We start from the raw sequence: 288,358 nt of genomic DNA, 5'->3' as shown, positions 1-288,358 counted from the left end.
ACCTCCACAGGATGCAGCCTGAGAAGATTCATTCACCTTTTGCAAAAAAATAGCAGCTCATTATTTAGAGGCCTCCCTGATCAGCCCAGCAGCAGTTACATCAGACAAAACCACCAGATCTACTTTTGTGTGTGGGTTTTTTACTTCAGAATGTCTTTTTAATTTATACACCCATGGATCTTATTCACCTCCCAGCTGGGTCCAACATCCAACTTTCCTCTGCATTTGCTTAGTGTTCCTAACAGCCTGGCAGGACAAACTAATTGTACACACATGGTTATAGGATATGGCTTTATAAAGGAGGGAGTTTTACAGCCCTCGGTTTTAGTGTGTCTCATAGTGCAATTTAACGATAGAGCAGAGCCGGTTGTGTCACCACGTGCCGATGCTCCTGCTTCGGAGAGCACTGTGGAAGCAAGCAGGAGCCGTCCAAGAAAAGATTTGGCCCAGGTGTCTAAAAAAGACTAAAGTTCCTTTAATGAGACAACGTTGACAGAACAAGAAGCTTATTACCAGTGTAAAGGAGAGAAATGTCTGTAGGAGATGAAGGTTTTGATGGTTTTGAAAGTTTTCTGATTAGGCTGATTTGTGCTTGGTGCAGTAGAAAAGGAGGGCTGCAAAGGCAACTTTTCACCACCTCTGAAAACCTGAACAATTTTTCTCTAAATACCTGAAAGTAGATTTAGGAGCTTAGCATTAGCCATTGAGCTTTGTAAATGCTGGCCAATAACAATGACAGATTTTCCCAGATGCATCTTAAATCCATTGCTTCTTGTTATAACCTCATTAAGTGAGAAGCATGATAGATATTCCTTTAGCACATCCCTTTGTGTTTGTGTAGTCAGTTGTCATCTATCTGTTATTCTCCACATCATTTATTGTATGTGTTACTCTCTCCTGAGCTCTAGAGGAAGCCCCAGACAATTCTAGCACCACAGATGTGTGATTTTGGCAGAACTGCTCAGTTGCTGTTCCTCAGAAATAATCCTGCCTCAGCGTTGAGACGAAATGCCGCAGCAGATTCTTTCCAATTAGCTGTGAATGCTGATGGGAGAAGTCCTTCCCCAGTGTTGCCATTGCACTGACAAGATCCTGCTCTCTGGAAGGTGGTAAGAAAGGATCCTTTGACCAAAATTATAATGAATCAGATGCAAACAATTCAGAGAGCCTTTTGGAAGGTGAATACAGCTTCAAATTTTTATTATTATGCATCTTGATTGCTCTTTAGCAGGGTAAACTAGCCTGTGCTGAGCTCCGAGCTGCCATGACAAGGCTATTATCAGCTTCGAACCAGTTAATTTAAAGCTACCTCAGAGTCTGCCTAGATATCTTTTGAAAAGACACACTCTCACACTCTTCCTGCCTGGATTTTGAACAAACACACACCTGAAAGTGCCACAGCATATTGACAAACCTTCAAAGCTGTTTAGCTTGGTTCTTTAACAATCACAGTACCTGGAGGCCTGGGATGGTTGCAAACAGCAGGTAACTGTGGGCTGAATGTGTGAACATTTCTGACAATAATGTGCGCAGAGTGTCACAGCATGTCCACTTTTGTATATCTTTCTGGATTTCCCACATCTTTTAAATCAGGCCAGCCATTTGCAGATTGGAGGTATGGAAAAGGATCTGTCAGAAGACAAAACGAAAGGGTATAGTAATGCTGCAGACAAGCATATATATCTACTGGACTATTTCTTAGGGGGGTCAGACTTTTATTTGTTTGAACAGCCTATTTCTTTACCGGAGATATGGTAATTCTCACATTACAGAGCACTATCATTTAAAACACAATTTTGATTAATATCACTCAAAAATTAAACATTGAGATAGTTCAGTTCCTTCCAAGGAGGAAATTCAAATCCACTGGGGAAGTCACAGACAACATATGTAAACTCTTTTGCGGATGGAATATGATGAAACATCCCAGAGCATCATTATTCCTCACTACTTCCTGAAATCTGCTCCTCAAATCCCCCAAACTAACAACCCAGTGGATTTATGATTTACTGAGAGGTCCATGGGTTTCTCAGACCATTCACCCAGCTTTGTGAGGAAGTGAGGGATTACAGGGAACTACACAAGCAGGTCAGCCAAGGTTCATGTCTTGACTTAACTGTAAGTTGATGGTGACATTTTCCAGATATTTATGGGGAGTTCATCTTGGGAGATGTTCATTTTATAGACACAAGGTGGAATTTCCTGAAGCAGGTATTTCCGGTGCCATGTGCATCCTTGAAGAACAGCAAACACTTTGATTTCACCAGCTTTTCCAAAGACACTTGAAACATGAAGGAATGACACTATGCTCTGTAGGTGAGATAGGAGAAAGCTGAGATGTGCCTGTTGTCCCCGTCCATGCTGCATCCCCCATCCACCATTCACACATGCATCTCGTACTAGACAGGTTCCCAAAATGATGCAAGAAGGAGGTGGAAGTGCAGTTCCTCTCTACACCAGTAAACTGTGGGGGTCCTTGCTAGCAAGGGTTGGACAACACCTCTGTAGAGTCAACCCTGAGGCAGGGGAGCCCAGAGCCTCAGCACATTCATTAAGGGAGGTCTGTGTCTCCAAGGCAAGCTGGCGCAATTCCTCCTAAAGCTCTGGAAGGCATTGATAACTGCCTTCTGCTGTGAAACAGTGTCACTGTAAATTTAAGGTTGATATCAGCAGCAGTGCAGGCAGGAGAATGCCTAAAAGCAAGTGGTACTCTAATTCTGTTACTCTTTAAAATGCCAGGTGGTCAGTTTATGCAGCTGTCTAATTGTTCTTGATAAAAAGCCAGAGGTGTGCATGTTGCTTTACAGATAATTTTAAAAGGGCAGGTCTGGCCCATAGATGGCTTCCAGTCTAGATCAGACGCAAGACAGCAAAGGATAGGAATGACCCAATTGCGAGTGACAGCTGCGGAAAGTGAGGACTGGAAGACTGAGGGATCACCTTCTTGCATACACTGGTTGTCTCCATTCTCAGGAGGCATTTTGGCTGGAAGTTTAAATGGAGATGATTTTAAGCAGGTGAGTGCTCTGTGGACACGAACTAGTTCAGCACTAGCTGGAAAATGATGCTCACAGTTGTTGCAGATGCTTGATTTCAATGCATTCAGATATATTTGTTGAAAGATAGGAACAGTTTCCTCTTGAAGAATATGTTATTGCTGCTCGCTACAGCTGTTTATAAGTGTTTCCAAAAATGATAACCACTCTTGATAGCCCTCATTTTGCTATCATTCTCTTATAATGCTTAGAAAAATTGTATAGGCAGATTTTCAGATTATCATTGCTTCATTTCCCTCTAGTCTACTCCTACAGAGGATCTGCATCTCTTATCTGTTGTGCAACAGTAAGTTGTTTGAGGAAGTTCCATAGATTTTTGGTGCACCTGGGAGTACGGTGGTGTGCAGACTCCATTGACACTGTAGGTTATGCTCTGCAATATATAGCAAGATATGGCCATTCAGGTTTCTGTGATTTCTATTACAGCATTTATAGGTATATTTCTGTAATCTAAATGTAAAATTTATTGAGTGACTGATGCTGAAAGGAGCCCATTCTTGCAGATCCGTATAGATTTTATACCTGACATGAACAGGATGTTTTCTGTTTGCACACACTGTCTTGCCCAGGAATATCTTGTAGTTAGCAATACTCAAGACAATAGCAAAGCACAGAGATTACCATTCAGCACAGCGAGCACCAGTATGTAGAGGAGGAAATGCTGCTGTATGGCACTAATATGTTATCTATTCTAAACTGGACACACCTGCAGCAGGACCATATTCTTTCTCTCTTTAGGACAACTTTTCATTTTTATATTTTTTTTCCTTCTCACATCTATTTGGTCATTTGGTGCTCACACAAAATTATAACTTTGATAAAAGGAGACAAATGTTTTTATTCTTAATATAATGCTCTGGAGAGGGAAGTAAAGGGCTTGAATTATTCTGACCATAGCCCACTGTTGCATTGCCTTCACTTCAACCGATCAGGAAACTCAATTATTTCACCTCAACAAAAACATAGTTTATCAGGCATAGTTCTCTGTGTGTAAAAGAGAGACAACAAATCCCATTACCTGTAAACAAGATTTGTGCACCTACCTACATCCCATACAGAGATTTGGAAAATGTATTCCCCTAGGCTTCTGCCCAGGGTTCTCAGTTGTGTTGCTGGTTTTAAAATTTATTTAAAGGCAAGAGCATAAATTTAAAAATGTGTACGTTAGCACTGGGGTATGCAAACCCCTGAATCACAGCAGCAGCATTTCAGAAAATAAAAAAATCAATTAACAAAACGGGTTTGTATAAGAATGCCATTGGCTTAAGTTAACAGTATCTATTTAATTTAATTAGCTATGCTGAAATCTTTTAAAATCTGGAAATCACTATCATAAATTCTTTACTGTAGTCAGGACAGTGTAACCATGACAGGTGTTGGATCCCTTTCCTAACACTTCTCATCTCTTCCTTTCTCCTTTTGAGTTAAAAAAGCAGAAACAGCATCTCTGAGCCATTCTCTGCTGCGTTACCTACACTGAGAAAGAAGGATGCCTCCCCCCACCTTTTCCACCCATATGCATTTGCTGTCTGGATATTTGTTTTCTGTTTTCTCTCAGGAAAAGGTAGCACATTCAATGAAAGCACCACCTGAGAGATCTGCACCTGTGCTGGGATCCATTAGGGAATCTGACTGAGGGGATCTGGTCGTTAGAGTAAGGGAAAATCTGGAAAGTACAATCAACGGAGTCTCAAGTACTTGTCATCTTGTCTTAAACTAGGTGTCTAAACTGAATCAGGATAATTTTAACTTCTTTAAATTCTGTAATATGATTATCTAGGACGATATAAAGTTTTAGTATCAAATGAGCCAGGAGGAAGACATTTCCAACCTTAATAATGGTGGAGAAGCAATAAGAGAAATCACTTAACAATAGAGATTCTCTGCGTTCTCTTATCCTTCTGGGTCCAAAACAAATGGCACTGAGGCCATTCTTATTTGAAGCTAGCCAGAGATCAGATAAGTGGTTTTGAGATAAATGCATTTCAAAAGAAGCTTTCCTGGTCCACACAAGGGGCATTTGCCAAAAGGATTATTGGACAAGTACACATTCACCTGCTTGGTGGCAAAGAAAATTTGTGCACATAAACGCTCCCTTTCTGGTTGGATTTTTTTCAAGTGTCAGCTAGTGTCAACAGTTTTTTCCAAACTCTTTTTGTCATGACTGCCACTACATCTCATCATGAAATCTAGTTTCAAGAGGAGATTCAAATAGTGTAGGATTTTTTTAATGGTTTTATTTAATATGCTTTGCACTTTAGTCATGGCAGGAAATACCTGTTTCTTCATGAGTGTCTGGCTCTGTGGGCTTCAGCTCTCTGGGCTGAATGTAGCAAGAATCTTTTCTTTCTTTCAGACTGTCAGAGTTCCTCCCATCTGGCAATCAGGAAAAGTGCAGAACAAAAGAGCGTTTCCAACAAACACCAGCTTCAGCAAAAGCTTTTTTTTTAAGTTTTCAACCAATTTTGGGTCTGCATCATAAAGCGAAAGGAATGGTACAATATATGAAGAGCTGTGCTGTGTAAACAGATTGCTGTTGATGTGTGTTCCACAGCTGGACTTATGGCTACATTAACTTGTTCTGATGCGATAAAATTTTAACATCCAGGCTTCATGTGCCAGCTGATAAATGTTGGGGGACAAATTAAAAACAGTTTCGTTAGCACGAAACAACACTGTATCAGGAGTCTGTCAATTAGGTGCTAGCACAAAACATTGTCATTATACAAGTGCCTTTTGGCTATAAACAACTGTCCAGCAACTCTGCTAGGAACCTGGGTCTAGAGGATTGCTAGTAGGAGGCTGATTTCAAAGTTCATTAGGCTAAAACTTGGCAGACCGGTTCTCCGGCCAGATGTGCATTTTTTATTTTCCAAAAAATTGTATCAATCCATTCAAGCACCTTTGATCTACAGTTTGGCAAACAGCTCACAATTCTCAAAGTTTCATATGGAAGTTTTTATTCCAAACTTTAGGTTAACAATGCTTGCCTTAAAAAAAAAAATAAAAAAAAGCACGCCTCATAAGTAGCTAGCCCTTCAAGAGAGCTGTATTGGCCTCCTACATTTTCCCCCTTCCCCCTCCTCAAATATTGCTTGCAAATGGCAGATAACAAAAATGCATGAACATGCCTAGTAGCCTTGTTGCCATGCTTCAGTGCCAAATTGAAACCATGCCACCCTATAACAAACCTTGACCTGCAGTGTAATTGCTCCATTTTTCATGGTTTCCTGCTCTGTCCTGGCCATTTCAAATTGCACTGACCTGCCACCCACTATTCCAGACAAGTTACCAGCCAGGAGTCCAGCTTTTAAATGAAACAGGGTTTTAACTCCAAAATGGCATGAGGAATTTAACTGCTTCAAGATGTATCATGTATTGCTAACCAAAGCCTGGAGTGCTACCTAATATATGACATCCCCATGGAAATGTCAGCAAATGCTACCGCAGTGCAGAAATAGCAGAAGCTGCCTACAGTAAAGGGAACGAGGGGGAAGATTATAGCTGTATTGGTGAGCTTCATTGCTGCAAGTTTTCAAAATAGGTCAGCAGCTACAGCTAGATTTTTACTGAATCGTGTCACAGATTTCCAGAGGATTTTGTAGACTGAACAATACAATCGTTGATACAATGAAAAAAGGCACCGGATCGTTAAAATGTATTTTTAATGGACAACTAGTCTTTTAAAGCAGTAGTGAATAAGCCTCAGTAGAGAAACAGTTTCATGCCGACATCTAAAACCAGAGATTTTCTACAGTCCTCCTGATACTTTCGGAGGTCCCTCTTTGTGCTTAGACCTGGATTAAAGTAAAGGTGCTGTAAATGCTCTTCACAGGACCCCAGCTTCTTCAGATGCACAAGGGTCTAATTTTCACTTTCATTAGTGTTTAGGATATAATATCCGTTTCTAGCCCAATTTGACACAAAGCACACCTTGAAAATATAATTGTCCACCTTTCTCTGCAGGCAGTCTGGAACACGGATTTGTACCATATAAACCATCTGGGCATCTTAAGTACTGTAATATTTAACTCCATCGGCGTCACCAGTAACAGAGGGAGCCTGTGGCAGAGGAAAATGCTATCTGGCCTGAAACACCCTCTAACACAGACACAGCACGTGCTTAGCCAGGCTTAGTGCAGACCAGACATATGTTCTGGCCTTAGCAGAGTACTAAGTGCCGCTCTGGCCTGCCCAAGGAGGGCTGCTGCCCTGCCTGGGGGAGAGAGCAGTGTGGTAGCAGGACGCTGAGGAGCCTCCTTAATCTGGACCCTCTGGACTGGGACAATGAGCCCGTATTGCCCCATCAGAGAGAGCTCTTGGGACCTCCTGGGAGCTGGCGATGCTTTCGGCTGGCATTGCTGGCAGCAGGATGGCGTGAGGGGGGATACCAGCTCTCTGAGCAGTGCTGTTTCCCCAGCTTCTTGTCATATCCTAAGGCAGAACAGCATCATCTAGGGGGAAAGGCACCTGTTCCTCCTAGCTGAAGTCTGCTTCGCCTATCAGGGACTCTTTTGGCTACAAAGAGGGGCCAGGTTTTTGCATGCTGTCAGGCTCTTCAGTGTTGTTTCTTGATGAACAGTACTAATAAGTCAGGTGTTTTACTCAGCCCAATTGGTGTTTTGTCCCTGGAGAGGTGTAATCCAGGGGTGTGGGAGAAGGGTGTTCGTGTAGTAAATCTTTTATTATTTAAATAGGAAACATTTTTTATGGGGGATACGAGCAGTGTTCAAAAGCTGCAGAGCTAGACACTCCAGGGATCAGCTGTAAATGAAGGTTAAGCCTTGTGAAGGCTTCTACCTTGGCTTTTTTTTACTGGGATTGCTATTGTGACTGAGGCCTTGATGTTTTATAACCCTGGCCATATGGTTATGTGGTTTTGGAGAAGAGGGTTTGGCAAAGTGCAGGGGAAAGGGAGGAGGGAAGGGAGGTTCTTGTTACTGCTGCAGTGGAATGAGTATGTTCAACTTTCCCATTCTGGTGTGTCCTAACTTACAGCATATGGACACCAATTCCATAGTCTTTATGAGGAAATCACATGGGCATTGTTAAATCATTTAATCTAAACTTTGAAAGAGAAAAATAATAAGGTGATTAAGGACAACCTGAAGCTACTTGATAATGTGATACTGAGGGGATGGAATCGCCTTTCATTACTGAGCTAGGACAAACACTAGCTGCTGAGTGCAGGGAAGAGTTAGCTGGTGGATTTTTCTGATTTTTTTTTCAATAGGCCAGCTGTTTATGTTCTTTCCATTATACAAGAGGCAGACACACAGAGCAAGAGCTTCAATGCGTTCTGCAGAGAGCTCTATTAGTTCTGAGCTGAAATTGAACCATGCTAATTTTAAAGCACTGCAATATAGCCATTTTATTTCCTCCAGCTGTGGGTCTTGACTTTCAGCTGGAAAGAGGGGGCAGAAAGACAGGGCAAAAGAAGGACTGGAAAAAATAAAACCACAGGATGCCTGTCAATACCTGCTCTTGAGTTAGGAGACTCTGAACAGGACTAGAATTGAAGGAAATTATTAAAGTATTGTACTGCCTCCCCCTGGAAATGAGCACAATCCTTGTGCTTCTCTAAATATTTAGGCTGCACAATTCAAGAATTCTTTTTCCACTTGAAATTCTTGTTAGGATGTTAAAAATATGGGGAGTGCCTAGAGTATCCTAACAGAGCGCATGCAGTAAAACCTGCTATTCCAATTCTTTTCATCAGAGACATCAGTGGGAAAAGTTTTCAAAGACACAAAAGGGAATTGGGTACTTACTTCCTACCTAGTGCCTAAATCCCCTCTGTGCCACTGGAGACCTCTCCTTAGATGAATAACCACTGAACTCTGAAGAACCCATTTCCAGATGTGAAGCTGAATTTATGATACTAGAAATTCCCAACAGCGCCAAAGTACCAAATTTATAGTTCACGTTTGGATTCTTTCAAAAAGGCTCACTTGCTAGAATTTTGTTAGAGGTTTCTCTATTAATTGACATAAAAGCTAAGGTGAGGAGAAACATCAAGAAGTGACTGGCAGGTGCCCACATGTTTGGAGACATTTGCTTTGGTGACATTTATGAAATGTTAGAGAAGTTGAGTGTTCCCAAAGTGTCAGCCCACGTTTTGCAGGAAGTTTAGAAGTCCTGGAAGTCATTTCATCCTACAGAGAAAACAAAAAGCATCCATTTCTTTAAATCTTTAATGAGATGTGGCACTTGCTGCACCAACGGTTTAAAAGCTAAATACAATTTGGGACCTGCTTTATATCTCTGTTCTTTGACCATCTACATTAAATAAATGCCGTTTAATGCATTGTACTTAAATTATATCCTTATTCGTCCTGTTATTTTTTGAGGCAGTGTACCTCAGTCACTGCATTCTAGCAGTGCGCAGTTTAGGTAGCTCTTAGGGATGCTTCACAGTTTGGAAGTGAGTAAGCATCAGTGGTGAAATTGCCAAATTGCTTTGTGAGTGGTAGTGTTGTGGCTTTGCCAGAGCAGATATCTTCCAGCCATACACTGACTGCAAAGTAACACGAAATGGCAATCATTACTGGATGAAAATAACTCCTGGAAGTGACAGAAAGGTGGCCTCCCCAAAAGGAACGAGGAGGGAGAATTGCCTCACCTTCCTGGGGCCAGAGCTATGGCATTTCTTTGAGACCTGCAAATTTCTTCCAGGCTGTCTATGGTACCGCAATGCCAAACCACTAGCAACTCATTACATTCCTACCAGCAAAGCCTGGCTCTGGCAACTCAGTGCTTTAGTAGCCAATATTAACTTATTACCCTAAATAAAACTATTTGTAACAGACGCGTGCCAGACACATTTCTGATCTCATTAAGAAGCTAAAAAACCAAATAAGGCAAAAGGTGGATTTCATCTGCCATCCAACAAAGCACATACATGCATATGTACTTTCAAATGTGAAAAACCTCATTGCTTGTGAAGGACAAACATATGTCCTTCACATTACCCTTTAGATTACCACTTATGACTTACAGTTGTTGCTGTTTATCTCCAGTGTTGTAAAAATGCTTGATTGTGTGCCCTAAAATCTTCTGTCTTGGAGAGGCCCTGCGTAGACAGTGAGCTCCATAACTTTTAGCATGTGAAGGCTGACAGCATGCGCGCCTGCATCCCTTATCTCTGGAAGCACAGCTGGAGAGGGCCACAGGGAGAGCACAGCCCTGCTGGGACGTGGCCAGTATGGAGTCTACCTTCTCATACCTTGGAGTGTAACCTACATGCAGAGGAGGAAATGTAAAGCTTGATCTACTCTGATCATCCCTCACCTTGGAGTTGGTTCATGGCTCCTGCTGAGGGTGGTGGTTCTGGGCCAGGCTTACAAAACGAAAATCCCAAAATTAAGCCCCATATGGGTATATGGGTAGGCACCAAAACAAATATCCAAAGGACTGTGCAGATCTGGATAGCACTACTTCCTCTGCAGACTTACCATGGAGAAGTGTGCAGGCTTATGAAACAGAAGGTGATCATCACTAGCCTCCAACATGCCTCTGGAAACCTTAGGGTGCTAGCAACTGCATTACCCTTTAGAGCCGTATACTTCTAAGAAAAGAGATAATGTGTAGAGTTGGATTGCTTGTTCATTCCTTTCTCTGTGGTACTTTGTATTGAAAATGTTTTTAAAAGAAATTTTAGACTGGATCTCCCAAGTCTTCTTAAAGAGTTTTAGCGATGTCCAGATCTCTGTGTTGTAAAGTTCCTGGGGTAGGGATATATCCCCTGCTTACCTACAGTGCAACCCTGACCACTCCAGTAGCACTGCAGGCAAGTAGGACTAAAAAGTGTTTGGGAAGTGATAGACAATTTGATCGGAAATCAAAGACAAGCAGAACCTCTTGGTTGCTAGTAAAGAAACTCTGTGTCCCTCAACTCAGTGTCCTGTATTGTGTAATTAGCCAAACTCCAACTTGCTGCCTTATCAAAAGCTTCTGATCCTGCTGCCACCACAAGCGTGTTTGTACCTGGCACAAATACTTTTCAAATAATGTTGAGTTGTTTTGTGTTATACCAAAATACGTGTCCTCTGAGGCAAGCCTCTGCAGTGCACCTGCAGAGTGCCAACTGCCACTCCAGTCACCATGCTACGGTTGTTTGAATTATCTTTAATATGAACTGTGAGGGTCCTGGAGTATTTGGACTAGCAAAACTCCATTGTCATAGTAACCACAAATTATTTTAAAATAAGCTTCTCTTCACCTAAATAATAGTCAATAATTCCTTATATTCTTAACAGATATTTTCTATCAAATCCTTGCTCCTCATGAAGCTGGAAAAGCTACTCATATCTCAAGCAAACACATAAGGAAAAACATAAACCAAGATCTTCTAGACGCATGAAGAAGGATTGGATTCACTCCTGTGCACCTATTTTTAATCTCTGTCACTGCCTATATTACGTAAACAATTTTCAAGCAGAAATCTCCCTTTACTTTGATTAGTGGTTGCATTTTAAAATCAGTGACATAATATGTCCTTTGGGAAGGAAACAATTTGTGAGAATAAATGAAGGCCCAACTTTCTGGATCTTGGAAATAGCACTAAGATCTGTTAAAATGCAAACCAGCTGCTTAAGAAGCTCCTCAGAGGCTTCTAAAAGACAGAAAAGATTTGACAATTGATCTTCAAGCAAAAACGTTTAGGTTAAAAAATAAGTAACATTAACAGGACTTTGATGTCTTATTACCTAAAATTAGGCACTTCTTAGCACACTAATTTCCTCTGGTTTTCATTTTGTACAATTAACGTGCTGGAAACATACCCAGTGTGTTACCTAAACACCAACTAGATGACAAGGAACGGATTGATGTGACACAAATCACAAACAATACAATTTCTTAAGAGGCCTTGTAAAGGGCAAGAAGTAGCTTTTGTTCTATTCATCTGAATGCATTTGTGCAAGAGCTCTCTGGGTTACACTAGCAACCCGAAGCTGCCCTTCCAAATCAGTGAGCTTCTGGGTTTTAATCACTTCAGTAAATGAGCTATTCTAGTTACCAACAGGGAAACAGTTGTCAATCATAGTAGAGAAGAAAGCAGACCCACTGCAGGGCATGAAATTAAATTTTCCAGGTAGTAGCCAGTAATTGATACCACAATGTGACCTTTGCCTAAAGCAGCCAATTTAGAGCTGTGTGGAACCACAACCGGGGCAGGACAGAGTCTGTGACCACCAGCAGGCTTGCTTGGCAAAGAAATTACTCTGACAGTACTCTCTGCCTCCACTGGCAGGTAGCTCTGTGGCTTCGTAATCTGCATGAAGTGACATTCTCACATGATGTCCCAAGAATATTTTTTGTAGACATCCATTTTTGATAATTTTTTTTGTAACATGGCAAAATAAGAGCACGGCAAATTTGCATACAAGTGACAAGGAACTGACAATTTTCCTTGATAGTTGCATATTGTAAGTGCCATGAGACAACAGCAATAGTCTTCCCTAAGCTTATAGCTCAAAAATTAATGAAGAACCTGTCTGAGTAACCCTCATTGTACACCCTTCAGAAATCATGCATAGCTTCTTCCAGGAAAACTCTGTACATCCCTTTTAAATTGCCAAAGTCTCTGGGCTCCCATTGACTCAATAGCAAGTGAATCTGGTGATTCCCATGTAAGACACACACTCAGCCTCGAGCTATATTTACAAACCAAGACACATGAGTAAGGCGCACATCTGGACCTGCCATCCCAGGCAAGAGAAACAGGGATTGAAGGAAGGGCATTCATCCCAGCTTCAGGCTGAGGCAGCCTCCAGACGTGCCCATTTCACATTCGCTGTGGCTCAAGAGACAATTGAGAGTCATCAAACTCCCCAAAGAGGCACCTTAGTTAAATGACCAGTCTTGGTCTACCTGCTAAAGCCATCAAAACATTTTTCCAAGAACTTCTAATGAGGGCCTAGACTGTCATCTGCTACCAATGAAATCAAGAGGAGCTTTGTCACCAACACCACACTGTCCAGATCAGGCTACAAAACAAAAAGCACACATAAGGGACTTGTAAACTGACTGTCTTTCACACCTTACAAAATGCAGCAGCTGCTTAAAAATGAGTCCTCATGCCCACACTACTGAGGACCCTCCTATGGATTTTCTCCAGAAAATTTTTCTCCACAAAATTAATAGTACTAAGTGCGTGTTTAAAAACAGGCAGGATTCAGCAAATTGGTGCCTGGAACAAGCCCAGTATCGCTGGGGCTTCCTCATGAAGCATCGTTTATAGTACTGAATATCAAACCTGCTGCTGACATTTTTACTGCTCTGCTGTAGGAACAGTAATGCATTCTCTCGGGCCACTGGAGTTTGAAGCTGAGCATTGAATACAATCTAATAGACCCAAGAAATGCTGAAAATGCTATCAGCTGGGAGAAATTAGATACATATCATTTAGAAATGCTTCTCCAACCATAGTTGTTTCCCAGATTATTTCTTCTTACAAATATGCATCCATAATCAGACATGAAATTCTAGCTATTTGATTAGAAATGCCTCCTGAGTTTGGGCTTATTAGAATACAAAACCAAGTGCAGAAGCAGGAAGAGATTTAAAAAAAAAAACTAACCCACACAATTAGATTTAGCTCTCTCAGCTATGTCATTTTATGATTGCGGAAAACTGGAAAGTCACAGCTCCCTATTCAATTTAGATTGCAATCAGATTCTAATTCAGATTTCAATTAATATTCTAATTTTAGGGGGGAAGAAAGCTACAATAGTAAAGAGAAAAATGAGCTGCGGGGACTCTCCATACAGGACAAAATGAAGGTTAAAGTTCAGAAATGCAGGGATGAAGAGAAACCCGATGCTGTTCGTTATGACCGCTGCAGAGTAGGGACAGGCGGGTCCGTCCCTAGCGGGTGATGTCCTTTTCCCTTTTGCCTGGATCCATACAAAAATAACTTCCCAACTCTATCCCATCTCACCTTCCTGCAAATGAGACCGATAGCTGTCATAAACTTCTTTGACATACCGCTAGCACCGACAAAGGAAAGATGACACTTGGTTGTCCTGCTGTCATAGCTAGACCTCACACTCAGCCTGCTGTCTCCGAGTTATATTACAGTAGCAGGGCGGGCTTGAGTGTCTCTGAACCCCAGAAAAATTTTAATTTTGCTGCTCCAGGAAAAGGATGAAATGACTTCCTGGCACAGGATATGTGTGACATGTTCCTTTCCACCCCTGCAGCCACCCCCACCCACACGTACAGCTCTTGTTTCCTTCCTGGCACTGAGCAAATCCTCTTCTGCCACATCCCCTCTGCCTGAAGCAGTGCATCTTCCCCTGCCGTGGCAGCCCCCAGCACCTCCCTTGCCCCCCATCTCTTTGCAGCTTCTCACTCAGGTGCCTTCTGCAGCCACTCTTCTGGCCCAAGTGGCCCTGCAAGATACCTCAGCTACATAGCTAAATCCATGGACAAATGGCCACTGCCAGCCATCAGCATGTATAATCAAGTAGGCATCTGCTTCTGTTTGGCTTTTAGGTTGTCTGTGGTCTTCTGCCCATTCAGGAATTTCCATCAGACTGTGAAAGCCAACCCATAGTGATAATGGAAAATCAGAGCACTGAGGGACTACGTACAAAGAAATAACCATTTTCCATTTTTAACAGTCGGAGGGTCATAAAGAGTTTTCTGTGAAGCAACCTGACGATAGGATACGCCGTGACTAGAATGGGAGTTTTGTGTGAAGATACTGCTTGAAATTATAATGTGGAAAACACCCCAGATACTATACAAAGCTGAGACATCAAGGACAGAATAGCTTTTAACTGACAGCTTAATCTTGTTAATGTGTGGTCCTGAAGCCAAAAAAAATCTGGACATAATGCTGTGCTATTTGCCCTTGAGTATTAATGTTCAGTGTAGAGGAGGACAAGTACCCCCATGCAGAGGCAATACCAAGGCGCTGCCTGCCGAGGCACTGAACACCAGCGATTTCCAGTCGGGGGGCAGAGGCCAGGCACTGGGAGACCGCGGCCAGGCTGTGCCCAGCAGCATGGGCAGATGCCTGCATCAGAAGTGGAGATGCAGGAGCTCTTGCTTCAATACCAGCTCAGATGAGGAGGACATTAACCCAGCAATGGCCCAAGATGATAAAGCCTTCCAAAAAATTAGCACTTATTATCTGAGTTCCAGACTGACAGAGCTAGTGAGCATCAGCCCTGTGCTCCCCCAGTGCCTTCCTGGCTCTCTCAGGCTTCCCTAGTGCTGGTACTACCATCCTCTGCTTAATGGTGTAGTTGTACCTTATGCCCAACACATTGAAAACCACATTTGTGTGCTTTCCTTTGCATTTCAGAGCCACTTTCTATTGAAGAAAAAGGGAGCTGCAAGCACTTTTCTCCTTGGAGAAGTCTGGTTATGCGACCCAATGGCGGGGAACATGCTTTATGCCTTCACCTCCTCTCACCAGTGCTCCTCTCGCTCCCTTGCTCGCTGTTGGTTTTTGTCAAGCCATGAAATTTCACCATTAATCCCTATGAGGGGTAAGAACAGACAGCCTGTCTCCTGAATTTACTCATCTTCAGATAGATAACTGCCTCATGAAATGAACTTCAGCAAACATATAACTTCTGCCCTAATGAAGTCCTCTTTCAGTTGAGTTAAAGGCAGTACACCCTCAGCCAGCCTTTGGTAGTCCTGACCTTTTCAAGGTGCCTTGTCATGGAGACTGGCAGCTAGCCCAGGGCAAAAGCGCTCCACATCATAGAGTCAGGCTGAGACCTTGGTGAACCAGCACAATAAGGAGTTCTACAGACAATCAATGACAGCCATCAGAATTAATGTTAAGGGCATCTTGTTGGGAACGGAATTAATTTTATGATAACATCTATGAACTAATAGTTGAGTGTCATTAAGAGATGGCATTGCCCTCAGAGCTTTTGGTGAAAGCAATTACCTAGCTGTGTGGAGGTTGTTGTTCTGCCTACATCAAAAGTTGAGGGAAAGAAAGTGTAAAAACTCCAGTTTCTTTATAAGCAACAATACAGGCTGTGTGCGTAGCTTGATTCTCATATTTTTGTAGCCATGTGAAGCTTAGTGTTAATTTTTTGAGACCTTCCTCCCTAATCACTTCTCCACGGCACTTAGCAGCAATCTTGTTTGGTTCATTGTTACAAGCTCTATCCTGAGCTAGGAGTTAGATTTTTTTAAATTGTTATATAAGGAAGGGTAATATTTTAAAAGTGTAAAAAATAGGCTCAATTTATCTAGTAATTATGGCTTAAATTAATATCCTATAGGAAATTAATGTATGTCTGTTATTATTATATCTTTATATGCATAAATATGCATAAACATATGCACTTTTGTACCCATATAGTATTTTGTGAAAATAAACAACTCTTTTAACCTCAAAGAATGTTCTGATCCACACCATCCAGAAAAAGTTTAATTTGGAGAAAATCCAGATGCGGTTCTGAACTTCACAGCTGTCACAGTTTTCTCCAGCAAGCAAGTCCAAAATACCAGGTTTTAAATGCTCTTTCTATACAGCTTCCCCCCACAACAATATGCCTGGATCAGGGTCAGAAATTCCTGAGTTTATAGCTCCAGCTTAATCTTTTTGTATGTCTCTCATTTAGATACAGACCAAAATGGAAGGAAGCATAAGAGGCTTTCTGCTTCTTGAGATGGCAGAGTTCTCATAAATTCAACGATTTCCCTGGCATTTTTATTTTGGGATGAAAACTGACAACACAGATTTTGAAATTTTGACAGGATGAGGCCCTAGCCTCAATTCAGATCTCAGCTCTAAACTACACCAACCTCACACAAAGTCTCTAATGTTGAAAAGCAGCAGAAATGTTTTCCAGACCTTTTTCAGGACACTACTCCATCCTATCTCCCAGACTTTTACTGTGATATTCATTAATGTTTTAATTTCTCTCTCCAACCATTTATCTCAGCCATTTCAGAATACTCTCTGAACCTGCTTTGCTGTGAAACCTCAGGCAGGTTTTCTTTTCTCATCGCAATGACAGCATAATGGATTTTTTTAAATCTATTGATGATGAGAAGTGGCAGATTTCATTAATGATGTTTTTGCGTTGTGCTGGCCTTCTCAATAATCTTTTTACCTGATGGTGGACAAAAAATAGCACAAGGTATGATATTTCAGCTGAGGTCTTCTGATCAAAAAGGACTCAGCTCTGACCTGTAACACACAAAAAAAATTTAAATGTAAACATCAGAAGAAGTGAAAAAGCATTTTGCACTGTTAGCAAACGTTTTACCAAAAAATAAGCCTATATCTGTATTTATTAGGATTATAATTTGTTGCTTGTATGTAACTTTTCACAAGAGCATCTGGAAATAGAAAGGGCCCATATATAGACAGTGCATAGTCTTGAATTCCTAGAATTTTGCAAGAACTGGAATCTGCAGGGCACCATCTGTACCATTTCCATTGTTCGTCTGCTGAGAATCTTGAAAGCAGCCTTTTTTTACAAAGAACCACTGTGCCGTCTTAATTACAAGTTTAGAAAAAAAGCCAAAGAAGATTTCTGGCAGCCCCCACACTGACAGGAAATTTGAACGTCTTCAAGCGCGTAAGCCAACGAAGCTGCTGAAACTGAACTCATTCGGAGCAGGACTTTGTTTTGATGTGTGTGAGATGAGCCTGAGGCTGGAGGTGACTGTGTCAAATGAATGAAAGAGAAGGAGCAGGAGGAGGAGGGTGAGGATGAATAGGGCACCAAAACATGCTTTTTTTTGTGTATTTGGTGGGTATTTCCATGCCCAGCTTGCTGCCTCCCTGCGCGCCTTCCGCATCCCTGCAGAAGCCGTTTGCCCTTGGGCATGATGCCAGCCCTGAGCGGAGTAGCTGGGACTTGCCCAGCAGGAAATCAGCATTTCCTGATGCCCTTTGGGGCAGACCATGCCCACAGGGCTGGCATAAATTCTCCTCCTTTCCAATATGTGCCAGCTACTTACAGAGACTGACACTGTAATTTTACTCCCTTTCCATGTTTCCTCTGCTTGACACATGGTGCACCATCTCCTCAAATTATTAATCATCAGTACAAATTCCCCCTGGCTTCCTCTGAGTGGTTTTCAAAAAGATCCTGTATTTTTGATCTAGCTATGTATTTATTCTTCCTGATCTCATTTGCATTCGGGCACATACACACAGACACATCAATTTTACAACAACTATTAGCATCAGCTTAAGGTGAACTCTGGCAGCCAGCCAAAACACAGCCCATTTTGATCTGCCAGGCTTAAATGAGTAGAATCTATTGAACTGAAAGCAGTGACAGCAAGCTAACATAACAGATTGGGAAAAAACCTTCTACATATTGGGTAAGCTAAGATTATTTTGGACCAACACACTTGGAGAATGAAAATGTGCAGAAATCCAATTTGCTTTCCTGAGTGGAAGGGGGGAAAAAAAAAAAAAACAACCAACAACAAACCACAAACACAGCTAACTTCCCCATCAGTAAGCTATTCAGTCCTTTACTCGTATTCAGTAATTTGACTCAGGTGTACAACATTTCATTTTCTATAGCCATTGTGTTCTTGCTATTGCATTTACATGCCCTGCGCTCTGTTTTGGGTGGGTTGTTCTTCACAGCTCAAACAAATAGCTGTGAGGTTTTGTTTCTAAAACAAGAAATCTCTTTTCACTCCAAAAAGATTTCTGTCTTGGCTACCACCAAGCATTTTCTTTCCTTGCTAATAAAGCAATGGCATAGTTCTTTTCTTCGTGAAAGAGAATGACATCTGAAGGACTATTTAAGCTGAATTAGTAATCTTAGCTAGTGACTCACTGCAAAGTGAGGAGGACTTTGCACAAGCAGGCTCCCAATGCAAGAACTGGCAGCAGTGTCCTTCACTGAGCTCCCATCAGCAGTCTGGAAGGGACACAATTGCAATGACCTATGGGCCATTCCTGCTGCTAAACAACCAGTAAAGTTGGTAGGGGGCAAGAAGGACTGCACTCTAAAATGTAGCTCAGCTGGCACCTGCTGCCCCTTTACTCATAGGGAATTTGGAGGAACACTCAATGGCAGGATGCTTGCTTTGGGTCTTGTAGCTGGAGCAGTTGAAAGCACCGCTCCTTTTAGGAAACAGCTCAGGTGCTAGTAATGAAGGACGTCTGCTGAATTTAGCATTTTAAAATAATACTAGTAAAACTGCACAACAAGAGGCATTGATCCCTCTGCATATTCCATGCATGGATGTTGTTGAAATGCTGTCACAGCAGTCATAACATTAGTGTCCAGAAAATCATGATTGCAAATCACTGCACAATCAAATCCTAGCAGACCAGGAAAAATTAACAGCTAATTTTTGTGTTCACTGAATGGACAGATCAGTTTCTTGTATTGTAGGGAGCAAATACTGCTCTGGATTGGACTGAAACCAATGAGCTTGCATTTCTGTAACTAAGAAATACAACCCTTTACCTTTTTCTCTTTTTGGAGCCAAATGCTCTTTTGCTGCCTTCTGTCACTTGCCCCTGTGGGTTCTTTTCTTCAGCCTTGAGAGAGCTGGGTTGGCCCTATAGGGACAGTGAAAAATGTAAAATTCAGGTAAGAACAATCTCCTTTACCTCAGTTGCCTTTTTCCACCCTAAATTGCCTCCACTCTGTCTCAGCCTTCCGTGGAGGAGCAATCAACCCTCAGGACTGCCACTGACTGTCAGTCCTTGCTATTCCCCAGCTCTCATGCCTTCTTTCCCATCCCCTGCTAAAGTCTATCTTTCCCAAGCTCTTCAAAAGCAGAATAATACATGCTTTGCAATTTGGTTTATATATGTCTTAATTAAATCTTCCTGTTCTGCTGAACTAATCTCACACTTTCTGCACCCTGCAGATTAATTTGCTGTTCATTTCCACAGCTCTCTGATGAGACAGGCTCTTTTTCAGGTCTGTGATATTGCTTTCATGGCTAATTTACTTTCCTCTGTTAGAATAGGAATTTTATGAATCTACTCACATTGCAAATCCTCTCCATCATGTTCTTAAGGATTTCCAAACTTCCAAGACATGAAACTGTTCCTCTCTCTTGCTCAATTTCATAAATGTTACAATCTGCTATAGCATATTTTACGGTGCGCTTATGCAAGAGTATCTGTGGTAATATGTATTTATAGGACACCCATAATTCTATAATATTGCGGCATTAGCCAAAGAATGAGTCTGGGGAAAGTGAGGATGGGAGTATGTTCACCTACTTCTTGGATTACTCCTCACAGTTTATAAAACACTTGGTGTCCAGACCATAACTTCAGTGAGAGCAGAGGGTCAGCTCTGCAGCCAACGAAAGCAGACGGAGCTTGAGCAATTCCAGTCCTTTTATCTGTGTGCAGTAGCTGGGACTCGCTCACAAGTCAGAAATATTTGGCTTCCTTAGAAAGAGAAAAATCCCGCTCCGTGTTGTGTTTTCCAAAACAAACAAACAAAAAGGGGGTTGCGAGGTTCACCCTGAATCCCTGACCTGTCATTGAGCGTAGTCCCACAGTATCTCTGGCCCGGCAGGCAGTGAGGCTAAGTGTTATTCAGGGACTGGAATGAGTGGCCAGAGGCAGGAAAAGGTGGGGATCTCTTAAACCAACTTTAGTGACCTACACCCTCAGTCAGTCCAGGAGAAGCAGTTATACAGAGCAATTTCTGTGCTGTAGCAAGCGCTGGTGATTTAGTTCAACTAACCCGGGGTCCAGCAGTTGTGACTGGTCCATTGAACGAGGCAGAGATGTATCTCTGATTTTCGCACCCCTTCTAAAAACTGTGACAAAAGTCCCTTTTGCCTCACATTTTTCCTATGTGTTTGGGCAATGGGAGACCTCTCCCTAAAAGATGAGGCCTTCAGGCAAATTGGTCTTTGGACTGAGAAACTAGCGATTCATCAGGATACAGAAATTTCATTCACTATCTCCTGAGAATACTGTATTCTAACAAATGTGAAAGTTTGTTCAAAATAGTGGTGACTTTGGGCAAAACTGAGGAAAGGCCAACAAAGAAAAAATTCACTGGCAGACCAGAAACCCAGGAAGGACATACTGCATCTAATGGGATCCTAAACTACACTGTGATACAAGTAAAGATCTACTTGCTTTTAAAAAACCTTCTCCTCAGTGAGTTTCCCTGGAGCTCATAATCCCATTTTATGAGGGTATGGATTCGGCACCAGTTCCTTAGCTATTTCCCATTTGATTCCTGCCACCTGTGGCAGCTGGGCTTTCTTGGAGAACTATGATTTCCAGAGGCTCAACTAGTACAAACTGAAGAGGTAAACTGGTCCCTGGTGGGAGACTGAGGACTGAGGGCCTTCCTGGCCCTTAGGAGTGCAGCTCTGTAGAAGAGCAGGACCAACTTATTCAGTGTCCTAAGAGTTGCCTCAGATATCGGCGATGCAGGTCAAGACCTGCAGTCAACAGCCTCCTACCTGCTCTGCAGCAAAGCAAAGCAGCAGTCGTGAGGAACACCTGGGCAGCCGTAACCAGCTGGGTGCTTGTGGCTGTACGGACACTGTGCTTTCTGCTGGCATCTAGTCCTCTCCATCCCCTTGTTGTAACACTCAGTGTAGGGGCTGGGTTTACAGTGGAGAGGTTGACATTGATTTTGCAGGATTTAATGGTAATTATGTGTTATCAGCTAGTTGCAACTATCTCTCCTTCTCTGCTGCCCTGAAACATCAAGCAGCAGGAGAAGTCCTTGATGTAGCAATGTTTGCCATAGAAAAGCCAGTAAAGGTGTCAGAGGGCAGCAGGGCCAGGAAAAAAAACACCACTTTCAGTAGATGAGGGAACTGTAGTGCCCTAGACAGTGGGTGCAGGGGTCCCTCCTGCCTACTGAAGGGCTGGCATCAGCCTGTCCTGGTGGGCACCCATTCAGACGGCTGCACTTACCCCCTTGGCTCTGCGAGGTTTTACTACTGAAGAAACAGCCTTTATGCACCTACAGGCTTTATTTCTATTCCTAGCCACAGGCGCTCACCCTCGGCCGTTCTTATTTATGGGCTGAAGTGCTGCTGAAACCATAAACATTCAAGGGTTTGGTGGCTTTGTTTGCCTGGGGTGAGAACGAGGTGGCAGCTTTTGCAGCCCCATTCTGGCCATTTTCTTCCTGCCAGGGTGCAAACGCCAGCTGAGGTCTGGCACCTTGTTTTATTGTGTGAAGACTGGAAAGAGATTTCTCAATTAGCTTTAAATTAACTGCCTCTTGTCATTACGAGTTCCCCGAGGATGGGTGTGAGGGTGCTCTCAAAAAAGGTCGTTAGGCAGCCTGCCTCTGTGTCCACTATCTGGGCACCCACCAGACTGCGCCTGCCGGTTCTCATCCCCAGGTTTAAAGCTTTAATGAGGAACCTCCTGCGTGTCTGGTCTTCACGAGCACCATCTGGCACGCCGCAGAAAATATGCTCTGTTTTCATTACTGGCAAATCCTAGGAAAGTCATTTGTGCGCGCTAGAGGCAGGGACTGGAGGGAGAGAGGATGGGGGTAAAAACTTCCAGAGCATTTCAGAGTGGAAAGACTCTAAAGGGAAAATGAAACCTGCATCCAAGCTTGGGTTTGCACTTAGAATATTTATGAATAGAAAGTTTTGAGCAAACATTTTCACTGTCGGGACTTCTGCATGTGGACTCTTCTGCAGCATGCGGGAGCATGACCATGTTTACCACTTTCCAAGACAGAATTGGAACATTATGAGATTTCGTCTTATTTATGGCTTTGCTTTTCAGTGCGCATCATCACTGAGATTCAACATTTTGTTTTCTCAAAATTCACAGCCACACAAAAGATTTTGCTACAAGCTATAGCACGTCTGGTGAAATGCAAATCCTTGAACTTACTCTGCTGCAATTTTGTAATATCATGCACTCAGAAAAGTCTGTAACTTTTTCATATTTATACACACATCTTCCCTTTCTATCACTCTTCTTAGTAGACTGATAACCTGTAGATAGTAATTCTAAATATCCAACTCAAGTCTGATTAACAAATCTGTAAATGAAGAACCGGCATCACACTGTCCAAAATCTTGAAAGCCTATCAAGGAAGTGGTTGTGTGGGGTTGCCTGCAATATCTGCCAGTCTAAGAGAGAACAATGACATTTTCCAAGGCATGTCTTGGAAAGATTATAGATGGGGAACCCCACAAACTACGATTTGTACTTGTAATGCCGCTTCCTCTAATAGTCTGCTGTTGCAACAAACTGCAATTGTTCCAGCCTTGCATGCCACCAAAAATGCACAGCAAAGGCACAAAAATGTATCTATCTCAACCAGACCTGGCTGCTGGGAGGCCAGATTTATCCATGGCAAGCTCAGGGAGAGCAAGCAGACCCATGAAAGAAACCACTCAACGGATCTTCCGTCAGCGTGGCGTATTACACAAGGAGAAAATCTGGAGTTTTAACAACTCATTTCTCCTTCAACAAAAGAAGCATGAGTCCAACTAGCAAGGTAAAGAAAATGCAAACTGGAGAAGTAAAGTTTAATGTGTCTCTAGCTACTGTAATTTTAGGAGATGGATAAAGGGACAGAACCTTAGAAAAACAAGAGGCACTTATGAGGAACAGTGGCAAAATAGAGACCCGGTTGGACTAGGTTTCTTACTGCAGGAAGTAGTTTAACAGGTGTCTCTTCTTGAGGTTTATATTGGACCATCACCTCTGCATGGGTCTAGTGAAGACAGCTTTTGGATATGTCAGCTTTCACAAAAAGTAGCATAAAAGTTCTATTGTAGTCATTTTGTGTGATACCTGCAGGTGCGAGTAGGAGTGTTCAGGGTAAACTACAACTGAGCACCAATTTCTCTCAGCCTTCCTTCCGCCCTTGTGTTTAAGCCTATTTTTTTTTCTAAAATCAGCTGTAATATTTTATGCTCGAATTGGCTGCATTTTCATGATGAAATTATTGTATATAGTAAAGGACTGCGGGATCCTTAGCCTAATGTATGCTAAAATATTACTAATGTTCAATTTGATTTGAATTTTGCATGCAAATTCCAGTCAGCGCTTATTCCATGGGAATCATTGGTCTTAACCCTCAGCGTTTAAATCCCCAGGTGATAAGAAATGCCATATAACCTTTAGCACTGAGGAAACAGTGAGCCATTATTCCTTGTGGTTGCACACAGACAGGAAGGAACTACTCTTTTCTCATCCTTAATTTGGTTTCCCTGGATCCCCCGGGGAGCTGCGGGGGGGCCACCGAAGGCACACATGAGAATGGCGGTAGGGCCTTAGGTCTCCAAAATTCAACCTTCAGCGGCTGCTGGCCAAAGCTTTTGGAGAGAGGTTTTTCAGGAGCTCCCATTGAGAGCAATGGGGAGCTGGTGGGTGCCTGCTGACTCTGTTGAAAACCCGTTCCCTAATTGCAGGCGGTGAATGCTCTGGCAAATCTGCTCCCCTCTCCTCCCCTGGAAACTCTCACGCTTTTGAACTCTCTGGACACAATTACAGGTCAAAGTCTTTGTGACCGGTCCTGACATTATGGTTTCAATGGCATTTTGCCTGGGGGCATTAACATGTCCTTCTCTCAAGTCGAGCTGAGAGGACCTTTATTAGCTTGTAACTGTTGTTTTGTTAATCTAATCTAGTGAATGGCTCTTTAGGAAACAACAGAGAAAATGCTTATTAATAGTGAAAGCTTCATCCGTTATAAAACACCATGCCTCCAAAGAGATCAGAGAATGCTGAAATGTAGAAGGAAATGTTACTTTGCCCATACCCGTCAGTCTTAATTACTTACCATATCACGAATTTTGTTGGATGCTCAGAGAAGCATCTGCATCTCACAGACCCATGGTAAAAAGCAGGAACAGCAAAATGGTTATTGAAATGAGGATTTTTGTCATGAAACAACATTCACTGCTGTGTTTGGCTAGAATACTGTACTGCACAGATAAACTGCTCCAAGTGAAAACTGGCAGAGAATTGGATTTTGTGTCACCGATACTCTAAGAAGGTGCCTTAATTACTTTTTTAAAGACCTACAATGCACTAACATTATCTGAAAAAACTTTTTTCTTGGCATGTGAGCCATTTCCGTAACTCAAGCAGCACTTGCAGTGCTACTAGCTATTCTAATAGGAACAAATAAAAGTAAAATTGCTCCTTACCTCCTACCCCAGCATATAATTTTGCACAAAAATATCTGATTTATCACACCCTAATGTAATGACTCAGCTGCATTTCTTTCATACATTATTCTCTTCACCCTCAAGAGAAAGAAGAAGCAATGTACTTGCTGTGCAGAGACCTCTTTCAGTTACAGCCGTGGAACAATTAACATTACCTCATTATCTTTTGTGGTTCCTTGAAAGCAGAAAAATCCAGATTTTCCTCTCTCCATCTGCCACTATTATTCAGCACAGACGGTTGGGTGAGATGTAAGTTGCTTTAATTTGAACAACATCTCAAGGGCAGAAATCCATAACTGCTAAAATGAATGTCCAGGCTATTCTGCTGCTCCCAAACTGGCTAAATGGGAAGGCAAAATTTATTTGTACACTGGTAATAAGACAGGATAATATTTAATTTTCTCTGTTTTTTTTCTTTTTCTTTTTTTCTCCCCCCCCCCCGCTTTTTTAACAGTGGCATAAGTCAAACACTTGTGTAAAACCCTAGAAGAGACAAGGCACAGCTTGTACCACAGATGGCTAGCAGGATGCATCACACTCCTCCTACCCCAGAATCCTGAGCTACAGACCTTTGGTAGGTGGAAACAGGGGCATGCAGATTATGCAATGGCCTCATCTGAAAAATTGGGATTATGACTGTCTATAATTGGGTCACGTATTACAGTGAATCAGTGAATCAGAGTCTTCTGAACACCATGATCTGCCAGCACCAGGGCTGAAAGGGGACCCGTAGCATGTCTGAAGGAATGGCCAGGCATCAGTCAGTGCCTACTGTCCATTGCAGGAGATGTAGGGTATGGCTGTACTGCTCTGGGAGGTGGGACTGTAGCACTTGGGGCCTTCCAGTGCCAGTGCTGATGTACCCTGATGGCAGAAATGACATTTAACAGACACTGACTCATTCTTAGAAAGCGCTTCAAGATATGCTTCTGTATGGGACTTTTGCTTTTATGGTCCTTCAGCACATTAAACATCTATGAGGTCACTGTAAATGAAACAACGGAGCATTACAATATATTTTGCCCTCGGTCTCCACATTTCGTGAATTACACTGAATTCACTCCAAGTAAGGTATAGCAGTACCATGAGTTAAGAAAACACTCAGCATATACATTCCTCAATAAATTTATTATCAACACTCTGAATGGTCTCACTGTAAGTCTCTGTGTCATTGGCTAGACATTTTCTTCGGAACATCAGGGAAAATGGTAACACTGTTCCTCAAATGAGGCATTTTGTTACCAGTAAAGTTAGTGCCTTTCAAACCTTGATATGCAACTGGGTACAGCTGTTTAAAGTAACCATTGAATGCTCTGGATCCTTCCTTCCAAGCAGGTGAATACAGCAAACATCCCAGTAGCATAAATGTCTTCAGTACAGTAAATGCCAATACCTAATTCTTTAGGTGGCAGTTTCTGGTGAGGAGTGGTCTCTTTGGGATGCACAGCTGTCCTCCAGCTTACTGTGCTTTACTCCTACAAAATCTAACTAAGGCAAATTTCACACCCACCCATTTCCTCTGGTAGGTCTTTAAGCGTGATCAATCTTACTTAGGACCTGGTTTAGTAAAGCGTATAAGCAACTGTTTAATTTAAAGCAGACATGCATCACCTTTTTTTCTTTAAAGATTTGAGGTAAAAGTCAGACAAACAGGTCTAGTGAAAATATTCCTTTGAAGAGGTAGCAGAGTAGTTATTCCCAAAAAAAATTAGACAAAGTACAATGAAAAAGCAAAAAGAGAATAGTATATCTATTTTTACCTTTCAAAATTGAATTATATTATCATATTTCTGGAATTATAGTTAATTTGCAGGATTTTTGAGTAAAGAAAGGCAGCTACTCTCATTGTTTGCAGAAGATTAGACTCCCATCTAGCAGATTGTTACTATGGTGACAACTGCTAAAGGAAATATTGTAAGAGACAGCTAGATAGTTTTTAAAAACTGAACAAAAATTTAACCTTGCTGGGAGCAGGCATAACCGTAGTGACTTAAAGAGATTACTCATCTTTTCAAGGCTGTAAGGTTGACTTAGTGAGTGAAAAATGTCAGAGTCTGAATGCCCCCTTGCTGCTCGTCCTCCTTTACTTGCTGGCTGGCTGAAAGGGTAGGATGGAGTGATGTAAAAAATGACCAAGAAATCAAATCAATCAATCAATCAAAGAAAGAAGGCTTTCTCACCCCTACAGTCTGTTGAGAAGCTCTTAAGGACTGCTATAGCCATATTGGGATCCTTCCATGACATTGCTGTTCACAACATGTGTAGGGAAATTGCAACTGAAATGACTCAAGAGCTCCTTCTGGGTCTTTCCAAACTGGATATAGACAGCACCTTTGAACCAGCTATTCAGTCACAAGTCTTAAAATTTCTAATAAGTGTAGCAGGAGACTAGGTATCAGTTTCACCGAAGTAGCACAGCTCATGGTTATCATATTTATTTCTTTTTACACAACTAAAAGTTTGGATGTGAGTAAAAAATCATCAATGGCAGCGGCAACAGGACTGCACTACATATGACAGAAGATACACAACTAGTACGTCTGTCTGGAAGCAAAGAGGATATCAGCAATTGCTATCAAAACCAGAATTCACATGGAGATCATTACAATTCAAATCGCTATTTGACCTGACTTTTTAAAAGACCAGAATAAAGTAGCCTGATTGGATTCCCCAGGGAACCTGGTGTTCAGCTGGGAGAGGCTTTCGCTTTGTTAACTGTCTGAGCACTGGCAAGTGTTTAAACTGGAATAATAAGGTTTGAATTCCCAGGGTCAGCAGGCCAATGCAGAGAGTGTATTTTTGAAAGAAAAGCATGCTTTATAAAGCAATTAATAAAACTCAGACCCTAAGGTGGCATCTGTTCCATTTATTTCAAGAAAGGCATTGCAGAATATCAGTAAATTGCCTTGTTTCTCTGTTTGAGTTCATTTGAAAATGTATCTAATTGTAAAAGATTGCCCAGAGGACTGCCATCAGTACAGCAGTCGTATGCAATTCTCCTGGGCTCGTCTCTGTATAAGAAACAGTAAGACGCATTTCTCTGAAAATGAAAACCAAACGCGCTGCATGAGTGTGACAGCCACACACTCCCACTTTCAGGTAGGTTGGAATTACGACACAAAGCAAGCTGTTCTCTTGTGCAGTCCTAATTTACAAAAAGAACCACTAAGTATTTTCTATTATTATTTTGCTTTTCTTTCCTTTTAGTTATGTTAATCCAGTAAGCGAGCAGAGAGGTATCACTGGAGGTACTCTTTTAGGATATCTCAGTCTGGCAAGGACCGTAATTACATGGACATTAAATTTCTTAATCAACTATGTCTTTTCCTTCTGTGTTTGAAGCATTAATCTCTGGCTTGTTTCAATACGAGTTACACTGTAACTTTTTATAAAATAATGTTTGGCCTGATTATATAGTAAGTCAAAGGCAGCTTTAGGTTACCACAGAGCAAGCCTCATCTTCTTACGTGTGCTGTAAATGCCGCATAGATTGTATAAATCAAATAAACTACTGGACATTGTAGGATTTAGGTTTGTGCTGCTGCTCTCACTATTCCAGGCCTGCAAAGAATATTCCAGTCTCAAGGACTCAGTCAGCAGTTAAAATAAACAGCATTAACAAATCATTACAAATTTGTAATGGAAAGTAAAGAGCAAAATAAATATACATTTTTCATTTTGGAAAACTTTTGTTTAAATTTCCCAACATAGTTTGATACAGTGTGATCACTGACATCACTCATTTCAGGCTCTCTTAGCTGCACTGCGCTGCACAGACCCCGCAAGTAAATTAACGACATGCATTTATAACCTGACCTCCACACGAGAGCTTGTGGAAGGCACTAACACAAGAAGCCTGCATGTGGGATCTGGCAGTCTGCGCAAGTGAAGATCAGAGAATATTTCCAGAAGTATCCCTCATGATGCCTGCAGGATCTGTTTTTTAAATAGAAAAAAGGTATACCTCTCTCCTCTTAAACCCCATGTAACAAGGTGCCAGAGTATCACGTGTTTACATAGTTTTTATGGTGACAGTATAAGAACTAAGACAGTTCACCTGACTTTCTGTACAATAATTGACGCTAATAGCTCTGCAGCAAAAGCGGATCATATGGAAAAAAACTATGCCTGAAAACACGAATGTAAGATAATTATTTGGAGTTATTCTGTAAAGTATGGCTAGAAATTAAAAAATAAAGGGTTGTTTTTGAAAGCAATCTTTAGCAGTAAAATCCTACTCCAGCAAAAGTGCTCTTCGGTGCCTCAAGACAGTCCTTTTCCTTGTTTATCCTTTGAAGATAACTTCTACTAATCTTTGAAATGTGTCCACCTTAGGGATTATGATAATTCAGATGTGTGTGAGCCTACTTGGAAGCCGCGGTATTTACCTGCTAGTCCTAACAGTCTTGCAGAAAGCTGAAATGAAATACTCAAAGAGTAGGAAGAATTTTGACTGCATTTTTGGAGGTGAGATAAATTCAAAGTAAATAAAGGGCATGGGCTTTCCATAGTCAACTCACTTTGTACAGTAGTTATTTCTCTTGCAATCAATGGCTAATCCTGCCAGTGATATTCATAAACAGTAAGAAGAAGTTGTTCATAACTCATTATCAATAGTTAATGCTGCAGAAAATTGCATGTAGAGGGTCAGCTTTGTTCAGCTATTTTTAAAATCTCTCCCACTGGGTTTAATTGATCAAAGTTGCCTCTCAGTTAAGCTCTGTGTTCATAAGTACAGAATAGCCCCCTGTCATAAAAGTACTCGCTGTTTCTCCTCCTTGGGGAAACAAACAGCTTACGCCCTTAGAACCCGAAGCCCAAGGCAGGACAGATGAACTTGCTCCGTGTAGTTCCAATACTAACTGCACAGCATCATCCTCATCTTCCAGAGGCAGGAGGATGGGATGCTCTTCAGATGTGGCTGTCAGAGAAGGCGGCTCCTACCCTTCCTTTTTGTCATCTCAACCAGAGTCATGAGGAGGTAAAGTGAAGGGTGTTGGCTTGACACGAAGAGCTATGATTTTCAACCATTATCTTCAAAGCAGGCAGCATCTCGTCACCTGTTGTCTGTTTTACCTGCCAATTAAGGTAAGACACCTTCACTTTGATGTTTAAGGTTGGCCAGCAGCATAGCTTCTTCACAGCGTTGCTCACAGTATGAGGAAATGTTTAATTCAAAGTTATTCAGTGTTTATTAATAGAACAAAGGAAAACACACCCATGTTTAACTTCTCCGTGTACCTAAAGCATTACTGTGGCATTGCTGACCGGTAAATTGGCTTTTAAATAGTATCAGTCACCTGACTTTGGTGATAGGGAAATGTCACTGCAACTGAGGAGCCATTGCTTCTCATGACCCTATTCCCTGACCCCAGATGGAAATATTGTCACTTCCAGCACTACAAGGAAGATGACCTTTCCGAAATTCTCCACATTCTGACGCAAGATGGAAGAGAGGCTCGTAGTTTATCCTTGTGTGTTTTCCAGATGGTACTGCAGCTGTAAGGTTGCAATTGATTTCACAGCACGGATCAGATCACATCCCATGTGAGCTGCTGTTATCCCATGTGAGCTGCTGATTGCTCAGCAGTTTCCCAGGCTGGCCACTTAAACACCCATATGAGAATTCAGGATGGTAATTTAAAGTGAAAATTTCCAGGTTCATTAGTAATACTACTTAATGGTTGGAACCTTATTTATACTGGCTTCAGCAGACTAACTATATCCAAATATGGAAACCTTTGATGAAAAGCTGGTGGTGTCCCTTAAAGGCATGCCCCTACATAGAAAGAGGAGCTTGCACAGGATCTGTAGCACTCCCACAGGACTGTGCAATGACATTACTAATGCAGAACTAAATGAGCTTCTGAACTGTCTTTTACATGCTACCTTTTCCACTAACCACATCCTACAGCCAATGCAAAAAAATTCCAGGGTGTGGCACGGATTTTTGTGTTTAGAGGATACCAAGGGCCAGCAGTCTTCAGGCCTTGTGGATACCAAAGCGTCAGCTGTGGCAAACCCTACAGATGTAAGTGCAAGGACAAAATTCTTCCTATATTCACTTTCTCCTGCACACATATGCAAAATTTAATCAGTCCTGACCCTACAGGATTAGATGATTGTTGGAAAACAACAAGCACAAGGTAAACCTTTAGGTCCCGGTCTCACTGGGGTTACAACCTTTAGGAGACCAATTATCCATCCTTCCCCATGTCCCATCTGGGAGACAGAAATGCCACATTACTTTCTGGAATGAAGCCTCCCTTATATGTTCTAACCTCTCTAGGAAAGTTCATGCTGGGATATTTACAACCTGGGCATCACTGCAATGACTTTTCCTTTGAAATCTTGAAATTAAAGGAATGAAATTGATATTTTATGCCCTTCAGCTCTAAACAGCAGATTTAGAAAATGAGTTCCAGTAAAATAGCCTGAATAGAAAGAATTTTATAAGATTTGCTACTTCTGACATATCCTATTACAATTATCATAATTTGATGTGTTTGACTTGCAGTGGTCCTTAGGGAGGTAAAGCAAGGAGAAGGCACCCCGCTGGGCTCCACAGCACCCTGCTGGGCTCCGCACTGCTCTCGGGTACAGCACAAGGGTCTTTGGTGCTCCAAGTGCTCTATAATCTAAGTAATGTTTCAAGAAATAGTATAAACTGTGCGGCTCAAAATAATGGTGGGGAATCAATACCTACTATATTGCTCAGCAGACAGTGTCTGTAAATAAAGATTTCACTTGATCTGTACTCACTCCATTTGTACTCCCTCACTCTACAGTTTTTCTACAGTTACCACCCTCAGGTCCCGAACCTTTAGAGGAAGCAGCACAGTTTTACATGAACGTCAACTCACCTTCTGCATTGTATAACATATTAAGCTCTGCCATTAAAAATATTGTCCAAATCTGCCTTGTGTAAAAAATGATGGTAGTACTCAAGTGTTTCATGTGTAGACACAGAACCTCAGTTTCCAAAATGCTGCACAATGACAGAATGAAGGAATCTTTACAATACTCATAAGTACAGCAGATAAATATTGTCCCTAATTAAATTAGAAAAGTGGAGACAAAGATTTTTACATGCTGTAGGATTAACACAAGTGGCCTCCAGCTGGTCCACAGAACCACAGCTCTCACAGTTTAACCATAAAAATGTCTAGTGACCTTGGAGGAATCCTGATTATTCATCCAGAAAATTTGAGAACCACTGATCTGTGTATGAAATCACACAATACTATGATTTGACATCGTTCTGAAATTTGTGCTGTCTTGAAGACACTTGACTGTCATGTTTGGGAGAAGGATCTGATTTTCATAGAAACATAGAATGGTTTGGGTTGGAATGAACCTTACAGATCACCTAGTTTCGACCCCCTGCCATGGGCAGGGACACCTCCCACTAGACCAGGTTGCTCTAAGACCCATCCAGCCTGGCCTTGAACACTTCCAGGGATGGGGCATCCACAGCTTCTCTGGGCAACCTGGTCCAGTGCCTCTCCACCCCCACAGTAAAGAATTTCTTCCTAATATCTAATCTAGATCTCCCCTCTTTCAGTTTAAAACTTTTAACCCTCATCCTATCGCTACACTCCCTGATAAAGAGTCCCTCCCCGTCTTTCCTGTAGGCTCCCTTTAGGTACTGGAAGGCCGCTATAAGATCCCCCCGAAGCCTTCTCTTCTCCAGGCTGAACAGCCCCGACTCTCTCAGCCTGTCATCACAGGAGAAGTGCTCCAGCCCTCTGATTATCTTCATAGCCCTCCTCTGGACCTGTTCCAACAAGCCCTTGTCCTTCCTAATATTAACAAGCTTTCTTGGGCCCATCTTTCCTCCCGGGCTTTATCCCATGGTACTCTACCCAGCAGATCCCTGAAGAAGCCAAAGTCCAGAAGTCCTGAAGTCCAGGATAATGAGTTTGTTGCATGCCCTCGTCACTGCCCTAAGGATCTTGTACTCCACCATCTCATGGTCACTGCAGCCAAGGCTGCCATGGAGCTCACATTCTCCACCAGCCCCTCCTTGTTGGTGAGAACAAGGTCCAGCACGGCACCTCTTCTCATTGGCTCCTCTATCACTTGGAGAAGGAAGTTATCATCAACACATTCCAGGAACCTCCTGGATTGCTTATGCCTTGCTGTGCTGTCCCTCCAACAGATACCGGGGTTGTTGAAACCCCCATGAGGATCAAGGCTTCTAAATGTGAGGCTGCTCCTATCCATCTATTGAGGGACCCATCTGCTCGGTCTTCCTATTTGGGTGGCCTGTAGCAGACTCCCACTGTAATATCACCTGTCCCTGCCCTCCCTTTAATCCTCACCCATAAACTCTAGGTCAGGTCCTCATCCATTCCCAGGCAGAGCTCCAAGCACTCCATCTGGTCACTGACATAGAGGGTGACACCCTCTCCTCGTCACCCCTGCCTGTCCTTCCTGAAGATCCTGTATCCTTCCATTCCAGCACTCCAGTCATAGCAGCAAACCCACCATGTCTCCCTGATGCCAATAAGATCACAGCCCTGGAGGTGTGTGCACGTCTCTAACTCCTCCTGTTTATTCCCCATGCCACATGCGTTTGCATAGAGGCATTTAAGTTTGGCCCCCAAGGACGCTGACTTACTGGCTGGAGCAGCTGGTATTCCTTTGTGCTGCACTCCAGGTGCTCTACTGCTGACCTGTGATCCTTCTCCAGGTTGTGGGGATCTATTGCTGGCACTGACATCAAACTGGTAGGAGTAGGATGAATTGAGGTTCCCCTCGTCTGGCAACTTCTGTTCAAAGCCCTCTTCACCATCTTGACAAGCCTATGACTGAAGATGCTCTTCCCCTTCAGTCATAGGCTCGCCAAGCTGGTGAAGAGGGCTTTTATTCAGAAAGAGTTCAATGAAAAGACAACCTATGTCAAACTGCTGTAGACAGTGCCACAAAACAATAGCATGGTTGGGTTTATTTTCTCTGCTCTGTTGCTGATGCATGAAGACCTCTCCTGGGACCTTTGCAGGACAGAAATCAGATCTCCCTCATGGCATTTGTTGTGCATTTCCTCATAATGTGGGTACCAAAGGAGAGATATTTCACCAAGTGAAAATTGTACCTGAGTCATTAGGAACAGGAGTTCATTATTATCTCTACAGCAAATCATAGTGGATATCATTAAAATCCCATCTTTATCTGCATGCCTGCAGAGCATCTTGTGTTTTAATTCTAGGAGGAAATAAAGAAATGCAAGTGGTTTGGATAATGGACGTTACTTTTTCAATGCAGTTCCACTTGTGAAAGTGACAGTGTTGTCATTATCATTCATACTATCCAGAAAGTCTCCTCACAGCCAAAAAAACCAAGCAGCTGTGAGATACTTGGGAACTTGGGGGAAGCAGAACACTCTGAAACTCTTCTCTGGATATCGAGGCTGCATGTGGGAGGGGAAAAATGCTGGGCAGGAAAGGGCTGACACACACAACCTTCAGTTTGGTCAAAAGAAACTCTTTTGCTAAAGGCAAACCCTCTCTTACGAGCATGTGAGATCACTAGGTTCATAGCAAGCAAACTTTCTGGGTTTGTACAGGATTTTGAAAGTACAAAAATCCTGCATTAATGAAAGCTGAATTCTGCAGATGAACATACCCATTTGTCTAGGAGCCACAGTCAGATTGTGGTATTTGTCTGACTGAAAGGAGGGCGATGGGTACAAACAGACTGCCTGCCTCTTGGGCAGCTAGTCTTCCCTTTCCTCTGATTTGTTGTTGAAGTTTTTTTAATCACATTTTGATCTTCTTTTGAGGGATCATAAATTGCAGTGAGAGCCCTCTCACTGGCCTAATATTTTAGGATGGCAACAGCAGGAGTAAGTCAATACCTCCTCCTTCAATCATTTACACAGTTCCATGCTTCAAGAAAATGAGACAAAATGACAGCCAACCCCTGCACTCCCTCCTCCTGACAAACTCTGCAAGACAGTGCCAAATTCAATACAACCCATCATTTTTGTTCAGTTTCCCTCTCAACACGAGCTGTTGCTTCCTCACTGTGGCTTCTAAGAAATAAAGCCCTTGGCCAGTAAATAAAGGGAGATCCTTAGCACGGTACCAGCAGCTCTTTCCCAAAAAAAAAAAGATGCTGCATGCAGATGGGAGAGACGTGCAGCCAGCCCAGATGGTTGAGACCCCTGTTGTGGGCCATGAAAAGACTCACCTCTGGCAGGTGGCAGGACAGTGGCAGAGCTGCTGGCACCTGCCGTGGGATGCTCAGCCCAGCTCTTGGGGCACATACCCCGCTCTGCAACACCACACATTTCAAAGCCAGAGCGGCATTGTGCTTGCAAGCATGTTTGACGGTCTCATTTTTCACACCGTATGCTGTTGTTACCATCCTACACCCCCTTCAGTATTCCTCCTGACTCTTAGCAAGGCAAGCCACCTCTTGCCAGCTATAAAAGCTGCAAAATGCAGAAGGCAAAAGCCTCACGACTGGCCGCAGCTGCAGGGCTGTTGGATGCCCCTGGCACCCCTGGCCCCAGCAGGTGCTGGGAATTCCTCAGCCTCCCCAGGGCTGGACTGGGGCAGGGGGGCGATGGCAGGGGGTCAGGACCAGGTGTGGGCGTCAGAACAACTGTTTTGTTTAGCAGTGAGAAAACATAAGGAGGTCTAGAGCACAATTCAGAAACAAATGATTTTAGCATAACCTCAACCCTACGTCACACTACCGGGATAAAATGAAGACCTGCATTCTTAATTCCTGAAGAGAGTGCTGCAGAAGCAGATGCTTCAGCTTAAAGGATAGTGTCTGCCCCCCAGCAAAGACCAGGGAAAAGAAAGGATATTTAAAAAGCTCTTTATAGTCAAACGGTTCTTGAAACAGGCTATTTTGGCCTGAGCCCCAGAGAGCCCTAGAACAATCTAGAAGATGATATAATCTACATCCACTGCCCATGTTGACAGCAAAACTATTTGTGGTGAGTTAAAGCAAGGCACACGTGGTGCTCCTAACAGCTTTACCAGCATCCCACGGACGGAGAGATCCCTCCCCACGGGGGAACATCAGCAAGCAGCCGCAGCTCTGCCGAGGTGGAGCAGCTCCAGCTGAGGAAGCCATTACCTGGTGTTTGCATTGGCCCTGGTCGTCTGAAAGGGAGAGGAGCTCAGCATTTAGTTTTCTTGATTTTCTGGGGAGAAGAAATGAGAAAAAAATATGGGCAGGCAGAACAAAGCTCTTCCTCAAATCTCCCAGCTGTCAAATTTGACAGGACAGCTAAAGAAAGAGAGAAGTGCAATCAGGAACCGGGAATCCCTGGAGCAGAATTATAAAATGTCCGGAAAATACGCTCTCTTGGCCTGATATACTCCCGCCTTGCACACCAGGTATAAAGGGGGGAAACCTGCCAGGAGCTGCCTGTGCTGGAACAGGATGGCGGAAGATTCAAGCTTATCTCCCCGCTGATGCGCAAGGAGGTTTCTGACCATCCTAGAGCTGCTGGTTTTTAATCAGGCTGTTCAGAGAGCGTTGCACCTGACCTGTCCACGCTGAGTCTCAGGCTTTGCCACTAGGACTTTGACCCTCCCCCACGTGCTCTCATGCAACACCCTTTCTCCCACAATCCATGTATGAATAAAATATGAAAAGCTGACCCTCATCTTCACAATGCATTTCTTTGCTTGGTGTAGACATTTTGGCACATGTGCAGCATTTGGTCTGAAGGAACAACCCAGGAGGAAGGAAACAGGAGCCATAGAGTAATAATACTTTGCATTTCCATACCTCCCCTCCCCACCAATGGCCTTCAAAGTGCATGTGAATGAGATTCAGACATTTGCTGCTACATATTCACTCTTCTGTCAACAAGCATTATTGCATTCTCAATATTCTGCACGCGCCTGCCCTTGGCTTTTGTACGTGTGTGCCTGCATTGCACACCACCACTCCCTGCCCTGGGTATGGCTGTAGTCAAGCATAATTATGCAAAGCAAACATGTCAGCTCGCAGTGCAGCAGCCTCTGAAAAATGAAATCCCTGTGCTTGCCTCTCAAAGATCACTCTTTGGCGTTTGATTCTGATCTCACACTTGTTCCCTGCTAATGGAACTTCCTTTACTTCAAAGTAGACACAGTTTACACAGGAGTGAGATCCACGTTATGGCCCCATAACTGTAAACTGCCCTCAGGCAGTCACACATACTGGCCCAGAAGAATGCTAATCACTCCGGGACTGAGCTCTTCCACTGCTTCCATAGCTGACATCCCACTGAAGACTTGTTAACAGCAGAGAGTATATGTGAATCCTTCATTTTCCAGTGTCTGACATCGCATCAGCACCAGTGGGATTAACTAGCCAGATTTTAAACCTGGCCTCAATGTTGTGAGTTCAGGGCTTATTTCTAGTGGTGAGCAGGAGGGACAAAAACATGACAACAGTCTGAGAAGCGCTTAATCACCACTGATACTTTAATTGCAGTTTCCTGCTTGGGAACTATGGATTTGGTTAAGCATAGTTATGTGCTCTAAAAAAAAAAAAAAGAAGCCCACATGAATTAGTAATGGCAGGAAAGATTAGAAGCTCCTCCAGGAACCAGCAGAATAAAAAGTGTGCGCAATTTTCTCTCCATGTGCAACCTTCACAATGCTGAAAGAAATCGGTCTGCTGAAAAAGCCAACACTTTCCAAGGGAAATCTTTTCCGGCTTTATCTCAGACCTGTGAATAAACACACGGCCATTAAGGAGCTGGATAGGAAAAGCTGGTTTATTACTGCTTTCAGATGCTGTGTTTTCTACACTGTGAGTAGGCACATGGCAAATTTTACAGTCTTAATACCCTTCCTCGCGAGGAAGAAGGGCATAAAATACCAAGCCAAATCTTTAGCAGATAAATTATTCTACAAGTAAGTGCATGCCTGCATCTAAACAGTTGTTTGTTCTTAAAAAACAAAACCTAGCAATAAATGCTGATTAAAATGAGGCACTGGAATATCAATTTGAGACAACAATCAAGATCATGCCTGATGGCTGGAAGTTTGCACAATGAAATTCACATCGACACCATTCATGTAAAAAGCAGCGTGACAGCAACACAGCAAGCTATAGGAAAAGGATGAAAAAAAAGGACATCTGAGACTGATCGTGAGGCTTCAGACTGCCAGCTTGCAGGCAGCTTTCCAGACCCCACATCACGACACAACAGAGAATGGCCCTGTTCGCCAGGGTGAGAAGCTTCCTCCCATTTTTTGCAGAGAGCCACCAGGCAAGAGCATGCAGCACTTCCCCGGTGCAGCTGATGCACTGCAGGCTCACAGCAGCGACTTGTTCCCACCCCAAGAGCTGCTTCTGAGTGTGAACTCTAAATCAAGGGAGGCTGTTTGCTGACCACGTGACAGCATACCAACATTTTCAGGTCTTTGCAAACTGTAAGCAATCGTTTGAGGGGAAAGGACAGTTGGGAAGCAGCTCATGGGCAGGAGATGACAGGAGTGAGCTTGCCAGGACTTGCTGCGTCCTCCACCCACCCTCTGCCGAGAGTGCTGGCAGGCCCCATGGCCTCACTGCCTCCCAAAGCTGGTGGGAGGGGAAACCTTTCCCCGAAGCTTTCAGGGAAGCACTGTCCAGCCGTCGTGGCTTGGTGAGCCTCCAGTCTGGGAGATGCACTTGTTCTCCTTGAGAGCTGCGTGTTTCTGTGACACCGCAGCTGGCACCAGTGTGGGAAAATGAAGAATTGATTTCTTCTGGCTGACAAGCAGTGGGGAAAATGCATGACAGTTGGTGGGAGACAGCCAGCACAGTACTAGCTCCAGTGTCTTCTGCGGGGCTTTCCAGACTGGATTAAGCTAAATGGCAGCAGATCATCAGATTAAACTCTTTGCATACTGTAGAATATGCATAAATATTACAGGCATTAAACTATATGCAGATTACGTGGCATAGCAGGGAAGAAGCACAGGTTCAACACAAACGTAGAAATAGCTACTAGGCTTTCAAATTCCCACTTTCACCTTTTGCACACTAACAGTCCCCTAAATACCTCGTGTAGCCAAGCTCATAAACCTGACACATTAAGCAATAGATTTTGTCAGACTTTCCCAATTATCTAGTTTCGATAAATCCTAATGATATCACTTTCTCCATTTTCCCAGACCAGTGTTTTCCTGGTGAGGAAAGGAAAAACCTTAACTTCCAACTACAATAGCCTTCTCAGCTTTTTAAATAAGGCCACCCCCCGCAAAGAGGTTAGAATTCAGCTTTCTAACGTTGCTGCAAAAATCCAGAACCACAGTGCACCGAACGCTCCGCTCTGTGCTGCTGCATAGTGCAGTGGGTATGTTTTTTACACTGAGGACTCCAGAAACCTCAGGGAACCAGTGAGATACTTGCACAGAGTCTGCAGAAGACAACTGGGAAAAGTAAAACCATGTCAGCAGGCTAAAATCTGCTATAGAGGCATCTATGCCTTCACTAAAAAAAAAAAAAAAACCCAAACCCAAAACAACAGCTGAAAACAACTGGTATAGCACAAATATAAACTACAGTGACTTTTTTGCTTTAGTGTGCATGCATCCGGGACTTCAATTTTTCCTCCAAAGAGGCAACAATATTTTGCACATAAGACAGAAAAAGAGGGTGAGGTTTTTTGTTTGTTTGCTCTTTGAGGCTAATAATAATCTACAATCCATGTCAGAAATAAGTGCAGTATAAACTATAGAGGATCAAGAAGTGTTTGAGTTTTGGTGACACTCCTACTTATTTTGAGGGTTTTCAATGTTTAGAAAAATACACGTGACCTGTGCCTCAGGGCACTAAAAGGGGATGGAGCGGTTACTTGACCACTGAGAGTTTAGCTTGGTGTTGGAGTGGTCTAAGTGGTTCAAGTTGCACTAGCCTAATACTGAACTGGATTCAATACCTTGGGAGGGAAACGATTTGGAAGGAAGAAAAAAAGCAAAATGGACACACTTTGAGACTCAAGCATTTCTCTTCAGCTCAGCCTCAGTTCATCCATGGCTACAGCGATGTTATTGTGAAGCATGCAGAGAGCGTGAGCAGGTATCCACCACTGAAAGGGCTGCCCCTGCCTTCGAGGGACTCATCTTTGCCTCTGTTTTCCTCCCCGTGCTGCTGCCCCTGGATCCTTGCTCCCACCCTGCAGCAGTCAGAGGTGTGAGCACTCCCCTCTCCACTGGCACAGCATCCAGCAGTCGGGCTTGCTGTCAGTCCGAAGTGGGCACTGTGTCAATCAGGGAGTTAAAAATAGAAAGAGGGCTGGTTTGTTTTCCTCAGCAGTCTATAATACCTGTCAAAAATGAAGTGGCTTGTTCTTAGGCTAATATTTGCCGTCCTGTGTTCCTGTACTGGGCAGGCAACCACTGAAACCCGTGTTTGCTCTCTTAGCCTACCTATTACGATGAACCGAGCGGCCTGTGATAAGGTTGTTATGTATTTAGGGCAGGTATAAGATGGGAGATGCAGGATGGAAAGGACAAGCTGAATGCTGGAATTCATGCTTCCCTTTGTTTAAATCCTGATACAGAGGATCCACCCGTGCAAATACTTCAAAGCATGTCAAGTGTGAGCAGCTATTCAGACCAGCTAATGCTGTATTATTACTGAATGAGTAACAGGATGCTACCAGGCAATATTAACAGTGGGTGGTGGGTGGCAGAAAGCTATTACAGGCTTTGTTATTATTAGTTTGCATTGAAAATTTTCACCCTTAACCTTACAGAAATTTATTGTTTTGCCCTAAGATACAAAATGCCCCTGGAGGCAACTGGCACATTTTACTTGTGCTACGGTCCCTTTGACTTCTCTGTCCTCCTCTTCTCTCCTCTGGCATGTCTTTAGATGTGCCTGGTGATAGGGATGTGGTAGGGTGTAATGGAGGGGAAGAAGCAATGAGGATCTAACACTCTCAGACTGTGTAATCTTGCTGTCCAATTCAGTGTGCTACCACTTAGTCAAACTTTGATATGATAATTAGCCTCTGGCCCCTTTGTAGCGTGCTATGCTTAACTCACTGGAGATTTTGAAGATTGGCGCTGGTCTCTCCCTCTCTCATTACTGCTGCCGCTGTCTGAATGTTAACTTGCAATCACCGCAAGTAGGAGGACCGGGAGAGTCTGGGCATGCAGAGTTAAATCAATCCAAAGGTTATTTGTATCACATTAAATTTTTCCTGCCATTTGCTATATACAACAAGAAGAGGCTCTCAAATGAGGTAATGCACATGGAAGGCATTGATAATATATTATGACAGGTATAGTAAATTAATTTGGAGACTACTATAAACAGTGTGAGAACACAGATTTTATTGCAGTTTCATCTGTGGAAAGATGGCAAAAATATCTCTTTTCTTAGTAATTTAAGAGACTGTAGTTTCTTCCAAAATACTTTGATGAAAACTTCAGCTTCTTAGACAAGGGAGACTCCGCTTGACTGGCCAAAGTCCAGCAGAGCTTTAGCAATTTAAACCAGCTGAAACCATGGCCCGCAATACTGTGTTTACACCCTCAGCCCTGGAGAACATTTAAACAAGGCAGATCCAAGTTTCTACAGCCAGTGGAAAGACTAACATTAATTTCAGAGCTAAACTGAGCCATTAGCCAAACTCTGTTTATTCGTTGTAGATGAAACGGAGGCATGTACAAAAAACAAGTCAGATTTTCAGTTTTGAAAGCACGGATTTCGGATTTCAGGAGGTGAACTGATTAGTGAGGGCAGTCAGGCCAAAGAGTTGTAAGGTACCTCAGCTGAAGGAGACCTGTAATTTATTTTTCTATAAAAGCTGCAAGGAGCTCTCTAGAATTCACCTCACAAGGAAAGGAGAAAAACTTGCAGGAAGGGGCTACAGACTGAAATGGATGGAGAACCACCTTAGGAAGTCCAGCACAGCATCCATTTGGAAAGGAGGAAAGAGCTAATCAGCAAAGAAAACTTCATTTTGGAGGCCAGGCCTGGGGTAAACATTGCCAAAAGTCAAACAGAGTTAGCAGTTTGCAGAGGAAATTAAATAGTAATAATAAAAGGAAATCATAAAAAGTTATTTAGCTATTGAAACACAAAGATTTTAAAGGAGAAAAGAAGTGATGTTTTTATACTGAGAGGATTAGAGCTGGCGTAGGTGTGTGAAAACTCTAAATGAAACTCAGCTTTGGTTTTCTGTAAGAACATTAAAATCTGGAGAAAAGGAGGACAGATATGGGATGAGTGTCAGGAAATTTAAAATACCTCCTCAGGGGAGAAGAAAAACTCGGAGAGCTGGATGCACTCAGCCAGCGGGGAGCAGATCCCTCACCGCAGGACACTCCAAGACCTGGCAGCCACTCCGAGTAATTTTGTCAAGCCGTGAAGGAGAGGGATCCACGTGACTTGAGAACAGTAAATATAGTAACTGTAATTAAGAAAGTGAACTTGCATTTAAAGGCACGTTAGCTTGATTGTAATAGTATGCAAGAGTATGGGGTGAATTTTAAAGGAAAGTAATAATTAATGATGTGATGATTAATGAAAAATCAAAGAGAGAACAACAGCCTGGGCTTGACAGCTGGAGGGTACCAGGACAGCCTCATACCATTCCTTGCAGGAGAGCTGACTGATTGCTTTAAGGAAGGTAATTGCAGCCGAATGAAGCTGTCTGAACATCAGAGAAGCACTCATGATATGGGAAATCATTAGGTAAAATGGAGGGGGGGAAAAAGGAAAAGCACACGAACTGCAGCAAGAAAGTAAGAAATGGCTTTAAAGGGAGATAGCAACTGGTTGTGCTGAAGGAGAACTTGTAGCATTTCCCAGGGGAACTGGGATCTTTTCAGCTGTTTCCATCAAGGACTATGGTTGAAAAAGTAGGTGTGTGTTAATAAAATTTGCTCATTAGCCACTTGCAGGAGACAACTTGCCACAGAAAGACATCTGAGCATGGTGCAGGTACAAACAGATAACCCGTAAGTCTGGAACAATAATAGTAGTGTGAAATTTAACACCCATTTCAAGATCATCCCTTTAGTATCTAGCAGCAGGATTTCTGCAGTAGTCCAGGGATTCATCCAGGGGATTCACTACTACATTTCTGCAGGAGTCTGGGGAAATGATGGAGAAAGAGAAAAAATGGGGGATTTTATACATTTACAGGAGTTATTGTGAGTGAGCAGGGTGATATGGCTGTACGAAACGCAAATGTCATCCTAGACTTTATTATGGAAAATAGATTTAGGGAAGCGTTCACAGCCTTGCACAGCACACTAATTAGTGTTACTTGGAATATCAAGAATAAGACAGTAACGCACATTCAGGAGAGAGAAATTTGTAGGGAGGAGGTAAGATGAAAAGTCTCTTTGTCAAGAGACTGGGAGAGTTTGACTTGCTTACCAAATCAAGGGCTCTGGTGTGCTTGAAATACTGACATCTTGGTTAAATAGACCATATAGTGCAATGTGCATTTGGGGTTCAAAAAACAGGTATCCTTGCACATATATCTTGCACAGATGTCAGCCATCTTCTAGTCCTAGTTTGGTCAGAAATCTCTGGGGTGGTACTGACCTGAGGGAAGTTGTATACCTGATGGTGCCTACGTCCATCTCTGGTAAGGCATCTCCTGTTTTCTATCGAGTTTGGACTTTCTCACGTATCACACCTGGGAAGGGATGAAGAGACACCCTTAAGATATGAGGATGCAGTATTCAGAAAGGTTGCTTTGAAATCTGTCATCATTCCTAGATTTAGGTACCTAAAACATCCCTCTGGGTACAGGTAACCAGAGGCCTGTCTTACAGAGGGCTAAAGGTAGGAGATATAAATCCTACATTATGGCCTAGATCCAAGGGTGTGCTTTATTATTCTAAGAAGCTGAGGTAGGGAGACTTTTAGGGAGTTTGTGACATAACATCTCAATGTGTAAAGTACTTGTACAGGCAAGGGGTGAGGTAGGCTGAGTACCCTTCTCAGACTGGAAAGCTCAAACACATATTTTTCTGTTTCATAAGCGAGGGTACTAACCTATAATCTGTAGCTGAATCTGGGGTATGGAGATAGTCCATCTGTTGTGTTAAAGCCATGCCACTGGGCATCTGAAAACTGAGGATTTGTGAGGCTGTGGAGGGAGCAAGCAAGAGAGAAAGAGCTTATTAGGAGGGCTTGACTGAGAGGAAGATAGGCAGGCAGAGCAAACGGCATGAGCCTTGCTCCCTTAAGAAGTTGGAATAAATAGTAATTAAAGAGTTTGCCTTTTCCTGGAGACAGGAATGCAACCTGTCGTGTGATCTTTGTTATAAACAGATGATAATTCCTTAGAAGACTTGGAAGAGAAATAAATGCGTCCTTGTGCATAACATCACTTGGTGAAATGAGGCTTGGATCACATCCCTCAGAGGACTTACATGTAAAGACACACAGCTGGTGAATCCCAGACACACACGGTGTTGAAATGGGTATGCATCTGGCCAGCTTCTCTGTCCATCATCTGGGTTAGCCCTTTGGGTGGAATTCATCTCACCTGAGCGACATGGGGCATCAAATGGAAGCTGGTTCTCCAGGTGCCACCATGACCAGTGAAAGGAGACGGGTAGTTTGTCACTCCTACCTGGTGTGCTCATCCCACACCAAGGCAAACCAGCCTGCTGTCTTCACAGGTAACTCTGCTGGTTACAGGGAGAGACAGACAGCCAGCTCAGACACATACCCTCTGTCTGAAAGCCGGTGGTATGTCCCACCATACCAGGTGGGACAAATCCCACCATGCAGACCTCAGCACACAAAGATCCAAGTCATGGGGATTTGGGCTCCTCTGGGGTTCAGATGCTTTTGGGAGTTCTACCTGGCAAAAGGCAGCATGGAGAATGAAGATCAGCTTGCCTGTGAGAGTCTTCAGGCCAAACAGCTGTGGATCAAAGAGTTTAATAGCTCCATTGGCAAAGATGATAGATTTTTGCATGTTCAGCAAACCTAATCTCTTCATTTAACTTAGAAAATTTACTAGCTCTCCTGGCGCAGCTGGTGGAGCTTGTAACCTTTGTGATCAGATGAAGCCAATGGAACATATGTGCTATGAGTGCCAAGTAGTTCAGATGTTTCTTTCCCTCCCTCTTCCTTTAAAACAGCAGAAAAAGGAAAGTAAACAACTACCATTAAGATTAAAAAATAGAGCATTGAAATCCCAGGAAATCTCCCCCAAATCAGAGATCCCACTGCAGAAATAATTCCATCCCACTTATCTTTCTACTTTCTGTGAGAAGTGTTTATCATCAACATTTAGCAAGACCACAGAGATTATCATTGTTCTATAGCTGGCAACACTCACTGCAGGAATATCTTTCCTGTTTCAGGGCTTGATTTCTCAACCTGAATTTTTTCATTAACTTTAATGCTTCACTTTTCATTATCCTCCCATTGGGAAATGCCTTGACAAAATAATTAGGAATGCCAGTTTGATGCAGGAGTTGACTTACCACACACCTACTCATTTTCCTGTTTGCATTTGTGTAACAGGGCTCTGCATGTGTAGATAAACAAAGAAGAGTCCTGCAGGTCCAGGAATAAGTATAAAGAAAGAAGCAGGTAAGCCAAGCTAACTCCTTACTGCCAAGTAATTCTGAGCTTGTTGGACACATCAATGGCTTAGAAGGAGCTGGAGTACATTAACAAGGAAAATGCTAAGAGGGAGCATTATGGGGTGCTATGCCTACTCTGCATCCAGAGGGCAGCCCCATCTGCCCCAGGGTGTGCCAGACACTGGACAGATGCAGCAATCCTGGGGGAAGGCCCAGCTAAAACCAACCCTCCTGGGCATGTGGGACCCCTGCACTCAAACATCCCCAGCAAGTGAGCCCACTGCTACCCACAGGCAGTCTCTGCAGGCTGCCCCTGAGATGGGGTGGCATGGGATAGGGTGGGAAGCATGGCTGCTCTGGGGAGCATATTCCAAGGCAGTAGAGAGCTTTTGAATACAGTTTGATTGAAAAGGGCCCAGCTCGTAACACTTCACAGGGAAAAGCAATAGCAACGGCTCCACAACACTTCAGGTGAAAATTCTCTTCAGAGGTTTCACACTGTGTGAAGTCTGACCCAATCTCCAGGATGGGAAGAGATTAGCCACAATCCTTTTTGTGTGGGCACAGATGTACCCGGCATTGCAAAGGTGCCATCAGGAGAAACAAGAAGCATCTTTCACCTCTCCTTCTTCAACTTTTCACCCTGCAATACTTGTGAGGTTGTTTTAAGCAACAGAGCTCTTGTGCCTCACCTGACTCTTGTGTCAAGGTGAAGCTCTTGCTACATGAACAACACCCTGAAACACCTCCGGTATTTAGGACACATTGCTTAACTGAACGGGGCCCAGGACCACAGCAATTTCACAAACACCTAGTTTTTTTCAGAAGGGATAGTAAGTAATGGCTGCTAGAAGTCAAAATCTGTCAATGTCTTCTGGAAATGCAAGTGTGACTGTAAGACCAAGAAAGTCATCATGAGAAAGGAGCCACAGTCTTAGTGCTGGGACTTTTAGCTTCCGTCTGGGGTGAAACGTGAGGTTTTCTAAGCATCAGAGATGTCAGGGTCTGTAAGCCACTTGAGTTCATTACTGAATTAAGGCATTTGAGTGTGGATCTAGATCTGCATCATCTCTTCCATAAAGTACAGAAAAGAGTTGAACTAGGACTTTGGTTTGAGCTTGTCTCCAGAAAGCTTGTTCTTTGTCTTCACTGTCTAAACTCAGTTTTGAAGTTATTCCACCATTTTTTCCTATGTGCTTATGCACACACATGCACATATTTCTTTTCCACCTTTTTTAAAGAACTGCCATCTTTTCATAACTAAAAATCAGGCAGTATGCCTGCATTTGATAATTTACAGCTGAAGACCAGGCAAACTGGTTATTTTTATCCCCATTTCACCAATCTCCTAAGAAAGCAAGATTTTACTACTTTTCTCTTGGGCCCTCTTTCCTCTGAGCTTTTAAGCTCGCTGCCAGTCGCAATCACATTTGACAGAGGGACAGAAAGTCTTAATTTCTAGTTTTGTTAAAATTAGTAACTGCTTACAGGAGAAGACTTCACTGAAGAAGAATTTCTTCAGTGAAGGCAAGCTTTCAGGGCACCAGTTCCTCCAGCCGGCACATCTCACCTGAACCCCAAGCCCCCCAGATATCTACTGGTGGGGGCAAGGAGTTGAGAAGGGAGGACATGGGGAGGATGCAGAGGGAAGAAAAAGGAGCTGGAGCCTTTCTGGAGACCATGACCGTGAGGCACTGGTGGTGTTGCTCTGAGGCACCAGTAGGCTGTTCTCATATGCTGAAACTAAGTTTAGCATATGCCACTCATTGAATTCAGTAAGAAACATGCAACAGCCTGGCCACATTGCAAACAAGCAAAGAAAATGGTATCAGGCTCCCTTAAAACAGAATGTTAGTGCACCTAAACAGTTCTCAGACACTCTTTCTGTTCCCCCAAACAAGATCCCATTTACCTCAGTATTAGTGGGAGCAGACCAAGAATGTACCACTTGAAAGTGATTTTTCTGTTTCTGAATGAAGAGTAATTTTCCCTCTTCTGTGTCTTCCTGGTTGGTTGGATTCACATACAAGTGCCTGATTCCTGTGGCTAAACTTGATATTAAGTTATATGCAGGACAGCAATCTCTCTTTTTGATACATTTCTGCAGTGGAAGAATGATAGTGTAAAGGACTAGTGGAAGAACAGTGTAGCGATAGGCAAGGGGTAACGGTTTTAAACTGAAAAAGGGGAGATTTAGATTAGATATTAGGAAGAAATTCTTTACTGTGAGGGTGGTGAGGCACTGGAACAGGTTGCCCGGAGAAGTTGTGGATGCCCCATCCCTAGAGGTGTTCAAGGCCAGGCTGGATGGGGCTTTCAGCAACCTGGTCTAGTGGTTGGTGTCCCTGCCCATGGCCAGGGGGTGGAACTAGATCATCTTTAAGGTCCCTTCCAACCCAAACTATTCTATGATTCTATGAATAATAAAGTTCTCACTAGTTCCCTGATTTTAGCTATTTTTAGAATGAAATGTAGTGCAAGTATCTTTCGTGCCCTTCTTTTGAAACAGGAGACAAGAGGACGCTGCTGACTGGTAGATCAGCTCGAAGTCAAGTCTTTTACAAAGAATGCGACCCAATATTAGCAGGATCAAAGCTACTTTTTAGTTCCTCACGTGAAAGTTGGTGCATTCACACTTGCTCTTTCTGATTGACAGGCTCAAATCTTCGCTGTTGCTGCTCATGATAAGCTCTGATACATGTCTAGGCACCAGCTTTAGCACTAGTGCTCTGCCTGCTTCAGCACGACGTTATTCTGTTCCCCACCATTTGGATCCTGAGCACTTTTGCTCTTAGTGACGTGGAGTTCAGTGCAAGCTTCAATTTTGTTTGCTCCAATCAGGACAGTATCTTTCTATGGACACGTACAATCCTTCTGCAGAGCCATGGAGGACATCTCATGGACAGATGCAGCATTTTCTGCTGTGACTTAATGCTGATGATAGGTGCCATTATTAGGCATTGAGCTGACCCTACAAGGTGAACCTGCGAAAGGAACATGCAGTGATTTGATCACAGTCACAACGTCACTATAATGCCGGTTCTCATTCTGCTGTCTTTTCACTCTACTACAGTTTCATTATGACTCCTAAAGTTCCACCGCAGGCAAGTTGGTAGCCCGTTTGGTCTGAATTAGTGACAGCTACATAACTTGTGTGACAACTTATTTTATTCTTAGTAGTGGCTAAAATTTGCCACCTTTGTTCCCAGCTGTGTCCTCACATCAGGTCCCAGGCAAACGCCTTCCTGCAGCACCTCAGGGCACCTAGCACACGCATGTCTCTGGTTGTTCCCTTACGTGCTGCATCCTGCCAAGCAGGAGAATTCACAATCATGAGTCAGGCCTCAATGCTGTGTGAGAGTCTCCTGAAAAAAAAACCAGTAATTCTCAGTAATTTTACTCTTTAAGGAACTTTTGGGGAGTTACAGCTTGAAACTTGTTTTACAGAAATGTTCTTATGCTCCTGTGAATCAGGTTGCCCCATCCTCATGGGATCCCAAGCATCCCGCTGTTTTCATTGCAGCCTGCTCTGGACCCAGGCTGAAGGCAATGGAGAAGCACCGAAACTCCAAGCTGTGCTTTTTCCTCTGGCCTGCTCTGAGAATGAAAGCAAGAGAGATGATATGGTTAATCTTTACCAGGGAAGGATAGAGAAAGGATCCTGAGCTATATAGCTGCCAGCTAATGCTGCCTTGGCAACAGTTTAATGGGCAATGGCCTGTACTTGAATGACTTCAAGAAGAGATGTAATCAACCATTCTCTATCTTTCTTCTTTCCATTAAGTTCAAAGTACTATATAATCACTTCAATTTTCTTTCAGCAGCGATAAGGCTCAAGTATAAACCACAAAGCCTGAACTCTCAGTCAGCCTCCATGTTTTATCCTGGATTTATCTTCAGCCATCATCAGGTGCTGTCTTTCTGCCTGACCCCATATGGAAACTGGCCTCCAGGAGGGTCAAGTATTCACTTTCATACTCCTCTGTGCTGAAATGCTTTTCCTGGCAAGATTAGATAAAGCAATTCCTTTTCATTTCAGGCCATCCCAAGTAGATGTTTTATAAAAAATCTACTTTAAAGCAATTCTTTTTCTCATTTGCTATAGGTTTATAGATTGAGACTATGGCCAGGCTATTTTTATATTCACTGTGCCAGGAACAAAGCCCAGTAATTTATTCTGCTTGTAGAAAAAAAATTGATTTTTATCTTAAAAAGGCATTTAGAGGGTATTGTCAAAGACTCCTCTCCCAGTCACTACCTGATCAGAATCTGCAATATGACTCAGAGCCAGATCCAGTAAAAGCATTTAGGGTGCAGTTTAATTAGGTACCAATCAAGCAAAATTTGCATTATTCCTGCATGCTACATTGAACGGACATTGATGAAACATAGAAGCAGTGTTGGCAACCAAGGCTGGGATTTTCCCTTCTCTGAGTCCTCGTCACACAGCCCTTTCTTGCTCACCAGGCAAAGCTTGGTTTCTTTGCCTTGCAGCAGGACCAGCAACAGGGGAGAGGAGAGTGCCACCAGTTTTCCTATAGCCCTGAGCAAGGACATCAGCTGGGACAGTGTCCTGAGATGTGGGAAATGAGGGTTCATACCCCTATGAAGAAAATACTAAACATCTCCCTTCCTGTGAGCATGTCCTTGCCACATGTCTCTCAGCAACTTTGCCATTTAAAGGTGGGATCACACTTTCAGATGGTTTCTACAACGTGTCTGAAAGCCTGGGGCACCATCGCCTCGCAGGGACTCGCTCACATGGTAATGCTCTGCTTGCCCAGCTGCTCCTCACCCCTCTGTGCTGTGGCTGCTGCACCCCACAGCTCCTGCCACAGACCTGTGCAGAGCAGCTGCTCCTGCCCCCCAGACCCAAACAAGAGCTGGCAGCATGCAGGCAGGCACTGGGGCTCGTTCTTCACCCAGCAACCTGACAAACAAGCACCCATTGATGTACATAACCCACGTCCTCTGCTTGGCAGTGATCCTGCATCGCTTTGAATGATGCTGCTGTCCTGCCTCTCTTTGCTGCAGCCCATAGGAGGGATTTCCACACCTCTGCATCTCTGATGCAGGGGTTGCGATGCCAAAATGTGGTCCAGTTGCCTCTCTCCCTTGGCAATCCTCTCCTCCTCTCCACACTGTCTCAACAGTAGTCGTTGTGGAGACGGGCTCGACAACATGCCATGCGCTGACGCTTTGGCCATGCTGTGGCTCCTTGCCTGGGGGAAATATCTGGACCACAAGGCTGTGCCCCCACTTTCAGTGTAGTGGGCACCACAGAGGAACCACCCCAAACAGCAACAGGCACATCCTCACTGGGGAGTGGGGCAAGGGGGCGAAACCCCCTGCTCTGAAACTTGTTGTGGAATGCCAGGACACAGTCATAGCTCCGAAGTGAAATCAGTCATGTGGGAAGTACCTCAAGCATCCTTGCACATGTTTCCTTCTGTACACACACAGGTGTGATCCAGTGCACAGCTGGTGAGCCCCAGTAGCCAAAAACGAAATACAGTGTGTATCCCCATTTCAGTGTCCATATCACATAGAGAATGAGGGAGCTTCCTGGTGTGTAACAACATGACAGGACATGCAGCAAAGGCACAGGGCACTTGCAACAGGCTTCAGGGTGATGAAATTAAATGTTACAGTTAGGGCTGGTAGCTCTACCCATTCTTAAGGTTACCAGACACTTCCTATTGTAAGACGCTGTTTTCAGTTCCTTATACACCAAATGTTGACTGCCTGAACCAACATTTGTGTGTGCCAGGTGTTTGCATCAGGTGTCTGTAGTATTGGTTTCTGCAGTTGTAGAAACTGCAGAAAGTTGTAGTTCAGACACTTAAAATTACCTAGGGAAGATACGTTGCTTTGCCTTTATTAAAAAAAATACTCGAGGCCTTCACTCTGAGCATCTCAGGGTGTCCCTTAACCTTTGGGAAAGATTTGACAAGCTGAATAAGACTGCTTTAGCCCTATGCATCTGCCTTCTGCCACACTGTGAGACCATTCCCAAATTTGTCCAGCTTGTAAGTTTAAAAAATCACCCCTACTGAGTGGAGACCTTGATTTTATCAATTGAAATCCTGAAGACTATGTAAGCAACACCTTCCCTCCACACATCGTGGTGTGTTCACACCTGCAGAGATGTTCGGTCCCCTGTCCATCCACCTTCAGTAGCTGAGTGACCAAGTCCAGCAGGGGAAAAAAAGCTCTACCTTTTGCCTGCCATGACCAGGGACTCATAGCCCTGAAGACAAGGTAAAAGCCAAAGAAGCCCATCTCAACCCATCTGTGCTACATGCACCTCCCCTCACCCTGCTCGGGACAGAAGGGACCTGATGAAACCAAGGAACCTGCTTCAGCTGAGGTAGGAGCAAGGGACAAGTGTCCACAGGAGTGAAGGGAACCCCAGCTCTTGGAGGCACCACATATGTGCTTGCTCATCTGGGATCTCATTCACCTGCATCTTAAAGTGCCTTTCTTTGCCTATTCCCTGGGTAGAAGGCCACTGCAAATTTCTCTGATGTTTAAGCATCTTCTTTCAAATTACAGCCTCAATGTCTTTGTGGGAAGTTTGTAACTATTTGTTCTCTTGCCAATGCTGCCTTTTAACAGTGGTTTTCTTGCTTAAGTATTTTTTCTTGGCTACGTTTGTAGGCTGCAACAATATTGGTAGACTGAGCAAAGACAGAGCCGGCATGAGGAGCTCAAAGAGAGAGACTGGAGTTTCAGTATGGGGAAAAAGCCCTGAATCAAAAGTGGAGATGAGATGAATGGCTCGTGTTCTAAGCCCTAAGCTGGAAATGCTTACTGTTTGTCCTCTACTAGTTACAAAAAAAAATTCATCTTTCACCTAAGTGAACCGAAAAATATCCTAACCCAAAATCAGTGGACTGGAAGGAACACCCTGCTGTCATTTGGGCAGCAACTACAGCACAGTACAAACTTCAGGTACATAGTCACAATCTGTTATTTTCAATGGCATCAAGTGTGCAAGATATACCAACCTCAAGGGTGAAACAAATGTCCTTCCAATAACACAAAAAGTCTGGGTATAAATAGTCTAGTATCCCATATACTCAAAAATAAGTGTCTAAACTTAGGGAATACTTCTGATCCTAATCATTCCACGCTTCAACTTGCCAGCTCTAAGATGGAGATAGCTCTCACCATCATCCTACATTATTGTTTGGAAATGTTCAGGCTTTATAATGGTAAGTACCACAGAAAAACCTATAAAGCAATTAATAACTTCGTCCTCACAGCAGGATTTATAGGGATGAGTAATAAATAAGGTATAAAACCTCATATTAAATAGCAAGGATGGAATAAAACACTGAATAATTGCTCGCTAAGGGGACTCATCTGCCCTGTGCACTTAATGAGGCATAGGTATATGGGAAAATTAATATGTGATCTTCTTAAAACCATGCATGCTGCAAAAGGTATGAGAGCAACCGAGGTAAGCGCATACAGGCAATCTTCATTCTGGCATTTCCTACCTTTTGATTAATTGATATAGCACATTAATAATGTGCTTCAGCACGGTTACTTGTCTGTGCATGTGTTGTGATGCAAACATTGAGGAAAAAAGATACCCATGCATTCATCATATTATTTGTACAGCCTCGCCGTTGCTGCCGTTTTATTCTTCTGGAAAGCATTATCCAGGGTTGCTGTATAAGGCAGATCAGGTTTCCAATACAATATCCTGGGTTTAGGTGCTTGTCCCACAGAAAGAAACATGTGCCAGACTGTGTCTCCGCCTGCTCAGCAAAGCAGAGAGGGAGAGCTGCAAAGCTGTAGACTTTATTAAAACCCTCTCGCATAAATGAGACATCTGCCCACAATGTATTTTTCAAGTGCTTCAAAAAAGGATGAACTGTTAAAATTAGCATTTTGTCACTACTCGCTGAGCCAGCAAATTTCCCAACACCGGCCCCCGCCTCTGCCCACGGTGGATTTGGTGGCATGTGCACACCTCGGCTGTGAAATGGCTGATTATTTTTTCCCCTGTCTGATTATGGAACTGGCATTGGAAATCAGGTTTCTTCCCTGGGAAAGACAGTTTCAACTGCTCACTCTGGGTGAAAAACCCACGAAGAAGTGAGCAATGGAGCTAACTGAGCTGTGTTCCCAGCTACAACCAGGTGTGGCGGCACATATGTGCCCCAGTGCCACCTCTCCGGAGCATGACATCCCCTCCAGCCGGCTCTAGCACAGGCAGGAGTGTGGATCAGGGCTGCAGGAGGGCATGATCTGATGGCTGCTGAGCTCTGCCATCCCTAGGGCATGCCCTGTAGCTGCATGCTGCCTCCTGAGCATTGCTCATCTCAAGAGAGCTACTAAGTTTAAAATAAAAATTAAAATGGACTATGCAATTTGGTTTTCTATTAATACAAACAACTTGCATTAAGCATCAAGGAGGCCAAAAATGTAACACTTCATGCATTCATATATATATACAAACATACACACACACAAACACATTTATATGTGTCCCCCTGTGTTTCACAAATAGCAAAATATTAGCAAATATCCTGTTAAGGATGTGGCACAATGTGCCCATAGTCACACAACAGGCCAAGGGCATGCCCGTGTGGAGCAGGCAGGTTCCCTGCTTGCCAGTTCAGCCCTGTCCTCAGGACTACGCTGTTTAGTACCATGGGAAACCAGCTTGTTAACGATACTGGCAACCTGCAACTCAAGCAGCCCGCTGTAATTAAATGATGACTCTCCCCTCTGCTGCAAAGAAGGACTGAGAACTTGGGCAGTGCACAAAGAGGAAAATGCTCACCCTCTCCCTAGCACACACCGGACCTCAGGAGCGGTGATGGGGACACGGTTGTCCAAGTAGACAATGCTAGCTCAGGTTTCCAAGGCAATATCCAGACCTTAATGTGCTGACGCCTCGAAATACAGGTCCCAAGCAACCTAGTGTGGTGGTACAGATTAAACATTATGTTTAAGGTCATTTTTAATATATCTCCTTTATAGTTATTCTTTCCCTTTTTGTTTCTTCTGTGCTGGAATAGGTATTTCATGTGGTTTCTTTGTTTTCATTCTGAATTTTATAGTTGTGGCTCCCCCCCACACTTTTTTTTTGTTATTGTTGAACTTCCTGCTCTGTTGCAACTTATTAAATTATTTTTTTTTTCACTGGGCGGCTTGCATGGTTTCTTCTATATCTCTCTGGAGATCAGGGTTTCAATAAATACATTTCATGTGGCTCCTACAGTGTTTCTCCTTTCTTATTTTCTACCCAGGAGATAAAGAAAAATAGATCTGGAAATTAAAGAACACATTCAAAGACATAAGTAAATGTGGGAAAGAGCCTCATTCCTTTTGGAGCAACAGCATCACTTCCCAGCAACTCCTGAACAGGTCCCTCAGGACCAACACAGGAGATGAGGCATTTATAGCTAGCATCACTCTCTCTCCTTTCTTTATGAGTTGCTGGTTGTGGGCACTTATTCAGTTTATTTCTGAGCTAGTTCTTTCAGTCTGCTCAATAATTTATGTTTCAACAGTGTAAATTGCTGTTCGAAGTATCCCCATAAATTCACTAATGACACCTCTGCTTTTGAAAGCTGAGACCACAAAATCCTCCCAGTGATACAGCTCCTAACTTCTTGATAGTTTTCTGGGACTTACATGGACAATTTTAATTGTTTCGCCTGGCTGACTGAGCCCTGGACAAGGAAACAGTGCTCCCTTTTACAGCTGTTCAAAGCTTTGACTGAGAACCACTGGCAGACTGGGATGCACTGCAAAGGTCTGCGCTTTTGTGGGCCTCTACTTAGTCCTTTTTTATTCTCTTCAACTTGGTAAGAAGAACTGGACATATCCAATACAACATGACTTCGTATTTTCTCCCTTTCCGTCGTGCTCAGGCACAGGTGAGGCCATTCTTGGCAGCTGCCGATTTGGATGACAAAGCCTCCCTGACACAATACAATACATCATCTCTGCAACACGAAAGTTGTGAGGGAAATAAATCTTTGCCCCAACTGATTCAATCAGGTGCATGAGAGAGATATATAATGATATGGCAGGTTTCGTATGAGATCTCCATGCTGCATATTGCACACAGTGTCTAATAAAATATGAAACATTTAATTACAGTGAGTGATTACTCTCATTTCTTCAGGACCCCTAAAGCTGTGGTAATTTGATGAGGGAAGATTTGAAAAATGATGCACAAGAGCAGAAATGATGAAACACACTGCATGAAAAAAACCTGCTACCTAAACAAGGGCACTGCAGTACTTTTAAAAGAAACCACCAAGTTTTGATCCAAAATAAGGGCATCACCTTTAAAAAGAATGACATGCTTCTGGACCAAGATACGACAAACAACACTGGTTACACTTACAGGCTTCTCTATGAATTTATTATTTCTCAGAATTAAAACAGACTCACCGGTAAAACCCAGTGGGATACAATCTCTGGGTTTAATCAAAAATATTACTCATTTGAAAGTCTCCTACAAGGCCACCTCACTGTATTTTCTCTCCTAAGCCCTGATGATGCCTTTAGACCATCAGGGTTACAACAAACATGTGTGAGTTACTGTTCTATCACCCGTGAACATATTTGAAAAGGGACGTAAGAGAAGGAACTAAACTAACCAACCTGTTTGGCTATTTTGCGGAAGAGCTGCCTCCCTTGTCAGGGCTCTGAAAAGCGTAAGGGAGGCTACGAGCTGGGAAGGACATGGAAGACCACCTTATTGTCCTTTGCAGTGCACCCACGCTGACGTGGCAGCTCTGAGGAGACGGCCCCAGGAGGAAGGCCAGGAAAGGGAGTCATGGAGGGTGCTAATGCCACGTTCACCTCTCCCCTTTGATGAGCTTTGCTTTTTGGTTTCCCCTCTCTTGCAGCTGATGACAGCTGCTGAACAGCAGCACGATCTGTTTATTCACGGGTGACGGCTCGACTTGTGCACAGTAATCTACCACTGGGTACACAATGATGTGGCAGGGCAAGAACACAATTGCTTTCAAATGCCATTTTGCTTATTTAAATGGGGTAAAGCTGTGTGTGCTCCTTAAGTAGCCACTTTTGTAAATGAGACTGGTAATGACTCAGCTTTGCAAGGAATGATGCAGCTGTGATGGCATCTGTCCAAATGTCCTTAATGCTCATCACCTAGCAATTAGGAGATCCAACCCCTGTTTTGCAGGGGATCTACAGGCATCTGGGGTCCAGCCCATGTCTAGTCGCCTGCCTTTAACCCTGGAGCCTCTGGCATATGACCACAGTGCAACATCTGCCCAGCAGCCCCTTTCCTATTCTCTGTTCCTCAGGTGCAGTCCTGGCTCTTGAGTGTAAGCACATGCTCTCCCAAAAGACTGAGTCTTATGTCCTACAAAATACCTTTGTGAAGCCTTGGACAGAGAGGAGCAAGCAGTCATGTGGATACAAACAGCCTTTGCAGAGACCATGTAAAGACACTGTTGTGTTTCCTTACAATATAAAACACAAGAGATCAGACGTCATTAGAAAAAATAATATATCCCTTAAGTGTATCCTCAGAGATGCCTGGGACTCTACCTGACTTCTCCAGCTTAGAATGATATCCGAAGCCAAGTTCGCATGGTCACCAAGCCCACACCTGCCTATGTCCTTAGCTTCCCCTGTGTCCCTCCCTTCCAGTGATATTTTTTAGTTTGCCTTTCTTTGTTTTGAGGTTAGTAGTTTTTCATTTTCTCCAGTCCTTCAGACAACAGGAAGGGCCGCTTCCCCCCAGCTTTGGCAAAAGCACCGTCCCCAAGCCCTTCATCATCTGTAGGTGATGACAGAATTCACACCATCACCTCTGGCTTGGTGCAGACCTGGCACAGCCTGCCTGTCTCTGCAGGTTACTTAGGCAGTGAGAAGTACAGCAATTCCTGGGGCAAAAAATCTCATTGTTCCTGTCAGGATCCACCAGCTGTACAAAGGGGCTCCACGCATTGCCACAGCAGTCCTGGCATATTAAATGCATCTTTGCCTAAAAGGCCAAAGACTCCAGACATGGGTGGGATTTCTGAGCCTGCCTTTTTCATTTGCCTCTCAAGTGGGACTTACTTAACTGATGTAACTAAAAGGTAAATCAAAAAAATTTTAAAAAAGATAGCACAGCTCAACAGGCAGTTCAACAGCTAGCTGACCAAAAGACACTAGCTATTACAGGAACCTGAATTTGTAGTCTATCGTCAGTGAAAAACACTGAAACTACTGCAATGTTTTTACCAGCTATTTGTCTGGATTATTAATTTTTTTTATGAAACCAAAAACATTGATAAAGTTTGATCTGATGGATCATATCAGGTGTATTTTTGATTTGTGAATATATATCTCATTTTTATTGCAAAACGAAAACAGGCAAAGGGAAAGCATTTAACTTCACTCTTGCATTAAGGTGAGATATTTTTGCCCATATGCCCATGAGCATAATATAACATTCTGTATAGACTAGGCTTTTCAGGATTGAATTTCAGTGAAAAGTAACTTGTCTTTTACACAAATATAGATCAACAAACTTTCTCAGTGTGAGTCTGACATACAAATTAGATACACACACTCCAACTGCATTGTTAATATTACTCCATGGTTATTTGCTATTTGTGTTATCGCAGCACTTGTAAACTGTAGTCCCAAAACAAGGGCCATATGGGGGAGCAAAGCTAGCACAGAGAAGCCTTATCCCAAAGACCCAGCAAGCCAAATAAAAACAAGAGAAAAGAGACATTGAAATAGGTGCTGGGTACAGACAAACAAGAAGACAGTGTTGGTCAACATCACATACTCTGGTTGTGGCCCACTGGCAACCCAGCAGCTGTCACGCCTTTGCAGGACACCATGAAAAAAATGGAGTTTTAAAGAGGTCTAGCCAAAATTTTAGCTTGGACTGAAGGAGGTGGTTCTGCAGCACAGGTGGAGCTCAGGAAACATTGCAGACCTGACAGGGTTCAATTTATGTTCCTGGCTAGGACTACTCAAAGATAAGAGGTAAGGAGAAACAAGAAGGCAGCCAACAGCAGAGCCGTACAGGGTACCGCAGAAAGCTGACGAGGCAGCAGGAGCGTCCCCTGAAGGATGTACCTCGCTGGGTAATTAAGGGATGACAAATTACAAGGGAATCAGAGAAGGATGTTCTAGTTCCATCATTAGCGTTAAGACACTTTCTTAAAATGAAAAAATTTAGTTTAATGGTCTATGAGGTAGTTCGTTCTGAGTGTGATCTCCTCACGCAGCTCCATGCCAGCAGGCGGTACCATCAGATACTCTCACATCAGTTTCAGGGCAATTACAAAACAGAGAATAACCTGCAGAGAGAGGCTGGTTACTTATTTTTAGCGTTGCTGCTCAGACTGGTTAGAATGGCAGAAAGTACTTATGGTCTAAGAGGGATTTTGCTATGGCTTAATCCCAGAACAGAACATCTAAGGTACACACCTATTGGCCACCATTAAATTTTCTTTCTGAGCCCTATAATGCTCCCTTTTCATCCAAATTTTGCAAGCTTTGTAAAAGCTTATCAACAGGTTTCAAGGTGTTGTGACTTTATAATTTGACATCTTGAGTGCTTGGTATTTGTTAGTCATGGGCTTCTCTGAGCTAAATTTGCCTTACCACAAGGAATGTACATACCCAGACGATTTCCTCCCACCTTTCCATCACACGCCTAGGCAGGCACCCAGTTTTGGGAGATGCTGAATTAGTCATGTGACGCTGCCTGTGGCTGTTAGGAAATAACTCTCACATCTGTTTTCTTGGCATCAGACAAAAAAATGCACTTACACATCTGAAACCAGGCTCTTGGGAACATTAAAGGTGTGCACAGTGTTTAAATCTAACCGCTGCTGTTGAGGCAGCTTTTGATGCTTCTCTCCCTTGGACTTCATGTTCCAGCTGTGTTTTTCCTCTAGTGGAAGGAAGGCTCGCTCCCGACATGAGCGCCTGCTCCTATTGAAGTCAGAAGGGAACATGCCATTACCTTGGGCTAGAGTCTCAAAGGGTATAAATCAGCATAACTTCTGTCTCCACTACATGGGAGATACGCCAGTGCACACTGGTTGCAGATCTGCCCTTGCAGGTTCATACATCATCTGCTCTGCAGTTTGCTGATTTCCCAGTTTAGGAACGGGAAGACGCTCTCAGTCCTAGCACTGCGTGGCATGGCTATATTTACCCTGCAGTGCTAGACAAGCCGCAAGTTGCCAGAGAGAAACTGATGTCATCCGGGAGTAAAAATCTGCAGGAACTTGCCAGCTTTCTACTATATCAGAAGTAAGAGCTTGCACTTCTCTTTCAGGTTCATTCACTCTATGACATGCCAATGTTGGTAGACTTCAAAGTCTTCCTTTTTTTCTGTGGGGATCAGCAGTTTCTCAGCTCGGGGTGGGATGAGTAATCAAAGCTTTGTAGGCATGCCATAGCATTTACAGGGGATATAATTCACAAAGAAATAATATATATATTCATGGATTTGATTTCTGAGCTTTCTGCAGTCCATATGCAATGAAAGAAGAGAATTAATGTAAAACCTCACTGATCTGATGTGACAGATTTTACAGCCAGAGCTCATTCTTCCCAAAAACATAAATAACTCTGTATGATACAAGCAGGTGAATGAATCAGATACCATTATCTAAGAATCACCGCTGCAGGCCCAAGTCTTAATGAGTGCCCTGTGGATGAAGCAAAGTCTGTAGCTGGCTCTGAACAACTGCTGCTTTAGTAGCATTTTTAATATAATTTCTAACTTTAAAATACTATGCAATAAGACACGAGGGTCAGTTAATCCAGCACAATTGAGACACACAGTGTGTTGGCCGCACCTTTCCCTCAGACCCAATGCTTGGGTTTTTCTCCCCTGCTTACAAGAGTCCCTGCTTTTTCATGGCAGTAAGTGCCAGTATTGGCAAGAGAGAAAATTGGGTGGCGAGGACCACCCTTTCAGCAGCCCCTTTTTCAGCACATTTCCCCAATTCAAGCTGGCCAAGATGATTCATTTTAAGCACCATATTATGCTGTCCATCCAGTAATTGAATGTGAATAATAGCGAATCTTTGCAGACTTACTGCTTTCTTTTATTTTCCTGAAGCAGAATATGTGTGGTGACAGCAACCAAATTACTTCAGACTACCCCTAGGAAAATTAAACAGAGTTACGGTAAAAGTAAAGACCCATGTCCTGGTCCCTTATGATGATTTATCCATGCACAGAGCACTAAACAGAGATTTTTGCCCTAAATATGCTTCTCTCTAATTTTTTCATGGGGGATTACCATTTTTCTCTCAATTTACCCACCTCGTTTGGGAGTTCCACTTGCTTGGAAAGCACTGCTCTGATTCAGTCCCAGCTCCCAAAGTAGCACAGAGAGTGACACTTACTTCCTTGGGCTGGAAAAAGTCTGGCCTGGCTTGAGGGGTTGGAAGCCAGTTTGCAAAACAGGAGCGGACCCGGCCCAGCTCAGAGCTTTATCACTCCCTTTCAGGCAACGGCACGGACTTGGACCCCAGAGAAATGAGTGGCAACATTTCTGCTGGCAATCTGAGGCCGCATATTTAACTCAGCAGCATCACAATTGGCCATTCATTTTCTACTCCAGCCATCAAATACAAACACTAAGCTGTTTTGCCATGTTGTCATGAGAGGGGGAAAACCAGCAAACTGATTTAAAGAGCACTCACCCGTATGGAAAGAAAATGCCAAGGTGCGGGTAGGCACGCACACTGCGAGGAGATGGGTCAGAAAATGCTCACGTCCTGCCAATACATGCCAGCACTTTTGACTCGGACCCCAGTGTGTGGAAAATCTTTGTAATGGATTGAGGGCAGTTGATTGCTGGAGGAAAGAGGCCTCTGAATTATTGAGGACCCTTCATAAGACTCTCATAGGATATACTCCACTGGAGGGGTATCAAGAAAATCATGCAAAACCAAAGCAAGAGTAGCAGAAGAGATGCCCTGAAGGCTCTATGATCATCAAATTACAGGTAGTATTTTCTAGGATTTTTTAGTCTCTTAAGTTACCCTGGTGAGGCGTGCAAACTGGTGCTAGGCTTCGTTGTTGCAGCGGTACTTGTTTGTAGGGCGGTGCCAAGCCCTGCTTTAGCAAACAGGAGTGATCCCACAGCCAGGGGGTTCCAGACCCAAGCAGATAAACAGCCTCGTGTCCTGGAGATCAAGGACCACAAGCTTACTCATCTTGTCACCAAACCCACGTACATTTAGAGCCCTGATTGATCTGAGCCTCCCCTCCTGCCTTTCAGCTGAGCTGGAGGAGCCAAGGACCCCGTTTCCTCTCTTTGTGCAGACAGGATTTTTAAGCTGCTTTTCGCTTCCTTGTGGCTAGGTTGCTGCAAAGTGTCCGGCGCACCCTGCCCTGGGCATTCAGTATGCAGACACAACCACAAGTCTGCAAGGCAAACCAAAGTCCAAGTGGCAAATCTGCAAAAGAAGATTGTGAGGATGGGACCCGAACAGGGTCTGTTGCCTCTTTGCAGTGTCACAGCTTAGAGCTTGCGGAGAGGGGTGTAGGGGGGGGGGATGTTTGGGCTCTTTTTATGCCCAGGAACAGCCCCACTGCTGAAAGGGCACAGTCCTGCCCCTGACTCCTGCTTTTCTAGGTATTATATGGAGGCATGCTGCAGCCCTCCACTCAAGCAATTAATCATGTTCCTTAAACATTGTCGACAGAGGCTTGTTTCTCATTAAACCACCTGAAAGCAGATCTACTGACAGTCCCAAGAGGAAAATAAAGAAGAAAGGTATTTGTTTCCAGACACAGTTCAAAGGCAACAAAACTAAGAACTGCTGAAACAGAAACAATTATCGTTAATTTTTTTTGTGCAGCCTGAGATAAATTCCCCAAGCGATATCCTACTGAGGGAGAGCAGCGCAGCAGAGATACTAGTCTGCTATTTCATGTCTTCCACGTGGGGTGACAGGAGGCAGCTTGAGAAGTGGCGAATTAGTGGTACAAAAATCTCACTCTCCGCTCCAGAGATGTAGATGAGCATGAATTCATTGAGGTCAGAGGTACAGTTACAGGCTTACACCAGCATAATCAAGACTCTGCTTTCACAGCTCCTCAGTGAAATATGGTCAGACAAGCAAATACAGATATGTTTAGACATTGACAGATAGGTCAGTAGATAGATAGATAGATAGATAGATAGATAGATAGATAGATAGCGCAATGCCTCTGAATTTTCATGCCCTCTCTTTGCCAGCAGGCCCAGCTGACCCAGTGCAAGGCTGATCTGAATTAGCAGAGCGATGAACAGTTCTAGTCAGAAGCGTCAGCTCTCTCCGGCAAATAGCAGGTTAAAACCCTTGCAGCTGGTGGAGACACAGGAGGCTTGATGTTGGCTGCAAGCCTGGGTTTTTTTCTGATTTTTTTTGATTGTTTATATGTATTGCCTCCGTATAAGTAAAATGCACCTGTTTTTGTGAAAGGACACAGCTGTACTTCCTCAGTCTGGACTTTGAATTCATTGTTTCCCAGAGTATACCTTATCTCTGTTCTTCCCGAAAAATTGCTGCAGTCTGGCAAGCCAGAGAGCTAGGCTGTGATCAGGCAGATAGGACAGTCTTGGGAAATCCATACAGAAGAATTCCTGGCTGTTAGCCCTTCAGTGGCCTCAGGAACTCCATTACAACGTTCCCAGGCTCTTGCTTTTCTAGCATACAGCATTCAGGGCTTCCCAACGTCTCTGTGCTTGGGAAGGCTTGCCTGAATGGCCATATGATGAATATGACCAGACCCCTGAAATCAGTCATGGGCGCTGCTGAAAACTTTGTCACTGCTTGGTTTAGTAAATCAGTGCTTCCTCAGCTCCCACCCGTAAAACGGAAATGAGCTTCCCTTGCTCCTGCAGTTGCACGCAGTTCGGCTCTGCAGCGAGACATCCAGCTGACCCTGCAACGCGACGGCGGACTGAACATACCCAATACATCCCGCAGGCAGAGAGCACTGGTGCTGGGAGAAAGGTCACACGAGGAATGGCCAGGACGAGTCGGGAATGAGGCAGATGCCTCCCTTCCTGCCCTTCTACAGCCACAGAAAGACTGAAGCCATGAGGTCCCTCATTTCCCTCTAGCGCACAGATGGTGGAATGACACGCCATCACTGAATCAGTTTCCTGCCGTTCTCCCTTTCTCACATCTTTAGTCCACTTGGGCTTGGCGGGGAGAAGCGTGCAGCTATGTTGGCCAGACTCCCGTGGATCTTTAAAGTCTGTCATTTGCTTTTGTTTTCCAAATAATTTTTCCTGGCTGTCAACAGGAAAAGTCACTCAGATCCTGACATTAGAGCATCAAAAGAAGCAGTAACGTTTAAGAAACTGAACAAATGGGTATACCATCCTCAGATGTGACAGATGCCAGAATGCCCCCCTTAGCCTTTGCTTTTTTCTTTAGCAAGGCTAAAAAAACCCAAAACCTGACTTTCATGATTAATGAGAAAAAACATATTGAAAATATCAAATAATACATCATCTCAGGTCACCACAGCCCTGACATCCTACTCTTCGTACCAAGGAATATCAGAGGTGATTTGATTTTCCAAGAAATTTTGATAATTGCTCTCAGTCTGTCAGAAAGCTCATTATCTCCTCTCTGCTATTATTTACTAATCAGCCGCACCCATTCCTACAGCCTGTCCTTAAACCATCAGCTAAGAACAGTGCAGTACCCAAATGCTGGAATCTATGACAGCATGCCCTGACCCTTAGCAGCATCTCCCAATGACCATGTGCTAACTTCCAGTGCAGAAGGTGCACACTGTGGCAGGAGGAGTCTGAAAAACTTCTCCCCAGAAGCTGTCTTAACACTCAGGATGCAAGATCTGGCATTTCTTTTGCTGCATGGTGCCAGATCCAGCTCCGAGGCTCTGCCTTTCTGAACCAGCCCTAGAACCCGTGGCCAAATCCTTTAACCTCCTTGAGAAAGAAATGCCTCACATGCTGCCCGGCTGGTCATTAAATAATACGATTCCATTCCCTTCTGCCGGCTCCGGATGGGAGCTGGGGGTCTCCATGTTTCTCCTGGGAGGCAGATGCTGAGGCTGTGGGTGGCTGTCCCAGGTGGCCCCACTGAGGCCAACGGAAGAAGGACAAAACACCCCTACGCTCTTTGTCACCCCTGTGGGTGACACGCCGTGTGGTCTGGCAATGGCTTTTGCACTGCTTCTGTCCCCGGTAAATAAAGGGACATCTGCGTGTCTGGCTGGCGCCTTTCCCAAATGCTCACAAGGGTATTTGTCCTGGCCCCGTTAAAGCCAATGCAAGTCTTCCCCTTCATTTCGATGGGTTTCTTAAGAAGCTTAAAGGAAACCCCACGTAACCTCAAACTACACGTCAGTGCAAGTGAAAGAACTTGAAATTCAATCCTCTGTGTTTTAAAAATAATTTGTCGGATTTAAATGATAAAAAGGAGACACAAATTGCTTTGAGTATGTATCATAGCTTGTGTGCAAAAATACCTATTCAGATCACAGGTTTTCAGCAGCAAATCCTATGTTAGCTAAGGTTTTATTCTGTAGCTTTGATAAACAACTGGAACAAAGTGGACTGATGTTTATCATGTTTCAGATCCTCGGTTGCCTTAGGTATTATTTCTAGACAGCATGTGAAGCCAAGGCTTGTGTTCTTCAGTCCAAGAAGAATATTTTAAGAAAAAATATTCCAGCCCATCTCCTGAACATACTGCCTGCAGAAGATCAGCTAAATTGAAGGTGAAACAAAACAAATAATCCAGAGAAGCAAAACCTCTTTTTCACTGTTATACTTCAGGTAACACAGTTACATATCATCCCCTACAAAGAGCAGTGAGTATGTACTAAAATCCAGGGTAAAGAATGGTGACCACTAGAATTGTACTGATAGACAATAAATTTGTGTAACTGCAGCATATGGAATTCAAAATAAGAGTAGAAAGTTGTCCGTTCACAGCTGTAAATACCTATTAATTATATGCCTTCTGAGCCAGAATCAGAATGAAGGAGGTGGTAAAACCCAAACGAAGCAACAAGACTCTAGTGGACTAATGCAGACAACAAAGCTTTTATATGCTGGTAGACGGGATGGACAGGATAGATTTAATAGTAATTTGCACAAAATCAGAGAGTAATTGATGTTGAAGGAGATCTCTAGAAGTGGCTGGTCCAACGTCCTTCTCAAAGCAGGCCTAACCCCAGGTTAAATCAGGCTCTCTGCAGAACATCTCCCAGCATGTGTGCCCCCTGCCATGGTGAAGAGTTTTCCCTTTAGATGCAGTAAGAATTCCCCTTGCTGCTCTTCGCATCTGCTCCCTCCTGTGCTTTCACTGGGCAACTCTGAGAGAACTCGAACTCCATCTACCCTATATCACCCAAGAGGCAGGTGAAGGCAACAGTAAGATACCAGCTCAGCTCTCTCTTCCATGGTCAAAGCCATCATGGTTGCCTTACACTCTCCTTTTATGGTGTCCACTCCATCCACGTCTGGACCCCCAGACTCCAGTTTCCAGTAACTGCCTTGTACTGGGTCCCCAGGCTGGACACGGTATCCTTGAAATAGCCTCACAAGTACCCAATGAAGGGAAATAATTGCTTCTGCTGTTGACCTGGTGACTATGTTTTTGCTAACACTGCTGAATTTGCAGCTCTGCATTTTACCACTGCAAGGGCACATTGCTGACTCAGCTTGACTGGTCCACTGGGGCCTACCACTCCTTTTCTGGGTCTTCAGGTCCCTTGGGTGTGGATCCCCCAGATTCCAGCCTCTGCTACTGTCTAGCATTACTCCAGCACTGATACAAGACTTTGAATTTATTTTTATTGAAAAATACCCTGCCTAATTTAGTTTCAGGAGTTACAGAAGAAGCCATATCGAAAGCCTTGCTAAAGAAACCAAGTGGTAGGAAAGAAATTAAGGCATAAATACACCGAGCATGAGCGTCTACCCCTGCCCTGTTCGATAGTTTTAGCACCAAATAACTCCTGAGAAAGCCGTGGGCTTTTTGACATGGAAGATGCAAAATGCCTTAACAATGTCCAAGCTCTATTTCCACAAGTTAGCCTGGATACCACAAACACTTCAGACACAGCTGTATGGCGCACACTACAGGTCACTCTCCCTGCCAAGGAATTTAGCACATGTGCGGCTTGAGGTTGTCACACCTACATTTTGTCCAGTGTCCCAGCTAGTTGATTTATACGTAGTTGGAGGCTTTTAATAGTGTTGATTGGTGTAGGCATGTTCCAGGAACCTTCAGATAAAAAAGATCTTTTCATGAGTTATCATTTCATTAAGGAAGACAGAAAATTAAGGACCTCAGGAAAAATAAAGATTAATTTGAAGGCCAGGAAGGGACAATGGTATGTGAAGGTGATCTAATAAGGAATCATAGGAAGGCTTTGACGTAAATATTATAGAAACATAGCAAAATTTCACCGTGTATTACTAATGAAAAGGAAAACTACTTCTTCACAGAAAAAGATGGCAAATAACTGTAAGATCAGCCAACAGCATACAAAACCCCAGAGCCAAGGAGCAGGGACCAGGAGCAAAATGGTATTTGGTCATCTACCTAAAAATGAGAAAGCATCTAAATTGCCATTTAATTATGTAGCTGGTAATTAAATAAATGTGTTCAGAAACTATTTATATAAGAAGAAATGTCTGGAGTAGTATATTAAGAAAGTATGCTCTGGATGAAACTGTTCTACATGTCTAAAGAGATAAGTCTACATGTACTTATAGAAATGGTACAGGTTTCCTTTGCTTGAAGGTTTAGGATTGGGGCAGAAGCAAGAGTAAATTTACTTGAACCAAATTCACTTGAGTTTCATCACAAATCTGGGGACACTCCTGCTAGATGGCTCATTTAATTTCTGACTTTTCCTAGTGACATGGTAGCTGAATCAATACCTCCAGTCTATTTCAGTCCTTTCTATTTAAAAACTTATCTATGTTTAACTTAAGCATATTCATTTGATCAAAACCATTCAGACATTTCTGTTGATTTTTCAACTTTCAAAGATTTCTTTTTTCACATTGTGGATTAGATTGTACTATTTTTTTCTGCAAAAATGTTTTCTAAATCAAAGTAAGAATGAGCAAGCCTCTCATTAGCAACAAGAAAAACAGAAATAAATCTAGACTCATTCAAAAAGTAGGCTGTAATCTTTTCTAATTATTTCCATAACCCTAAGGAAGCCACATTTCCCAAGAGAGCATCTGAGATAATCCTTGAATATTAAGAAACGAGCGGAAAATGCAGCAGATTTAACAGGCAAATTGGAGAGAGAAAGAGAGGATTGAGCACCTGGGAAAGAGACATGCTTCAGCATTCATTAGACTGGCTGTTATTTCTCACAATCTGGAAAAAAATTTCCATCACTTTTCATTCCTCAGTCACACAGATGATTCAGAGAATTTTACACTGCAAATAATTCTATTTTAAAAAATAAGTGTTTCAAGTACCTGGTTGTTATATAAGCAGCAGACTCAGGTATGAAATTTTGCCAAAAGTGCTTAGAAAATAATTTTTAAAAATAGGATCCGGGGTGAGAATTGTGTGACAGAAATGTTACTTAATAGCTCTCAGCAAGTTAATATCCTTGGTTTTGCCCTCTAACTCTTTAGATGAAAATGTCTAATTTTGTTTTACTACTAGGAGTGGTAGGAACACGTTTTCTAATCAAGAAATGCTGGACACTTAGCGCTGGACACTTGTCCTTTTAAAACACGGAGCTGTTGGGCTTTTGCAAAATTTCTGTTGGAAACGCTGTGACGAATTTTCCTCCACTGTAGAAAATGTGTGCGGTTCTGAGAAGCTGATTTCTTTTCAATGATATACTCTTAGAAAACACTGTGAGCACTTTTTACATTTCTTTTTCAAGCAGCTGCAGTCCCAATGCAACCAGTTATTCACAAATCAACCATGGCTGCTCTGGAATACTGTATTCCCACTTCCTAAAGGTTCAAAAGACGAAGTTCAGGTAATCTTTCTTCTACGCGATAGCTTAAGACTTTCTTCCTCCTACTTGCTTTTGGATGAAGATTGAAAATTGGTGACTGTCCACCTCCTCATGCGAAGGTGGAGGGAGAACAGGAGCAGCGGTGGAAGGGCAGATGCCCACCACCACCCTCTTTGGAGGGTGTCGCTCCTATGTGTGGTCCATTATGCCCAAAAAACCTTCCCTGTGAAGCTCAGGGCACATGCTAATGCACCAGTAGAGAACAAGGCACTACTCCCTCACTGTTAGGCAAAGAGCAAATTTAATGCATTCTTACAGATCTCAAGCCCTACAATAGCAATGGAGCAAATGCTCATTGAGCACAGGGAGAGAAATGGGGTTTGAAATGTTGTTGCAGTGCTTCCTCTGAGCTCAGCAGTACCCAACACACTTAAGTAAAACAGCAGGGAGGCCTTAAGTTTACATACACATGCGTGTGTATAAGCTACCCCCTCTCTCTTTGCATGCATAAATTTATGTATGCATATAAATGCCACCAAAAGCTATGATATGTTTGAGCTTTCTAGGCTAACATTAAATGCTACTCTTTAATCTTAATCTATCTCTCAGGTGAACCGGCTCTTCTGAATTCCTGAATTTTGTAGGAACAAGGAGGGAAGCTTCTGTCTTTGATTCTGGCATTTTCATGTGAAACATGATGACCCAGCTAGATGCTGATTTTGATAGTCCTCTGTTTTTTTGCCTTTTTAATCTGTATTTTTAGCATGTGTAGAGGCATCACTTTTCATATACCAATCATTCATTTTACCTGAAAAGCAGTCACACACAAATTAAGGTGGATATCTCTCTCTTCCCTTGTTTCTCACCCCCACGCAAACACGTTAATTACAAGCAGAAAGCACAAATGACACCACATACTCCACAGCATCTGCTGAGGCCTTAATTAATCCAACCTTCTCATGGTCCCCATGGCAACTATGCTCAACAGACTCCCCTGACTTGGAATATTCAATAGAGCATCTTACACTACATATTTTATTCAAATTATGGCCACAGGATTACTTCTGTGTTAGCAATGTAGCGTCGGTGTTGATGGGAACAGAACGAGTCCTTGCTCTACTTGACCCTTCCTCATGCATTACCACATTAAAATGGATAATGGTGTTTAAGCTAAGTCACATTAAAGCAGACACGCTCTTTTTCAAAGCCTAGCAGGAAGCCCATTACCACGTTTTTACGTTTAAAAAAATCTCTTGGGCTTCAGAAAATGAATAGGAGTATTTTTTCAGTGCTGTGCCTGCAACTCGTATCATAAAGGCAATTATGAAAATATCAATAGCTAAAAGATATTTCCTTGGTGTGTTTCCTATCTCTCTAGTCCTGCTATCTTATCAGCTTAGGCTCCAAGCATGTGTTTTGGCAAGGTGTGATCCCCATTATTTAAATCTTAATGGAGGCTGGAGTAATAGCAGCTGTTACAGCTAATGGAAGAGCTGCTTATTTCCATTGTTGGGTGACCAAAGGACCCCCATTCTCAGTTTTCAGCTGCACCCTCTCTAGCTTCATTGAATGAGGCACCGAACTGGATGTCTCCACCACGATGGTATCAGGCTGCTCTGCCAGCCAGGTGGCAGGACTCCCTGCTTCACAGGAAGGAAAAGCCCCCGCAGCAAAGACAGTCCTGATGGCCAAAGACCAGGAGTAACCCATTGCCAACCCAGCCTCTCCCTTAGCCAGCATGGCACTGGTGGGCTGTTCGGACAAAACCTCTTAGGCCAGCCTCAAAGAGGGAAGCATGAGCTGTGCCTGCTGTTTTCCACCTCGCACATGCCCAGCAAGACCCTTCCCCAGGGATGGCTGTGGGAAGGGGTCAGCGAAGGACCCTTGTGGCCCGGGGCCAGGGTCCCTTGGTAGGGCTGCAGCAGAGTGCTGCATGGGGCCAGACTGATACCCTCCAGTTATCATCCCGTAAACCCACTGATTACTCCTGTGAAAAAAAAATAAAAGGCAAACAAAAAAAAAAAACCAAAAAAACGTGACAAGTGACTTGAGAAGGGACTTGGGTATAACAGTGGGTGGGAGGAGCAGGCGGCTTCAGGCTGTGACTCTGCAGCAGTGACAAGTGGACGGAGGGCACGTTGTCTTGGAAAACCCCTGAGTGTTTGCATCTCATACACTGCCATATCTTTCCTCTGGGTATTAAATTACAACTTTAAACCCTGACAGCATACACACAGAGTTGGAAAGAATTATTTTGCTATTGTATGCAGACAACTATGTTGCTCTGAAGGTATGTACAAATTAAATGTTAATCTGAGTCCACGGATAATCTAATTATTGCTTCCTTTTGAAGTAAGACGAACAATATTTACTGAGTAAATTATGGAACTCTAAAGGTAAAACTTGCTTTGAAGATTAAACAACACACATGTTGTTAGTTATTATAACCATACTTGACCCTTGTTGCTTTGTAAAAATTTAAATGAATTTTGAATTTTCACAGAGATGATGCATTTCAGAAAGCACTACTTCATAGCCTTGTCAAATGTCTTTTAACAGTAGCTGAAATGGCAACGCAACAGAGAGCACCAAATATATGAGAAGCTGCTTGTGTGATATGTGTAGTGCACAGCTAGTCTGCAATACAGAAGAAATACCCCATTTTAGCATAGAGGGGACACTGGCAGCACAGGGAAACCACCCTCACCACCACGGGCCAGGCTTGTGGGCCAGCTCCCCACACGCTCACACCTCTGCCCTTGGCAGTAAGAGCCCTGGCCAGATGCCTGCTGGAAAGGGCCCAAAGCATCCTGATTTTGTGCTGGGAGGAGAGGGGATCATGGTGTAGCGATGGACCTAGAGGCAATACCTGGCACCTCCAGGAGAGTTTAGCAGCTCCAGCGGGACCGGACAGTGCAATCTCATACTCCTCCTCTGCCAGTTGTGCATCCTCAGCCCATGAAACCCCTTCCATGGATGGAGATAACCTCTCCTGCTACCTGGCTGTGAATTCTTGCGCCACATTAAACCCAGTCCGTCATATTCAGCTTTACTTTCAGCACTAGAGCTACCCAGTCATTTAATTATATACTAAACCCCAGTTAACAAAACCCTCAGTCAAATAATAACAAATTATTGTTATAATAACGTCATTTCATAGAATGCATACATGGATTTTTTCAGCAGTAACTTCCTGAACACTGTACAGAATAAATGGTTTCCACTATTTCTTGTGCTGTTTATTTCCTCAGTCACTTATTTTTGAGTCTGTAACACTTTGTCTGACAGTTCATAATCTGAGTTTGAAAAACATCGTGTTGAAATGGAGCATTTTGTCTGAGTCTTTCAAGCTTGGATTCAGGTCTGCATGTTCCAAATATCTGACGGCCTTCAGATCTCTTTTATGTTCAGGCCCATCTCTGTAATTACCCCAGAATCGCTGACAGAAGTTGCAGAAATAATAGGTTGGAAACATCTGAGCAACGTTTAGGGAAATGTTTCTGCTTATCAGAAGGCAATCGGGAAATTAAGTGGTGAGCACTAATTGAGTAATATTTAATAGAAATTATAGATGGAAGGACTGCATTCTGGGGAATTTCAGGTACCCAGAAGTTCTGAGCTCCCAGTTTCCCAGAAAGAAGAATATTTTGAATTTGGTTTCTGTAACCATGCTCTGTTACTCATGTTCAGAGTATTCGAGAAGCATGTTGAAGTCACAGCCTTCTCATGGGGATTTTAGTTCATAAGACTTCAATGCAGTCCTGCCTGCAGGACAAGCAGAAGTGACTTACCCCTTACAAATAAATTAAACTGCTTCCCTTCTTTTTGGCTGTCGCATGCAATGCTGATATATTGTCCTTGCAAGTTCTTAATTGAAGAATTATGGTGTAAATCAAAAAAGAACAGCTGGAGTCAGAATTAGAAACCGTTTCTGCTGTGCAAACCGAGATTTCCTGTAAAACAGCTGATGCGCCCTACCCTTTGTCAATAATTACTTCATATTGCGCTCAGCATTCATTTTACATGCCAAGAGAGGTTTCCCGGGGCTGCAAGACACCTTTCACAACCTGCACATAACCATTCAACATCAAGATAGGTTCTGGAGTGATGAGAGCCAGACAGGGGGGTGACCTGACCGATGCATGGGCTTCCCTGGGGCCCCACCACTCCGCTGTGCGGCGAAGCAGGGTTGAACATGCAGCCGGCTCCCAGCATGACCTGCAGCATTAGCTTCAGCAGCACCGAATGGCTTGGTTGTCCCACAGCTAGGTTTTCTGGATTACCAAGCTGCCAGCACTGCCCAGCTGACAGGCATGTACCAGCCCCCAAGCTGGAACCCTTCCCTCCACACCCACCGTTCCTGTTACGGGCCATCCGGGAGAACATGCCTCATAGCTCATGCAACATTAGTGAACACCTGCAGTTTCTCAAGGAAGTCACTCCCCATCCATGGATCAGCCACAAGCAAGCTTTGCTTCCTGTACTCCTGAGTTTCACCTGATGGTAAAAAATTCTGCTGTGCCAGAGAGAGAAAAATACCAACTATGCCTTCTGGTCTGGAGCTTTAGATGTTTACTGAGGACTTTAAGCTAAGGAAAATTGTCTTGATAAGTCTTCCTACAGAAAGCCACTGCAGCTACTGGAAAGTAGTCTGACGTCCTTAAGACATGTTCCACAGCATCCAACAGCAGCAACAGGATTTCCTACAGTCTCATGACTTACTGCCCAGACATTTTGCATGGCTGTAGTCTAGATATCAAATGAAGGTCAGCTGGGGTCAGGACATAATTTCCATGGTGGGATAGAGTCTTCAAACCATCTGGAAGAAGGAAAGGAACCTTACGCACAGATACAGCTATGTGCAAGTTTTTTTCTGTCTGTAGGGCATCTGGAAGCACTGCCAGATCTCAATGTAAATGACTGATTTGGTGCATGTTTCAAAGGAGCCAAGACCTTAGCTTTGGATACTTGAAGGCCTTCCTTCTCCTGCAGCATTGACACTGACCAGCCTTCATTGAGATACAAGCTGTTTTGATATTACTCAAGCATTGGGCAATTGGAAATAATTTTATGAAATCCACGCCACCTTGTCAGTTCACCTGGTGGCTGCACACAGGGTTAAAATGAGACCACATCTGTCATGTGTGACTCTGTAAAGGAAAGCAACATCAGCAGAGAGCCAATTTCACTGCTTCTGATGCTTTCCTTTTCGCTGACAATTTGAGTATGTCACTCTGAAGCCTTGCTCCTTACACATATGGGACACTAGTAGCACATAGTCGACAGCATCAAAAGCTGGAGAGAGGCCGCAGAAGATGAGAATGGTTACCCTCCACTGATTGAAAGCAGGAGATGCTCAGTCAGTGCTACTTAAGTTATTTTTGTCCTGTTGGCTGCCTTTCTATCAGGATTGGGCTTGGCTTGCTGTAGCATTCATTCAGCAATACTAGGACAACTGTGTGCATGTAGGAAATGAGGAAAATTTACATTTCAAGTGAGGCGTTACTTACTTTAACCAAGAGTGACACCAATTTCTCACATTTCTTGCACAACTCAAGAGGAGCATGAGTAGTCTACAGCTTGACCTGAGCACCCTCAATGACCTGAACACAGGGAATGCAGATGTCCTGTTTGTTCACTTGCATAGGAGGGCAGGGGACTCATGCTGGTCTTGACAAGCCATCTTCAGTTCATGGGATTGTTCATCCATGCAGGGCTTTGCTGTTAGCAGTGGTAACCCGGGTTAGCAAAGGGTTCAGACCTCTGCATAGCTCCTCTAAGCATGGTTTGGCAGTTTTATAGAAAGCTGATAAGAAACTTCCCTTGGGTCTGTTAAACAGCCTCCGTAGGAGAAATTCTTTGTCTCAACCTGCATTCTTCACTGTCACTTTCATAAATATCTGATCCTCACTCCATCTGGCACTAGATTTAAAAAATATGTCATCTAACCAGTTCTCAGATTATCAGTCTAAAAAACAATTCTCCAAATAAAAAAGGTTGTTCCATGAAGAAGCCCAGAAAACATCCTGTGGTAGGGCACACTCTTGCTGCCTTCTCTATACCCAGAGTCCCTTTTTCATGTTTTTCTCTCCTTCTGGTCTCCAGCCAGCATATTTCAAGACCCAGCTTCAGAATTTGGCAGGTGGTGCAGACTTCCCTGTGGCTTAGCCCTTCCATGTAAGTGGTGTGAACATCCTCACCTGAGCCTGAGACTGAGCAAGTGAGGAGAAGAGGAAGAAACTTCTGGATAAAATGAAACTTCAGCTGATCCCCAGGACAGGAAACATAGCTCTCTGGGAATTTGGGAGCCATCTACTGACCTGCACAGAGCTGCTGGCAACACTGCTCTGCATGTCAGTGAAAAAAATTGAGATTCCCAGATGATGTACCTGGACCATTTCACCACCATGGCCGTTAAAACACTCGCAAGTTCCTCCACAATCCTCTTAGTCTTTGGTGGTCTCTCGATACAAGAAGCCTAGTAGTCTATTGTCTGATGCACTTTTGCAGACCAAAGGGTTGTATCAATGAGAACCCTTTAGATTAATGCCAGCAAGGTTACCTTTGGAGGTTTTTCCTTTACATTGAAGAAATTAAACACTTCCGTTTCACATCAGCCTGCCAAAGGGAGCCTTTATGCAAAATTCAAACCATTGAATTCAGGCCATCCTCACCGTCTTATCTCAGAACCTGGCTGCAAGTGAGACTTGAAAACCTTTTTGGATGTCAACAGACAGCTGTCCTTATGACTAAGATTACCAAGAATGTTCACAGCTAGTTGTGCAGTGCTTTTATTTATAGATCTTTACTAGGGATGGGAAAACAAAAAACACTTCCATTTACCTTGGCAAAAAGAGTGACAAAGAGACAGCAATTCCGTAAGAAAGAGCAGACATCCAACCTGTTACAGTATGCTAATGCCTCACAACCTATGCTGTTTCGACCTCTGTAATACAAACTGTGCACAGTGAAGGCTTTGGATGGGAAGGATTTGGGGTTGGAATTCTTTTCAAACAGAATATTCATTAGAAGGTATCCGAGCAGTCAGGCTATTTCCCCATTTGACATCACATACATAAGGAAAACTGCCTCATCGGCAACTCTCCTTTGCTTTCAAAATTCAGTCAGAGCAAGTTGTACACATTATTTACTGCAGCACAGCCTCTTTGCTTTCCTCTGAATGAAAAACATCATGAACATGACTTTACCAGCATTATGGCACATTACTACAGAATTTTCACCTACTTGATTAAGCTGCAGTGAAAAATCTTACTCGCTTTTTTAATCTAAATGGGTGGCATATAAATTAATGCAGCCCACAGGGCACTCTAAGTAAATGATTCATGTTCTTTACATGGCAAACATTAGCAGATTTCTTTCTTTTTTTTGATCACTTTAGTAAACAATCTTTGGGGAGTTTTGCTGAGAGTCTAATTTGTATTTAATTTAGTCATTTGAAAATTACATGGACGAGCTTTGTGAAAATTCTCTTAAAATGCAGCTAACTGTGTTGTTTACCTTAATACTCAAACAGCATCCAAGTGAAGCATTTGCTCTATTCTGGCCTCATTCTGTAACTGACTGAATGCATAAATTCAAGGTTCTGGATCTAGCCCACTGTAAGCTCGAGCTCTTCATTAATTCCTTCTTTGGCATTTTTATAGATCTGCTGAAAAAAGCTTTGCTGCGAGTTTCCCTTAAAAATCTCTCAAAAAGTCATTAGGTATGGCAGCTTTACTAGCATACAACAACATTAAGGAGAAAATACTGGGCAAAGTCTAAGTATTACAGTAAAGAATTTCCCCCTTTGTTAAATGATGGAAGGAAGTTAAAAAAGAAAAAACAAAGAGAAAGTCCAGCCCAGTGCAGGGGAGATTTGTGGTGCAGCAACCGCTCCTTTAATTTAAACACTGAAACAAATGACTAAATTCTGTTTTGAGTTTTCAGAGGCAAGATGCCTCGAGAAGAATGGCAGAAAGAAAACACAATATATGGGATGAGCTAAAAATAAAAACAACAGGCCTTGCAAATAAGCCCACTTCAAAATAACGTAATAGAGGTGAAGGGGAGAACTGAATGTATTTTTCTAATTAAAAAAGAAGACGAATCATTAATGTATGCCTGACAATGACTGAAAATGCAGCCTGCTAAAATGGCTGAGTCTCACTGGGGCTGCATTTAAATTCTGCTAACTATTAAGAAACCCCTAAATAATGGATAGAGTTCAGGGGTGCATAATATATCTTGTTACAAAGAGCACCTGCCGAGACCATTCTGGCCTATAGTTTAAACATTTTCTACAATTAAAATACCTAAATCTAGAGGCCACATGTTTCCTGCCTTTGCCTTCCTCAGCTGACAGAAGTTTTACTGTAAACACAGGTGAGCAAAATAAGATGCTGCCTGATGTTAGGGGACTCAAGGAATTTGCACAACAGCTGAAGTCCTGGCCAGCCGCTTTTCGACTCCCAGCCCCTCAATTAAAACTGATGAGAGAAGCAGTATCCTCTTTTCTTCTCCCAGTGGCAAGACGCTTACACAGGAATTCCCACACCGGGCTGGGACAGCAGCTATCCATCCAGCAGCTTGGATTTGACAGTAACCAGCACCAGATGTTTCAGCGAAGGCATAATAAAATGGAGAGAGAGTAATTGTGGAGAAAACTACTCAGTTTTTCCCAATTTCCCGCTGGTCCTTTGGCAATGCACATATCCTGGGACATACTGCATCCCAAGAAACTGGTCTGGTTATTCAGAAATTTGCCAAAAAGTTGTCCAGATGGCAACCCTGAATTCATTGCTGACTGGTAAAACAGAGAGGCTGTGGACTGTCCTTACTGTAGGACCCTTAAGAGAGGTTGGATTCCCATTTTAATTTTAGTCTGACTGTGAAAAGTAAAGGTGGTGAACCACTTCCAGAAATTCTAAAAAGGTTTTTTCTCTTATAAGTAGACACATTGCTGTCAGGTGAGCGGGACCCTTGAAGGCTGGAAGTAGAAACTGGAAAATACATCTGCAGGCCCAGTCTTTTCCTGATGACATTGGCACACCAATTAATACCAGCTGGGAATCAGGTGCTGCTCGTTGAGAAGGTCAGTCGCTCAGTTGTTAGCCCAAGATACCAACTGAACAGCTACTCTGGTAGCCCAGTAAGGTGCAACTCGGAAAGCCCTGTTTTTGAATATTCCCAGCAGCACAACAGTCCCTGGAAGAGCATCCTCCGCATCAGGAAACCCTTGCTGACAAGCATCTACTATCTAAAAGTCTGACCCCTGGCAAAAGATTTTGCCCAGCGCCAGGCTCAGGGTAAAATGACTGTGACTCGTAGACCAAGAGCAATCAAGGGGGACTTCAGGGCCTTGGGAGGGTTGGTAAGGGAGTCTGGGGCACCAGTTATTTTCTCCTCCCTCCTTCCAGTTGCAGGCAGTGACATTGGAAGGAACAGATGCATCCAGTCCGTTAATACATGGCTTTGTGGCTGGTGTCGCTGCCACAATTTGGGGATAATGGGATGGCCTACACAGCACCGGGCTTATTGGCATCAAATGGGAAACACCTTTCTCAAAGCGGGAAGAGGGTCTTTGCCCAAGAGATTGTGAGGCTGATTGACAGGGCTTTGAACTAGATGTGGAGGGGGAGGGAGATGATAATATTAGGCTTGTCTGTGACAAGCTGTGGAATAACACGTCAAGGTTAGAGGGACGGCATGCTAGTAAGGACATTCGACCTGTCTGCCCGAGGCATGCTGGGGATGCTACATCACAGCCAAAGTCTTAGGGAGACAAGCCAGGGGCTCCTGATGTAGTCTGAGTCAACAGGGAAGCACCCGTGAAACACCCCAAGGGGTGCTCCTCTAAGAAGGCGTCACAGCCAACAGCCCGGCTGAAGTGCCTCTACACAAATGCACACAGATGAGCAACAGGAGGAGCTGGAAGCTACCATGCTGCTGGAAAGCTGCCACATAGTGGCCATTACTGAAACCTGGTGGGACGAATCCTATGACTGGAACGTGGCTATCGATGGCTACAGGCTGTTCAGAAGGGACAGGCGAGGAAGGAGGGGCGGAGGTGTTGCCCTCTATGGTAAGGAACGGATAGAGTGTGAAGAGATCTCCCTAAAGAACAGCCAAGAGGAAGTCGAAACCTTATGGGTACGAATTAGAGACCAAGGCAACAAGGGGAACCTTGTGGTTGGTGTCTACTACAGGCCGCCTGATCAAGGGGAACCTACTGATGAAGCCGCCTTAATCCAGCTACAGCAGCAGGCATCGCACTCACAGGTTCTCTTCCTGCTGGGGGACTTCAACCAGCCCGACAGCTGCTGGAAAAGTAGCATGGCGAACTGCAGGCAATCCAGGAGAATCCCACAGCAGAGTGCCTTGAAGATAACTTCTTAAGCCAGGTCACAGACAGCCCCAGCAGAGAAGAGGCCATACCAGACCTGATGGGCACCAGCGCAAATGAGCTAATGGGTGACATCAAGATTGGAGGCAGCCTGGGCTGCAGTGACCACGCACTGGTGGAGTGCACAGTCCTGAGGGGTGTGGCTGTCAGGGGGAAGAGTAAAGTCAGGAGCCTGAATTTTAGGAAGGCAAACCTCTGGCTCTTCAAGGAGTTAGTCAATAGGACCCCCTGGGAAATGGTCCTCAGGGACAAGGGGGCAGAACAGAGCTGGCAGATCTTCAAGGATGCTTTCCATAGAACACAAGAGCTCTTGATCCCCAGGTGTAAGAAATCAAGCAAGAAAGGGAAGAGACCAGCACAGATGAGTTGGGACCTGCTGGTCAAACAAAAAGGCAAGAAGGAACCGCACAGGCAGTTCAAGCAGCATCGGGTGTCCTGGGAAGAGTACAGGGATGCTGCCCAGGTACGTAGGGATGAGGTCAGGAAGGCCAAGGCACGACTGGAGCTGAACTTGGCAAGGGATGCTAAGAATAACAGGAAGGGCTTCTACAGGTACGTCAACCAGAAAAGGAAGGTCAAAGAAAGCGTGCCCTCCCTGATGACTGAGAATGGCAAACTGGTAACAACAGACGAGGAGAAGGCTGAGGTTCTCAACAACTTTTTTGCCTCAGTCTTTACTGCCAGCCTCTCTCCTCACACCTCCCGGGTTGAAGGACCGCAAGACAGGGACCTGCGGGACAAAGTCCCTCCCACTGTAAGTGAAGACAAAGTTCGTGACCACCTGAGGAACCTGAACATACACAAGTCTATGGGACCTGATGAGATGCACCCCAGAGGCCTGAGGGAATTGGCTGATGTAGTTGCCAAGCCACTCTCCATGATATTTGAAAAGGCATGGCAGTCAGGTGAAGTCCCTGGTGACTGGAACAAGGGAGACATCGCACCCATTTTTAAAAAGGGCAGAAAGGAGGACCCTGGGAACTACCGCCCTGTCAGCCCCACCTCTGTGCCTGGGAAGATCATGGAACAGATCCTCCTAGAAGCTATGCTAAGGCACGTGGAAGACAGGGACATGATTTGAGACAACCAGCATGGCTTCACCAGGGGCAAGTCCTGCCTGACCAACCTGGTGGCTTTCTACAATGGAGTGACTGCATCAGTGGACAAGGGGAGAGCTGTGGATACCACCTACAGGGACTTCTGCAAGGCCTTTGACATGGTCCCCCACAACGTCCTTCTCTCTAAGTTGGAGAGATACGGAATTGATGGGTGGACTGTTCAGTGGATAAGGAACTGGATGGATGGTCGCATCCGGAGGGTGGTGGTCAATGGCTCGATGTCCAGATGCAGAGGGGTGACAAGTGGTGTCCCTCAGGGATCCGTACTGGGACCGGTGCTGTTCAACATCTTCATCAATGACTTAGACAGTGGGATCAAGTGCACCCTCAGCAAGTTTGCTGACAACACTAAGCTGAGTGTTGCACTCAATGTGCCAGAGGGATGGGATGTCATCCAGAGGGACCTGGATGAGCTAGAGAGGTGGGCCCGAGCAAACCTTATGAAGTTCAACAAGGCCAAGTGCAAGGTCTTACACTTGAGTCGGGACAATCCTCGTTGTCAACACAGGCTGGGGGATGATGTGATAGAGAGCAGCCCTGCGGAAAAGGACTTAGGGGTACTCATGGATGAAAAGCTGGACATGAGCCAACAATGCGCACTTGCAGCCCAGAAGGCCAATCGCATCCTGGTCTGCATCAAAAGAACCGTGGCACGCAGATCCAGTGAGGTGATTCTCCCCCTCTACTCTGCTCTCGTGAGACCCCACCTGGAGTACTGTGTCCAGCTCTGGAACCCTCAGCACAAGAAGGACATGGACCTGTTGGAGCAGGTCCAGAGGAGGGCCACAAAGATGATCAAAGGGCTGGAGCACCTCTCCTATGAGGACAGGCTGAGAGACTTGGGGTTGTCCAGCCTGGAGAAGGGAAGGCTCTGGGGAAACCTTGTAGCAGCCTTCCAGTACCTAAAGGGGGCCTAGAGGGAAAGTGGGGAGGGCTGTTTGCAAGGGCATGTAGCAATAGGACGAGGGGCAATGGTTTTAAACTAGAGCAGGGTAGGTTTAGATTAGACATTAGGAAGAAGTTCTTTACTGTGAGGGTGGTGAGACACTGGAACAGATTGCTCAGAGAGGTGGTGGAGGCCCCATCCCTGCAGACATTCAAGGCCAGGCTGGATGAGGCTCTGAGCAACCTGATCTAGTTGAAGGTGTCCCTGCTTACTGCAGGGGGGTTGGACTAGATGACCTTTAAAGGTTCCTTCCAACCCAACACGTTCTATGATTCTATGATTCTATAAAATGCAAACCATATGACACTTGGGGCCTTTATCCAGCCAAACCGCTGGTGCAACCTGCCCCATGAGCTGGGCAGATGTGAGGCAGCCCTGATCCAGGAGCTGTGCAGCTGCATCCCTGCTGCGCCACTGCCGATACCCTCAGTCATGCTAAGCAGCACCTGGCCAGTCCAGAGGGCTGCCCACCCCTGCTCCAACAGGCAATTCCTTGTTTTTTCCAGCCGAGGTGCCTGGAGCACAGCTGTGGCTGCTCTGGACCAAAGCAGGTGCATCTGCAGCAGGGCAGAGTGCAAACCAGGCAAGGAGACTTTATTTTTTTTTCCTCCTGTTTTCAAACTTCTTTGGAGGACCTGAAAATGAATCAAAGACACACTTTTGCCGAAAGATGTAGAAAATTTATTCAACTGGACAGTAATGCAGAAGTGTGTCTGAAAGACAAAAAGGCACAAAAAGTGTCCTGGATTCTCACTGCCTAATGCACAAATGATTCTGTGAACCTGAAAGCAGGAAGCTAGCTCTCTCCTACATGGGAAGGCAGCAGAGTTTCAGAAGCGTTATGTTAACTAAAAGCCTACCATTTTTCCCCTTTTCTTTTGACCAGTCAGATGGTTTCATCTGGTACATTTTAATGCGTAAGGGCACTTGCTGAAATGAGGTACACTTATAAAACAATAACAAACTGACTTACAGCATGTGCACAGAAACTGGCAGTAGTACCAAAAGGTCTGAGACATGAACAAACGCAATTATGCAATTACGTTGAGACCATAAAAAACATCCTCTTCTCAGCAGATCCTGAGCCAGGGGTTAAGGAAAATAACCCAATAGTTAAGGGTATATAGCACATTTCAGCAGAGACTATAGCCATCGTTGTCTTCTCATATCACAACTGTTAGATTGTTACTGATCCATACTCTAAAATCTCAACTAGTAGGCTCTCTTAGCTTGCCCTTTTAAAAAGAGAAAATCAACCCTAGCTTTCACAGCTCTTGGTGTCATCTTTACAATTCCAAAACCTTTTGTCTCCCCTGCTACCCATTGCTTCTTGCAAAGCATCTGAAGTCATGTCATAAATTAATGTTTATGAAACAAAGTCTTCCAAATAACTTAATTGTCATATTTATCACGGGGAAAATCTCGCATTGAATATTAGATACTATCCTTAAAGCCATTTGGTTAGACAGAGAGCAAGCATGGACATTTAGAAAAGCAAAACCAATTACATTTCCAAAGTAATACAGCGATTGAAAAATGAGCCATCAGAGGTAAACAATCTTCTCCTCTACTCCATCTCCACTTTCTGTCCCCTCCTGGCTCTCACGCTGCTTCAGCTGCAGCACATCTACCAGTGGAGGCGCGGTGAGTCCATTGTTTGGAGTGCTTGTCTGGATACCCTTGGGCTCTGGTGAACTCAGATCTGTAACACACAAGAGAAGGATATGTGACAATGCATCTTCTGCCATGCCTGTGCCATTGTAAAGAGCAAATTCTGACTTTTTCATTAGCATTGTCTAGTTTGCTGCACCTGTCTAGAAAGGAAAGCACTGTTGTGTTACAAATTATACTACAGCGCAGTGAGAGGTACCTTACCCAAATTTACTGAAATCTGTAAATGTGACTATACCTTAGCAGTTAGCTTTTCTACATCTGCAAAGCAATTTTTACCATAAAACCAAGCTGCATAACAATGGAGCATGTGTTCTCGTATCTAGGGATGTGAAAAGTCAATGGACAGGCTGCAATACTTTTCACTGTAATCTTGGCCCAACCAACCTCTGCTGTTACACCAGGAGGCTTAACTTTTCATTCTTCCCTCTGCAAAAAGGACTCTGCAGGAAGAAGGGGAGCCCGGCACCCCCCCCACAGCACGGGTAACACCAGCAGCAAGCAAACCCATGACTGGGGTCCTTTGAGCCCTAGTCATTCAGGCAGAGAGCTAAAAAGACATTTCACGCCTGCTCTGGTCCCTACCTCTTCTCATGTGTATGTGCAATGAAAATCTATTATAAAGGAGATTTGGGGTGTTCTACACACTGCGTTGCTCTAACTGGCGGCAATTTGAAATGACACCTGCCCACATTTGGCATTCCCCTGATGCATGTGGGTTTCCCCAGCCTTGTTCACTGAGGCAGGAGTTCAAGGCAAAGCAAGCTTGCTGGCACCCTGCAAAGCCTGGTCTGCCCGGCTGCTCCCCGCCATGGGGCATGTGGAGCGGTGGGAGACAATTATGCGATGGGCATGTGGGAACACATCGGATCGCTGCCTCTGCCTTCAGCACCTTCTCCTCTTTGATATGCACACAGCTCGGGGGAGCAAGCAGGCTTTGGGGCTTCAGCTCCCAGCGTAAGCCACATGCATGTTATACCTGCTGCTGGGACTGCAGGGCTGGGGCAGGGGCAAGGTATTTATACACAAGTGGTGCTTGGCCATAGTGGGATGACACAGAACGTTAAAGCAAAGTAATCCCAAATTCCCTTACTTTTACTGTTTTACACTGGAGTTAAAGGATCACGTTTCGGTCTTGGTGAAAATCCAGAGTACATCTTGACTGCAGGTGAACTATTTGCAATAGCAGAACTTGACTCCCTGACTTACTCGCAAAGCCCTGCTTTGTTAAAGATTACTTTTGCATTTACTTCTTTTTGATAGCCATATTAGAAAAAGATTACAATTTGCAGCAACAGAAGAAGCCAGGAATATCCTACGTCTGCTTTTCTTTATTGAAACTGGATACTTCAGTTTTATTTATTTATTAAAAAGAGCCCTACCAGTGAAAGGTCCTCAACCTCTAAACACGTATATTTTGGGGTAATTTTACCCACATTAATATTCCTTTTAAGTCCTGTGAGTCTATTCACCTTAACAAAGTTATGTGCATAAGAATACCAGGCAGTAAGCACTTATTTCAAAGATCTGTTTTCAAAGTTTATGAAGTACATAATTGGAGAAGCCTAATTACAAATTTGAAAAAACCCAGAAAAGAAAGAGAAACACCTTACATGCAGTTATTTTCCACCATCAAAACTAAACAGTCATTTCTTCACCAATTAAAACAGTAGCTGTTTCCAAACCATTTCTCATTAACTGTTAGAACTCTAAGCAGCAGAGCTGAGCAGTGGAAACTGTCAGCGTTCTGGAAAAACAAAACAGATTCTGTCACTATCGAAGTAAATGATTTATCACTACTTTAGCTGCTTTTTTATTGTCTTTTTTTTTTTTTCCTTTTAAATTCTGGAGCATCCAGAGAACCTGAACAGCAGGAGAGCACCCAGAAGGTGAGAGCCCAGCTGCCACTGGGGTGATGAGTGGCTTCTCAGCTGGAAAGATTGTGCCTAATCCAACCAAGGAGGGAAGGGGCTGGTTTTGGCTGCGCTTTGGGTGGCACTCAACACAGGCTCTGCCTAATAAAAGCACAATGTGTCCCTGGGCCAACATACTCAGCCTGCCAGTGGGGAAGGTGCCTGCTGTCTCCCTGCCTGGTGCCATGCTGGAAGCAACCAAGCCAGGAGACCAGCTGGCACCGCAGGCAGCAGTGCGATGCGCCCCGAGAGCAGCTGCTCAGGGAGGGTGGAAGAACTGCCAGAATTGGCAATAACAGTCTCAGGTGAAATAAGAGTGGGGAAAGGGGACCGATCTGCCAGCCAGCACTGGTTCTTGTTATGCAGAGCAGCGATAGCTGCCAATAAGCCTCCCCCAAGCTCCACAGTGCGGCGCAGGGCAACAAGATGCCCTCGGCCCTAAGCAGGAGAATGGTGTGAGAAATCCTCCTCTTTAAATGCTCTCCCAAAACAGGGAAGAACCCTCCAGGACAAGCCTTGACTGCATCAGCTGCTGCCTACTGAAGAACTCTGAGAGCTGAGGATGCTCAAAAAAAAAAAAAGGAAAATAAACCCATTATCCATGTAGACAGCAACACAATGCAGAGGAGGGCTGGCGAAGGGGGCTGCTACCAGAAAATGATGGCTGGGAAGCTCTTCTGTGCTCCCCAGGTAGCTGGGGCACCCACAGGAACCTCCCCAGCCCCTCCCCAGGCCTCTTCTCTGCTGCACTACAGCTGACAGTCAGAACTCGGTATGGATCAAGAGCCAGGTAAATAAGGACCATCGGCCTTTTATGAGCCTGCTTCGTTGCGATTGTAACTCACCTGCCAACATCGGCCACAAAAGGAGTTTTGTATCGTTCCCTTTCTTTCAATTCAGCATTTACTTATTCTCTCCTCTGCTCCCTTCCAACCTGCTGAGTGATGCTCGGGCAGGCTGTGTTCAGCTCAACAGCGCGCCCACCAGACCAGCACCCATATCACCAGCACCCAGCTAAAGTACTCCCACTGCCCCTGCCTGCACCCCTCCTGCCCCATCCTGCACCCTTTGCACACAAAGGACAAGCGAAAGCGACAGTACCCGGCCACCGCCTTCCTCTTGCTCGCTCACACCTAAGGAACACATTTTTTTCCTTTGTATTTATTCAAGTGCAGAAAACATTCCCAGATTTCCAAAGCTTTAACAAAGCTGAGCTGTAGCTCAGACACTTCTTCAGGGTCTTCTGTGAGACTCCCAGGTCCTCGCTCCCTCCCACTTCTGCAGTGGCCAAGGGCTGTCAGCATCTCACTGCACCCCGGCCCCTGGCGTTTACATGCACAGTGGGCACTGAATTTGGCACCAGGTCTCAAAAAACACTGGGAAAAATACTTTGACCCTGAAGCTACCAAGGAAAGAGGAGCCTAATCCATTTCCCAGCTGACTGAATAAGGCAGGAAATCAATCTGAGAATTTTGATGCTGCTATTTACTTTTAACCAGCCCAGCCCCATGAAAAAGCAGCAGCTACATTTCCTAGGCAAACAAGTACCTTCATGAACAAGAGGTCTTTTCACAAAAAGCAGATGAACAATTAGATCATAACAGATCCTACATTAATTAGTCTCATCTGCTTTTGGTGCATTTTTTTTGTTACAAGACAGAACAGAAAGAATTCAAAGACTATGATGAATAAAGTTTGCAACATAAGTCTTCTTCACATCTGTACTTCGATTTTTTGTTCATGATAAAAGTACTGGAAATGCCACTATTCTGCATGTTTCTGTTCTTTGTTTAGTTGTTGGCGTACATAAAACAATGCAATTGAGTTTTCAGTTTTTGCTGCATAATTCTTCAGAGAAGTTCTGTCTAGAGAATTTGAACCAAATTCTTGGCTAAGACAAAATTTACATTTATTCCACCAAAACTGCTTTATCTTAAAGCTCCATAATGGTTCCAACTCATCTATTTGATACTTGTCTTAAAGCTCCAGGTTTTGGAGTCATGTGATGATGCAGTCGTCTTTTATTAAAGCCCAGTAAACACACTATTTCTAACACTGGTGTTATCAAAGAAAAGATTTTAAAAACACCTCAAGCTCAGACACTGCCAGTGATATCACTTTAACATCAAGTTCAGAGCATGCCCCTAGGTTGAAATAATTTAAAATTTTAACCTACTTACATGGCTATGTTATCAGTTGTGTTGGCTTTAAAGCACACGGCTTCTAAACTATTTTTGGCTTGCCTTTTTTTTAATGCATATCAATAAGAGAGACTTAAAAATAGGTCTGACTCGAAATCATAACTTGTCTGTGCATTAAATACCCACAGTCTCACCTAGGCAGGGCATATTACCTGCCAGCTGTCTGCTTCTGCTTAGTATTAATTTATTTAGGTATGAATTCCCTATTAAATTGTCTTTGTGCTAAGCTTTGAAGCTTTAGATGGTCAATTACAGACACACACATGGTCCAACAGGTATTCTGCTAACAACGACCACATGTTTTATTGACCTACTTCTTTTCCAGCTCATTAAACACAGCTGCACTCAAATGATCAAGAGAAAATAACCATAAAACCCCAAGAACACCCTTCCTACAAAGGATCACAAGGAACGTGACCAGCTGCTGGCGCGGGCCCATCGCTCCACCCCAGGCAGTGCACCTCTCCAGGGGCAGGGGCGACTTGTCTGTCTGTCTGTCTGTCCGCTGACAACAAAACAAATCACGGGCAGCGGGTAACGCTCCTGGTTGGATGTCTGCTGGAGAAACAGAAATTCCATAAGGCTACAGACCCAAATAGCATTTCCAAAGACCGGGCAGAAGATGAAACCAGCCCCCCTGCCTGCTGCCGGCCAGCATTTCCCCACGCCTGCCTTCTTGCCCACACTTCCAATTTGCACCCTGCAGGTAAAACACCTCCATGAGGCTCCCTCTCCTTCCTTCCCTCCCCAAGAGAGAAACAGTTAGCATTAACCCTGAAAAAACACTGTCTCTGGCAGATGAATTCACTCCCTTTGAAACAAAAGGGGACATTTACACATCAAAACTATTCTTTTGAGCGCTCTCTTACCACAGACAGACATTATTGTGCTGATTAACTTTGCTTCATATTTTATGGATGGTTTTGGGTTTGTTTTTTTTTTTTTAAACTACAATTTGCTTTGAAATAAACATTAAATCAAAGACGTTGGAAAAAAATCAGTTCAGTCCCCAGCTTTTGGCCAGTCTTTAAGGTGCACCACAAAGGAGCATGCTCTGGACTTTGGCACGCACTTTCTTGAGTAGCAGAGGGCTGCTCTGTTACAGAAGCCAAAAGAGGGAGGTCATTTATAAAACACTCTCAAGTCTCCTCCTAAGCACCTTGGGTTTATATGGTAGTTTCCCAAGAACAGACCAGATCCATCACTTCTTACTCATAAAAGCTGACAAGATCAAAACTCAAAAGTGGCAGAGGAATACTAAGCCAATATACAGAATTGCTGCAGAAGCAAAAAGTAAGGCAAAGCAACTGTTTCAAATCAGCTACATTCTAATCTTACCCTTAAGTAGAAGCTGCTGCTTGTTGCTTAATGAAGAAAAAATATGGGCATTATTGTAATAATGAGCATCTGAGAGAAGCCTCTTATCTGATAGTCACAGAGATGCTTGTTCTCCCCAAGCTCAAAACCCAGGGAAATAGTCACTATTTTTTGACTGCAGTTTGTGTATTAACACAGCCATTTTTATCAGTTTTTAGTCAGGTCTGCAGGAAGTATATGCATTCATATTTTCTTCTTGCAGTCATCGAAAAATCACAGCAAAAATTGAATAGCTGCACATTCCCCAAGTTTTGCATTGTAAGCATAGGAAGTTTCAGGGTGTGATCGAGTATTTTGAAATGGGTGCCCTTTTTAATTGTTTGCTAAATGCTCTGTGAACATGTAACTGCTGTGAAAACAGTTTGCATAAAAGCTAAAGGGAAAGCTGTACATCAAAGCCGTAAAAAAGCACAATTATCAAATAAGCATGTGCCTTCATCCCTTCAGCCCTGAGTGCATGGAATGTACTTGGATCCACTTTCCTTTCTTCTGCTCCCACTTCTCTCCACTATGGCAACACTGGTCTTAGTCTTAAGCCTGAATTCATCACCACCTCCTTCTACCTTGCTTTTGCTACAAGTTATCTTCGTCCTTAGTCTCACAGCTGCCCCTCTGCAGACACCGGCTCTGCTTTGGTCCATCTGCCTCTGGTCCCATCCCACCCCATCACGCGCTGCAGCAACAGACAGACAGACAGACAATATTCCACAGTTTCTCAATAAATATTTAACAGCAGATGCTGCTGAGGAGGTTTCATATTACTAAGACTTCATTACTTTTACACAACGTGCTACAGGCCATTTCCTGGAATATGTAAAGTATTATACTAAATAATTAAAATGAGATCGTACTTTTCAAAATAAGCCAGACAGATACACTTGGTGATTCAGCGACATGATTGTACAGGGTGTGTTTGCATACTCAGTATCTTGCAAAATTTGATCATCCATAAACAGTTTCTCCCAGCCACTAGGATGCATTATTTATTCATACTTGTGCATCTATTTCAGGCTCTAACTCCATTACAAAACATATACAAACATTTTTAATGTACTGAAGCAGGGCACGCAACCAGGTCTCCACCCACAGATCACATTACCTGAGGAAAACACAGACCTCCCAGGGTATCTTCCTGACATCAAACAACAATTAGCAGGACTCTTGTTTTGTGACTGCTTTTCCTGAGAGATCACCTCTTTCCCTGCAGACTTGCTGCTAAAGTCACAGCTCTGCATGACCCTGAGCTGGAGCTGCTTCACTACAAACCAGCTGTCTGGCAAAAGACCCTCTTCTGCTTCAAAATGTGCTCCTTTCCCTCCTTCTCCTTCCCTGAAACCCCTATCTATTGGAATAACCTTACCTAACTAAAGAATAAATTTGTGTCTGAGAAATATGGTCCAAACCATTTCACTTTCATCAATGCCTGTAATTCCACTGACTTCAAAACCCACTGCGCTAAATTTGCTGGAACCATAAATACAAGGAAAACGAGAAAGATTTGGCCATCATCCTGTTGTTGTTTAAGAAGTCTGCAGGCAATGAAACCCTGAGTATGGTGTGCAGATTTACATCAACACAGTGGTACCTCAAAAGACAGGGATGGACGATCTCTTCACTCTAACCATCACCTTAAAGGTGTGCACTATTTTAAACTTCCCTCCTAATGAATGAGCTCTGAATGAGAAGATACCAGAAAGAAGAGAATCAGACAGGCATTACACAGGAAATTCTGTACTTACATCAGCATACAAAACTGCCTTAATTAGAAGGTTATGCAATACTGCTACATCTACTGTGATTATGTTCAGAAATGAGAAAAAGTATTTTGAGATGAGAAAATTAGTAACAGAACTACAAAACCCTAGTGCTGCAGAGCTGAAAAGCAAGCGTTACTTGAAATATACTAATTGCAGATGACATATAACGACATATTTTTCATTTTGGTATCACATTGCTGTGTGATTTAATCCCTTTTGCCATCTGCTTTAAACAAATGGCAGTGTTATTCCCAAGAGGAAAAAAATGCCTCCCCGGTGATTCACTTCCACCAAGTATCCCACAGACACTGATGTCTTATGGCACAGCACAAAACTCAGTGTTCTGTGGTACGGAGAGGAGGCAAAATTGCTGTTATCTGTTGCAGTATTAAAAGCAAGATCTTAATTGTTTTAATAAATCAATGTGATTTTGAACTTGGGAGACGGGAGTGCTCAACTTCATATTCCTGTATCTTACCATTTCATTTCATTCTCATTATAACTTACGTTGAGTACTGAATGGGATGTGTGCTCACCTATGTAGCCATCCATGCTAAGAGTAGAAGGGATATGTTGGACACAGAAAGGGCAATTTGGAATTAATCACATGTTCTCAATTTGGCATCTACTCAATTAAAGAAGACAAAAAGTTTAAAGTTGCTCAAAATGTCATATCTGCTCAGGAGACTCCCTGACAAACCGTGAACTCCACGGTCATGTCATCCTCCCTCCTTCACTCTTCTCAAGTGGAAGAACAACAGAAAGAATTTTCTCACTGCACAGGACAAACAGCGAAAAAATAGCAATATTAAAAATACTGTGAAGCACAGCAGAAAAACCCAAAATAGGCAAAAAAGCACCTTCACATGCCATTCCACAGGTAGTAAGGTGTTGGCCTGCTGTTGGCTATGAAGTATGCTGTTTAAATGGGAGACGTGTGAAGTGTGCGCTATACAGGGCACAATTACGTCCCAGCTTAGAAGACAAGCGGGTCAGATGTACTCAGAAGGAGTTCATACAGCAGCAACATACAGAAATAAACTCCCAACGGTCACATATGCAGAACTGTGATGACTTTTCTTGTGAGAGCTACTCATTATGTAACAGGTTCCAAGCAACAAAAGCAGTCTTAATCAACAAAGTCCTCAATAAAGGATCCCATTAACCACCTCCAGCGCTGGCAGCAGTAGCTATGCTTATTTGAATAAGGCCCTGAGTTACTGAGCTTCGCCCATTGCCAAAATCCTATGCTGACTTGGAACCACAGGGAAACAGCTTGTATGTCTTCAGGTGGCTTTAACACTGTAGCGCAAAGCACATTTCACCTGGATTTTATCACACTTGCATCAGCTTTACATTGTATACCTCCTCTAACTGCAACATATTCATCTTACTCAAATACAAGAAAAAAGCCAGGCCCATACAGCACCGTCCTCAGCCTCCCTGATGCAAACATATGCAGGTACTTTTATACAATGTCATTAGGCCATAACTGATGTTAAGGTAGCCAAAAAATAACGTGTTGTTCTAAACCTCATCTCAATTACCGATGGGAAACTAAAACAAATGAATCTAATGTACAGCTTTAAGAACAGGTTGAATAGAGCAATCACCATTAGCACAATCTGCCTCAAGGAACAGGAAGGGAATTTCTTACAAAGAATAAGGAAAAAAATGGAGTTATAGGATACTACACATTGTTTCTGGGGTTTTTCCTTTTTCTATTGCAAATTAAATTTTTTACATGTCTAGAAACCACTTTCTTTCATGAAACCACTGTAAATGTATTACTTTGCCAAAATCAATCTCATCTTATATGCATATTATGTACAAATTTCTGTCCTTCATAAAAGAATAAAATCACATTAGTCAAATAGAGCCCTATTTTTGCTCCCTGGTTTTGCATTGGGATGTTCATGAAGATCACAGATTTTTCTATGTTCCCCATAAAGACTTAAACTATGCTTTTCACTACATCATGCATAAAGATCCTTCACACTAACACTGCAAATGTCTGGGGGTGGGGGGGGGGGAACCCTCCCACAATCAAGTTTCATTGCAGTTTTCCAAATCTATCACTTTTCAACTCTATTCCCATAGCTACAACATCTGAATAAACAAAATGAAAAGAGAACAATGCTGTGCACTTCAAAGACTAAAAGAATTAAAATTGCACTGATTCCTGAAATCAAAGAGGTGAATCCATAGGTAAATCCTTAGGCATCACTTTGGCTAGTTAACCTGACGTGTCAATTAAATGCAAGAGTAATTTATTCAATTCTCAGTCTAGTCTGACACAAAACCTATACTTCCCCTGATTCCTAATTAGCAAAAGTACTTGTCTTCTTTCATGCAGATAATTTCATAACCATTAGTGTAAAGCATTAACACATTTTTCTTTCAATCATATTTTCCTCCTGTTGACTGACACACCTTTTCTAGTGAGTGTACTTGTGCCAGTTTCAGCTTTGTGGGAACTTGCCCCAAGGTCTTTAGGTGAAGTTCCCTCCCATACACATAAAACAATGATATATAATCATGATGCTAGCTAGCTATGTGAAGAGACATATGTCTTACCTTAGAAAATATGAATGGAAAATTATGCACTTGGATGATTGTAGCCTTTTCCATTTGAGTATATTTATGAAGCTAAATTGCACAGTACTTAACATAGGGTAGAATGCAGCATGATTAGCTCCTTGACAACACATTCAGGTGGTGCTTCTCATTAAATAATTTAAGGGTTTTTTTGACAGACCAGACTTCTTATAGGACGTCTAAAAATTCTAGGAAAATTAATCAAAACCGAACCATACACCTCGTTGAAAAATGCAGGAAAATGTCATAAAACATTCATCCACGGGAAAATATTAAGTTTCAGGTAACTTTCAGATACTTTCTAGGCTTTCTCTCATTGCATCTCTTGGTTTTCTTTCACAGTGATCAGAACTGACTACATCCTGCAGAGGTGTCAGGAAATGGAAGCACAAGGTCACGAGATCTCCTTAAACTTTGCTAAACTCTCTGGGGAAAAAGTACGGCCAAAAAAAAAACCAACAAAAAGGAACTCAGCTTCCTTGTATGAAATTTCCGTACTGCTCAGCTTGATTCACATTGCTTAGGAACAAGTGATTTACTTCACTTCCACGTGCAGAGCCATTTGCTGGGGCTTCGGATGCCATCTGTCTTGCAGGGGGAACTTTAGCGTTCTTCTCATTGCCCACCCCCCGTACGCTGGCTCCTGATGCATGACAGAAGCAAGTCTGAATCGTGCAGACTCATGCGCTGCACAATACGGTCAGAGCACAAAATACTTGTCACCCTCCGAATCACAAATGTGACTGTGGAATGTGATGGCACATCTCTCTGGGGAGAGGCTCCCAGCCCTGCCTGCTCTAGCAACGTGCCGGGGGGCTTCATGGCGCCATCTGCACCATCAGGATGCTGCAAGGATTTGCTGCACTGCTTTGCCAAAGGCTCCTTGTCACTCAACCAAGGCAGTAACTGCAGGTTTTACAGACATGACTTAGCCAGAGAGACTTACACTAGCCTCTTGGGCAGGCTTTGTAGCCAGTGCTCGTTCTCAGGCTGCTGGGTCTTCACTGCTGCCCTGTTACCTGGGTAAAATAATGATGTCTATACAATATGCAGTGATAGCAGCTGAACACAAAGCTGGCCCATTCTAGGTGAAGGGCATCTTTACACGCAGAAGCTCCACCAGCTTATCTTAGAATCAGTGCAATTAAACTGGTACAAGCCAGTTTAATTAAACCAGACGCTCTCATGTGGGCTCAATAGAAAGTATCCTGGTTAGCTTGCATCTGAACGTTTGCCAGTGCAAGCTAATCCACTTTGGAGAGGTTTAAACCCACATATGTGTTGCTTTTCAAATTTGCACTAGCTTAGGTAACCTATTACTAAAATGACAACTTCAGTCAAACTAGAACAAGTTTCATCAGGCTAATTATTTAGGCATTTTTAGAAATATTAATCTCTTTTACTAATCAGCTTGGTTCGCTGATTGTGGTGATGAGACTAGCCTGCCCTGCCTTTGATTATAAAATGCTATTTTGGCAATCCATGTACCAAGGACTCGTAAGGGCTGTAGTGGATGCCGGCTTAATACATTACAAGAAGTACTAAGGAGCAAGTTCCTTAATCAAGGACTTTTTTATTTGAACAACTTCAAGATTTGACCTAAGACAATTAAAAAAACATCGCACCTGTTTATGATTTCAACTTCCAATCCCGCTGCCCGCTGGTGTTTGCTGTGACCTGACCTGCATGCAGCTGGTGTGAGGACAGAAGTCATCCTGCACGGCCAACTGCAGAAAAATGGGAGCGTGGGCACTGCTGCAGTGTCGACTTGCCAAGTCTCACCTGAGTTTCACAAATGTACAGGAAAACCTCACCAGATTACTTAATCTATTACACCAAAAGTGCACCATTGTCCCCTAGGACTTCTAGCTGTTGTGGTCTTACATGCTACTCTACAACTCTCACAATAACGAAAGAACGAAGACACCAAGTCAGACCAAAACTAGCATTGTGCGACATGAGAAATAAACCCCAAATAGTTTAGAGTTTCTCATTAGCATGTTTTTAAGTCCTTCGGGGAATTTTCAGTGCAATGCAGTGCTCAAGACAGCTGTCCTCTTCCACTAATTTTTGGTAGCCATGGTTAATAACTGCCATGCAATCTACATATCGTTCTAGCAAAATACAAAAATAAAGAAAGGTAATGCAGTAAGAGCTATTTTTACTAACATGGAAAATTTTGTCAAAGATTATATATTTCCCTTAGAAGTGATGTAATTTTCTTTCCACAGCTATGGTCTTTCAAGATATTTTTGTTTCATTCTCAATGAAGAAAGAAGAGAGTGTTTGACCACTGATTATCACTTTTAAGATGGTAAATCAAAAGCTATTCTAACTAGAAATTATCCAGTAATGCACATATGTTCTGAAACAGCCAATAAAATGCACTTGAAAGAGCAAGAGTGACTTCAGCTTACAAAAAAAAAAAAAAGTCATAAAGAATTGGGAAAGGATTTGGAGGGAACAATACTCTGAGCACTGTTACGCAGACACAAACAGGTTTTGGGTTTTTTTCCAAAGTTTTCTGTGTTTCTGTTCTGGTCATTTTCTCACCTACTGTCAACAAGCTTGCAAAGCGAGATGCAATTGTTCTAGCAAAACCTATTGCTTACACTGCTACCAAGCTGTCTTCATACCTAGGACTATTCAGTCTGAGAGGTGGCAAACTGCCCATAATAGTTGTTAATTAAATAAAGTGTTAATTACCATCATTACTGGCATCGCTTCTTTCGCAGGAAGAAGACATCTGCTGGTAAGGATCAGCGGATGTCCACGGTGAACTGGTTAACATCCACTGAGAAGTAGTATCCGTTTTGAGGACCACACGATTTTCAGTAATCCTTGGTACATCAGCATTTGAGATGTTCAGCCCATACACACTATTGTCGTAAAAATGAAAAGCATCTGATCTTTTGCGATTGCTTATGGATGTACACAGTAGAGCTTCATTTAAGCAGAATCCAATTCCATCACATAAGCTGTCAGATTGATTATAACCTGTTGTCTGCAGAAGGGGAAAGAAAAACAGAGAACAGCATTTTCACCTTTGTCCAGCACCAGAATCATAGAACACAGAATATCTCAAGTTGGAAAGGACCCAGAAGGATCCTTGCAGGACTACCTAAAACTAAGCCATATGACTATGAGCCTCGTCCTGAACTATCCTTACATCAGGATACACAAAATCAACTGCCAGACAGAACGGGAATTCATAGCAAATAGTCACCTAATTTCACAGAAGTTAACCTCAAAATATGTTAAATTGGATGCGTGTTCAGGAATAAACAGCAATAACCTAGCACACTTTGCCTTAGCTCCCCTCAAAACACAGGAAAACTCAGTAACAATTGTGAAATAGTAAATTACAAAGGGCTGCTACCTGGGATGCACTGAGCTCTGCTGACTCCTTTCAGGGGGTTAATATTTTGCCCCATGGCTCAGTGAGGTACCACTTCACATATGTAAATCTGTGAAGACTGCAATCCAAAAATAACACTGTGCCTCACGTAGACAGGTAATCACAGAGAACAGGACTGCAGCAGTCAAGTTGGGGATGGCAAACAGCATTCAGCAAGCAGCCATGGCTCCCAGGGACTGAAAATGCAACTCCTGCAAAGACTCCCTTCCCACAGGTGTTTATCAAGGCCAAGCTCGCAAAAAAGCAGGAATAGCAGTGTGAGCTACTTGCAATGTCCGGCCATCCAAAACTTGCTAGGTTCAGTGTAATGGCAAAAACACTGGGCTGTGAATACTGGCTGACTGGCAACCACTCAGCCAGCTCTGCTGCTGCAAGGAGTACGGTAGTGGAAAATGCAGGACAAAGACAATCCCAAGGTGTGGAATGCACCCAAAGCCATGTAGTTTACTTGAAATAAAAATACAAGTAGTCTTACACATGAAATACTAGATTAAGAACCACTGCTCTTTGACACCCTGCATTTCATTATTTTGCCTCTCTGTCTGTGCAATCCTGGCCATCTCTGCATCAAGCTATTGTCATCCTTCAACTTCCTCTCCTCAAAAGATTTCAGCAGTCCCATCCATTAAAGCTGATGGGCAAGCTCAGTTTGAGTTTTGTTGTCCACTTCTAAAGCACTGCCAAACACGTCAAAATTGTACCACAAGCTATACTAGTAAGAAGTGCCTTCGTTGTTTGGGGTGGGCAAGCATATATGGGTAAGTCATGTTCACACACTGTTCACAAAAGCCGGATGAAAAGGGAGAGGTCAGAGGCCAATCCTTCACCCTCTCATGCAGGCACAGGCTCAGGTGCCGAATGGTCACTGGCCATTATGGGTCACTTGCCAGCTGAAAAACTAGGGAGGTGATGGCCTGAAGAAAGGCTCTACAGATTTTCTTGGGAAAATGAAAACCTGTGCGGAAAAAAAAGCTGTTTGGGTCAGTGAGCTTTCAATATACGCAAAAGCCAGGCAAAATGTTTTGATTTTCAGGTGCTTTAGAGAACAGTAATGGTAATCAAGAGCAGACCAAAACCAAGTCCCACCCCCCAGTGTCGAGGTGGGACTAAAGTCCAGGTCCCGCCTGGCAGGTGAACACCCAGACAGCTGAGTTCAGAGTCAGCCTCTACCCTTCACCCTCAACATAAACTTAATCATTTTCCATATTCAATACTTGATCGGCTTCAGAGCTACTTTAAATTGCATCCCCCTAATAATGACCATTTCCAAGAAATTCTTTACCGTAAGGGTGGTGAGACACTAGAACAGGTTGCGTAGAGAAGTTCTAGATGCCCCATCCCTGGAAGTGTTCAAGGCCAGGCTGGATGGGGCTTTAAGCAACCTGGTCTAGTGGGAGGTGTCCCTGCCCATGGCAGGGGGGTTGGAACTAGATGATCTATAAGGCTCCTTCCAACCCAAACCATTCTATGATTCTATACTGTCAGGGATGGAGCCACACACCAGCCTCTTCCCCTAAGGGGCTACTTGTTTCAGAGGAGCAGGACAGCAGGGTCTGACACACGGGGTTCATGGGAGCCTGGTGTTTCCCACTCCTGGAGCAGCCACTGTTTCTCACTGAAGACAGTGCTGTTTTCCAGGAACAAGGACAGCAGCCAAAGACTTCACTAAAAGCTCTATATGCCTCAAGCATTATAGTAATTTAGCCTTCCTACAGGAGGCAAGAGACACAATGTATCTTGCAAACATAGCAGCAAAGCAGAATAAAACACAAATTCTCACACTTAAAATTTCCACCACCTCAATTTAAGACCCACTGGCCTAAGCTTGGCTTCTGTGGGGCACCCAGTTTAAAATCACAGACTGGTTGAGGTTGGAAGGCACTTCTGGAGGTCATCTGGTCCAACCCCTCTGCTCAAGCAGGGTCACCCAGAGCAAGTTGCCCACAACCATATCCATACAGCTTTTGAATATCTCCAAGGATGGAGACTCCACAGCCTCTCGGGGTAACCTCTGACAGTCACCCTCAGTAAAAGTGCAGAGCAGACAGTGCTCAGTCACCCTCACAGTAAAAACATGTTTCTTGATGTTCAGAGGGAACCTCTTGTGTTTCTGTTTGTGCCAGTTGCCTCTTGTCCTGTCACTGGCCACCACTGAAAAGAGCCTGTCTCCCTCCTCTTTACACTCTCCATTTAGGTATTTATATGTATTAATGGGCCTTTCCTTCTCCAGGGTGCACAGTCTAAGCCTTTCCTCATGCAAGAGATACCCCAGTCCCTCAAACATCTTTCTGGCCCTTCACTGGACACCACTTCCTCCTCCACCCCATACACTACTCCAGGAGTGGCCAGAGTAGAGGGAAAGGATCGCCACCATTGACCTACTAGCAATGCTTGGCCTAATGCAGACTAGGAGACCATAAGACTTCTTTGTGACCAGGGCACATTTTTGGTTTATGTTCAACTTGGTGTCCACCAGGACCCACAGGTCCTTTTCTGCAAAGCTGCTTTCCACCTAGCTGCAACCCAGCATGTATTGATGCATGGGGTTGTTCCTTCCCAGGGGCAGCACTTTGTACCTCCCCTGGTTAAACTTCATGAGGTTCAAACAAAGCCCTTGGATATGCCTGAATCTCAGCTTCCCACATGCTCACTCATTACGTTACCAACCATCAAAACCTAGATGTACTAGTCTATTCATCAAGTAAAGTCTCTCTAGGTCTGCAGTCAGGGATATAACTACAGCAAAGAACCACACACCTCACAGGTGCCTGTGGATAACAACAGGCTACTTTGTTGACTTTGACTCCAGTGCCAGATGAGTTGCTTCTGAATTCTCATTACGTTTCTTTCTCCCTCCACCATTGCCTGGCCCTCCTGCAACCTCTGCAGGCTCTGCTGATAGTCCTGCAGCTGCAGTGCCAGGTCCTGTTGGCTCCTCTCCAGCAGCTCCTCCTGGTACCTGCACTCCCTCTCTCGCAGCCCCAGCCGGCCCTCCCTGACCTCCTGCTCCCTCTCCCGCCTCTCGCATTCACGCAGCCACCACTGCTGCCCTTGCTGAAACTGCTGCCTCAGTTTGTGTGTGTTGGCCAGCTCCATCCTTTGTTTTTCCAGATTCCGGTATTTTTCTTGTTCCAAAAAGAGGTTTAGCCAAGAACCGTGGCCCCGACAGGTCTTCTCACTCTCTTGCAGGAGTAAACTATGGAGCTCTCTGCGGCTGTCCTGGATAGCTAGTGCTGCCTAGACATCACAACAAAAGTAGAGAAATGTTTAAATATTAGCATTAATCCATTTCTGTATTTTTACACAGAAGCATTATATAAAAATACTTTAACCTCACAAAGTATCAGCACTTAATGCTTTTTGGAAGGTTATTCTGCATGCAAGTCAAGAAAATTCTGTGTTCATGCCTTTAGCAATAGATGTTTCTAAAAGCACTCAACCATTTCAAGCACTATTAACACAGCTTCTGGTTTACACATAGTATTATTGTATATGTTTATGTTACAGCTGTGCATATGCACTTCAGTTACAGCTGGGGTCCAGTTCTACCAGAGGATGTTAAGAGACATAGGAAAAATGATTTTTCATGGTTAAAGAGAGCATTAAGGCACTGGGAATGTTACACTCAACATAGTATTCCTAACACAGATGTGTCTTACACAGATAAAACCGTATTGTCTCCAGTACAGCTCACGCCAATCCTAAGGCTCTCCTTGCGAAACTGCAACAGCGCAGTCCTACTAACATCACTCCTGCAGGCACCTGCCACCATAGTCAGGTCAACAGCACCATACCGCTACATGCACCTGACCAAGATATCTGTGCCAGCAGAAATCTCCAGTAAAGTAATGATTTCAGTTTTGATGTTTCAATAGTTTATTTTACAACTGAGCATGCTGTATTCTGTCCTTCATAAGGATGTTGTGACATTGTTTGCATTAAAGATTGTGACATCCTCCAATAACACAAAAATAAATAGCTAGGATTACAAAGAAAGAAAAATAAGAAAGCCCTAGATCTGCTGAGGCACTTATTGCATAGCCTGTCTTCAAGGGTTGACATGGGAATCTGCTTCAGCAGACATTCCCAGAGAATTCCCACAGCCTCGTTACCCCATGCCATCCACCCCAGAAAGAGTTTGTAATTTTATGCAATGTGCAATTCCCACTTTTCTTGGCTCTTCCTCCAGTATTGGGTCAGTTACAGTGATGTGTAAACAGGGCAAGGACAGGATCCTCTGATTGTTTCTCTGCACCTATACTGCGAATTCACAGATCCCAAGCCTTACTTTACTGCCCCTCAGTGTTAAGCTATCTGTTTTTCAATTTTTCAAAATTTTTGCCTGAACTACAAGCTTTTTATTTTGCTTTTGTGTTGCTTCAATATGCTTAACTTCTAAATCCTAGGTTTCCCAGATTATTATGAAATAAACTAATGTCAAGAGGGTTTTAGGAAAGCAAACCTCCAGCTCTTCAAGGAGTTAGTCAATAGGACCCCCTGGGAAATGGTCCTCAGGGACAAGGGGGCAGAACAGAGCTGGCAGATCTTCAAGGATGCTTTCCATAGAACACAAGAGCTCTTGATCCCCAGGTGTAAGAAATCAAGCAAGAAAGGGAAGAGACCAGCACAGATGAGTTGGGACCTGCTGGTCAAACAAAAAGGCAAGAAGGAACCGCACAGGCAGTTCAAGCAGCATCGGGTGTCCTGGGAAGAGTACAGGGATGCTGCCCAGGTACGTAGGGATGAGGTCAGGAAGGCCAAGGCACGACTGGAGCTGAACTTGGCAAGGGATGCTAAGAATAACAGGAAGGGCTTCTACAGGTACGTCAACCAGAAAAGGAAGGTCAAAGAAAGCGTGCCCTCCCTGATGACTGAGAATGGCAAACTGGTAACAACAGACGAGGAGAAGGCTGAGGTTCTCAACAACTTTTTTGCCTCAGTCTTTACTGCCAGCCTCTCTCCTCACACCTCCCGGGTTGAAGGACCGCAAGACAGGGACCTGCGGGACAAAGTCCCTCCCACTGTAAGTGAAGACAAAGTTCGTGACCACCTGAGGAACCTGAACATACACAAGTCTATGGGACCTGATGAGATGCACCCCAGAGGCCTGAGGGAATTGGCTGATGTAGTTGCCAAGCCACTCTCCATGATATTTGAAAAGGCATGGCAGTCAGGTGAGGTCCCTGGTGACTGGAACAAGGGAGACATCGCACCCATTTTTAAAAAGGGCAGAAAGGAGGACCCTGGGAACTACCGCCCTGTCAGCCCCACCTCTGTGCCTGGGAAGATCATGGAACAGATCCTCCTAGAAGCTATGCTAAGGCACGTGGAAGACAGGGACATGATTTGAGACAACCAGCATGGCTTCACCAGGAGCAAGTCCTGCCTGACCAACCTGGTGGCTTTCTACAATGGAGTGACTGCATCAGTGGACAAGGGGAGAGCTGTGGATACCACCTACAGGGACTTCTGCAAGGCCTTTGACATGGTCCCCCACAACGTCCTTCTCTCTAAATTGGAGAGATACGGAATTGATGGGTGGACTGTTCAGTGGATAAGGAACTGGATGGATGGTCGCATCCGGAGGGTGGTGGTCAATGGCTCGATGTCCAGATGCAGAGGGGTGACAAGTGGTGTCCCTCAGGGATCCGTACTGGGACCGGTGCTGTTCAACATCTTCATCAATGACTTAGACAGTGGGATCAAGTGCACCCTCAGCAAGTTTGCTGACAACACTAAGCTGAGTGTTGCACTCAATGTGCCAGAGGGATGGGATGTCATCCAGAGGGACCTGGATGAGCTAGAGAGGTGGGCCCGAGCAAACCTTATGAAGTTCAACAAGGCCAAGTGCAAGGTCTTACACTTGAGTCGGGACAATCCTCATTGTCAACACAGGCTGGGGGATGATGTGATAGAGAGCAGCCCTGCGGAAAAGGACTTAGGGGTACTCATGGATGAAAAGCTGGACATGAGCCAACAATGCGCACTTGCAGCCCAGAAAGCCAATCGCATCCTGGTCTGCATCAAAAGAACCGTGGCACGCAGATCCAGTGAGGTGATTCTCCCCCTCTACTCTGCTCTCGTGAGACCCCACCTGGAGTACTGTGTCCAGCTCTGGAACCCTCAGCACAAGAAGGACATGGACCTGTTGGAGCAGGTCCAGAGGGGGGCCACAAAGATGATCAAAGGGCTGGAGCACCTCTCCTATGAGGACAGGCTGAGAGACTTGGGGTTGTCCAGCCTGGAGAAGGGAAGGCTCTGGGGAAACCTTGTAGCAGCCTTCCAGTACCTAAAGGGGGCCTAGAGGGAAAGTGGGGAGGGCTGTTTGCAAGGGCATGTAGCAATAGGACGAGGGGCAATGGTTTTAAACTAGAGCAGGGTAGGTTTAGATTAGACATTAGGTAGAAGTTCTTTACAATGAGGGTGGTGAGACACTAGAACAGATTGCCCAGAGAGGTGGTGGAGGCCCCATCCCTGCAGACATTCAAGGCCAGGCTTGATGAGGCTCTGAGCAACCTGATCTAGTTGAAGGTGTCCCTGCTTACTGCAGGGGGGTTGGACTAGATGACCTTTAAAGGTCCCTTCCAACCCAACACATTCTATGATTCTATGAAATTAAACATACTCAAATGAAATACTTTAAAATGAAACTATAAAACTGCACCTGAGTAAGAAAAAATAGGTTAAAACATTCAAATTTAGAATGAAATAGGAAAAAACTTTAGGCTAAGACCCTACAGAATATACACAATAATTAAGATTGCACTATCTAAAATGGGTTGAGTTTGCTACCAAAGGGTCAGAGGTACTCTTTACTTGTAGCTAGGAGAACATTCTAAACAAGAACCTAAAATTTTTCAATATTTTGAACTATAATTTCAGAAATTGGTACCTGAAATAATATCAGTTCAGTTGTAGCCATCATTTTACCTTCCCCCTAGATTTTTGGACTGTACACACATCCTGATTTGTGGTGAGATTGAACTCCAAGCAAGCAAACATTACTCAGTTCTTAAAAGAAACCTACCACTGCTGTAGAATAAAAATATATTATATGACAACTGATGGAACTTACTGATACTTAGAGATAAGTATCCACTGACATAATATCTAAAAGTAGGCCAAGAGGAAAATAAACCTTAAGTAGTAATTTATTAAGACTAATTACTCTACAAAGTTAGCAACAGAGTCATCACCTGCATGCTGTACAAGAGACGGGTCAAGTTCTGCACTGATTGTACAATCTAGAAAATAAAAGAGAAGGATTTTCAAAGGTTTGACCACTGGTAACTAAATAGTTACTACATTCTGTCTGGGGTTTAAATAAACTCACCTGTGTCCTTGTAGATCGTGGGAAACTGAAACTTCCTCCCTAAAATAAACACATTGCTTTAAAAAGTAGTTATTAACTTTACAATTGTATCACCTAGGTAATTTTTTTTTTTTAACTAGCAGAGACACTCCTATCACTAATATATGCAGTGCTGAGTCAAACCTTTCTGTGGGTATGTGAAAAAAGACAGAAGCAATAACCTACAAAGACTAATAATTCATCAACACTGGAGTTTCCGTGGAAATCACTAGAGATTCTAAGCACAACTGTAAAAACAGAAATATTTCATCCACAATTTTAATCCTCTCGTGACTAATGCTACACAGAAAAGACACTTCCATTCACTCTTTGTTTACTTGACAGTTTTGAAACACAGTAACCAGACTTCTGTATACACAGCACAGTGGGTTTAGGTTCCTTATAGTCGGAAGGAGCACAAGACTCTTCAAAAACAGAGATGTTAATGTAGCAAGAAGCTAGCAGAAGGCACGATAGCGGGTTATGGCCGATGCTTTAGGTGTGCTGTGAGGGACTGAGCGCAGGCCGCGTGCTCGCTGTACTCTGCACATCGCACCAGCAACTATTGCCCGCTGCCACGAGGCTCAGCCACTGCACACTTTCGACCCTACTCCCTTTTGCTAAGAAGCTTTCTAAATTTATGGGGTGAAGCCACCCGTAATCCCTTCAGCATGAAGAACAGCTCCTCTGAGAAAGATAAGGTGAAACAGTGGAGAAATAAAACACGATCCCCCCTGAGGCTACGCTGAAAAGACTTCCTGTATGATTTTTTTTCATTTTTTTTTTTTTTCAGGGGAGCAGAGGAGGGTTTGGGGAATATTTGCTCTCTTTCTGACTCTCCTAAGTTCTCTACTGAGTCTCATTTTCCACCACAGAAAGCAAAGCAGCTGCTCCATTTAGCTGTGATAACTGAAAATGAAGATGAAAAAGGCCAGGCCCCAAAACACAGCTCAACGCAGACAAGCTAGGGGAAAGGGAGCACCAGCTGTGGCATTTCCTCCACTCCCCTCTCCCTCTCTCTCATTATCTCCCTTCAGTATTCCCCTCTATTTTCTCTCCACATCTTCACCTCCTCCTCTGCGTCTCACTGCACGTAAAATGGCTCGGCTCGGCTGTGAGAAGCAGAGGACTTTGCACGGATGCTTCTGTGCAGCACAAGCACCACCACAAGGGAGCTCTGCTTTCCCTTTGCTGGGTAGCCAAGATGAGAGTAGGCAAGGAGGAAGAGCAGGGCCAAGAGGGAGACGGAGAAGGAGGAGATGCTGGCAGGGTGAGGAAGAGTGAGGGTACAAAGGAGAACCCTCATGTAGAACAAGAGTGGAGTTTCTTTCAGTTTTTGAAGGCCTTTCTAATTTCATAAAGGAGGTGTACAGGGGGATTGAAGGCTTAGCTGGCTTTGGCATGGACAAGGGCTAGCAAATGGCCAGCCCAAGAGCCTGTGGTCTCCTTGCTGCAGGACCACTTGGGCGCTGGGGGATGAGCCCAAGGCAGGTTTAGTTGAGGTAGCCGGGGTGACAGCAGCACTGCAGCTGCACCGCTTCGGCTTCAGCACAAGCCCCGTAAGTCCAGCGGTGTCCAAAGCAACTTATTCAGCTGTTTAACCTGCACTGCCAAGCCACCGCCACCTCCACGTAGCCTGCGGTGCACCTTGGCACCCTAGCTTCCCTAGCACCTTGGCTCAGAGCGATGGAGCAGCACTGGAGATGACGACCGTGACATGCCAGGGCGAGCTGCGGGCACAGTGCCTCAAGACAACCCCCCCGGAGATGCAATTACAAGGCAGGAGCTGAGGGGAGGAGATGGGGTCCACCTCTCAGAGCTGCCCACTTGGGACCCTACGTGTTGCACAGGCAGTGCTCTTCCTTCTGAGCCTTGGTCAGCATCTCACCCCCGAGATGGGGGCTTTTGCTCCGGCTCTTGGCTTCCCAGGTGAGCTGGCCTGAGCCCGGTGCTGCCACCCCACCACCACAGGACTGCACAGCCAGCCACCGAAGGCAGGCAGGAGGAACCTCCTCCGCCCCCCGAAGCCCTTCCCTTGCCTGTTTTGTTTGCTCGTTCTGCCACCTCCTGGTAAGTCTAATACTGACATAGAAATACGCGACATAGGTCTTGCCCAAATACAGGCCAGAACAGAAAAACAACTCAGGGTGGAAGAGTTTGCTGCAGATCTCTCTAGTCCAGCTGCAGCTCAAAGCAGGGCTAGCTTCAAAGTTAGATGAGGTTGCTCAGGGCTTTTTTCAGAAAACCTCCAAGGATGGAGACCCCACAACTTCTCTGGACAACCTGTTCCTGCTTGATCACCCTTGCAGTGACTTTTTTCCTTGTATACAGTCAGAATTTCCCTTGCTGCAACTTGTAACCTAGGATGCTCATCCTTTTGTTGTGCACCTCTGAGAAAAGCCTGGCTCTGTCTTCTCTGTAACCTCATCAGCAATGTTTTCATGCGGAGCTACTGGAACTTTTAATGGGCTAGATCTGAGCCCCTCCATCCTCTACTTGGTTATTTTATTTTCCCTCACCTAGCTTCTGTGCTCCCTCACTGGGACTTTTCATGGGCTTTCAAAAAATGGGCTTTCATCCCATTTTTTCCACACACAGTCTTCTCCCTACTCCCTTCTAACACAGCAGTCTGTAAGTAAGATGACCTACAGCTGAACATGAGGCAAGGTTATAGGGAGATTAGTGTATTAGCAAAAGTCTTCCAGAAATAGCTAGAAAAAAACCTCCAAGGTTTCAGGCACTCAAGCCCTCTTTCGGATCTGGGGCAAAGACAGTATGCTAACGCTAAGTATCTTCTTTTCTAGCAAACTTTGCTTTCCATTTCAAGTCACGTATCTTCTATTCTTGTCTTTCCTCTTTATTCCTTTTGTGGTCCTGCTTCTCCACCTAAGGACTCCACAATTATAGTTCACTTTATCTCCACTCGGTAACTCATACTGCTCTTACTCTAAGACTGCTGCTACATGAAATTTGCCATTCCTAATTTTGCCCAGAACTGACTTTTGCCTCTGCTTTTCCACAGATTTGCTTATGCGTTATAGGACTTTGAAAAATGGGCAGTTTCTCCTCTGTTCTCCAGTTGCTCCATTTTGATTTAATTCAAAATTCTGAAACAAGCTGGTGTAAGACAATCCATCCTATTTTATGTGCTTGCTCTCAGGACGAAGCATAAGTCTTCCTTGCATTAGCTGAGGTCTCTGTTATTGCAGGAGACTTTCATCATCCTGTGAACAGGAGGAGGCAGTAGAGGGAATACTATTGTCAGCTCCATAGATGAATGATGACAGCAGAGAACCAGGCTCTTAATTGGCCCATACGAGTGGTACAAAAACACTGTGGCTCTTATTATAACCCATCAATCTGTAAGCCCGGCAGGAAAATTGTTCTGTGTTTGGATTGCTCATGATTGTGTTTTTAAAATTCATTATTAATTGCAGTGACCTCTATTAAATTGAATTATCTAGATTTGGGTGAAAAGTGCCTATCCCATGCTTTGTGTTTTGGAACAGTCTTTAGATACCCCATAAAAATTTGGACAGCATTTACATTCCAGTGCCCAGAGTGTTATGTGCAACACAGGAAGAAAAATCGGTTACAATACCTTATGCTCCAGACTGGCAACTGCTATTTCATTTTCAGCAGTGGGACTGACTTCGGGTGACTCTTCAGCTTCTTTTATTTCTGCATCTAACAAACAGAGCCACAATAAAATGCAAGAGAAAGGTATCAAAGCATATTCTGACTAGAGAAACAAAGGGCACGCTTTTTCACAGCTACTCACAGGACAGTGAAAATAGAGATTTAAATAATTTGGAGTTACAAAATGGCTTGTAGGCTGGGGAAGAACAAATTTTGCAGCCAGGATGGCACGGGTGGGACAATCCAGTTTTCCTACCTTAAAAATTAGTAGTCTTCCATTTGTGAAAGTTTGGAGATAAGTATAGCCATTATCACTAAAAACACTCTGCAGCAATGGTTTTTCCAGGACTTTATTTGCATTTTTGTTGCAAGAAATCCATGCTACCTTTTACAGCTGAACTTATTGGAATGCCAGTCCTGGTTTTCAGGCCTTTTGACAAAAATTGGCTGACTTGGGAAATGGCCTATACTGCAATATAGATTTCCCGTGGGGCTGAGCAACAGTGATGAGAAAGTGTATGGAGATACACAAATCTGACTCAGTGCTGCTGAACGCAGGAGTGTGCTACAGAAAAGGTGCAGGGGGTGCAAACCATCCGTTTACTTCAACGAAGTTATATGGTAACTCACACTGTCGGATCATTTACCCAAAGACAACGTTTATTACATTATTTTCTGTTGATTTGCCATAGACATAGAGAAAGCTTTCCAAAAAAACAATCCAATACAAATTATTTTAGCAATCTGAATATGTAAAAGCATTAGCTTTTACTCACCGCCAGCAACAACTTCCAAAATTTTGTTATCACTAAATCTGCATTTCGCACTTAACTCCTCAATACTTTTCTCTGATGATGGCTCTGTTTCACTCACTTGTGATGCCATTAGAGCAACGTGGAGATTTTCAACTGCAGAGAAAAACACGCAGAATTACAGGCCCCTTAAATAGCTCCTTTATGCACAAATCAATGACACAGAATCATAGAATAACTTGGGTTGGAGGGGACTTTCAGATGTCATCTATTCCAATGCCCTACTCAAAGCTGGTCAAACTAAACTGGGGTGCTCAGTGCTTTGCACAGACAAGCTTTTAACAGCTCCAAAGATGGAGTCCTCACAGCCTCTCTGGGCAACCTGTTCCAGCTTCTGACCACCCTCAAAGTACGTAATTTTTTCTTTCATTTAACTGGAATTGCCCATGTTCCAACTTGGGCATGTTGTCTCTCATCCTATCACCATGTGCCTCTGCAAAAAGTCTGGCTCCTCTGTATCCTCCTAATAGGCAGCTGAGGACAGCAATGAGATCCCACTCAGCCTTCTTCTCTCAAGGCTGAATACCCTCTCCTCAGATGTCATATGCTCCAACCCCCTAGTCACTTTGGTGCCCTTCGCTGGATTTGCTCCAGTTTGTCAGTGTCTCTCGTTTAAGAGAGCCCAGCACTGGTCATGGCACTCCAGACAGAACTCACCAGGGGTGAGCAGAGAAAGGATCACCTCCCTCAACCTGCTGGCAACTCTCCTTCTAATGCAGCAGAGCCGGGGAGGCGGCTGACCTTTGCCACACGGGCACCCTGCTGCCTCATAGTCAACCTGCTGTCGAGTAGAACTCCCAGGTCCAGTTCTGCAAAGCTATTTTCTATCTACTCAGTGTCCAGCCTGTACCAACACATAGGATTACTCCATCTCAGATACAGGACATTGCACTTGTCTTTGTCAAACTTCTATGGGTTTATCTTAGCCCATTTTCCCAATCTGTAGAGGTCTCTCCAGCCCACTGGTCATCCCATTTCATTTGGTGAAAGCCACAAATTTGCTAGCAGCATACTCAATCCCCTGGTTAACTTCATTAATAAATATGTTGAACAGTACTGGTCTCAGGATCCATCCCTAAGGAATTCCCTGATAACGTGTTGCCAGCTGGACATCTTATCACTGATCCCTACCCTTTCTGCCCAGCAGTCCAGCCAATTTTCCACCCAGTTACGCAGTCTGCATCTCACCAATTCAGCTGTAAGGATACTACAGCCAGTGGAGACGGTGTCGAAGACCTTGCAGATGCCAAGGTAAACAACATGTATTGCCCTCTTCTCATCATAAAACCCATCAGGTTGGTCAGATACAATTTGCCCTTGATGAATCCATGCTGGCTGTTCCCAGTCACCTTCTTCCAGCAGGATTTGCTCTATCACTGTCTCAGAGACAGCTGTGAGGCTATTTTGTAGTTCCCTACATATTCTTTCTTGAAGAGGGTTGTGACGCTTGCCTTCTTTAAGTGATCAGGAACCTCTCAGGAACAGCCTCACAATGACACTGCCCAGCTCCCTGAGCAGCCTTGGATTTATCCCATCTCATCTCATGCATTTGTGCATATCCAATTTGCCTAAGCACTCCCTAATTCTACCCTCCTCTACTGCGAGCAGTGCTTTATTCCTATAGAGTCTGCTATTAGCTCAGGGACTCGGTATTTCTGTTCTGGAAAATGATCCCCACAAATTGCCAACAGTCTAAGCAATTGTAAATTCCTTACAATGTGCTGAAGAGTCCTGAAATCCAAGACATCATTAACAGTAGCATGAGAGAAAGTGAAGAGGCGGAATTAGGTGTGCAATTACAGTCTGCCATTTTACCTAAAATGACATTTAATATTGCATCACCGACGTATATTCCCTATCCAAGTTTTATCACCAAAACACTCTCTGACTACATAATGATTATGGATACCAACCTTTGCTCCTTTATCAGTTTAAATGTGGTTATTAGCCCACAGCTCTCAATTCAGGTTATGGTAAGATCTTGTAGTCCTTCTCAAAGAGCATATGGCTCATGATGGGTATGTCTCAGTTTACCAGGACTATTTTCAGCCAGTTTTAGCAGGATTTTAGCTGAACTTCCAACTAGGCAAGGTATCCACAAATACCATTCTCTTCCTTCCTTTGGAGGATGGCACTATAGGTAGTACAAGGCTCTGTCTCTTAGATAGTAAGCAGAAAAAACATGGCTCCTACAGCAATTCTGGCAGGTGTTTCTTGGCAGATCTGCTAAGATCATCTTCAGTTTGGTCTGTGTATGACCCTGTACCACCCTGATCTGTCATCAAATCAACTAAGGTAGGTGAAAGTCAGGCACCAGATGCAGTATCATACTGCACCCTGCGATCTGCTTCACAGGGCTGTACTGCAAGGACAGCTAAGGAAACAATCCTCAGGTGCAAACTAACACCATGTCCCTGCCTGCTTATATATGATTTTATGCACTAAACATACCCCTTTTCTTACAATCTGTCAGGTACCATCTTATGCATCTGAGAAGTATAAACTTGAGAGACTTCTCTTCAATGCCCTTTGCCAAGTTTTGACACTGCCAGTTCTTGAGACTTGACAAAATCACAGCACAAGGCAAGACAGCTGTACTTTGTCACCTTGAATTATCTGCCCACATGAAGAGCCAGCAGTCCACCCTTCCCATGCAAACTCACCTTCTCTGAGTGCTGCTGCCAGAAATAAAGCAGCCTGTGGAGTTTCTCCAGAATCAGGTTTAATAAGGAGATGAGGTTCTACACGAACACCCTCAAACCCATATATATCTCCCAGTTCTGCACAGATATGCAACTTCTCTTCCAAATAACTACAGATTTGCTGGTCCTGGTTACTCAGTGATTCTGTCAACCAAAAGTGAACACCGTATTAATATTTTTTATCCTGGAGACAAAACATGTTCCCCATTCACCCTTCTAATCCTTTTGCCACATAGACGTTGCTAACTCAAACTAGGCTTTTTTTAAGCAGCCAGGAACCAAATTCATCCTATAGTCTGTCCTAGTGAAAGCTGGCACAGACGCTGGCAGAGGGCCAGGCCAATGTCCTACCCTGATAAGGTGGCGTTGGCTGCGCTCTGGGGCCCTCAGCTACCTCCTGTTGCACCCACAACGACCAATGCTGGAAAAGCACCTGACAGCCAGAAGATGCGCTGATTCAGTGCCTCAGCATCAAAGAAGAACACCTCCTCTCAGCAGAGGATGCCCTTCCCTGGGGCTCTCTACAGGAAGGACATAGCTGGAACTTCTCACAGGAGTATAAAGATATGGAAGTTAGGTACCTGGGGAACCAAGTAAGCAGAATTTATCCCCATCATCTACATTTTCAGATAAAATTAAGAGCAGTAAAGGATTAAATGCCATAAACAAGCACAAAGCCACCCAGTTACTGAAGATTTGTGGTATTTCCACAACCATGGAACTACCTGGCCCTGATGCTAATCTGAGAAATTCAGTGTTTATTCTGAACATCTGATTCATCTTTCTTTTTCTTTTTTACTCACAGTAATGTCACAAAAATATAAAATGTTTGGAAAAAAACATTCTCTTTCAATAAACTCACATTATAGCATCAGACCACCCCAGCTTTCTCCACTGTTACTCTGCCTCTCAAGCCACTCTGAACCCACCAGCCAGTATGGGCACATCATTCATTCATCCTGAACTCTCATGATGCAGGAAAGGTACCACACCTTGACATTTCTGAATTCTGTATGCTTTGGCCTCAGCAATACGTCTATCCTCATCAGATTCACTCATTTTTCCTTCTTCTTCTTCCTCTGGACAACTTCAAAGAGGAAAGACAAACAAAGGTGAATAAAGCAAAATCTGCATAGCATATATTCATCTTCAGTACAGTGTTGCGTTCATAATAAACAGAACACCACATCAGCATCAACTTTTGCTACAATCCAGAAGAACGCCATTTGTCTGCTTCTTTAAAAAGCAGTAACTGGACACAAACCAGACTGAAGGAATCCTTTTAATTCTGGTAAGGCTGCACTGTGCAGCAAATGGGTGGCTGGCCCTCATGCAGGTTTGCTGTCCTAAGGATAACCATGTGCCCCATGAGGAGCAATGATTTCCCTGCCATTCTGAAGGAGCTGGCACCAAGATAAGAGGCACGATTGGGGATTTCCCCAAAACGGTTCTTTGGACACCTGCAGGAGTCTGGAAAGCATCCAGTGCCAAAGGCAAAGGTGAGGGAAGCTTACAATGGCTAGTAAGGGCACCTGATGGGGAGCAGAAAGGGTCTGCTGGTTCAGTATGACACCAGAAGTAACATGGGAATTCTGGCAGAGGTGATGGTGAGGGTCTGGGAATCCTGAGCTTAGAGGAAAATGCAACCTCACAGGATGGATGCAGTGCAATGCAGAACAGAGAGCACGTGGCCACGAATATCCCACCAACTTCCCATCTGCTTTGGACTGCCAGGATGAGAACAAAAGCTTTTTTTTTTCCTCTACCTTTCCACTGCATCTTGAATATGCCTCATCCAGTTGTTACGCTCCTCTATGGAGCTGGTATGAACCTCATACATCTCAGGCCCTGCCGATGAAGCGCTAATCAGAAACATTCCCCTTTCTTCATTGGCTACTTCTCTTACAATGAGCCTCTGAAGTGAGATGACTGAAGGCTTCTGGTCCTGGGGGAAACAGCCACAGCACATACAAATAATAAATTATTCTCTTATAAAACATCACACTTTTAGAAGAGCATAATTAATTATTTCAATTAATTGGATTAATTCTAGTCCTGGTATAGTCAGACTATGTATATTCTCACCAGGTTTAAGAGTTTTGAGTATTCAGACATCTTTTTAAACTATTTTTAAAAATACATTATAGTATTTATGTACAAGGAAAGGATTGGGTATGTGCTAAAAAGTAAATCCCAGAGATTCAATGATACTGAGGCACAGTATCCATATCATGTTTGTATTTATATAGTTTGGGAACTTTTCTCCATGACCTTTCATACATTTTATGCATGCTTACTACTACATTTGCAGTTGAAATTATTATTCTGTTTTGTTTTACAGAACCTGAAGTTAAAAAAGGTTATTTTAGATAATTGAAAGAGCCTGCTCTACTTCCTGCCTTCATAATCAGATAAGTCCTGACACTAAAAATATCATTCTGTTATTTTCATCCTTCTTATTTAGTTTTTGAAAATAAACGTCATTTTCCATATACTGGCATATTACTGTTCTGAATACACTACCAGGATTTTAGAAAAAAAACCAAACACATTATGTGGGCATAACCTAGAAAAGGACCTAATTTTCAAGAAATGCACAAATAAAAGTGCAATGTGTATATTCAAACACCTGATAATATACTTACCACAGCTGCAAAGATGTATTTTTGGTCCTTTTCTTGTAAGAACAGTAGCATATCAGTTAGAAGCACCGCTAAGATGTCTTAAAATGAGAAAAGGAAAATAATGTTTTTTAAATAAAACTATTGCAATTATCATTAACTTCCTCTTTTATTGTTAAAAAGATATGCAGCTGACAACTTTGTATGTGAACTTGTCTTCTTACCCAGATATACAGTGAATTACACACAAACCATGGCAGCTTCTGGAACGACTCTTCTAGCAATTAGTGCAATATTCTCAATACCATTACCTCAGAAATTTGTGTTTGCAATACAGTATAATAAAGTATTTTCATTCTTAAACCAAGCAATCTTCACATGTTATTTGCAAATAAAGAGTTAAAGGACTTTACTGCTCAGATGGAATACCTTTGAAGCGACCAGTCGCTGTCTTCCAGTACACTAAACCATCATGAAGAAGAATCCTCTCTTTCCTCATCAAGTCTTGCTTCCTAAAGACACGGCCATTTTTCAACTTTGTAAATGTTTTGTTTTCAGTTCTGCTGAGAATTTTAAATAGCTTTCGCTTTTTCTCATATTCATTCACTTTCAAATCTACTGCTGCAATCACATCCTTAATTAGAGAAAGGGCTTTGCATAGGTCTTTATGTTCTTCTGTTCCTTCTGTATGAAGCAAAAAATAAACAACATTATAGTAGCCAGCATATTCAAGAGAAGATATCATTCCTTACTTTCTGGGATCAATCAACATGATGCAAAGCTTAAGTTGATAAACATGTCATTTTAATCTGAATCTGGCAATCAATTTACTAGAAATATTAGAGGCATCTACCTTTGCTTGACTTGCCTATTAAAAGATGGCAGGTAACCTCAGATTTATTCATTAGCCAAAACAACACATTGAATAGTTTCTGACATATTTATGAGCTCTTAGCATTTAAGAAGTTTTACTGGATAAGTAAATCATGTAGTATATTACTCTACTGGCTAAGTAAAAAAGAAAAAAACCCTTGAAAACACAAAGGGTTTGCATTTGGATATGCAACTTTCTACAATGCTCATTTATTGCCCATGTGGGTGGCAATATCTGCAAGTTATTAGTATTTCTAAAATGCTCTACAAAATTCCAGATGTCATTCAAGCTTTGTTTGAAAAACTGGATAGCAATTTACGAAATGTTTGCCTAAACCCTGCTTACAAGAGACTCCACCAGAATTAATTTCATAGAAGGTGCAGATGCATGCCTGAATTAGTTCCCATCATCTAGTCGAGATCTTTTCCTAAAACAGGTATGCTTTTCTGAACTTCTATGGTTTACCCAGCTGGAACATTCGAAATCGTCACAGCCCAGCCTTGACAAAGACTACATACACCACGCACCCTGCTTAGGTGACATCTGCCTGAACAGTAGATACCTTCATTGCCCTGGTTCTCTACAGAGCAAGTGAATTTCATCTTTTGTTAAATTGCAGCAGTGTATATTCCTTATGTTAGAAACGTGCTAGGATCCCAGATGTGAAGCAACGCTTCAGCTTTTATTCACCTTTTGTGTATTGCAATATCCTTTCAACCAGAACAGGGTATTTGGTGATTCTCTGGGTGACGAGCAAAATGCACTCCGGGATTCCTTGGCGTCGTGCCAACAGGCTACTATTTTTCAGCTGCACAGAAACACATATATACCTTAAGTAATAAATGCATATTAAACCACCAAGTGACTAATAGGAAATATGACCTAAATGCATTAGAATAAGCTAAAACAAAATGCTGGATTATCTGAACCATCCCCAAGGAACAGCTGCTGCCCTGAGGGGTGAGGTGTACTATAACAGGAAGATGTCTGTAATATACACTGGATGCCAAAGCTTTCTAAAATTTGAAAGAAAAATGTAATCTATCAGCTTACTGATAAATTTTTATTAGCTATATTAGAATATAATTTCAATCCTAAATCTAAGTAAAAGCTACATAACTTTTTCCCGAGCATTTTGTCAATAGGGATCACATTTCCATGTAAACTTACTTTAATAAAATTCTGGAACTTCTTGTTTTGTTGCAGCACTTTGAATAGATTAACAGCTTCTTTCTGATGGCTGCAAAACTCTCCATATATTTTTTTCATTTTAGTTGCATTTTCCTCTGAAAACTGAAGAAATTAGTGAGTGAGTTGTTAACATCGTACCTAACAGGAAAGCGTACACCTTTAATTAATGTATTTTGTACAAATACGGAACTTTTATGCTACCTGTTTCTCAGGTTCTCTGAATGTCACTAACAGGTCCTGTCACTACAGAATGAAAATGGGCTAGCTGTTTTTAGGAGCAAGAGGGGGAATGCAGGCTGGAGAGAGCAGAAGCGACCTCCACTACAGTCTTGCCAATAACAGCTAGAACCATTATTATAACAGTGTTTCCTTCACCTCTTTGCAAACACAATGCCTTTGAGGTTTATTTGCATTTGTCTGATCTCCACACCACATCTAGGCAAGATAACAGTTCAGCTTCTTTATTTCAGTGGAGTGAAAACTGACTGACTGAAGGTGAAAAGCCACACTCTCCTGAATGTACGGAACTGCGAGTGTGACCAGAAAGCAGTCAGTTTGCTCTTCTACAGCCACCATAAAAACACTCTGACCACCTCCTCTCTAGTGAGCAGCAACTCAAGAAGCACCGTGCCGGACGGCTACAAGAAATGAACGGGTGGTTTCTTTTCCATCATCAGTCAATTCTTCACAGCTCTGCTCAGCTGTTGTGAATCTATTGCTTCCATTTTTTGTAGTCCATGGTATTCTGCACAGCCTTCTACTGTGAACAGGACTAAGTTCATCACTTTCCTTGTCACTTGTACCATATAGGTAGAAATTCATCCCACATTCAACAGTTACCTATCAGTAATGATTCCCTGTCATTGCTGTTTTACCCTGCAGTAACCTGGAAGGGAGAGTCTTTGAAATTTATGAGGCAACCATAGCCATCTTCTTGCCCACAACAGTTTTAAATTGTTTAATTTGGGAACCTTGGTCATAAAGGATTAACAGAGTTGATGCCCCTACCTGCTGCACAAGGATATCTCCAATTCTGTTGATGACGAAATTACGTTCGCTTCCTGCCCCACATGATTCCTGCCGTCTCTCCTTCATTCTGCAGAAGAATTGCTTGTGCATCTCCAGTAACGCATCTAAGCAGGGGAATATTCTATCCACTGTGCAGTGGTCCAGCTGCAGTTCTTCCTTCATACCTTTCCTGAATATTTCAGACATGATGAAGAGGGTATGGATGTGATGCACTTCTGTTTGTATCAGCTCTGCAATATAAAAGAAAACACCATAGTATATAGTAATAACTGGAACATTCTGCACCCCTTCTAAGACAGACTTTAGCAACATTCAAATATACAGTCATAATCATTTTTTCTGTGTGAACCTCAAACCTAATAGATTATGTCAGCAGGAAGACTTAATTTATCTGGCTCTGTCACAGTTCTCTCACCTGCACCCCACTGAACAAACGGGCATTGCAACTGCTTGAGCTGGGGATTGGATGTGGTCCCTTCCAACCTCAACTGTTCTGTGAATGAGGCAGACATATCTCTGGTAGTCACTACTCTCCATTTTCTTAGCTCTAGGACACATTGTACTCTGTGATAAAAATGTTCTTTGAACCTTCTTATTATTCTGAGTTGAAACACTCATTCTTCTGGACATAAAACATGTAGGTTCCCTCTCTATTTTCTAGGTCAAACCATGTTCAAGCCTACAGAAAGCTTTGAAATACTGACCGAAAATGACATCTTGCCTCTTGATGACATCCTTCTCTTGCTTGCTGCAGAACACTGGATCCACAACAAGAGACCAGGACTCTGCTTCAAACTCTTGTGCATCTGTGCAAAGATCGCTCCACTGAGAAAAATCCACATCATCTATGACAAAACATGTATCTCATTAGCACCAGGCATATGAACAGTAACAGAAGTCCCTTTGCAGATGCAGATCTATTCATATAGTAAGGGGAACACAGGACAGGGATGAACTTTAGACAAGGCTTCTGCAAACACTGGCAGTGGCTTTACAACAGAGAAGCTTGCCAGATGTCAGTATCATTACCAAAGTGTTGAAATGCAAATGTGACGGCAGGGGAGGAGAATAAAAATAACCGCCCTTCTTTCCTCAGATTAAATCCATTTTATCCTTTTTTGCTTGAAGAAACCTTTTAAAATGTAAAAATAAAACCCAACATTTTCAAAAGGGTATGTCCAGTGAGAGATACCTGCACCATCCTTTGTGAACGAATGCCCTTCAGCATTGAAATTCAGTCTCACACCTAGCTACAGAAAAAGCCTATTCCTATTCACTTCACAAGGATATGTAGACGTTTTAGGAGGGCAGTTCCCCAGTGGGAGGTAAGATTTTGGGGCTCCTGAGGAAATACAAGTGATGTAGGTTTATGTTTTGCAATGTACACTGCCAATGGAGATGATTAGATGAGTGCAGAAGAAAAGTATGTTGCTGTTCTAGTTCTGCAAGGATGCCAAACACATTTAGCCTTGTTTTTTTAAAATGGTAACACCATACAAAAATATTCTGAAAGTTATCAAAGAGTTAGTTATGAGGAAGAAAGGAAAAGTTGTATTTTAAGATTAATGTGTCTGATTGTATCATATTAATGAGGGACACAATTGTAATTATCGAAAATAGGTGCTCTTCTTTTAGCAGATGAAGTGGCTTCCTGTATCAACTAAGGAGTTTTTATATTTTGTACTTTCCAATACTGATTATAAAATGCAACATCTGTGCAATATTCTCACCTTCCATCATAAAAGAATCCATTGAAGAAAAGGTCCCTAATGCTTGTAGCATCTCTTCGGATCGTGACTTGGACCTCCAGGTACTAGTCTCAGAGTCTTGTTCAGAAAATGGCATAGATCTTCTACAGAAAAAAAAGTATCCCACATTTATTTAATGGCTTCAGTTTTCCTAGAAATGCTGAATGATGTATTTAGCATAGTCCCTCAGCAGCTGCTCTCTACCTTTCAAAACTGGCACTGGGAACACTTTTGGACAAGAAGAAGTGGGACTGTTGTGAGGCTTCCCTCCTTCCACCACACAGGCTGACAGGCAAAGGGGTAGAGGGATACACAGGGACAAGCACCGCCTGTGAAATATCACCAGGCAGGAGATCTGCAAGGCAAAGCACAACACAGCATTTTGACAAAAAATATAGAGTATATCATCAACAGCACATTGGTATTGAGAAATGCTATCTGATGTTCATAGTGACCTATACTAGGTATCAAGAATGTCCATTTGCCATGGTACAAGACTGTGATGCTGTCCCACAGAACACAAAGACAAGCCTGTGGGCAAACTGGAATAGCTCTGGCATGGATATTATTGAGAAGAAAACAATCTCAAACCATACACGCCCTAACGTTGCAACCTGAACATAACAGGGCGAAAAAGCACAGGACAGAACTGACTACTTTTGAAACACACAAATGATGTAGGAAAGTTTGTGTTGTCAATCCCATGATTTTTAACCAAGGCTTAACTTAGAAGTGCTAGGTTTACACCTCCTAACTTACTTGCTGCACCAGCTTGGGGTTTGTTTTTAGTATGGTATCTCTTCTGGGATTTCTGAAAAAAAGAATAATTTTATGAAATTGCAATGAAATCATAGTTGATAACATACTGCATAGTCAAGTCAGTAACTCACTCCCATATATCATCACGCAAAAGGGCTTCAAGAAAGTGGTCCTGATTTCTGCCAGTAGCTAATAAATTCAAGTTTATTAGTTATTACTAGATGATAATATTCAAATTAGAATGATACTATTTGTACTACAATACAAAACTGAATCTGTTTATTTGAAACCGAGTCACTGAGATACAGCGTTCTACTTTCTCTATAAGGATATTGCCTGAGAAGGCTGCAAGAAAAGGAGTTCACAGTCAGGGCTTTATATTCAAAAAAGCTCAAAGCATTTGTGGCAGGGTGCTACCTGAGGAAGCCTGGGTATCAGAGGCAGAATTGACCCATCTTCCAAAGCAGACTTTTACAAAGCCTGTAGCAAAAGCCTGCTGTGCTTAGGTGTGCATTTCATTTGAGGTGGGTCAGTGAACATTTTCTGCACCTCATTCTTGTTGAGATGAGTCGGGGGTGGTAGAGGCTCTTGTCTCCTTTTGACAAATAACCCACCAGCCTCAGTAATTAAAACTGCTGGTTCAGCTGTCCTAATGCCCTAAAGTTGCCCAGAAATTTGTGCAAGGTTATGACGTGACAGCTATAACAGAAATGAATAAAAATACCTGATTTATGTCCGGTTTAAGACCTGTTTACACTGAAAAGTCTGTATGGAAACATGTTCTTCCTCCAAGCCACCATGATGCAAAACCCAGCTACACCAGAAAGATATGCTCCACTACTTGAAAAATGACCTGTATCACCGCAGCATACTTCTCTGCAAGTCCAACTTTATTCCATGAGGGCAGAATCCTTACACAGCTGGTTTTGAAAATGTCGTCTTTGTTGTGATAACCTCACCATGTGCATATTGGTACTTAGAAGGCAGCAGTATCCACCTCCATCAACTCTAGCACTGATTTCACCCTGTCTGCAATGGCAGCTGAACACCGGGAGGGACTGCCTAGGCAGGCTGTCCAAATTGTTACCTAGGAGTCAGTTTGTGTGAGGGTGAGGAGATGGACTAGGTCACCTCCCAAAGTCCCTTCCATCTCTACTTTCCATTATTCGAAACATACGGGATCCCCCCTTTTATACAAGGGGGTATCTGTGGCTTTGAGGAGCCCTTCTTTTTAATCCCTTTTGCATGCCTCCAGGCACACCATTTCACAATTTGAGCTTGCAACTCTTCAAAAAAATAAATACCTCTTTAAACTCATTTTTGCCCCTCTTCTAAAAATTGTTGTTCAAGCACAGTGCTTGTTCTGTTGCTCACATCAGACATTTTGACACCCTTGCAGACCTCTGCATACAGACACTGGGTCTGGGCAGAGCGCGTGTACTTTCTTTTTTACTTCAGGGTGTTTCCAGACCCCTAGGAAAACAGATATTCTTCAGTATGAGCGGTGCGGTACAGGAGGTTACCTTAGTGCACACAGGAGCAGACTCCTTGCAGTTCTTATGCACAATCATGCTGCAATCTGAAAGAGAAGGCACGTTTCAAAGCCTGGCACTGAACAGGGTCCCCAGATGGCAGAAAATGTTACTCTGAAGCTTCACCTTCTTCCCTCCTCCAGGTCCACTTGCTAAAGTAGCTCTGAAGATGCTCTGATGTTACAGCCCCTGGCTAGGAAGAAGTATTTGCCTAACGTGCTGGGGCTAGGAGATGGCTGTGGTCCCTCCTGAATCTGTCACCTGCCGTCCTTCCTCCCTCTCCCTTGCCAACCTCAGCTCGTTAGATAAAGGAGGTACATCCAAACCGAGCTGAGGTCTCTCTTTGAAACAACACACTGAACTGGGATCTCAAAGGAGGATTTAGAGCACTGTAAGTTCACATGCGAAAGCCAGCAACTACTTACGCGAGCACTGCAGTGATTCCTTTGCTAGGAGGGCCTTTTCACAAGCCATGCATGGGATAACTCCTGAGAAGGTCCCATTTGTAAAATTGTGCCTGATCAGTTTCTCTTTATCTTTGGTATCTTTACTTTTTGTCTGCATCCCCAACAGCAGAGGCAGGCGGAAAAAAAAAAAAGAAAAAAAAGGACATTAGAAAAGAAGATAAAGCGATTCAATCTTAAAAACACTAAAACATTCCCTTTTAAGAGCAAATTATTCTAAAACATTTATTCCCTGTCCCAGAAGACTTGTAACAGTATACTGTATTATTACATCCAACATTGTTGAAATCCTAAAATGACACAGGCATGGCTTTCCCTGGCAGCTAAGCCAGGAAGCACTATCAAGGAAGACTGGTAGAAGCTCATTTATAAAGGTGCAAAAAGGGGAGGACCAGAAAATAAAATTTAGGAAGTGTTATTGACTCGCTGCACGCACAAACAAATATCAATGCCTACACCTCTCTGAGGCATACATGCAAACTCGTGCCTCTGCAGTTAAAGCTTCAGTTACATAAATTTAGACAACTTGTCTTTAGATTTTAAAGGACATTAGAAATAACCCATTTTTAATGAGTGTTAATGAATTTAATAAACTCTGCCTATTTTTACTGTAGTCCTGTTGGTGTGAGTATACATTTCTCTGAGCAGCCCTGGTAGTTATTCTTTAGAAGACCGCACAGACACAGGGTAATGTATGGCTGCTAGACCAGACATACACGTTCGCAGCCAGTTCTGCCGCTCTTGAAGATATCCCCTCAGCCAACCAACTTCACATCCATGCATGTTAGGATATCCTAGGGCACAGGAGGGCATACTAGCAAGCCTGCAAAACTGCCAAAAGGCCAGCGGGAAAGATCCTGTAGGCCAAATCCATCTCTCAAGCTGCTAATTGACGCCATTAATCTAAATTTCAGATGCCTCAAAATTAAACCACAAATGTTCTAATCTACATTCCACAGTATGTAAGTTTGACTGTGCAGGCGTTGAGTCTGCAACTCTTTAACAGTAAGCAGTGATTACTCATGCAAGAAGTCCCATTATCTTCAAATAAGGCAAATTCAACAGGTTATGTGCCAACATAGAAGTTACAGACTCAATTACTTACTGAGAATAATTGCAAGAACAGACCCATACCTCTTAATTTTATTTAGCAAAGAAAATTATTTCTTAAAGGCAATTTATATATTTAAACTTTAGCTAAACTGTTAAATGAGATTATTAATAACATCAAAAAAAAATTGCAAGGGAAATACTTGATAATGTTCAGCTATAGCTGTTGTTTAAAAGGAAAACTGTTTTTTAATATGAAGGTCATTTCAGAGTATCCTGAATATGTTTTAAAATTAAAAAATAAAGACAAAAGTTTCTTCCTATTACTTATGTGGTTTTGTAATAAACAACTTATCTTTACATAAAAATTTAGATTCTCATCTATAATTCATTTAATTACAGTGACATAATTATACATAATAACATCATAGAATTGTCTAGGTCTAGCCCAACCATCAAATATAGAAATAAATCCCAAATTACCTTGCATTTATTCCGTGTGCTGGTCATTCTGTTCATCAGAAAGCTGAAAGTCCGACCCACTTTGCATTTTTCAGATTCATTTACTGAGGCTACAACATATGTTTTCCCGAGTTCCTTCTCAATCCTAAAACAGAGATGAGAGGAAAAACCTCATTCCACTGGGAACAGTTACAGAATCATAGAACGGTTTGGGCTGGAAGCGACCTTACAGATCATCTAGTACCAACCCCGCTGCCACGGGCAGGGACACCTCCCACTAGACCAGGCTGCTCAAAGCCCCATCCAGCCTGGCCTTGAACACTTCCAGGGACGGGGCATCCACAGCTTCTCTGGGCAACCTGTTCCAGTGCCTCACCACCCTCAGAGTAAACAATTTCTTCCTAATATCTAATCTAAATCTCCTTTCTTTCAGCTTGAAACCGTTACCCCTTAAACAGTTCCTTAAAACAGAGCAGAATCTGGATGGTGCTTGTTTCACCTAATGTTTACAATTACAGGTTTTATTGTGGGTTTAGCTGACATTATTAAAAAGAGTGCAGCCCCTCTTTATAAGGAGTAACGTTAGCCTGTGGAGTGCTCTGAATGTGTTACAAGCTTGTTTGGTTACAAGATCATAGTTGGTATTAAAAGCTTGCTTTTATTACAGTGGTTTGGGTGTTCTGACAGCGGACAGGAGCTCCTATAGGGAGTAGCGGCACATCCCCGCTATGCAGTGGGACATGCAGGAGGTGCGTGGTGAGAACAGGACAGGGAGAGCCGGGCTGAGCTCCGCACAGGGTTTAAGCGTGGGCTGATGGATCCCCTGGGCAGGGACCGCTGCCCTAAATCGCTGCCCCAAAACCTGTCTGCGAGGGGTGCCAAGGCCTCTTCCCGGCTCTGCTCCCTAGATGGCATTCGTGCACAGACCTGCTCCCGCCATGTGTTGCCGTACCTTTTCTCACAGGACTCCTCGGTCAGGCTGTACGTTTGCTCTGCAAGACAAACAGTTATGGGTCACTCAGATTGCAAGGCTGTCAGGTTTACTTGAAACATGCCACCTCCACCAGGCCATAACCTTGTCATTAAGGGCTTGCAATGTCATTTGAAAATTAGGAAAGCAAAAACATATATATATATTAGAAGCAGCTTTTCCTAGGGTGAGACCGCTGCCTACTAAGCTTTGTTTAGTTGACAGAATCTGCCGGAACTGAGATGGATATCAATGAATGCCAGTCTCTGCAAACAGTCTGTTTTTAAGAATAACAAAAAATATTTCTTTTGTTTTTCTTAACAACCCAGACTTGAATGTTTCACACTTCGTTTTGGTCTTTACATATTTTGTTGTAAAATATCTTAATGGCAGTCTTCTAATATTTGCAATTATCTGTCTTATGCAGCTTTATCTATAGTACTAAAAAATTTCAAATCCCTCTACATAAAGAGGAATATTACTAGCCTGTGTACTGCACAAAATGTGTAATGGGTTACAAGTTTACATCCCAGAAACAGTAGAGAGGACTCAAGGAAACACTTTCCAACAAACTCTCCAAAAAGCAAAATAAAAGAGAAATAATTCAGCTGGGTTGTTCTGGAAGGAAAAAAAAAATTCTAAGAGATCACTCTACCATTTCCATATTAGAAGCCATTCTGTTTTGCAGACATTTTTTGCAAAGCAACTACAGGTACGATTCAGAAAGATACTTAAACATCTGCCTAAGTCAAAGCATCAGACTATGCTTTCTTTAAAGTTAGATACAAACTTAAACACGCTTCGCTGAATCAGCTTGTCTTCAGACAAACGTAGACTTCAGGTTAGCGAGACCTGGAATATTTACCAAAGGAAGCAGTAAGACTAAAAGAGCATTTTAGTTAGTTGCCAGGCACAGCCTATGCTGTGGGATGCTTTTGGAAGAAACGAAGGCCATGTACCCACGGCAGATGAAGACAGCCTCATGCAGAACAGCGCCGTGGGGTTGGCATTGAGGTACTTACTACAAGGGTGGCGCAGAGACACTGACTTAGAGAGTGAAAGAGCCTGAAGGAGGGATCGACCACTGTTCGTGAGCACACTATCTACAGAGCAGGGACAAATCCTTTACTGTTACAGCCTGGTAATACCTTCTGTCTGAAGTTACTGCATGTCTGCCCATCAGCTTTCTCCATCTCACCTTCCCTACAGCTTTTGTATTATGTTAACTGGTTTCAAAGCTAACCATAACGCATCCACAACTTCTGTGTGTTTTTACATCCAGTGTCTAAGAATCACAGAATGGTCTGGATTGGAAGGGACTTTCACAGATCATAGAGACATAGAATCATCTAGGTTGGAAGGGACCTTTAAGATCATCGAATCTAACCATTAACCCAACACTGCCAAATCCACCACTAAACCATGTCCCTCAGCACCACATCTACCCGTTGTTTAAATAGCTCCAGGGATGGTGATTCAACCACTTCCCTGGGTAGCCTGTTCCAATGGTTGATAACCCTTTCTGTGAAGCATTTTTTCCTAATATCCAATCTAAACTTCCCCTGGCGCAACTTGAGGACATTTCCTTTTGTCCAACCCCCCTGGATCATCTATATCACCTAGTCCAACCCCCCCGCCATATGCAGGGACATCTTTCATTAGATCAGGTTGCTCAAAGCCCCATCCAACCTGACCTTGAACATTTCCAATGGTGGGGCATCCCCAACTTCTCTGGGTGTCCATCCCGTCTGGTTCACAGTAACTCATATGTCCTGCCTCTTGCTTAGGACTAGTGGAAAGCTAAAGGTATACTTCAGGGAGAGATATGCTGGAAGTATGGCAATGGACAGGGTACGCTGCAGCACACTGGGTACGCTGCAGCACACTCGAAGTCTTATGGGGACGAGCCAGGGGCTCCTGAGGAGATAGGAACCGGGGAGTCACAGATAAAACACCCCAGAGGAAGACCACCTGAAGAGCAGCATGAAGGAAAAGCAAACGCTCCAGCCAGTGAGACAGCTTCATTGGACGCCCAGCTGAAATGCCTTTACACAAATGCATGCAGCATAGGAAATAAGCAAGAAGAGTTGGAGATGTGCGCATGCCTCCAGGACTACGATCTTATTGGCATCACAGAGACATGGTGGGATGGTTCTTATGATTGGAGCATTGGAATGGACGGATACCGACTCTTCAGGGAGGACAGGCTGGGAAGACGAGGAGGGGGTGTTCCCTCTATGTCAATGAACAGCTGGAGTCCATGGAGCTCCACCTGGGGATGGATGAAGACCCAACAGAGAGCTTATGGGTCAAGATTAAAGGGAACACAGGGGCAGGGGACATTACGGTAGGGGTCTGCTACAGGCCACCTGACCAGGACAACAGAGCGGATGAGGCCCTCCATAGACAGATAGGAGCAGCATGGCGTTCACAGACCCTGGTCATCATGGGGGACTTCAACAACCCCAATATGTGTTGGAAGGACAACACAGCAGGGCACAAGAAATCCAGGAAGTTCTTGGAATGCGTCAATAACAACTTTCTTCTTCAAATGGTAGAGGAGCCAACAAGGAGAGGAACTATCCTGGACCTTGTCCTTACCAACAGGGAGGGGCTAGTGGTGAGTGTCAAGCTCAAGGGTAGCATCGGCTGCAGTGACCATGAAATGGTAGAATTCAAGATCTTTCAGGCAGTGAGGAGAGCACGCAGCAAGCTCACTACCCCGGATTTCAAGAGAGCAGACTTTGGCCTCTTGAGGGACCTGCTTGGCAGGGTAACATGGTGTCCTGGTTACAGTGGGGATAGGGTTAATTTCCCCTGGTATTCCATGCCATGTGAGCCATGCCTGCCCTGAGCTGCTGGGGGAGGGGACAGGTAGGCGCACCTTGGAGCAGGCTGGGGCATCCCAGGTCCTGTCGGGGAGCAGAGGGGAGCAGCGGTTCCGTAATTGTGTTTGTATATTCCTCTGTCCGTGTGATTGTTGTTGTTTGCTTGTTCCCTTTGTTGTTCTGTTAAACTGCCTTTGTCTCAACACAAGAGTCTTGCCTTTTTTTCTTCCGATTCTTCCCGTATTGGGAAGGCCCGAGCGAGCAGCATGTGGTTCTTTGTTGCCATCTGAGGCCAAACCACGACAGTCCTTTTTGGCACCCAACGTGGGGCTCAAAGGGTTGAGATAACAACAGAACCCAACTAGAGCTTGAAAAAAACCAAATTTGTTGTATGCATTTATTGTATTAGGCAAATAGTCACTGGTCACCATGTTGCTTGGTTTGTTCTCATGGCTGTGTTATGTGAATTCCTATATGGCTTATGTACTTACTGCGATGATTTTTGTTACTTCTGGGAGAGGGATGAGGATTATCATTTTGCTGTCCTGTGCAATATCGGCTTATGATATGATAACATCACTTGTTAGACAGTTACTTTGGGGTGTTTATGTGGTGTTGCTGTCCTGTCCGTACCTTGGGCACCGTCTCTCAGAATTTATTAATAATTACACCCAGTCTGTGGGGGAAACAGGGGGGGACACTTTCCCCAGCTCTTTTGCCTCCCTTTTCTCCTTCGGGTCAGGTATGACAGCTTTTGAGAATTTTGAATATCCTTGGGATACTCAAACCAGCCTGGTCCTAGTGTTATGTCTCCTAAATGTGTTCCAAGTCCTGTTCAGGGTTAAACAGCTATTTAAAACTACCACCCAGAGATCTGCTCTGAGGCTGGATAGTCAGGGGTGGCATGGCATGTGGGAGAACATGGGCAGGTACCTAGAGAACTTCTCACCTCCAATGGTCTGGGACTTCACCCCGGAACAATTACAGGACCCTGATAAAGTGGTAGAATATTTGAAGGGGAAATGCTGTGGCTATTCCAGAGAGGCACAACCCACCACACTGTCCCTGACCAGTATCTACCAGGCACTGCTCAGAATTATGCAGCACCCTCAGGGGAAAGAGAGAGAAATCAGAACTGCAGCCACTGCGGCTACTGCAACCCCTGCAACAGACACTGCGGCTACTGCAACCCCTGCACCAGCCACTGCAGCTACTGTGACCCCTGCAGCAGCCACCGCAGCTACTGCGACCCCTGCAGCAACCACTGCAGCTACTGCGACCCCTGTGGCAGCCACTGCCACTGAACCAGGGAACCAACCCGTGCCGGTATCAGTTGCCCCCACACAGAAGAAGAAGTACACAAAGAAATCAGTTTGCTTAGTAAGACATGATGATGAACCAGGGTCATCACGAGAGCAGGAGGAAGAGGCAGAACCAGAGGTAATTACTCAATCCCTATCCTTGAGTGAGCTGCGGGATACACGAAAAGATTTTAGGCGACTTTCAGGCGAGCACATTGTCACCTGGCTGCTCCGGTGCTGGGATAACTGGGCCAGTAGCCTGGAATTAGAGGGTAGGGAGGCCAGGCAGCTGGGATCCCTGTCTAGGGAAGGTGGCATTGACAAGGCAATTGGGAAGAAGACCCAAGCCCTCAGCTGCTGGAAACGATTCCTGTCAGGCGTGAGGGAGAGGTACCCCTTCAGTGAGGATGTTGTATGTCAACCAAGCAAGTGGACTACCATGGAAAGAGCCATCCAGTACCTGAGAGAATTAGCCGTGCAGGAGATGATTTATTATGACTTGGACAATGCACAGTTTCCCACAGACCCTGATGAGGTGCAATGCACAAGGCCCACATGGCAGAAGTTTGTACGGAGCGCACCATCGTCATACGCCAACTCACTGGCAGTAATGGAATGGAAAGGTGAAGAGGGACCAACGGTGGATGAGGTGCCTGGCCGGCTCCGGTGATATGAAGAAAGTCTCTCTTCCCCCTTTGTCTCAGCTGTGGAGAAACTGTCACGGAAGGTCCAGCAACTTGAAGAGAATATATCCTACTCCCCACCTGCACGGGCCAGCATTTCAGCCATTAGAAGTAGGCATGTCCCCAGTCAAGAGAGAGAGTACAGAGGGTACACACCACGAGGCACCCTGTGGTTCTACCTGCATGACCACGGAGAGGACATAAGGAAGTGGGATGGACAACCTACTTCGACCCTGCGGACATGGGTACAGGAGTTGCAAGGAAGGACAACCACAAAAGGGGATCCCTCCAGGAAAAGTGCCGCTCCAGTTTCCAGTGAGCAGCTCCCCAGACAGAGCAGAAGGCCTGATCTTGCTTCTGATTGTCCTGGTTCCGGCGGGGATAGGGTTAATTTTTCCTGGTATTCCATGCCATGTGAGCCATGCCCACCCTGAGCTGCCGGGGGAGGGGGCAGGAAGTCCCCGCTTGGAGCGGGCTGGGGCGTCCTGGGTCGGGTAGGTGAGTGGCAGGGAGCGGCGGTCCCGTAATCATGTTCGTAATCGTGTTCGTATATGCCTCTATCCGTGTTATTGTTGTTGTTTGCTTGTTCCCTTTGTTGTTCTGTTAAACTGCCTTTGTCTCAACCCAAGAGTCTTGCCTTTTTCTTCTGATTCTTCCTGTATCGGGAAGGCCCGAGCGAGCGGCACGTGGTTCTTTGTTGCCGTCTGACGCTAAACCACGACAGTCCTTTTTGGCGCCCAACGTGGGGCTCGAAGGGTTGAGATAACAACAGAACCCAACTAGAGCTTGAAAAAAACCAAATTTGTTGTATGCATTTATTGTATTAGGCAAATAGTCACCGGTCACCATGTTGCTTGGTTTGTTCTCATGGCTGTGTTATGTGAATTCCTATATGGCTTATGTACTCCTTCCGATGACTTTTGTTACTTCTGGGAGAGGGATGAGGATTATCATTTTGTTGTCCTGTGCAATATCGGCTTATGATATGATAACATCACTTGTTAGACAGTTACTTTGGGGCTTTTATGTGGTGTTGCTGTCCTGTCCGTACCTTGGGCATCGTCTCTCAGAATTTATTAATAATTACACCCAGTCTGTGGGGGAAACAGGGGGGGACACTTTCCCAGCTCTTTTGCCTCCCTTTTCTCCTTCGGGTCAGGTATGACAGCTTTTGAGAATTTTGAATATCCTTGGGATACTCAAACCAGCCTGGTCCTAATGTTATGTCTGCTGAATGTGTTCCACGTCCTGTTTAAGGTTAAACAGCTATTTAAGACTGCCACCCGGAGATCTGCTCTGAGGCTGGATAGTCAGGGGTGGCACGGCATGTGGGAGAACATGGGCAGGTACCTAGAGAACTACTCACCTCCAATGGTCTGGGACTTCACCCCAGAACAATTACAGGACCCTGATAAAGTGGTAGAATATTTGAAGGGAAAATGCTGTGGCTATTCTAGAGAGGCACAACTCACCGCACTGTGCTGGGCCCTGGCCAGTATCTACCAGGCACTGCTCAGAATTATGCAGCACCCTCAGGGGGAAGAGGTGGAGACCAGACCAGGAGCCACTGTGGCTGCTGCAACCCCTGCAACAGACACTGCGGCTACTGCAACCCCTGCAACAGACACTGAGGCTACTGCAACCCCTGTGGTAGCCACTGCAGTTACTCCAACCCCCATAGCAGCCACTGCCGCTGAACCAGGGAACCAACCCGTGCCAGTATCAGTTGCCCCCACACAGAAGAAGTACACGAAGAAATCAGTTCGCTTAGTAAGACATGATGATGAACCAGGGTCATCACGAGAGCAGGAGGAAGAGGCAGAACCAGAGGTAATTACTCAATCCCTATCCTTGAGTGAGCTGCGGGATACACGAAAAGATTTTAGGCGACTTTCAGGCGAGCACATTGTCACCTGGCTGCTCCGGTGCTGGGATAACTGGGCCAGTAGCCTGGAATTAGAGGGTAGGGAGGCCAGGCAGCTGGGATCCCTGTCTAGGGAAGGTGGCATTGACAAGGCAATTGGGAAGAAGACCCAAGCCCTCAGCCTCTGGAAACGATTCCTGTCAGGCGTGAGGGAGAGGTACCCCTTCAGTGAGGATGTTGTATGTCAGCCAAGCAAGTGGACTACCATGGAAAGAGCCATCCAGTACCTGAGAGAATTAGCCGTGCGGGAGATGATTTATTATGACTTGGACAATGCAGACTTACCCACAGGCCCTGATGAGGTGCAATGCACTAGGCCCATGTGGCAGAAATTTGTACGGAGCGCACCACCGTCATATGCCAACTCCCTGGCAGTAATGGAATGGAAAGGTGAAGAGGGACCAACGGTGGATGAGGTGGCTGGCCGGCTCCGGAGATATGAAGAAAGTCTCTCTTCCCCCTTTGTCTCAGCTGTGGAGAAACTGTCACGGAAGGTCCAGCAACTTGAAGAGAATATGTCCTACTCCCCACCTGCACAGGCCAGCGTCTCAGCTATTAGAAGTAGGCATTTCCCCACTCAAGAGAGAGAGTACAGAGGGTACACACCACGAGGCACCCTGTGGTTCTACCTGCGTGACCACGGAGAGGACATGAGGAAGTGGGATGGACAACCTACTTCGACCCTGTGGACACGGGTACAGGAGTTGCAAGGAAGGACAACCACAAAAGGGGATCCCTCCAGGAAAAGTGCCGCTCCAGTTTCCAGTGGGCAGTTCCCCAGACTGAGCAGAAGGCCTGATCTTGCTTCTGATCCTCTTGAAGGAACTTCCAAGCCATTTATGCAAGAAGTGAGTAATGGATACCATGACCAGTACTAGAAGGGCCCTGCCTCCGGCCAGGTGGAGGAAAGGGACAACCGGGTTTATTGGATGGTGTGGATTCGACGGCCTGGCACATCTGACACACAGGAGTATAAGGCTCTAGTGGACACGGGTGCACAGTGTACCCTAATACCATCAAGCTATAGAGGGTCAGAACCCATTTGTATTTCTGGAGTGACAGGGGGATCCCAAGAGTTGACTGTACTGGAGACGGAAGTGAGCCTAACTGGGAACAAGTGGCAAAAGCATCCCATTGTGACTGGCCCAGAGGCTCCATGCATCCTTGGTATAGATTACCTCAGGGGAGGGTATTTGAAGGACCCAAAACAGTACCGGTGGGCCTTTGGCATAGCTTCCTTGGAGATGGAGGAAGTTAAACAGTTGTCTACCTTGCCTGGTCTCTCAGAGGACTCCTCTGTTGTGGGGTTGTTGAGGGTCGAAGAACAACAGGTGCCGATTGCTACCACAACGGTGCATCGGCGGCAGTATCGCACTAACCGAGACTCTCTGATTCCCATCCATAAGCTGATTCGTCAACTAGAGGTTCAAGGAGTGATCAGCAAGACTCGCTCACCCTTTAACAGCCCTATATGGCCAGTGCGGAAATCTAATGGAGAGTGGAGGCTAACTGTAGACTATCATGGCCTGAATGAAGTCACGCCACCGCTGAGCACTGCCGTGCCGGACATGCTAGAACTCCAGTACGAACTGGAGTCCAAGGCAGCCAAGTGGTATGCCACGATTAATATAGTGAATGCATTCTTCTCAGTCCCTTTGGCAGCAGAGTGCAGGCCACAGTTTGCTTTCACTTGGAGGGACGTCCAATACACCTGGAATCTACTGCCCCAGGGGTGGAAACACAGCCCCACCATTTGCCATGGACTGATCCAGACTGCACTGGAACAGGGTGAAGCTGCAGAACATCTGCAATACATTGATGACATCATTGTATGGGGAAACACAGCAGAAGAAGTTTTTGAGAAAGGGAGTAAAATAGTCCGAATCCTTCTGAAAGTTGGTTTTGCCATAAAACAAAGTAAGGTCAAGGGACCTGCACAGGAGATCCAGTTTTTAGGAATAAAATGGCAAGATGGACGCCGTCAGATTCCAATGGATGTGATCAACAAAATAGCAGCTATGTCTCCACCAACTAGTAAAAAGGAAACACAGGCTTTCTTAGGCATTGTGGGGTTTTGGAGGATGCATATCCCAGGTTACAGTCAAATTGCAAGCCCTCTGTATCAAGTAACCCGGAAGAAGAATGACTTTAAATGGGGTCCTGAGCAACGACAAGCTTTTGAACAAATCAAAGAGGAAATAGTCCATGCAGTGGCCCTGGGGCCAGTCCGGGCAGAACAAGATGTTAAAAATGTGCACTACACCGCAGCCGGGGAGAACGGCCCTACCTGGAGCCTCTGGCAGAAAGCACCAGGGGAGACTCGAGGTCGACCCCTAGGGTTTTGGAGTCGTGGATACAGAGGATCCGAAGCCCGCTACGCTCCAACAGAAAAAGAGATATTGGCAGCATATGAAGGGGTTCGAGCTGCTTCGGAAGTGGTTGGTACAGAAGCACAGCTCCTCTTAGCACCTCGACTGCCGGTGCTGGGCTGGATGTTCAAAGAAAAGGTCCCCACCACGCATCATGCAACTGATGCTACATGGAGTAAGTGGATTGCACTGATCACACAGCAAACTCGAATGGGAAACCCCAGTCGCCCAGCAATTCTGGAAGTGATCATGGACTGGCCAGAAGGCAAGGATTTCGGAATGTCACCAGAGGAGGAGGTGACGCATGCAGAAGAGGCCCCACCATATAATAAACTGCCAGAAAATGAGAAGAAATATGCCCCGTTCACTGATGGGTCCTGCCGGATTGTGGGAAAGCATCGAAAGTGGAAGGCTGCTGTGTGGAGTCCTACACGACAAGTTGCAGAAGCCAGTGAAGGACAAGGTGAATCGAGCCAGTTTGCAGAGGTAAAAGCCATTCAGCTGGCTTTGGACATTGCTGAGCGAGAAAAATGGCCAGTACTTTATCTCTACACTGACTCATGGATGGTGGCAAATGCTCTGTGGGGGTGGTTACAGCAGTGGAAGCAGGGCAACTGGCAGCGCAGAGGCAAACCCATCTGGGCTGCTGACCTATGGCAAGATATTGCTGCCCGGATAGAGAATCTGGTTGTGAAAGTATGCCATGTAGATGCCCATGTACCAAAGAATCGGGCCATGGAGGAACATCAGAACAACCAGCAGGTGGATCGGGCTGCTAGGATTGAAGTGGCTCAGGTGGATCTGGACTGGCAACATAAGGGTGAACTATTCATAGCTCGGTGGGCCCATGACTCCTCAGGCCATCAAGGGAGAGATGCGACATATAGATGGGCTCGTGACCGAGGGGTGGACTTGACCATGGACACTATTGCACAGGTCATCCATGAATGTGAGACATGCGCTGCAATCAAGCAAGCCAAGCATTTGAAGCCTCTTTGGTATGGAGGACGATGGCTGAAATACAAATATGGGGAGGCCTGGCAGATTGATTATATCACACTGCCACAAACCCGTCAAGGCAAGCGCTATGTGCTCACAATGGTGGAAGCAACCACTGGATGGCTGGAAACATACCCTGTGCCCCATGCCACTGCCCGGAACACTATCCTGGGCCTTGAAAAGCAAGTCCTGTGGCGACATGGTACCCCAGAGAGAATTGAGTCGGACAACGCGACTCATTTCCGAAACAGCCTCATAGACACTTGGGCCAAAGAGCATAGTATTGAGTGGGTGTATCACATCCCCTATCACGCACCAGCCTCTGGGAAGATAGAACGATACAATGGACTGTTAAAAACTACACTGAGAGCAATGGGTGGTGGGACTTTAAAACACTGGGATACACATTTAGCAAAAGCTACCTGGCTAGTTAACACCAGGGGATCTAACAATCGGGCTGGCCCTGCCCAATCAAAACTTCCACGTACTGTAGAAGGGGATAAAGTCCCCGTAGTGCACATGAAGAATACGCTAGGGAAGACAGTCTGGGTTAGTCCTGCCTCAGGCAAAGGCAAACCCATCCATGGGATTGCTTTTGCCCAAGGACCTGCGTGCACTTGGTGGGTGATGTGGAAGGATGGGGAAGTCCGATGTGTACCTCATGGGGATCTGATTTTGGGTGAGAATAGCCAATGAATCAAATTGTATGTTGTTAACTGCTAAGTAACACTGTCACTGTATGTCCTCATTGCTATAATTGCTATCAGTTGTACTATGAGTAAGGCACAGGGATGATGGGATAAGAACTGACCTCAGCAGCTGGCGCCCAGCAACTTCCTCAAGATCTACATCTTCAGCCCACGGACTGTGTGCATGAGCCACACCGGGTGCACCAGTCACAAGCTCCGAAAAATACAGCATGCAACAGACCAGCACCACCCAGCACCTCACCTGCCCTGAGAGACTGTTCTAACAGATGGAGCCCAAAGCCATGGATTAAATGAATTCAACGGACACTTTGGAGGGATGGCCCGTAAACTAAGGTCATTATATCTGCATGAATATATATGTATATATATACATGACAGGGGAAAGTAGTGGCAATTCATTGGAATCTCTAAGATCTGGGCATGGCATAGATGGTATGGAATAAGGGGTGGATAATGTCCTGGTTCCGGTGGGGATAGGGTTAATTTTCCCTGATATTCCATGCCATGTGAGCTATGCCCACCTGAGCTGCCGGGGGACGGGACAGGTAGTCCAGGTAGTCGTGCTTGGAGCGGGCTGGGCTGGGGCATCCCGGGTCCAGTCGGGGAGCTGGGAGCGGCAGGGAGTGGCGGTTCTGTAATCATGTTTGTATGTTCCTCTGTCCGTGTGATTGTTGTTGTTTTCTTGTTCCCTTTGCTGTTCTGTTAAACTGCCTTTGTCTCAACCCAAGAGTCTTGCCTTTTTTTCTTCCAATTCTTCCCGTATTGGGAAGGCGCGAGCGAGCGGCACGTGGTTCTTTGTTGCCATCTGAGGCCAAACCACGACACATGGGAAAAAGTACTGGAGGGAAGAGGGGCCCAAGAGAGCGGGTTAGTATTCAAGGATCACCTCCTCCAAGCAAGCTCAGGAGCGGTGCATCCCAAGAATGAAGAAGTAATGCAAAAATGCCAGGAGGCCTGCATGGATTAACAAAGAGATCCTGGACAAGCTCAAAACCAAAAAGGAGGCCTACAGAGGGTGGAAGCAAGGACAGGTTGACTGGGTGGAATACAGAGAAACTGTCCGAGTGACCAGCAACCAGATTAGGCAAGCTAAAGCCCAGACAGAATTAAATATGGAGATGGAGAGGGTGGGTTTTGCTCCACAGCCTGTGGAGATGACAATACCCCATCCATGTTTCAGAGATTCCCTGGGATCTATGGAAGCTGGGGCCATCCGCCCTCTTTGATGCCTCTTGTGTGTCATTCTGAGCTTCCTCATGGTCTCTGCCAGACATGCAGTGGGAGGCCAGAGTAAGGATCTTCCAAAAAGAAGATTACCACCCTTGCCTGCGTTACTTTTTCTGACTGATGCTCTCTCAATTTGTGTGCCCTCCTGCGGATCGGCTGCTGTATCAGGGGAGGGCATGAGGCGGCAGTACATGGGCGAATAGTCAGGGACGATAGTAGGCGTGCCCGAAGGGAACCAAACCCCGCTTTCACCCGCGTTGTTGAGGTCTGTGTACAGGACAGGCCTGAGAAAAGCCATCAAGCTGGGCCTGAAGCAGGCAGGCACAGGATGAGGCGCTGCAGGTGCAAAGCCAGAGCACTGACCTCCACTCGAATACCCAGCTGTAAAATCCTGAAGAATGACAGAGCTTCCAAATAAACCTTTGGGCAAGGAGCAGGAATAGGAGCGAGACCGAATCCCAGATGCTGTACATTCCTGCAAGAAATTGCAGCAAATTAAAACTTGTGTCGTTTTGAAATGCATCAGCAACAGAAATGTAAAAAAATCAGTGTTTCAAAATTTCTGACAGACAGACAGCTGACCATACACACACACTTTCTTGGCTTCATTAAAGCTTTAAGTTGAAGTGTAATTTTTGACAACTTCATTTGAGTTCTTAGGAAGTCTGTTATACTTCCACTATGATAAATTTTTGTATGTTGCAGGAAATAATTTGTGGGTGCAAGTTAGAATAAGAGAAGCTTACACTCTTCTCCAGTTCAGTGCCAAGCGCCATCCAAACAGCACTATTGGCCATTATATCTGATGACCGAGGTGCCTTCTGTTACCAAGGGAGCCATTAATCTTAGTACTTTAATCCTTCAAGAACATTTCATGGAGACTAACACCCTGCCTTGGTAATTATTGATGTCAAAGTTTCCAAAGAAAGGAGTTAGCCTCTTTCTCTTTTCTCTCTGCATTTTTTTTTATTGTGTGTGAAAAGATTTTCCAATCCCCAAATATGTCAATGATAAAGCTTGAAAGGAAACTCCCTACTCCTACTCCTAAACTGCTTATCTGATTCTTTTTAAAAGTAGTGTTTGTGCTGGACTCTCTTTCCCTTCATGTAATCATTTGCTGAAGGTCAGACAAAGCTTTACAGTGGCAAGAAGTCTGTCTAATAAAAACATAAAGAATCCCTACAAACAAAAAATAACCCTATTTTATTATCTTTGAGTCTGAAGATCTCAGAAATGGCCTAAATTTACGTCTATTTAGGCCTAAATGGTCTAAATAAAATTAACGTAGCCAGTGTACTTTAGAAAACCATAATGAGGAAGAGAGATTTGGACTGGTCAATGCACAAAACCCAACTGAATTTCCCTGAGTCTAGCAACTGTCTTAAAACAGGCAGCAGGCTGTTTTTATACTTTACAACGCTGTTACTGTTTCACATAACTACAGCTGGTTAAACATTTCCTCACTAAATATATTTTGGTTAGAAAATGCTGATTCACTGAAACCAAGATACTTCCTTTGAAACATTTCTGATAAATTATGGTTTTTTCCAAGCTGAAGTGAATGTCTCATGGATCCTTCCCATGGCTGCTGATGAGCCAGGACACAACCAGGAGCCAGGACACAACCCTATGCATGCTGCTCTCCAGAGGGACTAGCACTGCCAACGGGAACGCATTTTTCCCCTTCAGATTCAGGCATTTCTCACATGTTTTCAGTGATTTACTTAAAAGGAAAACAACGCAGATCAAGATAGTATCAAATACCTCGAGCTGCAGATGGTTAGATAAATCTAATCCATCTCTGCTAGAAGCCATGGCCTCTGAAGAGACGCGGGGAGGGTTGTGAACATGAGATCTGTCTGAAACACCTCCACTTCTGCGGTCTACGTCAAGGTCATCAAGACTTGAACTGAAACAGACAACAAAGTCTTTAATTCCCATGAATTCTAGTAATAATTCACCTCAACCTTAAAGCAACAAGCCAAGATATTGCTGTATACTCTGATTAATGACAACCGAAACCATCATGATTATGTCAGCTAAGTCATGACCTGAGTCCCCTCTCCTGTTTGCAGTCACCTGGTCAAGGTACTCAGTCACTCTGTACAGGACTCACGTGACCCAACCTTGTGGATCTGCAGTACAGACATCTGCATTGCCCACGATCAGAGTCCCACCATGGTCAGCCACCTCTGGAGGATGATTTTCAGATGCATGTTCAGCATCTCTCTTAAAATGAGATGTTTTGTTCCACACATGTACCTGCTTGTCTATATTGATGATAAGGAGAACTGAGACAACTAGCTCAGTTTTCAGTATTAAGATATGTGGGTATATATGGATATTTTTTGTGTGTGTGTATGTGAAAGGCATGATGTGGCTATTCACAGACATCCTTTTTTCTACATCTGTGACTTGATGGAGGATGGACGAGAAAACTAGCAAGAGAGATGAAGGAGGGTCTGAGACAGTTTATGAGATTCATTTCAAAAGACATAAACTTTAAAACATACAGGGCTATAAGCAGAATGAAAAATCTCTGGCTAAATCAATACTTCAAACACCAAAGACTATTTGATTGACAAGGTTCCTGAGCAGGAGAGTGCAGTGGGGTTTCTCAGCAGTACCAGAGTTTCCCAGGATGGGTCCTGTTAGCTGCAAGAGCAAGTTCATGTTCTCTTCATCAGAGTGACTGGAAGGAACTGTTGACTGCTTGCAATAACATTACAGCCTTACAACATAAAACTTTAAATTATGTGTGGTATTTCTAAATAGCTGGAGTTCCTACCAGGAATAATGGCACAACAATTCCTTCACACACCACTACAATTCACTTTGTCGAAGGGCAAATCTATCTATACCGACCAAAACTACTTCCTTATTACACTTTTAGAGGCCACCTTTCACAATGTTTCCTAGTAATAGCCCACATGACATCTCAGAAACAAGTTATTTAACTGCATTATCAGTTACTATCACATTTTAAAATTGCAAAAGCGGTACGTGTCTATGTCAACAGACAAGCATACCTGTCTTACCAGGGGTAACTTACCCAGGGAATCTTTCTGACATAAAAAGCTGGTTTAAAAACCTGCTCAGTAACTTGCCACATCACCTCAGATACTTCAAGAAAGATGCTGCTGGAATTACATACCGATAGTCTTATTCTATGTGTAATATTTGGATCACGTACAGTTGACATATTACGGTCAATCACATCTCTCTGAAAATTCTTAGAAGCTCTTAAAGCTCATATATAGGTACCTGACCTAGGTCTTAAAAAAATGTATAGGAGAAAAACGTTTATGACAGAGAGGCAGAAGTTGATTATTTATAGTAACCTACATGATATCCCTGTAGCTAGCAACAATAGAAGGTTCGGGAAAGAACAACTCTTAGTCTGACATTTGTTGTCTTATCTGTGTTAAAAGATTCCTCCTAATGGGACTTTACAGTTGCATAAGAAACTCAAAATTAAGGTAGGGAAAATGTTATTGCTCACTTTAATCGACAACAGGCGGACACTACTGCTTCCTTACTGTTTTTACACAGATCTGGTGCCCTGCTTCCACCTAGTCCAAACACTCTTGAAAGGTGGGAGACGGATTCAAATTTCCTCCTGTACAAGGAGGAACTGATTTCATGCCTCTTCTATCCAGAGAAGCAATAAAGCCTTTTTATCAAGGAAATTTACTAATTGTTAAATACAAAAATTATAGTTTCATCTTCAAAGCTCTCTGCATTCCTAAAGCCAACCAGTTCCCAGCGTAACCTAAAGCCACCTGGAGGACGGTCCTCAGACAACTGACTCTGCTGGCAGCAAAAGAGCAGAAAACAGTCTGAACCTATGAGAAATGTGAGCTGTACTCTGCACTGTGTCTTTTGACGTAAAAAAGAAAAAATATGCAATCAGGAATAAGTTGGTCCTTGCACAGGCCAGTGCACAGAATGGAAAGATTCATAGAGTTCAACAGATTTTGGATTACTTTCTCAATGGAAAATATAACTGAGGAAAACTAGGGTGAAACTCTGGTTTCTGACAAAAACATCACAAAGGAAATTCTTACAGCAAACAGATGATTCTATTTTCTTTTAAAGAATACACAAAAGAAAAGGTATAAAAGTATAAATTTGCATTAAAAATTAATTTACTTAGAAGACGCCTTTTATTTGTTAAAAATGTCTTGATGACTATTTTATGAAAACAGATCTTTAGGACAATTTAAATATCAGTGATTGAAAACAGTTATTTTAGCTCAGTAATAGTATTTATTACTCCAGATTCTGCTTCACCTTTTGAAATAAAAAGTAATCATAAATAATCTTTATTCTGGCCATACCAACAGGTCAATTCCATACCTCTTTTTTCTCATGTCAGCACTAAGTTGGCCCCGATCCTTAATAAATCCATGGGTCTCGAATGGAAGGTATGAACCTGCTGTATACGGACCAAGAGGTGAAACAGTATGTCTTAAACCAGCGTTTTCTTCATCTTTCACTGGCCTTCCTTCATTTGGATCTTGGTCATTCTCTTCAAGGGAGGGAGATGAAGAGCTCTCAGCCATCAGCATTGAGTTGGTGGGATTCAGACATGTTTCACTGATGACACTATCTCCATGAACATTGTTAGCCTTTGAATCTCCACCCTGAAGAAAAAAAAAATGCTGGTAAGAGGCAGTAACAAGATGTATTGTCGGGGAACAAGGACCAGTTTGCCATTTCACTTTTGGTTATATGTTTTGCCTTTTTCCCCCCCCCCATTACTTTTTGCAGCACATGAATTGAAGGCAAATTATATGACTAAGAGATTCTAGACCTCACATTACTTTTTTCCATATTAGAGTAGCAATGAATTGGTATTTGCAAGTCTAGTGGATTTCTCACTCATATTTATACCTTTTGTTAAATGTATCAATTCATATATTTATAGCTTTTATTAAAAAAATATCCTTGAGTCAAGCAAAACATATGCATGATACATTAGTGTGGGAGACATATAGAGGAGAATTCAAACATTGTGGAATTTAATTTAGAAACATCAGCCTACACGTCATGCACTTTTCATTTTCCAGCACCATTTTCCTAAGGTTTGAGGTAAATATACATGACCTGGAACAGAAGTTCTCCAGGGGAGGAAGGGAAAGGAATCTTTATTTTTTGCCATTAAGCAATTACAGGCATGAAGCACCACTCCTCTTGCACAAAGACAGGAACAGACTTAGGAATTATGTTTTCTCAGATATAGGGATCAGGATTTAGACCCTGGCAACAAATAATTCTTTGTGCAACTGAGGGTGAATTCTCCTGCCAACTCTGCAGAAGATACTAAAATACAGTTTATTGTCAGTCTTTTAGTTAGATACTACTGTCGCCTACTTAGACACTGAATAATACTGAAAAGTCACACAGCCAGTGAAAACACTCAACTTCCAAAAAGGACCTGTACAAAAAAAAGCAAGAAGAAAGGAAGGATTGCAAGTGTATCCAAAGCCCTGGTCTCCCAGATTGCTGACTTCCTCCTCTCCAGTCACACTTGAGATGTGTTTTCATCCCCGTCGCAATGATGTTTCTTCTCTCTCTTAAAAGAGAGAAAGAAATGCTGGCATTTTTACAGCAGCCTATATTCACATTTAAAGACATGGTGCATGCAAGTCTGTAAATACTTCTGTTGCATTGTGCAGACAAGATGCACGAAGGTAAAATGTTTCCCCCAGGTCTGACACAGCTGTTCCTCCCTTCAAAGTTATTCCTGCCCGGACAGCATTTCCCCTCAGCACCAGAGGGACCTCCTCCGGCAGCTGCTCCGGCTCCTGCTGCGTGGTGCTTAAGGGAGAATTTGGCCCTAATAAGCAATTTAACAAAGTTTAATGTGGCTACATCAAGCAAAGGTTAGTAATCCAAGCTGAAGAAACCCCCCCCAGCAATATACTCAATTCAGTAACTGAATTGAGTATACAATATACAATTCAAATATACATTTGAATCTGTAACAGAGCTGCACTTCTGAAGCTCTGTCCTTCCAGCCTGGATGTTGTTAAAATCAAGGGTTCACAGATTGCATATATAGTCCCCTGCCAGTTGCTCACTCCTAGGTCATTATTTCATGGATCTCTAAATAACAGGTGCATTTTGAACATTCTGGCCTCTGACCGAAACTTCTGTCTCAGCTGTCACAACAAACTGGATCTGCAGCGAATGCAGAGGCTGAAGTGTTTCATGGAATGGGGAAAAAAAAAAAAGACTAAAAAAAAAAACACTTTCAAAATCTCAGCCCTTTTCTAACATTTCAATCTAATAATGTCTTACTCTTACACTCCAACTGTCACCCCACAGAGAGCCCCCAGAAGGTTAAAAATAAATAAGTCACTTAACCATCACTGAAACATAGCTACATGCTACCAGAATTTGGCAGCTGTTTAAGTACGCACAACCACTATACACCACAGTTGGACTAGTCCCCTCTGCCCAAGTTACGATATCTGAGTGTGACCATGGGGAAGAGATTTCAAGTGCAACACGGTGATGTAAAATACAATTTGGTCTGGATACTGTGGCTCATCTCCAGTGCTGGTGACAAATAAATCACAAACATGAATACTAGGTCAGGATCTCTAGTATCAGAATGCTCCACATCAGCTGTAGGACATCAACCTCACCTTTTCAGCAATATCTCATTTTTGTTGAGCCTATAAACTTGATCAGGAGCTTATAATTAACTTTTGAAATTAGCCAGCATCAGCAAATTCATCTCTTCTGTGAATGCACATAGAATTCAGAAAATCTGAAGCGCCCATGAGCAACTGACATTGTGTTAGTGTTTCTTAGAAAGAAACAAATACTATTTATCTCACTAACACACAGAAATGACAGTAAGAGCTGCCTTAGAGTTCTTCCTACAGGCTAAGGAGAATAACCCTTATCATCAACCGAATGTGTTAAAAGGGACCTCATACCTGGGTTACAAAATACAGCTGAGAAGCGTAAGGTATTACTGTTTTTCTTTTAGAGCTTTACTAATTGACCACATGCTACTGCTGACAGATCCAGGAGTTCCTAGTATCACACAAATAAATTACTTTAACAGAAGATGATGAAAAATTTGCCAAAAGCTCAAACATCAGCTTACTTGGTCTACTACCATGGGGCTCTCAAATACTTCATCATTTTCACTTAGCATGGTTGCAGCAAACCAAGTAGGTGTAGCATTGAGTTTCCTGAGAACGTCAAGGGTAGATTGTCTTCGGTCTGGAAAAAAAGAAATTGTGGAAAATATGCCATTAAATCTTAAACCATTTTCTTCTCACGGATATATACTGTCATAAAAATGGCAAAGTTAAACATTAAGCACCAAATTTTAGGATTACAATTTGAGTAATATTGGTGTGTCCACTCAAAAACCTGCCCATTTTGTAATTGCCTTACACTTGCTATGTGTTCCAAGAAACCTATAGTTGACAAGATTCTAAAAGGTACCACAGAATCATTCATTAACGATTTAATTATAATTAAATAAAATTTAAAAAATAAAATAAATAAATATAAATAAATAAAAACAGTTAAAAATAACTGTTCCTGTACCTTGGTTAGCAAAACCTTCTATTTTCTACCCAAGCTAGAACTTTGTAGAGATCTGTGGCTAACGCACACAGAACAAGATTTATGGTCTGGGAGGAAATATGCATGATTCTGGCCTATATATTAAATATCTAAACATCCTAACGTCTGATACATAATATGAGCGGAATACTGTTCAATTACGCTCAAATGATGACTCTCCTAAAGCATTCTACCTACCGAGAGCAACGTAAATACTAATCATAAACCAATAGAGCAGATTATTGTTCTTAAAACAAAAAACAGCAACAAAATTTTAAGAGTGATATAAATAAAATACCACTGATAGTGCCTTTACAGGGTAACAGCAATCAATCAAGATTTGACGCACGAACAAGATGTTTGGGATGAAGACTGCTTCAGATCTGCTTTTGAAATGAGAAATTATTTTGAAATGAGAAATTATCAGTTTCACCAGAAATCATTAACAGAAGTTCAGAGTTTAGTTTTCAACAGTGTGTTCATGACTGCAAATATTATAAAAAGCTGCATGGGCTGACTCTTTTACTTCATGGCTTTGAGCAGCAGAAAACTTGACCAAGTGCTACAGAAGCCCCGTCAGTCTGTCCTGCAGACCCACATCTCTTAAAGCCGCTTGTAAGTATGAAGAGCATGCACCAATCCGGCACTTAGAAATGGCATGCTATGAGTTATTTCGTTCCTAGTCCTGGCAGGCCTTGCGGGATCTCATACCATTAAAACATCCTTACGCTTCTCATTTTGCTTGTCCCTCCTGCAGGAATTTTAACATGATTTTAGTGACTGCCATCCTGAGAACTGCTAAAGCTACAAACCATTTCCTTATGTCTGCCAACATCACAAAGCCTTTGTTTATAAATAGTATAAAAGCATTGTTTTCTACAGCAGTTCATCAGACTTTGGCAGCTAAAATCATATGGAAATGTGATTTGGCAAAACTGGCAGTACTTTCTTGTGGCAAGTAAAGCTTTCCAAGGGCTGGTCTTAAGACAACAACCAGGAAGAAAAAAAAAATCAGGCTCTCCATTGCTTCTTGTATGTTTATTACCTTCCCCAGCACACTCTTCCTCTTGTATATAAGCCCATTGGGTACAATGGCCAAGGATGGTAGTCAGCTCCAGTGCCAGGCTGCAAAGGTTCAACACATACCCGAGAAAAACAGCCCAGGAGTTAGGGATTCCCAAATTATGGTGTAAACCCAGGCCGATGGAGACAGTTTCTTGACTTCAGCAACCATCCCCACAGTCAGTTAATGGACTGTGCTATGAATTACATGTCCCAAGCCAGAAACAACAAAATCCCCTTATTCACATTTTTACTTATTTTACATTATTTTAAAATAATACCACTTTTCACATTATCTTAGAGAAGGTCTGTCCAGCTCCTGCCTGCCATGGGGAGTGACCCCAGACCAGGAAACCAACAGCCTGCTGGTTGGGAGGGGAAGGGAGGAGGCTGACGTTTCGCTACCCAGACCAGCTGGAGCACGCAGCACAGGTTCACAGCAATGACTTTGTGCCTTTCCGGGGTGGGGGAGGAGGAGTCCTGCACCGCTTCCCACTGGGCACTACAAGTCCCTTGTTCACTGAGACTTGAACCCCTGCGTGAGGGAAATGCCACTGCGAGGTATGTGCCCCACACCTGCATGGCCATACAGAATCGCAGAATGGTAGGAGTTGGAAGGGACCTCTGGAGATCACCTAGTCCAACCCCCTGCCAGAGCAGGGTCACCTAGAGCAGGTTGCACAAGAACGCGTCCAGGCGGGTTTTGAATGTCTCCAGAGACGGAGACTCCACCACCTCTCTGGGCAGCCTGTTCCAGTGCTCTGCCACCCTCAAAGTAAAGAAGTTCCTCCATGTTCAGACACTAAGAGGAAAAAAACATAGACCATAAGCACGGATCACGAACCTGCTGTCCCCTTGCAGAGGCACTTCTCCCACCCCGTGGGTGGCCAGGATTTCAATTCTCCGAGCACAAGTGAACCTTTGGACTTTACCACTAAAACATGCCCCTTCTTGCTCCAACAACCCCACGTATATGGTCAGCTGTGCATACAAGCCACATGCACTGCTATACCATCAGCAGGGATGGGAAACAAGGTGCAATACTATAAAACGCAAGCACCAGATCTGTATATAGTGCTTTACAACTGGTGAAGTATTTTTAAAAAAAAAGGCTAAGATAAATAACAAATCAGTAACAACAATGGTGTGCTATGGAGGATGGGTGCACAGCTACAGCATTTACAGGTAAAACAACTCCTCGTGAGAGATGGAAAGAACACACACCACGCAACCTGCAACCCATTTCATCTTCTTTGCAAATTGTACATGCATCCACAGACACTGCAGAAATCCTAGATGCTTGGGAAATACTGGATTTCCCCATGAATAAAAGTAAAAAGTTCAGAAGGTGTTCTGCACATTAAAATGTGTATTCTGTACACATTTTTCACTCTAAAACTAGGTCAAAGTCTCAGTATGTGTAAACACAGTTCTCCTGGCTCATTGACTTTAATGACACTGATGGGTCTTACTCCTTGTATTTGTTTTTTTCCCTTTCTGAAACGCAAAAAAGCAATTTTATGGAAGGAGGAGGCACAAATTACATTTTTTGCCATTATTTCCTTTCATTTCTTTGCTTTTAAATGTAGCAAAAATTTATCTTTCCTCATTAAAGCTTTCAATTGTAATTATTCCTAACATAAACTTGCTGGTCAGTGCCTTTCAACATCCTTAAAACCCCCTTTATCATACCGCCAACATTTATAATGCTTACCTCCCAAAGACTTCTCCACAAAGGACAACAATGTCTAACTGTGCAAAGACAGTTACTGACCCTGCCACCAAAGAGAGTAACTGACCCTTTTGCTTTCTTGTACAGAAAGCCAAAGATTTCCCTCTTCATTCTGGTAAGATTTTTGTACATAATTTAAGAAAAAAAAAACCCTCCTGTTAGCTGTTGAGGCTTATTTCAGTTACCAAATTCTTCCTAAATGAAAACAACTGTAACCAGCAGAGTTTTCTGCAGCCGCTGCCGTGCCGTGCAGCTCCCAGGGTGTCCAAGCTGCTCAGTGAGAGCTACACATGCAACCAGAAGAAAGAAAAAAAAAAAAAAAAAAAAAAAAGCCCTAAGAGAGTAAAGAAATAAAAACAATTTTAAAGAACAGTACATAATTTGGAGAAAACACTTTCTTCTTACTTAACAAATTCCAGTACCTATATTTATGAAAGAATAACCAAGAGTGAGGTAGACTTTTGAAAGAAAGAAATCTACCTCATGCGAGCTGTTTATAGCCACCTGCACACAACCAGACAATGAAAAGGAGGCAGAGCTATTAAGCAAGAGTCATGTAAAATAAAGACAGCTTTTTCTACCTGGTTTGGATGCCCTTCTTCGAATCCTCATTTTAGGTAAGGATGGCCAAGAATAATTAAAAGGTGAATCAGAGTCTGAGTCCATTTTTGTGCTAAATAAACACAGAGCAGATTCCCAACGTTGCACTTTGTTGTTCTGAATAGCAAGTCAAGTCTAAGAGTGATGTAAAATAAAGGAATGGACAAAGAAGGATCAAATTGCCCACTAAACACAGGGGAGGGAGAAGCTGTAAATGTTTGCTCTCTTCAGGCGTCCAGGCATGTAGACAGATCAGGCTGCAAATATTAAGGCAGAAGCAAGGAGGTTAAAGTATGAGAGCTTCGAGTGGAGCTGCTGCATCGTGGTCCAAAGCTATTTGAAAGGTCACCCTGTGCCAATGAATCATTAACTCACCTTTCCATTTTGATGTAAATGAAAACAATAGGAGCTGAGTGAGGAATGAGAAAATGAGAAAATAAGTCTTAGAAGTAAACAAACTATTGCATGTTTTTTCAAAGCTTTGTTTCCATGTTAAAAGTGGGGTCTACAAGGACTCTCAAATTAAGGACAGGCAAAATGCTGGAATTAAAGAAGCCAAAGATTAACAGTAAGCTAAAAGCACTAATCAATCTGCTGCACCCTATATTACCGCAGAGCAATACCCCTCGTCTCAGCATTTACAACTTTGGCAGACTTTGGGATGCTGCAGCTGGAAAAGCAGCGATAACCCACTCAGAATCTGTTGCTCCCATTTAGTAGCTCAAATGAGCTTAAAGCTCAAGTGTTACAAAGAAAGATTACACTGTCATTAGAGGACCTCTCTTTCCAATAATATTTAGTCTGAATAGCATTTTCTCCTTCACACAGTCACCAAGTTAGACAGTGAATCATAAGGATTTTGTAGAGCTGGCACCTTTACAGCTCTGGTCTAACCTCATAGCAATGCACAATACAGCTAGTGACTAATTTACAACAAATCCTCCATTCTTATACAGTCTCCCTGAACAACTCGTAGGCAATTAGTATTCAGTAGGAACTCATTATCCCTTCCCCCAACATCTTTACACTACACAAACTACATTTTTTTTTAAACACGCTCAAATGTGGCTATACAAGAGCTAATACAAAAAAATAACATGTCCACTGTTTCTTAACCAACTTCACCAAACATTTCTTTTAGTTACCCCACAATGTATGTGTTTTTGTATTCCACATAAAGGAGGAGAGGGAATGTGGATCAGCTTAAACGTCAGTTTTTGGAAGATGATGACATTTGAGCTTGTTAACATTCCTTACTTCACTTCAATTATTTTTCAGGCTGCTGAGGTCTGCAGCGCTACTTCTGTATTATGTTTCAAGTGATCCCTCAATCCACATTTCAGTTGGAGATAACAATGTATTTGTTGAAAGAAAATAATGCAATTCAAATGCAAATTTAACTCAAAACCCATTAGAAAAATACCTATCAGGTTTTCAGGGATAAAATAATTATTATACAAGCACTTCATAAAGTGCACAAATTACATAAAACACAGTTGAAACACATCATTGTTCTGCACTTCCCTTAACTGAAGTTTTGCCAGCTTTGTTAGGCCTGAAAAGAATAATTCACCCCAGACACTGGAAGCCTTAGACTTTCACTTTAAATATTAGACACTCCCTTAGACTTTGTTTGATTTATATATATAATTAACAGCCCCAGGGAATTACAACAGACAATGGATGACTGAAAACACAGAGAGGATATAAATCCATGCTTTAAGCATCCACTTCAAAATATCTCCACTCCCTGGAATGTCAGGTTCAAATTGCACTGATAAATCCCCTGGGCATACGGGAATGCAGGCGCTGACGTACACCTTCCTACCTGCACACCATCCAGGGCAATCCCCGGCCTCCCATCGTGGCCCCAGTTTGAGAGGAAAGGAAAGGACAGAGCATATTTGTTGGATAACTTCTTCGCTTAGGAAATGTCTTCCCAACTGCTCCAACACAAAAGATTTCCCCTCTACACAGCAATTTTCCCTACCCAAGGGTGCTCTCTCACTCATCAGATATTCATCAACTGGAATAAAAGTCTTAATTTCAGACGTGTACAAAAGGCAATGTTCCATGGGCAAACAGCAGTTTACATTTAGAGAGAGCTGTATAGTTTACACTGGCTTTTGAATTTCTCACCTTTTGATTTTAGCAGTTATTCCTTCTTTCTATTTTATGAGAAAAGGTAAATTTTGGTTACTTCTGTGGTATCTCCATTTGCGAACATTTTATCTCAATTGACCAGTTCTGGCTTTTTTCACTTATACATTCAACTGAAATACACTTACTCACTCCCATTGGTCTTCCTGGACTTCTGTTTAGCCCAGAGAGGGATAACTAGAACTGAACAAAACACTCAGAATGTGGAAACGCAGCTGATGTATTTAATGGCATTAAAATATTTTACATGCCAAGACATTTACTTTCCTGAATGACCCCTGCACACTGTATAAATATTTTCACTGACGGCTCAGTTATTGCCTGCTCCCTCCATTAAACTAGCATCGTTCTAATACAAATGAGTAATTAAGGATTGTTAAATAATTTTTCAACAGCAGCCCTATTACATAACACTTGGAGAATCCATACTACTGCTGTGATAAAAACCTGATCATTTACTGCTGCTGTTTATCGTCTATTTCTTGGCCGAGTTCTTAGGCTTTTCACCCGCTTACTGCAATCTTCCCTGAACAGGATCTTGCAGGGGAATTTGTCAATGGCAGTCTGAAAGAACAGATAAATAATCAACCTTAACCCCTGTCTCTGAAGGGTTAATTGTATATCACTCATGTTATTTGCTCTGTTTGGGCCTTGTGAAAGATTTTTTTTTCTAGTTTGTAAAACTCCCTCATGCGGCTGTGAAAGACCTCATGCTGCTTTTTGTCACGAAGAAGGGCTTTGCCTTACAGTCTTTGGCTAAAAATATTTTTCTGCCCCATTCCTGCACTTTGTGGGATGATCCAACCCACTTTTCACCTGCCACTCTTTGTTCCCAAAGTGGTGGCATTTGCATGCATTTGGCACAGAGATCTGGCAGCTTATGAGGTAAAAGGTGCTTCCTAGTTGGAAAATATTAACCTTGCTTTCCACCAAAAAAATGTTTTCAATTATGTATACCAAGATATAGACGTGAAGATAAAGAACAAATGGGGTTTTTGTGTGCATTACCTAAGGCTAATGCTTTTGATAAATAATGTAATGCCTTAAATTCTTTCACCCAGTGCTTGCCAAAACACATCCATATGATAAAAATGAGATACTACGGTCTATTGTTTATTGTCTGACCGTTTCCATGGCTTGTGGCAAGATGGAAGGAAGCAGCGGAATTGTCACCAGGATCCACAGTCTCCATGGAACGGCAGTGTCTCCCCTCCAGCAGCGCCACAGCACCAAGCGGGTGGGCTCCCTCTCCCCAAACGCTGCTAAACCATGGGCTGGCAGATCAGGAGGAGACAACCCCTCAGGGCCCAGTGCCCCCTACCCAGATGGAGAGGGGATGGAAAGCAGGGCTACCACCCCAAGAAACAGGGCTGGAAAGGGTCACTGTTGGACACAGGTGAGATGAGAGCTAAAAACGCCCTGCCCGGTTTGCTCTGGGCAGAGTCTCCCCTGACATTAGGGATGAAGTTGATTCCCCCCAGCTTGGTTCTGCCCCAGGACCAGCAGAGCCTGCAATCATTTCCCAAAGCCGCAGAGAAGGCCCTGACAAGGGAAGATGGTGTAGAAAGGGCCAGATGATCTTCTCCACCAGCCTCTGTGACCCATAGGCGCATGTGGCTTTCCTACACAGAACCAAGTCTAGATCCTTAGGATTGTGGCAGAGGACCTTCCCCACTTGTTTTCATGACCTGCCCTATTGCTAAATTTCTGATGGCTGATTCATGCATTCAGCTTAGGGAACTGGCCCGTTTATTTCCTTATTTTGTGAGCAGAGGTTTGTTGACGTCTCCCACAAGTAACGCAGCAGTTTGGAATTTAAACTATTCAGCAGTGGGTCCCAAAAGGTCCAGGCAGGCAGACACTGCCCATCACCACTGCCTGGTGTATGACAGTATCCAGTGGATCCCACCTCTCTCACTCACCCTGCAGCAGCCTCCACACCCCTCATCACCTGCAGGGCCGGGAAGGGCAGGGAGCAGGGCAGGGGAAGGAGGAACAGGGAGTTTAGTTTCCATCACTCTTTCCATCGCAAACACACCTGCTTTTCCACCGTTTCAACCCCAAGGAAGCCACAGGTTTCAAAAGGGTGAAAGATCATTAGCGTTCAGCATCGCGGAGCCTCTTCCTGCCACTACCAGTCTAAAGCGGCAGATTTTGCTCTCCCAGGGAAGCGTAGTCCTGGGTGAATGCAGGTATCGAACATGAGATTAAATGTCCCTGGCACCCTCTAGCGCCCAAACCTCCTGCTTACACCGCCCCTCATGCTGGTGTTCCCCACGCTTCCATCCACACGGCTGGTGGCGAAACTCACCCACACATGAGACCCCTTCTCTGTAACGAGGATCTCCTATAGGTGCTGTGTAGACAGATAGTACAGACATTAACGAAAAATACAAAACACAGATGCGGTACTATAAATTTGGGTCAGTTTTTCATTGACTTACTTGTGCAGTTTCTTGGGCACTAGCCTGGAAATGAGCATAGAACCGCTGCTGCCTTCACAGACACCCTGCTGAGAGACACAACCCACCCTACTCATCTCCAAAAAGGGTGTCCTACACAGACCCCCAAGTTTACTGAAATGTTCCGCAGTCAACAGCAGGCTGCAGGAGAAGCAGAGTCAGTTTTCTGTGCGCCGCTTTCTGGATTGCTTTAAGGTAGACTGACAGTCCAAGAGTTTTTATGCTCCACTGCATTTACTTCCACGTGGATATATCCTTTTACCAACCACAGACAGGGCACATGGAATCACAGTGCTGCTGCAAACCATCCAGACTGAGCAGAGACTGTACCATCTAAATTTATAGCTAACTCCTTACTAATCCTCTGCAGGTATATTTCTAATTACAACAGGAATTATGAAATTAATTTTTAAGGCTGTTTTTTTCATGTTTTCTTTGAAACCAGGCTGACAACCACAGTTACAACAGCTATAATGAGTATAACACTTTCATGTTAAAAATATTGTGATGTTCAATGAATGATGCATTATCCTACAAAGTGCTATTAGCAATACGTACCTCCTGAAAAGCAACTGTTTGTAAGTGGTGGCACTTAAGTCTTATTTCTTTGATAAACTAAAGGAGCAATGCACCTGTAATGTAATCTGACAGTACTGCAAGATCCTTGGAGAACACCCACAAGACTGGGATGAAGAAGGGCTCAGAGTTTTTACAAAACTGAGGCAAAGACATGACCCTCTACCCAGTCCTCACTCAATGTAGCTCTGAAGAGCCAGTGCTCACTGTCTCACGCTGCATTATCTCAGGCTGTGTCCCAAACTCTTCATGTTGTCTAGTTTGCTGTCCTGCTGCCAGGATTTCACAGTGTTCCGCTGTCTCAAACCCTTCTGACGTCTGGTTCATGACTGACTGCAGATTTTTTTTTTTTCTTCCTTTTTTTACTGCACCGTTCACCTGATGTGGTTTAGGATAACAAGCTCAGTTCAGGATAACAAGCTCATTAATAATACTTTCACATGACAGCGGTCAGTGTGCCCTGACTCTTGAAACAACCACTAAGCAATTCCAACAAAGTACATAAAGAGATAATTTGCCTAAATGCTCTCCTTGTCTGGTATCTATTCACATGAAAAGACTAGCTGGGGTATGCAGTACAAATGTGGACGGAAAGCTCGTCGTTTTTTGTCTCGTACCCTGATGAAAAGCTCCCTTGAGTTTATTTGCAAAAGCTTGAGAACTAAGGGCTACAGTCAATAAAAATCTCTTCCTGATTTCGGCTCCACGGAGGCCTGTGCGAGCCCCAGCAACAGGGAGAACACACACGGCCTCACATGAAAGCGAACCCAAGTTTAACTTGGGCCTCGCTCCTACTGAAGTTTCGCCAATGACTTCGTTGTTGAGTCTGCACTTACGCTGGCAGCGTGCGCCGCCAAAAAGTTCACCAAAGACCCACCTCGTTAAAAATACAATTTTCCATGTTTCAGGGAAGACTTCAAGGGAAGGGCCGCCTCTCAAGTAGGAAGAAAGCTGAGAAATGTGTTCATGTGTGCACTTTCAAGACTACAACTGTTGTCTTCACAATGTATTTCTGGATTATATTTCACATTTAAAGAGTAACTTGACATTAGATATATCCCAGATTGTTTATTTATGTTAACATGAAATGAGACCAGGCAGAAGACAAGCAAAACAGCTTATTTAAACATCAGGAAAAAAAAGAGCCTCTTTTTGAAGGATTATTTTGTTGAGCAAATTTGTTTTGGATTTTAGGCAGAGGAGGAAGACAAGTTCTGGGAAGCCAGACAGCACATGTTTGTAACTTGTTCATTTTTCTTTCTGTCTTCCTTTTGAGGTTAACTTGAATTATAATGGCTCAGAAAATCAAGAGTGGAGGAAACTCCAAGAAACAAGAACAAGCTTGTTTTAGTGCCTAGTGCTGCTTCTTCCAGATTTCTCCACAGCTTTTTAATTAAGCTCAGCTCAGTCTCACATCCCAGGAAGATTTTACTTCCCACATTATGTAGGTCTCAACTATTCTGCAGTCTTCAATATTTAGTTGTTTATAGACACTCCAAACAAATGAGAATATGTTTTATCTACTGAAATAAACCACTGTCATGTTTAAATGTTGTTTAAAGGCTGTTTCTGGCAGGACTCTGACAGATGAACCCCAAGTTAAGCCTTTCTTCTGCAAGGTGCAAGGAACCATGCAAAGGTTTTGCAAAAGTAAAAACAGCAACATAAAGATCTCTGAAAGCTGCGTCAAAAAAGGGCAGAGCGCAATTGCCAGTCTGTAGCTGCAGCAATAACTCTGCAGTTTTCTTCAGCTATTATTTTTCTCTGCAATTTTCAGACCACCTACCTAAAATGAGACCAGAAATGAGTTTTAAAAAAGTCTCTTTTACAGCAAATTGACCTTACAGGACTTCTTCGACACAATCAGTCTGAGTATTTGCACATCTCCCATCATCCAAGTACTGCGGTGCCTCTTTCTCACCTCACTCTCTGTGGTCTTCCCGGTTTCAGGTGAAAAACTGAGACACAGGGAAAGATAAGTGACTTGCCCAACGTCCTACTGTGAATCCATTATGGAGAGAAACTGAAGCAAAGGTTTGCAGCTCCTGAACTAGAGACGCTATGGCTGGATCACTCAACCTCTCTCCAAGCATAAGGAAGAGACAGGACTGAAAGCTGCCAGGAAAAAATAAAAATGACCACAAACAGAAAAGATTTGCACAGCCTCTTGCAACTGTCTCAAATAGGCAACATTTAACACGTAGCTTTCACTTTTATCTATCAATAACCATAAAATTATTTCCAGTACTTCCAATGTCAAAACAGGCATGCTTGACTCGAAACACTTCCAAATACATCCTGCCCAACAAAAACCAAAAGCAAATGAACACTAGGAGTGAAAGATTTGACAGCAAGAAGCAGAAAAACTAATCATTTCACAGACCTAACAAAAACTGCACAAAGGCAGGACTCCAGACAGCAGGATCATGCTTTTTTCTATCTTAAATAAAAACCCACCGTTTTAAGTTTTACCAGCCATGGTAAGGAAATCTAAAAGAACAGAACAGCAACATTGAAACCAGATTTTTCTGCAGATTACAGTGCAGCCCTACTGGTTTACAGAGAGAAGAAGATCACAATGTTCTGTTACTCAAAGTGATGTGTGGTTAAACTCAGATTTCTGTGGAACCATGAAAATCAAAGGGCAGACTTTACTAAAAGTGTTTTGTAGCTGCCTGGTCACATACAGCAAACTGCCAAAAATTTGGGATCAGTATTTTTATCTCTCAAAGTGCAAAACGTGGCTTGCAGAACTTTTTCACCACCGGCAGAGTAAACAGAATAGATTAGACAGACACCACTAGGTCACTGGCACTGTAACTAGGAGAGCAGGGAAAATATTTTGAAAAATTAACATCATCCTGCCTTCCTGAAGTTTGGGGGGGGGGGGGGGGCGGGGAGGGGAAGGGAAGCAACCTATGTTTCCTCGGAAGAAAAACTGGGAGTTAGATTTTTCTTATTGGAAAAAAGAAACTTCTGCCGCTTTATAAATGGCCTTGTGAACATCCTTTTTCCAAACCGGCTATGCAAAACAGGAAGGAATTATAAATGTTTAAAAACACATGCCCAGTTAACAGTGTCACATGCCCAACAGTAACAGCATTCAGCTGTCACCTCCTAGACTCTCTCTCGAAATGTACAGGGTTGCTGACTCTGAGGATGACAATGCCTGGCAATAATACATATGCTTAACATTGAAAGGAAAAAAAAAAAATATCATTTTTTTGTTGCTTTCCATTTTGTTTCTTTCATCTACTCTCCTCAATTGGATATTGTTTTTGTCTCTCAATCTTTCCACTGTGTTTTCTTTCAATGAGAAAAAAAAAAAAAAAAAAAGTTTTTTCTTTTTTTTTTTCCTTTTTCTCTGTAAACACAAAACAGATCTCTAGCAACTTCCAGGGAAGACAGAGAGAGGGGGATGAAGATTGGCAGGTGTGACTAGCACTGAACTCACAAGTATCCATACAATGCCCTGTTCAGCCTGCTTTAGCATCCTGTTGTGCCCCACAGTTCACTCCTACTCCTTCAGCTCTTGAATACAGCAAACCCAAAAACCATCGTCTGTAGTTCATGTGGCTTCTTATTGGTCCATCCCCACCCTGACACTCACAGGGGTGAGGACGAGAAGCCTCTTGCCCAAAAAATTGAACTGCAATTCTCAAACCTGAGCTACGAGGCTCAAATAGTGCCTAAGGCTGCCAGGTCCCAACCCAAAAATGAAGACGACAGGGAGCAAGGAGATCTGGTACCCTTTTTGCATCCTACCAACTGTTGGGAGAGCCCCTGCAAAGATACTCCCAAAACTTTGTTGGATGTGGGGAAAGAGCCAGAATGGTCAGTATGCTTGAAAGGGCAGGCTGGGGAAGAAAACAAGAGGGCAGGAACAGCAGAGCCCTTTCAGGCCACTGCTTCTTTAAAATTTCCTTTGAACCCAAACCATTCCGTGATGAGACTGATTTTTGGTAAAGGTTTCTAAAAGAACCACGTGGAATAAGAAGTGAGAAGCAGAAGTGGGGGAATTTGTACGCATTCAAAGAGCACTCACATTCTTGCTCTTAGAAGTCCTCTGATTTATGAATCCAACTTTCTAGTGAGATTCCAGAGTTTGCTCGTTTCTATTCATTCTTCTTCACTCAGCCCCCCTTAGCTGCTTTCCCTCTTCCTCTCCCCCACTGACAACCACTTTCATTTCTCTCCTTATCCCCCACTGTGTGCTTTTCCTGCCAAAAACATCGCCATTTAAGAACACTGCCAAGCAAACAATTTTTTAAAAAGTAGTTTAAAACAATCTAGGGTAATAAAACTACAATATTTAGCAATACGGTTATATGAGTCAGGTTAGAACATATACTGATATTTACATTCAAATAAAACAATAAAATCAGCTTAAGTCAATTTATAAATTCCTGCTTGTCACCAAGCTCTATTTCCATCCTTCTTTGTCGCTCCCCAATTTCACCTTTTAATGCACACCCCACTCACTCCCCAGCCTGCGCTTAGCCCCATCAGAACCCCAACCTGTGCTGACTGGAAGCCCTCTAGCCCCTGCTGAGGTCAATGGCAAAATCCCATCAGATGTCTATGTTATGAGCGTTTCAGCCAACATGAGTACACAAATAGGAGACGGGCAAGGACAGCTCATGGTGCAGCCAGCAGCGAGTCCATGCTCCTCCAGTCCTTTACACAGGGCAACCAAATTCTCAGTTACAGTGACTTACGTCAGAGCAGAACCAATTTCAGCAGCTTCTCCACCAACAAGGCAACTTCTTAAATTTACTACACAGTAATTACAATTTATGGAAGAGAGAGAGGGAGGGTTGGTTCTTCTTCAGATAAGAGGTACAACAGGGAATTTTTCTTAGTTTAATACAAGCTGACCCTATGCTCACAACAAAAGGTATTTATATACACATGTACAGGTACAGTCATATGTATATATGCACATTTATATCTGTATTTATAATTCTACTTCATACATACCTAAGGAAATATATGTAAATATGTACATGCCTAAGGAAATATATTTAAGTCAAATATTAAGCATTTAAATCTTGTTCCAAGTTGTATGTGAATTCACCTTTTCTTTTTTTTTTTTAACCCAGAAGCTCCTCTAAGAATATATACCCTACCACTCCTAACTAGCAGTATGAGCCATGGCCAAAGTTGCTTGATTGTTCCCTGCAGAGGACTCAGGATCTGCTGCAGCTGCCCATCCAAGCATCAGAGAGGAGACTGAGCTGGTCTGAAGCCAGAGAGCCTAGCTCCTGTTCCAGCTGTCACAAGCAGTGCTGTGCAAATGATCCCTTAGAAGGAAAATGCATTTCAGGGGTAAGAAAAAGAAATATCAGCAATAATTTCAGGGTGGAGAACTTCCACTCTATCAGCTTTTAAGCTATTTCATGTTCCCTCCAGATGGTATAACTAGAGCAGATGTCGCTTCAGATTAGCAAACCATAATCACTCCCCGATGACTCCACATCCTCCTACGCTGAGATGCAGTCCAATAATTTGGTCTTGCTTGACAAAACAGATTTGATCATATGGGCACACACATCTCACATACATGCACGGCATTTTTGTGCAAGGCAATGACTGCTATGCTGTCCTATGCTCAAAAGGCCTGAAGTCAGGATAACTGTGAATAGCATCATTTTTGCTACTACTCCAAATTCCCTTACGCAGCTCCTGTACTCCTTGCATGGGAGAGTGAGACAAACATGATTAAATGGTTGAAGCACAGACATTTGGCATAACAATGATTAGAAAAATAGATAACTAGGTGATGATTTTAATGAGAGATTATTAAAATAATCTGCCAGCTTCTTGCCTTACAACTGTGTCTCTGCGTTTACATCAGCCCCTTTCCCGCTGACATGCACCACCCCCATCCATGCAGGCACACATACCCTCCCTCCCTTTCCACACACACAGAGCCACTCTTTATTTTGCAGCCACCCAAATTTGCATACGGGCTTGTCTGAGCGCCACCATCTGGGCTGCTCTTTCTGAGCTCAGCGCTGGACCACAGGCAAGTGATGCCAGGCTGTGGCACAGCAGCTCCTGCTGGCAGAGCTCAGTTACCCGTTGTCTTTTTCTGCCTTGATGTGCTTTGCAGGAGCCCGTGTTTGCACGTTGTTCTTGGGGCTTTCCCCAAACTTGAAAATACTCACCTTTCCATTTGAGTTTCAGTCTCTAAATGTTACTGTCTAGTGCAACTGGCTATATTCTCCTACCAACCCCACAACTCGCTTACCCATGGCGTCGAAACATCTCTACAGGCTTCGTTTCATTTTCAGTCACATAAGTTGGCTCTATCAGAAATTATTTTCAAGATTGTTTTTCTTACAACAGTTAATATACTCTTTTAAAGAAATTGCCTTGTGTGTATTTGGCATCACAGTATGTATCAATAACTTTTGGGAAGTGAAAACAGTTAATTATTTCTCACCTATGCCCAACAGGACAAGATCTTCATTTTCTTTAGATGGAACAGCAGAGTCTTGGGAAGCCTAGAAACAGAAAACTTGAGCTATATCTTTGAAGACAAATAGTTGCATTTGTGCTTAGTAGCACACTGTGCTATAGGTTTTCAGAATTCAGTTCAAACACTGTCAAACAGCAGTCACTTCATTTTAGCCATTTGAATAAATGCAACAGATGTGGCATGCCACTTCCAGACTCTAAAGATAAGCACATGAACCCTGTGGACTCAAACTCTAAGCATAATGGAACAAGAGACCAAACCATATCTTACTTTCCATGCAAACTCCAGTTTTCAGCCTGCTTTTCTCTTATAAAGTTTAACTGTAGCCTAACTAGTCAATATACAGTGTTTTGGACAAAAGAGCAATACAGTTCTCAGATGCCTCCCTCTCTAATGTCTGAGCTGTTCACACCTGTAGAAATATCATAGGTCAGTTCATTCTTTATAGAGTCAACTACGGCCTTTCCACTAGAACAAAACAAGAGACAGTCAGTATGGTACTAGAACCTTTTCCCTCCAGCAAGACTCATGAGCTGCAACACTCTGCCCCAATGTAAGTTTTCAACATAAAACTCCAAAATGCAGGCATACTGCAGAGATATAATTTTGAGATTACATGGATGTCCTGGTTTGAGGTAAAACAGAGCCAACTTTCTGTTCAGTAATTTTACTTCTTAGCTAGGCCTCTTCTAACTCTCTGAAATTAACAGCATATTGTATCTAAAGTGGTTCGTTCAGAGTAGTAAGACAGTTTGTGACAAGGAATGGCATGCAGAGAAGCTCTTGATTATACTTCTTGCTATAACATCCAAGGCCAGCTAATTTTGTTATTTGCCCCATTGGAGGGTCAGAAATGGAAAAGCGTAGAGGGGTCCCATCTGCAGGGAGGAGTGGACAGGACAGGTGACACAAAACTGATCAACGGGGTATTCCATCCGATCTGCATCATGCTCAGTATAAGAGCTGAGGGGTCAAAGGGTCAACCCTCTTCCTTCAGTGGCTGACGTTTGAGTAGGACCCTGTTTGTTCATCTGCCTTTGATCCCGATCAGTGTGTTCCTGACTCCAACTCTGGAACCCGGTTCCCACCCATCGCTGAGCCCAGCCTGGGACTTCCCCAGTGCCTGCCGGTGAGGTCATCCTGGGAGCTGAATACGGTTTTGTATATACTGTATCTATTTCATTATTTACCTTTTTATTTTATTATTAATATTTCATTAAAGTAGTTTAGTTTCTTCTAAACTCATAAATCTCTATCTCTCCTCCTCATCTGCATGTACAAGAGGCCGGGGGGGGCGGGGGCATCTGTCACTGGCCATTGGCCAATTTTGCCAAAACCACGACAACAGATGACAATAGCAACATGTGAATCCCAAACAATTAAAAATTGAAAATAATAATAATAATGAAGAGGTCATCACTTTTATAATAATGACCTAACAAAAGCAGCAGTCCAACAACATTCCACCAAATTAAATTAAGAAGATATCACCCTTATTAGATTTGCCAGGTTTTACCAGATTTTGTTTCTCTCAACCTAAATCATTATTTTAGCTTCACACCCAGCTGAGCTAATAATCAAGCTCCTGCTTTAAAAGGTGATTAAAAAAACACCGAGACAAAGATTTTCTGTTTTTTCTGAACAGATACATATAAATAAAAAGCAGAATATAATATTAGAGATCAAATACTACTGACTAACCATAATGGGACTTCTCGCAATTATAGGTCCCCAAAAAAAAATGTCAGATACCCCCATGTCGAAGACAGTGGGAACTGCCATCTTTTTAACACAAAGCATTTTTCCCAGTTAAGGACTTGCAGTTACCCACAAGGTCTCTCTTGGAGACTAACTCCTCAGATGTAATGAATCATGCTGCCTCAAGGATGAAGCTTTTGTGAAACAGGTTGTGCTCCCCTCAGACTGGCAGACAAGCTGCAAGCTCCCTGAAGGCACTAAGGTTCACCATAAACACAAAAGCTTTCTGGTCCAAAAGCAGAGCTTGCTTCTCCAACCCAGCCTTCCAGCCCACAACCCTGTAACAGGTTCCTTCAAATAATAATCATTTATACAAGTGACTATTCCCACAGGATAGGAACAGGCAGGAAACGTCATCTGGCAGGCATTAGTAACTTTATTTATTTGTTAGCACCGGGAGGTGCTCATACAGCCAAGCAGAGGTTGCTGCTTCCCAACCTAAACAAAGCTTAGCTAATAGGAGAATAAGGAAAATAAGGAGAAATCTATACCTTCGTATCATCCTGGGACAATTCGTCAGATGATGAGTCCATGGGCCCTGTAAAAGCAAAGATTCCTATTCAGTTTGGGTCTGCGGCTTTGTCTTCTGTGGATGGTGTCTCTGCTTTCTCAAACAGGAGTGCAGGAGGCCTTTTAAGCACGAGGAAAAGGTAAACAGGCAGGCGAGCTAGGACAACAGACATGGGCAGCCCACACATCTCCCCACGGCAGCATTCCCACCTGCAGCGTGTGAGCCGGATGCAAAACAAGTGGTATGTCATTGTCACAGTTATGTTTAGTCTAGGCATGAACGGCACTTCATCAGCCACCTGCTGATTAACTCTCACATGCTCAGGAACAACAGTTCTAGCGTCAAGCCTCACAACAACTCTGCAGAGCAGCTGGGCTCTGTTCTTCTTTTGCAGAGGTTTCATTCGGTTTCTGAAATTACACCTTGCATTTTCACCCCAAAAAGTAAAAAAATAATTTCATTTCTGTCACTCTTTTTTTTTTTTTTTTTTTTAATGATTTTTTCCCAGGGCTGTGGGGACGGACACTGCACATGCAAAGGACTTCGCAAGTTTTGCCCAAACACAGCCCCAAGGACTATTGTGAAACAGCAAAGAGGATTAACCTGGCTAAAGTAATGCAAATGAACACCAGCATTACCTAGGCTTCCAGGAACATTATTATTTAGTAAATATATTTTAAATAATAATAACTATATAGCCAGAGTTATGATGGTAAATATGTTTCATTTCACATTGAATATTTCAACTCAAGGTTCACATCTGTTCTCAGGTACACAAATTCCTCTCCCTTCTCCAGCTCCAGCAAATACTTAAACTAAGTATGACTCAGAAGGTGGTTTGGGGGACTGCTTTGAGAAATGTGCGCCTTTGGGACTTCTGTCCTCTTTTGGCATTGCACAAAGTCTATACTCAAGTTTTAGAAAAAAAAAAAAGCTGTATATCTTTGGAAAAACAATTCAAAGACAGCTGCCTATTACCTAAATCACACATTCTTCGGCAACAACGACACTACCTAACCGTCAGGTATCTGTGAGATGAAGTTCTGGGATGCAATTATGGGCCCACTGCAATCAGTGCACCTGTTGTCCCTATGGATGCTGGTAGGAGTCAGGACTGGGTTCACGCTGATCAGAATCTCTATCATTAATTTTTAACTAATCCACCTTCTTTAATCAACCTTCTGCATCAGCCACATATATACCTCCCCTTGCATTCTAACGGAGTGCAATCACAGAGCACAAAATCATTCATGCTGTCAAACAAAGCACCTCAGGCATCACCTTTCAGCTAGAAGGAATAGACTATTTCTTCTGTAACTTTAACTGCAGAAACTTACTTTAAAAGCTTCAGTGGGAGATGTTTTTTTACAGCATTCCCATGCAATCGGCATTATTATCAGTTTCACAGTTCACAAAAATAAAAAGCTGTTTGCTCTATGCCTGATATTCTATAGAAGCACATGGCTTATGCTCCAGATAACAGCATTCAGTCAACCCGTGGGCGTGGAATTTCAAGGTCAGAAAACAAAAAAAGCAGAAACTGCTGAATTAGACAAAGAACCATCTATTTCACCTTTTGTTCTGCATGCTCCCTGGATAACGTATCACTCCATGTATGTGAATTTAATTAAGTTGCTATGGGAGATTCACTGCTAAGCTAGTCGCATCACCTTACGCTGACCCACCACTTTCGTAGGATTGCATTTCACAAGAAGCAATGTACTGCTGTAGCAACCTCTACTCGGTAATAGCTCAGGGCTTCTGATAACATTGTGTTTTAAAGGTCCTGTTGATCTTGACTTTAGGCGCACCCAGAAGTGAGTAGTTATTACTTCTTGGAATGGCAGCAGTTTTAAAATCAGAGGGGGATCCTTTCATGACACAATGCACTAAATTAATGTCCTGATCTTAGCAGCCACTTTACAAAGCAGTTCACTGAATGCAAGTGACAATGTTAGTAATAAGTACTCTGACAATATTTCATATAACTCCTGCTTCCAGCAGCAATTTTAACTCAATCTTGAAAAAAGTTCTTTTGTTCTCCTGAACGCTGACAAATGGAGAGAGGTAAGGCAGGCTGCTAGACACCTAGCAATTCACAAACCTCGTGTGGTAAATTGCCTCTTACAACAACAGATGCATAGTTCGCAACTGCTTATCATTTCTCTGCAAATTTACCTTCTAGTGGCCGAACACTTGTTGCCTGAACGCTGATGGAGAAGTCAGGTATAAAACTCCCTTTCCAGCACTAACAACGGCAGCCTACATGTTTAAACGTGAGCTACACCATGACTGTGTCCCCATTTTATCCCTTCACTTGAAGTTACTAGCTGATGCCACCTAGAACTGCAGTCCCCTGCCTTTCCCTCGGTCTGGTCCTGATCCTGTCGGCAGTTTATGCTGGTGCTCGCGTTTCTGCTGCCCTCAGTAGGGCTGTCTCCAGCACAGCCACTCAGCAAGGCCGAGCCTCTCGCAGAGCTCACAGTTTTCAGCTTGTGGCTTCATCCAAATGAACAGCAACAGCCACATAAGCAAACGGCCAACTGATGGAAACTCTTAATTCCTAACAATCCCACATAAACACCCAAAGTGTCTTACTTCTCATGCTGAAGAATGACTTTTTTTTTTTTTTTTTTGTGATTTTTCTTTTCAGGTCTAAGAGATGCTTGCTCTGGGCGACACAGGGATGTATTCTGGTAATGAAAGAGCATCCTCATCAGCAAGCACAGTCCCCACAATCCTTGCAGAGGTAAAACACTCACCAAAATATTGAAGGTCTAATTGAAATACATGGGAATTTTGCCACATTAAGAAGTCCGGGCTGGATCCCAAAACTATTCATACAGAAGTTACTCTGCTCCTATCTTTATTAAACTTACTTGGCTTTACTGGAATCTGCAGGCTGCAGCATTCATTCGGTTAGACGCTGCCCTCTCTTGGAACCTTCTGACATTTTGCTGGCTCTTACAATAAAATTAGTTAAGGCTTTTCCAGTCACTATAAATGCCATAATATTTCGTTAACAAGTTCAGTCTGACATTAGTGCTCTGCAGTGAGTATCACGATTTACACAACTCTTGTAGTCTATGACAGGCATATTCCACTGTTGTCTATTTACAGGTCTCTAATGTCATACGAAACATGCAATCTTCCTGAATAAATAAACAGTGTACGAATCTGTGCCAACTTTCCGGAGCTTTTAAAGACTGCAACATTATGGAATAAAAAACTGTACCTTCTACAGAGCTTGTTGTACTGCAGGGCATTTTTGGACCTTCCATTGTCTCAACTTTTTTGAAGTTTGAATTAATAGTCTAAAAAAAAAAAAAATCAAAATGACAGTAATTATATTTGATACCCATGACATTTATCTGAAAACTCATAAACGATATAAAAGACTAGCAAACAAATATGTTATAGGCAACACTAAGATGACTGATAGAGATTACACACAGTATTCTAACCAGTTACCCTCCAGAGGAAACGGACAGTTTATCGGTTTCTCTCTTGAGGAATTGCTATTTTCAACTATAGAGAGAAATCACCTCCTGCTTACAATACACAAGGGATCTAAAGGATCAGATTAACATTTGTACTTCATTGTTTATAATCTCCTTCTCTATGAGAAAATCAGCACAGCAGCTTTGCACAACAGCTCTGTTCAGAAGTCTAGTTAACCTTGAAAGCATCCCTATAAAGCAAGCAATTTTGACGGACAGGCAATACAAAGAGCCTAAACCAGGGCTAAACACTGACTACATGGTAAACCCAGCCTGGAAGGCAGGAGCATCCATGTCCCAGGCCAGGCAAACCCCTCGCTTGGATACACACACTGACTATATCACTCCTGCTCAAAAGGAAGAGGGGGCAAAGATCCAGTCCCTCATTTTAGCAATTACCTTCAAAGACTGTAAGAAAGGGTGGGGAGGAGAGAATGTCTACTTTCTGCATAATTTCATCTGCAACTCTGCTTGCTTCTAGGCTTTCCCTATAGCTAAGATTGCCTGTGTATTTGACATCTAATGGAACAGCAAGTGAAGAAAAGGCATGGTAACCTGAATACCAAAGATAAAGTAAGGGATGACTCTGGGCTGAATATCACAAGCAAATTGATTTGAAAGCACATGGCTGTCAAGCTAGCTACATCCTACGCCTCGGTGGGGCTAGTTGCATTCTTTTCTGCTCATCTGTTGGTGTGCGAGACACTTTCCTACTCCTACACCTACCAGGTAGAAATAAGCCAACTCCTCCTTGGAAAATTACTGAATCTGTCCACCACCAGGCAACAAAATTATTTAAATTATCATAAATTATCTTAATCACTTTGGATGATTATTGTGATTTGGCCTTTCTCTTCTAGTTGGAACTAGATCATCTTTGGATCATCTTTGGATGATCTAGTTGGAACTAGATGATTTTTAAGGTCCCTTCCAACCCAAACCATTCTATAATTCTATGATTCTTTTATTAGCCTGAAGCTATTTCACATGTGCCCATTAGTCATAGAATCATAGGATGGTTTGGGTTGGAAGGGACCTTAAAGATCATCTTTAAGGCCATGGAGAGGAACACCTCCCACTAGACCAGGCTGCTCAAAGCCCCATCCAGCCTGGCCTTGAACACTTCCAGGGATGGGGCATCCACAGCTTCCCTGGGCAACCTGTTCCAGTGCCTCACCACCCTCACAGTAAAGAATTTCTTCCTAGTATCTAATCTAAATCTCCCCTCTTTCAGCTTGAAACCGTTACCCCTTGTCCTACTGCTAACACTCCTTGATAAAGAATCCCTCCCCACCTTTCCTGCAGGCCCCCTTTAGGTACTAGAAGGCCACTATGAGGTCTCCCCAGAGCCTTCTCTTCTCCAGGCTGAACAACCCCAACCCTCTCAGCCTGTCTTCATAGGAGAGGTGCTCCAGCCCTCTGAGCATCTTCGTGGTCCTCCTCTGGATTTCTTTTCCTCTTGCAGAGGACTTCTTCCCTGCACTGGCTGTGCTGCCTCCAGCAACCGAGACAGCCAAACGGATCACCTCCACGCACTGCTTAGGGCTCTGCCGGAGGTGCACAATGAACCACACAGCCTCACTGATGGGTGCTGTCACCACCACAGGAATTTTTGCCCTAAGGAGGTTGCAGAGTTCAACCAATTCCACAGTCTCCCTCATCTTCTTGAAAAATCTCTCCTCTGCGTTGCCTAGCACAGCCACAAAATCTGTGGGTTTACACTTCTTGAACTGTAGAGCCCCTGAAGTTTTCCAGTGACGGCATGGCACCCGTATGGGTAACTGTAGCTTACTGACAGCTTATTTCTTTTAACTTTTCCATTACTCTTTTATACTTAAAAGGAATAGTAAAGGGACTAAAAGTTCCCACAGACCAGGGAGGGAAGAACATATTTTGAGAAAGACTGGGATTTTCTTGCATGACTAAGTGCAAAAATAGTTTGTGCTGCTCCCAGTCATCCATTTAACACACACAAATCCAATGCTGCATGCCACCATATGAGACAAGCTCCTTCTCTTTAGTCCATGTCTTCCTGACCCAAGCCTAAAATAGCAATGTGGTCATTTATGCAGTCTCAAGATACAATAAAGTAGATGTACAGTATTAGTCTGTTTTAGATGAGATGAATATTGCAGTACAGCAACAAATTCTACCTCTATCCTAAAAAGACTATGTATCTTGAAATCTCTAATGCCCACCTTATGCTTTGGATCCAATTAAGGGCTGCAAGTCCTCGTTTGCAACAGAAAGAAAATTAATTTTACCTTACCTTTTGGACATAATACATAGTCTAAAAATGACAGTTTGATCATTCCCCCATATACACTTCAGGATGATAACTGGTACAGAGGAAATGAAGTAAACCATGTGACCTTCCCAATTATTCTGGCTTATTTCTGCTTTATTAAAAGCAGCGCAACACTGATGCTGGGCATGGGGGGAACAGGGTCACCACAACAGAGGATCCGGACTGCTGCAACTAGAGGAATGAGCAAAAGGGAAACCCACAAGTGAAAGGCAGTAAGTTTTTTCCTGAAAATACCAAGTGCAGAAATTGCAACCTTTGTCTCTGGGAGCCATGCAAACATCTAACATACCACACTTCCTTTTTCCATTTCAAAGACTGAAAGAACAAGGATTTGATGAGTGCAAGAAAAAGCCAATGTTATAAATAACAATAAATTCTTCATGACAGTCTTGGTTTTGCTATTGGGTTTACCGTAGTTTCCATGGAAAAGCCACACAAAAATTGTAGGTATTCTGCAAACTACAAACACAGAATAACTTCTTTGTATTGGAAGAAATCAAAATCTTGGCAGTGTAGTTACACAAGATTATACATAAGGACTATAAAATACATCAACCTTAAGTTTTTGTGTGAAACATAACACATAGATCACATTCTAAATTAAAAAAAAAAACATGCAAAATGCAATAAAGACAATTCAAGGAAAATCAGCGCACAAGTAAGAAGACTTGAAGTTAAGCATGGAAAATAAAAGCTTAATTTTAAGACCAGAAAAAGAGAATAGACTGTTTTTAGTGTGGTTTTAGTTCACTAGTTTTATATATTCATGCAGTATCAATCCAAGAGCGTTAAGTGAGCACCTGCATTGCTATTAAAGAACTTGTGCTTTCAAGTGTTCTGCTCCTTACTTTACTGAATTGAGAGATGCCCTGGAGAATATCACAGCAGTGCTCCAGACACTTTCCGGTAAAGTATGACCCACTACATCATAACTAAACCTGATAGCAAACATCCATACTCTGTATTTCTCCTGTAAATAATAGACTGGGGTTGGCTCTTCATACAAGCTCACTGGCATTACACTACTAGACAAAAGAATGGAACTAGATTAAATATTTCAAATTGCCAACATGAGTACAATGGGAATGCAATTTAAAGACATAGAGATTTCAGGGAAAGATATCCACTGTAGAGACCACAATGATTCAAAACCGCTTTGGGACGTAAAGAAGGCTTTCATAAAGTTCTCAACATCTCTTATCCTCCAGCTTCACCAAGCTCAGGATCGGTGCAGCCCTAAAAGCAAGAAATCAGGCAACGGAAGAAGGAGACCTGCATGGCTGAGCAAGGAGCTTCTGAAAAAACTCAAGTGGAAGAAGGAAGTTTACAGCATGTGGAAGAAGGGACTGACCACTTGGGAAGATTACAAGAATGCCGTCAGAGTATGCAGGGATGAAACAAGGAAAGCCAAGGCCTCCTTGGAATTAAACCTGGCACAGGGTGTCAAGGTCAACAGGAAGGGTTTCTTCAAATATATCAGAGGCAAAAGGAAAACTAGAGGAAATGTAGGCCCACTGTTGAATGAGACAGGAGCCATGGTGACAGAGGATGTGGAGAAGGCAGAGTTACTGAATGCTGCCTTTGCTTCGATGTTACTGCTCAGGCCAGCCCCCAAAAGCCCCAGACTTTGGAGGTAGCAGGGAAAGTCTAGACAAAGGAAGGCTTCCCTTGGTTGAGGTAGATCAAGTTAGAGATCAATTAAGTAAACTGGATATCCACAAGACCATGGGTCCCGATGGGATGCACCCAAGAGTGCTGAAGGAGCTGGCAGAAGTCATTGCTGGGCTGCTCTCCATCATCTTTGAAGGGTCTTGGAGAACAGGTGAGGTGCCTGCGGACTGGAGGAAAGCCAACGTCACTCCAGTCTTCAAAAAGGGCAAGAAGGAAGACTCAGGAAACTACAGGCCAGTCAGCCTCACCTCCATCCCTGGAAAGATGATGGAACAGCTCGCTCTGGGCATCATCTCAAGGCATGTGGAGGAAAAGAAAGCTATCAGAAGCATTCAACATGGATTCACCAAGGGGAAATCATGTCTGATTAATCTGATCACCTTCTATGATGGAATGACTGGATGGATAGGTGAGGGGAGGGCGGTGGATGTTGTCTACCTTGACTTCAGCAAGGCATTCAACACGGTCTCCCACAGCATCCTCATAGGGAAGCTTAGAAGTGAGGGTTAGATAAATGGACAGTGGGGTGGACAGAAAACTGGTTGAAAGACAGAGCTCAGAGGGTCGTGATTAGGGGCAGAGTCTAGTTGGAGGTCAGTGACAAGTAGTGTTCCCCAGGGGTCAGTACTGGGTCCAGTCCTGTTCAATATATCCATCAATGACCTGGATGAAGGGATGGAGTGCACCCTCAGCAAGTTTGCTGATGACACAAAGCTGGGAGGGGTGGCTGACACACCGGAAGGCTGTGCCGCCACACAGAGAGACCTGGACAGGTTGAATATTTGGGCAGAGAGGAACCTTATGAAATTCAACAAGGGCAAGTGTAGGGTGCTGCACCTGGGGAGGAATAACCCTATGCACCAGTACAGGTTGGGGGCTGACCTGCTGGAGAGCAGCTCTGCGGAAAGAGACCTGGGAGTCCTGGTGAACAACAGCAAGACCATGAGCCAGCAACATCTCCTTGTGGCCAAGGCGGCCAATAGCATCCGGGGGGTGCATCAAGAAGAGTGTGTCCAGCAGGTCGAGGGAGGTCATCCTCCCCCTCTACTCTGCCTTGGTGGGGCCACACCTGGAGTACTGTGTCCAGTTCTGGGCTCCCTGGTTCAAGGAGGACAGGGAACTGCTGGAGAGGGTGCAGCAAAGGGCTACCAAGATGATTAGGGGACTGGAACACCTCTCTTATGAAGAAAGGCTGAAGGATTTGGGTCTCTTCAGTCTGGAAAAAAGATGACTGAGGGGGGACCTTATCAATGCTTATAAATACTTAAAGGGTGGGTGTCAGGAGGATGGGGCCAGGCTCTTTCCAGTGGTGCTCAGCTACAGGACAAGAGGTAATGGGCACAAACTTGAACATAGGAAGTTCCATCTAAACATGAGGAGGAACTTCTTTACTTTGAGGGTGGCAGAGCACTGGAACAGGCTGCCCAGAGAGGTGGTGGAGTCTCCATCTCTGGAGAAATTCAAAACTCGCCTGGACGCGTTCCTGTGCAACTTGCTCTAGGTGACCCTGCTCTGGCAGGGAGTTGGACTAGATGATCTCCAGAGGTCCCTTCCAACCCCCATCATTCTGTGATTCACACATACAGTGTGCTACACTTACACAGAGTAGAAGCTCACAACAGTAATCCTGCAATTATGCTGGCCATTAGTGACACGGGTATCTTAGGCTAAAAGGCTACTCAACAAAAACAAATCCAGCCTGAAGAGTCTGTAGCTGCACATTATTGAAGAAAATCTGTGATGATGCCCTGAGCTAGACAGATACCCACCTGGTAAAGAAGAGGTCTGTTCCAGAAGTATTTTCTGAAGAGCTTAATGTCCGATTCCAGCAAGTGCTGCGTGGTATGGCTAAATGTCAGCGTCAGAGCTCCTGATGAACGAACAAATTGCATGCAAACACCCTCACCAATCTCCGCTCTTGAAATGTCAAGCGATGGACTGCCCTGCAAACTGGAACGACATGCTCTTTAAATCAAAGCAGATGCTCTGCACCCAGGTAAAATGAAAACAGAGCCACAGCGAGCATCCTGCTCGCCTTCAGCACGGCCTGTTGGGATCCCAATGCACCCACTGCAAAAACCAGAGGCAGAAAATCTGAAACATCCACTGAAAACACAGCTGGGCAAACAAATACTTACCAATGGCTCTGCTCAGGTCTCAGAACCACACAGCTACTTCTAGTCATCAGCAGGGAAAAAAAACAATGTCAGGTCTAGGTGGTTACTCACTAGTTAAATAAGCCAGAGAGAGCAAGCCATGACAATACCTATTTCTCCATATTGCTGTAAATTAGCAATTGTACCTTTTCCAGTTAATGTTGCAATATACACAACTGGCAGCTAGCAGGTTTGTTACCGCACGACAGTGAAAAACAGAAAGTATCTCAAGGGAATAGAGCATTGTTTGGACGTTACAAACAAGTGAGACATCAATAACAAAATGTACTGTTCCAGTGTTGTAAGTATTATTTTTTTTTCAAACTGAAGTCCAGATAAGTCTCACATAAAGTACATGCTGCATGAAGCCAGAAGCAAAAGAGCCACATACTAAAACAAAAATGCAACCCAATTCTTGCAAATACCTATTTACAAAGAAAAACCAACAGTAAGAAGAGGCACCTGATGCTGAACACTTGGTACCCCAAGACACACACACATACACACCATGCAGCTCCTCAGGTGCATGCCAGAAAGCATTTGCACTTTAAATTATTCATCAGTGTGACAGGTCTCTGGCAAAACAGTCATAGTTGCAGCTCTGGCTTTGCTGCTAACTCTCCCTTATTCATTCAAACCTGACCTTTACAGAGGTCACAAAGTCTGCTGAGGTTTTGTGAAAGTCAGGTCCTGTGCTTCTGTTTACATCTAAACATTTCTCTCTCTATAACGGATGACTTTACTTGTTGGTAACGTGTCAGGATTCAGCTGCGATAGTGCTGGGAGAGGCCTGATGGTGCATCTGGTCCTCTGTCACTTAATTGACTTGCAAATGTAATGAAGGACACAAATCATAAACTTCCTTTAATTGTAAATGCAAGTTTACCACTTAAAGAGGTAATAACGGCAAAAAGAGTAACAGAAACCAAAACACAAAGTAGGCAACTCTTTTGAGAAAAACAACAGTATTCCCCATACCCCTTAAATGATAGGAGTTTTTCAGAGGAAGCTGCAAACTGTTATACTCACTTTGTGAATACGTCAACAAGTTCGGAATGCCCATTTTGTAAAGCCAAATCTAATGGTGTTGCTCCATCCTCATTAGGTAATGCTAATGCTGATGACCCTCCAGGCTGGGCTGCTAAGAGCTGGGAAAGCTTAACCAAGCCCAATTTCATCACAATGTGGAGAAGAGTTTCTTTATGTTTAGGCTCTGGAAAAAACCAGCAAACAAACAAAAAAAACCCCACATTAGTAACAAACTCCAGCATTTCATTTGCTAGGAAGCATCAAAAGGAACTAGTTATCATCTGCAGAAATATCAAAGCTCAGGTTCAGACCTACGAAAGCTTTTTGGCAAAATCTCTCTTTCACTGAAATCAACAGTTAGGCACTTAATTGCATCTGTGCAGCAACTAGGATACCCAAACGCCATCTAATTTCAGCAAAGAAAACAGTCTGAATTAGATAATCTCAGTATTTGTCTCTTTATTTGTATATAGTATAGCATAGAGATGCCCCAACGTACTGCAGAAGATAGGTAAGAGGCAATTTTCCAGCTGCTTTGCGTTGCCTCAGCAACACAAAACATCTGGCAGCATGGCCGAGTATCTAAATTGGGAAAAAAAAAAAAAAATAGAAGGTGTGATTTTTCAAGGCAGGCTGCTTGTCAGCAAGGTAAGAGATCCTAAGCAGCACAGCAAGCCATAAGCTAACACACAAGTGGGTAAAATACACAGGATAATTCTTGTGTCTCTCTTTTCAGAAAGGTGGTCTCACCTGCCAATACTTCCTCTCCACTTTTTAGCATAAAATCATCAAGCTCAATGGAATGAGGCTTAAAATAAAAGAGTACACAATGATGATGTAGTCACTAGATACAGATTCTCCACTCAAGCTCTTCCCTGGCCTTTATTCAAAGGAGGGTTCATCTGTCTATATACATTCTCAAACACAAAACCTCTAAAATTTAAAGGCAATAAACAAAATTAAGCTCAAGTACCACTCAACCTGTTCCTTACGCTGGTATTTTGGTATGAAGTTAAATATAAGGGTACTTTCACAAGGGTCAAGTATTTAAGGGCAGTTACTCTACAACTCTCAAAGCATCTGGTTGAAATTTATTAGGTTTATGTGATTTATGAAATTCCATTGAAATTCATCATCCTGATTCAACAGACTTTTTCTTCCCTATTACCCAACCAGTTCAGAATATGTTACTGAAAATTATATGCTCCAGTGGCAAAGGAAAGGTGATGCTCCTGAAACGTAGGTAGGTATGTGCACACATTTGTATAAACAATACAGTTAAAATAAACAGCAAATTGAAGAAAAATTTCCTCTCTGCATTAGTATTTACAAGATAAAACTGATGGAAAGCAATCCCCCAGCAAAGAGAGCAGTTATGTAGCCAAAAAGCTAATAAACGTTTTTTTTTCAGAAACACTTGTGCATTGAGCAAAGGTAACATGTAGTTACATTCAAATACAGTGGCTCATGGCTGACTCCTATTCAGTTGAAGTACTCCCTCTGAAAGCGTGGGGAATATTTATTTTATAGAATCATCAAAAAAAAAAAACCAGCAAACAAAACAAACCCCACACCTTGAAGAGTCCTCAAGAGGTCTCTAATCCATTCATTGCCTTAAGGCAGGATCAGTTCAACCTAAATCACTCCTGATGATGTTTGTATGTTTGTCTCAACTGTTCTAGAAACCTTCCAACGATGAGAGGTTTTCGTAACCTCCGCAGGCAATCTACACACGGGATAATTTTACCCTCACAGTTACAAAGATTTGAAATGCCTACCCTAGCTCACCCTTCCTCAGTAGAAGCCTGTTGCTTCTTGTTCCATCCAATTCGGGCATGAAAAACACCTCACTCCTTTCCTTTCGCAGCTTCCTTTTACATAATTGAAGGCTGCAGTCATGTCTCAGATGAGTACGTCCTCTCCGGACATCTTAATAGGAGAGTTGCCTTCTGCAAGGCTGGACCTTTTGGAATGTCCTCTCAGAGCCGGGGGCCAAAATCATTAGCCTCCTTTGAACATGTTGGTTCTGAAGTGTTACATATGTAAAAAAAAAAAAAAAAACAAAGCAAACAAACAAAAAAAAACCCCTGTATCTCCTCATCTCATAAAGCCAGAATGGCAAGGAACCTAAGGAACTTGCTCCACCACTCCACAGGGAAAATTACTGTGGAATCTCCACTGGTGATCAGTTTATGCTCTAAATATTTGTTGGTACCCATCCAGACTTTTTACCTTTCTGTTTCAAGTGGATTCAAACCTTTCAGACAGAGTCAAATCCCAGAAAACCAGGTCATGCTTCCTTCAATAAATGAAATAAACTCGAGACATCAGAGTAAAAGGCAGCTTCAGGACACAGACTCTAGCACTGTAACGTCTGTACTTCACTGCAGCTCTAACAGAAGCAGACACATTAACAGGATGCAGGGGGGATTCTTTAAACCAGAATATCACTAAACCTATAAACAATATGTACCTAAGTATTTCTAGAACACACATATAAATAGTCAAATGTCATTATTTAAAAAAAAAAATAAAAAATCTTTTCAAACTTCCCTCTTACTTATGGCTAGCCAACACATTATCTAGTGCATTAGCCTGTCCATGAAACACCAATTTTCTCCCCAGGCTTTGGGCAATAAAATTGTTTCTTGGTCTCCTCATTTCAGATTCTAGACAAAAATGAGGCTGGCTGGACACAGGATCTGCTGCAGGATCCTAGGGCACAGAGGAAAGTAGTGAACTATGGGGGTTTTTTTCATCAAAGGTCTGCAAAATCTGGACTTTGGTAAGGCCTTTGACACCGTCCCCCACAGCATTCTCCTGGAGAAGCTGGTGAATCATTGCATAGACAAGTGTACTATTCACTGGGTTAAAAACTGGCTGGATGGCTGTGCCCAGAGAGTTGTGATTAATGGGGTGAAATCCTCTTGGTGACCGGTCACCAGTGATGTCCCTCAGGGCTCAGTTTTGGGGCCAGTTTTGTTTAATATCTTTATCAATGGTCTGGATGAGGGGATTGAGTGCACCCTCAGTAAATTTGCAGATTACACCAAGCTAGGTGGGAGTGTTGATCTGCTTGATGGTGGGAAGGCTCTACAGAGGGACCCGGACAGGCTAGATCGATGGGCCAAGGCCAGCGGTATGAGGTTTAATAAGGCCAAGTGCCGGGTCCTGCATTTCGGTCACAACAACCCCAAGCAACGCTGCAGGCTTGGGGAAGAGTGGCTGGAAAGCTGCCCGGCAGAAAAGGACCTGGGGGTGCTGGTGGACGGCCAGCTTAACATGAGGCAGCAGTGTGCCCAGGTGGCCAAGAAGGCCAGCAGCATTCTGGCTTGTCTCAGGAATAGCGTGGCCAGCAGAAACAGGGAAGTGATCGTGCCTCTGTACTCGGCACTGGTGAGGCCTCGCCTCAAGTAGTGTGTTCAGTTCTGGGCCCCTCTGTACAAGAGGGACATTGAAGTGCTGGAGCGTGTCCAGAGGAGAGCTACCAGGCTGGTGAGGGGTCTGGAGACCAGGTCATACAAGGAGAGGCTGAGGGAGCTGGGCATGTTTAGTTTGGAGAAGAGGAGGCTGAGGGGAGACCTCATTGCCCTCTACAACTACCTGAAAGGAGGCTGTAGAGAGGTGGGTGTTGGCCTCTTCTCCCAAGTGAATAATGACAGGAGCAGAGGAAATGGTCTGAAGCTGCGGCAGGGGAGGTTTAGATTAGATATTAGGAAGAGTTACTTTACTGAAAGAGTGGTCAGGCACTGGAACAGCCTGCCCAGGGAGGTGGTTGAGTCACCATCCCTAGAGGTATTTAAGAAACATGTAGATTTGGCACTTCAGGGCATGCTCTGAATGGCAGAGACTGTAGGTTGTTGGGGTTTTTTGGGGGGTTGGGTTTTTTTTTTGTTTTGTGTGTGTGTGTGTATCGTTGGACATGATGATCTTGAAGGTCCTTTCCAACCATGAAGATTCTATGATTCTATGATTAGGGAAGAGGCACTAAAGGGAAAGAGAAAGAAAACAAATATATTCCAGGCATCTCTTTCTAGACATCTCTGGAAAATCATAATCAAGCTCAGATGGCCCCAGGGAGGGAATGAGTTACAGGGAGTCACAAACTTTTCCATGATCAGCTCACCTTGCCTCAACGAGACTACAGCCACACACTGTCCCCAGCCCTGAGCTCGGTGTCTCACAACACCCCTGTCACACAGTCTGGCACCTCTTTCTGTCCCAATTCAATCCCTTCCTGCCCAGTGGAGGGTCGCAGGACCTATGCAACTGTGCAAGCAATACAGGAAAGTGAGCTGGGTCTAGTGGTTGGTGTCCCTGCCCATGGCAGCGGGGTTGGAACTAGATGATCTGTAAGGTCCCTTCCAACCCAAACCATTCTATGATTCTATGAAAATATTTCTAATTTCAGTCTTTGAAGACAATGATCATTGCTGCATTTCAGTTACCAACATTAATGACTAATGGTATGAATTAGAGTGTTTACATATCTATTAAGTGAGATGGCACATATGTTTCAAAGTTTCCACATACATGCAACCTTTAAGTCCACTGAATCCAACTCAAGCATTTGCAGAACTGCTTTGCTAAACAGCAATACAGAAGCATAGAATGGCTTAGGTCTGAAGGGACCTTCAAAGACCACCTAGTCCACCCCCCTACCAAGGGCAGGGACATCTTTCACCAAGATCAGTTTGCCCAAAACCCTGTCCAGCCTGACTTTGAACACTTCCAGTAATGGGACATCCACAACTTCTCTGGGCAATCTGTTCCAGTGTCCCACCACCCTCCTCATAAAACATTTCTTCCTTATATCAAATCTAAATATACCCTCTTTCAGTTTAAAACCATTGCCCCTTTTTCTGTTGCTACAGGCCCCGACAAAAAGTCTTTCTCTGTCTTTCTTATAAGCCCCCTTTACTGAAAGACTGCTATAAGGTGTCCCCAGAGCCTTCTCTTCTCCAGGCTCATACGAGAAGTGCTCCAGTCCTCTGATCATTTTCGTGGTCCTCCTCTGGGCACTCCCACAGGTCCTGCTCTGGCGACACCAGAGGTGGATGGTGGGGTCTCATGAGAGCAAAACCCACCAGTGAGTGAGTGGCCGGCTAAAGTCAGCCCATAGGGAATCCGGAGGCAGGAGAATGACTCCAACCCACAGCTTCAAATCCCAACCAAGCACTACTTATCAAACACCTTGGTCTGCCTGGATCAGAAACCTTTCTCTGTGGAGGAACATTTGAACAGAGAAGGGCTCAGGCTTCCCAAAACCTGTCCAGAGATAGTGGAAGTGATGGCTGATGTGCCACTTCAAAAATGGAAGACTTCCATTCAACTTATTCCTCAGCCAGATGGGATTTGAATCCACACACATCTTCAAGCTTCCTCTGATCACCCACCTGGTGGGAGCACACCCCATCCCCTTCATTGCAGAGTAACTGAAAATGGGACATGCTGCAGAAGGATGCCCAAGGGATGTGAGGCAGAAGACCAAGAAAGCAGCAGACTGACTACAACACAACAATCAGCTGGGAGAATTCTCTGCTGTTTGGACATGGATGCATTTCTCATTACACTGTCACCAGATGTGAAAAACGATGCTGGGAGCATGGATGCCTCAGCTGCTCGGAGCATGCCCTAACCATTCAGACATGGCAGGAAAATCTGTGCCAGTGTCTTCCCTTTCCCTAGCTGTGTTTCTCAATAGAGGTTGGTAACATCATCTGTGCTTTGCACTGATCCCAGTGCTACTTAGATACTTCAGAGAGCCTCCCCCCCTACAAGGGCTTCGTCAGACTCACAGCTATGCCACCTGTCGGGACTCTAGCACTCCCTTTTCTGGTGTGTTTATACCGTACACCGGGGAGTTTGAGGTCAGATGCCCAAGAAATGCTGTGGTCCAAAACATAGCCCCAGAGCAAATATGCATTTACAGATTAAAATACTCACTAAAAAAAATTAGATTTCAGAATTGCTCCTTGGTCTGGAGTACTTAAATTCTGCTAAAGTCCCACTTTAGACACCAAAGTGAGTTCTTTGGATGCTTCTAACTATACAATTTTTTGTATATACAGTGTTAATAAGCAGCCAGCTTATTAACATTAACATAAATCCATCTAATTAAAACACATGCAAATATATGAACCAGTATTAAGCACATTAAGCATCTGATTAGATACTAACCACGCCTCAACCCTCAGATTAGAAACACAGAAACAAAAAGGCAAACTTTACTCTGAACTCCATCCTCTAATTAAACCTTTGGCCTGGGGCCACTGAGTCTCAATGTATATTGTAACACTTTAAAAAAGCCAGACAAAGTTGCTCTGGGCAAGATAAGACTCGGCCTTTCCCGCTCAGCAGAAAGAGAGACCTTGGGAAGCCTTCCCTAACAAGGGATAGCCTTCTCTCTGTTCTAACACTGCGGCAATAAAGTTACTCTTCTGGCTGCCAAATCTTGAAAACAATACAAGTATGAGTAAGTCTGCTACAAAAGAACCTAGTTTTAAAAATAAATAATAAAGAGTAATTAATCTTTGTGGTCTTAAAACACCACTTACGATAACAACTTCTATTATCTCACCACAAATATGCTAATTTTTATCTGCCCAACCCAACAACCTTCATCTAACCTTAAGCTAAATTTTTTCATGGCTAGCGTGAATGCACATGGCAGCAGAACCACCCAGCAGCTCCACCAGCTGTTTTCACCCCTGATGCACTTAGAAGCACTCACCTTTCTCCCCATCCTTCTCCTCTATAGACTATGTGTTTGCTGGGCTACTCTCCTCTTACTTCTCCCACCTGGCTTGCCCAGGAGTAAGCAGAACCTGACGACATGGAGCAATTACTAATAGCTTCATGATACTAAAATCTGAAATACAGATTGTAAAGTCAGGAGGATAAATGCAAAGGTAAATGTGTCCTTTCAATACAAGGCAAGAATTTTTCACGACGAGAATGGTGAATTACTGGGACGGGTCACCCAGAGAGGTTACAAACTGTCTGTCCTTGGAGGTGCTCAAAACGACCCTGGAGCAACCTGACCACACTTTGAAGCTAGCCCTGCTCCACATGGAGGGTAGGACCAGGCCACCTCTTCCATCCAAATTTTGCTGTGGTTCTATTCCAAGATCAGCAATATCAAAGCAAAAAAAAAAAAAAGATCAAAAAGATATGATGAACGATAATAAGCTTTTAAAATAGACCTCCCTAAAAGAAAAGATCTGCAGTAAAAAAAAGGTAAAATTCTGAAACAACTGGGGTTTAGCATTTTTTTTTCTTCCAATTTCCAGTTTCTCCTTGTTCACCACCTCTTATTATAGCTCCTTGCTGTGGCAGAACAAATGGCATTTTCCCCACACTTTTCACCTTTTTTTCCCCCCTTCCCTTGAGGAAGATTTCAAATGTGGCAAAATGGGGGGAAAAAAAGGAAAACAACAACAACAAAAAAAAACGACAAAAAGAAAACCACCAAGAAATTAAAAAAAAAAAAACCATGTTGTGAAAAAAACCTGACATAATTAATTTGAATGTGTTCAGTGGCAAACAGGAAGAAAATAAGGAAAAAATGAAAACACAAGGCTTCTTCAACATATTCGTATTTAAATGGTATAAAATATTATTTTCCATCAAGACATGTAACCGACAATTCCTAAAATTTGAAAGATCCGCTGCTGGCTGATTCATACAAGGTCAGCTACTGCAAGGCAGGTGGTACTGTAAAAGATATGCACTATCAGGAAGTTGTTTTGCATCGCTCTCCTATTCTCCAGCCAAAACACTCCGAGTTACACAGAGCTGAGCCAAACACGGTCTGTTTTAAACATTAAATAAATCCTTTTGCTCTTCCTTGCACCTGAATCCCATCCTATGTCCAAAACAATAAACTAAAAACAAGTATTTCTCTCTGACAGAAATGACTAAGCCCTTTCTGGGCTATGAATCTCATTCATTTCCTGGAAGGAGACTAAAAACCTCAAGACTTGTGACTTGAAATGCAGGGGGAGACATCAAAACTGGCTGACAAATTCCAGTTTTTCCTGGCTTCGTACTTTTATGCATTACTGCTCATTTTTTCATTTTTCCGTTAGGTATGAGATTGTTTATAAAGCCGTCTTCAGTGCTCCCCGCTGCTGCGCACACACAAGTGGTGGTGTGACTAGGCAGTGACCACCAGGCATGATGTCAGGTACGTGACAGCCCATCTGAGGGCAGGGCCGAGGTGACATCTCCCCTTTCCACTTACTGAACATCTGGAACACCTCCCTTTTCTTTAATGAGTTCCCCTATGCATCATACCTTTATCAACTAACACCCAGGGGCTGGCACCAGAGCTGCAGAAGAAAAGGAGAAAACGGGGGAAGGTTAAGCTCCATCACAAAGGTGGACTTCAAGGAGTCTTGCCCCAGCAGTTTTAGCAGCAGAAGGGTTAGAGAAGGCTCCCATCCACCAGCCCCATGCAAAAAAGGCTGTGCATGGTGCCACTACCTACACCGTCAGGTGAAGTTTCAATTCACCTTACTGCTTGGGTGACCCCAACAAAGATGCAAAAAACTACAGAAGAATGTTTCTGTTAGCAGAGGGATATTCCTCATTCTTTTGTATTGCAGCCAAACATTCCCTCAAGCTGTTTGGTTTAAGATGCGCTTTTACTGAGCACCACCAGAGTGCTCAACACCAGGCAGGGACACCCCCTCCCAGGAGCAGAGAAGGCCTCTCCAGCCCAGTGCTGACCCAAGGCTGGGGTCCGGGTCAGACCATAGCTTCACACCTGGTCTCTCCAGCAGCAGAGCAGGCTCCTGAGCCCCACTACTTACACATTGTCTTAAATAGGAAACTTAATCTCTTGTATCTCTTACAGTAGTAGTTGCTCTGCTGTCACTCTGCATATAACTGCCTCCTCCAAGTGCTCGGGGCTTTTCACGAAAAGCCCCTTCGTGGTCAGGGGGATATCAAACACCTCCTCTCGGCTAGTATTGCCACTGACCTGGCGATGAGGATCGTACACTTGCTGGGGACCCACAGAGGGAAGTATGCTTGCCAGCATCTTGCCTCATGCTGCAGGTTTCTTGGTCAGCAGCAGGCACTGGAAGACATTCCTCTTCTTCCCGATGCCCAGGCTAGCATCCTCCCCCCTCTACCCTGTGAAGTTTCCAAGGGGGCAAACTCCTACAGGGTCAAAGATTCGTCCGTTTCTCTAACCCCCTAAACTGTCTGACCAAAGAAATATTATCTCTCCTCACAAATCTCACCACACCTAGAAACATTTATCTGCTGTTCCCAGTGTTTTCCTAATTCCGTGAAGGAGAACAGGCACTTTGCCTCCCTCTTCCTTCCCTTCTGCAGGGAAAAAGAAAACTAAAATTCCAACTGAGGGAAAGACACAGACAGAATTTTCTTTAATTTAGACCAAAAACATGACATGCATCAGCCAAGTTTGAACTGGCAGGAATGCGTTTAACAGCAAGTGGAAAAAGGGCAGGGAAAGGGCAATAAAGTAAAAAATGCCACAGAAAATGGTAAAGTGTTGCCCAGAGGCAAACTGTAAAGCAGTGAGGTTGGGTACTTCAGTTTACTCCACGAGACCTATTCCTAGAAAACAATGACGATGCATTTATGAAATAAAACGGAAATTCTCCTTCTTCATGAAAGGGAATTAAGCAAGTACAGACACAGTTCCTTTTGCTATGATCCACAATTAATTTTCATAATTCAGGCTGTAATTTAATTGCTTTTACTAATAGCCTTAAACCTAAAAGAGCACTCTCTTCTTCTTGAAAATAACTGTAAATAGTGGGAAAGCCGGCAGCAATTGCTCTTGTTTGATTATCATCACAGTTAAGTCACCCAGACAACCTGAACTCACCCTCCCAGCGATGCCCTTAAAACAACCAGAAACTGAGATGCTCTCAGCCGCCTGCACGTAAGGCAGACTCCTTGCAAGGTCCACGCTCCTGTGCTCCCCCTCCCCCTCTGACAGCCAAGGGACACAAGCCTGAGTGTGTCAAGGACAAAAAAGTAGCAGTGAAGATGCTGGACCTGACTCTGATGGTTCTTGGGGGCTGCCAGTCCTAAAAGACTGCCCTAACCTGATGGTAGTAAGAGCAGGAAAGTTACTTGGAAGCATTTTTCTCATCCAGATTAAATCACTCCATCTTTCTTTTTTTTTTTTTTTTTTTTTTTTGTTAAACTGTGAAACAGTGGGAAGATTTTTTTATTTTTTTTTGAGCAGCTCTAACAAATTATTTGGCTCAGTATTTAATACTGATTATCTCCATAAATTGAATTATCTAGTTTTCAGAAGTTTTCCATAAATTGAATAATCCAGCTTTCACTTATGAAAGTGCGATCAACAAGAAAACCGGCTTCTCCCTCTCCCTCCTCCCTACCCCTCCTTCTCCTTTCTTCAAACCCACCAACAAATAAATGTCTAAGCATAGCACCCTCTGTTGGGTACCCAGTTGCCCCTGGCAGCAAACTGCTTGTGGGCCAGGTGATCTCAACATCTGACCAGTCTGTGTGAGTGAGCAGCTCCCGACATGGTTATCACGCAGGCACAAGTGAGGACTACTGAAAGGTTCGTGCTTTCTTGTTTCTTTTGTTGTACTTTAAATGATGTGGCTAACAAGTCCTGACCTGTGCAACTGCACTAAATTCCTGAATTATTTGCAATGCTCCCTAGACAATCCAGGCTCTCCCCTTATCCAACCCTTTTTATGTCTTATAAAGGGAAAACAAACACTTTTTCCAAATAATAAAGCTCCAATGGATAAATTATTCTTCTATCTTTCCATCAGCCTATATGTCTCCACATCCTCATAAAAATGAATGAGGTCCAAAACCACCAGATGGTACAATAATTTTCTCCAGCGATGTGACGCTCAAAAGTAATTGTTTTCCAATAAAAATAGTCCAGCATTGGACTGAAAACTGACAGAATCTCACAAGCATGAGGTCCTAACTGGTGATGGATGGTAGCACCCACATCTTTCACGACACCGATACTAAAAAGAGCATCCTGGCACTGTCAAGGCAAGGAGTTGCAGGGGCAAGCAGGCAGGAAAGAAGGTCTCATGCTCTTTCCAAGTCCTTGTAAATTCCTTGTTTCTCATCCATTTTGATCTTTTGGGAGTTGGGGGGAAGAAACAGAGTGCTGGGACAACCTTGATCGCCCCACAGCAGAAGACGAAGAACCTTGTCCTCCTCTTCTCACCTGTACTGAGACCTGAAGCCCTCCTGCCCCAGTCCAACCCCTTCTCCCTCCCTCCCTCTCCTTCTCCTGCAGGCACAGGGCTCCCTCAGCCACATGCAGCCCCCGGCTGTGCTCAGCCTGTTGTCTTTGAGGACAAAAACACAGTGATGAGGACAGCACAAGGAAGCAACAGGAGTCAGTGCTTCTCAGAGTCAGGTGAAAGGAGAATATGGCCATAAGAAGCATCAAAACTATACTTTCATAAAGGAGAATGAAAGGATACAAGAGCCAAAAAAATAAAATCATACAAACTGCTTAGAGGATACCAAAATGGATGTCAAGCCCAGCCCAAGCCTGGACCTCAGAAAGAGACAAAGGGAATAACCGACCTCTCTTGGGCTGAAGGAAAAGCTGCCCAGAAATCTTTCAGGAGGCCCCCACTCAACAAGGGTGGCCAGTAAGCACTGCCCAGGCAGGACTGCACCGAGAGCTCCTCACTGTGCGTGAGCATCGCGACCAGGCCCCAGGAATTTGGATCGGTTTTTGTTTTATTCAGAAACAAGGGGAAAGATCCAAACTTCATTTAAGAGCAATGACTGGAGTACAAAGGGAGATGTCACCTTTTCACTGCAACAGTGCCCATGAGGCAACCGCTAACGCAGCATGTTCAAGACACGCTCGTCTAACACTTAACAGATCCACAGAAGCCTGTGTAGTGGCTGAAGCACACATCCCTCCTTTTCCGCTATATTCAAATTTTGTGTATGTATAATATTTAAATCTGAAAAGCGAAAAAAAGTGTGAAAAAGACAGAGAAACAAAAAATATACAAGTCCTATACAAGTCTCATGAGAGCAACATACTCTTTTCCACATAAATGATGCAGCACACCTGAAAATTAACAATTAGCATAATGAAAAATTAAATAATTTTGCTATTGAGATAGCAGCTGCCCTGGCAGAGCTTAATCTGGTACCAGCTGAGCCAACCCACAACACGCCCAGAATGAACATCCCCATGTTTCAAGCAAGCAGGCACCCAGTTGGCTTTGCCCAAGCACCTCTCAGTACCGCTGGTACCCTGACGATGCTTCTGGGTTGGGCGTCAGCTGGTTTTGATGAAAAGCTTCGCCAAGTCTGTGAACAAAACTACAGCTGATTTCTTCAGGCTTTGAATAATGGTCTTCAATGCTAAGACCCAACAGCTGTTCCAGCAGTTGAGCAATGTGAACAAATATTTACTACACACCAAAATGAAACAAGTAAAAGCTTTTTTTTTTTCTCCTGTCTAGCCAATATTTGAATGAGACTTGGTATTCATTTTTACATCTCTTGAAAGAGCTGCTTACAACAGACAGACAAAAACCATCCTTCTCCTGATGAAGGCAGTAGCAGATTTCAAGCTATCTGTCATTAAGAATTAGAAAGATTTAAGACAGGAAAAAAGCCCTCACCCAAAGAAATGGGCTAAGTGCTGTGCTTTTACTTCCCAAAAGCTTGCACGAATCTCTCTTTCAGTTTGGCTCATATGGAAACTGCCTGTCCTCCAATTTTTAGCAATTTAAAGTACTAAAAGGAAAACAGCCAAAAGTACCAAATTTTCAATGAAAAACATGTGAAGCCATCAAGTTTAACACTGTTTCCAATCTCAGCTATAAATCAGCTGGGTCTGCAAAAGAAATTATACTCTTCAGCAAAACCGAACTACAGTTTTCTGCTTGCAATGAAACCTGAAACCAGGAAAAATTCACCTGATTTTGTTACAAAACTTTTCAACAGCATACCCCATTGTAAAATTGTGTCTATTTTCATCCCACTTCCTCTACCATAAAAAAAAAAAAGCTACAAAACTTGTTTAATGATATTCTCCCAAAAGAAAAATTATAGTCATAAATAAAGGATAAACACTGACAGAACCGTGATAAAAATTATGTTTACTCTGTACATCAGCATGCCTACAATAGCACATTCTTCTGTTTTGTGACCGTCTCCTTTTTGTCTGCATAATTTAAATATCTGGAATCATGGCAGCAATGCTTCCCTGCTATAATTCTTGCTTTTTTAAAACAGACAGCTCTTTAATCTTGCAAAGGCAGAGTCTATTTATAAATATAGAATTGCATTCACAGTGAGTCAAGGCACAAAAAGCTTCTGGAGAAACTGAATTACAAGAGCCATTATTATCCTTTTTAAACCCCTGGGTACAAACCAAATCTCTGATTACCCCTCTCGAACAATTTTTCATCTTAACCACAAAATAAAGCACAAGGGTTGAGAACCTGGGATGAAATGGTGAAGTACTCTGCTGCAAACTGCACACCAGACCACTGTTAAAAGCTTTCCAACTTAAAATAAAACCTTACCACCTTCCGAGCTTCCAAGGATGTTCCAGGTTGATGGCAATTTTTCATGAGCGACGGCCATCGTCAAGTCATTATCCAGGGACTGCAGATCTTCTATCCCTAGCCCAGACTTATCCAGCAACATCTCGTGACCAGCGGCAGTGACACATTCTGCATGATCGACTAGAAAGCGAGACAACTTGCAAGACAGATTCTCTGTATAAGCGACGGGAGAGGTGCCGAGGACCACAGGTGAGTATCCCCTTGTGTACATTAACACAGAGACAGAAACTGTTTCTTGGCATCCATGGCCTGTAATTATAATGTAAATTAATCACTAACATTACCCATTTTCAGAAAATACATTAGTTTTTCCTCATTCCTCCCCTGCCTTTAAGAGCTGTGACTAGTCCTCCAGAATTATTTTATTCTTCCCTCTAGTTACATCTATTTGTCGTAGGGCATCCACCTACCATGTCTGGGGATGAACTTGGACTCAACTAGCCTGTAAACTGCCAGTCCTCCCAATTATACTGACATAATTAATTCTAGAACCAGTCTTTCTAGATTAAGGTTCTTTAACCTTAAAGAAGAAAGAAGAGGTAACCACATCAGGATGAAATCACACAAATCAAATGCCTGAAGATTTCTGGATAAGAATTAAGAAAAATGAGGTGCTCAAGACAAAAGTGGGAACACCAACTCTGAGTAACATACAGATTTATTAACACTTGTTTTGTACCTGCCCAGTGTCTCCTTGTAGGCCAGAAGCTTTTAACTAATGCATGCTTTATGCTTTTGGCAGGCTTGATTAAACGCTGTATCTACTCTCTGACTTACAGCTGGGACCCTCGCAGTCTAAGGGAGTTTGTCACTCAAATCTCTTCAGTATCTCGTGCATTCCTCCTCCTCCTTTGCCATCTAAGTGAGAGTGGAAGTCATACACCTAAAAGAGGTGCAAGCTGTACCTCTCATTGGTGAGCTAACCATGACATACTACAGGTGCAAATCTAAACTTTCTAAAATATCCCTGAATAACTACAAGTATATAAGCGATCTAGTAACTGCAGAAGGAAGCATGTACTTACCACAACTGCAGTTGTTTTTAAAGTGCTCCGAGTTCCCTTATGTTTAATTTGGCCACTATGAAAAAACACTAACATCAGCAGGGCTATATTTTAACCTCACACTTTATTTTCATCTGTCCATGGCTTCTGTTGGAAACAGGCGGAGGATTAAGTGTTGCCTGTAGCCTCCTGTTTTTATTCCTAGCCCAGAAGCAATCATTTAACAGTTTCGTTTCAGGCCTCTTAAAAAAAGAAAGGAAAAAAAAAAAAAAAAAAAGACTGCTACCTTGGAATAAGCATTACATTTTCCCCAGTTGTATTCCATGATAGGACAAAAGAAGCCACCATGTAACAGCAGAGAACTTTCCCTTTCTATACTCAGCAGTTATTTTCAGACTCTAAATCCCCTTTAGAAAACAAGAACAAATAACAACCAGATCCTATTGCACAGGTACATCGTGCCTATAGCCACCCACTCCTCACACAAATGAAAAGGTCACAGAGCACCCAACAAAGGTGACAACCAGGGTGTATGCTACATCCACCACGGGGACAAAGCCAAGGCAGAGAGATGGCTGCGAGGCACCAATCCCCCCTGTCCGCAGCGAGGCACCCCTGGAACGGTTTTTCCCCGAGAGCCCTGCAGGGGGTCCGGCTCCAGCAGAGCTCCAAGCGTCCCACACCTCCACCATGAGCGCCCTGCCAGCCGGGCTGACTGCTGCGCCCACAGAAGGCTCAGGCAAAAACACAACTTTTGCAGGGGTTAGGATGCCCCAGGGCGAACAGTGGCAGCATAGAATTAATTCACATTAAAAATGATGCCATCCCGGAAGACTGCACTTTAACACACACCCAATTACGCCAGCCCGGTAATGCTGTCTGCACCTGACACTGTGCTGCTGTGAGCGCTGTGAAAGGCAGGATCGCCTATGGGCAGTCAAACTCAGCCTGGATCCTAAAGGCCATCATTCCTCCCTGCACTTCCCCCACTACAGACCCGTAAAACGGAGTTACACCAAACCGTCCAGTTGTGCCCAGCTTTGAAACGGGGGCGGGGTCCAGCAAAGAGCTGAAAAACGTCAACAGGAGTTAACGCTCACCTGGAGCAATGGACCGAAGAGCATTGTCACTAATTCGCTCCGCAAACACTACATGCCTCTTCAGGGATCCATCGTAAACAAAGTAAAACTCGGCATCCTCCGGGAGGTAAATGTCTTTGTCAAATCTTGCATTTATAGTCAGCTGTCCCTGAAAAATGAAAGCGCTTTCATAAACATCCAGTAAATTTCTCATCTCCAACAAACGCGTTGATACATACTTCAGATGCAAGTTTATTATAACCTTTTCAACTGTACTATACAGAGGCTGCGATCCAATGACCAATCTGCAGTTTTCTACTTCCACTTAGAAAATACTGGTTTTATGCCTGCACAAGCAAAGGTGATTTAAAAAACCTGCCTTTTAAATAATGTCTTCCAACTAATCCCTTTCGTCCTGACCCACACAAATATAACTGACTTGTTATTTAAAATGCGTTAGAATAAACGAGTCAGTGAAGCCAAGTATTTTGCTATTTACAAAAGCAGGCTTTGTGTTAAAAAAATTAAAAAATTCAAAAGTGCTTGAAATGATCTTAGACTGAGTTTACAAAACAAAAGCACTGATGTAATTCTACAACTGACTATGCTGGTTTCAAAGAATACTGGTTCCCAGATATCTGCCCATGGGTTTCTTTGTAGTAAATAGAAAGCAACCAGCCAAGAAAAATCTGTCATACAATAGCTTCAGAAAAGAACAGGAAAGGGATCTGAGAAGCGGCAAACAATAACAAATGTCTGACATGTCTGAGGGAGGAAATTTAGATGAAGTTGCATTTCCTCAAAAAGGAGGACAGGGTGCTCCACCACGGTGCCTGGCTGCCACAGTTGTTCCAAATAAGACAGAATTGCCCCAGCATCTGGCAGAAATGGTGATTTCTGTAAGACACGCTGTAGAAGAATATCTCAGCCATTCACACCTCCAATCTGTGCCTGCCCTGTCTCTATTCAAAACAGTTACTACAGCACTGACTCCACCGGCTGCATAAAAAAGTCTGGCAAAAACCTGCACCAAAGCACAAGAGAGCAGCACAGACATTTCCATGATTGAAAACCTCAGTTATGCTTCTGACCGTCCTGACAAGCTTCAGGCTCCTTCCCCTGTTCATTATATGGCAAACGTACATTTTACTGCAGTGAGGCTCCTGCTGCCCCCCACACACACACACACTGTAACATCTTTGCCTGCCTTCCCCCAGGACGTCTTTCTCGTCACTCATAACAATACAAATCCTGCATTTGTTTTCCTCCTAAATGCAAGCTGGTCTACTGAACTAGGGATGAAGAGGCAAGGGCCAGTTTCAGGCACAAAATCTTCCTTAGATAGGAATGTTCCTGTAAGGACAGATGTAAACAACTTCAGGAGTCCAGTATTGAGAACAAACATGCCTGTCACCCCCAGAAACTGAAAATGCACCTCTTTTTAGTAGCCTGAACTATTATTATTATAACTGACAAGTGTTTTCTCTTTGGGTTTTGCACTGTTATACCCAGAATTTATTACTATTGTTATTACTCATTATTTTTGTTAATCTTTATATGTTAGTTGCGAATAGCCCTTTTTGTCTGTTGAGTAATACTATGTCTGGCTATTTTGGGGAGACAGGAACAGGCTAAGTCCCTAAAGACACTCCACAGAACACTGGAGTGGGTGCTTTGCTGACTGCAGCCTGTGCACAGGAGCACAGCAGAATTTCTTCCACACAGGCACTGGTGGCCGTAACTCCCAAATCACCTCTACACGCTCTGGACGCCTAAGGCTGAGGGACTACATAGCCAGCCAGCTTTCACATTTTGTGGCAATATTTCACTTTTCATAAACCTACTCTTGGGGGGGGGGGGGGAACCTAGCTCAAATCGTAGCCATTGGCTTTTACTGCTCCTTTTAAAAAAATGTTAATTTAGACTCAGTAAGGACAGTGGAACATCTTAAACTGATCGCACTGCGTGAGGTACAGGCACGAGGGAGAATTTCACAACTCCTTGCCTTATAATGGATGAAGGAAAAACGCAAGAGTGGAAACGACAGAGTGGAAAGCTCATGTGTTTATGATAAAAACAGGTTTTTCATAATCCACTCCTTACAACCCTCCAGAAGAAGAAACTGCTGGTAATTTAAGCAAAGATTTTGCAGAAGAAATACAAATTGGCAGCAAGCTTGTATCTGGCCAAACAAGATTCATTTGGAAAATCCCACGTGATCCAAAAAGAGGGTTAAATCCTGTATTATTAGAGAGGCATCAAAGATAACAAAGAGAGCAACTTTCACAGAGAAATACTAAGCTGTATCTTTTGGATGCTGGAAGGTTACCACACCCGGCATCAGAAACAGTTATTTCGGGAAGGACAAGCTCCTACCATCATCTCCAGCACTTCCCATCTGCCATCGCATCCATCCTGCCTTCAGACATTCTTGTTTCACATTGCTCAATTCCATCATCTTCTTTCACGCTGACACTACTAAAACATGCATCAGTTTGCTCTTCAGGCCATCACAAATGCCTTATGCTCCAGCTTCAAAGCGTCTTTTTTTCTCCTCACCCACTCCTCTCCAAAATACCCTTGGTGCAGTTATGTCATCTGCCCTTCTCATCACCTGCAAATCTTTTACAGGTGCATCCTACTACTGCTGGAGCTCATCCCTACACTGTCATCCCCTCCGGTCCCTCCACTGCTTTGCACAACACTTGTCCCCACTGGCCATGCCCCGTGCCAGCGGGCAGCTGCCTGCCCTCTCACAGGACACCTCCTCTTCCACCACACATCGGACCGTCTGCCCCCCGCATCCTCTCCTCTGAGATACAGCCTTCTCCCTGGCTTCAGATCTACACATGGCAGAGCCTATCTCAGCCTGTATTTGGGAAGGCATACTTACTGCACTTTGGAGACACTTTAATACCAAACTCCGTGGAAGCTTTGATCTTTATAAAGCAAGATATGCTAGCCGCCCTTTGGAAAAGACATGGAAAAAATAAAATCATTTGTGCTACAGGGAACGCCATTGCTGTTCAAAATTTATCTAATACTACATTTAAATCTGAATATTTAAGCATCCCTTCCTTAAGCAACCCAGAGTCTTCCTTTAGCACAGAATTACATCTATTTAATGACAGGTTTGAATGTAAAGCAATACTTCGAATAATAGCACTAGGAATCTGTAAACTGCTAAAGAAACAGAATTCATAGGACAGAGTGAAATGAGAAAGAAGAACCTTGTATTATGTTTGATCAATTCCTTTCCTACATTTGCAGTATCTTTTTTATACATATTTTAATATAGTTACTATAACTATTAGACAATACGTTGCATACTTAGCATACATACAATCTACATCCTTATATATATATGTACTATATAAAGAAAAGATGCTGTAATGCAGCTAGATAACATCACAAACAGATGTGACTGATGGAGATGGCTGCTCCCGCAAACCGTTTGCACTGCTGGCACAAATGTGGTTATTTGGCAGACCAGTCTTTCCCACTCTTATGACCACGTGCACTCCCCTCCAAACATTGCTGGCAGAATTCATTCATTACACACATGAGAACAAACACAACACTGAACTCAGAGGATGCTTTTATTGCTGCTGCGAGAGGTGTCCCCCTGCGTGTCTATGCACACAACAAGGGTGCTTTCCCATTCCGTTTCGCAGCTGTGAAGGGAGCTGCAGTGAGACAGCACTGTAATTAGCACGCCGCTCATTTCTCTGCGTGAAGCCAACTTTGTTACCAGAACTGTTTAATTATTTTTTTTTCTTCAAACAAAGATGACCTGCAGTCCATTCTAGAAAACGCCTATGTAGAAAAACACTTGGAGAAAGCGATGTATGTCATGAGCCTCCTCCAGACTCTGCAGCTGGAAAAGGGCAGAAGCATTTAGCCAGCTCCCGACCCAGACCACCTTTCAGGGTGGAAATGGAGGAAGCGGAGATGAGGGGAAAAGTCTACCAGCTTATTTAGTTCTTTGCACCCTGTTTTCGGATGTATGACCTTGCCTTTAGCTGCATTTAAATGTAGATCGCTCAAGGGTGGTGACTTTACCGTGCAGCCACCTCTGCACACAGGCAATCGATCTTTTCATTGAGAGCTGCCAACCTTACTAGCAACGACTGTACATTTCTTCCACAACTTTGATCAACGCATTGAAGAGCTTTGGGCCAAAGACGTCTCCCAAGTGTAATACACCCTAGCATTTGTCACATGAATATCTGGGGAAGAGACTGATGCAGAGAACCTTATTAGAAGAAAAAAAAAAAAAACACAACCAAAACCACCAAAAACTTAGGGTTTCCCAGGCCATATAAGAACAGCCTGGAAAGACAAATATACAAACCGTTGAAAAATATATACATTGTAAATAAAACAAAAATTCACTGCCACATCTACTTTGGTCAGACCGCTAATAGGCTTCCTGGAGGGGTGGCTCATGTCCCAAGCCTGTCAGTGTGTAGGAGGCATTTGAGCAATGCCCTTAACAACGTGCTTTAACTTTTGGTCAGCCCTGAAGTGGTCAGGCTGATGATGGTGATGGCTGATACAATGACTAGATGGTCATTGTATGTGCCTTCCAACTGAAATAGTCTAGTCTATTCCGTTCTACTTTGGATTATTATTTTTTGTAACAATTATTGAAGCTCAGTGTTAGAAAAGTGCAACAGAGCTTCAAAAATGTGTACAAACTCAATCTCTATCAACTTTGCACAAACAAAATAAGCTCACCTAGGCAGAAACCCAGAAGCTGTACATCAGCCCTTTAAGAAAAGGGCTTATTTTATTAGCTTGAACCTGAGGGATACTTTATATCTTTGCATTATACCCATTCCCTGCAAAGGGCATTTATTTCCTGGCTCCCTTGGGCAAGCCCAGCCCAGGGAGCAGGTTGCAGCAGGAGCTCCCTGCGCAGATCTTCCATCTGCAGACAAATGAACTGGGGGAGCAACAGAGGTGGGAGCAATTCCAGCCCCATCCTCCTGCTCCTTTCCTAGCAAAGCATATGGGAAGGAGGGAAGTGGGATGGATCTTGCAATGAGACTCAGTAATGTATTCCTCCACCAAAGCAATGCCCCTCTGCTTCACAAGGCTTTCCCAGAGCTTTTTGGGAGATGCTACCTCTTCTGTAACAGAGCTGCTTCTTGGCAGAGCCCGGGCGTTCAACCCAGGTTCTCAGTCAAAACATATATCCACCACTCAACTATTACAACAATTCGTGAGAAATTCATACTCACAGAAAACATTTATTCAGCCTCAGTCTCACCACATCTGGGAAAAGCACTTCGCCATTGCTTCCAACCCCATTTTGCAAGGCGCAACCAAAACACCTTCTCAAGTCTGCAAAAAACCTTTGCTAAAGCATAAAGAGACTAAAATTATTATTATCAGCATTTAGAATTAGGTAATTAAGCCCTAATTCACGTATCAGTACAAAAGAGCAAAACCAACAGAAATAAATTATGATATATGCACTACCTGAAGTGTGGATGCTGTGCTCTTACAGAGCAATGTTTGTTCTGAGCTCATTCCAGACACTGAAGCTGGAAACACATCCCAGCTGGCACATTTCTTCTGCATTTCTAAATATAGAACCAATTTAGCTTAACACTTATCCTCTAGGTACCAAAGCCCAGACTAGATAAGTCACACAGATGCCACCTCATCTTCAGAAAACTGGCCAAGCGGCCTGGATACAGGTCAGCTGTGAGAGCATAGACCCAGAGCACTTTCCTAGGACAGATTCCTGACAATCAACTAGTTGCTAGGTGTCTTTGACACTATTTTCACAAGTTCATTTGTCTAACAACAGTTCAACCTCTCTCCCACTCTTTATTCTCCCTAATAAGCTTATTTATAGCCTCACGACTTGGAAAAACTTAACAGGGAGTTACAGGTTTATTTCTATGTGTAGGTATGCTTAAGCCTGCTTCTCAGGGTCCACGTGGACCTCAGATAGTTCAGTCCCCATTTAACCAAAGCAAGAGAAAGGATGTGCCACTTCAGCATCTCAGCAAATAAACACAGCCCCTGGTCACAGCTGGTTTCTCAGGCAGATGCTGGGGAACGTCCTTGCCCTGAGGCTCCCACAGTGTTGATTCTGATGGACATGCAGAGAAAGTAAATTTTAAAGTCAAAGGGCACTTATTGAGACCAGGTAGCCCATATCTTACTTAGATTTACACCTGAGCGGCTCAAAGCAAGTACCTCAACTCTACCATACCACCAAAGGAACGCATGTGAACAGGAGATCCCTCAAACACGGTCCAGGCCTGTAACACCACAGAACATCAGGCAGCCACGTCAACATCTCTGACTGCAAAGAGATACCAGAAACTGTACAGAAGTAAAAGAAAATGGGAGAAACCCTTGCTCCATTGAAGCCAGGAGGAGTTTTGCCACCAATTTAATGAAAGCCAAGATTATCATTGCAATCCTTGAAATAAAAAACAAAAAAGCAGGCAAGGGGATTGGGGAAAGGACGCTGCAGCTACAGGGGCATTAACAGAGACACCAACTCAACTCTAAATGCATTAAACCTGTGGCTGAGCAAGCATTTGGCAGCATTGACCTCTGTGGGATCCACAAAGAAAAGCACACCTTTTATTACCAGTGATAACACTGCCCTGGCACCGGCGCCAAGGAGGAGATTAGGAAGGTTTGTGTTTTTAACAGGATTTATAGGCCTATGCACTCTTTCAATGTAACCAAACAGGTTTTGCAGATGTATGTTTTCTTTTGGTTCCTCTAGGGCATTCCAGGGCTGACCGGGTCGGGCAGACAGCAGAGGGTCCCTCAAGCCCTACGTCCCAGCTGAGGAGCAGCAAAGACCAGACTCTCTGTGGCTTCAGGAGAAGAGCCCCCACCTCCAGCCACACTCTGACCATCTTCTGCATCCCAGCAAGGGACTGGGTCAGGTTCCCTGCAAGGAGAACAGGGGAAGGGAGGTAGCAAATCCCCACGGGTGAGGCATGGTGGCATCCAGGCAGGTAGGACGGGATGCAGGGGCGAGCATGGCACTTCCACTGTGCCTGACCCCTACTCGGCTGCAAGTCACCCCATGCCCTAATAAATAACTGACCCTTACCCTGAACTGAGGTTCTCCCACTTTGAATCCAGTTAGGTAACACCATCTCCTTCACCAGCAACCTGCCCCAGCAAAACAGGTGCAAGGCAAAAAGACCTTTAATGGGTCCAGATCCAGGCTGCTGCGCTGGCTAACACTTAAACTTCAATGATTGGTCCCTATCCTTGCATACACAGCCTGGATAAATCTATTTTCCCAACAGCCTTTTACCATAAAAATAATGCATTCTAAAGTATGCTAAAAATGTCTTTACCAAACTATGTAAGCAACATAATAGCTTGAGAAATAATGTTTTGTCCAGCATTTTCAGCAAATATAATAGTACAAACAAGCCTCACATTTGTAGCTACATGCTCTAAGAAAAATATCAATGTGCAGGGATATAAAAATGTGCTTCTTTATTCACAAAATGCAAGACCCAGGATCCCAAAGTAAATGTGAATTCCCAAGTACTGCTAGCAATACTGGGGCTTTTTTCCCACTATGTAAGCTGCCACTAGCATTTAGCATAAATATTTCTTCATTGTTCAAAAGACTCATTTCGGAAAATCTTTGTATTTTAATGTGAATTGTTTAAACATATTCTGCTTGTGCTTAGACAAGAATAGTGGCAAGAATAGTTTCCCTGAGCAGCCACGCAGTTTTAATGACCTTTGCTGCAACTTAGCTACAGCTAGGAACAATTCTACACAAAAGATGCTAAAAAAGCAGTAGAAAAATGGTAAATAAACACAAAACAACCATACTCAAATAATTAATAACAAGGACAAAGTCATAAACACGACTTTCTAATGTTCGGTGATATTTTTATAACAGCAACCAGACAGCTCTTGTCTACAGATCGCAGTAAACGTTGTTTAAGAAAGCATGTGCCCTGTTTGAACAAAATGCAATGGGATTCAAGGCTAAACACAAAATGAAACAGCAATTGTACCCTGGGAAGGAAAGGAGTAACAAACTGAGAAACCAAATAGGAGATAAAAGCTGAATATTCCTCTATAACCATATAGCTAATAGCATCTTAAATGAAAATAGGGGCTTTTTGCCCAATTGAATGACTTAATTATACTAGGTTGCCGCTTCCCTTAATTTCTTTTCTATCCAGAGTAACAGAACACGCATAATTCCACATACAGACTGGAGAAAGGTATGTGATGATATGGTCATATTTAGTATCGCACATTGGCCAAAAGCCTACACGTAGATTTTTATAAAAATTAACTATGCACGTACAGTTGCTTTGAGAAAAACCAGTCCTCTGATGATTTACACAACAAAACTCCACCAGCACCCCGAGAACCTCATTCAGTCGCACCAGGTAAAATACTGGCCTTCAGCCTCTGCACCTGTGCAGAAGATACTGCCTGTACGTGGGAAATGCACCATGGCAGATTCTCCAAACGATATCACCTTCACACACTAAGTATTTGTAGGTACTTCTTCAGCTTTGTGAGAAATGCTGAGGAAGTGTTTGCACAGACACCTCTGGGCACAAGTAAGGAGCACCCACCTTTACTTAGGGCGAGACAGCACAAGGAAAGCCTGATGACTAACAGCTGAGGCAGCTCTCCATTCTTGTCAAAAGAGTGAGAAGAAAGGGTCCACTGACCACTTGAGTCTCAGAATAAAATCATAGAATTATAGAATGCTTAGGAGTTAGAATGGATTAGATCACCTAGTTCCACCACCCTGCCCTGGGCAGGGACACCTCCCAGTAGAACAGGTCACTCAAAGCCCCATCCAGCCTGGCCTTGAACATCTCCAGGGATAGGGCATCCACAACTTCTCTGGGCAACTTATTCCAATGCCTCACCACCCTCACAGTAAAGAATTTCTTCCTAGTATCTAAATCTAAATCTCCCCTCTTTCAGTTTAAAAGTATTACCCCTTGTACTATCACTACACTCCCTGATAGTCCCTCCCCACCTTTCCTGTAGGCCCCCTTTAGGTACCGGAAGGCTGCTATAAGGTCTCCCTGGAGCCTTCTCTTCTCCAGGCTGAACAACCCCAACTCTCTCAGCCTGTCCTCATAGCAGAGGTGTTCCACCCCTCTGATCATCTTCGTGGCCCTCCGCTGGACCCATTCCAACAGGTCCAAGTCCTTCTTGCGCTGGGGGCCCCAGAGCTGGATGCAGTACTCCAGGTGGGGTCTCACAAGAGCAGAGTAGAGGAACAGAATCATCTCCCTTGATCTGATGGCCATACTTCTTTTGATACAGCCCAGGATGCGACTGGCTTTCTGGGCTGCAAGCACGCATTGCCTGCTCATGTTGAGCTTCTCATCCACCAGCACCCCCAAGCCCTTCTCCTTGGGGCTGCTCTCAAGCCCTTCTCCACCCAGCCTGTATTTGTGCTTGGGATTGTCCCAACCCAGGTGCAGGACCTTGCACTTGGCCTTGTTGAACTTCATGAGGTTCGCACAGGCCTACCTCTGAAGTGTGTCAAGGTCCCTCTGGATGGTACCCCTTCCCTCCAGCAAGTCAACCGCACCACATAGCTTGGTATCATCGGCAAACTTGCTGAGGGTGCACTTAATCCCACTGTCCATGTCATCAGCAAAGATATTAAACAGCACCTGTCCCAGTATCGACCCCTTAGGAATACCACTGGTCAGTGGCCTTGGACATTGAGCTATTGGACCGCAACTCTTTGAGTGGTGCCATCCGGCCAATTCCTTATCCACCAAGTGGTCCATCCATCAAATCCATGTCTCTCCAATTTAGAGACAAGGATGTTGTGTGGGACGGTGTCAAATGCTTTGCACAAGTCCTGGTAGATGACGTCAGTTGCTCTTCCCTTATTCACTAATGCTGCAACCCTGTCATAGAAGGCCACAAAACTTGTCAGGCATGATTTTCCCTTAGTGAAGCCACGTTGGCTGTCATCTGAGCGATGCTTCCAGCAAGGTCGCAGCACAACCTTGAAGAGAAAAGCACTAACAAAGAAATTTCCTTATAAAGACCGATAAGCTGCACTCTTTTAATATGAAATATCAGCGAGTTCATCACTTTGGTTTCAATGCAGTGCCTTTTTAAAAGGAAAAATAAGTGTTGGCAGAAGCTATTGCCACCTTCCTGATTGCTAAGTAGCCCAAATAAACTGGGGGAAAACATGAAGCATTGTTACATCCAAACCAATGACAAAAGTACACTCCAAGTAAAAAAGAACAAGAAGGATGGAAAAGATCCTGAGAAGTTAACTAGCTGACTCCCTGCCTCAAGGCAGGATCAATGCTGCCCAAGATATTCCTCAAAGACGGGTTCTGTCCACCCTGGTCTGAAAGTACCCCCTGCACAGCCACATAACACACAGCACTGGGAACTTCTTCCCATCCAAACAATTCCCTATCTGGCCTCTCCCACCTTGTGCACCTGGTACATATTTGGGCTCTTTTAAGGGCCTAACAAGCCTTTGACCTTGATAACACGACATCTGAATGATACAAAACGGCCAGCAACATGGCAGAAAGCCGCTCTAAATAGTTCAGCGCAGCCTCCGTCTCTGTACACCTGTTTTCATGCACAAACTGAGCTCTACACTGCTGATAACTCTGGAGCTGGATTACTTTTTTATTCATTTGTTTTGAAGAGTAGGAGAGATGAAAGGTTGTGTTTTATTTTGTTGGGTTTCAATAGGAGATCAGCCTTAAACCTTGTGGGTTTTCAGTCAAGCTTATCGCAATACTCCTTCCTCAGTGATAAAGTACATTTGTTGTATTGGGAGTGTACAGACATCTTCCCAAAGCTGATGCCTTAAAATAAGCTACGCTTTCTGCCTCCTCACTGGCCTCAACACAGGCTCGCTATCTTCACAGATACAGCTAGAAGAGCAAGTTTCTTGTTCAGAACTGCAAGATTTGCCCCCAGGAAAAGGAATCAGAATCCAACGGAATTAAAAAAAAAAATAAATGCAGGCATCTAGAATACTGCTTATTTACTGCAAAACCGAATACTATTCCTCTAAAAAGAAGAAACCCAGTAACAGGTAATAACATACATGTGTCTGCAAGACTCTACGCTGCTCTGCACTGCTAAGTTGCCTCTAATGTTATCCACTTTGAAAAGAAATACATATTGATGCATTTCATTCAGGGCACATGCAACATGCCGAGAAGCTTCCCAAGTCCTCATTTTCTACAGCATCATCTTATCAAAAAAAATTACTGTCCTCAGTCCCGTTTCTACTGTTGCACCCTCTCAGTCAGCACTCTGCTCTTTGTTTAGCTTCTGTCAGCTCTTCCACCTCCCATTGCTCTCATCCCCGCTGCAAAGCACCATCCCCAAAAACATGTCAAGCACAAACACAGCAGGAGCTGTGTCCACCAAGGCTGCAAGGCAAGCCTGGCACAATTTTAGGCCGTAAGCAAACGGCACGGCATGCAGCAAGGAGGCTGCCAAAAAAGCCTAAGGCTGCGATGCAGGTGTCACATAAAGCTTTCGCAGACCCCTGCTCTACTGGAATACAGGGTGGTGTCAGGGCAACGGAACACCTAGGATACGGCAAGGATTAACTCAATGGAAGATCAAAAGGCACACAAATAAAGTATAACTTGAACCACCAGCCATTTCAGAAACATACTGTAGTGCCAAATCCAGAAGCTCAGACATGTTATACGATCACAAGTAGGCGGCTGCAGCAACTCAGCCATGAGCAAGAAACCCCCCCAAAGACTCTGTAAATCATAAAGATGAACAGAATGAAAGCATCCACTAATTTCTTCCCCAGCACAGGCTGGCAACACTAATCTCTCATTTAAAGGTACAGCTGGAAGCAAGACCACTTACACATGACCATGAGCAACACCCAGACGCGCTAACCCGACCCACGCCAGACTCAGGTGCACAATATCAGTTTTGTTAAATTAGTGAGAGCAAACAATACAGAGCTTAAGCCGGCTTTGTGCTTTTTATGCCTGCTGTATGTCAGCAGCAGGAAGAGAGACAGTACCTGACCTGGCTTCTGGTGCAGAATTAATCTACCCATGATTGGTACCTGAACCAGAGAGTAAGTTTATAGCAAAACAGCACTTTGGATCACTTGGACAATATTTTAACTTGTCACCAGTGATCTTAAAGATGTGTTTGGTGCACCATCAAACTGTGACAGCAGGTAAAGAGGAGAAAAGCTTTCAGTTTCCCATATGGCGAAGTAATCAATACTTGTGGATAACAGGATATCTTCTAATTCTGGAACAGCTAGATAGAAATAAAAATAACCTGGATGCCTTTATCAGAAAGATGGAAGGGGCGGGGGTGGGGGGGGCAGCGGGAGCAGGGAAGAAGCAAAAAATCTTTTCAAGCATTACACAGTGACAAAACATGTATTAACATTCTTGCTGGTCTGTTGTTAAAAATATCATTCAGTGTTTTGCTGTCAATAGCAACACAATTTATGTTGGTGCATAAAATCATCTAGAGGAATTAAGAAGCTTGGGAATGAGCTGTTCACATGCACACGTCATAAAACTTCTGAAATAAGGCATATTAATACAAAATAAACATCCATTCTGACATGTTAACTAAATAAAAGGAGTTACCTCTTTCAGTTGACTTGATTTAAAATATATAAATCAGATTACTTATTATTCTTATGTCCTATGTGACATCAGGGCTCTACTGTTGCAGACACTACACAAACACATGTAAGTCCCTGCCCAGAAAAAACCCTAATCTAGGGACTGAACAGAAAAACAAAAAAATGGAGGAAAAATAAGACACTGTGGGAGCAAAAAATGATCCGCCTGCTGATGGACATGCTTTGAAGCACCCGTTCTTTTCCTTCCTATCCTTCAAAATAGATCCCATTCTTTCACATGTATTTCCTCAGTCTCATGCTGGCAGCAACTATGCATCCCAACACAGGGCAGCCTGTGCACAGTTTTCCGTGTGCCCCCATGCAAGCCGCCCACCATGGACCTGACCAGGCTCCCACAGGGGTCAACAACAAAACACCCATGACTCCAGCCAGCACTGGGTCAGGCCAGCAAACACAGCTCCATGCAGTAGCAAATGCACACTGGAAGCCCAACCCACATTTACATTTTAAACCACATTCCTCTTTTTGCATTTTGAAATCACCGTCTAAACAAGACAGTGGTTCCAGCCTGGATGAACACACAGACTGCCAGGATATGGCCAACACTACTGTTACCAAAGACAGGCCTCTGCTTCGTTTATCCCCATCTGCTAACTAAAATGTTGTTTGTTTCCTACTGACCTTCTTACTGTGTAAGAAAGTAGTTAGCCACTGAGCTGATGTTAAAAACAGTGATAATGAGGAGACAGCCAGAAGTAGCTCATCACCAAGGACAGGATAAAAAGAAGTAGTTAATCTCTTCAAGGTTCTCTGATGCATCAAGTATGTACTCCTATACCAATTAGGACCGAGCTGTGGGTACTACAAGGAACATCCTTATCCTCAAGACCTTGGCAAACTTTCAGTAAACTTTTACTCCTCTGAGAGGAGGACCCAATACCCTAAAGGGATAATGTGAGGAAGGATCTCCTTACCCAAACGACCACTGAGACACTCACGCTTGCACAGAAGTGTTTTGCAGATGCAAAAAAATTTAATACATATGTGCAAAAAGGCTCTCTGGTCATCCTAATGAATATGTAAGCCTCGGTGGAGTTATGTATCAGGTAGGCAGAATTATGAGACTATTTTGTGTACAAATAATGGGTGAATATCCCCGGTAAGGTGTGCTAGATTTGTGGGTTTTTCCCCTAGCACCCAATATTGAATAAAGCAATATCTCCTCTCTAAATTACTTTTGGTTTTCAGAGCTTTTGTTTGAGGTCACACTATCACAACGGCATAGAACGTGAAAGCACAGGATGGGCCAGACAGGCTAGGAACTGGCTTCTTTCCACAAAGTGCTGGCTAGAAGAGACTGAACACATGGCAACAGGAGAAAATCCAAAAAGCTGTATTCCACCATGGAAAATTCTGTCCCTTTTCACCCCTCTTCTCACCTCAGTTCTTAGTTCAGCATGGAGGAACTGCGAAGGCACACAGCTTGGCAAGGCAGATGATTAACTACTCATTTTTGGATCAATATGTAAGTCCTACTGTGAGGCATCTCCCTGATGGGACATGCCATGAGCAAGCTGCATTAGAAGCAGTTTCCACTTAGCAGCAAAGAAAAGCAAACTACCATGCACAAAAATGTTCTTCATACAGACATATTTAATTTCTAACCAGGTTACAGAAAAGGGTGCTGCCTCATCCCAGCATCCTAGGTTAGGATCTGAGAAACCTGGAAGGCAGTGTGTTTCACCACACTTTTACATTTTAGGCACATTGCTGCACTCACATCACCTCAAAGGTTCTTTGTGAATTAAGGTAAACATCTCCTGACTACAAAAGAGCATTGTGAGGAACAGTGCACTACAAAGATCACCGGACACTGACATCGTTACAGCGATGGAAAACATAGGCTCCTAAAACAGAGAGCATTAAGTCAGTATCACATTGCCCAGAGCACATCATCAACCCAAGCAAATATCTGGACAAGCAAAGAACAGGCATGACCATGCAAACTCTGTAAAGACCACTAAAAGGAAACATGCTAGACAGAAAATAGTCAGAGAAAAGAAACGCTAGAAAACTTGACACATTTGGCACTCTGCAGACACAGCCCAGACAAAGACCATCGCCAAGCTTATCGGAGGTGGGAGAGTCTCCAGGCACTCGGATGCTCTGTGGCTGCAAGCAGCTCGGTGCTACATCCTACCCTCACCTTCTGAACCCTCACCATTTGTAGGAATACTTCAATACATCGGTATTAAACAGTGCATACATAAGCACCCCTCTCTCCTTGGCACATACACTTCACCAAAGAAGCTGTAACAGTATAAGAAACAAAACCGAACCCCAAACAAGAACAAACCAGTAGAGACACTTAAGAGGGAGAGACTTGGTGTAGCAAAGTACAAAACAAGTTAATTAAGCTTTGACCTCCAGCACTTTAGGACAAATCCAGTGGTTGTGGGCAGAAGCATGTGGTACCTTTGGAAAGTGCATTTTGAGATCAGTAAGCAACGTACAGTACAGGACCAAGTGTAAGTTTTATTTTCGAAGCTAGGAGCCTGTGTTTCTGCCTCTTCCCAGAGAATTAACATCCGAGTATTCCTTTGGAAAGACAGAATCAACAGGTAACCTCCAGCATCATCTCCTTGGGAGATGAGCCCCCTCTGGTGCCTACAGGGGACTGCTGTGGATGTCCTCCATGGCTCAGCATCTCTTTATTTGTCTCTGCTGCTCCCATGGGAAATATTCACCAGGCTGGCAGCAGAGAAGAATTTACAAACTTCTGAGATTACTTGTTTTTTGTTCTTGAGAGTTAACTACTCCCGCAGTATGTTTGCCCAGCGGCAGCAAGATATTTCTTTGCCAATGTCAAAGATTAACGTTGGTGACCAATAACATTTCTTTTAAACAAAACAAAAAAACCAAACCCAAACAAGAAACAGTCACAGGAAATATCTTCCATGAGAGATTTGTTTTCCCACACTAGAAACTGCTTTCAATAGGAGGAACACCTGCCATACATAAATCCATTAATATCCGAAAAGCTCGTGATCAAATATTTTGCCTTTTATCTTTCATGGATACTCTTTTTTCCACCTACGATGAAACCAGTGGCTGCCTGAAGACAGTATGGTCTTATTCCATATACTGTGTTTAGTACACCATGAAATGGAAAGACTCAGCTTGCTGCTCTCCTTACTGAAAGGACTGGATAAATATAATTTCATTTGTATCAGTTAAAAAAAGCATAATTTAGGAGGGCAAAAGCCATTTAAATTCAAGTTCTACTTACTTAAACAATGTATTATTAAGACTGAAAGAAGAGACAACACATACGTTGTTTCAGTTTAACCTTGGCTAATCAATCCTGAAAATCAGACGGGCTTATAAGGAGTAATTTCATGATGTGCTTAACAGTACTTTGCTGTCTAGAAGCCGGAAACAGGCTCCTCAAATTAACTGAAAAGCATGTGCTTCAAATATTTAATTTTGTTTCATTACCATTTATTTTTTAAACCATGACATTTATGTGTGTTGTAATAAGATTTTAACCGTATTTCTGTCACAAAAATTACATATAAGGAGAAGTGTATCAAAATAATGCTTTTTTGAAATGAAGTAATTTCATAGAGTATTTTTAAATTATGTTTCACAAAAACTGCACTACCCAGCAAAGTCCTTGAGCTTTCTGAATGTATTCCCTCTCACGTAACAAAAAAGAAACAGCCATCACTTGGCCGACCAGATGACACATACTATTTTAGATGAGCAATGAAATTCGGTACTGACAAACTGTGACAGTTTGGAGTAACTGCTGTAGAGATGTATCCTCCAGCTGCGTAGCAGCTGCTCACATACAGCAAGTCAACAAAACACCTTGCTTATAATCTTCAAAAACGTGTATTATAAACACAGAACTGCAGTTATTCTCAGATAATTTGACATGAAGTACAAGCGTCTCAGACCGACATTCTTGGAATAAAGGAGAGTGTAAAATCCACTGGACACAGATGCTAAGCACGTTTAAATACAGCGTAAAAAAATCCTAATTTTGTCCACCATACAGTACAAAGAACAAAAACCTGTGCTTTCACAGAGGCTGGAAAGAAGGGATTACTTCCTACACTTTGACCACTTCCACTTTTCCTGCCAAAAACAATGTGTTAGAACCGTATGCTGACATTGTTAAAGTTGCACGCAAACAGTATGCAATTGCCATGACAGGGTATTCTGTAGTTCCACTGTGCCCTTTAAAAGGTACTGGTACACATCAGAGAAATACCTGAATGCATTGCACTGCAAATACTTGCTACGCTCCCTCAGTCTTCCAAAGAGATGCTTTCTCTATCCCTGCTTATGGATGAAGGTTCAGGAGATTTTAGACAAGCTCAGCTAGCCAGAGAACTTCTTAATGAAAACTAAGGAACTGCACAATCAGAATGGACTTTCACATCTAATTTACTGCTGATTTGATTGTGCTCTCCGGTAAAGTCATGCAAATAAAGCAGGAGGAGTTGAAAGGAGTTTCCAGAACTGATGAAGTAATTGGACCTAACTAAGAGAAAAGAAATGCCTTGACTCAAGGACTTTTTCATGATGGACAGACCTCTTTGATCTTCCCAGATGCACTGAGAAGTCCTCAGATCAGCAACAATATTGTGACAGACAAGATTGTGAAGCTGCAACACTTTCAGACACTAACCCACAAGGAGCAAGTACATCAACCTCAGATGATCAGTATAAGGTCTGCCAAGACCTCCCCACGTTTTAGATGGGGGTTGAGAGACAACCTTGAACCTTTCTCAGTCACCTTGGGGCATTCACATAACCCCTTACTATTCCCCGCACAAGCCCTGAAAGCTGTACATAACCTCGTTCTCACACACACACCCCTACACAAAATATAGGAGGCTGTTAAAAAATTACTAGTCCTAGTTTCAGGGAAAGTCTCTCCAGGTGCTGCCACTGCAAGTCTCTGGAAGTCTATGTTTCACCACTATCCTCAGGCTTGGTAGGACACTGGGGACCCAGAGGAAAGGCACCACCTCCACCTGCTCCCCCACCCACAAGAAAACAAGTTGGTGACTGCCTAACAGCAATCCAAACCACTCTCATCAGGTTTCTAGCAAGTTAGGAGATCACTCTGGGATTTACCCACCTGGGTTGGTGAGAGGCTGTGGACCACAACCAGCAAGTTACCAAAGCTCAGGTCCGGTACAGGCTCTTGCCTGTGCAAAGCTTAGGGTGAATGTTCCCAACTAAAATCACATCCTTACATCCACCACTCTACAAGTGACTAATACATTCCAAGCCCTCCTTGCCTCCACCTGACGAGTCCCTAGTTCTGAGGGATGTACCAGTATTAGTCCCCAAATGCATAGCTTTGTACCATGCTCTTATTACTGGAGTAAATAAAAGGTGGGAAAATTCAGTCTTCCCACATAATAATTGAATTCTCCTCAGTACTAACAAACTTCTGCCAGTATTATGATGTCCACAGATTTACACAGGTTTCACAAGCCTACATCGAGCTTTCACAGTTATAACGAAAATATTAAACAGAACTGGCTTTAAGTATGACCCTTAAGTGTCATCACTTGTAATATCTTTCTCTCTACCCTAATAACTGCTCTTGCAGTATCCATATATCCTTATCTCTTTATACTAATCTCCACCTTGTTTATCTTCCAGAATAGTTTCCTGTGAGACATGGCATCAAATGTTTCATTTTCAACAACTTGGATTAAGCCCATTGCACCGCCTTTCTCTAAGTGGTCAGTTATCTTGTTGTGGGAAGACATCAGATCACTCTGATGCAACTGCCTATGATAAAACTGTGGTTTTTTCATTAGCACCATGCTCTCGATTATTCTGTCAAAATTTGTTTTTAAAACCTTGTACCGTGCAACCACCATCACATGAGCAAGCCTCACAAAATCCTGCCTCCCCACAATCTTTGAAGTTATTGCATCTAATTTTTGTGAGCCCGAGGTTCCCACTCCCAAACTGGCAAATACAATGAAAACTCAGCACTGATGCATTAGCAATCCTACACTCCTTCAATACTCTGGGGTACAGATTATTTTTACTCCTCCATTTCCATCCCCATCTCATCAAAATAAGCAGATAATTGTTTTGTTTCTGTCTTTGTTTCAATTTTTACCACCCTCCTGAAAACCATTCAGTACCCTCCCACCTCACTCCTAGATACCAACACTCATGTACCCCTGCTACTACCATTTTCATTGCAAACCACGGCAGAAGCAGCCAAAAAAGACAACCATAATTTATTAATAGTTGTGACTAGATCGTCCAAGTTTTAATCCCCACACTTAAGATCCCACTGAAGGCTCCAAGCAAGTTAAGTTTGTTTAATGCACGTCCTCACTCCTGTTCCTACCTGTTTTTGAAGTCTGAGTTCACCCATTTTAAGCAATCACTTCAGGTTTTGCAGAAAAAAAATCCCATTTGATGACAAACTTCAACTCACTCCATTTTGACATACAATACAATGCAATATACAGTTTGAGGAAGTGGAGAGAATAGTAATTTGGAATTCTATAGGGAAAAAGCAGCCGTAAATTGCAAGAAAAAGTGAGTGGTGTCTCTTCACAGGCAGTAACTCTGCTTTTGAAAACTGCAGTTAAGACTACTGAAGAAGGAAAGAATAATCATAAAGGTGAAATAATTTTAAACTTACTTCAGAGAACTGAGCCACAGTACTCGCAACCATCATCCCCACACACACCTGCATCAGACAGCAACATTCAACAGCCAGTGGTCTCAGACAACCAGAGAATGGTTTTTGGTTTCATTCACCCTGCTTTTGAATGAGCCATTACCCAAAAGAAAGCGGCTCTCTGGGCAGAAGCCTAGCGTTGTAGAACTTACATAAAGAGGTACTTCAGCACAGCTCAACTCCATTGTCACAGCACCTAGAAACAGAACAAACCAGTGGAATTATTACACACCCTTCAAGAGGCATTGATATCATTATACCCCATTCATGTCTGCAAACTAAGTCGACATCCTCCAGAATTTGGTGCTGGGGGGGAAGGGATTTTAAACTTATCGGCTATCCAGTTGCCCCAAATTTCCCCGGAATGAGGAAACGCTGGTGCAATGATGCCCGTGTAAGGCTGGAGGAGGGGTGGCTGGTCTTAGTTAACATGCTGTGTGCTTTTTACACAATAGACACAGTAAACAAAACAGGTCAGGCTGAGCCATTCATAGTTGCAGCAAATTAAGTAGTGGGAATTGCAGCATTTCTTATTTGTAGAGGCAAAAAATGGAATTTGACCTCAAGATGGAGCTGTAGCAACTTCTACTCCACACCCATATCCCAAGTATACAGTGCTGTTATTTTAGCAACTTCACAGAAGATATCCCCAAGGTAGGTCACCTTAACTACCCTAAACAGCAAGCTACTGATACAAGTCATCACTGGAATTACTATAATTACCATCGTTACAGCAACCCTGATTTCTATTATTGTATTTCAAACTCACTACATCCTCAAAATTCATACTCTAAAAATAATAATGTTCCTGTCAAGTGAGAAAAGCATACCAGAAGCAACTCCACATTTTAAAACAGCAAGGTAGGCTCAACAACTACCCTTCTACTTGCTGAAACAGCCTGTGAAAAAAGAGAGTCTGTCTTAAGTAGGAGGCTGTCTCAGCTCATACGTGGTCGTGTTTTTACAGCTGAGCAGTTTCCAAGATCACCACTGTTGTGCAGCTCATTGCTCGTTAAAGCATAGGTAACAGCCTGCTATGAGTCAGACAGGATTTGAGAAGTTCCCCGACTACAGACTGCAGAAATTAAATGCACAGCATTTAACCAACCAAAAAAAAAAAATGACCCACCCACCAACCCAGCACACACTCCTTTTAAACCACAAGTTTGTCCATACTCATCTCCTGGTGCCCATCAATTCATCTACATCCACAAGTACCTACATTCTTGTGGTTTCACTTCAGTGTAATTATAAAACACAAGGCAAACCTTTACAAAAATCACTGGCTGACAATGTTCAGCCAAAAAAAAAAAAAAAAAAGCCAGTTTTCATATTGTAGGAAAAGGGTATCAAGGCAAACATTACTCCAGCCAGCCTAGGCAGCAGCGAGACTCAGAGAGAGGGGTTTCTTGTTTTCTGCAGAGGGAGGAGGTATCCTGCAGCTGACTGCAAGGCGTCTCGCTTTGACAGACAGAGACAAAGCTGCGCAGTTTCCAGCAGCAGCATCCTGAACCCAACCTTAATAGCAGCAGCACAGGAAGCGCAGCCCTGTTTGTACAGAAGAAAACAGGGTTACAAGAGAAATTTAAGAAACCGTAACATTAATTCCACAAGGAGTATTTTAAGGTGGAGCTTTTCACAAGTGTCACCTTACAGAACGGATGAAGCACATTAACTTCTATCACAGACCTGTCACCAACTCACTGCCACACACAGGTTATGTATATACAGGGCATCACTTCATGGTTAGCTGAAAGGAGAGACGTGCCAGCCAGCTGTTTTACACCACTGCTTTATTCTGCTGTATAAAATGCCTTTGCCTGCAATAGTTCTCCCTCTTCTAAGGCACACATCCAAACTGAATAAGGACATAAACTGACGGAAAATAAAAACATCAGGTATTGACTTAACTGTGTTTAAATGGAAAAGATGTCAGGTATCAAACTATTTTACCCTGTACACATTGAAGAAATTAGTTAAGGGAAAACACGATCTAAATCGCAACAGAAAGGCAATTCTACGGGTTGACAAGGTGACCCTTCAGCCCACGCTGTGACTACTATTTGGCTGTCCTAGCACCTACTATGTATCAACAGCACTTCCCTAAACAAAAGGACGCTTCCTGGTCCTACAGCAACCTGGCTTACAACTCACAACTTGACTTTCTCCTCTTCCCTGTAAATAAAGCCTTTAATTGTGGGAAAAAGACAAAGAGAAGGTGAAGACAGGACTCGGGCTTTGATGCTGCCCTGTGATCCAGCAGCCACCAGTATGGACTTCACTTAACCCAGGCTCCACTGCTGCTGTAACGAGCCTTCGCGGCACCTCGTTATGCAGCACAAGACCTCAGTTTGTGCAAGCCTTGCAAATGGCTGTGAAGTATAAGCAGTGGCATAAAACATACGTTTCATGCTTCTCTTCCATGTGTCAGTTCAAATACAACAAAACACAAGGTCTTTGGACCCTGCTACTTATATTATCCTTTCAGATGATAATCCCACCCCTCTGTGCCACAGACCACTAATGCTGTTTCATACATTGTAAAGTGATTGACTGAAGGTCAAAACTGTCAAGCTATGTAAATAAAACCCCAATGATGCTTCACAGGTGCCTTAGAACTCAATTCTTTCTTTTGCAATGATATTTCTTTTTGGTGATGGTCATACTGAAGCTCACGTCTATAAAACAGAGGATTAGCCTTATTACCGTCATCAAGACAAGCACATTAAATCTTTATTTCTGATCAACTGGAGCAACAGGAAAGCAAGGGTGCATCGCACCCAGAGGCCATTGGTGGGTAGGCAGTAATCCCCAGAGCATCATTTGCGATGCTTCGAAATGTAACATCTCTGTCTAAGCAAAACCTCTTGTGCATTGTAAAAGTCTATCAGCACACACATATTAAGAGTTCTTCTACCAAGCTCTCTTACACTGGATGACTGTGTTACACATCACGTTTATCACCATTTTATTATTTTTCACTATGCAATATTCTGTGGGAGGCAGGTGCTGCATCAACCCCCAGGACAGCCTCTAAGACGAATACAAATTACTGTACATACTCTGTATTTCTCAGATCTTTATACCCTTCAAAAACAGTGAGATCCCAGTGTGGTGCTCACAGATCAGCCAGTTTCCATTAATAATGCTCACTCCATTCTCTCAACAAGCACAGCAACTGAAACAAACTGTATTTTTGAATTTACAGATTCCATCCGAGTTACGTTACGTATGTATACCTAAAGGCTCACTCCCAGCTTCCCAAGCACCAGGAACCACGCTGCGCAGCGATCAGGTCTAACGTGGCACATTCTTCTACATGCAGACCCTTGCTCTGGACCGGATTAAAAGACCTTGGAAGAATTTAATGGAAGGAAGAAGTAGCAAAATACACACATCACAAATACTACATTCCTGAAGTCAGGGTTTTACACCTTTACAGCCAAGGTTTTTGACACGATCTTTCATTTTTACACTTGGCTCTCCTGAACACCTAGAGCATGGGGGATAGGGAGGGGACAAAGCAAAACCCTGAGCTAGCAGCTTTGCAAGCACATTTGTTTACTGCCTTCTAACAGTATTCAAACTGAGAGGTAAAATAAACCCTTGCCCACTAAATTTATAATGAAGCGGCTTGCACTGCTGTTGATTACTTCCCCCTTGATTAGCTGCCCTTGAAGCAAGTGAACAGAAGAAATGCAGCTAAACGCCTTTTAAAATAGCTCTCTTTGCAAAAATTTGAGACAAAAAGAAACTTAAATCTTCCTCCAAAAAACATCGCCCCATTCATGGCTATCTTATCTCTTCAATTTGTTAAAGCCACAGCCATTTTGCACTCCGTAGTGGGGAAATTATTTAGAGTCTCCAAAAAAGGATCACATTTTTTAACCTTTTAAAAATAGATTTGGGTTTTAAAACACAAAAACAACTCTAGAAAAATGCCTCTTAGACAGAAGCCTGCTCCCGAGGTTGTCAAAATGTATTCTTTATGCGTTCCTGTATTAACATTCTTAATGTAGCATTTTAATTTCAACTAAAAATAAAATGGGGCTCTAGATTTTAGAAAACTCAGAAATGTGAAATGTGGGGTATGCATTACTGAATGACGAAAATAAAACCAAATGTATGTGTAAGGTCACTAAAACAAAATGAAATCTGTTTCATACCAGTGCCAGGCATCTGTCTCACCTCCCTTACTCCTGTTAATGCCCGTTTTGACAGAGATTGTAGCTTTCTAATGATTAAATTTTTAATGGCTTTTAGAATTTACTACTCCCTAGTCTGGGCACTCTGAGAACATGAGACCAGAGCAGAAGCAAACTCTCTAAAGATTCATACAGCACAGCTGTACAGTTTACTGACAAGGTAGCAAAGAAGTGGACCAGAAACGTTTGGTTCTACAAATGCATTAAAATGTATGTTCCAATGCTATCTGTGATGCTTCAGCATCACTCAGGCTTGGCCATCCACCAACCTGCTATAACTAATGAACAAAATTAGGGGATATACTATGCGTTTAATAACACTTCCGTAGTTTGCGTTCCACCTTCCTGAACAGCTAGAACAGCACAGCAAACTCTACAGCGTAATTAAGAGCAAGAAACAAACTTTCAACACCAAAAGTCATTAGATATAATTCTGATATTCATAGAAGCAGCATCGATTGAGAAGGGCGACAATTCCACCTCACGGCCCTCTTTTAATTATACATGTAGTTTAGTGGTACCTGCTTGTCTTAATGATGCTGAGCCTGAAAGATACAACCCATGCAGCTCAGCTAGTCAGTAGGAAAACCCATAATTTTTTTTAAATTCTGTAATTTTTGAAGAATTTCAGCAGACAACATTGAGGGAAAAATCCAAAAACATTCCCGAGATGGGGGTGAGAAGATGCTACCAATGCAGTAACATTCCAGCTAACACTGAAGAGAAAAAAAGGAATGCCCCTGCATTCTGTAGCTTCAATACCCCGACACAAATATGCCTGGTGATACAAATTCTGCTTGCTGTTCTAGGTAGCACCTTAGCACCTAAAAGACTTACTTGTAGAAGGCACAGAGAATCTATGTTCCTGCCCTGAGATTACTGTATCCCCCATCTATAAATGGGAAATCAAGATGCGCAGGTGCCGACCGACTGATACGTGGCCATGCAGAGAGCTGGTTTTTGGCTGGCAAAGCCAAAAATTGGAACTGGATCTTCTGAGTCACTATATTAGTCATAGGCTGTCCTTCCTATATCCTGGTGCAAATTCTTGTTAAAGGTGTTACTCAGATCAAAAAGCACGTCGGGCCATTTCACATACCATACCCTTCTGAAACAGCCCCACAAAGAAATTATTGCTGGGGGGGCGAACAGGAACTTGTCCTGAATAACAGCAGCAGTTTCATATGGAGAAAAGGAATACTCCTCCCCGATATTACATAACAAAAATGTTGGCAGAAATGTCTAATTTACAAGTGAACTGAGAAGGCCAGATGAGTTTCCTGGCAGATTATTATTAAGATACGTCTACACGATCACTTTCTTTGTTGCACTTGATATTCAAACACCACTTTGTAAAAAGAAAAGCAGTTTAGTGCTCAAACCTTTTCACCAGATTTTCTCCTGCCAATTTTTCATACCCAATTCACAGAATACAGTAAATTTTTTACCTATGTGGAAAAATCCCTCTTACTCAAATCCCTCCTGAAATCTTACTTCCACAAAGTGTAGCAGAGAGCAAATTAGCTCTACATAAGAAAAAAACTCGTGTCACCTGCTAGGCTTTCTATTGCATTCATGTGCCGCATAATGACTTATGAGAAGAACTACCTCCACTTTTTTATAGGACCAAATACAGAGGCAGGAGTAAGTCCATAAAAACGAAGAAGGAGTTTGGAGCTGTATTTCTCTATAAGCATCACTGCGCAGGTTGAAAACTTGCACAACTCAAAGCTGCACCCACCAGTGTCACAACAAAACGCAACGAAGAACTGCTTCTAAAGTCGTTTCTCTGAACGTTATCGTTAGAAAATTTTTCATTTCCTTTACATTTTTCGGTTGTTAAAGAAGTTAAAGCCAGTACGTTAAAAACTTCTCATGCTGAGAAAGGCAAGCGCTTTCATGATTAAAACCAAACACCTTGTCCACTTAGTGGATGGAACTGAAAAAAAAAAACAAAAACCCACGAGCGGCTCTTAGGCAAAATAATGACAGAACAAGAAAATAATAATTAAAAAAAAAAAAGTAAAAACCAAAAAATTCCTCCCCCTCGTCACTTTTGGGACTTTGGAAGGCGACTGACAGCCCAGGGGAAACGCTCCCCCCGCCGCCGAGAGGGCCCCTCCCGTCCGGGCCCGCCGGACCGGCCACCCCCCGGGGAGGGAGGAGGACAGCCCGCCGCCCCCAGCCCAGCCCGGCGGCCCGGACACCCACCCCCCCGCGGGGCCGGGGGATGCCGGGCAGCAGGTGTCGCCGGCCGGGCTCCCCCCTCCGTAGCGGCCGCCTTACCCACGCCGGGGTGTCCCGGGCGAGTCGCCGCTGCCGGTGCCGGTGCCGCCGCTCTGCCGGGGGCGGGGGGCGGGCGGTGCTGCCGAGCCGCCGCCGGGGCCACGCCTGCGGGAGCGCGACGGGTCGCGCCCGGCCCCGCGGATGCACCGCCCCCGGGCCCCGGCCGCCCGCGGGGCGAGGGAACAAAGCCGCGCTGTGACGGCCCCGGGCAGGGGGAGGTTGGTGACCGGCTCCCGGGCGGGTGGCAGCTCGTCCCGCCGGCGGCCTGCGCTTTGCTCGGGCGGGCAGGCGAGGTGCCCACCCGCCAGCGGGGCCCCGACAGCGCCCCGGCCCCGGGAGGGGGAGCACCGGCCCCCGGCCGGCGCCTTTCGGAGGGGAGCGGTGCCCTCTCCCGGCCGGAGCGTGGCTGCAGGCGGCAGGGTGAGAGCCGGGCGGGCGGGCGCGGGGAACCCCCCCGGCACCCCCGCACGGTAGCCCGAGCCCTCCCGGGGCCGTCGGGCCGCCGTGCCGGAGCCCGCAGCGCCCCCCGGGGCAGTGCCCACGCAAGGGGCTGGTTGGTCACACTCCCGGCCCGTCACTCCAGGCGCGTTTCGTGCGACAGAATGCTTCGATCCGACAGACCACAGCGTCTCTTGGCTTTTCAGCTGCTGCACGTACACAGCACGTAACTTCAGCTACTCTTGAAATCTTGTCATGTTGACTCCCTAAGCCTATTCTGACAACCTTTTTACGCTAGTGAGGACAGTAGAGCGCTGAAGATCTGGTGTTGAGTACCAGACTGGGGGTAGGGATTTACCAAGCTCCCTCTCGGCTGTACTGTAACTTAATTCATCTGCTTGCTGTAGGTGGTCAGCATACCTTCTTTGTAATAGCAACATTTTAGCACAATACTGTCGGGATGTAAAAAGTTTACCCAAGTGCTGTAAGCAATGCATGAAAGCATTAGTGTTTTACTGTAAAGCAGTGGCTGAACACTATGAGGTGTCTATCTCAGTATCCCAAATATCGGGGAAACAGAGGATAACAGAGGGGATCAGAGGAAGCAAAAACACGAGAGCTGGATCTGTTCAGAATTAGAGCTTAAGTAGGGTCTGAGTACTAGTTTATTGAGCAATGCTACCAGTTTGAAATTGACTAAGACAATAGTAAAAAATGTTATCCAAGTCCTCCGAGAGTACCATCTGAGATGAAAGCATGCTCTATTGCCATGCCTCTTTTCCACGCTGTACTCTTTTCCCATACGTACAAGGATACTTGCAGGTCCTGAGTTTTAAACTGAAAACCGCTTATGATGAAAATATTAAACACATTAACTTTAATAATCTGTGCTGACAGTTTAAAAAAGTTGTACTAGGAGACAGCAACACAATTCAGACTGACATTTTCCTTAACTAATATTGAAAGGCCTACATATTCAACTAATAGAAAAGCTGTAGCCAAGCTGGTAAATACGCTGAAGGCTCCCAGTGAAGAGCATGGCATCACAGCCTGACTCACTTTTCAGAATCAAAAATTCAAGCCTATCAGCTATTGTCTTCGTACCATATATTCTTAACGCAATTACACCCCTCTCATTCACTTACCTTCGCCCACCTAAACACATGCAAATTCCACCATCATTTTTAAAAAGGAAGTAAATTAGGCTGCTGCAACAGAGCACAGGTCATGAAGGTACCTCTCTGAAGGAGAGAAAGAAGCCAGTAAAATCACCCGGTGTGTTTCATCAAGTTTCATGGCTTTGCATGGCGTGTGTCCGTCTCTAGAATTGGAAACTTTTCATTGGTTTGCTGAGGGTAGCTTGTCAGACAGACAAACACCTGCGCAGGGTACCAGGAAGCAGGGAGTTTCTGTGCTGCGCTCGTCAGAACAAGTCCACAACTCTGAGATCGCCGAGGTAACGCATCTGCTGGCTGCACTGCCATCAGGGCTTTGGAAAGTTAAATTTGCGAGGAGGAAAAATAGGAGATACCGGCTGACGGGGTGCAGCCGGGTTAGGGGTGGCTTGCAACCATCTTACTGCACCTTTCCAAATTTTCCTAATTGAAAGAGTTATTCAAATAACTCATTAAAAGTTGTAATTTACTTTACATAATTTCCAACACTGTGTAGTATTACTCTAAGATACTGACTTAGACCTCAATTCCAGAGGAAACTGCCTCTTGCATTTCCATAATGCAAACAAGGATTTAGGTAAGCTTTTTCTACGTGTTGGGACTATGCATGCAATATGTTTTGCCAGACCATATTCAAATATCAAAGGAAAAAAAACAAACACATACATTTCAGAGGCTGTCTTCGGATCACACGGGTCATCCTGGCATCAAAGTAATGACTGTTGCCCAGGATTTATGCGTCGCTGAGTAATGTTTACTCAGTTTTTCATGATGTGCGGAACAGTTTCTGCTTGAATATATTGGTTATTAAAAACAGCTTAAAGCAAAGAATCTGTGATCTGCCAACTACTACCTTAATTAATAAGAATTTAAATGTTTAGATGAATCCTTATCTTTCAACGTACGCATGCAAAAAGTAATGTTACAGAATGGAAAGCATCATAGGCAAAGAGGCAGTGAGGTGGTTTCTTGGTCTTACTAATAATACTACTACGCAGTTCTTTCTTACGACTATTGCTCCTACTCTGCCTCTCACCCCTCCTGTCTCCCAGGTGACACAGCTTGGGGAAACTTCTCCAAGGGGAATTCTAAAATAACAGTCTTAACAAATGCTTACTAAAATAAGAAAAATACTGAAATAATCCTTGCCTGAAGACCAAAGCTGGTGTTATAAGTTGTGGTACAGTAAGATCCAGAAAGGAAAGTAACTCTCGTTGAAGACACTAACAACAAGAAAAAGAAGACAAACCACTTGAAGCCATCTGCCATCAGAATATGCCATAGCTACAAATAGCTTAGTAGATAAGGATTAAAATCACAATTTACACTCAAATCTTTTTACAACACAGTGTTTTAACATTTCTTATACACCTTTTCCTTCTTTTTTAAAGGGGTTGTAAATGAAGTATTGAAAACTACATGTGGGGTGGTTTTTTAATTTCTTTAGTTTTGCCTATTTTTCAAGTGTAAATTGCGTGTGATCTTCACAAAAAGTTTTCTCGGTAGCTCCCAAATTTATATTTTAAATCATAAACTGCAGTATCCTATAAAATCTGATGTTTTTCCATAGGATTTCTGACTTCTTTGTTTTGCAGTATTTCAGTAGTTCAGGTTACAGGCTCCAACCATGGAACGCCAGTGAAAGGCAGACTGTGGTTATCCAGAGCAACCTGAGAATGTTTCAGCTCAGTATCACAACTGTTACCTTCACACAAACCCTGAGCCCAAGTACATATGCAAATCAAAATAAAGTATTTGGCAAGATGTGCTTGTGTTGCACAAGCATTGTTAGAGCCATTTCAAACCCTTTTTGTTTGCTTTTAAATGCAGAGAAGTGACAGTCTGAAGACTAATCATGGTTATTCGCTGGCAATAGCGATGACAAATTCACCATCCAGATGGTCTTCTGCAGTACAAGGAGGTTGCTTTGGGCAGGGTTAGAAAAAAAAATTTGAATCTCTAAAGAGGCAGGGTCAGAAAAAAATTTTTAATCTCTAAAGAGGTACATTTTATTTCTTTGTTTACTTGTTTTCTTTTAAGTAAGGGATGTCTAAAGCCTGCTTTAATGTGCTCAAAATTTGTCCTAACACAGCCCACTCTTTCACACGTAGCCAACTCATGAGATTTCAAACCTAAAGCAGAAATCCTTGGCAGAAGGCTGAACGATCAGAAAGCATCAAGAAACCCATTCTGCACCAAAACTTCAGATTTTAGGTGTGTACTGTTTCCATTTACTGGCGCAAGCACATGAAGTGATTTATATTGTCTCAACTCCAGATTTACACCAGTGATTAAACAGAAGGCACAAATCTGTAAGTAGGAACATATTTCATTTGAGGAGGGCTGGAGTAAGCACATAACCTTGAGAGAGTAACAGAATGGAAACAACTCTCTTGTGACAGCTCAAGCACTGTCATGTGGGGCTCAGCTTGGTACATAACACAGCAAGTATATTTCCATCTTCTTTTATACCCATCTATTTCCCAGCACTTCCTGCCACGTCAATCAATCAGTCAGAAATAGTTTGCTTTATTGGTCACTTCAATATTACACTTCGACAGTGTTGCTCATTCCCTTCACAGTTTACTGTGTTCTCTGACAAATTCTTTATGCTTTGTATAGCACCCTTTTAGCAACTGCCATTACCAGTGCATCCTCACAAATAACATCACTCAGCCCCTTCCACTGACGGTTAGTGAAGCACGATGCCAAAACTACTCAGGAACATGAATATTTTCTCCACAAAAAAAAAAAAAAAAAAAAATCAGTACAAATTTTGCATTCAAATATCATGTTTTATCTTGTTCAGCAAGACAAGTTTATTTAAAATATATGTATTTACAATATCGAGTAAACTTCAAAAACCTAAACCAAGCTGTCTTATTTCATATGCTGTTGGCACCGTGATGGGAGCAGCAATAAAGATGACCTGGTTAGAAGGGGAAAAACACTGAATAGAAGGAAATGTCTGCTGAAATACTGACCACAAAAATGCCTGCCAGACTGGGAGCCAGAGCATCCTTGAGGAGCACATCTTTCAAGTCCAGCTGGGCACCAAGAAACTGGAGACATTCTTGATATGCATAAAAACAAGGAGATACAACAGCAACTTTTCATCTGCGAAGGTGAAAATCAGTCTGGAAAAAACAGGAAAAAATCCTGAGAAAGTAGGAAATGGCAAATGCCAATGGGTGTTCTAACTGAAAGACCAGAAAAACAGCCTGGGGGGAGAAAAAAAAAAAAAAAACACCAGAAAAAAACCCCAACCAAAACAAAAAACTGGTCCAAGAAAATAGAAAACATCATTATCTATTGGCTGTCCCACATGGGGGTGTCCTGTGCCCCCGTATGTCAGTCCAATATAAAAATGACTTGCTTTTTACCCAAAATGAAGCCTCTTTCTATGAGAAATTCCCATGCACGCCCCCTTTTCTGATCTCCTAGACAGATCAGACCCTCGCTGGGGACACCCGTCTGCATCCAAACTCCATGACGCAGATCATCCTTGAAGCAAGACATTGTCCATTGGTCCCAATTTTGGAATCAGTTTCATTGGCCCCAATTCTGCGATCATTTTGTATTCGTGCTTCTAAGTAATTAATCATATGTGCTGCTTTACTCGTGGTAATTTTGTAATAGCCTGTAATATTGAAATATACACTTGCTTTGTTATTGATTGCTATTGAAATTGATTGCTGTGGCTGTTTATTTGCTTTCCTGGCAATAATTTTGTAGGTGCTCGTAATACGTATCTACTTACTTTACTAACTACACTAGCTTCTACTCAAGTAGCAGAAAATCAGTTGGCCAGTCAGATAAAAGTCTTCAAAATGTCATTTCAGTAGTCCTGCTAGAAATTACGATCTTAAATAACATTTGTTTTTCCATGTTTTGATCACGTTTCCATCTGTGTAGATGACATCTTCCACCTGCTTCCAGCTCTACCTTGGCAAACTCACTTGGTAGAATACCATGAATGGTAAACGTCGTAAAAATCATATTACCATAAGATCATAGAGTCATAGAATAGTTTGGGTTGGAAAGGACCTTTAAAGGTCATCTAGTTCAACACCTCCCTGTAACGAGCAGGGACATCTTCCACTAGATTAGGTTGCTCTGAGCCCCATCCAACCTGACTGTTAATGTTTCCAGGGATAAGGCATCCACAACCCCTCTGGGCAACATGTTCCAGACTTTCACCACCCTCATTGTAAAAAATTGCTTCCTTTTATCTAGTCTAGATTTACCCTACTTCAGCTTAAAACCATTATCCCTTGTCCTGTCACTGCAGGCCCTACTAAAAAGTCTACCCCCTTCCTTCTTATAAGCCCCCTTTAAGTATTGAAGGGCTACAATATGGTCTCCTTGGAGCCTCCTCTTCTTCAGGCTGAACAGCCCCAACTATCTCAGCCTGTCCTCACAGGAGAGGTGCTCCAGCCCTCTGATCATTTTTGTGGCCCTCTTCTGGACACGCTACAACAGGTCCTTGTCTTTCCTGTACTGAGGACTCCAAAACTGGACACAGCACTCCAGGTGGGATCTCATCAGAGCAGAGTAGAGGGTCAGAATCACCTCCCTCCACCTGCTGACCACGCTTCTTTTGATGCAGCCCCAGACACAGTTGGCTTTCTGGGCTGTGAGTGCTCATTCTTGGCTCATGTTCAGCTTTTCATCCACTGGTTCCGACAAGTCCTTCTCCACAGGGCTGCTCTCAATCCCTTCATCCCCCAGCCTGTATTGATACCGCGTGTTGCCCCAACCCACATGCAGAACCCCCTCATGAGGTTCACACAGTCCCACTTCTCAAGCTTCTCCAGGTCCCTCTGGATGGCATCCTGTCTCTCAGGAGTGTCAGCCACACCACTCAGCTTGGTGTCATCCACACTCACTGAGGGTGCACTTCATCCCACCATCTATGTCACTGATGAAGATACTAAACAGTACTGGTCCCATTACAGACCCTTGAGGGACACCACTTGTCGTTGATCTCCACCTGGACATTGAGCCGCTGACCACTACCCTCTGTATGTGACCATCCAACCAATTCCTCATCCACCAAAAAATCCATCCATCAAATCCGTATCTCTCCAATTTACATCAAACTAATCGGCTATTTTAATCTAACTTCTTCCTATGGTTCTGCTAGCCACACCTCAAACTTTGAGGTACTATAATGGATGCATACTTTAGACATTCATATTATCAATAAGAACTGAGAGTATGTTTGATGTCAAGGTCAGTGGTTCTCAAGCTGTGCAATGCTAGGCTGCTAAAAGAAATGTCCACCCCCCCCAAGCAGTACTGAGGGGTCATGGAATAAGGAGGCTCTACGAAGAGCCTCTCCCCCAGAAAACTCATTTTGTGTGACGTCTCCCAAGACATATTGCCTGATTAAGTCACACAATTAAAAGTAGCACACAGATTTCCTAAAAGACAAAAGAAAGTTCAGATCTATTAGCAGAAATAAAATAAAAATAGTAAAGTAGGCAGCAAGGAAAATAGAAGTTTAAAGTTTGCATGAACATGCTCCTCATTATTACCTATTATCATCCTAAATCTTCAAAACCAGCAGATCAGAGTAGCCAGGAACACATATTGCTCACCTACTAATTTAAGGGTAGACCAGACACCAGTCCACACTTTTTACTCAAGAATTGTTAAGATTTTAGGTAGAACTTGGAAAATTGCTCAAGTTATTTCTACCACCGATACCCACCTTTCACTGCCACACTTAAGCAAATTCCTTTTGCAGGAAATTCACATTGTATGTCAAATAAATTGCAGGCCTGGGGGAAAATGCAAGTCACTGAAAATAGTTTTAGGACAAAATTCTACCCTACAGGACACCCGTCTTTTCAAAGGATACCATCCTTCCCCAGCACTGCTTGAAGTTAAAAGAGAACATTCAAATACTTTCTGATAAGAATGTAGACTTAAATTACATGTATTGTACATTGAAACTGACAGAATTGCACAAAAATTGAGTTCTTTTACTTAACTGAGGATTTTCTCACTGGCATGCAGTTTACTTACTAACTTCATTAATTTAATTGATTTCCCTTTAGAAGTAAGAATTATCTATTTTCTAGATAATTATAATTCATTATAATGAGTTAGTTGATTAAAAAAATTAAACTATCAAATTTTTCCATATAGGTAAGCATGCACTTGCTTTCTTGAGTCATTTTGCTGTTTCCTATGAATGCGTGGAAGTCTGAAATGTGGATGAAGCACGGAGAGAAAACACAATGTAGTCAAGTTTTATCAAACGCCTCTGTAGTTTTATTTCTATGTCCAAGTATGTGAGATGGGATATTAATCTTAAATAAGGTCTATGACACATTAAAATTAGACAAATCTCAATTATTTTCTGGTAAATAAAAACTGTAAATTGTTGATTGTTTTTCTAAATCAAACAATGACTTAGTACTGGCTGCACAAAACACTCCTTAAAACTTACATAACTTTGGAATAAAACTTTTAAAATTCAATTTTTTGAAAAATATTGCATGGAAAAATCTTGAAATTGCCATTCTTTCTCTGTCTTCAGTAATTCCTCCTATGCAGGAACACAGTGTGGAAGACAGAACTTCAACATAGAGGGGCTTATTTTGAAAGTCACTATTATAAAAAGTTACCAGGAGAACAGACAATGTATTTCAAGACACATTATTTTTGTCACAATTTGCTGTGATGGTTGTCAGTCAGTTATTCGTACTTGTTTCAATGGTGTCTGTAAGACCATTACTCTTCTTTTCTTCTAAAGAAGTAGGTGTTTTCTTAGTAAAAGTAGCAAACAGTGTATCCATCATTCCCAAAACTTCTAGTAGCTCCTCTTGATAGTCAATCTCTTTTCCTATGGCTTCCTGAAGTCTCAAGAATTGTCTATCAACAACCGCTGACTGCCCAACCACAGGCTGATAAATGTCTGTAAAGAAAAAACATCACTTGAGAATCCACATACCTATAAAAGTGTGAAAATTATATTAGCTAGTTAAGAGATGCATTTAAGGAGTCTGGCATAAGTCCAACATTGTGGACAAATAAGACAACTTTAACAGTGTTCTGAAAACAGTTAATTATGGGTATGTACTCACAGTAAAAGTAAGTCAAACTAACAGAAACAGAAGTTTTTATGACCTCAAATACTATTTTTACCTCACTGGAGAAGCGGAAGTCACTTGTACTATGTAAGTATAGAAACACAAAGTATCAAAGATACTTAGAGACCATGAGGAGCTTCCTGCAGACGGTGCAAATCAGATACTGACTGTGGCCAAAGTTATCTGGTAATACCTCTTCTTGAATCATTCTCTTGACTCCGAGTTCACACTTATAAAGAAACCCACAAAGGTTCGGTTTCTTAAAAATGTAACACTTTTTACCTTATTTCCAAGGTAGCTATATGGCTTTGATAATCTTTTTTGTGTTATACTTACCAGTGATCATATCTGCAACAGTCACCAGTACAGGAGTGAATCTAGGCTCAATCACACGCCTGCAAAATTAGAAGACATCCCAATTTTACTGGTTTTGCCAGCCAACAGCACTCCTCTCCCACCAGCAAGCAGCTTTGTCATACGGGCATACAGACATATTTTTCTTCATGAAGAGCCATCACAGAATAGCAGCCAGAGATGAGAGTCAAAAAAAGCTACATATGTGGTATTCACCTCCCCCCTTTCAGGAAGGCAGTGGGGGCTGGAGGACTGGCAAAAACCTTAGGTACACATAGGCACAAGTTTCATCAAAGAGACAGAAAATAACTGACTAAGGGTAGAATGTCTGGCAAAGAAGTAAAATATCCTGTCTCACAATATTAGCAAAATTGTTTTGTGCTAACAGGTAAACAATTTCAGTACTATCCCAGACCTTGATATCTGAAAGCAGAAGGCATGCGAGATCTCAGGAGTATCAGTGTTCCACCCATGATCTGCTGAGACTGTGGCAAAAGCTATTAAGAAATATCAGTCTCAAAACAGTCAAGGAGAACCCAGGTTAAAATAATACCTTGCCACAAAGGTAAGGAGGAGATTAATTTGCTTCTCGTCTCGGCCTGCAAGCGCGCTCCTCAGTGTTCCTCTGCGATGTAGCTCCTGCATGACTGCAACCGTAACTTCTGGAGTATAAAGCCTGATAGGTGGCTGGATATACACAAGAGTTTAGTACCAAAGGAACATCTTTACACACAAAACAGGGCTGGTATCAGCAAACCCAAAATGGAACCCGCACAAGTTTGATTCCTTTCTAGTTATACATGGAAATAAAATTAGTTTGACATACAGAAAACATCCATGTTAGATGACAGCACACAACTCTGATGAGATAAAAACCAATGGCTTACCTCCAGTACTGCATCAAGGGCCTTGGAAGACTGAAAGCTCTTCAGCAGCTTGTCATATTTCCTCAAAACATGTTTTACAGGTTTACTGACACAGAAATCTTCCTAGAATTGAACAACAAGTTCAGAATAAGACAGACATGAACACAATGAATTAGATGTATTACCACAAACTCATAAATAAAAAAATTTTGAGGAGTGATTCAGTATACATTTTACCACCCCCCTATACCTGTTTAGGCACATAAGTTCTTCCTTTCACATAGGTTCTATATGCTGGTTGTCTCTTCTTTTGAGAATTTTCTTTCCTTTCTTCAGGTTTTCTGTGTTTAACATTTAGCACACCGTTGGTCATGCCTACAACTATAGTTTCATCTTCAGGCTAAAATAAAGAAATAAAGGTTAGGAAACTAGTGTTTTATTTGATGATGCGTGCTCTACCGTGCAGATTTTTAATGTTGATTCTTAATGATAAGGCTCTAATCACAATGTCATAGAATAACTTAAGTTGGAACACACCTCTATGAGGTCCTGTGGTCAAATACCGTGTTCAAAACACGGACAGCTTCAAGGCTATGATCATAAGCAACGTTATCCACCTAGTACACCTTTAACAAACACCCAGAGGGACTAAAGCCTGACTAGTGAAGCAAGCTCAAACATCCAATAACATCCTTCTGTAAGTACAATCTATGACAGGCTTTGTTTTTTGTCAATGGTGTACAACTGCCTTTGGCTATTGCATGCCATAAAGTAGACATGAACATCACCTACAGGAAAGCTATCATGGAACAGCAGGATTCTGACAAGCAAGTGAAAGTTGTTCAAAGTATCAGTCACTAGCATAAATTTCACCTACATAAGAAAGGCTGCATGTATTTGATGCTAAATATTATAATTTTAATTGATGCACTGGAGAAAAAACACTGACTTCACGTATAAAATAGTGAGTTCTGACCTATTACTATTAACAGATAATTCTATGAAAACATTCAATATTAGTTGAATGCTCAACTGCTGGTAAGAAAAAAATAAGTATTAGGAATTGCTACAGAAGAAATAATAACTAGAAAGACATTATGCCACTAAATAAATCCGTTTTTTACCCACATCTTAAGTCCTACGCGAGTCATTCTCAAAAGAACACTAGCAGATTCAGAATAAAAGCATAAAAAATCCACTATTTGAGACACACCTCTTCAACATGGGGATAAAAAGATAATTGAGGAAGGATATGACAAAAGCCTACAGCATTATAACAGGTATGGATGGAGACGTCTCATCAATGTCTCATATAGGGGCATCAAATGAAGCTAATGAAAGTTCAAACGGAACAAAATGACACAATTCTTCACACAACAAGTAGCAGAATTGTGGAACTCCTTGTCAAGGAATCTAGTGAAGGATAAAAGTACAGGTATTGCACGTTTTTCAGCTGCTCTAGAAGCTTAAAGGGTATGGGGATTTTTCTGGTTCTGTACTATTCACCTCAACCAAAAAATTTCAAAAGTCATTTAGGGAACAGGGTAGGAAATGGAGAAAGGAAGACACCCCCTCCACACACACACCTTCCCCTCGGCTGCAGAAGTGCAGGACAATAGCAAAGTAACAACGGTAGTAAAGATCCCTCGCAGTCCCTTTTACATGTCCTTCAGAAGCTACATAAGAGGGTGACTACATGACGACAGCTTTGTTTTAAAAAGCGCTGCTAGCCTCCAAATTTCTGTCCAGCAGGTCACTTATCCATTGGAACTCAAATGTTTCAGAGAAATGAGAGTCTTTGTTTTCTGTTTCCAAGACAGTAAGACGCATGTCTTAGCAAACAAGTTTGTTTATACTTTTCTTTTTTTCTTTTCTTTTTCTTTTTTTCCTCAGATCAACCTGACACCAAACACTTTTAAGACAAGCTCACCATATTCCAAATTACTTAACAAATGAACCACTTTTTTTCTTGTATCACTGGCACACAAGAAGACTCACAAAGTTCCTGAAATGCAAAGGATGAGTACAATCTTCTTAAAGTCAAAGGACTTCCCTTCTAAACTGAGTACTCTCCCTATGATATATACTGTCCTTGATAACACACGCTTTTGTACATATGTAATCATGTAACATCTGGTATCTGAACATATTATTCTAATCTGGTATTCTAAACATATTACGTTTAGAACCTCTTAATGCACTTTTTGCTCGGGAGCAATATATTCAGTCATCCAACTTTGCATGTACAGCATTCTTCTGAAACACCCAACAGCAACTGAAAACAAAAATTAACTACTTCAGTGACTCAAAAGGTATCAGTAATCACCTTGCCTAGAAAGACTTCTTATGTACTTACCGACAATGCAAGACTGAGGATGGATGTCGCATAGTTAAAGCTGTGGACTACTTTGTAGGAAGTAGTACTGTAAACCTTCACGTGCCTAAGAATAATGATTAAAACTGCGTTACTAATGCCTTATTGTAGACACTTTACAAGGATTTCATCACTCTCACATCTCTTCTATAGATCATTTAAGGAAACTGAGCACTTATACAAAGCATTCTTCAGTCTGCCACTGAGCTTCTTAGTTATTACCTCTCCTGAAACCAAAACGGTTCTATTAAAAGATAGACAAAAGTCAAGAAAGGACTACCTGTACCCAAAAAAGATGAAAATGGGGCAACGACAGAAGAAGGAACTGAAGGCACATGTAGTGACTATCAGACTTCAGCAATGCTTATTAGGAAACACTAAGAGAGCATTTCTTCAAATTTGTTCTTGAATTTTAAATGTTAAGATCTATTGACAATTTCTGGAAGTAAATACATAGCTATTCTTGTATCCAGCTGTTCTTTAATGATTTGGTTGAAGGCAGGAAATATTAAACAAATGGGAAAACAAAGCACTATCTTACAACAAGTACAAACTTCACTGTTGTGAGCACTGAATGACAAACAGCTGCACAGCTAGTATGATCCTTCAGCTTATGCTTTGTGATCATAAAGCCTGAGAAAACCTAGGAAGTAGAGGAGGGAGGGAGAAAGAGAGGAAGGAAGAGAACAGACCACTATCATTTCTGACAACGTCGTGTTTCTAATGTCTCTGAGACAACAAATTGAGTACCAGTACTCAGTAACTCAACACAAACAAACAAAAAAGCAAGGAGGACATATTTCATCTGTGCACCTTGGGTACAAAAAGCAAGAGCACAGAGACACAAACCCAAGCTCTTTAAAGTGAAGACTAATACACTTTCAGTTATTTAAACTGTATTAAAGTTAAGAATAGTTACTTTACAGAGGCTGCAAAGGTCACTTTAGAGATTCAGAAACATGCAATGCCTATTCAGAAGTTCCCCATACACATTCCCAAACAGCACAGGCAACCCTTACTGACATCCAAGGTAAAAAGAGGAAAAGGTTAACGTATATTGCAGTATGGACCTTGGCCACAAGACGTGTTTTCAAATAAGTTACATCTCTAACAGTTAAAAGTGTATAAGACCAAAAAAACATGCACAGATACATACTCATGTATAACAACTTCCAAAGGAAAAAAGTCTGAAAGAATTTAAATCAGAACAAAGCCACAAAATATACTAACCTGTCCAGGGATCCTGACAATAACCTTTGTCCAGAGCTGTTCAGGCATAAACAAGTTACAGTTTTATGGTGATTTTTAAGTGAAACTAGTAATTGTCCGCCTTTTAGTACATCCCAAACTTTGACATATCGACCTCCTGTGAGAAGGAAGCACACAAAAAAGTTTGACACAGGCACGCATTTACGCTTCTCTGGAGAAGTTTTCAAAGAATGATACAGTGCCTCCTCCACAACACAGAGTTTTCTGTACCTACTCACTGTCCCCATCTATTACAATTGTCTCCTGGGACAAGACACATTACAAGTCTGCTCTTTTTTAGGCCCAGCAGGCACAGATGAATGATTCAACATACTCCTTACAGAAAAAAAAAATAATCTAGATACCACTGGGTTACAGGACTTCTGATGCAACGACAAGAAGAGACTAAAAAACCTTGTCATCCTTAAGAGAAAGACAGTCCCATCTTTTCAAAACTTCTTAAGGATGTTCATACCTTCACTTTAGCACTGGGCTAATTAAAGTCTGTATCCTGTCATGAAAAATGTCTTTTTTTTTTGGATCAACTACAAAAAAATCAACTCAGAGACAAAAAGACCCCTACCTTCACCCTCTAGATCAACACAGATTCCTAAAGAAGATCTTTGAGAAATCCAGCAGTTACATCACTTACCACTTCATTACCAAAAGAAAACACCACGCAAAAAAGAAGCAGCTGAAGTATTTCTCACAAATTAGGGCCATGGAAAAGAAATTTTATTTTATTGAAGTACCTGCAGATACCAGAAGCCCACCAGAAGGGAACAGAAGCACGCTCTCCACAGGCTGGCCATGCTCTATTGTCATGACACTACTTTTTGTTCGTGCATCAAATATTTTCACAGTGTGGTCATAGGAACCTGCAAACACCACCATAAAAAGCTTCAGTTTCATAATTTCAATTATTTCAGGAACTAAGACAGCCACATCATATAATCTAAAGGAGCTCCTGCCAAATGAAAATAGTTTTAAACCACGCACTTAGAACACCTTGTGGTTTACCTTGGTTAATTTACAGCCTTCAGGCAACATAAGTCTTCTTGCCTGCAATGTGTCAGGCCTTAAAAGTAATTTAAGTCTCTTATTTCCCTTCCATTAATCAAGCGTATTTATAAAAATAAGTATCAGGCAACCTGAGGAAACCTAGTCTCTTGTGCCTCCTGAAGTAAGGAATACTAGTTTTTGCACAGCAATTTACCACAGATTAATAGAAAGCTACTGCTAGGAAAAGCGAAAGCAAAGAGTTTCAAAAAACTCCTCACATGACCTTTCATTTTTGAGTCTGACAGTTTTGGGCAGTACAAACTACAATGAAACTAGTGTCCTCCTCCGGAAACCTGATAGAACACTTCAGTCAATCCCAACTAAAGGTTACAGTCAAAGGATTTTCTTAAAATTTTCAAAGGCCAGTCAGAACAGTCCCATTAACCCCAACAGGATAAAGCATTTTTAACTATGTTAAAAATTAGTTCACTCAAGAATTTCCCTATGAACGTCAGTGCCAAGCTTAAAAAGCAAGTAAAAAAGGAAACAACAAAGTAGGCACTGAGTAGATAGATCCTCCATGTTTAAAAATATAATAAACATGATCCCACTGCACTCTCTGTATCTACAGAGCAGTGGATGTTGTCCACCTCAATTTTAGCAAGGCTTTTGACACTGTCTCCCATAACATCCTCATAGGTACGCTTAGGAAGTGAGGGTTAGATGAGTGGACAGTGAGGTGGATTGAGAACTGGCTGAATGGCAGAATGAGAGGGTTGTGATCAGCGGCACAGAGTCCAGTTGAGGCCCGTAACCTGTGATGTTCCCCAGCAGTCAGTACTCGTTCCAGTCTTGTTCAACATATTCATCAGCAACCTGGATGAGTGGACAGAGTGTACCCTCAGGAAGTCTGACACAAAATTGGGAGGAGTGGCTGACACACCAGAAGGCTGTGTCACCATTCAGTGAGACCTGGACAGGCTGGAGAGTTGGGTGGACAGGAACCTAATAAAATTCAACACGGGCAAGTGTGGGGTCCTGCACCTGGGGAGGAATAACCCCATGCACCAGTACAGGTTAGGGCTGACCTGCTGGAGAGCAGCTCTGCAGAGAGGGACCTGGGAGTCCTGGTGGACAAGTTGACCATGAGGAAGCAATGCGCCCTTGTGGCCAAAAGGCCAGTGGTTATCCTCCCCCTCTACTCCGCCCTGGTGAGGCCACATCTGGAGTACTGTGTGCGCTTCGGGGCTCTCCAGTTCAAGACAGACAAGGAACTACTGGAGGGCTACAAAGATGATCAAGAGATGGGAGCATCCCTCTTATGAGGAAAGGCTGAGAGACCTCAGTCTGTTTAGCCTGGAGAAGAGAAGACTGAGAGGGGATCTCATCAATGCTTATAAATCTCTAAAGGGCGGGTGTCAAGAGGATGGGGCCAGACTCTTTTCAGTGGTGCCCACTGACAGGACAAGGGGCAATGGGCACAAGCTGGAACGTAGGAAATTCCACCTGAATATGAGCAAAAATGTCTTTACTTCGAGGGTGATGGAGCACTGGAACAGGCTGCCCAGAAAGGTTGTGGAGTCTCCTTCTCTGGAGATATTAAAAACCTACCCGGACGCAATCCTGTGCAACCTGCTTTGGCTGGGGGGTTGGACTATTTGATCTATAGAGGTCCCTTCCAAGCCCTATCATTCTGTGACTCTGTCATTCCATATCAATGTCTTCCTGCATTTTTCTTCAATTCAATCCAAAAGATGCATATATAAAAAATAAAATCAAACCTGTTATAAAGACATCTGCATTCAGTTTACTTGCACAGCCGCATCTCACATAGTCAGTATGTTCACTGTATGAGACGATTTCTGTACCACTTGGAATATCCCACAAATTTGATGAATAATCATCACCACCAGAAAATATTCGGTATTTATCAGACAGGAAGCCCACTACATGAACAGCTCTAGAAATCAAAGTAAACAATATCCAAAGTTAAAACATACACTTGTTTCCAGAACAGTTAGTCTGTATGAAGAGCTTATTAAAGTATTCTCTCTAACTTAAAAGCGCAAAGTGTCTACTGTTGGAAGTTACAAAGCCTCACTTTAGAGGTTAAAAACACTTTAGCTTTTTTATTTACAGCCAGAAAAAGGGTCATGCTGACAGATGCTTACCTAAGCGCCGATATAATCTTCCTTAAAGTTTTTACAGGTCTACTAGATGCTCATTCAAAAGCTGTAAATTCCACATTTGTTACTTAAAGGTGTGTGTACTAGCACTGTCCTTTAGAAAAAAAATTATAATACTGTATTTTAAGTATGACTGGGTTGGACACCCTTCTTGTTCTTTAAAATCACTATTTAAATCTGTATTATCATCGTAACATCCCAACAGGGAATGATTTTGTCAGAAAATGCAGATACACTAAATCTTACTACCGTTACCTTAGTGGTTAGGACATAAGACGATAACCTATCTACAAGGGCTGGAGCACCTATGCTGAGGACAGGCTGAGAGAGTTGGAGTTGTTCAGCCTGGAGAAGAGAAGGCTCCAGGAAGACCTTATAGCAGCCTTCCAGTACCTAAAGGGGGCCTACAGGAAAGATGGGGAGGGATTCTTTATGAGAGAGTGGAGCGATAAAACGATGGGTAATGGTTTAAAACTGAAAGAAGGCAGATTTAGATTAGATATCAGGAAGAAATTCTTTACTGTGAGGGTGGTGAGGCGCTGGAACAGGTTGCCCAGAGAAGTTGTGGATGCCCCATCCCTGGAAGTGTTCAAGGCCAGGCTGGATGGGGCTCTGAGCAGCCTGGTCTAGTGGGACGCATCCCTGCCCATGGCAGGGGAGTTAGAACTAGATCTTTAAGGTCCCTTCCAACCCGAACCATTCTGTGAAACACAGACCTCACATAGAAACACTCTCAAGGTCTGCCTGTGTGCTCTCCACTGAAAGCACGTTTATTGTTGTTGTTGTTCTAGATACATAAAACATGTACTGGTCTTCTATAGTATTATCATTGTCTTCTCCTCACTGGTGGATCAGAACTCCTAACTCCTCCCCCACATCCTGCCATCATGCACTTTTTCTGGCTTTTGTTTTTGGTTGGCTTTTTTTTGGGATTCCTGCTCTTCCTGGAGTATTTCTTCACTGGTTTTGTTTAGACACTTTTTAGAACTCTTTTCCAGACAGCATCAAATAAAACGTGCCATGGAGTCAGAAGACTATGCCTGCACATCATATTAACAGACACTTACCTGAATTAGAAAGTGTATTTACTCTTCCATGTACTTAATTCATATTTAGAATTAAAAAAAAACAACACTCCGATTTTGAATTCAATTTAAAAATCTACTTTTCAGTAAGAGCTACACGAGACAGTTGCAAGCAACACAGATCAGTATTACTCATGTTTTCAGTAACATGCAAAGCAGACAGATGTAAATACACCAAACAAGCTTATACAGGCAAAGGAAAAAACAACACCGTCTTACTTAGTAGGACCATCAAATTGTCTCAGTGGTGCTCTTCCACTAAGGTCAAAGAGGCGAATGCTACCTTCCTCGCTGCCGGCAACAAGCAGATTGCCATCATCTCTGTATGTGGCACAATAAGCAGCATCTTTGAAGCGAGAAAATGTTTTGATTGGTTCCTGAGAGTAACGACCATAAATGTGGATCTAGCAAAACAAGAAGACATTAAGTTTGCTCACATGATACCATCTGAAAGACAGGGATAAAGACCTCAGGAAAGCCACTTACCCTGGAAGAGGCTGTGACAGCATAGTTATATGGAGAAACCGGGGAGAAGTCAATTTTATTTACTGCACCAAACTCCTTTATCTGAACAGGTGTCTAAAACAATTGTGAGAAAAATCATTAAGTCCACATAAGCACACCATCAAAAGTGAAAACAGCAAATCAAAACCTATTCTTCCTACAGAGAGCTCAAAATTCCGTTTAGAGCCAAATTATTTTTTAAGTACAATCCTACCGAGTTTGCCTTTTGCCTGACTATTCTGCTGTTACTGATTTTTTTACAATTCACGCACTACAGCTGACGCACTAATTACATGTTTTGAGGAAAAATACTTTGATTTTGCAAGAAAGCAGTAAAAAACCCCAAAGCTTTAGGACAATAACTACGTCTGTTGGGCCAATCTGGGGCACAAGTCAGCCTCGTTTGCCGGGAGGCCGTTTGCGACGTTTCAGGGCGGTATTTAAGAATCGCCCCTAAGCGGAGGCCGCAGGAGCTGGCAGAACCGGCAGGGAGCAGAGCGCAGACCCCGCGCCCCGTGACCGGGTCGCTCCGGCCGCCCCCCGCAGGGCTGACTCCTACCTTGTACGCCCGCCAGTACAGCGTGTCCTGCGTGATCCTCTCCCCGAGCTTGGGGAAGGCCTGGACCACCACCGGTTTGTAGGTGGCCATGGCCGGCCGGTACCGGGGGCCGCCGGGCGAGGCCGAGGCCTGCGCGGCGCCTCCTCAGTCAGGGAGCGGCGGCGGCCGCCGGCGCCGCCCGAGTCGCGCTGCTGCCCGCGGGCCCGGTGGCTCTACAGGAGGAGCGCGGGGAGGACCCGACCGGTCCGCGCCGCCTCAGGGGCCGAGTGTCGCCACGCCGCCGCTATGGCGAGCCCCACGCCGGCCTCTAGTAGATCCAACGCGGTCCTCTGCGTCAGTACGTCATTAGGGAGCGACCCGGCCTAGCCAATCAGCACCGCGGCGCGGTGGCAGGGCGTCAGTTCCGCCTTCCTGTCAGCGGCTAAAGCGGAGGCGCGGAGGTGAGGCGGGGCTGCGGGCGGGGAGCGGTCGGTCGGTCGGTCGGTCGGTCGGTCGGTCGGTCGGTCGGTCGGTCGGTCGGTCGGTCGGTCGGTCGGTCGGTCGGTCGGTCGGTCGGTCGGTCGGTCGGTCGGTCGGTCGGTCGGTCGGGGCGAGAGGGGGGGGCGGCGGGAACAGCGGCAGCAACAGCGGCAGCGGCGGGTGCTCCCCAGCGTCCGCGGGGGGTGATGGCAGCAGCTCGCCTTCGAGCCTTTCGGCCCGCAGCCGGCGGCCCGCAGTGCGGGGGGAGGCCTCCAGGAGCGCCCGGGGCTGCCAGGCCGTGCCGCCCGCCAGGTGCTGCCGCTGAGCCCGGCCCGAGGTGGGAGGCCCCCCGCGGGGCTGTCAGAAAGCCCCCGGTGATGTTTTGCTGTCGTCGGTCTAAAAGGGGTTTTGTCATTTTCCTTCACGTATGGTCGAAGCCATTGGTTTTACTCGGCTTATGAGAAGACTTGGAGTTGTAAAGGGATGTAAAGTCACTGAAATTTTTTCTTCAAGTTATGTTTTTAGGAAATAAAGTTATCCTCCGTACTCATGTCTTGGTATAAATGTGTCTGATGGTGGTGGGGTTTTTTTGTTGCAACGAGGCTAATACTCTGAAATGTTACTTAGAGTAAACTCCTACTGGTTTCATTATGGTATTTAGCTTAAATATCCACATGATAAAATTTAAACAGAGGGTTTTGTTGATAACTTGTGTCAGTAATAAGACTGATATTTCACTGAGGTTTTGACTAATAATGCCATAAGCTTAAAGGAAGCCATGTTTGGTGTAGTTTTACGCATTACTTCACTGGATTGTTGTTAACCCATGTTATGTGTGTTCAGTTGCAGGTTGTTCAAACATCTGGATCTCTTTAGATCCAGCTTGGTTGGCTGGACCTGCTCTTGGCTGGGAACTATGAAGAAACATTTTGCATAAAGCTTTGACATGACTGAGGCCATGGCATCTTCAACAAACTTAGATGCTGGGGCCCAGTTAATTGTAGAAGAATGTCCCACTAGCTACAGCCTTCCACCCATGCCGGACATAAAAGTGGAGAATCAGCTTGACTCAAGCACAGAGGAAGGCCAAGCTCAGAGTGTCACCATGGGAATGAAATTCATTTTGCCCAATAGATTTGATATGAATGTCTGCTCACGATTTGTAAAATCTTTGAATGAGGAGGACAGTAAAAATATTCAAGACCAAGTTAACTCTGACCTTGAAGTGGCATCTGTCTTATTTAAAGGTTGAAATTTATGGTACAAATTGTTATGTGTGAGCTGTGTCATCCTGTAAAGTGGTTATGGTTTTTTTTTAAAAAGCCTTTGCCTTATATGTGTATTAATTAGTAATAGTCTTCTAAGATTTCTTCCCCTAACATTTTTATTATATGCTTGTTATGAATGTAAAATTAATTTCCCACCTGATTATTTTTTTAAATCTAATTTTTAAATTTTTTTAATTGAAAAAGTAGTGGCACAGAAAGTCTCTAGTGTTATTTAATAAGAGCTGGTGCTGGTTATGAAAACAAGCTTCCTTCTTTTGTGTAACATGTCCTACAACATGCTGCACATTGTTGAATATGTTTGTGTTTACAGAAAGCACTATGTGGTCATTTCAATTTCAGTATCTTTCTGCAGCTCACTTCATGTTTTCACTAGTATGATGACAAAATAACGGTCATGCGGTTCACTTTGTGTTATCAATATGGCTGTACAAAGCCTGTAGTTGCAGTGATTGGCCTGCCAATTCAGCTACTTGAAGGTGAGTGTTGCTCCAATTCTGGATCTGCAGCTAATCTCCAGCCATTTCTGGGCAGTTTCATCAGAATCGATCCATGTGTTTTCATGACGGAGCATATCAAACAGAATTAGGACTTCCATCTAGTTCTTCTTAACAATTGCGGGTTCCAGTACTCACTGTCATATTTCAGACTCTTAGGGTGATGTACCTTTTCGTAAGGTTGAATTTGACCCATTTCCTGTAACAAATACAGACCTACTGTGGATTTTGATTGGTTTCTCTGATCTGTATTTTTGGCTGCAGTTCAGCCATTGTAATTTTCAAACTTTTTTGATTTGCAGGCCCTAAGTGCTTACTAGTGGAGCTGCAGACCTGAATGGCAAATTTAGACCCATCAGCGATAGGGTTGTTTTTCTTAGGTAACACTTGTGAACCCTTTAGAAGTAGTGCTGCAGATCCAGGGACCGCAGGTCAAAAACACCTGGTAGGTCTCTTAATTTGATCATGTGGGCTGTAGCAATTTGATTGGTAAACAAAATGTAACTTTGTTTTCATCCTGTTACCCTCTACTTCTTTTAATTGGTTCTCTCACCAGATTTGCGCTTGGGCTTATGATCATGAAGTTCTCTATGGTGCGAATTCAGTGTGTATGTTAGTTAGCTTCCAGTCATTAATTACTAGTGCACACTGGTGTTGAATCAATTTAGCCAGTAATGGAGTTTAATCCTCCAATATGTCTTTCCAGTATCTAATCAATTAGCTTCTTAAAAATTATTTGGCTTCTCAGCTACTTTTCAAAATCTAAAGGTACTTTTGAGAATTAGCGGCCAAGATAACACATATATATATATATATATATATATATCTTCTTTAATAAAATAAGATTCTAATGGAAAACTAGAAGAGTTAGTATAAATGAGCACAGCAGCACTGAATGACTTCTTGAAGTCTAAGTGGTGACCTGCTATTGCATTTTATGTAAGTTAGTGTGGAATATCTCTCTTCCTGATGGATAAGTATTCATAAAGCATTCATAATGCAGTTACAATTTTATCCAGCCGGAATGGAAAAAGTCCCGGTGAAGAAAACTAGTGAAGGTTATCTTCACTCATGCAGTACATGGGTTAGGGACTAGACAAAACCTGACTGCATGGCTGACCAGAGCTGCATCATGTTATTGCACTGGAGAGAGTTAGTAGGGATGTGTGAGGCTAAGTGGGGCTGTCCTACTTGATAAATCCATGCCAGGTGTCTAGAAAGTCTAGGCTTGAAAGTCTAGACAAAGGCTTACCTCATTTAGACACCAACTTGTCTCTGGGTGACATTACACCATACTGAACGCATGGGGTAACAGCATTGTTTTATGCTAGAAATGAATACAGCCCTTTATTCAACTCTCATAATGCACAGTGGAAAAAGCACATGTCACAAAGATTACTTAACATGGGTTTTAAAGATCTTGTGATACTGGTGCTTTCTAGTTTGACTTAGAATCTGTGGCTTGCTTTCAATACTCTTAATAGTACTAAAATCCTGTCTGTTTTCTCTGCTCAATGTAGCTGAATGCAACATCCACACTTCTCCTTCCCCTGGTATCCAAGTAAGACATGTTTATACTCCATCAACTACTAAGCATTTCTCACCAATAAAACAGTCAACTACCCTAACTAACAAACACAGGGGAAACGAAGTCTCTACAACACCTCTGCTTGTAAACTGTAAGTATCCTTCTGCCTTACTGTTAATAATTATTTTGTGAACTGTATGTTAGATGCTTGACAGATTTTTCCATATTTTTTCTTTGGTGTAGCAATGAACTTTAATATAGGAAAAAAACATTGAGATAGTCTTGTCTAATTTCACATGGTTCCAACCATAAAATAGTAATCCACCTGCTCTATTGAATTCATGAATGAAGTGCATTTTCCAGAAGGGATCCACTCTTGATTAGAAAATGTAGGTAAATATTTTTCTGATCCTTTCTAAGCTTTAAGTTAATGTGTGTCATATACTTGTTTTCAGAACTTGTGCATCTTCTAAAATTTTTTAACATTAGATGACTAGTGCTGCAGAGTACTGCAAATGTGATTGCCATGGACCTTGAAAGTCAAGGCGTCAGTATTATTTATGGGGTTTTGTCATTCTTAATTGTCAAGCATTTTCTTTATAAATTAATTCTCTGTAATTTTACTTCTGTAATGATCTATAAATCTATAATCTATAAGTTATTTCCTCTATAAATTGTAAGTCTAATGTTTAAAAAAAAAAAGGCTCCTTGCATGGGAAGAATTAATCTGGAGCTGCAACACAAGCCTCTGAACAAAATATGCAGTCTTTCTGACAAAAAAATATCAAACTTTCACGTAGTTAATAGGAAGAGGACAGCAAACACTTACATATTATGTAATCATTAGCTAATTTTGTTATTATGTAATGTGGATAACTTATTATATATTCCCTCCTGAGCACCTTTCAGACCTGCTCGAAGTTATAATCATCAAAACCGTACAGTGTTTACTGGGGGATCAGAGATTATTTTTTTTTCTTCATAATCTCTTAGGAATTATTCCGCTTTTAATGCTTAGTACTTTTTATCAAAAATAAAACCCCACAAACCCACAATCGTTTTCTTCCCCTGTAGATGTCATGTTATGTATAGTTTTGTAATGTCTGATCTATTCCACACTGTAGTGAGTGAGAGTTATGCTGTGGGCTTTATTGAGGAGAATGATAGGTTCCCTGATACCATGTGATCTCTTAGATGTCATTTTTAAACTACACAGCCTTAATTTATCAAAAGATACTTATTTTCATTTGATAAATGTTCTTAATGTGATCTTGGGTTGCTGACCAAGCAGCAGAGAAGAGAGCATGTTGCATTGTACAGAGTCAGCGTAGGAAGTATCTTTGCTTTCTAGTATGATTTATACATTGGTTAAAAAATTACCTAAACCTATGAAACTCTTTGGAAACTTTTCTATTTTTAAGATAGTGATTCTGGTTTGGAGTATAAGGTGAAACCTATCTACACGCTCAAATCCAAGTTCTGTACTGGTCAAGACAATGTGCACGTTACGCCCAGCTTCAAATAGAGCAGAATGAAAACTGGTGGGTGTAACACATGCCTTTGCTTCCCTTTTTTCAGCTTTATCCGTTCATCAGCTGGCTGCTCAGGGAGAAATGTTGTATCTGGCCACACGTATTGAACAAGGTGAGAAAGAGGGAAGTTAAATGCCTTCCTTTAATACCATGTTGTGCTTGACTTTTTCCCCAAAGCTGTATTAAAAAAGAAGTAAATCCTAATTTCTTGTACAAATTGAAGGATATTTGAGGTATCTGTTCTTTGCAGATGTGAACTAGTATTTCACATTAGTTTTTTTATTCACTCATTGCTCTGATTTGTGTTTTAAATTAAACATTAGAGTTAATAGGAGGTGTAGGTAAATCCCTTCTTCCCCCTGCTCCCCAGCTACATAGGTAATCCATGGAAATGAGAAGAGAATGTTAGTTCTATGAGAAGAAGAATAATTTCTTTTAAATTATCTTTGTACATTAGAAAGTACATCTTTGTACATTTTTACTAATGGTGGCTTTCCAGTTCTGTTTAATCAATTGACATATAGAGCTATATGTTGGTAATTTAAGCCATGGCTCACACCTGCAATATAATAGTGCTGCTTATTCTGAGTTCTGTCTTCAGTGTGACACTTGTGTGTCCATAATACATATACAAAATTTCAACTCAATATATTGACTTGAAAACTGTTAATAGTATATTCTTATTGTACTATTAGTAATCAGTCGTGCTTTCAGTGCGTTTTTGTAGAAATATTTACTGGACAAGCGGGTAATGACTTGCCGAGTCTATATATTTTGTAAAGAGCCATGTATATGGAAAGCAAATCTATTCTGGGGTGTCAGTGATAGTTAAAAATGCATATTATAGTGCTATGATAAGTGTGGGATTTTTTTAAGTACTTAGATATAAAAAATAAAATAAAATTCAACTGTTTCAGTCAGACAATTGTTAAAAAGAAGTTTTTTCCTTCTTCCAGCTGCACTTGAAGTAGATCTTAATTGTTTCCACAAAGCCCCCTGTTGATTACATGAACTTTGGGGGTGAATGGAGTTATGCCATCTATATTGCTCTACAAGCTAATTCTTTACAAGAATGTGTGGCTTACTCTGTTGAAAAAAAAAAAAAAATGCTTTCCTACAGTATAATACAGAATGTACCTCGTTATTTTTCAAGCAGCCCTTCTTTCTTTTCCTAAGATAAAGCCCAGATTACAGACAACTTGTAACATTTCTGAGTATAAACAGAGCTTGATTTATAAAACTGTCGTGGTTTGGCCTCAGACGGCAACAAAGAACCACGTGCCACTCGCTCGCGCCTTCCTAATACAGGAAGGATTGTAAGAAAAGGCAAGACTCTTGGGTTGAGACAAAGGCAGTTTAACAGAACAACAAAGGGAACAGGCAAACAACAACAACACGGATAGGGGAATATACAAACGTGATTACGGAACCGCGCTCGCCGACTGGCCGGACCCGGGATGCCCCAGCCCGCTTTTAAGCAGCAACTTCCTGCCCCCTCCCCCGGCAGCTCAGGGTGGGCGTGGCTCACATGGCATGGAATACAAGGGAAAATTAACCCTATCCCCACCGGAACCAGGACATTATCCACCCCTTATTCCATACCATCTATGCCATGCCCAGCAGGTTCCAATGAATTGCCACCACTTTCCCCTGTTATATATATATATATATATACACACATACAATGCCCTTAGTTTATGGGCCATCCCTCCAAAGTGTCCGTTGAGTTCTTTTAATCCACAGCTTTGGGCTCCATCTGTTGGAACAGTCTCTCAGGGCAGGTGAGATGCGGTGTGGTGCTGGTCTGTTGCATGCTGTATTTTTCGGAGCTTGTGACTGGTGCACCTGGTGTGGCTCATGCACGCGGTCCGTGGGCTGAAGATGTAGATCTTGAGGAAACTGCTGGGCGCCAGCTGCTGAGATCAGTTCTTATCCCATCATCCCTATGCCTTACTTGTAGTACAACTGATAGCAATTATAGCAATGAGGACATACAGTGACAGTGTTACTTAGCAATTAACAGCACACAATCTGATTCATTGGCTATTCTCGCCCAAAATCAGATCCCCATGAGGTACACATCGGACTTCCCCATCCTTCCGCATCACCCACCAAGTGCACCCAGGTCCTTGGGCAAAAGCAATCCCACGGATGGGTTTGCCTTTGCCTGAGGCAGGACTAACCCAGACTGTCTTCCCTAGCATATTCTTCATGTGCACTACGGGGACTTTATCCCCTTCTACAGTACGTGGAAGTTTTGATTGGGCAGGGCCAGCCCGATTGTTAGATCCCCTGGTGTTAACTAGCCAGGTAGCTTTTGCTAAATGTGTATCCCAGTGTTTGAAAGTCCCACCACCCATTGCTCTCAGTGTAGTTTTTAACAGTCCATTGTATCGTTCTATCTTCCCAGAGGCTGGTGCGTGATAGGGGATGTGATACACCCACTCGATACCATGCTCTTTGGCCCAGGTGTCTATGAGGCTGTTTCGGAAATGAGTCGCGTTGTCCGACTCAATTCTCTCTGGGGTACCATGTCGCCACAGGACTTGCTTTTCAAGGCCCAGGATAGTGTTCCGGGCAGTGGCATGGGGCACAGGGTATGTTTCCAGCCTTCATCCAGTGCATTAGTGAAAGTGATTACTAAACTACGTGTTTTTCTTTAAACAGAAAATGTAATCAATCATAAGGATGAAGAAGGATTTACCCCTCTGATGTGGGCTGCAGCTCACGGGCAGATCGCAGTAGTGGAATTTCTCCTCCAGAATGTAAGGAAAAAACTACACTTAATTTTAAATTTATTTACTTTTTAGTTCAATTTGCCTTCCTAAGTTTTTCAATGCTGCTATACATGTAAAGGTTTTAAAGTTAAGTTCTGTGTGAATCCTCATGTTTTAAAAAAAGAAGTGGTTAATTTGATTATTTTTTTTAATTATTATTGTTATTTCAGGGTGCAGATCCTCAGATTTTGGGTAAAGGGCGAGAAAGTGCCCTATCACTGGCTTGCAGTAAAGGTTACACAGATATTGTCAAAATGCTGCTTGACTGTGGAGTTGATGTCAATGAGTATGACTGGGTAAGACTTTGGCTTGAATTTACATCAGAGGGTGATTTGGTCAGAAATTTGAAATAGGGCACAGCGCTGGCTTAGGTTTGGAAATTGTTCTACCTCTTCTGAAATACCTGAGAGTTTCAAAACTTCCATAGGATAAGAGAAGTTGGCCCTACTAGTTCTGACTTCTTGGTAAAAAGAGAATGAGACTAACGCTGAATCCTTGTAGAAGGGTGAGCTTACAGCCTAAACAGTAGGCAAAAAAAGATGGAAGTTTTGAAGAACCAAAATGGAACCTCATTTTTATAAAACTTGTGAAGTCTCTTACTGATACATATACTGGTGTGTTAAGGAATTACAGTTGCACACTGCTCAATCATTAAGTGTCTGAGGCTTTTCTCTGCTTTTGCAGAATGGAGGCACACCTCTACTATATGCAGTACATGGGAACCATGTGAAATGTGTAAAAATTCTCCTTGGTAAGCAGACTGTACAAACAGAATTATCAGTAATGACGATCTATCAGTTTTCATAGTTAGAAATATGGGTTTCTTTTCCTGTTTTACATAGAAAGTGGTGCTGATCCAACTATTGAAACAGATGCTGGCTATAATTCCATGGATTTGGCTGTAGCCTTGGGCTATCGGAGTGGTAAGTATTGCAAATGTAAATTATTTGATTTTTGTTTTTACTGATCCTTGTTTATATAGCTGCTGTAATGGCCTAGTAGAGGTTTTGCAGCTGTAAGGAAAATCCCTGTCCTACAAGTGTTAATACACCGAAACGTACCAGCTCAAAATGGGTAGGAGTTTCCGCCCCTGTCTCAGAAAGCTGGGTACCTAGGAAGAGAATGTCGCTGACCTGGATCTGCATCTGTGGGCACGAATAATGGTGTGCAGGGCTAATGCAGCCCTGATCCAGACAAGGGGAGCGGATCTGCTCCTGCTCCAGCCTGTGCAAAGGAGTGTGTGTTGCACTGGACAATGGTAAGAGGCTGGGGCCCTCCCAAACCCTGGCGCTCTGTTGATTTGCAAACTACATCGCATCATTCCAAACCTTCTTCCCCTGTCAGACTAGCTCTAGCTCTCATTTATCTTGGAGGCAGACAGTAATAGTGCCAGGATCAGTGAACTAGACTGGCTTACTTGGTTCCGGAAAACAGAGGCAAAGAAGGGACTCATCATTGTTTTCCCCTCATGCTGCCTTCATTTTGAAAGCTATGAAATGTCTGCCATTACAGAAGTGAACTGACTCAAAAAATAAGCCCAGCAGTGGTATGTGTAGCTTCTCCAGGAAGAGCCCCGTGCTAATGGGAGAGCCTGTAACTTCACAGATGTCTAGATGTAGGACTACTTCAAGAGTTCAATCTCAAAATGTTCCACAGGGGTAGTTTCTAATGAATGTTTTTTCCCACTTTCCATTTTTAGTCTTAAAGTTTTGCTTTCTGTGTGCTATCTGCCTATTCAAACCAGAGAACAGATCATCACTTCCAAAACTCATCATCTGCCTTACTGGGTGTATGGTTTTTGCATTATATGAGACTTTTATTTCTGAAGGGATGCAAACTATTCCCAGCGTGAATTTATTCCTCTTTTTTTATTAAATGATTGTACAGGACAAGCTGGCATCTGCCAGGAAATAATAGCACAACTCTAAAAATGTGAAAAAACATGGAACACTGATTAACCTGAATTTTTTTATCTGCTTTAGTCCAACAGGTTATTGAGTCTCATTTATTAAGGCTACTTCAAAATATCAAGGAATAATCGTTGGCTCTTCTGTGGGTGTCTGTTCTTGGCGTGGAGAATTGCAGTGGTTTTTAGCCCTCTAATCAGTGATAAAGGTTGTTTGTTTTGTAAATTTATCTCCATTCAACTGTTTGCTGTCTTTAGTTAATCTTTTTAATATTCTTCCTCTTCTTTCGTTATTAATCATAGAAATATGCGATGTGATCCTTTTCTTAAATATATTTTATATCATTTTAGAAGAAAAAGTCAGTTGTGCATGAAAGACTTTGTAAATAAATCCAGATTTGACTATAAATGTATACACTGAGTGCAGTGTGTGGCACTGGGCCACGTGTCTGTCTTCACATTGTTGTCCACAATTGCATTATTGATATGTATTCACGGGAAGAAATTTGTTTAGATGCTGAGGTATGTCACCATACAAGATGCATATCTTTACTGTATTAATACCAAAATGTGCACCATGTGTGATTGTTTTCAAGATCTCCAGCTAATACTACTGCTTTTGGCTGTCTCATTTTTAAGAAGTTGGTAATAAATTGAAAGACTTTGGTAATGGTAATTTAATTCGTACCTAATTTCTTTCCACCTGCCTCTGCTTTCTTGTTGTAGTCCTGAAGCAAGTAGGCCAGGGCCTCCTAGGTAGAAATGTCTCTGATATAAGGAAGTCTAATTGCAAGCACAGAATTCCTAGCTCCTAAATATCCTCCCTGCAGTGGCCGAAAGTAGACATCAGCTGCATGGGAAGAGAAGCCAGAGCCTACTGCATTCCAGCCTTCTTCAGCCAAAGTGTGGTCCTTGGGATCCCTTGAGTTGGAAGGGACCTACAACTCCCTGTTCAGGTCCCTGCTCCTCCCAGGAGTACCTAAAACTAAACCATACGACTAAGAGCATCACCCAGATGGTCCTTGAACTCTGACAGGCTTGGAGCTGTGACCACTTCCATGGGGACCCTGTCGCAGTGACTGACCACCCTCTCAGTGAAGAACCTTTTCCTGATGTCCAGTTTGGACTTTCCCTGACACAGCTTCATTGTGTTTCCTTGTGTCCTATCATGGGTCACCAGCGAGAGGAGATCAGCACCCCCCCTCTGCTGCCCCTGTTGAGGAAGTTGTAGACTGTGATAAGGTCACCCCTCAGCCTGAGCTGAGCTGGGCAAACCAACTGACCTCAGCCGCTCCTCCTAAGTCTTGCCCTTGAGACATTTCACTACCTTGGTCGCCCTCCGCTGGACACACTCTCATAATTTGATGTGGGGCTGTATCAGCACAGTGTAGAGTGGGACAATCACCTCCCTCAACCGGCTGGCTATGCTGTGCTTCGTGCACCCCAGGACACGATTGTCTCTGTTGGCTGCCAGGGCACACAGCTGCCTCATGTTCAACTTGCCATCAACACAAACCCCCAGATCTCTCTCCGTGGGGCTGCTTTCCAGCCTCTCATATCCTAGTTTGGAGGGATGTCCTAGTGTAGCTGTTTATTTAGAATGGCAATTATGATTTAGTATGATTTTGAAAGTAGTTGAAAAATCAGGCAATATTAACTGATTTTCTGGGACCATTGCACTTAATCAAAACTAGACTGAGTGATGGGATGTTACAGTTTTGCACAAATAACAGATAAGCTTTTGAAAGAGATACTTCAGCTTTTCCCCGATGGCGCATACAGATCCCCCTGTGGTGTCGATGTATTTCCACAAGCATTTCTCCATTGTGTCCACTAGAGGTCTGGCATCTATTCGCAGATGTATGCCCCTAATCCGTGCCTTTCTTCCTCGGTCCATGGGTGGTGAGCCCAGTCTCCAATTTACTCTCCCGAAGAGCTCACAAAACATGAGTGGACCCAGGTAAGTTACTGTATGCCTTGCATAGTGTCTCTACAATGTTTAATTTTTCTACTTGAAAATCATTCCATAAACAAAGGAAATCAATACTGTTTAAAGTACATGTACTATGATCCTGACCAAAGGCACTGGAAGGCTGAAGAATAATCCAGCCGAGTTCTTTGAGTCAGATACAGAGAAATTTCTGGCCAAGTTTCCCTCTGACTCTGTACTGCAACATCTGTGGCGTACAGAAGGTGTAAATCGGGTGAGAATTAAACTCGCAAATGTTGTTTGAGAGCCAGTCCAGAAATCCATTTCTTTCATGAAGCTGAAATCTGAAATGGAATGAACCTTAAGGGAGTTGAAGCAAGAAAATGTAACCAGTCTTGCAGGTGTTGGTGAAACCCTTACTGCATTTAAGCGAGTATTATCTGCCTCCCAGGCTTTGACACTGGTATTTTTATGTAGGGTTTACACCAGTTCTACCGTATCATGCGTGATTAAATCAGATGAAAGAAACAGTAAATCTGACATGCCTTGGAAGCAAGAGAGGGAAATCAAAATCTAGAAAAATAAGTTTTATTGTAAGTAATTTTACAATAACATGAAGTGGTAATTACTGTAAAATCGCATACTAGAAATACTGGGATTTAATGGTGGTGTGGTTTAACCCAGCCGACAGCTAGGATCATGCAGCCACTCACTTCCCCCAGCTGGGATGTGGGAGAGAAATGGAAAAGTAAAAGTGAGGAAAAACTTGTGGGTCGAGATAAATACAGTTTAATGGGTAAAGCAAAAGCCACGCACACAAGCAAAGTAAAATATGGAATTAGTTCACTGATTCCCATGGGCAGGCAGGTGTTCAGCCATCTCCAGGAACGCAGGGCTCTATCATGCATAATGATGACTTGGGAAGACAAACGCCATAACTCTGAACGTCTCCCCCGTGCTTCTTCTTCTTCCCCCAGCTTTTATTGCTGAGCGTGATTCCATATGGTACGGAATAGCCCTTTGGCCAGGTGGGGTCAACTGTCCCGGCTGTGTCCCCTCCCAGCTTCTTGTGCACCCCCAGCCTTCCCGCTGGCAGGGCGGTGTGAGAAGCAGAAAAGGCCCTGGGAGCTTAGCAACAACCAAAACCAGCAGTGTGCTACCAACACTATTTCCCACCCCAAATCCAAAACACAGCACCGTACCAGCTGCTAGCAAGAAAGTCAACTCTATCCCAACTTAAACCAGGACAACCGGCCTTTGTGAAAACAAATGTTGGGCTTCCATGTTTGTTGAAAAGCAACGCAAATAAAACGCAAACTGTGTTTTCTTTAAATATCATAAACTGAGCCATTTCTGATTACTTTTAAAAACATCTTATGCATAGTCATGTATAAGTATGTGTAAGGAACAGAATTTCCTTTTTCTGTATTTTTTGTGTTACAGTAAAGTACCTGTTCTAAATGATGAACCTTCAACATCTGCCTTGTATTTTGTCTTGAACTTCAGTCAGCACTGAGTTAATATATAGGAAATAAACTGACTAATTCTTAATTATTACCTGAAATTGTACTCTAGAAAATGCATTTCTGGATTATATGGGAAGATACTGAAATAGAAAAACATAGGTTAAGATAGCAAAATGTAAAATCTCTTCCATCTTTTTGCGGTAGAATTTCAAGCAACGGTCAGGTAGTCGTTACCACATATCCCACAGAAGTGAGTGCAAAGGTGACAATGGTCATCTTCCAGAAGCTGTTTCCCACATTAAGAGCCCTTTCTATAGCATAATGTTATGCTGCTAAGGCAATGAACATGGAACTGTGAGGGGCCTGCAGGGAACAGCCAGCAGTATTTCGTAAGCTATGATTCAGATGCCCCGAGGAAAACTTTGAGTTAGCAAACTGGGAGGGGGAGGTAAAAAAAAAAAAGAAGAAAAAAAAAGAAATCTATGCAAAGAAAAAGCTTTACTCACTGGAAAAAATCACTGTCAAGAAAGCACAGACAACTGTTGATTATGCAATATTAACAGCATGCTTCACTCCCCCTACTTTGTGTTTCTCCAAGGCACAAAGATGAATTTTTGTTTCTCCTCGTGTAAATACTTCTCAGTATTCAGTTTTCTTTGTTTATAGTGGTAAAAACTGTTTCTAATCATGAAATCTGTGCTATACTAATCATAATAGCCTGCCAAGAAAAAAAAGCTTTAATTCTAACTACAACTTAGCGCTGTCATCGTTCTGCCAATGATGCCTAAAAGAACCTATCCGTCCCCTCAATGTTAGGTGACAGAAACAAAACTTTATACGTGTTCATCCAGACAGGATTCAGTCAAGTGAGGAGTTAATCATGTACAATGTTAGCATTACTATTTGCATGTAAATTTGATGAGCACTTTGTAACACTCCTTCCTGTCTGTTCTGGTTTTCCCTGGGGCTGTTACTAGTTCCACTCTGTTGCCTTCTTTGTTCATCTGTCTTGTACTTTGAATTCCCCACTTGTGTTTCTGAGACAGTTACAGAAAGCAGCAACCTCCTGCCAGACCTTCCCAGGACAGGCCCTCATCTCCCTTCAGCCTCCTCTGGCTTTTTCCTTGGTATATAAAGAAGTATCAGTATCCTACACCTCCTCACGCTTCACAAGGAGCTGCTGCCCACAGCTGGGAGCTAAGGGATGGAAGACAGGGCTTCTGCTTTCCAGCTTTTCTAAGATCCATGCAAGGTGTCACAGCTCCCCACTGTGGCACCAGCGGCGAACTGTCCCAGGGCCACGATGCAAGTTTCCCTTAATGGTACTCTTTTTTTTCCGAGAATTCAGCAGCTGGCATCCCAATGGTATTCCTGCAGAAAGAAATACTGTTACTCAACTCCAAGGAGATGGAAATCAGCCAATGAACCTTATTCTTACTTGGCTGAGAAGCAACACAGACAAACTTCTACTTATGGCATGCACCAATTTTGGATTTCCAAAGCTGTTTTACTGTGTCTTGGTCCTACATTCTTCCAGCAACCTTTAAGCAATCTTGAAGATCACTTCTTTAAATCCTGATTATGCTACTTAACTGAAGAGACATCTGCAAACTAAGGCCAGAATTACTACTTATTTACCACAACTGTTTTGTAACAGTACTTGGATCAAAAAGTGTCAGAAGTAGAGGAACTGTGAAAGTTCACCCTAATTCTAGGAAACTTGTTCGACCTAAGCAGTTCAAATTCACAGCTCTAGCTAATCCCTGTCACGAACCAGACACAACTCCATATTCTCATGAAACTGTAAGGGAGAAGGGATAGAAAAAAAAGAGGAAGACTGTATTTACTGGGATGATGGACTAAAATCTGTTCTGCATTTTTCACTAGGAAGCTGATTGTTAAGGGCATTCCAGCAGAATTTTTCCTGAACATCGTGGACCAGACCTTTTTTCCTTTACAACAGCAGCATAAATCACTGGGGTGCAGACACAGCCCGTCACTAGAATGATCATCATTAGTATTGTTATAGCAGTTCCGCTTGCATGCACCTCCTGCTGTGCAGCACATAACGCTTTCAGGAAGTACACTGCTCCGTCTGGCAATGAATGTATAACTGGGTGAATGAGGAATCCAGTCACTTGGAACTTTAAAGATCAAAGATATTGTTAGGGGTTAGTCCTAGGAATGACGTCTGAATAGATCTTTCTGTTGAGGTTGATTTGTCACCAAATTAAGCTAGCAACTCTCCAGGCATACAGGACTGTAAAGCATGTCAGTGAGTCTTCAGCAGATGAGCAGTGATGAAGCCAACCATGCACGCAGAAATCTGTGGGGAAGGCTGCAGAGCCCAACAGAAAGGGAGACGTAAAGTGGGCGCAGCAACAAGGTGGATTACAGCTGTGGGACTGCGCTCGTCCCTGTCCTGCAAGCAGAAACCTAAGTAATCTCTGAACAATCCCCTGGAAAAAAATCCCAACCTGCATTGTGGGGAATATTGTTCTGATTCATTATGTAAGCCAACTGCACGTGCTCCTTTCTTACCGCTGAAATCAAAACATGACAAATACGAGCACATGACATGGCTTTCACAGCGCACAAGTTTTTCTAGCACATCAGCATTTCTGTTTCATAAACAGAAGATACAGCTTACAGGACAGTACCACTTTCACACAAATTACAGTATATATCACTTGCAAGTACTTCGGGAGGACCTATCATACCATCCAATGGCTTGACTCAATCTTTCTGTACTATTGTCAGCTGGAGGGCACTGGATGGTGTGCAATCTGCAGGCAAACTTGATGTGCCAGCACTCAGACAGGCTTCTAGCACAGTTTAAAAATGGGCAAGCTCTGGCTAAACCCTGTAAATCCCTGCACTCAGCATTTGTAGCCACTAAAATACACCTAGATTATTTAAAACGTTATAACCTACATGACTCAAAACACAATTGCTTTTGAAAATGCATCACAAAACCAGCTTGCCTAGCTATTCTGCATCTGTGGTACAATGTCTGTCACGAGTACAGGGTAAGATCATAGGCATAACAACATTGCTATTGTCTCCAAAAAGGCTTTTGTTTAGAAGTGTTATGCTTTTCTGCTCACATAAAATGTGACAGTTCAAGAAGATCCACAGCCTCCCAGAAAATACACTGGTGCGTCCTTGAAGCTCAAGTCCCTCTTGGAATTTAACTTACAGCCTGCTGCCATAGTTTGTCTGTCAAATATAGCGTATTTCCTGATGAAACCAGGGAGCTACAGAGATGGGACACAATTGAAAAAGTAAAAACCATTCCAGGTTTTGAAACAAATAATAGTGCTTAATTTTCAAGGTACAAATAATTAAAATAGAACAATGCCCAAATATAAGGAACAAATTTAATGGGAGTAGAAGGTCTATTTTACGAATGTGAGAGGGCCGACACACTGAAGCAGAATGACAACCCATCTAGTCTACAGCTCCTGACAGAGGTCAGCCTAGACACCAGAGCATACGTGCACGAGGTCACATCTAAGCAAGTCTGATTTTTTTTTATGCTGGTGGAAGAAGGTGACTCAGTGAATCCTGAGATCTGTAGGCTACCCCAGCTTCTACAAACAGTAAAAAACACACCAAAAAAATCTTAAAGATCATCACCCCTGGGTAGGAATTACTGGAGCATGAAATGCTGCAGACATGCATGGGGATTGTTTATCCAAATGCTGCCCCCAACATATGCTAAAGGCAAGCCGCAGCTGCAAGAGCTGGCTATACTGGTTTCATGTTGTTTAGGAACTTCCCTAAACCAGAAAGAACCGCACCGTCTCCTGATTCCCAATTCTTAGTGCTGCAAAGCAGCCAGAAGGGAAATAAATGAATTCTCACATTGACTCCTCCCTGCTGCTTTGGACACCAACTGTCCCAGGGACAAAAACTTCAGACACCTCAGATCAATGAGCCTTCCACTCTGCTGCCACAACTGCTCAATTTTTTCCACTTCATCTCATTTTCATTATAGGTACGACTCCTATAAACACTCATGTTCACATTACCTTTGCAGGATCAGGAGCAGTAGCTGTCTCTCACCATATGTTTACCTAAGACTCATGCCTGGTGGGGGCAGATGAATCCCCCAACTATAACACAACAAAATGTGAATTGACTGACCTGCATAGGTGAAGCCACACCATGTTAGAAATCAGCACAAATGCAGAGGCCTTTAAAACGTAGTTGATCATAACAAATACTGTAAATACGGTTCCTACCCACTCAAGTCTGCTCACTATGTATCAGAGCCAGGCTGCTCAGCTAAGTGGCCCTACTAAGGCATTACTGCTTTTAACTCCTGCTTGTCCTGCAGGGGCAACAACACTGACAAGGCAAGGAAGATCTTAATCACCATGAGCGTTACCAACACCATTCTACTGTGCTAGTTACACTCAATAGCTGTATAATACCACAGATGTCAATGTCAAACACTAATGTCGTAGATCCGGCATAGATTTTGGCCCACACAACCATCTATACATTATCTTTGTCCTGCACAGTCAGGAGTCAAGAGTGCAGGAAGCCCTCCTGGATCTTGGTTGGGTCCTTAAAGGTGGCAGCAGTCTTCCTTATGCAAGGTTATGAGGAACTCATTGCAAAATAGCAGCCCGCAAAATGCTACTGCTGAGAGAAGATCTGACCCTCAAGCCGTACTCGGTTACCTCTGCAATCACCTGATGCAGTTGCTGGAAATGAAAGGAAAGCATAGCAGGACTAGCAACAGTTCCTGGAGCTGTGGCTTGAACTCAGAGCTCCTCCTCTTTCAGTAGATACTTCCAACACCTTCAAGTCTTGCTTAATCTTATGCAACATTTTAAACCCAGTGATAATAAGCAAGTGCAAACACTTGCCACAAGTTGTATGTTGCTTGTGAAGCAGGAAACTGCTCAGGTGTACATGGCTGAATTTTTTGAGCATCCAGCGCAAGACCACTAGACATTATTAACTCAGTTGCAGCTCCATAAACAACTGTAGAAGTTTCCAACCAAAGAAAGTAAGACCTGATCAACTCCACTTCAGGTGTCTTCTAAAAATGGGGAGAGGAGAGCATAAGGCACATCTACATCTTTCTAGTACCCAAAAAACCACCCTAAAACCGCTACTCATACTTAACAGAGATGTGCAATAGGGATTTCAAGTGCAGCAACCACTTCCACCATTATCCGCCAGTATCCTGCGCAGCACATCAAATCTCTGACTGTGTGAGAAAAGTGTTGCAAATGCTGGTTATTGGATATCAAAAGTGAAAGCACCAAGTTGCATGATCAAACTGACTTTCAACCAGCCCAGAATCTGCATATAGCAGATGTCCTAGAATGCCTGCCTTCCACCTACATAAGAAATAATAGACATACACTATAAAAATAATGATTAGTGCTTATACCATTACAACACTAATTAACCCATGATTTGTTCAGATTCACTAGTAATGAAAAAGGTTGGGTTGTAACTCATCTGTAAAAGTACTATTAACCCCTGCACTACACAAACATTGTTAGAACGGCTTTTTCATTGCCAGGATACCTTCACTGTAATATAAAGGCAATACGTAAGTTGCATCTGGTAAACTAATTTCTCACCAAAAAAAAGCCAACAGATTGTAGCAAGACAATACAGCAACAGTATTACTTAAGATGTCTTCATTCTATTCAGTAACATTCTCTAATGATGATCCATGCTTGAAGCGAAGGCAAAATATAACAGAGCGCTGAAAGACTTTCACGATGAGACTACAAGTAGCTTATGCTACCAAAAAGGAGTTTAAAGTTGATTAGAATACACGGAAATAGTTACACTTCTGATTCTCAGAGCTTGTAGATGCATGCACTTTTTATCCATCTTTAAAGTTACTGAGTTCAACTCATGATCTAACTAATGATACTCCCTCGTGCTATAGACTGTTCACCTTAGCTAAGTAAGCTTGGCTCAGCTGCACGGTCAGCTCTTTTGTGTAAAAAAGGGCTTCCTCACAGAGTCCAATCTCTGTTACAGGTCAGGATCTTTCAGCTATCACATCCAGTGGAAAACTTTTTCAGCAACTCTCACCAATTGCTGGTTGAGGCTGAAACAATAGATCTGAAAAGGAACAAAGAATAGCTTAGAAAAATCAGGAGCCGCACTGTACGTACTTATGTAAGCCCAACACATGTTGAGTACTTACTAATATTTTAAAGTATCTACCTTAAAGTCTCTCTTCTTTACATGTATCACCATCTTGCGAGCCACTTAAGGCTGTAATCGAGTCATCATCAACACAGACTTCCCTGTAGGCTTTCCTATCTGTGCTGGATATTAGCTCTGCAGGTTCATAACTCATTTGAATCCATTCTGACAAACAGGATGATCAACCTGCTTCCAGGTCCTGGCTTCTCAGTCACTCCCTCCACCTCCCGTGAAAAACACCAACTTCCCCCACTCACCTCCCACCACCTATAACATTCACACACACAAGCTTATTTCCTAGCCGCTGTTCTGATCACATCTTGTTTTCCTTTTAATTCTTCCACTGCCTCTGACAACAAATACAAGCTCTTCTCTTCGTTTCAAGTGTCCTTTGTTACCCTATCTGTACCATAATGTGACATTGAAGTTCTCAGCAGGAAACCACTTTAGGGAAGGAGAAATGCCTATATGACGTTCCACCCACAAAACAGTTATTAGCACAAAATTTCAGGAAGTGGGAACTACATGAATTTCCCCCACACTCCCAGCAAATCAACTTAATAAGATACACAAGCATTGATTTGTTACTTGAGCTATTGCGCTGTGAACATTTTAAACTAACTCAAGTGATCCTCCTTGGTCATGTATGTTAAATATGCATTACTAATTATGTGAAATTCTCACTGTCAACATTTTCTAAGAGGCATGACCTCAAACTCACAAGACTGAAAAAAATAAAATCTCCTAGAGCTTTTAAAACAATGTGTTTGGTTTTTTTTTGAAACCATAGTAGGGAGCTTTTCATTTTTACATGTGCACCAGTCTAGCTTGATAAAATACATAATTTCACCATCTTCCAAAAGGATTTTAATTGGGTTTTTTTATTAGAATATACCGATTTAAAACCAGAGCAAAGCCCTTGAAGCATGAGATTAACAATTATGAAGATATATCTAAAAATCTTTTGCAAAAATTATTAAAATAATCTCTCTAGTACCCGCTACCGCATTGGAGTCAAGCTGTTACAAAACTTGATGTGACAGAACCAGAACATTCCCTTAGCTTTTTAAAAATAAAAAGCTCAAACAAACCTTTGTTTCAATAGAAATGCAGGCATCTGTTTTTGTTTCTCCATTGTTGAAGATATTTGGAATGGAGATACGAAGCCATTTTCCTTGAGCAAGACTACAGATGTGAATCCGTAACGGCATAATTACAGTCTGGTTACACAGAAGTTCATGCTAATGAGAAACATCAACACAACTATTTTCAGTTTCTAGCAGTTAATGACAGACTAAGACGACCACAACCAAACTCCTTACTAAGAGAAAATAATTACAGCATTGAGTTCAGGTTTGAGCATTTAAGTGTTAGATGCAAAGACTACTATAAACTTCCAACAAGACAACTACATCCATTTAGAATGTGCTATAATCAATAACACATTTTGATCTTGATCCTCAATCAGAGTTTGGGGATGCAGAGATGTCCCAGTATTTCCTGACTGGGAGTGAACATAGCACGTAGACTTCCAGATGCATCACATGGCTGCTTATCACTGGATTAGCATTATTTTGCATTTCAAAGACACTGTTTTAGCAAGGATCTTATTTTTAAGCACCAAGCATGTCTGTTAGTTGGGAAGAGGCCAACATTGTCTAGACCATCTAAGCAGGACACTAAGTCACTTCATAAGACAGAAACTGGTATGAAATATTTCATAAGGAAGTCCACAGTGGCTTAACGAAGTATTTCTGAGGACTTAAATATTTGAGTCACAGAGTGGGCAACACACATTTATTGATTTCTCAAAAAAAAAAAAAAAAATCAGCATGCGTTTATTGACTCGACAGCTAACAGGAAGTGTGGGAAACAGCTCTGCAGGATTTGGTCTTTACCTTTTATAGGGCTATTAGCTTAAAGTCACCACCCTCATTTCAAAACTCAAGTTTGCACAGTTTAGTTTTTCTGCCTTATTGCCACAGTTCAATGACTGCACTTTTTTATTTTAATTAATTCAATGCTAAAAGTGTAATTTACTGATAGAATACTTGCAAACTGAGATAAAGTAAACTGGACTCGTTACTGCAAGTTCTTGTACCTGACTTCAGCCACATCATGCTCACATCAGACTGCTGTCTTACCTCAAACCACAGGACTTGCATGGGTTGAGCAAGTTTCTCCACTGTTTCCCAACAGCAATAACTTACACCATGACAAACACGCTTGGCAAGTCAGGCACAGCCCCACCTTTTCCCCAGCACAAGAACTTTGTTATGGTGATAGCTAAGTTTTACCCTGAATTTTATCCTGCACAAGTCAGGATGAATCTCCACTTCCAGAAGTATTTGCTCTACAGACCACCTTAGAAGGCTGGTGGTGAATATTCTTCTCTCCTAGCTTAGCTTCTGTTATGGAAGCAATCTGATTTATCACTAACACCAAAGGCTCCCAAACATGAAGTTTAGCCCTCACCCTTGGAAGCTCCAGCTATGCAAAGGTCAGACTGGAATTTGAAAAGTGTTCCTTCTCTTTCTCTGGAACACACAAAAGCAATAGAAAGAACATATTGCTGAAACATCCAAACATAATTATTAGTTAATGGATCTGAAGATGCAAACTACAGAAATTAAGAGCCATTATCAATTCTAGTAAGGCTTCTTCCCCTTCTACACTTTGTTCCCCCACATAATTGACATTTTCAGATAAGTAAAATTAAAATACCAGGAAAGTATTATTTAAGTCACTAAATAGTTACATCCTCGAAATACCTACTTAACATTCCCTGAAGACAGAAAAAGTCCTCTAAGATGCCAACAGCTTGACACTGTTCTTCAAGGCCAAGCAAAGTTCTGTCTCAACTTGCATGGTTTATGTTGTATTAAACCACCAATAATTATTTCTAGAATACCGATCTATTTCTTAATATGTAGCTCTGACCTGCAAACACTGGGAATTCACCAATTAAGTCTAAAATGCTCAATTATGCACAGAAAGTTGGGTTTTTTTAGAAGACAGTTTTCTGCAAAAGGAGGATGTTCTACAGAAAACAAGACCTTTTATGATTTAATATTTATGGCCATTTTTTCATGCTTTTATGACAAGAAGCCACACCAGAAAGTTTCTTCTATATTTTTATTGTATGCCAAAGTTCATTAAAGATAGGGGTTTGCTTGTGTACAAGTTACTCAAAAACTGTGTCTAGGCAGAGATCTGTTAGCAATCTCACTCATTTCAAAGCATAGGTTTGTTCAATCAGGCCACAAAAATAATATTGTGTACAAGCAGTAACTAAAGAGCTGCAGGTTCAAGGAATTTCCAAGTCTCACAGATCTTGAGATCTCATCAGGAAATAAAAATCAAATCAGAGCAGTCACAATATAAAATAGCAGCTCCATGTAGCTTTTTCAAGTTTTAACTTTATTCAGAAAGTGACACTTTGTTCAGTTTGCCTCATTCTTTGAAGCTTCATCGAAGTTTTCAACAAGATCTAGAAAAAGAAGAATGTTGAAATTAAATTTTGACCCACTTCCACTTTGCCAAACACTTCAGGTTTTGTTTCTTTTTTCCCTAATTTCTACTTCGTATCAAGTGCTCACAACATTAAAAAACTTACAGCTTATAAAACACAGACCAAATAACTTTTAAGAGCTTCATGGTTCATTCTTCTTACTCAACGAAGTTTTGGATGGTTCATTATAAAGCACAATTCTAAGAGCATTTAATTTCACCATGCCCGCAACTGGGCAAAGTGATACCAAGAAGGTAGTTTCTTCCCACCCTTCTTACAGAATATGAAATAATTATCTTAAGACATAGCTACTATTTCTACACAGGTCAAAAATGCTAGCTCAAACCAATAGGTTTCTCACGGTGTCTAAAAACAACAACATAATCTGCCCACAGAAATTCTGCGACGGCAAGTGGCTAGTCAACACTCTTATCATCCTTGACCCAATCTTATGCTATACATGTTATCTCTCACCAAAATTCACTTCTTTTTCCTCCGCTGCATGCTTGTTCTTACCTGGAACTTCATCATCATCATCTTCACCAGTAGCAAGTGGTGCTTTTCCATCCACAGCTGCAAAAGCAAGGAGTTCAAAAGCATCAGTCAAGCTCACCATAGGGATCTTGATTAGTTGTTTTGCTTTGAGTTTTTTGAAAACTTTATCAAAGATTCTGAGCTAAACTGCAATGCATTATCCAGTTCCCCTGCAGAATAAAAATCTCCAACTAACCTAGGAAGCTCACATTCTCTTTGTTACTTTGTTTTGATAATGCTCAAACAGAACAGCCCTGTGGGGAAATAAGAAGATGCATGCTAAACCAACTTACTAGTCATCATCTTGTACCTAGGTATACTAAGTGCCTTGCACGGTAATCATTTTCAGCTACAAACGCAGAGACAGATTTTACCAATTTCTCTTAAAAGTAGTTTGGTTTATTAACCACTCCGTGTTTCTCAAGGTTTACATATTTGACATCATCAAGTTTTAAGGACAAGTTTGAAGGCCTTGTGATCCTAGGCCTTCAAGGAAAACTGAGGTGTAATTGTGAAGCTGCAGGTAGATACACATGACTAGAGGTACTAAAAGATACTATTGTTTCCTGGCAAAGTCAGGGGAATATGGAACTGGATGCACAATTTTACACTTAACTGGTTGAGGGAACTATGTGTTCTGGTCCACATCTCTGCTGACTCAGTAATTTCTTAACCATTTCCATTGTATTTGCGAGAGCTAGTGAGATTTTACCACGTCCACTCTAGCAGACCAATGAGCGTCTGTTGAACTGCAGCACTAAGAATAGTTACCTCTGGTCCCTGGGTGTCTGTGACACTACTTTTACTGCTATTGTTAGCTGTACTACCAAGGGTAAGCTGTCTTATACTCTGTCACCTCAGTTTTATCCTAATTAATCCTTCTCAGTTTTCAAGAAAAGCATGAGAAAAGACACGGGTTCATACTAGACCCATACCCTGATTTCTAGAGAACCAGAACAGATGAATTCATAAACTTTGGTCTAGAAGGGCTTGGGACAAGGTCACCACTAACCCTCCTTTTGTTTTTTTAATAACAGAAAGCTGTTACTGTTTAAATGGACCTTAGTGTAAAATATGACATTTTAAAAGCAAACCATGTTATTTCCTCCTGAATTGACTGCATTCTCTCTCATCCCTGAGACCAGACTAAGTTTACTTCAGCACCTGCAAATGCAATCATCATAGACACTTCAATCTTCGATGTCAGGCTTCCAAATCTAGCAGACAACGCTGAATGGAAAGTTTTGTGCAACTACTCTGGCATAGACCCAAAGTGGAAAGGAATAGCCATTTACTATGTCATACAAAGCAAGGACTTTAAACAAGCTTCCCTAATATTAAAAATGCACGATTTAGATTATAGAGAATATACCCGTCTTGTTAAAAGAAGAGAGATCATAGGGGATTATTTTAAATCCTTCAAGTTTTGTTTGGTTTTGGTTTTGTTTTTTCTTTCAAGCCCTATGACTACTGCAAGGAGGCCACAGAGGTGACAGTAGAAAGTAAGGACCTGAGCTCCATGGGGAAAGCAGCAGTTTACCCCACCTCCTGAAGACTACTTCTAGCAGGATTTTTTCAGTGGGAAGTTGACAGGCGGAAGTATCAACTTTAGGAATAGAAACAGAGGTTGTCTTGTTGGGAGCAAAGCACAGGAAGACCAAAAAAAAAATGTAACAATCTAGTTCAGAACTACCAGAAACTGAACATAATTATACGCTTCTCCCATTTTCTCTGTGTATAGGATATCCCATTCCTTGGAAGGAATGGGCTTAAGATATTTCAGAAAAGTAGGATGACTGCACAGGCAGGGCACGAGGAATGTTCCCAGTGTCAACAAGCCTATCTTTCACTCTAATTCTCACCCTGTAACAGCAGTATCTTTCCCAAACACCACATACTTAAGTCACTCCTCTACTTTTCCCACATAGTTTTAGGAAGAACAAGTGTTCATGTTCTTTTACTAATATAAGGATGGAGTAGGAAGCTGGTGTACCTAACTTAGTGGTCATGCCAGTCCTGTTCTCTACACTGTTCTACACACAAAGAAATTGTAAACATACTTCCTTGCAAATACTGTGTAATTCCCTCCTAGTTAACAAAAAAACCCATGCAAGAAATACCTTCACAATACCTGTGAGGCAGCAAAGCAGCTGCAAGATAGCTGTTCTCCAGCTCCTTTCCACATTACTTATCTCTGTTTTGACACTTTGAATGGATACACACTCCAAATTTATCTTTTTCTAAAACCTAAGTCTTGCAGAGTAACTCATCTACCTAGCTTTAATGAACAAGGTATGTCATAATACGGTAGCCACATGAAGAAGTCAACAATCATGAAATCAAGTCTGGCTACAGCTTTACAGTCCTAGACCAGCTGCAAGATACGCTAACAGGTGGCTCTGCTTTATTCAGTTACACTCACCATTGGATTTGAGCTATAAATAAGATCTAAGATCTTTATAAGCATTTTATAATACGCTCGCAGACAGCAAGAGTGCACTGAATTTCACTGCTGCTACGCAAATAAGCATGTCAGCTGTCAGCATGAAATGCATTCAAGTTTCAACTTACGTTGCTTGGGTAGGGCTTCTGCCAATCTCCTCAGGCTGGTCAGACTGTCAGCTCCAAGCTGGTTTAAGATGCTAGGAAGCATTTCTGTCAGCTGCTTTGTCTCAGCATGGCCGGTGATAGTGAAAGTGTTAGCAGCCAGAGATGCCTGAACTTTAGGGTTATTGAAGTGAATGACTGTTCCTTGGTTGGTAAACATGTTTACCTGCAAGAAAAAAATCCAATGTTAGAAGCAGTTTAGCAAGATTTTTCAAGTTCTTAAAGCTCAGTAAAGACCAACCGTTAATTTACAGACGAATTTAGGATGTTACTTACCAGGAAAATTATTTTGATACATTTTATATTTCTATACAGAAAAGTACTTTTTTTTTTTTTAAAGCAATTACCTCTTCAATTCCAGAAATATTGTTGACTCCCAGTTTCTTCAAAGAAAACTGAAGTTTCTTGTCATCTGCTGTAGCTGTTCGGTGAACAACCTTCTTCTTTCTGCGGGCAGTACCCTTTACAAAAGAAAAGTTATAAATTAAAACTTAAATAGTTCTTCAAACTCTAATCCTCAGGACTGTAATTACTCTGCAGTCATCTACAAATCAACCTAACATATAAAGTTCTACTTCTGTGTTGCAGTGCACACAACCCCACCCCTCCAACTGCACTGCAGCAGTCTTTCCCTTGATATAAGGCAAGCTTTGCATGTCTGCAAGAAGCATGAGGTTTTAGAGAGCAGTGCATCAGAGAACATTTATTCCACAATTCTAAGGCGCTGCAGAATCCTTAGAAGAAAAGAAAAACTGCGAGTTTACCCTTGTCTGTTATCATAGGCATAAAACTGAAGAACGAGCACAGTTTTAGGTAATTGAAGCCTTAGGTAACTGAAGCTTGTGACTTTTTCCTTAGATCACCTTTCTTAAACCATAGCCAAATTTTGATAATAGTCAGAGGCCATAGAATTATCAACACAGCACTAACAAATGAATATAAGAAAACTCAAAATACTCAATTTTTATTCCAAATAGACATCTCCCATCCCGTAGTCTTACATATTTGAAGAACACTTATTCTCCCAAAATACTTCTACATAGTAATCCAGACAACCTCTGTTTAGAAAGCAAAACAAGCAAATCTAAGTTCCCCTACAGACCCAGAGCACTAGATTTCTCCAGGGAAATAACTGTCCTATATTAGAAGATATATAAACCTACAAAAAAAAGCAGAAAGTGTTATTGTATACTTCCTTGCACTATCATAATGTTTCGGTAAAATCTGACATAAGATGTCTAGGCACAGGTAAAACTAAGCTCCTTTTTGGCACACTGTAACTACTAATCTAAATCCTCCTACTCCAGTTGCCCATCTGCCACATGCTAGCACTAAGGGAATGTATTGCTGCCTGGCCATATAAATACCTGCAATACCTTTTGAGTTAACTGGCAGAAGTCAGAAAACTGGCTGGACGCTAATACTTCTAACATAATGCAGTTATAAACAATAAAGAATATTAATGACAAATCCACATGAAACTAACACTTAGAAGACTACAGCTGAAAAGTTCAGTCGTTTGTCTAGAAAGCTTTATATTCATTCCCTGATACTGTCAGATTAGCACACACAGTGATTCGAAAACTACTAAAATAATAGAAATGTCTTTATTTTAGTACCTTGACTGCCCAGGAACCAAGCCACATAAGGCATACGTTAAGTTTTCTGGACAAAACAACTCTCAATTTCAAAAAATGATGTCTTGAATTAAAGCCTATGTAGGAACACGTATGTCCTTTTTACCCGTATTAAATATAGATATCAAACTTCAGACAACCTGAGTTTAATTTAAATGAACAGCTGCTGGTTTCATCTCCACAGACTTAAGCATCTAAAGATCACAGGTTTTTACTAAGCTAATTCTATACTGATCATTCAGAGACATGCTGTTCACACCCCTCTACCTCTGTAATAAAGAGGAGTGGGTACAGGAGGCCATTAATGGAATAGTACAGACTTATTTGCCAGTCCTCTAAAAAGGTTTGGAAGAAGAGCCATGACATTTAGCTGTGGCTACATTCTACATAAAAATCTCAAACTTCACGTAACAAAGTACTACAATAGCCCTCCATCTAAACATAATTTTTAGCTAATTTGTAAAATCTGAAGCCTTGCAACATCATTAAAATCTTACAGCAGAGGCAATGTGCAACCTTTTCTCATAAGGAGAAGTGACTCTTGCCTCTTTGCCTTCCCCACACCCTTCTCAACTTATATGGTGACAGTGCCATGAAAATTCCCAGTAATAATTTGCAGTTATAAAACAAATTTAAAAAGTCAAGGTCAGGCATTCAAAGCATTTCACCGGCCAATTTTAAAATTCAATAACACCACCACCAGCATATTTCAAGCTTTGCTTAATGTCTCTAACAGACTATGTTGACCAGAGAGCTGCAAGAGTGAGCTGTAATCTGAATGCATGCTTGCATAACAAACATTAAAAGTCTCTATAGTCAATAAACACATGCTGGTAACACGCACACCATCATCAATGTAATACAGTAGTTCTCTACTTAACCAGTAACCCATACAAAGAAAACACAAAATCACCAAATCAGTTACTACATTAACCCTGACTTAAGGCTGCCTAAATCTGCAGCTAAAGGCAAAAAAAGTTAAAACACGGGAATGAAAACTCCTGGAAACTCTGTCAGCAAAAGTTCTGTTGAATAGCTTGCATTCTAAAATATTTTCCATACACTTCCTCAGGTATAAAAAAATTTACTAACAAATTCTTGCCTTAAAACTGACACTGTAATTAAAGTGTTTACTACCATACAACTATATTAAACATACTTTTTTATTTTCAGATTATAAGTCATCACACAGCTACTTATATTCAGATGTGATAAACAAATAAAAAGGTTGTCTGAGCACGTTAGTCTACAATCACAAGAGTATGACAAGAACAGAATTTCCAACCTTGTGCTAAAAGGCAAAAAAAACAGCCATGGGCAACTTTAAGACTTCTGAAGAGAGTTTGGAACATAACTATCTATAAGCTGCTGTAAAAACTATACCCGAGCTCACTTGCTGTAAGGTCTATTCACTTCAAATCTTACATGCCTTCTAAAAAAGTCCATACAAAAACACAGGCTGCAAGTCGGCTGTAATATATTATAACAAACCCAAAGAGAAAAGGCCGGTGGTTCAGCTCCACATACTGCTTCTACAGAACTGACTCTAGAGATCCCTGCAGCAGCACAGGTTCCCCTGAGGACACTGAAGCCAAGCTGAGAATACTTAGGGCTGCTCCCCACCCCAGTTTTCAGGGCTCCTCGCGCGTGCGGGGACATGCAGTCCAGAGGGCAGGGTAGGGAGGTGGCTCCTACCTTGCCACCAATGCGCACTTGGGCCTGCAGCTTGGCAAGCTTTTCTTGGTTCATGATTGTTTCTTTCATCTGCGGAAGCAATAAGAGCACCCATGGAAGGCTAGTCAGGCAGTAGGGCAGGTGGGCACAAGGGGCTCCACAGCCACAACCCCACCACAGCCACGACCCCACCACACACCTGCCCCCCCCTCCAAACACCCCCACCATACCGACACACCTATACACACCCTCACCGTAACCACCCACCACGCACTTGCACCCCCATCACACATCTGCCCCCCCAATCACACCCCTATACACACCCCCACCATACACCTACACACACCCCCACCATACCCCCCCACTCACCCCACCACACACCTACACACACCCTCACTACACCCCCCACCACACGCCTGCCCCCCCACCACTCACCTATATACACCCCCACCATACCCCCCCGCCACACACCTGCACACACCCCCACCATACCCCCACACTCACCCCCACCACACACCTGCCCCCCCTTCACCACACACCTACACACACTCCCACTACACCTACCCCCTCTTCACCACGCAGCTACACAAAACCCCACCGCACCCCCACACTCACCCCCACCGCACCTGCCCCCCCCCCCCACCCCTTCACCACATACTTACAGCTCCCCCCTCCCCCCACACCCACTCCCCGACAGGAGGGTGGCCCGTCCCAGCCCCGCCATCGGGCGGGAAGAGATCTGCTGGCACCGCTGAGGCCAGGGTGCCTTCAGGCCCAGCCTATACCCCCTTCCCTTCTCCACCACCTGCCCCCCCTCCCCAGCCACCGCAGCCCGCGACCGCGCACCAACCCCCACCTCCCCAGCCACTGCCTCCTTATACCTTCCCGGGAGGACGCGGCGGCGCCGAGGCCGGGGCCACAAGACGAAGGCGGCGGGCGGGACCGGGCGCAGCACGCGGACGGGAGCGAGATGGCGGCCGGAAGGAAGGCACCGCGCGCCGCACCGCGCATGCGCCGCCGTCCGGGCCGGCACGGGGCGGGGCCTCTGCCGGGCGCGGGGAGCGGGAAGGGGCCACCGCCCCCCGCGTGCTTAGCGTGGCCGGAGCGGGCCGCGCGGCGGGGGCTGGGCGGCGGGGGCTGCCGCGCTCGGCGGGGTGCGGGAGCAGCTTTGCGGGGGAAGCAGAAGGCGGGCGTGCCCGTCAGCGCTGCACGTGCTCGCCGATTGACGCAACAAAGGAGCAGCCGTGTCGCTGCGTGGTCCTGCCCCCGTCGTCGCCACCACCGAGCCCGGGGCGGTGTGTGAGTGTGTGTGTGTGAGTGTGTGTGTGTGAGTGAGTGTGTGTGTGTGTGTGTGTGTGTGTGTGAGTGTGTGTGTGTGTGTGTGAGTGCGTGTGTGTGTCTGTCTCCTGGCATCGGTAGAAATACTGCTGACCTGGCCGCCTCATCCCGATGGCTTTTAAACGGGTTCTTCCCTAATGGCCTCAGTAAACTGTTCCCTTTGTTCTCGTTCCTGTAAGGCTATGTTAATAATTAATTTATCCTTCTTTATTGATTAATGTTAAGGCTCCCGTGTTTGTAATTCCCAGAGCCAAGGCTTTTTTTTCATGAGGGTGTAAATTTTGTTTGCTCGTATGATACGTCTTCGCTACACGGCGGCTGAGTGTTAAATTTGTACAGAAGCGCGCTGTTAAAATTGAGACTTGTGCAACTAGCGAAAAGGAACGATAAACCCGAAATTACTCCATCTGGTGGTGACGGAAGGTCTCGGGGAGGTGACGATCCAAAAGGTGCTGCTGAAAAGCAACCTGCGTCTCCCGGCAGACTTAACATCACAGCGAAAACTCGAAGATGATCAAATAGCTCTAAAAGATGGTGGGGGTACCTGCAGAAATTTGATCCAACATGTCTGTAAAATTGGAACAGTGAATCGGTTTGCTCAGAAAAGAACGGGGGGCGGGGCGGGGCGGCAAAAAGCCTGTATTACTGTATGTGAACTAGCAAAACCCAGTATCTAATTCAGAAGGAAAGGAACAAAATGGATTTGGGGGAGGAGGGGACCTGGGGAGGGATTCGGGGAGGGCAAAATTTGTTCTGAAATAAAAAGAAAGCTTATAAGTTTATTGCAAGATGAAACTGGCAATGTACCTGCAGCAAAGGGAATAGAGCCAAGATAAAAACAATTAAAAAAAAAACCAAACCCACAACAAAAACTCTCCACCAAAACCTGTGTCACCACAGGCTATTGAAAGTAAAAGCAATAAATACTTCCGCTTCAGATCTAACACATTCTGCCATCAATATATAAGAAAGATTTCAGAGTTACTAGGCCAACTGGTGATTACAAACATGCAAAATGTTTTAATAGGCTGAAATACTGAAGTGAAAATGAGTCACAGAAAGATTATTCCAAGATGGAAGCTGTAGAAAGTGCTGTCCCAGCTGTCAGCCTAGGATTAACTGGGCTGGAGGTATGATCTCATGTTCCCTCATGTGAGATTTCGAAGACAAATTATGCTGAAAACCACATCACTGAGTTGTATCAGGAATCAACTGAAGCAGTTCAAGAACTGCAGTTCAAGGGACCCTGTAGGATTTGGTTACATTTCCTGGATCAAACAGCAGACCTTCAAAAAACAAACTTTGCATCAGAGAAAAAGTATTTTAGAATGCTAAAATAGTATTGGCTTGTTTTCCCCAGTCCTTTTTGTGTAATTGCATAATGGGAAACATAAACCTAAACCTGGATTTAGTTGTAGCTGAAGAACTTCTGTTGAGAAATGAAACAGATCCAAAGCCTGCAGCACTGAAACAGAGCCTGAGCTCGGTAAGCATCTCTCAGTTCTGAAAAGGGGCAAAAGTTAGGATCTCAAAACCATCAAAGAATATACATGCCTAAAGCAAAGTTTATTAGCTGCACAGAAGCAGCATAGGAGTGGAAAAAAGACCATTAAGCTGGTTACTCAGGAAAATTGTCTCCTAAATTATGTAGAAGTTTAAAGGCAGAAGAATGAGAACATTTGCTGTAAAAATGCCAGTGGAAAAGCTCTCCTGAAAGACATGGCCAGTGCTGCATAAGTAATAACAGGGTACGTTGAGAAGAGGTGTTAAGTTAGTATCGTGTTCAGGAAACGATTCACAGGTCATAAACATAAGTGATCAGGCTACAGTGAAGTAATATTTGTTCTGATTGCCAGTGACCACAAAGAACACATATTCAATGTATTTTCAGGCAGTGAAGGAAATCTGTCCGATATTCAAAATATCATTAGGAAACGTTTGTTCAAAAGAATGCCATACTCAGAACTCTAGAAAGCAGAAGTATGTGGCACATCAGTGGGGCGCCGCAGGGAATAATAATGTTGTCATTCCTAATGTAGATGCTTACGGACATAAGGGGAAAAGTGCTAAGTTATTTGGAAAAATACTCATACATGTTAGTAATTTATTGGAGGAAAGTAGTGGCACTATGGGGTACAGGAGCAAGAGTGCTGTGAGAGATAAGATGGAAAAAAAACCACCTCTGGAAGCCTAGACGTAAGACTCACTGAAGAATTCTTAACTATATAAGAAGTACTAAATGTGTAAACATTGAGTGGAGCCCAGGAAGATTGAACTTAAGTGCAATGCTGTTTCCAGCTCATATATTACAGTGTTGTACCATGTGCTGGTCAGTTGCATGGAATAATCCGTAATAGACTTCAGTGCCAAGGAAGAGAGCGCCTCTCAGAAAACAGTGTCCTTTCCTCACCATGCCTGTAACTCTTAAACTCAGCAACCCCAAATACCTGGGCTTCAAGCCACATACAAGCCTTTCATGAGCTGTGGGATGCCTCTCTCTGTTTATAACACCTCTCAGGGGCTGGCTAGAGAGTAGTCGGAGAAGTGCTACATGAGGAATCCCCTGCCTTCACTGAACATGGTTCAAACAGGCTTTGCTGAATACTTGGGAGTTCATGTTAATTGCACTGGCAAAGGCTCGCCTAGAAAGGCTTTCGTGTTAGTATTAGTTAACAACAAAGATCTTGCTGAGATGAGGTAGAAGTCAGAAGTCACCATATTTCTCACTGGCGTGAAAAAGATAGTACCTTAAGTTTACGCATAGATGTCAGAGACCCAAACAAACAGATTATTCCTGTAGACATCCAATACACAGAATTCACAAGAACTTGATCATTTAAGCCATGATCACAGAAATGTTTTGACCCCTGCTAAGACAATTAGTTACAAGTCAGAAATGTTGTTAACGCATGACCCAAAATCAGCATAGTCCCACCCAAGGATGGCACATTTAGCCCAGGATGAATCAGGACTAAATTTACCCCGCTTTAGATGTGTAGCTGTCAATGTGTCACCTTTGACTGATGTCTTGGCAGCTGTGAAGGTGTGACTCATTCTGGATTTTGCCTTTGGCTTTCCAGGCCCTCCTGGTCCAGCTTGGTGCTCAGCAGGAGGTAAGTGGTGAGTGCAGGTGGCCAGAGATGGGGAGGCCGGACAGGGTGAGGGCCTTCCTCCTTCTGCAGCAGCTAGCTGCTATTTCTGCTCAAGCCTGGCAGGAACACACCACCCACTTAGTTTTAGATGGAAAAATCAATCTTCTTTATCTTTGATCACAGTATAGCTTATCCCCAAGGATTTCTAAGTGAACAAAGAGCATACCCGCCAATATTCACTGCATTTATGAATGAGTTCATACTCCTTCGGGGCTTACTTACATTGCTACAGAATTAAATGGAAAATACCTCAAATAATCTGAGACATTAATTGTGGTATCTCCCTCCTAATTTTCCAGAGCTTGTCTACAACAAAGAATTCGGGGCTTATGCAGAGAATGTTAGAAAGCTTTTCAATAGTCAGTGGAGTCACGAAATCAAATGTAACTTAAACAAACATAATTTGTTTGTGTGACGAGCACCCTTTTGTATCAGCTCTGACAGCCAGTGCTCCATTTTGAAAATCAGATATCCCTCCACTAGCATTGGGAATAGACATTGGCTTAAAAGAGTAGAAATAATAACTTGAAATGAAAACTGGAAACATAAATTCAGGCATCTTGCACTGTTCTAGAGGATTATTACAATAATAATCAGCCTGAGCTGAACACAAAAAGGTGGAGAGGGTGGCAAGGATTGTCAGGGATACAGAATTACTTCCATGCGAATACAGGGATTCTGAAGCAGAACCCCCCCATCCTGAAAAAGCTGACCAATGAAAAAAATTGCGATAAAATCAACAGTCATAAATGTCAGGGAGCGAGTTGTTAATAGTTGTTTCTTGCCTCTCCTAGTACAAAAATGAGAGCACATTGGATTAAATGAGCAGGTGACTGGTTTAAAGGAAACAAAAAGAGATGTTTCATACCATGCGTGGTTAGAGCTGGGGAACATTTCACTGCAGAACATGTTCAGTGGTGTAAACGTACATGATTTCAAAAAGTGACTGGGCAAATTCACAGAATAGCTTAACATAGAATAGAATTGTTAGGATTGGAAGGGACCTTAAAGATCATCTAGTTCCAACCCCCTTGCCATGGGCAGGGACACCTCCCACTAGACCAGGTTGCTCAGAGCCCCGTCCAGCCTTGCCTTAAAAACTTCCAGGGATGGGGCAACCACAGCTTCCCTGGGCAACCTGTTCCAGTGTCTCACCACCCTCATGGTGAAGAACTTCTTCCTAACGTCCAGTCTGAATCGTCCCATCTCTAGTTTTAATCCATTCCCTCTAGTCCTACCATTACCTGACATCCTAAAAAGTCCCTCACCAGCTTTCTTGTAGGCCCCCTTAAAATGCTCGTAGGCCACTATAAGGTCTCCTCGGAGCCTTCTTTTCTCCAGACTGAACAACCTCAACTCCCTCAGTATGTCCTCATAGGAGAGGTGCTCCAGCCCTCTGATCATCCTTGTGGCCCTTCTCTGGACATGTTCCAGCACGTCCATATCTCTCTTGTAGTAGGGGCTCCAGAATTGGACGCAGTACTCCAGGTGGGGTCTCACGAGAGTGGAGTAGAGGGGGAGAATCACCTCCCTTGACCTGCTGGCACGCTTCTCCTGATGCAGCCCTGGATATCTCCCAATGTAGCCCAGCTTCTATCACAGACTATCAAATTCAGATGTTATCTCTGGCTTTTAAAAAAATGAAACCTAGATTTCTGGCAGATAGGGATCAATTTTACACACTTGTGCTGTTCCTGTATTCTTCCCTACACATCTGGTATTGGCTGATGTTGAAGTCAGCTTATGCTACTAGACGGGTCTTGGTCTAGCCTCGTATAAACTCTCCTGGTGTTCTGTTAGATGAGAAGTGCAGAGGGGTCCTGACAACATTTAATCACATTTTACAGAAATTAAAGACCCAAAAGGGCCTTAAAGGAAGTGACTTTCACCTGTCACAGCAAATATACCTGTCCTGCAAGAATTATAGAACAAAGAGGGAAAAGAAAAAAAGGAAGAAAAAAAAACAGCCATGAACTTGGTCAAGAAGAAAAAAGCAGTTTGACAAGGAGGGGTGGGGAGGTGAGGGGAGAGAAGGGTCATCTCCAAGGGTGACAAACTCTTTTTCAGCAGTAGACATGGCAGCAAACCCCAGATCTTTCTACAGCCTTTCAGGTGACTGCTGCCACCCCTCACTACTGCATTGTTTTTTGGCCTGATCACACAGACCCTGTTTGTAATCCCAACCTCTGCAGAAGGATTAAGGGAAGTGTTACCTTCCCCCAAAACTACACGGCAAGGGAAAAGTGGGATAAACCCACAAAGAAGTGGAGATAAAATGGTGGTCACTGTGACACTGGGCAATGGAGACCACAGCTATCGCTGCAATGGCCCCTGCCACGGACACCACCATCCTGTTGCAAGGTAATTGCTGAAGGATTTATTCTTTCCATGAGACAAGCAGTTTAGAATCCAATCCAATGTTTGGCCCAAGGGAACTACATTGACAGAAAGTGTAAATGATTCAAGAAATGGTTTTATTTCAATAACAGAAAGTCCTGCTCTGCACGTAAGACTTGTATCTGGGTGTAGAGATGTACAAGGCTGTGCCAAAAGAAGTGAAGCCTTTGGTGTTGGAGTCTTGCAAAGTGCAGCAGGCCCAGGGAAGGTTCATCAGCTCCAGCATGTGTAGCTGGTGGCCAGGCTTTAATTTCACTTCCCACAGTCTGCACCTAGCCAAACACTCAACAAATCACCCAGGGGTGCACACCACCACCAGGCACCTGACCCATGTGGTGATGAAGAAGGCTCTGGCATCCTTCTGCATGGTCAGGGTCAGCTCTGGAAAACCCAGAGCACCTAAGCCAGCGTGGCAGTGTGGCTGCTTGCTTTCAACATGTGGCTTGCACTAAATGGTGCCCTGAGTGCTCTTTGATTTTGAATAGAAGGCCACGGGAGGTCTGTAGGCTCATCTATGCCCTGTCCCAACATGGGCTCCTGGGTGCCCTGCTTGGGCACAAGCTCCCTGTAGAAGTGTGTGTGGCCTGGGGTGCTGTGGGCGTCACTGGCCCCCAGAACAAGGGAGACATCAGGGGGAGGTGATGGTAGGTCCACCCAGTCTGGCTCCTGCCTGGTATCCCTGGACACACCATCTGAGCTAGGATGCCCCTGATCAGGCCTCCTCCAGTAGTGGAGAGCTACCAAAACACCCAACCCTTTCTCAGGGTTGGATCTGAGGGGCGAGGCTTGGGGGGGAAGCCCCTGTCCTCACTGCCCTGCAGGAGCTGTGGACAACAGGGGCCCAGCCTTGTTGCCAGGGAGGGCATGGGCTTGGGTGAAGAGTGGGAACCACCAGGACTGCTTGTATGGATTACCAGAGTGTTTTGATCCCATGAGTGCACCGCGATGATAAAATGTGGGGTGTTTTGTATATGCATGCAAGAATAGTGTGTATAATATACAATTAAATTTTATAATGAATATTAATAAGCCCAAGCAATAAAAAAATAAACCCTACCTGAGTACCTGTATTGCACATCTCGCTTCTGTGCTATTGTGGTTTTAGGTGCCTGGTATAACGGTACATCATTCGCAACCAGCAAGAAACCACGGAAGACAGCCCCCGGGGTGGCCGTTTCGCGGGTGGGCATGTGGCCCAAAAAGGGGGGCAGCCCCACTGTGCCGAGGAGGACTGCGGGGGGACAGAGCCCCGGGGCCGGGAGGGAAGGTGGTCGGGGAATTTCCAGCCTTTCCATGGAAGGGGGTTTGTCAGATTCCCCCCAGAACGCTGCTTTCCCTTAGGGTCTCGGGTCCCGCTCGGTCCCCAGGCGGGGAGGTCTTGCCCTGCTCTGCCCTTACCGGAGGCTGCTTTGGGCAGGGGCCACACCGGGCAGCCGACCCGCCTCCTCCCGGCGCTCCTTGCCGGTAGGTGGCATCCCCCGTCCGCGCAGAGCACCGCCGGCAGCGGGGAAGGGCCGGCTGCGGGGCGGGGGACAGCGCAAACCCCGCGGCCGCGGGGGCGGCGGGGTCCTACCCGGGGAGAGGCCGCTCAGGGCTGTGCCGCCGCTGCTCGCCCTCCTCCTTTTCTTTCTTGCCCTTTTGAGAAGGCACCTGCCGGGTTGGGACGGGAGCGAGCGGACGATGCACAAAGACAAGTCTCGATCTCCAGGGGCTGCAATCGCCCCAGGTCCTAATTGTCCGTGCTGGGGGCTGGCTCAGCTGCCCCCCCAGGAAGCACCCTCGCTACCCCCTCCACCCCATATCCCCCCCCGCCCCGCGGCGACAAATTAGGGCTTGCAGTATTGCCCAAGTCTGCCAGGGGGGTCACACACACCCCCCGCCCCGAGGCCACCCCGGCCGGCCACGTCCAGGAGGACCCGCGCCCCAGCGTGTCCCCCCGCCCCCGGCAGGCCGGGACCGCGCTGCTCCCGGCGACCCGGTGCTGCCGAAGGGTCGCCGGTGTCACACGCTCAGCGAAACACCAGTACGTCTTGCGTGGGTGTTAGCGGGAGATCGCGGGCAGACCCGGCTCTTCTTGTTTCTTGCTACAGCGGCTCTTCACCATAAGTTTTTAAACTCCACCGTTCTTCCTATTTAAGAGAGCGGGGCTTGTTTTTAAGACGGTTTTAAACGTTCAGGCACATCAGAAAGTACCGGGAGAAGAGCAAGAATAAAAGGAACAAAAAGGGAGTTAAAAGGAAAAAAAATACTAACTCTTTGCAACGAGGAGAAACTTCTCGGAGAGGAAAAGTCCTGTTTCTGCCTTCTTTTTAGTAACTTGCCCTAGGAGCCCAAACATAATTCAAAGAGGCATTTTACTTCCTATGAATCTCGAGTGACATTATCAATCTTTCTACAGGAAAAATAGTAGTCATTTACTGGGTTTGGGATTTCTTTTTTCTTCTTTTTTTTTTCTTTTTTTTCCCCTTCTTTTTTTTTCTCTTTTGTAACTTTTGGTGGTATTCTGCAGGCGCCTTAGTAGTGAACAAAATGTAAATAGGATTATTTGGAAATAGTAGAAAGGATTATGTTGTAAATCCATGGAACTAGGTTTGAAACAGGGTGGCTTGTAGTTTTGGATCAGGACAATATATCGAAAACGTATTTCAAGAAAATGGTGTGTGTGAGTTGTTTGAGAAGCGAGATTTGAGCAGTAAGGACGCTAGGCATCAGCCCACCCTTCTCACGACGATTTCTGCTGGAGCACAAAATCCTCTCCTACTCCTCCCAGACCAATCGGATCCTGATCGTGGGTTATGCTGACAGATTGGGAGCGATGGGAATTTTCAAAGACTTTCTCTACAAGGCCATAGTGATTACATTTATGTCCAAGTTTGGGGCTTTTTTTCCCCTGCCAGCCCTCGCATAAAGGGGGTCCCCACTCTGCTGCTGCCCTCACATGTATCACCTGAATCTGGAAACGGTGGGACTTAATTAGGAAGCAATCCTTTGTGTCGCTTTATCAAAGGTATTGCTTCTACACTTAAAGCAGGATTCGCATTTTAAAGGCCGGTGAATTCTTTTTCTTTGCACACGAAAGAGGTAACGCTAATTGTCTGTTAGTGTTTCCCATAACGGAGGGAGCTGCTTCTCTCCCGTTAAAAACAATAGCCTTGCAAATAAACTGTGATATTAGCGGTGTGCTGCGGAGGCGGTTCTTTGAGAGTTTACGATCGACATCGAGAGATATTTTATTTCATTCTTAAATTAATTAAACTCTGGAGGAGGAGGGGAAAGAGATCTCTCCAAACCATCCCGCGGACAGAAGTCTGAAGTTTATTAACTCACCACCTCCCTCTACGGCCTGATTTTTTTTTTCCCCCTCCTTCCCACGGGAAGCAGGACCCCGTCCCTGGGAGCAGCCCAGGAAGACGCAGGACTCCCAGCACCCTCTAGACGGCTCTTGGGAAGATGCTCGAGCACTTTGGGACAGACTTGATTTTTTTTTTCGGGGGCGGGGGGGAGGGAGTTGTCTTTATTTTCCCCCCTTTCCACAAATGACGGCCTCGGTGGCCCCACGACCCTCCAGAGCCCCTCCTGGCGAGGGGGCTGGGGCGGGCGGTGAGGCGCCCCGCCTGAAGGAAGGTGGGGGGAGGGGGCACGGCGCCGCCCGGGGCCGCCGCTCGCCCCGCCGCGCTCTGACGCCGGGAGCCATGTGATGGCCCCCTCGCTATAAGGCGGGGAGGAAGGCCGCCCTCTCTGGGACTCGGCCCCAGCCTTTTCACCGTCTTTCCTAAGGCCCGGCAAGCCGCCCCCTCCGCCCTCCCTCCTCGCCAGCCTCCTCCCCTCTCCTCCTCCCAGGACTAGGCGCGCTCCCTCCTGCCCCGCATCCATTAATGTCTGGGGGCTGAGGTGAGGAGAAAGAAGGGGGAACCGACTACCAGGCGCGGCGGCACAGACCCCGCTCGCCCCCCCAACCCCGACCCCAACCAAAAAAAAACCCAAACAAAAAACCAACCCCAAAAGCCCCCGAAAAAGGGGGAGGGGAGGGGGAAAAAAGAGAGAGAGGGAGAGAAATCCAAAAAAGCAGAAAAAAAATACCCCGAAACAAAACCCAAACCAGCCGCCGCCTCCGAGCGAGCGGCGGCAGCGCTCCCGCGGCGCGGCGGCGGCGCTGGGGGCCGGCGCGGCTCGGAGCGGCCCGCCTGCCCGCGGCGGCGGCGGGGCGGCTCTCCGCCGAGCGGCGCGGGGGCCTGGCGGCGGCGGGGAGGGCGCCCGCCCGCCCGCCGCGCCGCGCCGGCCGCCACCGATGCGCTGCCCCGCCGCCGCGCCATGACCCTGAGCTCGGAGATGTCGGAGGCGTCGGCGCTGGCTGAGGAGACCGACATCGATGTGGTGGGCGAGGAAGACGACGAGGAGGACGACGAGGAGCCGCAGCCCCGCCGCCGCCGCCGCTCCTACGCCGAGGAGGAGGAGGAGGAGGAGGAGGATGAGGAAGAGGACGAGGAGGATGTGGGCGACCTCCACGACGACGCCCTGCTGCCGCGGTCGCCCGTACGCGGCGGAGGCGGCGGAGGAGGAGGCGGCGGCGGCGGCGGCGGGGCGGGCGGCGGAGACGGTGCCGGCGGCTCTCGGTCCCCCTCGCGGGGCGGCCCGCAGAAGGCGGCGGCGGGCGGCGGCGGGGCGGGCGGCGGCGGCGGACCGGGCGGCGGCGGCGGCAAGAACAGCCTGGTGAAGCCACCCTACTCCTACATCGCCCTCATCACCATGGCCATCCTGCAGAGCCCCAAGAAGCGGCTGACGCTGAGCGAGATCTGCGAGTTCATCAGCGGGCGCTTCCCCTACTACCGGGAGAAGTTCCCCGCCTGGCAGAACAGCATCCGCCACAACCTCTCCCTCAACGACTGCTTCGTCAAGATTCCCCGGGAGCCCGGCAACCCGGGCAAGGGCAATTACTGGACGCTGGACCCCGAGTCCGCCGACATGTTCGACAACGGGAGCTTCCTGCGCCGCCGAAAGCGCTTCAAGCGGCAGCAGCTCCCGGCGCCAGAGCTGCTGCTGCGCGCCGTGGACCCCGCCGCCTTCCTCCCGCAGCCCCCGCCCCAGCCCCCGCAGCAGCCGCCCTGCGCCTACGGACCCTACGGCTGCGGCTACGGCCTCCAGCTCCAGCCCTACCACCCCCACTCCGCCCTCTTCGCCTTCCACCACCCCTCCCCGCCGCCCCGCCAGACCCCCGCCGCCCCCGGCAGCGCCCCCGGCGCGGCGCTGCCCCCCGCCGCCGCCGCCGCGCCGCCGGGCCCCTTGCTGCCGGCGGCGGACCTGGCACGGACGCCCTTCGGCTACGGGCACCCGCTGGGCCCGGCGCTGGCGGCTTCGCTGCACGCCGCCAAGCCCGGCAGCGGCGCGGCGCTGGCCCGCTCGCCCTTCTCCATCGAGAGCATCATCGGGGGGGCGCCCGGTCCCGGTGCCGGTCCCGGTCCCGGCTCCGGGGGGGGCAGCAGCTGCGCCTCGCAGTCGGCCGCCGCGCCGGGGCTGTCCCGCTCGCTGGGGAGCGCCGGGGGCGGCCTGGCCCCCGCCTCTGCCCTGCCCGCCGCCCCCGGCTTCGCGGCCCGGATCTCTAACTGTTAAGGGTTTTTTGGGAGTCTTTCCGAAGGTAGGACCTGGGGATCGATCGCCTTGCTCCGCCGCTGGGATGCTCGGCGAACGCCGCCCGGACAGGCTGCGGGCTTTGCACGGGGATTGCGCGGTGGGGGGCTCGGGGAGCGTCCGCCGCGGTATTTATGCAAAGCCGGGTCTAGGTGCTGCACGGGCAGGCGGTCACGCTACTGGAAAGTTACTCCTTATTCCTTAAAAAGAAAAGAAAAAAAATTAATAATGGTGATAAATAACGTCTCTAAACCGTTGAAGTTCAGAGATTCTCAGGTCTAGGAGCTTGAAAACAGTAATGTACAGGAAAAAAAAAAAGGCTTGAGGGAGGACAGCAAAGCAATACTTTTTTCATTTTAGTACACTTGTCTCATGTACTTTTATAAAAGAAAAAAAAGATTAACATGTTTACACAGAAGAAAGTCAAGATTATCATTTCTTATTTTAACCTGTGTTTTGTATTATAATAGACTTAACGGAGTTTTTTATTTTGTACTTTATGCGTATTCTTTACAAGGAATATTGTTAAAAATTACTGGCAAGTATTATTGTACCATTTTAATGTAAAATTTTTACACATTTTCAAAAATAAAATTTTTAATTTTCAAAAAAAAAAAAAAAAGGAAAAAGAAAACCCAAAAAGAAACCCAAAGACCAAAGGAGCCCAGCCAAACAATTGGCTTCGGACCCTTCCCTCCTTAATACTTCTCTCTTCTTTGGGACATTGATATTTTTTTCTTCGGGATTAATAGCACAATAGCCAAGGAATTTTACAGCTTGAAATTTATTATGTCTGAATTTGACCGCGAAGAAGAAGATCAGAATATGATCTTTGCAGATAAACCATTGTTAACTCTAGCAGAGAATGGGGGGGAAAAAAAAAAAGCAAGGACAAAAGAGGGAATAAATAGAAATAGAGGTCTCTCTCGCGGGGGTGAAGCCCAGTTCTGTAAGGCACCAATCAGGGGATTGATTAAAAAGCCTGTTTTAAACTATTTTTATACTTTTGGGTGTGTTCTAAATCACAACTGCATCACAGTTTGGTTTCCGAGAGGCCCAAACGAAAATACTACTAATAAGGGGCACGTACTGAACTTCAGAGAGATTTGTCCTAGACACTTATGTTTCTGTGACGATAATAGGGACATGTGTTTCTACTTTTCAATACATATAATATAACATGAGCATTGGAATATCCTCGTGTGACGAGCTGATTAAGTGCACGAGCTATTGAAGTAAGGATAAGTAAGTGTACGAAACAAACTGTGAAAGCAGCTTTTCTGATTCTGAACTCTCGTCTTAACCCGCATAAAGCTGATAGATAACTGTTTCTTAGACTAAAATTATTTTTTAACCAAAAAGCCCGCCTCATGTATTCGGAGCTTAGGCATGAAAAGAGAATCGCAGGTTTTAAGAGTAGGCATGTGTTTGTTTGTTGTGGACTAGGGACATGAGTTTTTCAAATCAGGGAGGCGCTTTTCAAGTACGACTGTATTTATAACAATTTAGTAGATTCAGGGATAAATTACGTGAATTTTCGTAAAACAGAAAAAAAAGAGGGGTGACTTTTAGTACTCTCTGCAGTGAGAAGGGGAAGGTTGTGCGGTTAACATGCTTTTGCATATCGAAGTGCCTCATCGCCTTAGTTTTAAGTATTTTCGTGCATAGAAAAGTGATGATTTTCTGTTTCGTTTGTAGCAATGCAGGGTTAAATCAATGGTTTTCAATAAGCGGAAAAGACTGGACGTAAGGTCTCTGCTGGACTCCGTTTGCAGTCTGCAGCTGGAGGGCCTCTTTTGGTATCCCGGGGTCCCTCCGAGGATGAGGAAGTAGAGTCCCCTTTAATTTCTAAAACTAAGGGGGAAAGATCCCCCAGGCACTGCGTACGTCCCCCTCGGGGAAGACCGCATCCTTTTCCCCAGGGACAGATTATCTCCCTTTCCCCGGGCCCGGGCAGGGGGATGCGCCGGGCCTCCGCGCCGGTCCAACGCGGGGTACCGAGAACGGTTTAAGCGCCCCTGAGAGATGCGGCTAAAACGAAGCAGGGGGAGATTTTGCGGGGGAGAAGGCGGCTGTAGCCGTGAGCGCGGCGGTACCGGGCTCCCCGAGGAGGGATGCTGCTTGCGGGCCGTCCAGCTTCTTCTGGCTGCCGGAGCAGCGGCCCCGCGGGGAGAGGCCGTGCGAGTCCTTGCGCTGTCCCCGCGCAGTGAGAGGGGAAGAGCAGGTTCCGGCGGCCCGGTATTTGTTTCTCTTGGCTTCCCCGCAGCAAACCCCAGGGAGCCCGGCGACCTCCCCTGCGCGGAGGCCGGCCCGGCCCGGCCCGGCGGGCGGCGAGGTTCCGAGCGTGCTCACCGCCCGTCCTTCGGGTCTCTTCAGAGAAAAAAAGCCAAACGTGCTCAAAGGTATATATGGCAAGGAAACTGCTCGGCCACTTGTTCCTCCCACGCTTTATGCCGGTCGTCTGCATCCTGTGCCGACAGGGCCTTCACCTGGGAGCTGGTAGGGGAGCTGGCAGGAGCAAGTTGCAATACGTAGCGTAGCTTTATTTTTTATTTTTTTTTTCTTTAAGCGCTGCGGAAAAGGGCCGGGGAATGGGGCCTGTGGTGCTGGGGGAAGACCCCTTCGCTCGTTTCCTCCGAGTCGGCGGGGAAGCCGCCCGGCCTCCGCCCCGGGGGCCCGGCGGGTCCCGGTTTCCCCCGCCGCTGCGCTGCGCTGCGCGGTGGATGGCGGCGGCGGAGCAGGTGCCGCCAGAAAAGGCGCCGTCCCCGCAGTCCTTTGAGGGTCTCGCAGCACCGCCGGGCCGCAGCGCCCCATTCGCATGCAAATGGTTCGCCGTGCCCCCACCTCCCCCTCACCCCCCCGGCTTTCAAGGCGAACAGAGAGGACGTGTAGTCCTCGCAGGGACGAAGCCCGGACGAACAATTCCTCCAAAATAGGCTGGCCCCTAATAAACAAGCTAGTGGGACAAACAGGATGGTATCGCCTGCTTCTCCTCCTCCCAGCTACAAAGTGTGGATTCATTAACCCGTCTCTTTTTCTCATCATATCCCCGTAGGGCTGAGAGACGAATTACTGGAGCTGAATTGGGAGGGGATTGCTCTATGAGGGGGCTAATGTTTCAATCAATTCCTCCAGAAGGACCACACAAAAAGAAACTTTTTAGTTTATGGTGCTATTATGCAGAGTTTTAATCTAGGGATAGATTTAGCCAAATGTTATCTATTGGGAATTTAATGAAGCCCTTATGTATTCAATCGCTTTTTATGCCACACACAGTGTCTCTATCCAGAAACGTTTCCTTCCACATATTTCTTTGTTTCTGTTGGGTGATTTATATATTTTTAATTAGGTTTTTTTAAAATTATTTCTTTTCAAGCATCTTGTATAACGTTTCTCTCAAGCGGGACTGTGTTAGGTCCCTTCCCACATCCCCTATAAAAGAAGCTTCCCCTTCCCTCCCCCGTTTCGAAGCTGATTAGTTTGCACGTCCGCACGCTGCGCCCTTCCCGCCGGAGCGCTCCCCCCGCCCAGTGCAGAGGGCCCCGACACCGGGATGGCTCTGCCGGCACCGGCGTGGGCTGCGGCGGCCGGCGTAGCCCGGGGCTCCGGCCGAGGCACGGGGCCCCTTAGCGCGGCTCCCTGGCCCCGAAGCTGGTCTCCTCCCAAACGTTCCCCATCCGCAGCTCCTTCTGGCCATGCATGCGCTCCTGGTTATTTTTCTGGTGCAGGGAGAGGCACCCCTGGGGGCAGTGGGACGTTGGCTGGTTACAGGCTGGTTTCATGTACCCAGGGCCTGCCCCGTCCCCGACTCCGGAGGGTGAAAGGGGGGGCCAGGCCCTCACCTGCTCTCAGCTGCTCCCTTTCTTGCAGCGCTGGTGGCGAGGGCAGAGCGCACGGTCGCCCCCGCCGAGACTGAGGCCTGTGCGGGGGATCTGTTGGAAAGTGGATCTGGTTTAATAGTCCCTTGGCACGGCCCGGAGGCTCCGCTCCGTATGTAATACTTTCCCTCATTACTTACAGTAAGTACTTCAGTAGTCTCTGATAATATTGTATTTGACAGAAATCATGGAAATTATGATCGTGGCCAAACGCTCCCTGCACTGGGACTTGCTAACCAAAGCAGATCCGTTTTTCAGCTTGTTACCAGCAGCTCCCCCATCCGCAGCGAAGTTTCTCCCGCTTCCCTTTCGGCGCGGCGCCGGGCCGCCCACGCCAGCGGGACCCGGGCACCGGCGGGGACCGGACGCCGTGTGCCCGCCGCCGGCCGCCTCCCCAGCAGGTAGGTGTCCGCTCGCCCTCCGCCCCTGCCGCCCCTCACTCGCACAACCCCGGTGACCGGCCGCAGGTGACTGCGGGGCTTCTCCTCCCTTCCTTTCCCCGTAAGTCCTTTCCCCGCCACAGCCCCCACCGTCGAGCAGCCACCGTGGGCTCTCCTCTCGACGCCCCTTCCAGCACGACTGAGATGCGGAGGAAAGATTCGTGCATAACTGTGTGTTATGTACGTGTGGGCAGGAAAATGTCACTCCTCGACGGTAACGAGCTGCTTTTGGATCCATGCTGCGGCAGCAAATGTGCTCGTTGCCTCTTTGCGCAGGCGGGTGCCCATCGATTTGGGGGTGTGGGCGTGGGGGGAAGCGGAGACATGCAGGCGAGCCCCACATCGGTAAACCACTTATTCCTGTTTTTCCCTTGCAGAAGAGCTCCGTGCCCCGCCGCCTGTCCCTGCTCGGAGGGGTGCTGCGGGCTACCGGCCACGCCGCCCCGCTCCCCGCCGCCCGGCCCGTCTCGCCGCGCAGTCCCCGGCGCGACCCAAAAGAAGAGACGCAAAGGGTTGGGGGGGCTGGGGGAAACGTAGGGAGCCCCGCGGCAAAACTCGCGGCCCGTCCGGGTGGCACCGCGGTCTGTGCGCGGCTGCGCAGCGGGGCAGAGCCTCCGCGGCCGCGGCGGCGCTCCGCGCCCAGCCCTCCCGCAGGAGCGGGGAGGCACCCGGAGGCGGCTGGGCAGGAATCACCGCGGGAGCCCCGCGGAAGGTGTGCCTGGTACGAAGGTGTGCCTGGTACGAAGGTGTGCCTTCAGCGCAGGGCTCCGGCTCCGCGAGCCGCCGCGGCGAGGGGCAGCGGGACTCCGGCTCCGGTCTGCGCCTCGGAGGAGAGGAAAGACCTACCGGCTAGGCTCCGGAGTGCCCAGAAAGTAGAAAAAACTATGGACTGGACTGTACGGAAATTTTTTTTTTTTTTTTTAAATGCAGTGTCTAGCCAATTTCAGAAATGATATCACTGAGCTGAATTCAGAGGGAAAGTTTTGTTGTTTTTTTTAATCAAAACAATTAAACTTGCCCTTTCTCCAAACTACAAGAGACCTGTTGAATTGATTCTAAGTTTCCCTTTCGTTGATGGAGCAAAACGGCATGCAGAAGTCTGCGGGGCCCCATATTTAGATAATAAATTATACAATTTATGTTGGAAGCAAAAGGATAAATAGAGATTTCAGTTGTTGCATTAATTCGTTGCCTGAGACTGGGAAAGCCTTATCCACGGTTAACCCGAAGGTATTTCTCTCCCCTACGCGCAGTAGAAAACCATCTGCATGCATCGAAACCATCGCGTATATAACGTTCAGGCGTGTGCGCCCGGGACGCGGTGGTGCCACCGACCCGCGCATCTGCAGCACTGCGGTCGTCGCTCCGGCAGATGCCCACGCTTCGGAAAGTCCTCATAAAACCCGGGAATATGGCTCTTCCTACGGCGGTGGACGTAGGTCTGCTTTCCAGCTTTCATTACGGGAGAGCACATGCACACCTGTATACACGAAATACATTAAATACACACAATCAAGATAAATGAGGTGTCTTCCTTGGGTTTTCTTTTCGTAAAATAAACACTGTCACGTCTGCTTATTTAGCAACCGCTGGACGAAACTGATAGCTTTCTAATATAGGTGCATACAGTGAAATTCCACCTGTCGACTCCACGAAGGGAGGGGTCAAGGAAAGCAGTTTCTTCGGATCAATAGTTCACGACTAAAGGAACCATTGGTGAAAAAAAAAAATGTCCAGCGCAGAGCGAGGAGGGGCAGGTATATCAAGCAACGGGCTTGCCCAAAAGTGGACGGGGTCAGAAATTAGGGACCGCGGAAAATAATTTATACTGTTCATTCCAGCCTCCCTCTTGCACAAAATCACGCCTGGGGCAGCTCGGTGGGTTCTGTCGAACATCCTCCCCGGCTTCCTGGAAGTCCTTAACTTGTCTTTCCCCGTGCAGACGGCGCTGCGTGTGGGGCAGCGCACACGACTGTGTGTCCTCGTACTGTTCCGCAAGCGCCGGGCAGCCGGCGGCCCCGCTAACACCAAACCGCAGACCTCCTCCCCTCTGCCTCCCGCTTCTGTTCGAGAAGCCAAAGGGCGGCCCTTCTCTGGAAATTAACCTCTTTAGATCGCTTTCAGCACGACTCCCCTCCCGATGGCTCTTCCCCGGGTGTTCAGACATCTGCCGACCGGGACATGTTTTTCGGGGGAGACCCCGGTCCCGCCCATGAAGCGGATCTCCGGCCCGAGCTACCGACAAGCGACGTGGATGTCTCTGCTTTTAAACAGACTCCCGTCCCCTCCAGCCTCCTCCCCACCCAGAAGAAGCCCGCAACAACTTGCTAACACACGGGCGAGCCAAACCCAGAGCTCCCACAAGAGCTTTTGAACCCGGCTCCGGCGCTGCGGCTGCGGCTGCGAGACGGCGCGTTTCTCCCGAGTAAGCGGCGCAAACCTCCGCTCCGGGTCAGAGCCGGGGCCGCCGCGGGGAGCCCGGTTTGGGGGGGACCGGCTGCACCGTGCCTCCTCCCGGCCCCAGGTACCCTGCCGCCCTGCCTCGGCTGCGCTGGGCAGCCGGCAGAGCAGACCGTAGCTGCCGTCGAGGGACTGATAACTCGCCCCGACGCGGAGAACCGCTGGCCCAGCCCGCTCCTGCCTTTGGTACCCACGCAGGGCGTTTGGAGACACCGTGGGGGCGGTGTGGGGGTGGGGGGGAGACGGGGAGCCCGGTGCCGGCGCTATAAATCCCTCGGCAATTGAGTTCTGCACCTTTGATTTGAAAAATCGGATTCCTTGAGTGGAAACAGTTGACAGGAACCTAAAAGGATTAGCTGCATTCCACACAGGATCATTTTTACTGGTAACATTTTGAAACGATTGATCCCTTCCAGACCATAAACAATGTCCAGAAAAATGATCTAACGAGACTTCCATTGTTTCCTTTTGTCTACGATTCCCCTTTCGCCAGCAATTTGATTAGGGACTTTGACAGGCTGGGTTTTAATTCCACCCCCCACGCCCGCCCCCCTTTTCCCCAGCGAAGTATTGAATTTGAAATCGCTCACAATTTGGTCCGTAATCCCAATCTGCCAGAGAGCGAGCAAGTGCGGGGAAAGGCAGGTAGGGGGGAAGAAGCAAGGAGCGCGGGCGGGGAGGGGAGTGGGGTCTTAGTTGCCTCAGGGTGCCGAAATGAGAGGTGGGGGCCTTCCCCTCCGCCATGCTGCTCCTGCGGGCTTTTGTGCTGGCCTGGCGGAAGAAAGGGAAGGGTAAAGCCCACCGGTGGACACACTGGCCCCGGCAGTGGCGAGGAGAGGACCCCACGCGCGGCCCGGTTCCCCCCTCGCCGTGGGCCGGAGGGACTCCCGATCCGCCGGACCTGCCTTGTCCCCCACCTCCCCTCCCCGTCCCGTCTGCGGACTTACCAGGGTGACATTAGCGGGGGAGGGGGCGAGGAGGCCCTGCCCTGCCGTGCTGGCCGACAGACTTTTCCTCTGTTTTGACACCTGCGCGCACTGCCCCATGCTCCTCTCCCTGATTTATCGCCCAATTAAAGGTTCAGCCTTCCTCAAGCCACCCGCGCTGCTTCCCTCCGCACCTTCCTCCCTGCGAGGAGGCGGCGGTGGGCTGGAATGTGGGGCGGAGACCCTCCTCAGCCCCCCGCCTGCTCCTGCACCCCGACGAGACCCCTATCACTCTTCTCTGCACAAACGCAACCTCGACCGGGTCTCCGCGGGTGCCGGCTCCCCGCTCCCCGGCGACAGCCCGGTAGGCGATGGACTGAGGTGGGGACCAGGGAAGCAAGCTGCTTCTCGGCTCCTTCCGCTTTTTCTTCCTTCTCCTCCCAGCGGCGAGCCGACGAGGGCCAGAGAGGTGCCCCGACGGCGCGGCGCGGCCCGGCCCGGCCCGGGGCTGTGCCATGCAGCGGGGAGCCCTTCCAGCCCGGAACGGCAAACCGGCAAACCTACTGGGGGAAAACCCGGCCAGGAAAGGCACCTCAATTATGTGTCCCCCTCAATTAAGAGATAGCAGCTCCTGTCCCTCGGATTCCTCGGGACTTGTCCTTCGTGTCAGGCTCCAGGATTCTCCTTCTTTCTCTCTTTCTTCTTTTCTCCTTCCCCCCCCCCCCCCCCTTTTCCTTTATTTCTTTTTCCTCCCACGGAGAATAAGCCGCTCCCTGGTGCAGATTGGCAGCATTGAGCATCTTCCTAACTTAACTCTGTCTTCCTTGCATCTATCAATCCACCTTTCTAATTAGACTAATTAGAAGATATGTGGAGTGTTGCTGGGTCCATAGACTAAACTGCTTAGGGCTTGTGAAAGGAAGGCTGAATGCCCGCCATGGGAGGTGGCCATTCAGGGGGATGGTAACTGTTGCTACATTTATCTCCTGCCATTGAAAAGAGCTCTGCTTAAAGCTCGATTAAAATGTTTGGAAACTAATGCCACCCTGGATCCCTCTCTAATTAGACGGCCTGGACAGATCACTCTGAGCAGTCAAAAGAAACTCCTTCCCGGGCCTGGCTTTTCTGTTCAGCAGAATTACTTCTCTCCACGACCACCCTGCCCCCACCTCGAAAAGAGAAAGAGAGATGGGAAAACAAACAAAAAAAAAAGGGGGGGGGGGGGCGGGTGAGATAGCGATAACGCAGCTATAAAACCGGAGGGCAGAAAAATGGCGCTAGGCCGAAGTCTTCCCTGGGTTCGCAGGCCCAGGCTCTCCGTCCTCGGGGTTTCTCAGCGGCCGGGATGCTCCCGGCTCCCAGTGCGGGTCCATAGGGGAAGGGGTCTGGATTGGGTTCCTCATTTCCTGCTCCGCTGCCTGCTGCCAGCCAGGAGGCAGGTCGGGGAAGGGGGAAATGCCGTCGCCCGGCACACCTCCCCCAGCGCGGCCGCGCTGCGTGCGCAGGTGCGGAGCCTGGCTCCTCGGCGTGCTGCGCCGCGCCGGCCGGGGTCGGAAACCACCGGTGGGGCAAAAACGGGGCGGACGGCGGATAGGGAAAGGTCACCCGCCGGGGGTGCGGCTCCTGCCCCCAAAACCCTGCCTGCAGGAAGCCCAGGAGGAGCGACAGTTCCCAACGGGCCGCCGAGCGAGGTGAGGGAAGGGCGGCTGGAAATTTCTCGCCCCCACCACGCCAGGTGCCCTGTGCCTCCGGCTCGCTGCTGGGAACACGCCCGCGGACCGGAACGCGCCTTCTGCATCCCCCGAAGCAGCTCAGACCCCGCTGTCCTGCCGCACGGCCCCCGGGATGTGGGCTGGGGAGCGGGCAGCCCTCGGGGACCCCCGGTGCTGGGGGCGGGGGGGCACCAGCCCCGGCGGAGCACTGCGGTGACTGAGCACCTCGTAAATCTGCGGCGCCGCTTCTTCCCTGTACGATAAGAGGGATTTTTGTCCTCATAAACGTGAATAAAAGATTGGTGCTGACGGGGGAAGGGCGGAGGAAAACTTTCTCTTCATTAAGACCAGCCTGCTACACCCAGATGCTTTAAGATATGACCAAAAGTCCCTGAAAAGAGCTCGCACTCATGACTTGGCAGGCGACGAGCCCTCAACAGGCGGTGCCGAAGCGGTGCTCACCCGGGGGGCCGCACCCCCCTTGTGCCTGTGAACAAGGGCTCAGGGGCGCCTGCGACCCCCTCGGTGCCGTCGGAGGAAAGGCGGGGGGTGGGGGCGATGGGGCTGGCGGTGCGGATTTCACCCCGGAGTCTTCGGTGGTTGCAGCGCACCACGTGTCAGCAGAGTGGGATAAAGCTGGGGTGGCAATTTTTATTTATTTATTTATTTAAAGAACGAGCCGATGGTGAAAGTATCCGCGGCCCCCAGGAGAGGCCCCTTTGAGCCGCTGGCGGGTGGGATCTCGTGGGAGTAAAACCTACGGGAGTGGCGAGCACGGGAAAACAAGTGTCATCTTCCTTTTTCTTCCAAGCCCCCAGAGTTACTTTTTCTCCAGAGATCCTCTGTTGGGGAGGGGAAGGGGCAAGCACGGGAAAACAAGTGTCATCTTCCTTTTTCTTCCAAGCCCCCAGAGTTACTTTTTCTCCAGAGACCCTCTGTTGGGGAGGGGAAGGGGCAAGCACGGGAAAACAAGTGTCATCTTCCTTTTTCTTCCAAGCCCCCAGAGTTACTTTTTCTCCAGAGACCCTCTGTTGGGCAGGGGAAGGGGTGAGAACCGGGAGGGTGTGCTCGGTGTGCTCCCCTTTGCCCCTGCAATCAGGCGTCGCTGTCGGCGGGGGAAGGACCATCCCCAGGCCCCGGTGAGCGGGCAGGTGGGAAGCCGAGTAGCCCCCGCCGGGTCCCGGCTCTGCCGCTCTTCCAGGCGCGCTGCCCCCTGCCCTCGGCCAGGCGGGGGGCTGCGCACCCTGTATCACGTCTAATCCCAGTGAACTCTACAGGACAAGTCCGAAGGACAAAACCGATCAAATATTTCCCTTAGGGACATAGAATCTACTAATTCCCCACCACCGCGACCCCTTTCAGAAGCGAGCCCAGTTTAGAGGACAGATCTGGTCGGCTGCAGGGAGAGCATCTCTCCATTAAATGCTCCCGAAGGATCTCACTCCTGCTCTGCTGGGGTCCGCTGGGTGAGCGGCATCGCAGGGGCCCACCTCAGGGAGTGAGAGGGGAGCCCCCTCCGCCAGGGAATGGGGTTTGGCCCCAGGGGACGGGCAGGAGAATTTCTCCCGTCTGCCGGGCCGGGCCGCTGAGGATGTAGGGAGGGAGGCCACCCCTTCCCAAAAGGCGGGTTTGTCGCTTGTCCCTGCTCATGGGCTGTGCACCTCTCCAGCACGGACAGCTTCTGGGGCCTTCCACTCCAGAACGCAGCTCCAGAGGTACCCAAGAGACAGTCAGGAGATGGTGCCCGGCCTGCAAGTATCAAAGGGCAGCTTTGGTAGCTGAGAGTTTGCTGAGTTTTACTCAGTTTTAGGGTTTTCTTAACTTTAGAGAGTGCAGGATCTTTCCAGAGCCACTATCTGCATTTTCTGGAGCCCCAGGGGAAGCTCTGATGCTGGTCACCTCTTTCTTTTGGAAAACAAGTAGATGAGGGCTGGAGATGCTCCCTGTCCAGCCAAAGGGCAGCTGCAGCTGTGTGCCTGGTAGTCCATTGCAATCAGCAGGTGGCTGAGCTGTTTGTCTACATTTTACATGTTTCACATTGTTTTCTTTGTGGGCGTTATACGGCAAGTTTCCTTGTGAACACTGGGAACTTGTCTTTCTTTTTTTTGTTGTTGTTGTTTTGTTTTTTCTTTCAAAATGGGGAATTTCTAGAAGTTGCATGAGCATAGGGTAAGAGCTCCGGGTTGAGAGGTTTATCTGAAACCTATGCCCCGGCACTGATCCACTCCTCTACTCCTGCTTGTCCTGGCCGTGCCCTTGCCCCAGAGGTCCCTTGTGGGGTTGGGTCATTCACCGCGGGCTGGGCAGGGAGGCAAGAATTGGGGCGGATGGATGTTTTAGGGGAGGGAGAGACAGGGAGCAAGGGGAAAAGTTGGGTTAAGCCTCTCTGAAATCCAGTCCTTGGTGAAAATCCTGTGCAGGGAGGGTACAGGGTCAGAGCCGCCCCGCAGACGGGGAATTTCATCCCGGGAGAAGCGTGAACTCTCAGAGACGTACAGAGCTGTGGGAGGTTTTTTTCTTTTTTTCTTTTTTTTTTCTTTTTTTTTTTTTTTTCCTTCTCCCACCGGGTGCTCCGTATAGAAGCAGACCAGAAAGTGACCGGTCAGTGGGTTGATGCAGGAGGCCCGACGCCCCCCCCCGCACCCCGCAGGGGGACGGCCCTTCCCAGGGCCCTGGGGGCGGCTGCCGCAGTGAAAGTGGGGCGCGGGGGGTCAGGGGCTTTACGAAGGGGAGTTTCGGAGGGACGAAGATCTGCCCGAGCGAGGGGTTTTGTCTCAGAAATACGTGTCTGAAAACACGGCACCTCTCGCCATGTCCTGCCAAAGTACCCTTGTGATCTGGCTATCTCAACCAGCCAGAGCAAGTACTTTCTCCAGATGTTGATGTCAGAAAGAGATAAAAGGGGAATTAAAATAAATATTTGTCCTTCAGGGATGGAAGTTATTAAATTAACACCCCAAAGTTTGCGCGACCTAATGAGTTTTGTCAAACATTATTTTTTAAAAAGAAAGATCAAAATATGTGAAGTTTTGCCTTTGGCTGGTGCAGTGGAGCGTAAGAAAAACCTATTAACGTACATCATCGAGCCACGCAAGCCACTGCTGGACACGTACAACAGAAGGTAAATAGATTATTTTGTTTAACAATGCTGACAGCTCGTATGGAGCAGAATTGGAGAGATCTAAATATTAATAGATTCATTCAAGTGGAGCAAAAGTTACAAATCATTAGCTGAAGAAAGTTGGCTTCCAGCCCACATTCTATAGGGGCATGAGGGAAGCGTGGTAACTGTGCTGTTGCCGGCTACAAAAGGGCAATTTTTGTATATAATTTATTTAGATGAAGTGTGCAGAATGTTTTTATTTGTTCTACTTCTAGCTGTCTCACCTCTATGTGAACTCCCCAAACCCAGATCTACTCCAAATACTTCTGCTCCCCCTTCTGCACACTTCCCTCCAACGTGTTTGCTTTGGCAACTTTCATGTTCTTGCAAACAATTCTTCCAAAGATATCAATCACTCTTGCACCCAAAGAGAAATACTGTACACTCAATGCGATGACAAAATGAAACATGTTTGAAGCAAACCATGTGTTCCAGTGTGCCAGGGATTATGTTATTTGTTCAAGGAACATGTTCGGAATATTTTAGGCTTCTGTTACTCCTGTGATAGTAAATTTTATTGTCTGCTGTTGGGATTTATTATTTCGGAGACAACCCAAATACTTCTTTACACGGGGAGAGCTTCTAAAGTGGGAAGCCTACTCCGCGTCGCGCTGGGGGAATTTATTGGCCCGGGGTATTTTATTTTCTAATGCCGTTTGCCCTACGAGACACGCAGAAACCGCGGCAAGTGCTTCTGGACCTAGTGCCGGCAGCGCGGCGGGAGCCCCCCCGCCTGGTCCCACGCCTGTCCACCCGATCCCACGCGTGCCCCACGGCGGCCGAGGAAGCGGGGCCCCGCCGCGGAAGCCGTCTGCCCGCGGCGGGCAGAGCGGAGGACGGCGGGACCCGCCGGCAGCGCCCGTGGGGGGCCCGCGGAGCCGGCCGGCAGGTAGGAGCACCGCGGGAGGGGGCTGGAGGAGGCCCGGGAGGGTTGCAGCGGCCCCGGGCCGGTGCGTGGGCCCGCAGCCTCCGTGCGAAACCCTAATTTCACATCCTCATTTTGCCGTAAGTTTGGGGTTTTTTTTCGTTTGTTTGGCGTTCTTTTTTTTTTTAATTTTTTTTTTTTTTTAACCACGCACCGGTTTCCAAACAGCTTTGCTCGCCAGGGAGCGGGGCGTCCCGGCGGGTGCTTCCACTCGAAGTTTCGGTGCTGCCGGGCTGTTCCGAAAACCCAGGGCTGTGGGTCCCGGCCGCCACCGCCTCTCCGCGGGAGCCGGCTCCCCTCTGCAGCGGCGGCGAGGGGCAGCCCGGCACTGGCGCTCCGGATCCCCTCTGGAATACATCAGTGCTCCTCGCAAACTTCGCAGGGAGCCTCCCGATACCACCCCGGGATTGTTGTTCTCAGCGCCAAGCGGCTTCGCGTCCCTTTCCCCTCGCCCTTCCCACCTGCGCGGCGGTGCCCACCGAGCCCCCTCCCCGGCGTGAGGGGTGCCACGGGCCTCCATGCACCGCTCCTGGCGAGTCCCCCCGACCCGGCACCCGCTGTGCAACCGCACGAAGAAGCCGTCATCGGCGGGTGTTTGTCCCCTCCGTCCGGGTTGGAGGGACGGAGACCTTCCCCGTCCATGCAAACCCCCCCACCCCCGCCGGCCCTGCGGCAGTGCCAGTGCAGACGGGGGCTCAGGCTGCTTGAAGGTGGCTGATCTACCCTCAACGCTGGAAAGCCAGCCTGGTATCTTCACGCAACTCTGCCACGCTTCTAGTCTCCGGAAAGACTGGGCTGTCAGAAATTGCGAGTCCGCTAGTCAGACGCCATTAAACTATCGCGATTGTGCACGAGCCAGTGCAGGCTCCACCTCGTTTTCCTGATTTAACGTTGCTGATCGAAGTGAAAGTGATAGTGCCTTGCTCCAAAAAAAAAGCAGAGATGCCCGGCAGCAGAGCTGCCGGGTGAGGGATGCCCGTGTTTCTGACCAGGAGCACACTTCAAGCGAAGAATACACACATTTCCCCGAAACTCATTGTTAAACTTCCTCTCACTTGGCCTGTGGTCAGGCTGTACAGCGACTGCCTCAAACGGAATAGCTCTGACTGGATCCTCCAGGGAAAGAAAATAGGCTGTAGGTCATTAGAGCAGTAAAGAGGGTTTGGGCGGCTTGAACTGACCGGGTGTCGCCCCTTCCCTGCCCCCCGCCCCGGTGCACCGTGCCCGGCTGGTGGGGACAGGGAGGGGCTGCTCGGGGCAGCAGCAATGGCAAGGACGAGGGGACATCTCTTCTCCTCGAGGAGGACGGGACTGCTTTCTGAGGGCACCTCAGAGCATTAAACATCCTGGCTTCTCACGCTAAGGGACAGTGGTAATCCAAGGATACCGTCCTCCTCAAGGAAACAACACTTTGCGAAAGATTTAAACGGAGAAAGTAGAATGGGGTGCAGCTCGATAGCGGAAACTTTTAA

General features: G+C 44.1%; 5 protein-coding genes across 13 annotated transcripts; 2 read left to right on the top strand and 3 right to left on the bottom strand.

The window, feature by feature from the left end:
- Nucleotides 1-81,787: 81,787 nt before the first annotated feature.
- ARHGEF28 (Rho guanine nucleotide exchange factor 28) lies at nucleotides 81,788-212,487 on the bottom strand. 3 transcript variants are annotated; one of them, XM_063320101.1, is made up of 36 exons: nucleotides 212,441-212,487; nucleotides 206,102-206,145; nucleotides 186,604-186,751; nucleotides 184,458-184,748; nucleotides 170,905-171,088; nucleotides 169,489-169,669; nucleotides 163,476-163,554; nucleotides 160,221-160,267; nucleotides 157,936-157,996; nucleotides 142,426-142,544; nucleotides 139,659-139,945; nucleotides 137,064-137,208; nucleotides 135,663-135,774; nucleotides 123,241-123,280; nucleotides 122,310-122,433; nucleotides 120,738-120,870; nucleotides 120,304-120,359; nucleotides 118,781-118,832; nucleotides 118,226-118,376; nucleotides 118,004-118,125; nucleotides 116,978-117,118; nucleotides 116,253-116,503; nucleotides 115,224-115,346; nucleotides 114,744-114,861; nucleotides 113,609-113,863; nucleotides 113,204-113,280; nucleotides 112,325-112,503; nucleotides 111,551-111,645; nucleotides 110,520-110,702; nucleotides 107,821-107,952; nucleotides 107,007-107,092; nucleotides 103,388-103,426; nucleotides 103,251-103,298; nucleotides 98,812-99,291; nucleotides 95,343-95,640; nucleotides 81,788-82,821 (listed from the first exon to the last, which is right to left on the bottom strand). In XM_063320101.1, the coding sequence occupies exons 2-36, from the start codon at nucleotides 206,132-206,134 to the stop codon at nucleotides 82,664-82,666; spliced, it is 5,028 nt and encodes a 1,675-aa protein (XP_063176171.1). In that variant the 5' UTR covers nucleotides 206,135-206,145; nucleotides 212,441-212,487; the 3' UTR covers nucleotides 81,788-82,663. The 3 variants fall into 3 exon arrangements, with proteins under 3 accessions (XP_063176171.1, XP_063176169.1, XP_063176170.1); XM_063320099.1 differs by lacking the exons at nucleotides 169,489-169,669; nucleotides 170,905-171,088; nucleotides 184,458-184,748; ... (1 more) ...; nucleotides 206,102-206,145; nucleotides 212,441-212,487 and having other exon boundaries at nucleotides 107,007-107,086; nucleotides 163,476-163,526; XM_063320100.1 differs by lacking the exons at nucleotides 157,936-157,996; nucleotides 160,221-160,267; nucleotides 163,476-163,554; ... (4 more) ...; nucleotides 206,102-206,145; nucleotides 212,441-212,487 and adding an exon at nucleotides 146,271-146,606.
- A 7,835-nt stretch (nucleotides 212,488-220,322) lies between these two features.
- On the bottom strand, nucleotides 220,323-231,661 carry UTP15 (UTP15 small subunit processome component). The gene is made up of 12 exons (XM_063319762.1): nucleotides 231,335-231,661; nucleotides 230,758-230,850; nucleotides 230,491-230,675; nucleotides 228,782-228,960; nucleotides 226,751-226,876; nucleotides 225,981-226,116; nucleotides 224,733-224,817; nucleotides 222,627-222,776; nucleotides 222,398-222,499; nucleotides 222,064-222,197; nucleotides 221,493-221,551; nucleotides 220,323-220,981 (listed from the first exon to the last, which is right to left on the bottom strand). Exons 1-12 carry the CDS (start codon nucleotides 231,422-231,424, stop codon nucleotides 220,758-220,760), a joined length of 1,563 nt encoding a protein of 520 aa, XP_063175832.1. The 5' UTR covers nucleotides 231,425-231,661; the 3' UTR covers nucleotides 220,323-220,757.
- A 33-nt stretch (nucleotides 231,662-231,694) lies between these two features.
- On the top strand, nucleotides 231,695-242,003 carry ANKRA2 (ankyrin repeat family A member 2). Its single transcript, XM_063319763.1, has 9 exons — nucleotides 231,695-231,774; nucleotides 232,637-233,040; nucleotides 235,097-235,255; nucleotides 236,683-236,748; nucleotides 239,304-239,401; nucleotides 239,584-239,709; nucleotides 240,098-240,164; nucleotides 240,256-240,336; nucleotides 241,396-242,003. Exons 2-9 carry the CDS (start codon nucleotides 232,740-232,742, stop codon nucleotides 241,449-241,451), a joined length of 954 nt encoding a protein of 317 aa, XP_063175833.1. The 5' UTR covers nucleotides 231,695-231,774; nucleotides 232,637-232,739; the 3' UTR covers nucleotides 241,452-242,003.
- A 9,829-nt stretch (nucleotides 242,004-251,832) lies between these two features.
- Nucleotides 251,833-261,972, bottom strand: BTF3 (basic transcription factor 3). Its single transcript, XM_063320836.1, has 6 exons — nucleotides 261,752-261,972; nucleotides 260,892-260,960; nucleotides 257,907-258,020; nucleotides 257,524-257,725; nucleotides 254,935-254,991; nucleotides 251,833-254,397 (listed from the first exon to the last, which is right to left on the bottom strand). The coding sequence occupies exons 2-6, from the start codon at nucleotides 260,958-260,960 to the stop codon at nucleotides 254,351-254,353; spliced, it is 489 nt and encodes a 162-aa protein (XP_063176906.1). The 5' UTR covers nucleotides 261,752-261,972; the 3' UTR covers nucleotides 251,833-254,350.
- A 10,096-nt stretch (nucleotides 261,973-272,068) lies between these two features.
- On the top strand, nucleotides 272,069-279,173 carry FOXD1 (forkhead box D1). Of its 7 annotated transcripts, none has more exons than XR_010069176.1 (4): nucleotides 272,069-273,389; nucleotides 277,253-277,372; nucleotides 277,443-277,661; nucleotides 278,078-279,173. XR_010069176.1 is itself a non-coding variant. In XM_063321093.1 (2 exons), the coding sequence occupies exon 1, from the start codon at nucleotides 272,069-272,071 to the stop codon at nucleotides 273,362-273,364; it is 1,296 nt and encodes a 431-aa protein (XP_063177163.1). In that variant the 3' UTR covers nucleotides 273,365-273,389; nucleotides 277,253-279,173. The 7 variants fall into 7 exon arrangements, 1 of the variants encoding a protein (XP_063177163.1); XR_010069174.1 differs by having other exon boundaries at nucleotides 277,253-277,401; nucleotides 277,519-277,661; XR_010069175.1 differs by having other exon boundaries at nucleotides 277,253-277,401; nucleotides 277,506-277,661.
- The last annotated feature ends 9,185 nt before the right edge of the window (nucleotides 279,174-288,358 follow it).

This window comes from Chroicocephalus ridibundus, chromosome Z, assembly GCF_963924245.1.
Source record: "Chroicocephalus ridibundus chromosome Z, bChrRid1.1, whole genome shotgun sequence".
In the NCBI taxonomy this organism is placed as follows: Eukaryota; Metazoa; Chordata; class Aves; order Charadriiformes; family Laridae; genus Chroicocephalus; species Chroicocephalus ridibundus.
Note: the sequence above shows the minus strand (reverse complement) of the source record. Positions and strands in the feature narration are given on the sequence as shown.

What these genes read in the sequence shown, in the direction of transcription:
- ANKRA2 (XM_063319763.1), top strand. Translation starts at nt 232,740, where the DNA reads ATGACTGAGGCCATGGCATCTTCAACAAACTTAGATGCTGGGGCCCAG. An exon ending in GGCATCTGTCTTATTTAAAG is followed by an intron (nt 233,041 to 235,096) that starts GTTGAAATTTAT and finishes TGCTCAATGTAG; the next exon opens with CTGAATGCAACATCCACACT. An exon ending in GGCCACACGTATTGAACAAG is followed by an intron (nt 236,749 to 239,303) that starts GTGAGAAAGAGG and finishes TTCTTTAAACAG; the next exon opens with AAAATGTAATCAATCATAAG.
- BTF3 (XM_063320836.1), bottom strand. Translation starts at nt 260,960, where the DNA reads ATGAAAGAAACAATCATGAACCAAGAAAAGCTTGCCAAGCTGCAGGCC. An exon ending in ATATTTCTGGAATTGAAGAG is followed by an intron (nt 257,726 to 257,906) that starts GTAATTGCTTTA and finishes TTTTTCTTGCAG; the next exon opens with GTAAACATGTTTACCAACCA. An exon ending in AGAAGCCCTACCCAAGCAAC is followed by an intron (nt 254,992 to 257,523) that starts GTAAGTTGAAAC and finishes TTGCTTTTGCAG; the next exon opens with CTGTGGATGGAAAAGCACCA.
- UTP15 (XM_063319762.1), bottom strand. Translation starts at nt 231,424, where the DNA reads ATGGCCACCTACAAACCGGTGGTGGTCCAGGCCTTCCCCAAGCTCGGG. An exon ending in TGCAGATGTCTTTATAACAG is followed by an intron (nt 226,877 to 228,781) that starts GTTTGATTTTAT and finishes TGGTGTTTGCAG; the next exon opens with GTTCCTATGACCACACTGTG. An exon ending in TTGTCAGGATCCCTGGACAG is followed by an intron (nt 224,818 to 225,980) that starts GTTAGTATATTT and finishes CATTATTCTTAG; the next exon opens with GCACGTGAAGGTTTACAGTA.
- FOXD1 (XM_063321093.1), top strand. Translation starts at nt 272,069, where the DNA reads ATGACCCTGAGCTCGGAGATGTCGGAGGCGTCGGCGCTGGCTGAGGAG.
- ARHGEF28 (XM_063320101.1), bottom strand. Translation starts at nt 206,134, where the DNA reads ATGGAGTTGAGCTGTGCTGAAGTACCTCTTTAT. An exon ending in GGAATCACTGCAGTGCTCGC is followed by an intron (nt 120,360 to 120,737) that starts GTAAGTAGTTGC and finishes CTTCTCTTTCAG; the next exon opens with ATTGCAGCATGATTGTGCAT. An exon ending in TTGCCAGTCTGGAGCATAAG is followed by an intron (nt 103,427 to 107,006) that starts GTATTGTAACCG and finishes TGTTTATTTTAG; the next exon opens with GGAGGAAGTTTCAGTTTCCC.